Below are 288,358 nucleotides of genomic sequence, written 5' to 3' on the forward strand. Positions count from 1 at the left end.
TTCTGCAAGTCTACCAGGATGTCACTTGCTTAATGGCTGGCTGAGCTTAGAGGTCACCCAGTCCAAGTCTCCTCTAATGGCATTTTTTATCTGAGTAAAAGCTTCTACTGATAAGAACACAGCAAACATGCTGAAGTGAGACCTGTGTAGTAATACAGATGAATTAGAATGTAGAGAAATTTGGAAAACAGCGAATTTTGTTTTCAGAGTGTTTCTTTTATAATGGTTATTGGACTCTGACTAGGATAATAACTTTTTATTCTCTGCTGATCAGAATACAGACTGTCATTTACATGTGCAGTATCAGGCACTATGGAACCAAAAAGGAAGCTTTTGACTTCAGTTGTAAAGAGGCAAGTGGCTCAAGCATGCTGGATGATAACAGATCATGCTACTTTCACTTGGCATTGGAACAGACAAATGACACTTTCTGAAAGCACAGACAACAGTACAGAAATGCAACATGACACTTCAGCTAAATGTATGTGAATCTCTTTTATATTATTTTACATATTCCTGTAAAAAAATGTAATAGCTTGGGTTGGTGTCCTGGGTTGACTATATGATGCTTTTTCCCCAATTGTCTTGTTCTGTTTATACTGAATAATAAGTTTTACATGTCTAAGACTCTCTTCCAGAGAGTGAAGATGGGAGGGAAGAAGCGTGCAGTTTGTTTTCAGACTGCTCTCACTCCTCCACATTCCTGCTCCTGGACTGTGTTGTCTGCAGATGGACAGACAGCAGGACAGAGCTCTTTTTCCCCCCCTTTTTTTTTGCTTTTAGTTAGTTTTAGCTAGCTGAGGCAAAGAAGTTCCCTGGACTGTGATTTTCTTTTTTTTCTTGGACCTGTTCAAGCCTGCTCTGGACTGAACACCCAGCAGAGCACCGGCAGCTCCACCTGTGGCCCCCTGGCCGGGCCTGCGCCGCGGCATTTCCAGCACCAGAGACTGGTCAAAGACTGAGTGAGCCGAGCTGCAACCCGGGGAGGGGACTGTTCTGAGTTTGCCATTTTTTTTTCTTGGGGCAGCAAGAAGTTTTATTGTTTAATATTGTTTGGGTTCTATGGTTTAATAAACAGGTTTCTTTCCACTTTTTCTCCAAGGAGATATTTTCTCCCGAACTGGTTGAGGGGGGAGGGGCAATTGAATCTGCTTTTGTAGAGAAGCCCCTTTGGGGGATTATCTCCCAAACTTGCCCTAAACCAGGACAGTTGGAAAGAACCTTTGAAGCTCATCTAGTTCAACCCTCTCCAAGGGCAGACACCTTCCACTAGAAGAGACTGCTTAAACCCATCCATCCACTCTTCGTCCTGAATGCAGCCAAGGATGGGGAGCCTCTCTGGGCAAACTATTCCAGTGCCACACCAAGAAGAGTATTTTCTTTATGTCCAAGGTAAACCTACCCTCTTTTAGTTTATAACTGTTGTCCGTTGTTCTAGCACTACATGTCCTGGTAAACTGGTCAATGCTGTCAGCATCTTTGAAAACAATGGTTGTCACATACTAGGAGTTCTTTTTATCTCCAAAGAAACCCCATACCCAAGAGAAGGGACCTATGCTTGAGAAAATATACTACTAGAATAAAAAATATGAGTACAGGGAATAACATATCTGATCAGATTAACAGCTGTAACAAAATGAAAATGACAGTGATTTCAACTCAGTTATCAATGTAAATTGAGAATCTGTCCAATTACTGTTAAGCCTTGTCTAAAATCCTAGCAGAAATTAAAACAAATGTAAAACTTCATAAAGAATAATGCAATATAACTACTTTTAATTTACTATTTTAATACTCACTAAAGTTATGCAAATGGTGTTTAAGCCCAGCTAAAGCAGGTGGTGCTGAATATTTCATTTTGGAGTTTAATAATGGTACCTTAGGACAAGTCTACCCAGGTGCTGCACAAGTTTAATTCAGATCCAGCTGTTCAACCTAGAGGCCAAGTCAGAAACAGAAATACCAACTGCTTTAATTTTTTTCCAGTTGATTGGTACACAACTAGCTGTTGTTTCTGTGCACAAGTATGGCCTGTCAAACAGAAAAGCATTCTAAAAATGGAGCAATTTCTGTTTCTGTATAAGCTGTAGCCTTATATCTTTTCAGGTGACCAGTGACTTTGCAGTATCCTTATGTCTGCATGCGTCTAGACTGCAGAGGTTTTCAAACAACCTGACTTTTCAGGACAACTGTTTGGCCCCTGTACAGTATCTCCAGATGGACAAGCATAAAAATGAGTTACTGGTTCCTTAAAAATACAGGTGGGGGTATTTAAAGGGAGTGAGAATTAATTGATGTAACACACTTATGGAAATGTCCCATGGCAGTGATTTGTGACAAGAAACTAGTCCAATTGCTAAGCATTAAATCTCAGAACAATAAAACCCCCCCTATGAACAGATGCATATATTGTGTTCATGTATGAGTGGGAGTATCTGCATTGAATCTTTATGATACAGATGAAGGGAGAAATGTGGGCTGAGACGTGAAATACACTGGTATCACAGTAGTACTGTGATTCCAAAAATCTGTGTCCTGAGGGATGCCAAAATCAGTATATGGTGATACTGTTGTATCACTGATAACTGTCTTGTGTCCTGAACCCCATTTGCTTCCATCCTGTGTGGCTGAACCCTTAGATACCTCTGCCTCAGGCTCTGCATCATTTTCCCTGGGAAATACTTCATGCTCAGCATTTTTGCTTTATAATGGGAAAGGAGAGGAACTGAGCTGAAATCCATTGTGTTTCCACTCCAACTGGCAGTGCTCCTTTCTGTACCCAGCAGAATGCCAGAGTGGAGCAGCTTTGCAGAATCCACATGTTTTAATCTGGAAGATTTAACAGTAACACAAAATCAAGGAAGTACAGGGAGGCCATTTAGTATAGTCCCTCATTCTGTGGGAAACTGATACTGTGCAGGACTGTATGACTCCCCCACACACTCTTAGACATGTCCCTGTGCTACTGGGACTTGGACCAAATGGCCTCCAGCAGTTCCTCCCAACCTTAGCCATGCTGTGACACTGTGGTTATCAAGCAGCCTCCTCTGACAGCCACAGGCACACAAAGGTGTAATATTCAGGAGTCTGATGGGGACAAAATGAAGCACATACAGTAGAAGCAAATGAAGAGAGGTGCATTCAGAATTTTCTTTCTGTAACATGCATACTGATATTGTCAGTAACTCCTAGCTGATGAAATAAGCTCACATGGCTTACTCATTGACTACTGAAAAATTATCAAGACAATATAAGGTTAAATTCAGTTTTTCTTATAAAAGAATCTGAGTAGCTGACTGTGTCTCTATATATATAAAATAGTGCACTGTAATGAGGAGTAACTGGACAGAAACAGACGTGTAGGAATGAAGCTGGCTCTAAGCACAAAGCAATGACAGGCCTGTTAGAGGTGACAGGTTCAGTAGTAATGCCACTGAATATTCATAATTGAATAGATTTTATTTCACATTTACACATTAGCGAGAGTATATACAGTCTAAAAAATCAGCCTTTGTGGAAAAAATTAGTTGGAAATGATCTATCCTAACTTGAGACACTGAGTATTAAAGCTGTCGCCCTCTTTGACAGCCACAGCTTCTAGAAGTGCCTGCTTCTTCTGCATACTGCGAGATGATTCCAGTTCATACATGGTAGTGAGGTTGAAGAGGACACTTTCGTGTAGGTAGTGTTGAGGGTCCTGCTGAACCATTCCTTCCAACTGCCGGAGGGAATCCTTCAGTTTCCCCAGGTAAAGAAGACAAACAGCAGCATTGTTGTTAGCCTAGTGAAAAAACATATTGTAAACATATATATGTATGTATTTACAAGTGATGAGAGAGAAGGAAAAGAAGTCTAGCATCTGCAGTTACAACGTATTTACTGTATGCTAAGAATTACTATTCTGCATGTGTGTGCAAAACTAAAATCCATTATCAATTGTACAACTCTGTCCTGTTCTTATAATTCTCAAGATTTACCCTCTGCCAGGAGGACTTGCTGACTTCTAAGAACTGAAACTCTAAAAGACAGTCTAAAATGAAATATAAATAGTATAGGACATTAGTCAGTCTGAAAGCAAAGAGAAACAAATTTCAGAAACCACATGAGCTTCTACATGCATTTTCATAGGTTTTTTTTTTTTAATTATTCCATTATATGTTCAGAAGTGTTTTTCTCTCTCTCTGGCTTACATGTCCACATAAGCAACAGGAAGATACTTTCTTATCACAAAGGCATCTACAGCTGATTTCACACACATCCAGCAGATAGGGCAGTCTAAATACATCATGAATGATCAAGTCAGGTTCCATTTCCTTACCACACAAAAAGGGTTTAAGAGTTACTGAGAGATTCCAACAGTACAATGTGAAAACATGTTATAACATGTTTAGTAGCAGAAACTTTAATACTTTCTAAAAGCTCAAGATAAAGGAAGAACATGGCCTTTTAGAAAAATATTTTTCTGTCCGTTCAGGAAACCTTACTGATCTTGTGTGATTTATAATACATGCTATTTTACAGCCTGCGAAATAATGCAATTCATGTGTTCCTTAAACTCAGTCCCTTCAGTCTGTAAATGGCCTTGGAGCAGATTACTGTGAGTAAGCTGTTTGACTTCTCAGGAACACTTACATGACCATGCACTGAAAACTGCCAGGTGCAGGAAACCCAAAGGTAAATAAACAGCTCTTTGATCTCAGCTTGTGACAGGAACCCAAGGCTCTGATATGCAACGTGTTAAAAATGTCATGTTTAAAATTACAACATCCTTTCAATGTTGTGTGAAGTCAAGTTAATTTTATATATGTTGGCAGCTGCCATTTCTTTTTCTGACATGCAAGTCTATACTAAAAACAGTGAGTGCAAAAAAAAGTGCTTTTGCAAAGATCCTGTAAAAGAAGAGTGTCTTGTAATTTCTACATGCATGCACAAGTACTCACACCCTTCATACAGACTGGTTCTTAATTTCCCATCCCATTTTCCATCTTATCCTTACGTATACAGAAAACCTTTTGGCACACATGCCACATCCCATTTTTCTGTAAAGCTCTGAGCATACTCTGGGTACTAATTAAATCCATGCATGAAGTATTATGAGAATAATTTAGCTGTTCATTATATATGTAGCAATTTGAAGATTTACCACAGCATTTGATGAGTCGATCCTTAAAATTTCTGTGAAAAATCGATGAGCTTCTGCAAAATTATTCTGACCAAGGTGGAGAAATGCTCTAGAAAGTAAGTGACATATAAATGAGTTCTACTCAAAAACCCAAGGTAATAATACATTTTAAAAAGAATGGACACCATTTTTTATTTTTCCTGTTACACATGTGAGAGTTTCTGACATTTGTTCTTTATAGTGTGAAGGAGACACTGATTTACAGACAAATGGAATGTCAACTTGGATCGCTCAGCTATATTTTTTGCCTACAAAAGCAACAGTCTTCATTGTGTTTTATTAATTTAAATGCAGATACTCTCTTCCCAGAATTATTTCTCTTCATGCAATCAGCCATATAATTTTCACAGCACTTTTGAACAGTATATTCTAAATATATTAAGCCAATGTGCTAGCCATAGCAAAGTGAGTCTCCCATCACACAGCTCGATTTACTACAGTGTATTCAAGCATCCTTTGAAGCTACCGGGTGGTACTTTCCTGGCAGATCTGATTGTAGGATAACTGCCCAAAATAACTTCTCCTCTCCTAAGAGATATTTATGCAAATGTATATTGAAATAACACGGTGAAAATATGCAGTGCCTGAAAGAATGAGGAAAAGCTTTGTAAAATCAACTGGAAGATTGCAGTTTCAGTGCAGGATGATACGACTGTACCAAGTTATAGAGATCTCCTGAGTCTGTACGCCATTCAGTCTCACCTATGACAGATGAAGTCCCATAAAAGAGAGAAAGAGAACAGGATTGTTTCAAGGGTAGTTTAATGATCACCTTGCATTCTTTTAGAATTACATTTTAAGAAGTTTTATTTAGCTATTAAATTACCTACCTGTTCATTAAAACCATAATTTGGCTCTGTAGTCCATCCAATTTGTGAGTCACTTTCTCAACATCTTGAAAATATTTTTCTGCAGTTTTTATGTCTCCAATCTAGATGGAAAAATCATAAGTGAGTTACTACAATAAGAAGAAAAGAGCTACATCCTGATTATATCATACAAGGACACAAAAACATATACAACATATCAAAGTCCATTTTCAATCTCTTTACAGTGACTGGGTAACGCTTGTTACCAAACAATGTATTTGAAGAGCCACGTTAAGGTCACGAAAAGCACCCAAAAAGCATGTGCAGTTTGCCCAAGGCAGTTTCTCAGCTGGGGGCTGTGCACTGTAGGGCAGGGAGGCCCCATATCCTCATTTAGCTCCTTTGTTGTAACTAACTCCACAGTTCAAAAAAGTAGCTGAAAATGGGAAAAGGTCAGAGCTACTTCCAATGAAATGGGGCGTTAGTCCACAGGAAGGGAAGACAGACACCAGTGGCCTCGTAGTTAGCACAGGACCCACACCTGCTTAACCCACAGCCTCTGGGTTGTAGCCAGGGGCCACAGGACAACTTCAGTGCATCACACCACATGTCAGAAAACAACTCCAGTAAGATGGACCACTGAAGATATTGGGAAGATTGTCCATTTGCAGATTAAAACACACCAAAGAGTGAGTTGAGCAGGATGAAGGAATGAGAGATCTGAAAACTGGCATAAAGAAGTACATATTTCATGGGGGGTGGAATGGGGGAGGGGATTTCTAAAAAGGAAGGGGTATTTCACCTAAAGGTGTGTGACATACATTGCTCTTTGAGATGAAAAAAAAATACTTGAAAAAGGTCACTTATTTGGAAAATAAAGTTACCAGCATGTTTTTCAGCTGGAAAGATGGAAGAAAACAAAAACTTACAACTGGGTAAAATAAATCTATCAAAATCTATCAAAAGGAGTAAAATTAAACTAGTTCATAAACCAGGCAGTCCTCAGGTGGGGAGATTCAAGGGGGTCCTCAAGAGACAACCCATTTAAGAACACTATGAAAAACATTTGTGACAAATGTCCTGAAGTCTCCTTAATGCTCTCAGATGGTGGACATTACAAATGTGAGTCTTGCTAGGAAACTTAATCCAGAATTCTTAAATTGCCCTAGCATTAGAAAATACCTTCTATCTTACTGCACTTTTTACCTCAGCTTTTTGTCCTGTCCATTGTGGTAGGGGAGAATGTACAACTAGTCTTTTTTACAGTCTTTTGCATACTTGAAAATTTTTTATTCCCCTTCTAGAATGAAAACCAATTTTGAGGCAAAGCAGTGTTTACCCCTTTCTCATAGATAATGCTTTCTGGATTCTCTGAACTCTCTCCTATCACTTCACATCCTCCCTGAGTGCCCACATAAGAAGTCTCCATAATTGAACTGATCTCTCACCAGCAATAAGAAGCAGGAATCACTTCATGTTTCACATGTGAATATAGATTTTGCTTTTAAGCCAAGTATCTGGAAGTACAATTTGTTTACCCTTGTGTAGTCTTCTTACTCTCAGTCTATTTCCTTTCTAGAGGAAATAGGCTTGTTGTTGCTTCTCATTTTGTATTTGTATATTACTCCCAGTCTTTGGTAGCATTTGCCTTTGCTGTTTGAATCACAGCCAATTTAACATTTCAGCTTCTCAACTTGTCAAGATTATTTTGCATTCTGATCCTGCCTTTTATAGTGTCTGTACCACTCCCAGCTTGGCATCATCTGTACATTTTACAAGCATTTCATCATACAAGTACTACCTAACCAAAAAATACAAACACTACAAACCCTAAAGAGATCCTTGTGGAAAAGATCATCTAACAAGTCCTTCTAGTCATCAGCAAATGACTTTCCAACTGCACTTTCAGAGACAGCAAACATTCATCCATCTGAAGGCTTCATCTACAATTCTTCCCAATTTCCTTTTGGGAATATCCCAGTGGCAGTACCCAAAGCTCTACTAACATCTCTAATACAACAGATAAATAATGCTTCACCTCTAACCACAAGACTTATTCCATGTCAACATAAGGAAATTATTCTTCTTTACGTTTAGGAGATGATCCAATTGAACACTGCAGTCAAAGATGTAGTGTTAATTGCTGTCCATCTACCAAGCATTTCTGGAATACCCATTAATAATCTTTTCTACTGAAACAGATGCATTTATCCCAGATGTTATGTAACTGGACTCAAAACAAATATTATTTGTCCGAAAATACCATACATTCGCTTCTAATGACAAAGGATACAACTTCTCTCTACAAATCTCAGTAAAGATGTAAATCACCAAGAAAATAATTATATTTAACTGGAAGATAATGCTGGCAAAGTGTAAATGAATCTGTCCTTGAGTGTTTTTAGCCTGGGAATCCGTTAACTATGAGAACAATCAATTTCTAAAGCAAGCTACTGGTTTGCTCTCCTGGGAACTTGATGAGTCCAAATCTAGTATTCTTTGATACTAATTACACATTATTTGTGATCACGAATAGTTCTGATTTCTTAGCACCATCTCGTATCTTCTCAGCAAACATGCCAAACTCTTTAATCTCATTTTTCCCAGAGAGGGGAAACAGTTTCCATTTTACAATTTTTTGGTTGGAAAGATAATTTAAAAGAAATAACGAGTTTTAATTAGTCATTAAAGTAATTTAACCAACTTAAGTGGTCTTTATCACTTATTCACTTTTTTATCATTTTAACACTTATTTAACTCAGAAAGTATGACTTCAGTATCTTATAATAATTAGCACATCAAATAAAAATGAAGATTCTACTGTTAATCTCAAATAATCATATTGCCTAACAAAGAGCCTCCAGTATACTATGTGCTTAACTTTGCTGTTTGTCTGGAAAGCAAAATTATTTTTCTTATAGAATTTTTTTATTGCTTTTGACTCAGTTTTGCAGCAATTTATTGCAGAGGGGAAGGTCAGGCAGCTTTTAAATTTTTTTCTTATGTACTTATTCAAATGGAAATTTTGGATAGGTCAGCCAGTGAGAGCTACACAATATAATCCTAGAGACTAAAATGTACTCACTATTTCTCTAATTCATTCACTGTTTCTGTTTTACAGGTCAGGTGACTGCTGAGAGAATTACAGTCCTTATGAAAATTTCTTTGTGATAACCTCTGCCTTTTCCTCCATTCTGCATTTCTATAATTCTCATTTCCCACTTTTTAAGGCAACAGCCAAAGGCTGTACATCGTATCTAGACCTCCTTATGTTCCACTTACATGTGAAGATAGAGGACATTGCAGCAGGCCCAGGGCCTGCAAGGCCTCCGTGGCGGTCAGCAGCCTAAGGTAGGAAATGCCGAGTTACCATGACCGGGCCTAAGAAGCCCCAATCTCTTCGGACCTTGTTGTCTCTCTGTAAGACAATGGTCGCTTTCCCTTGACCCTTGCTTTGGACTGTTTCCTACAACTCCTGTACCCTATATAAACCCCTATTCCTGCCCAGTTTGGTAGAAGAGCTGTCACTGAGACCCTTTGCAGAAGATACCAATAAAGACATCTCTGTGAACCTCAAACAGCACTTCTCTCTCTCCGGCGTCTGCCAAAGACCCTTAGCAAGCCAAGAGCTGAAATCACTGATGAGCTGATAATCACTAAAGAGTTGATCTCACTTAAGAGCTGAACATGCAAAGTCTGCCTGTGGCTCTGGAGCCTGCCTGAGGGGCTCGGACAGGTCGTGCTTAACTGGACTTCTCTGTCCTGGACAACCACGACAGCTGGGGTTGGGGAGACCCCAAAAGCCCCAAAAGCCACATTAGGACATGATGCCTTAGACTAGTTAGATCAATTTAATTAAGAAAAAATAAATCAAAGCAAAATAAATAAAGTTTTACAAAGTTGAAAAAGGTTGCAACTTTTTTCTGTTAAACTCCTGAATTACAATTTATTCCACTTTATTGCTTTGTTTTATGTGTGTGATATCTACTGTCAAACAGTGTCTGTGACTCACAAGCAACTGGAATGTGGCTGCCTTACGCCTCTCTTGGTAAATGTTCAAAGTTAGCAGCACAGGCTGAGGTTATTTGGGAATTGCTACTTGTTTTTGAAAAGTTGTGACATTTGAATATGAGAAAACTGTTTTTCTATTTTACCTGCAAGACATTTTACTTTTTTTTCCAGCGAGTGCCTTGTCAACAGTGCACACTTACCACAGAGTGATCTTACAAAAATGATGATGCCCATGACTGCAACACATTTATCTTTCTTTAATTCAAATGGCTTGATTTTGATTAACTGGACACTGCCTACTTCTCTTAATATATCAAAATCTTGCATCTGTTGCACTAGTATCCCCCAGACAGAGCTGAAAATTTTGTGACAGAAAAAGACAAGCCAAGTAATAAAACCGTATCTCCTTAAGCTGCTAGAAGAAATGAAAATATTTGCATTTAGAAACTATTCTTTTTAACTTCTATCTAGGTCACATGAAAATACCAAGGACTCCTCATAACCCCTTTTGTTGATATGTCCAGATCTCACAGTAAAATCCCTTGGAACTGGAGGCCTGTTGTCACAGCCAACATTGTGGAGATCAGTGATTTCAAATGATTCTGTAAGTTAGGAGATCCTCATGGGAGTGAAAATTTCTCCAGAGGAAATGGAATGACAAACAGGCTTTGGGTGTGACATCAGGGCAGACACTCTTGTCAGAAAGGCAGTGCCAGTAACATACCCAGTTATTTTTACAGTAAGACCAGAATTATTAACAACTTGTATTTCCTTTAGTATTTTGCGTATTTACAGTACCATTCTTTAATACACATAATTATTATGTTCCCTATTTAGGCAGTAATTAATGCATGCAGGCAATATAATAAAATTGCTTCATAGCAATGGAGATCAACTTTAAACTAGAGACTTTTAAAGACAGACATGTCTAACACATTGTGAAACCATGCTCCTGCTGAGAACTGAAAATCCATAACTGAATTTGAATGACATTCTATGGTTTCAAGCAAGCAATGTTAATAATTATCTATTAAGAGTAAATTACTCAATTTCAATATAATATTATTACAGGAATGTCACAAATAAGATAATTTGTAAATACCTGATAATCCAAAATTGGATTTGTCATTAAAAACAAGTCAGTAGATAAAAGAGGAAAAGTTTGAATTATCAGTATCAGAAATATGAAAGAACTGCAAAGAACTTGTAAGATACTAAAAATTTAAAAAAAACAGATGGCTATTTAGATGCATCATTTTATGAAAAATAAAAATACATCTATTTTTATTTGCCATTAAATACAGGTACATAGACATTTATTATACTTTTCTGTATACTGTTTTTTTTCTTTTAAGGTGTCCTCCCCTGTCTTCTCAGGGATATGATTTGGACAAAAGAAGGACACTCTTGAATTTTTTCTAGGTGAAGATGGCAGTTATACAGTGTGACTAAGACTTGCAAGCAGTCCAAGGCAGTAAGACATGAGATTTTTAGTGAATTCTGTCTCATTGATGTCAATAGGAACTTTACCCTTAGTTTTAGAGAAAAGAGAATGTCACTTTTTGAATAAAATACTAGCATAAGTTTCTGCAGCATGTGATATGTTTGCTAACGCACTTTAAATATTATATGCTTCATATTTCCTAACTGTATCTAATACGACACAGTAGAAGGGTTTTTGTTTTGAGCACTGCCTCTACAATTTGACACGTGCCCTACAAAAACAGCTATAGTTTTAAATGCAGTGATTATTCTATATGTAGCTATCAACAACAGTATTACCTAGCAAATTTAGAATAAAATGCATACCTGAAGGAAAATCCTTCCAATTCCACTCAGCAACTGAGGCTCTTGCTGTGGGTAATATTTGATGACAGAGTGGTAAGCATCTACAGCCAGCACATAGTCCTAAGGGTGAAAAGCATACAAAAAAAATATCAGGTATTTAACCTCAGAATACTTCAGACATTGTGTCACCTTCTTTGTAAAGACATATTCCAACAGAATTGAAGTATTTGCAACTTGTCAGTGGGACAGAATTTCTATCAATCACTGTAGGCACTAGTGGCTGACTACACTGGTCAGTTCTACTGGTCTCAGTTATACTGAAACTGCATAGACAGAGGATTTTTTTTTTTTTAAGGTGATCATATTCTTTTTGTAGCTAAATGCCACAAACTAAAACTCTGAACATTTTATCTTAGATTGTGATTTAGAATGAAAGTGAAGCACCTTCTGTGTGACTGGAGGTATACAAATTTGAAAAGTGTCTTGCGTTCCAAATATGTGTATAATTTACATTGTTTAACAAACTATATTCCAAAGCTTTGTGAGGTGCCTGTGCACATGCTCTTGTGAAAAAACATCACATGACAGAAACTGCAATTCCTGCACATCTTCAGATAATAAACTAGCACTACTACCAAGGGGAACTGGACATTTTCCTTTCCTCCACCTGTATTGTTGGGTTTTTTACTGCATAATGGAAACAAGACACTTTACCTTCCTTCATGTGAATTGGGTTTTTTACTGCGCAAAAGCAGGCAATCTAAATAGAAAATGTATTTGGGCTAAAACTAAGTGAGGGGAGGACTGGTTCTGATCTCCAGAAAGCTTTGCAAGGGACACCTGTCTGCAGGGGGCAGCGTTGAGGTCTGCCTGCTCACGACAGAATGCCAGTATAGCCTCCAGCTAAGGACCAGGGACAGAAGATTAAACAAATGGGTCCCATTTCCCGCTGGAAAGGAATTCCCACGTGAGTGGTTCCTGCAGTTCAGCTGTTTCACGGTTGAACTGCAGTAATTCAAGGACCTTGACAGGACATGATTTTCAGAGCCAGGCCACACGGCTTGGCAGGCAGAGGTGAGAGGCTCTGCCCAAGCACAGTGCTGAGACCAGCTTTAGCTGTAGGAAGGTCCACTGGCCCGGGGCTGTACCAGCCTCAGCTGCAGCAGCTGGGAGAAACTGGGGCAGAGAGTACCTGCCTTTGCTTACAAAGGCCAGCCAAGCAAAGGCTGAGGGCTCTCTGTGCTTAACACTTTAGTGCTTCCCAACAGTCCTGCCCTTCAACTTAGTACAAGAATTGTGGGCATTAGAAAGCAAAGGACAACAGAGAATAATCTTAAAAAACTACACAGACATCTTGGGATACTCTCTGTCCTACCATTAGTCTTAGTCAAATTATAGTACTCACTTAACTTGTCCCTAATGTGATCACAGCTACTGGGAAAGGTTGTTTTTCTTCATCTCCTGCTTGGTTTGAGGGAGCAATGTTCCCCACATGTAATGAATTTCTTTTCCTGAGGATGCACTTAAAAGGAGCAAATCATGTATTTAGTTCTGAAGTCCTCAGCACAGGAAACACATGATTGTATTGGAGCAGAGGAGGGCAACCAAATAGTCAGTGGGCTGGAACATTTCTCAAGAAGGAATGCTGAGAGAGTTGGGGTTGTTCAGCCTGGAGAAAAAAAGGCTCTGGGGAGACCTCATTACAGCTTTTCAGTACCTGAAATGGGCTTATATATCAGGGCCTGTTGTGATAGGACAAGGGGTAATGGTTTTAAACTAAAAGAGGGCTGATTTAGACTAGATAATAGGAATGAATTTTTTACAATGAGGGCAATGAAACACTTGAAGGGGTTACTGAGAGATATGGAGCATGCTCCATCCCTGGAAACATTCCAGGCCAGGTTGGTTGGTGCTCTCAGTAACCCAGTCCAGTTCCAGAGGTCCCAGTGCATGGCAGGAGTAGGTTAGACAAGATGACCTTTAAAGGTTTGTTCTGACCCAAACCATTTTATTTGAAATACAATATTTCATACAAACAAAAAGTCAAGGTAAGTCTTTGGAGTCTGATCTGTATATGAGAGAAATTGTATGTCCTGTAATAGTAGGAGATGAGTTAGCCTGGGAAAGCCCTCTGCAAGACTTTTCTTTTGCAATCAACTTGTATACTGTGGGTATAATGATTAATTCTGAACAATTAATTATTAACATTTGAAATTTATTACAATTCTAATGTGCCATGACAAGTTCACACTTATTACTGGTAATAAAAAGAGTTCAGAGGAAAACCAACATGCCATATAGACAAGTATATTTATTTAAATGTTGCTGTAGTTATCATTCACAACTCAAATGTGATGAAATTAAAGCAGCCATAATTTTTCACAAATTTATGATTTAGGAAAACTTCAGTTTTCATTGTAATGGCTCTCAGTAACGGACTTACTTGATCATGGAGTATGACTGTGTTAGGAACTAATAAAAAAATCTGGAATAGGGACACCCTTTGATCTAGCTCTTCAGAGGAATCCCAGCCATGATTGTAGTACCTATTAATTCTTCCAAGAGTACAATCTGAAAGATTGTCTATGACTGCGATTTTTATCCCCTCAAGCATCAAATGTGGTCACTAGAGAAATAATTTTCTTGTATCAAATCGTGTGGTCTAAAGCTGCTCCTTACCCAGTGCTCACTCCTGTGCACACTCTAAGGCTCTGGCTACACAACAAAGATGCACAGCACAACCATGAGCGACTGGGGCTGTGCAGTCACATCCCCAAACTGATGCACAAACAAGTCCCATGAGCCCAAGTCCCATGAGCCCAAGACCATGCAGCAAGCTGATAGAAAAGTGCTTCTGCCAGCTTAGCATGAACTGACTGCAGAAAAGACTAGCCACAAGAAGCTGCATGAGTGGGCAGTGTTTGCACCATCACAGCAGCACAGGCTCCCTTGTGTACATAGCAGGCACCCTTGGTAGGAACAAGCAGCCAGGTCTTAAAGGCCCATGCTGCAGGGGCTTCATGGATTTAGCCGAGACAGGCAAAGAAACCCTCCTCCTTTTCTGCACTCCTCATCCTTATCTCCAACATCCTATGCATTATAAGTACATAAACACTGACAGATCCTGAAATGTGAGACTAGAGGTGAACATTAAGAGTCCATGCACTCTGTTGTTGGTCACTGCACCTTCTTTCCATACAACACCACAGCACAGCACATCTGTGCTTACCCACTCCATGTCTTGCAGTATCTGTCACAGCAAAAGGACCCACTTCTTCAAGGAGATCACAAGAGACTAAATTATTTATGTCCAAAGGCACAAGCAAGAAGGGCTCCAGGATGAAACTGTGAAACATCATTATATCCAGGCTCACTTCTAAATACAACCTCATTCTGTGGTCACCTGTGGATCCCTCAGTGAGTTTAGTATGCATTTATTATTCTCCCCACACTATGATGAAAGCATTAGGAGATTTCTTGAATATCCTACATATGATACAAAATACTATTCTGTGGCGAGTTGTAGAGGCTTCTTATCTGACAGTTCCTTCTGATAGAGCACATTGTAAAATAGATGATATTTGGTCTCACTTACTAAAGACTGTTGTCATTCACAGTTTTGCTAATGTGACATAATACAACAAAGATTGTCTGATGGAATGATAAATACACACCATCTCTGAGAAATGAAGTCTTGATTGATACAAGGTGTGGTTGCGAGGAGTAAAACATATTAAATATTGCCAGTAAAAGCCCCAATGACTATAGCTTGTGATCTTAAGACTTGGAGATGGGGCTGACATATTGTCATAGTCTTTAATTAAAAAAGTTTAAGAGCCTTCCAGTTTTCCGCACCTTTGTAAAAAAATCCCAAAAGAAGGTCTGAAGTTACACTACTTAGGATATGAATGAGAATTGGCGTACTGTTTCATAACTCAATACCTCTTTTATTATGGAAATTTGGGGCTAATATTACATATACTAGTAAATAGTATAAAATAGTAAATAGCATATTATAATATGTTATTACATTATTATAAAACATAATATATAGCATATAGGAATAGTAAATAGTATAAAATAGTTCTAGTAAGCCACTGGACCTACTTGCTGGAATATGTTTTTTCCAATGCACCACAGTATAACTACTTCCCTTCATGGTTACTGCATTACACACTTTCATATTTTCCTCATCACTACTTTAATAACTTAATTAGAAATAAGCATAAATGACCATGATGTGTAGAATGCTGAGAGTAAGTTCAAGAAACCTCAGACTAAAGATCTGAGTTGCAAGGAGTGGATAGTTCATAAATACTTCGTTTTGGGGAGAGAAGACAGGGATAACTTATCTTTCCTCTCTATCTAGTGCAGTTGTGGAAGGGTTATGAAAGCAGAGATTCACAGTGCTATGAATCCAGGGAGCTGTACTGCAGCAGTCAGGAAAAAGACAATTTTTCTCCTTTAAATCATACAGGAACCAAAGTCCTCAGGCATCATTCCCTTGTGTCATTAGTACAAGCTGTTACCTCCTTCTTGGTACCATTTTAATTGTATTATACCCAGACTGAAACTAATTCTAATGCTTTTGTTTTATGAATGGCAAGTTCTACAAAAGCTTACACAAGAAGAAAACTAAAAAGCACAAAATGTGCCTTTAATTACAGTGCATTTATAATATATATGGAAAATACTTAAGTGTTTATCCCTTAGAGAGAGCAAAGTCTGGTAAGATAATGTCAAAAGTGATTTTAGCACAGATGAAAAGAACTTAAAAAGTTTTAAGACACTTCCATGGTGATTTAGTAAAGTGACAAGCATCTTGCAGATAGACTTTTGAAATGAAACAATGCATATCATCAGCTGTATATTAAATTAATATTCCCCTCATGCTTCTATATTCAGGACATGCTTTCATAGTGACACATAAGCCCACAGTTCTTGTAAATGGAAGTCTACATGAGAGGTTATATGGTCTCCCCTTCTCCTGCTATATTCCCACATCTTTCCTGAAGTTTTCCCTTGTTCACAGGAAACAGGAAAGCTGTTTGATATCAGTTGATACAACTGGGATCCACAATTTCTTTGTCATTTGATTAAGTACAACAGTAGTGCACAGAAAGAAGACAGAACCCATTTAAGAAAGGTTATACAAAGAAAAGGAGATGGATGAACAGGAAAGAAAGACTGCCTTGAACTACTACCACTATCACTGGTCACATGGATAAAGGGACACAGCAGGCAGAGTTCAGTACCTAGGAAAGATATTCTCAGGGTGTAGGAAATATGACTCATTTCCTGTGAACCTCGAGTGAACCACTTTGCCTTCACTCTCTACCCCATAATAAGATAACTCTCCATCTCAAAATTTAAGGAGATATTTAACTATTAAACATGTGAGGCATATTTTAAAAGGCAAAAATCATTGTACTACATAAACAGAATTCTTTGATTCAGGTAAGTAATGCTAATAAACCTAATTAAGAAATGAACCTTATTAAGAACTGAGGATAACGAATTTAAATAGTTATAGGATCAACATCTAATCAAAGTGGATTTTTAAAAATTTTCAAGTGTCAATCCTGACAAGATTGTTCCCTGTTAAATACTACTGTAGTTTTTTTGGCAAAAGAAAGAGGTCACTAAAAGTAAGATGATATGTTTGGGGTTTTTTGTCATACCAAAGTCACACAGTTTTACTTTAATACATTATTATTGTAATCATCATCATCATCTACTTGCCCACGGTATTCCATCACCTAACAGCGCCTGGGGATCAAGCAGTGTTGCAATACTGTAAATGGTCACTAGATGGCAATAGATGGCGCTGACTTGGAGAATGAGCTCTTTAAATTACACACACTTGAAACACTCGAATAAAAACAAATGCACTTTTTAAAGCATATGATACAACAGCAAAAAAGGGTGGAACCGTGTTCAATTAATATAATTGTTTATGGGAGAACGTACAAAAGTATGTTTAAAACTAATCTGAATAGATTCATGCTGAATACTCTGGAAGGTAGAGAAGATGACCACAGGACTGCTGCACGCTAGAAGGGTCTGGGGATATTCCTGAAAACTGAAAGACTCACAGGTACCCTACAGCCAATGAACTGAAATGCAAATTTCAGATGTAACTAATTATGCATTAACATGCAATTGTGAGTAATCTGGAAGTTATTTGGAACCATAAATTTCTAATTTATCAGATGTGAGACCCTAAATACAACTGGTCTTAAGAAGTATCTGAGCTGCCATATTTCTGAAATATCATTTCCAAAAATATTATAATTGGTATTCACAAATATATTTCTGTTACTCAAAGAAAATAGCACTAACATGATCAAACCAGAGGAAGGTCAGAACTGTGTGTGCATGTGGATTTGTGTGTACACATGAATACGTATGAGTTAAAAAAAAATTCACAGCAAAAAGTAAAGTGAAGTTCTTGAAAATATATATAGCAGTATTTTTTATTTATATATTCTGCTTTGTTTGGGATAGCAGCTCATGCTTTTTTTCACTTGTTTACTGAAAAAGGGAATGATTTAAAAAATAGCCTATGTCATGTACTTACTTCAAAAGACAAATTGTTTTATTGAACAATTATTTCTATGCAAGACAGAAATGTTCTTATTACAATATAATAATGAAAATAAATGTGTGTTTCCCCTAATTCCCACAACAAGAATATTCCATTTCAAGTAAAGCTGTACAGATGGCTATTAAAAAAAAAAAAGAAGAAACCATACCTTTTTGTGGTATTGTAATATTAAGAATGGAGCCTTGTTTGGGAAGCAAACATCAGAGAATCAGGTCTGGCATGAACCTTAGGTAATCAAGGTGCAGGGAGCCAGGAGTGCAAATCTTGGCCTGTGAAGATGCCACTGCTGACATCCCTGCTCCAAGGCTGTTGCTGCTAATTGATTTGTAGAGCACAGTTGGGCTCAGGGTAACAACTGTTTGCTGCAAGAATGGCGACACCCCTGTTTTCCTGACCACAACAGGATTGGCAGAAGTAATTTTATTTCTACTTCCAGAATAAAAGGAGAAGCTAAGAGTGTTGCACCAAACAGAGTACAATTGGTTAAAAAATGTAAGGAGGAATCAAGGCAGAAAACCCCAGCAGTGACAGCTAGTCACTTTTGCTTTTATTGCTTTCTCTTCCACCTCTACCCACTAGTGAGGATTTAAACTTGAAAGAAGACATTACAAGTGAGATCAGTTGACAAGGGAAGATGTATTCAGATGTTTTGGATCTCTATCAGATACAAAAGCTACAGTGTTATTAAACCTCACAAACAGAGCAACATTCCTAGCGCACAGTTTGAAAAAGGCAGAGCACATAATTGCTTTTAATTAGAGCATTTAGTTAAGTGTTTGAAAAATTCAATTTAAAAATGCAAATTCTGTATTGTTATTGCATGTTCTCTAGGATGATTTGGGGAGAAATAAGTACAGATATGTTCCCAAAGAACATTACTGCAAATAGCTATCTATTAAATAAGACATTATTAAGCCTAATTAATTCTTCACTAAGGAAAACCTTAATGTACTGTCAGGTACTCTTCCCTTATCTCTGCACCAGTAATTCACTTGCATTTTCTCTGACATTCTATTCTGGAATATACGGTACCTCTGCAGCTCTGCCACCCACGTACCTTCATCATTAGCAGACAGTTTGCCATGGAGTACATCACCCGGCCCAGACGTGACCTCCACAGCTGAACAGAGGCTGCAAAATAAGAGCAGCTTGTGAATTTGCACAAATAAATTAGAGGTTCTTTTTTGCCATCAATTATTGGTCCTATGAATTACAATTTTGAAAGGTCCCCCTCGTTAACACCACTGGGTTTTAGCCTAGAATTTTTAATCCTGAGCCCTGCTGCAGCATCAGAGAATTCTGCATCTCTCCAAGGGAATTGCTCAAGCAGCTCTGAGTACCATACACACGGCAACAATGCAGAGCAATAGACAGTCACTCAGCTCTCAGCTCAGGCCAAATATTAAACACCAAAATAAGCCACACATTTTCCAACATCAGAACAAAAGGTGCATAAAAGGATTCAAGTGATAATGAGCAACAGTTTAAAAACATGTAATCTACAGCATTAAATGTGATAAATTAAAAAATCAAACATAGCTAGAATGTCATTGAGGAGCCAAAACATGCAGAGTGAGAAATGTCTGAGTCTGGGACTGTTTGTGCTTGCCTCTGGCTGAGAGATATGCTGAAAAAATCTGCCAAGCTTGTCTGCTTTCCCTATTCTCCTGGAGCTTGCAGGCATTAAAAGCTGCAGCAGATTTCTCCCTTTTGCTTTGCAGACAGACTCCTGATGTTGTAAGAGAACAGTGCACACCGACCCTTATTTTCTCTCATGTTACAGCACCATAGATCAATGCTAAAAGTATTTCTCTAATCCTCAACAAATAAACATTAGGACTATTCATTTAGTACATTTGAAAAATACATGTATCTCAGTCAGTCAGCTGTCAAGGTCACTGTAATGATTTGAAAGGGAGTGGGGGGAAGGGAGAAGAGGCTATTTCAATAAAATTGTCATAACTGAGACCACTCATTTGTATCATTAATGTAGTCACTGATGAAAGAATGGCAGATTACACAGATAATTCTTTCAGCACACAAAGAAATCATTACAAATAAGAAGAGCTTGGTGAAATGTCTATCACCTTTCTAAAAAGGAAAACTCCTTCCGTCTTCTTAACAATAAAACAAAAAAAATTCAATCCATGAATATTCACAAATTATGTTTGTCCAAAAGAGGGTTATAATGTAGGGTCCAACACTGAACCCAGTATTTCATCCACTGTACCTTACAATCATGCATTACTCGTAGCTTTTGTTTTAAAAATTCCCCCAGGACCACACATCCCTAGTGCTACTAATGGAGATGATACTGTAAACCATGAACAAATACTTCATGACACATTTCCTTTTTTCTTTCCTTGTGGGGGATCTGAAAAATCCAAACATAATTAAATAACTGTCCTTCATGATTTCACTTAAGTAAATATCTCTTCTTTTGTTGCATGTTCTCATAGTTTGGCAACCACATTCAGTTTTTTAGGACTTAGGTGATAACAAACTAGATGTTGATTCCTACACCGGAGACATCCACTTTTCATGTTAACAGTCAGACAACACCAGCTACAGTTCTCAAAAAAGGATTGCAAAGCAGGCAAACCAGATGTCTTCAGCTTGTGCTATAAATTGAACAGGAACCTGGTCTAGAAATTCTGCAGCTCTGTGTGATGAGGCTTCTTAGCACTGGAAGAAAGGGGTTAAAAAAATCTGCAAAGCAGTAAACAAAACCAAAACCCAGCAGCAGATCACTGTGTTTTACTGAGATGCCTCAAACACTCTTTGCAGGTCCATGCAGCCATGCTTCACTCTAAGCATTTGCTTTTCCTTTTTTTCATCAAGGGCTCTGTACTCTACACTGCCATTCATTTCAATAGGCACTGTGAAGTTACAAAATTTGCATCTTACAGAATGTGTTACCAGGCAAGTGGTGCAATGCTAAATCTCTCTGCCTGCTGAAAATCTGGCAAATGAGGTGCTGCATTCGAGGCTAGAGATGCACATGTTAAGATGATTGGTGTTGCACCTTCTTACATCAGCAGCATGGAAATTACATGCTAAGCATAATCCCCGTAATGAATTAGGGCTGTCTTCACATAAAGTTAATAAGGTTTGCTTCAGCAAGTCTCAAATGAAAAAAAGCAAACCCATTATCAGCCTCCTGGAGCTCCAAATGCATACACAAAGCAGACAGGGAGCAGACCTGGCTGACCTCCACAGACAACAGCAGTCAACAGCCTCTGCAAGTGTCCCATGGGCTTTTTGGCTGTCTTAAACCTAGAGGCAGCACAGTAGACATGTAAAGATCACTCCAAATTTTCTGCAGCCACGTCCCTTGATAACTACTAGCTGCTGCTTTTCTAACTGTGTCTCTTCCTGAGCCCATCTGAGCTCTGAAGCAGAGAGGAAAAGCAAGGAGCCAGTAACTCATGAGTGAAGCAGAATGCAGGACACAGGATTACAATACAGCTTGTAAAAAGTCCTTGTACCTTAAAGGGAGATCAACACCTTGGTTTTAAAGTTGTAAAAAACAAAACATACGGAGAGAAGGATGAAAATTCTGGCAGAAAATGCTAACAGGGAAAAGTAAGTAGGAGAACAGAGGCAAAAAGAATATTAGATACAAGTGAAAACAAACTCATGAAGTGCTGTGTCTAACTTCAATGTAAGATTATTTCCATTTCTCCTAAAGCTTTTGAGAAGAGTAGTAAATGTATTCTTTTGACTATATGTGCAAATATCTTTATGATACGTGCTGCTCATATGTGTTTGTGGTTTTAGGATGCACTCAGAAGGTGTATCAAGTCAGATACAGTGATGTATTAACTAAAGAACAGGTGGGAAAAAAGTTCAAACAGATCTGCACCCTTCCATACAGACAGTTTTAAGGAATTATTTATATTTTTTTCTGCTATTTACTGTATCTAGCCTCTTCTATCTCAGAGCCAGACTCATGCTTTCCATGGGCTCTGTGTGAATGGTCTCTTAGAAAGAACTTGATAACGTTCCTTAGACTGTTGGATGAAGGTGAAAGTTGTTTGTTTTCTTGGTGCACATTTTGAACTTGCTAGGCATCACGAGGAGTCCATACAATCCACAGCAATGCCTAAAATGTCTCCTCTTGTCTAATTTTCAAGTATACTCAAATAACCTCATAAGTAAAAATTCTGTTTAAAAAACAAAAGCTTGTCCTGATCACCCTTTTTTTGTGAAGTAATTTGCCCTATACTATTGAAGCAACATCAGTAAGACAGAAGGAACAGGAGAAAACATAGTGGGATATACAGTCATGAAAATGATGATATAGCTCTATATAACCTAAACATTATTCTAAAGAGTCCCTTAGTTATTTCAGGAGTCTAAGTACCATGCAGCTACAGTGAGACTCTGCCATCTGTGCAGCTGCACCCTAAGCCAGAGTAGCCACTGTATGGTGGTAGTTCAGTCTCAAAAAACTGAGAGGATGGCAGACATGAGGTTTGAGAGGAGTCAGTCAGCCAAGGCTCAAGATGAAACACCTCTATAGCTGCAACAGCAACACACTTGTATATTCATCACTAAAGGATAACAGCCATGTTGTTTCTCCTAAGTAAGAAAAAGAATTGATTTATTGCACAAGTTTGATCAAGGGCAAAACTGTGAAATTAATTTCAGCAAAAAATAGTACAAAGTGCATCATTTCAGGGGCTGAGTAGGCTATAAGATTAGAAAACTGCAGTTTTAACCAGTCTGGGGCATTCTTGTGAAAAGTTCTGGCACACTTAGGCAAGCAATAAAAACACACTGTCTGTGAAAAAAATGTTTAACACCTACCTTGTCTGTTCTCCTGTGTAATGTTAGTCATACTTCCATCTTCAGCTAAGCCTTGTTCCAAATTTTCTAGTATCTGTAACAATTTATTTAAAGTAGCAACATGAGTTTAAACAGCACTATATATTTAATGCACATTATCTACAATGGACAGTCTCTGTGTAAACCAATTCACGCAGGAATGCTTCACCTAGGTACAGTCCAAAATTACTGGTTATTACCATAACTAGATCAATTGCACAAAGTAAGAAAGCCATTGTACTGTAGAAGGATGTTAGAGTTCAAATTATGATACTTACAGAACATTAAATGTCAGCACACTCTGGGGTCATACACATTTTGTTAAGTAAAACAGGAAATATGCTCCACGAGAGAATGAACATTAAATGAAATGACCACTATGAAAGTCAAAACTGATTTTTTCAGAGAAGGCCTCCGGACTTCTTCACCCTAAGTATGGGTTTTAGTTTCTTTAGTTTCATGTTTTTGTCTTTAATGAAGTATTCCTCTTAGGTCTTACTACAATTTCCTTCTCAAACTTTGGGGATTATTGCCTTTTAAAATTTATCGTAGATTTTAAATCATGCGACTTGTTGAGTGAATGAAGCATTTGTTTTATTGGAAGAATGGAAATGTATACTTAATGAAGCTTGTGTCAGAAGCACTTTTAAAGTATGCATGCAAGGCTCCATTTGAAACACAAGTAAACTTTCTCCAAATTCATTTTCCAATTCCCACAGATGACCTAATTTTTCTTGTTACAGATGTATAACTTTGGTTGTAGAATAATGCCTGAGATTTCCTTCAAAAAACTACTAGGGCCACTTGCTGTTTAATCAGCCACTGTGGTTACCCAACAAAGGAAATCCAAGGCACTGCCTCTTCTGGGGACTGAGCAACTTCCAAACGAAGAGCTTTCAGTTTCTGGCAGGATAAGAAGTAACTGTCTTTTCCCAAACCAACAAAGTACACTTCAAATCAACACAGGAAGTCCTCAAAAAAGAAGACTGGTAAATTAATCTGGCCTTGGAAAGTGTGTTGGTGTTTTCTACAGCCAATCAAGATAATCTGTACCTCCAGAAAGTCCAATTTTAGACATATTAAGCTAGAAGAAATTGCCCTATGAGATACCAAGCCCTTTTCACAGACTAGAGTGAAGTTTTGAAGTTAAGTTCACAAATTCAGCTACAAAGAACTTAATAGCAAGGAGAGACATACAATGAACGTATAACATTTACCACCTGCCAGCTGAGCTAGGCTAATTTTCCTGGTAAGAATTGTTAGACCATGACAAATACAAGGTAATATGGTTTACAGCAAACTTTGGTCAGAGGGCTAGACTGAGCTGCCTTACCTGAGATTTTGAGAAGCTATGAGCATACACCAGTAGACACTGCAGCTTAGCTGACAGGTGGCAATTTATGAGCTGGCAGTGGCATGCCTGCAAGACTGACTCTCAGTCCCGCTTTCAAAAGCAGTGCAGCCACCTAGAAATCACTTAAAAACCAAAGTGCCACTTGTCAGTGTTAAATGCCCAGTGTATAATAAGACACCTTGTCAGAAAAAACCCCACATTCTTTTCTCCCCTAAATCCAAACCACTTTATAATCTACTTTCTGTGGTCTAAAACCCTGATCTTTCTCTTCCCCTACAAAATATCTAGTGATTTCCTCTCAGGTTCAGTAAGGCCCAAAGTTCCTACTCTTTAAATTATATAAACACAATGAGGGGCCTTCATCAAAGCAACATGCTGTCTTATTTAAAAAGACAATGGATTTCTCTGAAAACATTCTCACTAACACAATCAAAAAAGGAAGAATTACTTATTAGCATACAATTAGAGTATTACATTAACCATTCTGTGACATTACTTGGGGATATCTAGCTGTGACCTCAAGCTCAACATCATTAGAACAGCTTGGCGATAATTTGAGGCTAATTGTTTTAATCCCTAGGTTTATCTCTCTTTTGCCCCTAAGTACAAAAACATCACCTGCAGTTTTCCAGTATCTGGGTATTTCCCCATTTTCCAACAATTGTTTAATAGTAACACTTATGATTCTGACACCTTCTCAGTTTAAATTATTGAATTTAATCAATATGAAATATTTAGGTGGCAAACTGTTTATTCTAGCAATATCACATGAAATAGCTCTAATCACCCATGTTTCTACTATGAAGAAAAATATAATTGAATACTTCTACCATTTAATTCATCAGTTTTACATATGACCTGTGCTTTTTCTTGTTTTGAACCCTTATTGTTAGGCACACTAATTAGTTTCACTGGCTACTGTTACTTCACTGAATCTTCTGTTTCATTCCCTATCTATTATTGTCTGTATGCCAGAATTGCTAATATATGCATACCACCACTCAGCCTTTTTTGGTGCTTCTGGAACTGTGGCTTTTTGGGTACTCAGACTGGTAAAGGGTCATCATAGTTTCTATGAACAAACAAGGTGTCAAGACAAATACCCTTTAGGCTGAAGTAAGGCATGAAAACCAGAAAACTTATGTCACCTTAGCCACTAGAAGCTTATAATAATCAAACCTAAGAGACTGAGAAGTTCAAAGAGACTGAAAAGTTCAAAGAGGCTGAAAAGTTCAAAGAGGCTGAAAAGTTCACCAATCTGGGAGTAAAACAGAAGGCCAGGAGATATGAAAGAGTGTGTAAGAAAGGATCAGGGAGAAACATAACTACTCATGAAGGAGAGTGGTGGAACTACAAAAGTTTGGCTGATGGGCAAATTGCACAAAGTATTTCTGACAAGTTTTGCCAAGGTAACACTTGCAGAGACTTTTTTAGGAAGCAAGAGTGTTAACCCACTTGCCATTGCTCCACTCACCTGGTAGAAGAGCCCAGTATGGCTCTGGCAGTAGAGGGATTAGGGTTTAAAAGTAAAATGTACTATGAAATGTGTAAATTTCTCATCCTCGAGCATCCAGGGAAGCATAGGTACTTACAGACAAGAGGAGTTTACATTTAGCCTGACAGTTGTCCTTTTCACATTTTGGTCTCCAGCTAAACATTTTTAGCATGTCTTCAGCATTGTTAGAACTAAAGTGATGATGCTTTTGTTTTTAAATGAACACTTGAAAATAAAAAAATCCTTTTGTGATTTAAGTTATTATTGTTACTCTTATTGCCTGGCTGTTCAAAGACTATTTATTTCAAGGTGGACTTAGAGGTGCAACAACTCATTGAGACAGTTCATACTGGGAAGACCAGTAATAACACAAAGACTGCAACAATTTCACTGGACTCCTCTCCCAACCTGTAACAGCCATTTGGCACTACAGATAATTTCTTTCCCAAATGTTGTTCATATAGAAGAAGATGCAAAATATCTAACCTGATCTTGATTAGACACTTGCAGGAATACTGGAAAAGGTAAAAACATTATTGCAGGAAAAAATATATAGGGAAACATATATTCAGGAAAAATTAAAATAACATTTTTGCACCGAACCTCCAATCCTGCTTCAGGTACTAGAGGTACATAAGTAGATGGAGACTGTAAAGACCAAGTAACCAAAAAAAAAAAAACAGTTCCATCTTTAAATGGAATGGTAAATCTAAAATTGTCAGGTGTCTGTAAAATATATACAACCAAAAGAATTAAAGAATTTACCACATTAAAAGCAAGTATTCGATAGGAAAAAAACCTCACCCTTTCATTAAGAGAGAAAAATGAAATAAAAAGACAAATTTTCTTATGATCAGAATGCACTACCATTAGCCTGGAATAACCTCCCAGGGGATGTGGCCTCAGCACCATAGGCTGGCTCATTAAAAACCTCAAAACAACTTTGCATTGCAGAGAGACAGACTAGGTGAGCTAATAGGTCCTTTCTTTCTTCTAGCTTTTATGACTCCAAGATCATCTCATTTACATAATGATGATTCGTATGCCCTTCTGTAAATACGGATGACCAAAGATTATTTTTCCACTTTTTAAAAGAGGGAGGTAAAACACTAGAGGCTTTTGGTTGAAAGCTCCCCAATTAATTCTGTTATAACCCAAATGGTTCCCAAGTGTTACATACAAATATTAAGACTAATGAGTGTACATCCTTTGTGTTATTTTCTTGGTTATGCCATGGGTTTTTGTAAGTGTTAGAACCCTATTTATGAACATTCCAGTTGAGATCGAGATTGTTAAACAAACAGCATTCTATACAAAAATCAGAACATATATAAAGAATATTTTTTATCAGCCACCCTTGACATCAAATGGTTAAATTACCACCAATTTACAACTGTCTTCTAGAAACACAGTTATCTTTATAAGCTGTCCTTTTTCACACTCTTTCTACAGTTGTCCAAGAATTGCTCCAAAAAACTAAGGTATGTAAATGATTGCAAACAAATGAAGTAATCTGGAATGAGATATCTAAAATAACTGATCAGAAATATTTCCAAGAATGTTTTATTTGTTAGTAGTTATCTGTCTACTGTACTTTAAAAACAAGCATCCATCAGCACAGACAATAGCTTGTCCTGGCTTCCTGCCTCAGAGGAAGCTGTCAGGACCAAAGGGATATTGTTGTCTTTTTTGCTGTAATTGAACACACTAACACAGGAGAAACCTTGCAAACTCAGACACAGGAAGGCAGAGGCAAAGAGGTGACAATCTCTGAATCAACACCAAGTAGAGAGAACAAGAGATCTCTCAGAAGAGCTTGTGGAAGATGTAGAGCCAGCTTTAAAGCAGCTTTCTCCAAGGTTACAAGGGATAACACAGAATTTGCAGTGACAGGTCACTAGCAATTGGTGGACTGAGAACACGAGTAAGAGACGTTCTTCAAGAATTTAGTGGGCAGAGAAATACGTATATATTCATTTGTAGCTCTCCTTTATTTCATCTTCTCCACCATATTCAGTTTCCCTTATTTAAACAAATAATCAGCCTAGTTCATGTTCAAACAAAATGTTGTATTGTAGTTTAAAAGCTTTCTTGGTACACTGGATATGCTCTAAGGATATGCACTTGTAGAGAAACATCAGGGGCAGAGCCACCTCAAGGCTGTAGATAACTTGAAGGTCTTGTAAAGGAGTGTGTGTGTGGGGGAACAGAGTTAATTTCCTTTTATTTCATTCCTCTACTGACCAGCAATATTTAACCTGCAGAGAATCATGGCTGATCACACTGTAACTGAGATATGGCCACTTCAATCTAGTCGGCCAGACAGCTGATGGATGCCCTGCTCAGCAGTCACTCCCTTGTTCACATTCAGTTTTCTCTCTTTGTTACAAGATCCAGGAACTTAGAAACCAGTTTAGTTTTGGAACCTAGTGGCACCTTCATGACTGAGGGCAGACAGCATAGCATTTGATACCACACTGCATAAACCCAAGATGTCAAACAGCTCATCTGCTGCAGACTGGGGCAGGCAAATGTTAATAGAAGCACCATGAAATCCTGCAATAGAGGTGTATGGCATTTCCTAGAAGAACAAAATTACTTCAAATTGAGGACTGTTTATGAAGAAGAGGGCTGGGGAGAATAGCCAGCCAGTGATATTAGATGAGAGGTAACAGCAGTCTCCAAGTGCTAAGAAGTACCACTTCTTGGGCAAATTAGATATATTTCTCAACAGTTTCCAAATAAATTCTTTCCAACTTTATAAGAAATGCTACTTTCACCTCTTATTACCTAAACTATTCAATTTTTCCTCACATAATAAAAAAGAACTGGGCTTTTTACAGTAAACATTTGGTTCTCCTACATATTACTGTGTTAGAAGAAAGTTGATTTCATACACTTAATACCATTACAGCTACACAATTGGCAATTATCCCCCCACTTCCCTTATCTAAGTTATTTTAAGGAGTAAATATAGGAAACTTGCAAGGTGTACTGAAAATGAAAAGTAATCACACGTGTTTATCTTATGTATGGTTTTGAACTTTCAAGTGTCATAGTTAAAGCAATGATGTTGCATTTCTTCTACAGTCTACCACATTGTAAAATTTATAGTCACTGGTGCATTAGACTACTTGGGAAAGATTTCTGTGAAGAAAACCCCAAACATTTAAGGACAAATATTTAGGGTTCAGGGTTGCTGGTTTTAGTGGATAAAGTTAGTACTCACAACACCACGAGTCCAATTTCAGCACTGACAAATCCCACGTTATAATTTAAGCCATAATTTTTTATTACAGCATTTGACAAAACAAAACAAAAACACTAACCAAACTCAGCAAGCTGTACTTATATTCCTAAATGACTGTTGTTTCTAAAACCAGTTATTTGGACTATTTCTGATGGATCAAGGTCATTAACAACTGTTTTCAGCAAGCTGGACACAGCTGAGTGAAGGAAAGAAATTTCTCCTACTTGCCCTTAAACACATCTGCTTACTGTGCTCTACATCTTGTCTGGCAAAAGCATGAAAGTTGTCCTCTGCTCTACTCAACTGAGCCAGAGCTACCACAGAGAAGAGGAGGATCACTCTTAAAATGCAAGAGGCACTTCATTACTTTTAATAGCAAGCTTCTTACTTGCATCAAGATGGAGTAAAAAATATCATAATTGAAACTTAATGTTCTTTATAAGGACAGTAAAATTTATTTTTAAACATCACAAAATGTTAGTGCCTAGAGATGCTGTTACCTTGGCGCAGATTGTCTTCATACTATGCAGTCTGTCAAGTGATTCCTGAGGATTTCCCAGGTACTGAGGAAGTTCAGCATGCAAAATCCGCATGGAGAAAGGAACCATGGAACCTAGACACACAATTAATTTTGTTAAGTTTGTTTGCTACAATGATCAGTTTGTGATTTGCCTATGTTAAAAAGGCATGTCTCACTAGTGCTACATCATAAAGTCCATTTTGCCTTCATATCTTTTTCTTCTACTGATGAAAAATGGGAAAGATGTGAAAATAGGAAACTTCTTTTCAGCTGTATCATGTGACATGTTTAAAACATTTTAAACAGACACACACAAGTAAATCATAATCAAGAAGGCAAGAAGAAGGTGCAACTAACTCAAATTTTCAAAACCAAGCTGTACTGGGAAGTACAATGTTTCATTTAAAATTTCTTCAAACTAATTAAAATGAAGGATTAGAAAAATGAAGTTTACTTTAGTTGCAGCTACATTATTACTAGCATTTAATAGTTATGTATATTTTACAACCAATGTAGAAGAAATAAGATGAAATTACTGGCCTTCAAAGTATGCTTGTGAAAGAGATATAACTGGGGCATGCAAAACCTCTTTGCATATTTTTGTGTAACTTCTGATTCATTTAAAGTATCAAAGAATAGGAAATTTAAGCAATATTTGGGGAGAAAAATAAATTAATACAAGTTTATTCCTACCACTACTGTTGTTGTTATTGTTACTATTGTTGTTATTATTCAATTATTATAATAATAATTACTATTAATAGTAGTAGTAGTAGTGCCAAAGACCTCATTGTCCATGTCTATGGGCATCCTGGCTGACTTCACAAGCAGTTTCAGGAGTTTACCTGAACTCTAATGCGTGCAACATCTTGCTTTCAGATAACTGCATAATCCTGATACACAGACAACAATACCAAACAAAAACTAAACCCCACTAGTGAAACCAAATCAGAGCTGGTATAATGGGAATATATGCCTTGCAAAATACTATGCCACTGATGCCTTAGGATTTAGCTTTTTTATTTTTCAGATCCTGTACTGCTTTAGTGTCTAACTCTAAAACTCCATAGCCTGTCAGCTACTGTTCTCCCATTTTATTCAGAGAAAACAATTCCTCTCTAGGCCTGAAACTTACTGTCTCAGGCTCCAAGAGATATAAACAACAGTGAACTGGGAGGGGCAAACTTGGAGTAAATTACTTCATTACCTGAAAATGTAATTGGAGAATTAACCCCTGATATGTAAATGGACCAAACTTTTAACTGTGTGAAAAACTCATGACCATCGTCCGTCTTGGATGTAGCCCCATGGAGGCTTTTGACTGCCCAAGGTGTACCTAATAAAGGCCTTCAATAAACACCCCCTTTTATAATCTTAATTTTGTCTAGCCTGTTTCAGGTGGCCATTTCAAGGCATCACCACATTTCTAATATTTTAATATGTACATTTGCTATGCACATATTCTAAGGGGATTTCTCTCTCAAGTTACCTCTTGCCTCATTTTTTCTCAAAAACAGGACTCAGGAGCTTTGTAAATAGATTTTTGCACCTGTTCTTAACAGGCTTGTATGTCAAAGAGGTAAATGCTATACAAAATGAGTCACTGCCTCTAGACTTTTTTAAAGGTTGACAAAATTTTAATCACAAGTCTCACTAATTATGACCTTCAGAGTAAGCCACTTATGTCTACATAAATTCTATTTTGCTGATGCTAACTATTCCCAATGGCTTCCCTGACTGCTGTGTTCCTGTAACGGATGCACACGAGTTTCATGCATCATCATATGTGGAAAACACATTAAGCAAATAAAACCACCTTTGAAATTCTGTTAAGAGACATGTAGAAGTTGATTCAACTGGTCACAAAAGATGTGAAATATTTTATGTATGTATTCTGAATAGTGTCTACCATGACAGAAGATACACAGTCAGTGTAGAGAGTGAACAACAACAAAAAGAAAGTTGAAAATAATTTAAGAGTAAATTCTGTGCAAAAATACCAGAGAAAAATTGGTTTGCAGACATGTTGCAAACTGCACTGCAAACCTATGGAAGCAAATCTGAACTCCAGCTGGTTCTATCTCTACCACCTCTCCAAGGACCAAGTTCTAATAACTCCACAATCCGACAGTAATCCTGTTAGAAAAAGCAGTGCCTAAAGCCAGCTAGCTTGGTACTGCTCTTTTGGAGAAGGTAGTCTTAATTTACTGATGATGCACCTTCTGCCGCACTCAATGGGATTTCTGAGGCAAAAGTAAAAGGAGGAGGAGAAAATTTTGTAAAAAACTGAAAAAAACTAAAGGTTTAGCAACATTTGGTTACTGTGTTGCAACACTGTCAATTCTGAACAACTTTGTATGTTTACATCATCTTGTAAAATGCAACAAAATGTCAATTCAAAAAAGACTCATACAGAAAACTTGAATTAGTTTTCTTTGAATCAGTCAACATAAAAACAGGTATTTAAAGGAGCACAGATGAAACATCTCACATTAGCAATTTTTAATAAAATTTACATAATGTTTTGTGATGCAGTTTTTTGAAATTCTGTATTTTGAAAAGTATTGATATTATGTATTGCTGAATGAAACCACTCTACCACAATCCCTGTGAAGGAAAGAACAACCCATAACCAATGTATATCATCACAAGTGGTGTCAGAGGGTGTCAGAATGATGAATGCAACTCTAGGTCAACTCAGACTCCACAAGAATCTGATTTATTTCCTATTACAACTAAATCCTCAGTTGTAACAGGCATTCAGAACTTCATTACTTCAAAATGTACTGTACGGATGTATTATTTCTCAACCGCTAAGTATTTCCTTCATAGCTTGTGACAAAAAAACATTCTAGTGAGATCCTCAGTAGTACATCAAGTGTGGTGAGAGATCTCAAACAAACCAGAAGAAAGCTGGCTTGGGGTGTAAGGTTAGTTACTGTAAAGAATTTTCAAACCAGAATTTGTATTACAACTTCTCACAGGAGCATCCAAAACTCTAGCACCTGTTTCTTCTTTCTCTTTTTGAAACTCATGACATAAACAAAAGAAATTTTACTGTAAACATCCAGCAAATCAGTGCAATCAATGTGTGTTATTTATTGAGTAAGCTACTAACTTCATTTAAAATATCAGAAACACTAGCTCTTTCTGCCCTCTTCCTCAGAGTCCTTGTAATCCTTCTGAATAGCAGGATTTTTTTTTTTTTTGGAGAAGGATGAAACTGTACACGTGCTCTCACACAAATGTGACAGCTGGGGAAAGGAGAAAAGAAACAGCCTTTTACCACTGGTAAGGCTTTCTTACCAGTCCATGTAAACAGTATTGTGTAATTTCAGGTCAAATCAGAAGAGCAAATTGCTCAAAAAAACCCTGCAGCACTTATTCAAGCCACTCAATCCAAATAAAGACCTTAAATATACTGCTTATGAACTCTTGAGATTTTTGGTTAAGTGCATTTTCCCAGATATGTTCCTGTTGATAAGTAAACTTCTTTTTAGTTAAATAATATGAGGTATGGGAAATTTATCTAATTCAGTTCCTACAGTAATAGACTGATTTTCTAGTTAAAAAAATGACATAAATTTACTTACGATTTGGTAAAGTTTTCAATGAGTGCTACTTATATAAGGTGCTAATACAATTTACATACATTTCTCAAAAAGAAATACACGGCAGTAATAGAAAAAGCATGCAAAGAGATCTGTTCACCAATGTAATTCTGTAACTGATTAACAGCTGTATTAGGACTGACAGGTGAGACTTAAAAAAGGCAAAAGAGATTTTCAGAAAATACTGTGATTTTCATTTTACATTATCTGGTTTAACAAGAAAATTGAAAGAAGTAAATGATATCTGCTGATGACTTGAACAGATCAATAATAATAGTATTAGGAAGGTCTGAAAGGCAGGTTGTAGAGTTTGGAGCAGAAAATTTAATGAAAAAAAAAAGATTAGCAGGGGGAAAAAACTATACATCCCTCAATGAACACACTTCTATTGGGGAAAAAAGAAAGTACAACTGACTGCACTAACACTCAGCTGTAACAGAAATAATACACGAGCTTGTCTAAGGATTACATTATCTTGTCTGAAAAATTTCACCTACTCACTTTTAGGCCACATAAAGCATGCAGGCAAAGACATATTTCTTTGTAACAGGTTTCTATTAGGAGCAGGCATACATATCTATTCCTGTGGCATCCCACTAAGGACAGGAAAATTTTATATAAACACTGAATTTATCCCAGACTGTGTTTTGCAAAACTACTCGGAACCAAACCCATACACTATTATATTTCACTCAGTACTGCATTTAACAGGGCAACATGTAAAGGAAGTACTTAAAACAATATCCTGCAATTAAAACACTTTGTTAAGAGCATAGGAGAATGGATTTTGCTCTCTACTTCATTCTTCCAATTTCTGCAGTAATGTCCTTACACAGTAAAACCATGTCAGCTAAGCTTAGATAATGTCCACAGAAGGCAATACCCTACAATTACTGCTATATATTGAAATTTTAAGTTAAGCAAGTCTTGTTCTAGCTTGATGTTTTACAGTTGACCTCTGTTGCTCCTCTTTAGAGATTTCATAATAATATATAAAAATATATATAATGGAAAATGGTTTAATTTTAAGACAATTTTCTTAGCAATTACTTTTAAATACACCGGAGATTTTTTTTCCACAGAATGTGATGCTTGATTGTCACTTTCACATGAAGTAATGTCATTCGTGTGTGTGTGTGTGTATATATATATAGATATCTATCTATCTATCTATATAAATAATGTATTATCATAATACAAAAAGCAAAAGTAAAAAATGGTCTGCTGAAAGGAAAATGGATACACTGAAAGCATGGGAACAGATGGAATAAAAAGCAAGATCAGGTAAAACTTTCTAAGACCACAGATTTCAATTTCTATTTCTTTATGAACAGCTGCACATTTTCATAACTGTCAAAACATAAACATCACCTCATGTCAATCAAATTTGAGCTGCAGGCCTGATCTACAGCCCTTTTGGAGCAGAGTATGCCAATGACCAGCTATTTTATCCTTGAATTTTCTTGTTGCAAACCAGCAACCAGAAATGCTTCCTGATCTGCCTTCTACAGTTTGTTTAACAAATCTTAAATGCCCAAAAGCAACAGAAGAGCAGATTAGCAATTACTGAAAGGACAAAGTGGGATTTTATAAAAGTAAAAAAACCCAAACCAAAACAAAAAAAACCAAAAACCACATTAATTCCTTAACTGGATCAACTGTATCTAGTTTCTGAAAAATATTCTGCTTTACACATATATATATAGAGAGAGATGTATATGCACTAAAACATACTTCTACCAACAGTGTATTTGTATAATTTATAGGATTTTTAAGAGGGATAATGTAGTGAAGTTCAAATCCTAGCTTCACTGACTAGAAATTAGAAGTACACTTAAAAATCCCAGTTCAACACACTAATTTCCAATGTTTTGGTTATTACCTTCAATCCAGAGAGACTGAAGATGAGACAGGAGACAAAATGCTTGTAACCATTTAAAGAAAATGTTTTGAAAATTTTATCTGAAATTACATGCTTGCATATACTTTACAATTTAACTGCACATGACCTAAGAACAGAAACTCTGAATCATGATCTGGTTTTAAAAAGTTTCAAAAATATTTTTTCAGTAATTTGCAGTTATTTGCATTGAAGAAAGGAAACCATAAAAGACAGAATGCAGGAAAACTACAAAAATTGCCCTGCAGCAAAGGGATCATCCTAAATCTTACCTACTGATAACTGTAATAAGCCAAAATTTAGAAATTAGTTGCTTGCTCATACACAGAAATCCTGTCTAAAGCTGATACTGTTTTCAATGCAACTATTTAGCCTTGGGAAAGAATGTACAAGTAAGTATTTTAGCAGTACTCTATTCCATTAGATTATACATACATTTCTTAACTAAATATCTGTATTATTTCACAAAAATTTCTATTTGCATGTCTGAGCAGCCTGAACAATTAACTGGAACCACAAAATTTGTGTGGTTTTATTCAAGCTATATTAGCTGATTTTACACGTAGACAGTAGCTCTGAAGCAACAGAACAGTGAAATTAAAGAGGCAGTGGAGAGGTACACAATCATGAAAACAAAATAATGGGTAACCTGTTCCACTAGAGATTTTAATATGTTTTTTACTGCCAACATGAGCTCGAATGAAGAACTCTCCTGAACAACTGCCAAGACTCAATCAGTCTGACACGGGAGTGTTAATACAGTATTTGTGGTAACACATGAGAAAAAAACAGTACCACATGTAACAATGTAGTGGAGTATTTTTTTTTCTGCTTTCCTACAGAATTTATTAACCAAGAGGAGCACCCTCTAAGACATAATTTCTTTAGCCTGTGCTTTTCTTCTCTTATCTTTGTTTTTGAATTGATTATTTCCTTTTGTTTCTCTACCTACCACAATCTTTTATTATTAATCCTTTTATTATTATTATTAATCTTTTTTCCCCACACCACTTTGCATTCTGCCACAGTCACCCCACTAACCAAATCACAGGAAGGTGAAAAAAAAGGATGATTTATAGCATCATCATACCCCATAAATTAAAAAAATGGAAGCTTCAGCCAGCCTGCCTCCTACTGGCATGGACACGTAGAAGAGAAAAAGGAAGACAGTAAACTCAAAATTGTTAAATGCCACTGTAGAGGCATCACATAAAGGAGATAATTTTCCCCATCCAAGTCTGTCCTTACTTATGGCATAAGCTGACATTCAGAAAGAGGACTAAGCTGCAGGCAGACCTTGCAACTGTAACTGTACTTAGTCCTCTGCACTATACACAGTGCAGACACCCGTAAAATGTTTTTTGTGAGCATTAGAGAAATACTTTGGGTAAGTGTTTTGATAGCTAACACAGTATTTCTGTATCAACAGACATAAAACAGGTTTCCCACCACAATTTTTGCTATTTTATAAGCTTACAAAATGAAGGAACAATTATTACAGTTCACCTTAGACATCAGCACTGAAAACTTGTTACCAACATGGGTTGGTGTGACAGTTCTAGACCATGTATGGTATGATTCCTTTAGAATGACTGGAATTTCAAAACTGAATAAAAGAAACAAATTAAGACCATGGCTTGAGTAACTAAGGACACATCAAAAATGAAACCACACACAAATTTTTTCTATCAATTTTTTCATATATTTCTGATAAAAATTCTAAATACAGTGGGTATTACTGATGTCATAAAAGTAACAATAGTGAAAAATGCCAAAGCAGTTGTGATATCTAGACTGACACTATTTTATAGTTATAGAAGAAAATATTTTATATATATATATATAAAATTTATTTTATTTTTTTAAACAATCACTATCCATCCAGAAGTGCCATACTATTGCAGGACACACTAGTCTATCCGTAGTCACAACACTGCCACACTTTTAAAAACTTGTCTTGGTATTGAAACCAGAGCTCAAGGGAAGGAATACACTATGAAGTAAGTTTCTGGAACACATACAACTAGATATTTAATGCCATGTTCCTAATTTAGTCCCTTCCCACCAGTGAATAAAAGACTGATTTCATTTAGAGGAATACAGATGATGCTGCATCATCAGAAAGAAAATTAAAAAGGATAAAGGGAAAGAAACCACACCCCACGTTACATGAGCTTCTGGTCAGAAGTTCAAAAATTTACTAATGCATAGCTTATTTTTTCCCCGTTTGTAATACAAAATAAGTTATTCACAAGTTTTGTAGCTTTAGAAGACTGATTTTGTTAGCATTAACTTTTCTGGAACTTACTGCTCTATTAACCAGAAACAAGACCAAATTACCTCATAGAAGAATGAAATAGCATTTTAATGTTCCATTTTAATTGTTGGCTCTCACAGGTTCAGAAATGCATAGGCGTTATCAATGGAAATGCTGTCACAGGTTAGGCAAGCTATCATATGAGAGTTTATTATACATCACAAGGAACACAGACAAAAATGGTATCAATAGAAGTGGGTCAGACTGTGTAAATATAAAGTTAAAATCGTTAAAAAAAATTCCTGAAATCCATCTGTCATGAGAACGATGACAAAAATTCAGCCTTACATATTCCACACAGAGCAAAGAAGATGTGCAGGAAGCAATATAAAACAGAGTTCCTGACCTAAGGACTTACCTATTATGAAAGAAAAATATATGTAAAGATATGACTATTTTGCTTCTTTACGCAGATGAATTAAAAAGAACTAGATGTATAACTAAGGAATTTTAAGATTTTACTAGAAAATGAGAACAGTGTGTTCTCTGCTCCTTATCAATCAGGAATGATCTACGAGTGCCTTAACCAACCCCACTGGCCAACACAAGGACCCAGCAGAATGAGGGGCTGCACTCCTACAGGCAATGCAGATGACTGAACAAAGAGCCCATAGAAATCAGGAAAGGAAGATTCCAGAAGGACGAGGTCTTACAGCCATGATAAAGACAACAATAGTGGGATCAATGCACACCATGGCTGCAAATGCCATACAAAATATGAGGAGGAAATAGAGATTAGCAGTACTGCTGAAAGGGAAACAGCTTTAGTTGAGCTTCAGAGGGAAATTGAGAGGACTATGTTGACCATATTAAATTACATTAATGGAAAAGCATCTTTCACTTTTCATACAGTTACTTGTGACTTAAATTCTTTCAGATAGATTTCTCAGAGATTAATGGATTGTTCTCACTGCTGTAAGTTTTGAACTTCCCCTACTTCCCACATAAAACCCAGAAAACTTCCTGATGTACTATATTTTTTATTATGAATATTTCGAATACAAAGAAATTATGCAAAGTATTATCTATATCACAATTAATGGGAACATAATTTATATCTATACTCTTACTTCTTAAATTGTCTTTTAAGTGCTTACTCCATTTATATACCATGAATCAAAATTAAAATGTTGAAATTAAACTCTTTCTTTTAGGCTTATTACACCACAAAATGATACATAAAATTGCCAAATAGCAGTGGATTGTGTATTCATACTAATATATTTCAACTAAAACATTGGAGTGATTTATCTGTATTTTATTATTTAAATTAGCTGGTTAACAATGCATGTAAACTAAATTTCTTTATCCATAATCCAGCATAGCTTGTGCTCTCCTACATCCCTGGAAATGCTATTTCTCTCTCCTCAAAACACTACTGCTTGTGTTCTCCTACAACCCGGGAAATGCTATTTCTCTCTCCTCAAAACTATGTAAGAAATGTTTAATAGCTGTTCCCACATCATAATCACATTGGATGTATATGAGATATCTACAACTAGCAGGTCAGCTCCATCCAAATGATCAGATTATGGTCCCAGTATGTTCAACTGTTAAAAATTAACTGAGGCATACAATTATGAAATAGACTACCTTCCTTAAGCTCACCTCTTTTTACCATTGATATCCTCATAACTTGAATGAAATAGCTACAGTGGTTGAGAGATTGCTCCAGGATCCAAAGCTCAGTCACAGGACAGGTGATTTCAACACCTGTCCAGACTGTCCAGAACTGCTTCTCCCTGCATCACCTGTGGTATTGGCACTCAAGTATCTCAAATACTGATATCACTTGCAAGGATTTTTCTTAGACAAAACAGCCTATTTTTAATATTGAAAAAGATGTGGAGACCTACATATGGCCTGTGGAAGACTACTATTGCTGTAGCATTGTATGTGCAGCTGCTCTAAGAACACCAGACCCAACAAGCTGTCCAGCCTGATGACCAGGACCTCTTTCACCCTTCCAACTGACACAATTCCTTCCCAGTGGATTGCCTGTGATTACCTGAAGGTCATGAGTAACATCAGAGGGAGTTGTTCCAGGCAGTCCCCACTGGCCTTGCTGGGCTGCAACTCACCTTTTGCATCACTATGCAAAATAATGTGCAAAAAGTCCTGAACTGTCTGAAACCAACTTCCCTTCCTCAGAAACCTCAAAATCTTCTATCTTTCTAGGTTACCGCCTCAAGGCTACCAGCATCTCAAGTAAAATGGACTGTAAGTTTTCAGAATGGCACTGCCTGTAACAAAGCATTCTTAAAAATGTTTTATTACACACTGTGGTTCAAATACAAAAGCCAAAGAACATTAAGAACACTCAACAGTGTACTTGCATCAGAGAGTTATTCTTTTCTAAATAACAGATATAAAAAATAAAATTTCAAAATAGCCCGAACAAGAGCAAAATTGCTCTTAAAAATAGCAATTTTTCAAACCCAGACTTCTGGAGAGCTAGAATATCCTGAGTAGTGGAACTATGTGGTTAACCTATGGGCTATTTGGAGCAGTGGGAAGTAGTGCATTTGTAACTTGAGACAAACTGCTTAAAAAAATTTGAAACTGGTGTTGTTTTTGTTCTCTTCAATAATGAGATACATAGTAAATAACTGATTTTTACTTACTTTTAATTATTTAGCAAATTATATTACATTTAATCATGTTTCAATTAAGGAGAATTATTAACTTACTTCTAAATTTATATTATTTTCTTTTAATCCTAGAAACCAGGAAATAACACCTGCAGTAGCATATGGGTGTGCAAGTATTAAAGATAGCATAGTGATACTACCTGGATGAACTGAAGAGTAAAAAGCTTATAGAGTCTTGTTTCCACAAACTCTCTCATCAACTTTCAAGCCTGGTTTTGTGTAAAATGAACTATTCAAGTTTGGTAGTTTTTAATTTCAGTATCCTAGAACTAAAATATTATATTTATTTTTATTATTAAAAACATTTCTCTGTAGCAGCATCATGAAATACCTTGCCTACCTATATTGCTCTACCTGTTGTTACTTAATGCTACCTCCATAATGCGAGCAATACTTTAATGTACTAATCAATCATGTTCTTTTGAGGAAAAAAAACCAACCCAAAACCAACATAATCCATAGCTCTCCAATGCTTTAGCCTTAAACACCCCCTGAGTCCAACCAGTATTTTACAATGACCGTTAAAAAGGGGAAAAAAAAAAAAGGCATTTCATAAATCAAGTGTTTTACCTTTACGTCCAGGGTATACGTTAGGATAATATTCATAATAAAGATCAGGCTGGTCTAAATTTCCAAATGGTTCAAATTCCATTTCTGCATTTTGGAACAGATCCAGTTTTACCAGCAGTGCTAGTCTCACAAACCACAGCTAAAAATTGACACATATAAAAAATGGAAAGACAAGGTCTGTTAGTAGCTTCAATCAAAAGCCACATCCAATACAATTTCAACTTTTCCTGATAAAAGCTGAGTCAAGAGTTTCTCTGTTACCGAAAAGAATCAGGATTTATATTTATCTGCTCTTTTACATAGTACTTTTCATCAAATCATCAAAACAAAGCTCAGAGGACTGATGTTTAATTGTTTGTCAAGATAGACAAGATTTCTTTAAGATTTTGAAGATCAAGTTTAAAAACTAGCCAGCCTCAAAATTAGAACATCTCTCCTTGAAATGAGTTAGCATGTACGAATTATCAATCTGGTATTTTAACTGCTTTTCCAACTTTAGGGTATCCCTAAAATCTTTTGGTGAAATGCCATGAGCTTTATAATCACTCCGGTCAAAAACACGAGTTCACATTTGTCACATCTGAATCATTTGCAATATTTTATTAATTTGGACTCTTATCTTCTAAGCAACATGAAACATATTTCTAACATGTGGAATCTTACTATAAAGTTCACAATCTAGATAGTTCCATGAACTTTAGCAGAGTGAGTCTTTCAAAACAGCAAAACATATTTCATTTTACTAGTGTAAAAACGTTAAAAACATAGAATCAAGATTGGATTTTCCTTAAAAAAACTAGGTTTATTTTAAATGAAGGCCTACTTTACATAAGCAAACAGAAAGTGTCTTGCTAAAATACTTAAATAACCTATATTACAATTAGGAAAAGGAGTTGATCGTGTTAAAAAAAAAAAAAGCCACGATGAATATTGTCGGTAAAAAGGTGACAAGGGCATATTTAAACATACCTGTAAAGAATCTGTTGTATGACTAGCAGGTAGTCCACTTTTTTTATAGCCTTGACCATGTGCAGTTAGAAGCCGCCCACACAAGTCAACTGCTGCCCTCCAGTTTTTACTGCTCTGGGAAGAAGAAAAGAGTAAGTAGCAAAATCATCAAGTCCCTAAAACGTACAACTGCTGATTTTGCCTGCAGCAGCGACATGCACCCATCAATAATAATGACAAGGTCAGGAGAGCTGGCCAGTGAGAAACAGAATGTCATTTGTCAAAGCTGCATGTCTAATTAGGCAAAAAGGGAAATCAGGTACTAATATCAGCAGGTCACTCAAACAAAATAATATGCAATACCATATGGAATTCTAAACTTAAAGCTATATCATGTTTGATTATACAAATGAATATACTAAAATATTCACAACTTTTTTTTCCTCCTAAAAAAAAGAAGAAAAAAATTGCCAGCCATGTATTATCACTAATACCAAAGTTACTCTATGGTCATAAAGTATTCAATGCCCATTCTTATCTCACTGACTTCAGTATCTTAGATTATAACCCCTAGTATAGTTCAATTCATTAAAATAAACTTTTAGCATTGTCCGGGATACAAAATTCCTATTAATCAAAAACAAAGAATGAGGAAGAACACAATGCAAAAATGACAGATTGAGAACAATAACTGTTTCACCTAAAAAAAAAGTAAACATTTGAATTTCCACTGAATTACTAATTTCAAAATACTCCTAAATTTTTTTATTCATAGAACGAAAACACTCCTAGTTAGAGAAATTAAACTGTAGTCTCACACTGTTAATCAGTTTTTCAACCAAGATATCCCAATAATGTTTCTGCCTTGTATAACCTGATGCAACAACCCAAAAATTTAAAACACAGATTAATGCTTCACAGGTTTTAAGCTGTTCTACTTTTCTATTATACAGAGGAGTTTTTAAAGAGACATGTATCCAGCAGGTCATTGTAAAGTAAATATATGCTATTCCTGAAAGTAGTAATTTTTTCAAGTAGTTTCTTAATACATTAAAAAATATGACTGTAATATAAAATAATTATGTTGTTTGATGAAATGTGAAGGAATAAAATATATTTATATTGGGGCTTGCAAAGTCCAGATACTAATCTGGAATTGGTATTTTATTAATTTCTCTCCAATGTTTTAGAAAACATGTTGATACAGCAAACAGTCACACTGAAAAAACAGCAGTAACAACTGGAGTTTTCCTATTTTCTGGCCTCCATTTTGCAGCCACACAGGCTGCAAACTGCAAACAGTCCCCTACAGAAATCACCACGCACTACCCACCTCATCTCTCTCTGCCTCAGATGCCAGATAAAGTTGGGCTCCACTGGAAATGTAAAAGTTGGCTGAGAGCAAGACCACGAAACAGCATGGCAGACTCTGAGCCATCTACTTTCTTATGAAAGAGCAGGAATTGATAATGCATTATTGCATCCTTCAACATCTACCTGTATCAACTCAGAAAAGCTGAAAGATACTGACATAAATTACCTGAAATTCTCTCCAGAAGAGGAATGAAACTACATTCTTATTATCCTTAGAACAGGAGCAAACACAAAAACTAAAAAACTGCTAAACTAGAACTGCTCAACTTGTCTTCCCAAATGAGAATTAGGATCAAAAAATAATAATGGATCACTTATGACCAACCCAGTTGCTACAATCTTTTAAATTCTATTTCAGGCATGGACAAAAAATACTTTATTGAACAAGACAGCCAAGAAAAGCAAGTCTGATAATTATTGTGAAAACAGTCTTTGTTTGAAGATGAATATTTGAAATTATTTCAAAATGAGAGCTACCTGCCTGTCACAAAGCATAATTCTCTCTGAAAGGTTAATAGAAGACTGCTGGCAGTACAACTCTAATTTGATATTAACTGGACAAATTATTGTCTCAGGCAAATTGCACCAGACTTAAGAGTTGCCAGTCTACCAGAAATCTTTATCCATTTAAAACATCCCTCAAAACCTTGCAGGTCATTTTTGTGCTTCCTATGGTCTACAATCACACAGTTCTTAAAATCCAGGTTCCTTATATGTGAATTTTGTTTGTAAGTTTTAAGTAGTGATCCAAAGCAAATACAGACACTACAGCTTCAGGTACAGCATAAAAATTACTGAAAACATTCTCAAAGACAAAAATAATTATTCTGTGATGATCAGGATACGGTTGTCCAGCTGTAATTGTGTGAAAACATTAATTTCTCTAAGAAAGAACACTGTCAGCCAAATATTAGTGCTAAACAGTTCACTAACACAGCAGCAGCCTGTAAGAAGAGAACTACTCTCCACATAATGTTAGTATCATCTTTCCACTCCCCCCAAAAGTATGGAGCTGTTCTTCTTTTAATGAAAGTCACCAGCCAGCATGATTTCTGTACTTTTTAAACACTATTAGACTAGATGTTTAGTGAAAGGATTTTTAAAACAATCCATATACATCACTGAAAATAAAAAATCCAAACCATCTCAGTACCAACTGCTATACACACATCAAAGCTAGGCCAAGCATATCAGCCACCCACCAGACAATGCATCAGTCCTTGCAGAACTTATCTGTTATTCAAAAAAACCCAGAAATCTTGGGGGTGGTTTACATACAGACAGGGAAAACATAGTAAAACAAATTTCAAATGTAATTCTTCTGTCAAGCAAAGAGAGGTACGCAGACTGGAAATCTACAGAAAATGTGTTCAGTGATAAAAAGGGAACTCCTCTGATACACAAAGAAATTTATAACATTATTCAGTCTCTCAGATAAACCACTGAAATTTTCTCCAATAAATAGTTGCTTCTTAGTACAGAAATGCAACCTCTTCCCAAAAGCACATATTTACAGTTTGTGCTACTCCCACCTTCTCTCAAATAAGCTATAAAAAGGTAGGAAATTGCTCACTGCTTTAGAAACAAAAGAACAATCCCCTCCCCTATTTATAAGAATAATTTATAACTCATTAAAGTGACTATGTATGTTATACCACTGTATCCAGGTTTGTTATATTTGAATATATATGCAAAAGCACACATTACTCATGTGCAAAAGTAACAATATATGACTTTTAAAAAATAGACTCAAAGGGAGTTATTAACTCTACATTGTAACACCATTAAAGTGATTAAAATGTCCTCCTCCACTAGCTATGACATGCTTCTCCCCTGTAAATTACATTGGTAGAGCATTTACACACCAGTTAAGAAAATGTAGCTAGTAACCCTTTCTTGGTCTAGTGGCTTGAGGACATTATTCCATATTTACAGGGAACATTACATATTTACAGTGGCAAGATACAGCAGTCTTTTTGTAAGTATGATAACTCTGAAAGACTGAATTCCTCTGGCTGCAGGCACCTTACAACTCCAAACATCAGAAGGGCCTCTGGTAAGCAAGATTGTGCTGTTTGTTCAAATGAGGGTAAAAAACCAGGCTAAAATATTTCCATAACAAGAACTAACACAATTGCAGCTTGCACCTTGTATTCGCGGCTGTAAAACAAAGCAACACTGTGACGAGATCTTGCTTACATTTAATGCATGTTCCCATGCCAGATTGATAAAACTTTTTAGAATCTGAAAATCCAGATTTTCTGTTTTCAGTTCAAAAATATAAAAACTTATCCAGTACAGATTTATAACTCTATTCATAAATTATTATAGAATTATTGTGCAGAACTGCTCCAGCAGTCCCTTATCTCTTTAAAGCCCTGAAGTTGTAAAACTAATTCACCTACACCACCTCCACACTGCTTTGCTAACTGTACAGCATTTCCAATTCACTGCTGCTCATTCCATAGAAGAAACTGAAAATGTGGAAGTACAATTGTTCAATAAACCATCTTTGGTTTACTGGCAAAAATGTCATTCAAATCATCTAGAGAGCAAGTTGATGCTGAACAATTTTGTTAACCAAGTTTAATAATTTGAGTTCAGTTCCTGGTGAAAAACTATTCATCTTAGACATGCTGGTGATCTCATCAGAAAAGGTGCACCTTTTGAAGTTTAGCTTACCAACTTCTTGATAAATTTTGTTTTCCGACAATTAGATGTACTTGAGGAAGCTTTTGCAGACTGCATTATGATCCCCCCAAAAAGACATCAGTCTCCAACATTCTTTGCTGCAAGCACTAACTGCATCTTACCCACAGAAGTGCTTTTACTTAAATGTTTTTTACTGGAACTTTTACAGGAATGCGAGAAGGTACTACTCCAGAATGCACACTGGAAACAGTCCAATATAAGCTATTCTGTTGTAGCCCTGGTTAAAAGAGGTGGTATCTTCATTTGTAGATGTACCCTAGGAGGCAGTACTGTCAATATGTAAGGACCACGTCACTAAACAGGGACCAGATGATTTACAATATCAGTACAATAGAAAAGGTAAAACACAAGGCAAGTCATGTCATTTACAATGAGTTCTGAGCAGTGACAATAAAAAGATGTTAGTTTCAATTGGGAGAGAGTCTGAGAAGAGCTCCAAAGATGATTACGAAGGCATCCATGATGAGATGATTAGAGAAGGGTTATTTTTTCCTTTAAAAAGAAAATCTGGAAATGTCATGGCTGTCTGCTCATACAAAGTAGCAGGGGAGAAGAAGCAAATATTAAGGAAAAGAAAAATTACTTAAAAAGCAACATAAGACCAAAACAAATTACTGTAAACAACTTTAGCTTTGATTAGAAGAAAGATTTTGAGGAAGGACTGATTGGAATGCCTTTGATTAACAACAAAAGGAATAAGCTTCTGGAATAGCCTTTGAAAGTAGAAGCAGTATATTTGTATTTATTAAAACAGCCAAATAAGACAACAGAATTAATCATATGGTAGAATAGAAAAGCTTGAAAATTGCAGCTGAAGACATGTGGTTTGAAAATTTGGTATACTGGTAAGCATATTTTTCCATCCGCGCAGGATTAAAATAGTAACTAGACACTAAGGAAGCAGTTTCCTCTGAAACCCCACACAGGGGTTTTTTTTGTTATTTCTTCTTCTTTTTTTTTTTTTTTTTTTTTTTTTTTTTTTTTTTTTTGTCCCCATAATACAATGGAGTTTGCCCAAGTTCATCTGAGAATTTTATCCTAACAAATTTCTTCATAAGAGGACTAAACATTCACTTTTGGTTTCAGCTGTCACTAGTGTCTTCCTACAGCATATGGTAATTGTTGAGACTTTCAGATGGACACCCATCTAGGGACTGTACTATTAGGTCTCTATAGACTTGAGAATTCAGACAACAACTCACATGTAAACATCTAAATAATAGATATCAGTCTGAAGGTGAAATTTATCCTAATTCTAAGCATTTCTCTTTTGCACTCCAAATGCATTCAAAATACATTCTTCTAAGTTGCTGCAAGGGATCGAATTGGGTGACACAAAATCTCATGTTCATGTGTAGTACAAAAGAATACCAAATAAAGAGTTAAGGGAAAAAATCTTAACTTTATGGAAACTGCACAGCAACATTCCCAATACTCACTAGTTTTTAACTAGATCTTAATATAAATACTGCCTGCAAATTGCCCTTCGTATGAAAAGGTTTATTCACTGAACATATTTGGTCAGAAATTCTCTCATAAACAAAGTAAAATTTGTGACTAGTAACAAAGTAGTTATTATATCTCATTCTGGTCTATTATGTACGTAAAAAGCATATATATATTTTAGTTAGTATCATCTAGCATAGGATTTTAATGTTTTTAAGTCTGAAACCCCTTTAACTTTACAGACTACAGTCAATCAGAAATAAATTTTCCACATTTAGACTTTAAGAAGAAATGCAATGTTTGCAAAGGAAGGAAAAAAGACCAACTAATTCTCATCATAAAAAGAAACTAATTCTACAAATGAAACTGAGAAAGTTATTTTGCATACTCCAACCAACCAACAGCTAACAACTCAAAGCCTTGAAAAACAAAGAACATTCTAACTTCTATCCAAATGGTTTCAATTTTATAAAAAAATCCACCTTTCTACATAAGGCAATTAAGAAAAAAAAACCAAAACAAAAACATAAGTAGCATAAGTAACTGTAAGTGCAAGAAGTAACAAAATATCCTACAGCTGCAGACTGCCTCCTAGCTCACTGCCTTGGGTCTAAAAGCTTTAACACTACTCTTCTGATGCTTAAGAGCAGGCTCAAAGCAAAAACATTGTAATTAAGGTACAAGATGGTCTGCCCCACAGAAGAATATCTTGCACAAACACCACTACCAGGCTAAACAGAAAGGCATTTCCCGCACATCAAAAATTCTCTTCCAGAAGATGGAAAGTGTGGAAAAAAAAGCTTTTCCTAGTTAAGACACTGGTGGGTGCAAGACTTTTGCATAAGATTATTTTCCCCTCTCAAGTCAAGTAAAACATTGAGATCAACAGAAAAACATGTGTCTAGGGTGGAGATCACAATCTGTTTTTTCATCTTTAGTTTCTAAAATTACCTCTGAATTCCTTTACCAGTGTTTGCTGCGACCTGCTAGACTATTCCTAACACGACAAAGAAGTAATCTCTTTTGAAGCTTTACATGTAAAGTCACACAATTAAATTAAAATATGTTAAATAATAAATACAGCCTGTCCTGATAATTCCTCACTACTTTTCCTCAGTAATTTTTCATCAATTTTTTCAGAATCTAAACATTTTGTTACGCCATCAGATTAACTAAGGCTCAGTCATGTAATAGTAATGGATTTTACACAAGAACATGATGGTTAAAGGAATAAGGCAAGGTTTACAAGGCGGCTAGACACAACTATTTTCAGAACAGAAATATTTACTTTAATGCAAGAATTAAGCTTTTCTCTGTAAGTAATTTGCTTTAGTTTTCTGCACTGAAGTAAAAAATCAGGCAGTTGAAATTATCATACCAGTTACAACTTTTACATCTTTTTGTAAAACACTTAGGTGAAAACATAAGTACATACACATGTAAACAAAAATATTATTTAAATCTGTTTTTGCAACCATTTGTATTACATAAAAAGTCACAGTCACTTAAAATAATTTTTTGTAACTTTTGCAAGTAAAGAAACATTTACTATGTGATTTAAACCCAAATGGTTAAACCCCAGTGTCATCCCATTAAAGACTATTGCAGTTTGGCTAGTACTATTGAAGGGTCAGGAATAGACTAATACACAGATTTTTTTCCCAGTTTCTCTTCAGTCAGTAGCTCCCAATTATCTTGAGAGAAACACAGTATTAAATATATATAATTTGATGATTGTTACTTACAATTAGCTGTTTCAAGCCTACAAATGACTGCTCTACAGAGTTGGCATTTAAAACTTGTCTCTTCACGGCAGCCTGCTCCCCCAAGAAGCGAAGCATTAGGTCTTTGACAGCATCTCCCTTGGTGTTCATGGAAAAGAAAAGGAAAACACATAATGAGATTATTTAAAACAGTATTTCAGCAAGATAAAATGTAGAATTAAAACTGAGCAAAAGAGTTCTTTCCTCTAGAGAAATACAAATTTTCCAGTATGTTACATGTGTAATAAATTGGAATGAAAACTTCTACATGTACTCCACATAATTTGCTATATTTTTTCTTCCATGTATAGGTTTCAGTTAGCATTGACACATTCAGATTTACTTGCTTTTTATACTATTGTCATTCACAGATCTTATAAAACATTCCTCAAAGATCTTATGAAAACAAGAAAGTTTTACAGGTTTTTGTAATATATGTTAACATTGAAAGGTGCAATCTATTGATCAAAAATAAACATGCACACAGTAAGTTAGCCTTAAATATCCACAGAAAATAAACTTTGAGAGATCATCAAACAAAGTAAACAGCAATCCTTCAACAAGTGTTTTAAATTTCAAAAGAACTAGCTGCAGGCATCAATCAGAGAAACTGGGCTATCTGAGTTCAGTAGCTGTTTGCCTAAAAAGAGAGCAAACTGTATATAATAACAGCAGAGCTTAGCTACAACAAAGACAATTGACATTAAATGTTTCAACTTTCTCCAAGGACAGTGATGGGACATATATTTGTGTTTTCTGTCTAGTTTCTTAAGAAATGAGAACTAGTGGAAATTTTTTACCTCTAATGATGTCACTTACCCATGAATAAACAACAGATCTACCTGACAGAAGAGCCCAAAGAATTAAGAAAAGACAGTGTGTGCAAAATGACATAAATACAGAAGAATTTTTACATCCCCCCAACAGTACTTTGGATCCAACAGTCCTTTGGTGTAGGAAACAGTAAAAATGAATGTAATGAAACAAAGGACAATGACAGAAGAGAGCAATTCATGAAAAAAAGGCATAATGGAAAGAGCATAAAAAGCAGCACTCAGATTTGTTCTGACACTTTGAGAACACTGCTACAATCTTTACCATACACAACCCAACAGTAAGTTTAAGAAACAATGCTTTTTAAATGGCTGTCAAGAAGTAGCATGCAGCTGAAATAAAAGTCGTTCAGTATTTTTCTTGGTGTGATTTATTGACATAAGACTTTTCTTACAATATACTTCCTGAGCAAACAGGGCAAAAAATTAAGTCCCAAGCTCGTCAATACATATAATGTGAAACTTCAGTCCTTCCCTGAAGCACACTTAAGAGTTCACTCACTGCAAATGCATTTTTCAACCAACTTACCTGTCCACTGCATGTAGCTAGGTTTAACATCTTGCATTAGCATTCAGCATTAGCAAACTATTCATATCAAAGCTGTAATGCCCTTGTTGGAAGCTACTTTGACATTGAAAATATACCTCCCACAATGTTTCAGTTTACATTTCAAGCACTCTACAATTACAGTTACAGTTAAATACACAATTTGCTATACTATGGAACAATGATACCAATCTAGGGGATGTCAAATCAGTCAAGGCATCCACTCAGGCACTCAGGAAAAGCAGTAAGTGAAAGTCAGGAAAGTTTTCTAAACATAAAGCACTTCAGAACTTGTCCCTCTGGACATGTCTACAAAACTCTTATAAATTTTAAACAATGAAGAAAGCTTTAGGATTTCCTTTAATTCCATTGATGATTTTACATCAGGTCTTTCACAGAAATACATCACACGGACATTCTCAAACATTTTCCCTTCAATTATGTACTAAATGGTGGATCTGCATATTTGCACATGCCCAGATTTAGGGAATCATCAGCAGAAACAAGCCTTTAATCCCTGACTGCACTGAGGAAGGAGAACTATTGTAAAAAAGGAAGCTTGCAAAAAGGAGACCATCATCCCTGGAGACTGCAGAAGGGATCACTCCATCTGTCTAACCAATTAGCTGTCAGGAGAGAAAGAGTACACACTGGAATAACTCATCAAGGTCTAAGGGATATTTTGGGTACAACTGGAGGAGGAATAGCTTCCTGTTATAATGTTTCCTTTCACACTTATTATTTGGCTCTGTGATAACAAACTAATGTTTCAAGATAAAGCAAACCCAAGAAGCAGCAGCAGTACAACATATGTCTAAACTGGTGTTTATTGCTCGTGACAGAAACTCAAGATTTTTCAGATAATTAATCTGCAACTCTGGACCTGATTCACTCCAGAACCTCTTCTGATAGCTCCGGCAGATTGGGAAGCTACTGCAGACTGCTCTCTGCTTGTATTTGACTATTGACTGATGGTCTTTGTTACGCATAATTAAGGATTAAAGCATCCAAACTCTCAACACCATCTATCTACACAACAATTCTATTATCCAGAAGCATAGTAGGATTAGCCTGTTTCAAGAAAAAAAGCCAAAACATCATGATGGTTAGCCTGCCTGAGCAGCCAGGATAAAACTACTTAAGGAGAAATCCTGAATACACGTGAGTAAAATTTCCCCAATATTGAAAAAAATGCTTTATGCCTTCTCACCAGTTAGAAATTGATAGATGACAAAAAATGAAATTGATAGATGACAAAAAATTACTTTTCACTACCATGTTGTTTATTTTGTGATCTCCTCTAATTAATTTTGGGGTTATCCCTTCCCAGCAGCTTGCTGCAGCACTCTTTCTTAGAAGTTACACCTTTCCATTACTTAGGGAAGACAGAAATTATGCCATTTCAGTCTGTGTTAACATTACTGAGACCACTGTGAACATGAGTGAAATTATTTCCCACTTGATCACAGCAGGGAATTCCACAAAGCTGTCTGCTCTTAGCCTCTGCAGCAGAGCTTTGAGGTTGTGTATATATTCTAAAGGTGAGTATTACCCTACTAACTCAGAAGACCAGAAATAAAGTACTTAAAAATACAAACAGCTTTGGCTTCTACAGAAACTGTCAACAGTGGTTTTCCATACAGCAAACAAATGTCACTATGAATAAATGAGATCTGGTTTTAGCCTCTTCCTGCACAAGGCAGCAGTGACACTGCATTTTCTAATTAGGACTGAAGTAATACACACAAGGTGACCATCCCCAACAATATGAAGTACTATGACACACAAATTATTGGACAGATCTTCTACAGTATTTCTAAAATATGATCACAGAGGAAGATACAGTGACAGACTCTTACCTGGATATTATCGAATTTTAATCCAGGCATGGTGAGATTCTCCTTGTCTATGAACACGGCGCTGTATTGTTGTGTAGCAACTGAAATGAGAACATTTCTTGTCTCCTCACTAGGAATCCAAGCATCATTTCTTCGATCTAGTTCACTCATATTTAAGGCTGTGGCAAATGGGTCATCACTCCCAGCAAAAACAGCTTGGATTTGTGAGAATGGCTTGGGGGATTGAGTTATCTCAAGAGATGATGGGGGACCACCTGCTTCAGGCCTCCCATTTTGCACAGGGAAAGTAGGGTTGGATGAAGAACCATCTCCACCATTAGAAAGAGAGGACATTTGTTCTGGAACTGAAGAGCTTGCATTGGGATTACTAACAGAAATAAAATTGGATGTCGTAAATGAATCAAAAAAATCAGAAGCTAAAGTATTAGTGCTAACAGTGTCACCAAAGAACTTGCTTAGACTAGGACTTGGTTGAACCACCTGTGGATTGTACTTCACTGGAGTCTCTATTATACTACTAAAACTGGGAGATTTCACCATCTGAGGCTCAAAACCATCAGGCAGGAACAACTGTGGCTGGGAACTAGCATTGTTTGCTTGGCTGAAGATGGTGCACACAGGAATGGGCTCGGCCTCAGAAGATGGTTTGGTAGTACTGGGTGACAACATTCGGTCCTCAGGTGTGCTCTCATCAACATTATTTGGTTTTGTTTCAACAGAAACGTTGTTTCCCAACTTTGGCTCCTCCTTCACTGCTTCCTGAATTGAGTCTTCCTTTAAAGATGCCTGATCATCTGTTCCAATCTCAGAAATGTCTTTAGGAGTTTCTTCATGTTCAGTTTCACTCTCATTACTTAAAAACTCTTTATCCACTTCTGTTTGTGTTTTTTCATTATCTTTAGCTTCCATTTGGTCTACTATCTCCTGAAGACAACCAAGTTCACCTGTGTCATCTTCACTATTGTTTGGGGAATCTGAAATAATGACACTCTCCATCATTTGCTCATTAAGTTTATCTACAAAATTATTTGAATCCTCTGACACAGTTTCATTCCCTTCAGACTCAAATTCATCTCCACCAAGATCAATGGTTTCCTCATGAAAGAGAATTTCTTCCTGAGTTTTCTGCTGAACTATGTCTCTGCTGTCATCTTCACCCGAGGTGCTCTTTGCATCCTTAGCATTGCTTTCATTATTCTCCATAGCAACTGGAAAAGGAAAAGCCCCCACCAAAACAAGAATTGGTTTTATTACTTGTATATTGCTCAGGTGTCACAACAAAACTCCTAAGTACCATATAAACAGTGAAATTCTTGCTTTAAAAAATCGTGATTTCATTATTTCACATCTTCCCTTTGACATTTTCCATTTAATGTCTAATCACAGAATCAATTCTGAAAATTTTTTCTCTTGATTTTTTCTACATGTCGTAAAACCATTGAGATTGAAGACCAAATGCCTCCCACTAAACAGTATCATAGAATGGTATCACAGAATGGTTCGGTTTGGAAGGAGACCTTACAAGATCATCCGATTCCAAACCCTCTACCATGGACAGGGATACCTTCCACTAGACCAGGCTGCTCGGAGCCACATCCAACCTGGCCTCAAATTAACTCCTCCAGGTCCGGGACCTCGCCCGCTCCCCCGGGCAGCCTGCTCCAGTGACTCAACATTTGCTCTCCCGGTCGCAGAGCCCCGCTAGGTCCCGTTCCAGCAAAGCTATGGCCGGTGCAGCGGCCGAGCAGGGGCGGCCCAGCAGGAGGGGCGCTGGGCGGCCGCAGCCCCGGCCCGGACGCCCCGCGGCAGCCCCGGCCTGCCCCACGGCCTCCTGCAGGCACAACCCCCGTGAGCACCCGCCCACCCGAACGACCCTCAGGCCGCAGGACCGCTCGGTTCGCTCCCCTCCGGTTCTCTCCCGTCCCGTCCCGTCCCGTCACCTCCGCGCCGCCGCCGCCGCTCGCCCCGCACAGCGCCTGCGCTCGGGCCGGCCGGGCGGGGCCGCGCGCGCGCAGCTCCCGGAAGCGGCCGAGGACGGGCCGCGCCGAGGGTCAGAAAGCATCGGACGCGCCGGCGGCTGCTCGGCTGGGCTTGGGGGGGTCGCGATGGAGGACGACGCGCCGGTGATTTACGGGCTGGAGTTCCAGGTGAGCGAGAGCGGAGGTCGAGGCAAGGTTGGCAGGTGGCGGTCCTGCCTTCGAAAAGGCGCTGGCCGCGGGGTCGGGTGTGTGTAGCGGGGCAGAGGGAGCCCGCCCGGGGAGGACCGGCGTTCTCCCTCCTCCCTGAGCCGGGACCGGGATAAAGCCACGTGTCCTGGTGGCTTTTGGCTTTTGGCAGCCGCGCTGGGGCGTTTGAGGGTGGCTGGCCGGGAGTGGTTCCCCGCTCAGAGCGAGCTGTTGGCAGGGCGGGTGCGGGGCCCGCCGGGCTCCTTCTTCTCCTTCTCCCTGTCCCCGCCGGGCTCCTTCTCCCCTCGCACCGCTCCCCTCTCCGCCGCTGGAAAAGTCTTTGTCTGGCGCTGGAGTGGTACCAAAGTACTGTCAAAGAAATCCTTGATTCTGCCTTGTCAGAAAAAACCCAAAAAGATTAAAAATTGTTTTTTTTTTTTTTTTTTTTTTGAGGAGAGAGCATAGAACTGTTTCCAGTAAGTTACTAAATTTAGTTGGTTATGCCCTACCATGAATCTGCGTGAACTTTGCGGGACCTCCCTGTGGGGTCTGTGTGTGTGCATTTGTCCCATGCGACAAATCTGTCCATCACATCGGTATTTTATGCCTGTAAGGAAATGGAACTGTTTAACTCAGAAGCTTATTGATCCTCTTCTTAGATGAACACAGGTGTTGTGTTTAATGAGGTTTTGGTAAGTTCTGGGAAGGCAGAATGAGAGGGATCCTAAGTCATTCTTCCTCCACTTAAGGGCTTTGCTTAGCTTACTCATGTGTTGTGGCTGGCTTATCATCACTAGCCAATAGAGTAACAATACCTGCAGAAGAAAACCACCTCTGAACAAAGCAATTCATTCTACAGTAGCTGTAGTAATAGAAATATCTACATGTGCAGTTTTTTTTTTTTCTTTTGGCACCTTTGCTAAAGTCTTTGTGAAAAGTAATGTACAAAGGTTCTTTGTAACGAATGTCCTGCATACTGAGTAGTGTGCTCTATAGTCCTGACTATACCAATAGATTTCATTAGCAAATTTTGTATTTTTTTGGTTTTCCTCTTGTATAGGAGCTGCTACATAATATTCACCTGCACTAGATGTTGACTCTACTGAAATCAGATAAATCCTGATAGTATGCTGTTTTGTATATAGCATTTTGTGATTGGTTTGAGATGGCTGTACAAGTTGCAGCCAAAATTAATGAAACTTACACTTAAATCTCTTTTGCAGAAGAGAATATATATCCTGTACTTAATAAAATTCATAGTTCATTTTTAGTAAGTCACATATAATCCATATTCCAGGAATTTGGGCAAGGTAGTCTGTGTTTTCTGGGACCTCCATGGACCTGTGTATCCTGCATCCTCCCATACCATCTATCTGCTCCACTCTTCTCTCCTGTGAAGTATGTAACTTGTTGGAGTTGGCTGGCAGGAGGATAAAGCAAAAGGATGAATAAAGTGGCTGTAATAAAAGGAAAAGACTTTTAATACAGATCACTTAGGGAGAGGGTGAGGAAAGAAGAGATGATTTATGTGTAAGTCAAAAAGCGTAGAGATGAAGGCTCTGTTGCTGACCTCCATTAACTCCCAGTGTGTCTTTAAAACATTGCATCTCTATGCTTTTTGAAAATGGAGGCACTAATATAGAAACTTAAACCTAAAACTGAGCTAATTTTTTCCAACTTCTGTCTCCAGGTTTAATAAGAAAGATGATTATTCTTTTTTAATATAATTTGTTCTGTGTTGCTAGATAATAATTGTTAGCTGTATCATCACAATTACTGCTTTTTGTATGAAAGATCTCTTCAGACTATTTTTTCAGTCAAGTTTTAAAAATTTTGGCTTTGCTTCTTATGTCTGGGCTCCAGCAGTCAGTACAAGTGCATCTTTGGCCACTGATGGAGAAAGTGTAGTTGTGTAAATGTGCTTTTCATCTGCTCTAATGTGACCATGTGTATAGGAACATAAAGCTAATTCCTCCTAGGCACTGTCCACCAACTAACTTAAAATTATTTCTGCATGTTTTTTGTTCATTTCCATGTACAGAATGTGTTCTGATGTATTGGCATATATAAGGTAACTTAGAATAATGAACAAATACATTTTTATCTTTTTTAATCTCTTGAGTGTCTTTGTAAGTGATATGAACATTGTACAGACATGCAAATTATGTGTGAATTTTAGGGTGTGTGACTCTTTTTGTGACTTTTAAAAAGACAATCTCACCTTGGTTGCTCTGCTTGTCTGACTGCAGTGAAAATGAGAAGATTACAGTGGGTGGTGAATGAAAATGAGAGATGCTGCTTGAATTAAGGTACTGAGTGATGCAACTGTGGCTCAAGATGATGAATACAAAGCAACAGCAGCAGATGCAGAACATTTCAATACCAAGGTGGTTTTTCTGAAAGGAATCTTTGTGAAAATAATCAATATCCTCAATTAGAAGAATTGATGAATGAAGTCCTAGGAATATTACTGAGTGCTGTGTTGTCAGTGAAATTATGTTGTTCTTGTCCCATATAGAGCTGACCTGGGCTTTAATCTGAGATACGTGGTATGTCTACCCCATGTTGAATTTGCTTTCATTTTCAGGGAGTCACAATTTTCCCCATGTTTTTCTTGAGGGTTTAAACAGTGACATTTTGAGCAGGTGTGAAAGCACCACTGAACATCTCAAAATACTGTGTTTGCCTTAGTTTAAGGTTGACTGGATAACATTTATAGCCCTGGAAATGAGCAGTGGGGAAGGGTGCTTTCTGGGATAGACATTTGCCTCAAGCCTACATCTTGCTTGTTTAAAAGCATGCAGAAACCAGCCAGCATTATGAGATGAGGGAACAGGAACATGACTAATGTCAGAGAGTGATCATTTTGGAGTGTGTGTTTGGCACATTTAATGGGTTTTGGGGATACCACAATACTGAGCTGAATTTCAGCATGCTGGATACTCCTACTGTATGGTGCGTGTCAAAAGTACATAGACATGGAGGAAAAAGGATAATGAGCAGGAGGCAAGGACCACAGAAAGCTGCCTGACAGAGCACAGGGCCATACTGCCCATGGGCAGCTCCAGCAGCTCCCTGAGATAGGGTCTGGCTGAAGCAGGCTTGAAAAAAGTGCACTGATGCTTTCGATGGAGTTAGTGGTCTCTGCATTGTGGTCATGGTGCTTCTTGAATAAGCGATTTGCCTATTTTGTGTTGTCTGTTAGTTGTTGACAGGTTTTATGAATCTGAACAGACACTTTTTAGGACTTGCCTACTTGCAAGAATAAGATGAAACTTAATTTTCCTGAAGCCAAATGTGTTTTGTTAGAGTAACAAACTTAAAGCAAAATACCAACTGAAATAGATTGTGGAAGACCTGCGACCAGTGTGTACACCTGTTGTTGTCAGTATGTTTTGGAAATAGCTCAGCTGACTTACCTGTGATGGAGTAAAAGCCAGGTGTAGATTTACTAGAAGTGGTAAAAGGAATCTTCCCTGGAAAATGTGTGTTGCTTGTGAACTACCCAGGGAAAGCTGTGCTGGCTTTCAGGCTTGGCTGTGTTCCTGGTATGGGAGTGCAGAGACTGGAGCTCCTATGGGCAATGGTGTTCTCTTCCCTGGGGGAAGCTTTTGTGATCTCCTCTGGGTTCAGGGAGAGTGGCCTAAGAATGTACTTAATAATTTTGGTCCAGCTGTGGAAGATTTACTTTGAAATTTAATCAGTTTAAGAAACTGCCTAATAATGTCTTACTAAAATTCCTAGCTTTTGTGTCAGTTCTCTTTCTTCTCTAAGATTACTGCCTCATGAGTGCCAATCCTGTATATTTTAATTTTAAGCCTTTGTGGTTTAAAGTGTTACTAGAGGAACAGAAGTAGCTAAGTGGCAAAGCTCTCTTAACTAATCCCCCAAAGATCTTCATAATGCATGAAGTGAAACAGTTGGAAAGTATTTTTTAGGACTCTTAAGCAATTAGTAGGCTCTTCCTAGTGTTAGGTGTAGTACAGAATAATGAAAATATAAAGATACAGGCAGGTGAACTTGAAGGAACTTTTACATGATGATTGTTACCTTCATGAGAAATGAATGAGTTTTCTGAAGATGATTGTGCTAAGCAGTCTTTGTCTGTGGATTGCATTTGTTGCTGTGAGGGTTTACAGAATCTGTCAATCTTTGGAATAGGGTCAATGCACTAAATATGTTGGTGGTGGGAATTCTGGTGCTGTGAAAGACTTGGGGAAAACAGCTGTCTGAGAGCATTGAAGGTCACCTGGGCATGTGTGCTGCCAACCTTTTCACAGATAGTCACTGCAGCTTATTAGAGACACTAAGAGAGTCTCCTACTGTGGTGGGAGAAACAAGGCTGTCTTCCCTAAGTAAAAATCAAAGTGAAAATTACTTGAAAATTGAAATTTACTTGAAAATTGAAATTGTGCCAGAAGGAAAAGTAACATCCATGACATTAGCAGCCTGGGGCTTGTCTAGGGGAGCAGGGAACTTACATTCTGCCTCCAGAATGAGGCATCAGCAAATCCAGCTCCTCACCGCAAGTAGCAGTACACTGGTCCTGGTTTTCAGCATAAGCAGTTGGTCAAATAACTTTAAATTCACATTTAGGGATTGCAAGTCAAATACCGTATCCTTACATTTTGCATTGTAAGTTCAAGGTTTGTTAGTACAGATTGGATGAATTTCAAATGATGCCTGGTTTGAAGAATATTTTTTGTTTGTATTTAATGTAATACAAATATTCAGATGTTGAGGTCTGTTTGTTTTCTTGTTTTTTAATACCATTGCAATGCATCAGCACAACATGTGTTGAGCAAGTACTTTTTTGTTTGTCTATTAATGCCCTAAATAGTAACAGTCAAATTAACAAAACAAAAAAAAAACCACACCACAACTTTGTGCATTTGGCTGGTATTTCAAAAGATGTTGAAGAGTGAAAGTTTTTCAGAAGAAATTATGTGTAGAAGTTAAGTGTAGAGAATCAGTGCATTGCAGTTCCATAATGCACTTTGTTTAAACCGACCTTCTTTACCCTTTTGATGTTTGCCATTGTGTTCTTCTGGATCATCTCTTGGTGCTGTCAAGTACAATAGACGCTATTTCTTTTTATCCAAGGTTTTTATTTTTCTGCAGCTGGCCTAAATTGTCAAGGGCAAGGTAGAAGGTGATCTTTGCTCAGCATCACACTGAGCATAGTGTAGGCATAGACATGATGCCCAGTCTCCAGTTAGAGAGAGTCTCCTGCATTCTTCTACAATGATTGTTGTTTCTTTTGCTTTAGTTTGATATTACTTGCTGTCATTGTTGTGTTCTAGGATGTTAAATGTCCTTTGCATGTGTAGTTACTGTAGTGGATTTGCAGTTCAATTGTTGTCCTGTTTTGTAAAACTGCTTGCTTTAAACTATGCACATTTCCTCACAGGGCTGTTGATAAATATGAAATCTGGACATGTAGCCAAAAAATTCTTTGTGGTTTGCAATGTTTTAAACTTCACTCACTAATATTTTTTCCTACAGTTAGGCCTTCTTTAAAAATGAAATTATGTAATTGCATAGATTGTTGCATTGTCTAGCAGTATTGGTTAGGTGGGATGTTGAGAGCATGTGTATGGATTACTTGTTAACTTGCTGCTTAAGTCTTTCAGATGTCTATTCTGATTATTTGCTAAGCTTTGTGCCAGTTTTTTAGTAAGTAATAGTCTAATACCTTGGGTAGAATCTTAAAATAGTTTAGGTTGCAACAGACCTTAAAGATCCTCCAGTTCCAACCCCTCCCTGCCATAAGCAGGGGCATCTTCCACTAGACCAGGTTATTCAGAGCTTCATCCAGCTGGGTCTTGAACTCCACGGATAGAGAATCCACAACCTCTCTGGGCAACCTGTTCAGTGCCTTACCACTCTCACAGTAAAGAATTTATTTTCTATTATCCCATCTAAACCTGTCTTCCTTCAGCTTAAGGCCATTCTCCCTTGTCTTATCACTATGTGCCCTTGTGAAAAGTCCCTTTCCACATAAGCTTGGTAGTAAACTTTTTGGGCTATATACAGTTCTGTGTTCTGTGGGTACAGAGTTAGAAAAAGAATAATTTCCACTGGTTTAGATTGATCAATATTCATTTTACTACACTTTTTTGCTTATTTTCTATCTATGAGCTGTAGTCATAAGGCAGGATGCTTTATGAAAGGTTCTATTTGCAACCTGCTCTGACAAGATGACAAAGTTAGGGCACTTTCCTTGACCTTGACAGCACTCTGGATTCAGCTGTGTTCTTCATTACGAGGATTACTTGGTGTCTTCATCCATTGAAAGAACTTCTTTTTCTCTCCAAGTAACTCAGAGTAGACAAAATTACACATACATTTGTGCAGGACACAAGTGAAAGTCAATTGTGCTGATATTGATATTATGAATCAGAGTCTTCCTAATTTTTGAAGGCTTGGCAAGTTTGAATTTTGTATCCTATGCATGGATGTTGCTGGGGTTTTTTGTCAGGGAATAAACAGTAGTGTTTCTTCTTGTGAAATATGTCTAATTTTTTTTTTTCTCATGTCCTTTTTTTCTTTCTATCTGAAAAATGGAAAATTATTTTACAGAAGAGCTAGAGAAGCTGATGACATAAATGTTACTATGTATTTACATAAGTTTATTTTGGGCACTTTGTGTCCAACTTTATGCATTTTTGAAAGCAGCCTGACCAGACCTACTTGAAAAACTTTGAAAGGGCTGGAAACCTCTTTTATTTCTTCATCTTATTAAAGATTCTGGAGGTCTCTACTTCTCTTTGATGTATAGAAACAACAGAAGCTCCTTTGATTGAAGGAGATACATAGCTGTTGGGTCATTTCTAGTGTTTTCTCAAAATAGTTTAAAGCAGGTCTTTTAAATGAAAAGAGATGCTTGCAAAGATCTGCAGATGTAAATTCTGTTAAAGACAAAAGCTTTTCTGCAGTCATCATGGTGGACTTAAGTTGTGTCTGTCAATCAAGAACATTCTATGCTTGTTGTAGATGAATGCTGCATAAATAAGCAAGTAAAGAAAATTGGTGTGGATTCACAGTGATCTTTGATCTGTCTGAGTATTTTGAACACAAACTATTCATTATGCTCTCTAGTTCTTTTTTCCCCCACTATATAGATATTATAAATGTAGGTATAGGCTAGTAGCTTGTTACTTACAAGCTTGTTGCATTTTTCAGCTTATTATGCTCCATCTTACACAAAATATTACACTGTTTAAATTACACATTTCAGATAGTAGGAAAGAAATATCTGCTCTATAGAAGTCCAGACTTTATTCCGAAAAATTAGTTTTTCCTTATTGCTACTGCTGGACAATACCTTGCACGGCTTTGCTTTATTTAAGAAAAGTCAAATATCTTTAAGTTGCTTTTCTAGAATTAAATTGCTCTAAATTTGGGTATTGGGATCTAATATATTCCAGGTGTTCCCTTCCAAGCTTTTAGGCATCTTTTTAATATCAATTTGAAAAGAAGTTTCAAATAGAATGACATTGAAGTGTTCCTGAATCTGAGGGTAGCAAGCTTCACAACAGGATGGCAGTAAGAAGGGCCATTCAGCAGTTACCTGAATCCTTCATCGTATTTGCTTGAAATATTTACCTTAGTGTCTGGAGAGATCTGAGCTATTTTATGCCAAATAGGATGTGAATTACAGAGATTTATTTTTAGATTAAATAATTCACACTGAACAATATTATTAAGGGTATCTTTTGCATGGAGAAATGGCAGATATTCCTCACAATATATAGTTGCTAAAAATGCCTTTGAGTATTAGTTTACCTTCCATTTACTCAAAATTATCCGAGTCTCTGCTACTGACTAGAGCAAACTAGTGATTGTGGTTTTAGTTCAAGCTGTGCTTTGTTTATCAGTGTCTTCCATGGCCCTTAACTGCTTTGCTTTGCATCTTCCAAGGCTGTGGTTGGTATAAGTTGAAGAAGCAAGGCAGAGACTCTAGCAATGCTGTTAACATAATACAACAAAGAAATAACATTATGACAAAAGTTTTAAAGATAAATAACAAATGACTTGTCCCATCATTTAGACAATTCTTATCTCTAATCAGCTGCAGGAGAAAAGAAGAGGCTTCATTTTTAATTTGCTTCTAAACTTGGTGGTTAATGATGAGAAAAAAAAAATTTCCCTGGCATACTCAACCTAAGTGGTGTGAAAACTCTTGCAAAAACAGTCTCTTCCTTGGATATTGTATTGTTTTTTAACAATAGCTAAAAACTGTCCACTGTTCTATGGGTTTTTTTCAGATGATAAAGGAAAATTAGTTTGGGAGAGATGCTGCATTTAATGTTATCCTTATTATAAGGAAGATCAGGTAATGTATTTAGCACCTGTACTCCTCAATCCTCATGAGTATGAGAAATTGGACAAAAAATTATTAAGCAAAATAGGTATAAAGGCCAAGAAAGTCTGCCATTGGTAAGAATTAAATGCTTAAAATGACAATTGATATATAAGTTTCAAGATTTTTGCTGAAATTAATGTGTTTTATTAATTGTACTTTTCTAATGGCTTTCTTCTTCCCTAGGCACGAGCTTTAACACCTCAGACAGCAGAAACAGATGCAATAAGATTTTTGGTTGGAACACAGTCTCTTAGATATGATAATCAGGTAATTTTTCTGTCAAATATCAGTTGTAATTTTTTCCACTCTTTGTAGCATTGTTCTGATATCAAACCTCTTCCTTTCTCCCCCCTGTTGAGTATGAACATTGATAGTCAAGTTGAAGACTTCTGTGGGTAGAATGTAAAGATATTGGAAATGGGAGTGGATGAAAACTGTGTGTATTTTTGGAATATCATATCCCTCTTCTAAATTGTATGGTTAAATCAGATTGGTTTAGTAAAGAAACTGCCATGTTTTTGTTAATTGGAATCTATGGATGCTCTGGAGCTATCTTTAAATCCCTGAAGAGATGCAAAGTAAAACAAAAGTCTTTAAGCCTTAATTACTTCTAATGGGACTCCTGGTACATGCACAGTTCAGTGTATGTGATGCTTCATAAAGTGGATTTTTCAATATTCATTATTGGAAATCAGCTGTGTCCTTTCTGATCATTCAAACAATTCAAATTAAAATTTGAGTGACTTTCATGGCTCAGTTTCTATTGGGCTGTTTCTTTTGAAGCTAAGTGTGTGAGTTGTAATTGTACAGCAAATTTAAATTTTGTGACTGAATTTCAGTAGAAATCATACTGAAACAAGTTCTTGAGCCTGAAAGGCTTAGAAGGCTGAGTGCAGATGGCAAGGCTTGGGTGGCAGGAGAGCTGCAGTGGTGGCCTCTGAGAAGAGGCCAGGGGTTGCCTGTGCCAAACACAGCTGGTTCCAGTGAATCTGCTTCAGGACACAGGTGAGTCAGTTTCCCATGAAGACCCTGTGCTGAAGCAGAGGAGCAGAGTGAGATGCAAAGAGCATCAGAGAGAAAACACCCATAGCCACCACTGCCCTACATTCCCCTGCCCCACTTGAAGGGGTCAGGGGAGTCTGGGGTGAAGTTCAGCCTGGAAAGTGGGGGAGAGAAGGTACTTGTTTATTTGATCTGCCAATGACCTAATTCATTCACCCAAGTCAAGTCTGTTTTGCCCAGAATATTAGTTGGTAAGTGACCTCCCTGTCTGTAGCTTGGCACATAAACTATCTCATTCCTATTCCTCCTGGTTTCTCCCCCTGTCTTTCCTGGGGAGGGCAGGTGTCTGGGTGGGAGTCTGTTAGCCAAGGCTAGCACCCACCACAGAAGCCCCTGGCACTGAATAGAGTGACTGACTCCTTTGAAAATGGCCTGTAATGGGCTGCACAAAATGACTTGGAACCACAGCTTTGGGATGTGTAAGCTGTAAACTCCCAGTGAGGTTTTGAACTCATTACTCAATGATAATACTGGATAAGTCTCAAGAAAAGTTATTCCAAGGCATAAGGGGGATGGAGTATTCAGTTTATTTACATTTCAAGTAGTATTGGGCAAAGAGTAACAAAAGAAGTGGCAGACACACTTAGTTAAAATTAAAAGTTCAATGCACAGAATTATGATTTTGATTGTGCTGTCTCTTGTTCTTCAGATACTTGGTATAATGTGATTTTTTTTTTTTACTGTAATTTCTGTGATGGTTTTATAACTTGCTTAACTAATTAAATCCTGATACAAAATTGTTTTGAAGAGTCGTTCTCACCAGTTGATAGCCAACAGATCTTGAATAATTTAAATTTTCTGATCTTGCTAAGTTTATTTGGTATATCTATGTATTTTAGAAATGTTTGTGTATGTTTCAACTTTGACTATGCTTTTCATTTTCCAGTGGATAACGTTAACAATAGAAATGCAGGACAATTTCTAGTGTATTCACAAATGTTTGGAGGTTATTAGCCTTTAGCTGTGCCTCAAGCCATCATTTCTTCTCAGCTAGTTCCTCAATCCCCAAGAAGTGCCCTAGGCTCAGCTCATTATAACTTAATTCAGCACTAGGTTCTCTACATTTGCTTAAAAACTTTTTTAGTTATCTGACCAAACTTATGAGCTTTTCTTGCAACACTTAATACTTTACTAAGTCCTGCACAGCAAGAGGTTTTTTCATGTGCAGATTATTTCTTCCCTTCTGGTCATGGGCAGGTGTAGTGCAAATGAAAGAGCAATAATTTTACAGCTGGCATGATAACTTTTGCCTCATTGAGGTGTATTGCTGTAGAAAGCAATTTTAGGTATTCGTAGGAGAACATGTTTCAGGTGAAAATATTTTCCTATTTATACTAGTATTTCAAAGGAAAGGAAAGTTTTTATAAAAGTTTACATTAAGTTAAATATTTGACATATTAATAGTGTATAGTACTTGGCATTTGGTCCTCATAGCATGCTTCAAATGGTTTAAGAACTAGCACTGTGTTCTGTATGGTGTAGTTTTGGGACTTTTGTCCTCAGTACTTTCATTGTTGCTAAACTTAATGTGTTTATTGGATGCATTGGAGATTTCCAAGTATGTAATTTATTCTTTCCTCAAGTAATTCTCACAGCTCTTCAAGTTATTTTCAGTCTTGTGTCTTCAAACTTAAAATACTAATTTTCATGATTTATATAATATATATATAGTGCATTGCATCTGCTGCAGTCAGCACCTCAGACCTGGTGTTCAGTTCTGGGCTTCTCACTGCAATGAAGACCTTGAGGTGCTGGAGTGGGTCCAGGGAAGGGTGATGGAAATGCTGATGGGTCTGGAGCACAACTGTTATGAGGAGCACCTGAGGGAGCTGGGGTTGTTTGATCTGGAGAAAAGGAGGCTTGGGGAGGGACGGGGGTTTCTTATCACTGTCTACAGCTACCTGAAAGGAGGTTGTGCCAGGTGGGAGTCAGTCTCTTCTCCCAGGCAGGAGACAGAACCAGTGAGAAGAAATAGCCTTAAGTTACACCAAGAGAAGTTTAAGCTGGATATTAGGAAAAATGTGGAAAGGGTATAAAGCACTGGAAAAGACTGCCCAGGGAAGTGGTGGAGTCATCAACCCTGGAAGAGCTCAAAAAAGTGTGAATATGGCACTTGAAAACATGATTTAATGTTTTAAATGACATGGTGGTGTACAGTATTTGGTATTCAAATACTTCCTATGAAATTTCCGTTTTCCTTAGTATTTAGTGAAGTGACTATTCCATATATCATGTCATTAAATAAATAGGAAGATTCTTAGAAAAAAAAAACACTGGGGGAATTTTTGCAGTTCTTTCTGTTCTTGTGATCAACTTATTCTGGTAGGTAGCGTTGATTGGCTGACATAGCTGTGAAAGATGTAATTTTTGAATTTACAAATGTGTACAATACTGCTGCATAAGAATTAAATTCCGTATTTCCCAAGAATTTCAGTCTGGGCCTTTCATGAGCTACCTGTGTGTTCCACCAGTTTAGAGCTGTCTGCATTGTCAGCTGAATCAGAAATGTAACAGCAGAGAGAGAGATTGGTTGTCTGTGCCTTCAAAGGGCTTCAGGTGGGGTAAAGAGCACTCCCTTATGTGCTGACTGACTTTCAACCTGCTTAGTGTGGGAACAGATGTGTGTGACTGTAGCAAATGGGGTTTACATTTATGGTTCACTTTCTCAGGTGAAAAACTTGGCCTAAGCTGTCAAAGGAGACTCAAAGCAAAAACAAGGTATGAGGTTAAACTGATCTTTTTTGTCAGTCTGAGATGGATATACAGTTGTTAGGGTAGATGGAAAGTGTTCTTGTTCTTGAATAGATTCCTAGGTTCAAGGCAGCAAATGAAGTCTCAAAACACAACTTGCTAATCAGCTGCAGAGGCAGTTCTATGCCTGGGATGACAAAATGGAAGAATTATATAGGTGATGAGGTCCAGGATTATATTGGAAGGAGGAGTTTCTGATGACTGTTTGGGCAGTAAAATGAAAGGTAATATGTAAACTCATCCCCTTAAAAATAATAGTGTTAAGATGATGTTGAGACCTGTATTGCAACTTCTGTATTGTAAGAAAATCTTCTGTATTTCTGTATAGCTAAGATTTTTGCAGTGATTCAGTAGTTAATTTAGTTAACTTGATTCAGTCATGATGATAGGATAACTCTTGGCTTTTTTTTCCCCTCTTCATTGTTCACCCAACTTTGAAAATTATTTTTTACTGAGGATACAGTTCTTCAAAATTTGTGAGTCTTCTGAATTTATTTGTCCACTGTTGTGCTTAGGGGAATTAGTGCCATGAGTAAAGTTCGTTCTGTACATTATGCCAGGCTAAAATCTTTCTAAATTCCTTGTATTTCTGCAGCAACTACAGAAAAACAGCTGACTAAAAAAGGGAGGGAAAAATGATAGACCTATTAAAAAAAAATGTAGCAAAGAAATCTGCAACAAACAAAAATGAAAATAATAAAAAGCAAACTTAGTTCTGTCTTTTGAAAATATTATCTATATATTTAAATATTACTGTTTTTCTTCATATTTCAGTACTTTGTTTCCATATAGTATGAAATGAGTAGATTTGTATTTTGATAGTAATATGTGACTGCTAAACTGAACTGTTTTTTACTGTGTAAAGTACTTGCTTCAAAGAAGAGCCCTTTCCCTCTCTCTCCTTCCTTCTTTGTAGATGATTTGAATTAGATTGTTTGGATGCAGCATTGGTGCAGACATTTAGACTAAGGATTGTAATGTTGTTATTTTTGTTTATTGCTATGAGAAGTGTTGAATTGTAATACGTGGCTTATTTACTATTAACCATAAAATGAAAAACCACCTTCCAGCTGTAAGTTTAAAATTGAGAATAAGCATGGTATTTCCTCAAACAGGGAAATTTTTTGTGTTTTCCTAGAAAAGTTAATCCTGCATGAAATCAATGATATAGCAAATTGTTAGTATAATAATTAATTAAATAGATATCGGTTATAAAAATCTCATTAAATTGTTCCATGTAGTCATTGTGTATAATTAAGACCCACAGGAAAACATTTGAAACCCTAATGTTCTATTTTATTGTATTTGCAGATTCACATCATAGATTTTGATGATGAAAATAACATTATAAACAAAAATGTTCTCCTTCATCAAGTGGGTGAAATTTGGCACATTAGTACAAGTCCTGCTGATAAAGGTGTACTTGCAACCTGCTACAATAAAAGTAAGTCCTTTTTAAATATGCTGAACTTGTACAAGTGCTTTGGTATTTTTGAATGTGTAAAGTTTAAGCCTCTAGCTAGGTATAGACACTTTCAGTTGGAATTATCAACACAAGCATTTCTAAAAAAATCTGCAACACTTTTACTTATACTTCACTTGTGTCATATCCTTAGATTATCTTGGTTAGAAGTCAACTTCTGCATTCATGTTAAGAAAAGCAGCAAAATAAACCTTATGTTTGGCTGATGAGTGCAAAGCATTCCTGTTACTTTAAGCATAATTTTTATTGATGTTTGCTTTTGAAAGTGCAAGTAAATATCTTTCAAAATGTGCTGGTGTCAAGCTTTACTTAAAACTGCAAATGAAGTTTCTATGTAATGTTATTTTTCATATGTGAAATGCAGGTATGCCTATAGAGAGCTACAGCTTCTTACCTAAATATTTCCTCAGTAGGAATGTTCCTTGTCTAACTAAGCTTACCATAAGTGCACAGCTTTTGAGATTAAGGGTCTCTGCAATTCCTGAGTGAGGCAGGTGTGAAAATTTTCTGTCATGAGGCTTGAGAAATCCACTTGCATCACTTGGGGAAGGGAGTGATTTTTCTCTCTGACAAGAAATCTGAGGTGTCAATTGAAATAAATATTATTTCATCTAGTCAATATTGGTCTGTTCTTTCATGGAAATACAGTTCAAGAGTATAACAATTATGGAGTGAATTTCAGGCTTTGCACATCTGTGAACAGTTGTAGAGATGTGTGTTCCTGCTGTTCAGCCTTCTGGTTGTACTAGGGGGAGGATTCCAGGATTGCTTAGTTCTCCTAGTTCTTTTGGATTGAAAGAAAACTGATAAAATTTGAATTCTTTCACAAATTTTAGGTGACTTTCTAAACCCAGTGATAGAAGATAAGTTAAGTAGATTTTTCCATTGAAATGATAGTAAGCATTTTGATTGATAGCCTTTCTGTGAGATTTCCAATTTCCTTTATTGGACCTAATAAATCACATGAATGTTTTCAATTTCACATTATTTGTGTTTTAGATTTATTTTATCTGATTTCTTAATATTCTTCTCTATTGTTTATTCTTCATGCATCTTACTTTAGAATTATCATCCATTAACATTCTGCAGTAGACAAGTTTCATTCTCAAATGGTGATTACTGGCTCTAAGTAGCAATGTATAGGACTGAAAGCACACAGTGTGGGGTTCTGTAATAAGGAATACTGCATTCAGCAGACAACTTATTTCAAGTATGGAGCCAAATTAAGCCATCAAAACCTTTAGAACTCTTAATGTATTGCATTTCTTTGTTGTTTTAAAAAGACTCAACTCATTTTCTCATCGAACTACAAGTAAAATGAGATGATGCTCTCGGGAGCAGCTGTAAGTATTGTGCCCATCCCTTGTGTCTGGGCCCAGCACTTCTGTCAAGACTTGAACATTGTTGAAACTGGGGGATTGAAGGAATGTGAGATGTCCACTGTCTTCTGAAGTTGCTTAAAGTAATAAAATGTGGCATTGAAGGGAAGTGGAATTATGTACATTTTCCATTTCCTAGCTCACTGGATGAGCTAATGGAAGAGGGTGAAATTTCCTCCTTTATATTGGGAAAGATACTGAGTTTTCTTTTCCTCTTGCATACTTGCAAAGAGTTATAATAACTGCGGTGTGAAAAAAAGATATTGTAGGTGCAAACAGAAGGGCACTTTTTCACAGCTGTGCTGGTCTTTGATTTGTAAGAGGAATTTGCCTTTTATATGGAAAGTTGGGGAATATAAATTTCTTTTTTCAAATGCAGTGAAAATCTCCAGATGGTATCCAGTTGTTATCATCCCCTGTTACGTTATTGAGACATCGAGACTCTTGTTTATTTTTTACTTAACTACTTGATAGTTAATACTACTGCCTGAAAGTCACAGATGACACCAGCAGTCTTCCTGTATGTTTTGAAATACAAATGAGGTGCTGGTTTGCTTCTCTTTTTTTTCTTGAGGGGCTAAAACTTAGCAAAATAATGTAATATGCAAAGCTTTTTGATAATTTCTTCTGAGTGCGAAGAATTCTGCATGGGAAATGGGTGTGTGCATTTGGCTGGTAACAATGGGTTTTCTCTGGGGTCAAAGTTCAAATAGAAAGTTTAAGCCATCTCTGTGTGTTTGAGAAGACTGCTTATGTAATAATAATTGGAAATTTTTACTATTCTGGTTGAGGGATGTCTTGAATTGACATACCAGAAATGTTAATGAAAACTCAAAAAATCCTCTTGTATAGGGAAGTTCCTACATTTAATTTGGTTTTGTTGTTGCTGTTTTGTTTTTGTTTTGTTGGGTTTGGGTTTTTTTATTTATTTATTTCAAAGATAGTATTTTAGCTACTTCTGTAAAATCCCACACCATCATGCTTAGATCTGAAGGTTTTTCCCCATGTGTGTGGATATGTAAATGTGTAATGTGTTGTTTTCTCCTGAAACATACTGGTGGGAAACCTTATTCAGAAGTAGAAACAATCTGGCCTTGTCACTCTCTGAGAGCATGATTTTATTTTTCTCCTGCCTGCATGGATATATGAAATATTTTTACTTGTCCTTGACTTGTAAGTGAAAGAGGCATAAAGAGGTAGAACTTAAAATGTATTTATTATTTACTACACCTAGTGAAGAACAAAGTCATGTACTTATGAGTCATAGTAGTTATGCTTCTATGTCAATAAAAAATAATTTCCTTGTTGTCCACTAAGATTATTTTCTTTAAGTCCTTACTTTTGATAAAATAAATTTTTTTGCCCCTAAATGACTAAACTTGCAGCAACCACAATTCAGTCATTGTTTTGAGATGAGCTTTTGCCTTTGGAAACTCTAAGCAAATTATGTCAAAAGTGTCAAGTATAGCACATTTCCATGATTGGATGCAGACTCTCCATTCATATTTTTGGCTTTACTGCCCTTTTATATAAAGTACATCAGAATATTTACTATTTACTGACATTGATTCTGCATATCTTTAAATTCTATACTTTCAAGAAAAGAACGTCCCCGTAAAAAATAAAAATAAGATGGCTCAGATAACTTTCTTGTTCACAAGAAGTCACAGGAAAATTCAGTAAAGTTAAATCAAATGATGCTCTGTCGGTATTCTTTGTTCAAGATGTTTTACTAGAGTATCAATGTACAATTAGGTTTTAAAATGGAAAATACCTTCCTGACTCTGAAGTCAAAATAAAGGAAAGATCTTTCTTTTGTTAGCATCAATATTTACAACTTTGTCTCATTTTGACGTTGAAAAAACACAAGGCTTTATTAACAATGCATTCTCAATTATGACATTAACTAGAATAATGGTGGTTCCAGTAGCATTGGAATAATTGTGTCTTTGGATATTAACCAGAAATTCCATTTTCTAGGGCATTTTGTCTTAATATAAAGAAAAAATTGTGGAACTGCGTCTCCCCTCATACCCCTCCTCATGCACACACTTCAAAAATACTGACTCAGTCTCATAATGGAGAACAAATGGAGAACTTATTAGACTCAGTTCCTGCCTCGATTGTAGTGGTTTCCGTGCCTCACCGATCATGAAAAGGCCACTCAGGAAATTTTATACTGTTACGACTGATATTATAGGAAGATGATTTTATTCTCAGGTGATAGGCTTGCTAGTTATGTATAATCTTCTCCAACCTCCAGAAAACATCAGGAATTTGCTATGCTGGCAGCACAGCACTTGCCTGTGCTACACATTTCTAACTCACTCCATCAATATTTTGTGCTAGAGATGTGTGAAGACCATCCCAGTGTAACTGACATTGCTGAGAGACAGGATATGTCTTCAGGAGACACTGAGAAGTAGCTCCTCTTTTTGCAAACATGTTTGGCAGCTAATTGATGTTGTGAGAATTAGGAATGTTGTATTTTATCACAGATTCCCTGGGTGAAGAGAGGAAGTGCATAAATAGATGAAAGAAGCTAAGTATAAGAGAAGAAGGATTATAGTCTGAATATTTCGGGGACAGGGGAAGAAGGCTTTGTAAAATTAATATCTGAGGTATGCAGAAGAACTCAAGCACTATTAATCAGTTTTGTGACATGTTGATGCATCATTTTTCTCTTCTACTACAGCAAATCAACTGAATTAAAACGGGTGTGGGTTTTTTGTGGGTTTTTTTTTCCTCTTGAAGAGAATAAGATTGTTACTGACAGCTTTAAAGTGGGTAAAAATCAAGGGGAGAAATTAGTTTGGTAGTCTTCTAGCTTTAGAAGTTAAATTAGGTTGTTAAAGTTCAGTATGAGACAGATTAGGTCTTAAACTAAAAGGCTGGATTCTTGAGAGAACAATGCAATTTAGGGATGGTTCTTGGGTGATGATAATAAAATAATAATAAGCTAGAGTGCTACACTTGCATTGTAATTTGTTTAATGCCTAATCTCTGAAAATTTACATGTGTTTATTTGCCTGTGTTACTCATTAATATCCTAAAGTTATGTTCAGCAAAGCAGAAATCATATCATTTGCTTTACAGTAGCTCAAAATTAAAATGTAGAATGCTGTATTTAGTAGAAAATCCATGTCAGAACAATTCTAGGAACTTTACATCTTTCTTCTTTTTTTGCTGTTCTGACTAGTTGACTATTCTCTTTTTTATTGCTTTCATTAAATTAAAATCGGACAGAAGTGGCACTTCTAAAAAGTGAATAAGAAAGGTGACAAAGTAATTAAGGAGATTAGAGCATTTCTTAGTAGAAATCCACATTTAAATATCAGAAAAGAAGAATTATGGTGTGGGTGAGGGTCAAGAATGTGCCCATCAAATAATGATGTGAACCAATGAGAATAGTGGTACACTAAATAGAATAAGTTTCAAAATGAAGATAAATTAGTCTTCAAGAAGTTGGTAACTAACCAAGCACTTTCTTCAGCTGCTAAGGGGAAAATCATTTCACATGTGTATTCCTACTGCAAGTTTGAAAGAAGCTTGCTTCATTATTCACAAGAGCATCCTAGCCTACTCGAGGATAATTTTTTCATTGTGAAAAAGTGAAGTGACAAAACCCTGTAATTTACACTAAAGGGGAGTCTTTTGGGAACTAGAACAGTGGAGACCTGACAAAGTGCTAGACTTCACTGGAAAATTATCTGTATAGAGTCTCAATATTGCTCAAGTTTCAGGCTATAGGAGGGGAATTCAGAAAGCCATTTCATGGATTTTAATAATGTTCTGAGGCAACAAGAAATACCAACAGTCAATGGGCTAGGATGATGTATCTAATAATTTTTGTATGTAAAGTAGGTGATAGAAGCCTCAGCTCTAGAAATGGCTGAAAAAATTTGGATCCCTGCATTGATACAATGATTAATATGATGTTGGGTAATACTAGGAAATATGTTGATGATGCCCTTTTTGTCATTCCAACTTATCATACACTGTTATGAGGTGTTTGAAAAATTTCCAAGTTAGGTAGATATGCAGTGGTGAGTGCAGATTTTATGTGGGTTTGGAGGCTGGGGGAGTCATGCCTTGAATTTGCTTTGTTTCATACAGAACTTATTTTTAATCTGTTGCTTGTTTATACATCCCCCCATCTCTCACCTGCTGTTTTGGGATACTCTTAAAATGGAGGCAGACTATTTCCTGTGGACTTATAAAGTAAACTTCAGCTACATCATTAAAGGAATGGGGAATTCAGGGGATTATTCTGTAAGCTATTTAAAGAGTTCTGCAGCCATTTGCCAGTTTGCCAGAAGCAATGGATGGCTTCTTTTCGAGTGAGTCTTGGATCTGGTCTCTGTGGACCAGAACACTAAGCAAAGAGGTTGAAATGCATGATCCTGGTGATGAATTTGGGGAAAGCTAAAATAATGTTTTATAAATGTAATTATAGTTTATACAGCATTATTTGCAAAACCTGAATATAGCTTTCATTACGTCCTGTAAGTTGGAATTAACTCCCAGATTAATGCATTGCTCTGAGATACAGATGAATCTATTTAGCATGTCAGCAAAGAAACTAGTGGTTTGTTTGGATTTGGGTACTGCGTACTGGCCAGCTACTTGGGTAGTTACTGTGTTCTGTTAGATGTTCTACAGAAACTTGGCAATGGTGAAATTGTTTGGGAAGTCAAGGATTAAGGCTGACTGCTGGTGGGTTTGCATTACATGATGGGGAGATAAAGGAAAGGAAATAGAAAAATGATCCAGACCAAAAACTCTGCATAGGTGGAAAACAGTTTGCCTGCTGAACCTCCATTTGGATCTGGGTAGTGGTCTCCATTATTGCAAAGGTGAATTTTTAGGATGTGCTTGTATGCACCTACCCTGGGTGCAGGAGAAAGATATGCTTGGAGGGGCAAGAGTAAAGGACTATGTCTCACAGCATAATTGTAGACAATTGTACTGTTGACATCTCAGGTCTAGTAGGGGAAATGCTGCTGCAAGACAAAGTGAGGAAATTAAGGCAATGGTAGAATTGGAGAACTAAGGAGATCCCTAAAACAGCTAAGGGATATATGAGAATACGTATGACACAGTAAAATAGCTTTTGGGCAGTCAGTTTTGTGGGAGGCTTGAGAAATGTTACAGATAAGATAACACTTTTAGGTGTTAGCAGACATTTAGCGTCTGTCCATACAAAAATCTGTGTTGTTCTGATGTGTTGTTGTTGGCTTTTGATAAGCATTTCTTGTCTTGTATTTTGTTTCTTCCTTATCTGTGGCAACTTCTTCTATTTTCCTGAGACCTTGTTTTTCTTCCTTTCTGTGGCATTTACTGAAAGGATTGGTGAAATAATTTGCCAAGTCTTATATTGTTGGATCTAACTTCTAGTTTTGTTGCTATAAGATGAACAGTGGTCTAGAGGCTTCAGCTTTTCTTTCAGCTGTTTTAAACTGTGCCAGCAAACTAAACAGAATGATTATGCTGATTGTTTGTGCAATTTTGAATTGGATTGCAAGGGTATTTTCATGACTACAAGAGTACTTTTATGTAATTGAAAACTTGAAAATTAGTATGTCACAATATAGGTGATAAAAATAACAGCATTAAAATCTGATGTTTGGAATGATTTACTCTAATGATGTCAGGTAGGGTGGAAGCCACTGTGGAAAATGTATATGTGAGCTGTATCAACACTGAAAACAATTGAAGAAAACAACCCTCACCTGCTAGTTTGTGAGGGATAGAACCTGCCAGCTGTGAAAGTCTTAATGCTGAATAATCAGGTTTTGGATCAGTCAGCTCACTGCATGTTTGTTGGGGTTTTATTTTTTGTTTGTTTGGTTGTTTTTTTACAGCAATATTGCTATAATGAAATTTTTTGCTGGAAATTGTAACCTGTAGAGTAAAATAAATAATCCCAGGATATTAGACTATTATAAGGTTATATTTGTATTCTAATAACTTGGAACAGGGCCATGGCACTGATCTAGAGACTGACTTGCAGTAGAGCCTACTATTAAACTGTGATGGTGCTCCCTGAGCAGTTTTGGTGTGGGCCCAAGTTACAGTGTACTTTCAGACAATGATGCCCAGATCACGAAAATTCCTGAGTAGTTGGGGTGTAGCCTCCTTCTTTTAACTTAGCCTGCAAAAAAATTGTGCTTTCTGGTCTCAGGGCTGGAGATATGTACCTGACATTATCTTAAGTAAGTTGCCAAAAAATAAATATCTGTCATGGTTCTCCATTGCAGAGCTCTATAAAATACAGAGTGTTTTGGAGACTATATTGAAGAGAAACATGCAAGTACTTCAGAAATTAGATGAAAGATGTGATAAAGATGTATATGAAATAAATTGTGGTATGAAGATCTGGTCAAGAATTTCTGTTCCGCTGATCTCAATAATATGGTGGTTCTGTTATGTGGCTTATTCCACAAAATTAAGAGTAGTCATTTTAGAGATAATTTCAGCCTTCTAGAGAAGAGGATATTTTGAAACAGTTATCCTTTTTTGTATAGCATTTTTACAGTGTCTGGTGCTATGGGGTGGTTTTGTTGTGATAAGGATTAGTAGGTGTTGTGGGGGTTCTTCTTAAAGAATCTTGATGAATTAAAACGAAAGCTTCATGCTGCTCAATTTGAAGAGAATGTTTAATTACTGGGTATTAGGTGCACGCATTCATTGAGGCAAAATTAAGTTTCTAGCAATGATAATTGTCTTAATTCATACTAGTTCTTTCTTCTGAAGAAGGTGCTTCTTTTCTGTCTGCTTTCAGGTACTAAATGCTGAATCAGATCATGGGCTGGAGTTGTTTGCCAGCTTGGTGATTTCTGTGTTTATAGAAAGGCTTATCAGGTTTTCATGGGGCTGTGAAACAATCACTTCTCTTTTATGCTCAGTGCCCTTTGTAAAGATGCTGATGTTTTGCTGACTTCCTCATCTACTGCTGCACATAAGGCTCAGAAAACTGTCAGTCTTGATATAAAGAGCTTTTTCCTGAACTGTAACTACCACTTTAGAGACAGCATCATGTTGGGATGACTTGAACTGTTTTTCTCTACATGCATTAACTAACTTTTGTAAACAGAGGAGCTCATCTTTTGAGTCCTTCTATTCTCACCTTTTCCATGGCATGAGATTACCTAAAAGGGTCAGGTCTGCAAGATTAGGTAGTTGACACTGTTACACTAATGCTGGAGCTCACAGTAGAATGCTTCGTTTGGTTTTAACTTTGGCCTTTCAGATGAATCTTTGTTTTAAATCCATGACATAAAGCTAGATTAATTCCTTTCACTAGGAAGAGGTAAAACGCAATTTAAAAGCAGAATCTTTATCTAATCTACATTTAAAAGCATAATTAGTAAGTTTCTATGTTGCTGTCATCTTTTGTATTTGTGCTTGCCTCTGCTTCACCTAAGAATTCAAATTCTTATTCAAATCCATGGAAACATATGTGGAAACACATTTATTGTCCCAGTTCAAATGTATTTTTAAACTCCTACAAAAATAGGTTCTGCTCTTCTGTTTCATGTAGGGACGTAGAAAGCCACCAGAGGGCAAAAGGACGTGTGACTGGACAAAGCTGTTACCTGCAAATTTCCACATGCAGGCAGGAATGTGTGTGCACACATCCTGGTTTTCACTTGGATTTTTTCAAACAAGATAGGTGCCCTGGTGCAGTGAAGACTTCATACAAATAGCTTGCATTTATGGATTCAGAGCATACAAACACAAAGCTGGTGTTTAATTTTGTTGAAAATAGTTTGCCTTTAAAATCCATTATTTCAAAACAATAAATCTACAATGAGTTATGGCTGTCTGGTGCATTGCACTTACACACAGTGAACTCATGTATTAATAAAACTTTCTGCAGAGAAAATTCATCAGTAAGGATACTGGAAATAATGCTGCTGGTGATGCTTCATCTGCTTAGTATTGAAGACAGCAGGTGACACTTTTGCCTTGCTGTAATGAAAGCACTCTGTGTAGGGAAATCATTGGTACAGCCATGGGATATGCTACAGTCATTAAAATGGGCACAGAAGTGGAATGTGTCTTTAAATATTCCCTCTTCTCAGCAGTTGTGGTGGGATGTACAGAAGAAGATTTATTCCCATAGTTTGAAGGAAGAAATACATGTCTTTGGTGTTCCTAATGTTGTTTTAATTTTTTTTCCTAGGAATTCGGCTGTTATATGTTATTTGAGTGTTTCTTTACAAGTAGTTTGCAGTAAGGTTTTAAATGAAATCGTTGTCTATCTGATCCACATGACGGAAGAACGCTACACAAGTGATGAACAGCTTGAGAAATTGTTCCATGTTAATTCTGTTCAAATTTGAAGGCCTCTGTGCATAGATGTACATTGAGTGGTGTCCAGATGAGAGGTAACGTAGCTGTCATATCATCGTCTGTGCTGTAATCTTACTTGCATGTAAGACTGCTGTAGGAGCTAAGCTCAGTAGTGTCTCAGCCATTGTGTAAGAGCAGATGCACAGTGAAAATTGTAAGAGCTGGGGGACCAAGGACCATGTATAATAGAATTAACTTGAAGCACAGATCCTTGTTATCCCTTGATTTAGGATTTCATCTTTATTTGACAGCGATTATCAGGATAATTGCAACATTTTTGGTATGAAGCAAAAGAAAATGAATGTCAGAAGAGGGAGGAGAGAAAATGACAGAAATTCAAGTATAACAGAATGGTCATGATATTGAAAAGAGTGCTTTAAATGCAGAAAGTGGATAAAATGCTTCTGAATTAGTGCTGTCACTGAGGGATAATATCTTGAATTATCAGACTGCTCTCTCTTTCACTGTTAGAAGGTTTAATTCTCTTCCCCTTTTTTAAGTTTTTTTTTTTTGCTTAGAACAAAAGAAGTGTTTTTCTGCCTCTAATTCAAAGTAGTTTTTAAACTCTATTTTCAAATATTGATCTCAACTAATATAAAAGACTGCAAGAGAATGTGTTCTTTTGCCATCTCCAGTCAATGCTATTGTTACAGTAAATAACATTTTGCAGAAACATCTAAATTCTTACAGTTTGTGTTTAGGCATCCTTGTGCAATGATTTTGTTGCATAAGTGAAAGTTAAAGGCTTGCTTTTCTCTGTATTATACTAGTTTTGTATTAGACTTCAGAGTTATTCCCAAATAATGCAAGTGAAGCCAAGTATCATGCATAAGTTCTTTCCAGTAAATGTTAAGACATTTTGCAACCTCACTTTTTTGCATTCCATATCTTGTGACATTTGTTCTACCATGAAAAGATAGCCTGCTTTAATTTTGCATTATCCCATCGTTCTTGGAAAGCTGGAGAGGCCAAGGAGTATCTCTTGCTTCATACCCTTAAGAGCATAAAGATTTTTTTCTTGTTTCTTTTGTTTTTTCCCCTCTTGCTGACTTACCAACATCACAATTCAAGTGCTAGCAATACCTTAAATAGTTATAAAAATGATAATTTTTTCATAAAGTAGCAAATCTTGAGTTATTGTAGTTATATTATGACATCAATTCTCTAGCATATTCTATTATCTACATGTCCTCTTATGAAACCATGTTAAAATGTTTTAAGGACTATTTTAGTTCGAGATTTTTCTCCTGATTCTAGGTGCTAGTTTGCATTCTTAAATGCTCTTGTGTGTAGGGGGTATTTTTTTTTTTATGTGTCATCAAGCATGCATCAGTGTTTCTGACCATTAGACATAAAACTTAGGACATTTCTGCTTCTGCAGCAATTTGAGTGACAGGTACAGGAAGTATGAGAATTTGAGGTTAATATTTGTGTCTTTTTTGATATTGTGAAGACTGTTTTGCAGCAGTTTTATGATATTCACTCTGGGTGCACATGCCATGTAGTAGACTAACAGCACTTCTCCACTGTTCCTTATGCTCAAATTGCTGTCACCATAACTTTCAGAGCCCTTTCTGCAGAGCATCGTTGAACTTTGAGGAACCTGTTGGTCTGTTTTTCCAGCCTGTTTCTGTCCCTCTGATGTTCCCTGAGGTCATTAATGAAGATGCTGAACAGTGCTGGCCCCACTGTGAGCTCCTGAGACATACCAGTAGTGACTGTCTCCATATGACTTTTATGCCACTGACCACAACCCTTTAAGAATTGCAGTTCAACGAGTTTTGAACCCAACCCTCCTGGTCTTCAGTTTTCTGTGAGGATTTTGTGGACCAAAGTCTTGTTAAAGATAAATAACATCAACTGCTTTCCCCATTTTTACCATGCCTGTTTTTAATTTAATTTTCACTGCAGAATGCAATCATATGTGTCAGACATGATATCTCCTTCATAAATCTGTACTGAGTAGTCCCAGTCACATTATGTTTAGAAATGTTTTTCATATTCTCTAAATCTGTCACCTTCCTGGGGACTAAGGGGAGACTGACTAGTATATGGATCCTTCTTCCCCATCTTAAATATAGGACTGCCATTTGCTTTCTCAAAGTCCTCAGGAACCTCTCTCCAGCACCATGACCTTTCAGAGTTAATTGAAACTGGCCTCATAAATACATTGGCCGTTTCTCAGTTCATCTGGATGCATTACTAGGATCCAATTTCTTTAAATATTCCCTAACTTGATTTTCCCACTGGTCTTGACAGCCTGGGATCCCTCAATCCTGAGGATAGCAAAGACCCCTCCACTAGACACTGAGCTTATTAAAGTCCTACACAAGGACCAAGACTATAAATATGAAACTCCTTCTCATTGTCAGAAGATTGTGTTATCCTTTGTTTCATTCTTCTAGCAGACACCAACTGCATTTTGCCAGTTTGGTCTACCTTCTAATCCTAAACCATAATCTCTCATTTGAGCTGGGAGCTCTATGCACTCTAGTTGGTGATGTTTGTAAAGGGTGATTCTCCCCTCTCGCCTTCCTGATACATCCCTGCTAAAGATCTATACCTCTGAACCCAGCAAGATTGTACGCACCAGTAAGACTCTGTATTTGATATAAACGATGTACTTGGTCAAAGGAATTGTACCCCATCCCTGAGCTGAAGATTTGACTGCCAAGGTATTTCTGGGTATGTTTCTATTTGGTTTCATAATTACTTTTCTTAGATTATAAGCCTTTTTGGAAGGAGCTATATATCTTTCTCCACTTGAGTTAAAAAAAAGAAAATGCCATGGGGTTTCTCTCCTGTGAGTGTTTCTGAGGTGTAAACAAATAAAACTGCTTTGTTATTAGCAGACAACTAACAACATGATGTATTGTTTGAATGCCCCAAGTTGAGAAAACTATTGACTAGCAGAGGGCAATATTTAGTCTTTTTCTTTAGACTTTTTGTATGTGGTAGTTGTTGATATCTTGAACTAAGAAAAATCCCAACCACAACTTATTCTTCTTGTATAAGTAAAAATACCTTTCTTATTATAGCACTTGTAACTGACCTAATGAACAGAAAACAGAGTGTATCTCAAAATAGTGCATCTAGCTAGTAGTTGTTTATAATTTTTTTCTTCCATTAATTACTTTTGCTTGATATGTGAACACATCGGGAAGCTAGCTACCCAAATTGTCCACTTAAAGATACAAGCAGATTATGGTTCTGAGATCAAAGCTTTGAATCCCAAGCTAGTGCTGGGAGAAATTTTGTGGGTGTTGGTTTTGGCCACACATCTGGATTTCTATTGAGGGGAAGTACCAAGTGGAGACCATGGAAGGCTGATGTAAGGGGTGGTGAACCTGCCTTTTCCAATTGAGCTAGTGGTTTGTCAAGCTTGAGGCAGCCATGCAAACTGCTTGTATTGGATAGAGTGGCATTTGTCCTGCTTGAGGCAGACTTACTACAGAAGTTATATTTGTCTTTGGAACTCCTATGGAGTAGAATGGGTATGCTTGAAGTTATATAGATATACTCTTGAACATATAATTGTCTGTTAAGGTGCCCAGTTCAGCAGGGGGATGAGTGGTCTGCAGTGGTCTGCAGTTCCCATCAACTTGTTAAGGAGTGGAGTTTTTACTTTATGAAATATCAAGGGGGAGCTTAAGTGTATTGGTTTCATTTCACCTTATTTCACTGACAACTGCCATGTTACCTCTGTGAGACAACTGTTGTGTGTGTAAAAGTACCGATGTGGATGATGCTGTTCAGCTCCACTCGCCTTTGTGATGATAGAAGCCAACATGTAAATATCCCTCATTAAGTTTTATTGGTGTACTGTGCAGCTTTCCTCAGCACAGAGTTAAATCTCACAAATTATTTTTATATGGCCAGCCAATACCTTTTTGTTTGTGTGGTTGTCACTCTTGATGCAACTTTTACCTTACTGCACCCAAATTCTGCCTGAAGAGCAGAGTTCAGCTCACCAGTATAGCGATGGTTGCGGTTCTTTGCCAGGGCTGTCCCCATATGGCAGAGTTCCCAAAATGCAATCAGTAAATTTTGACCTCCCTCAAACAGATGTATATCTGCAGAGTATATCAGCAAAAAAGATCTGTGCTGAAACATTGTCTCAAATCACCTTGGGATAGCATAAGAAGCATCAGACTATTAAGAAGTGCAATTTATGCCTTTTCCAATTTGACTGCCTGCTTTCTGCTCACTAGCTCCTGTTCTTCCATAGAAAATGATGGGTTTACCTGTCTCTCCATGCCTTTGCACACTCATAGATCGTTCTAGCTGTGTTAGTAGCAGGTGAGGTTTTTAAAACTTCCTTGGATTTTGCTTTTTTTATTTTATTTCGTGGGGTTTTTTTTGAAAATCAGTGTCTGGTTTTTGATAGCTAAAAATGCATATAAGTAATGGTAAGAAAAATTAAACTGCTTGTAGCTCTTTATTCCCATATATATATCACCCTCTGTATTTCAGAAAAAAAAAGTAAAATCAAGGACTACACAGGCTTTTAGGACATAAGATGAAGTTGCTAACCCAGAAAATGAGGGATCTATTTTCCTCCTCTTTTTTTGCCTGTGAAGGACATGACATTGAATAAACAGAATACAGTTTATTTTTTTATTAATTGATTAGAAAGGCTGAAAGGCATATTATTTTTTAAAACAAAATATGCATACATGAGTAATTTTGTTTTTATTTTTTAATTCTGTTAAACTCAAAGAAGAATGTTCACATTGATAAGGAAGAGTGCTAACTGTTTGTCAGTGGCAGGGAGGGGGGTTCTGAGCACTGGCTGCTTGTTCCTGTCATACCGAGAGCACTAATGGGCACCAGCTGGGCTGTAGCTATAGCAGCCTCACCACTTCAGCCTTGCACAGCACGAGCTGCTGTGGCAATGCTGCAGAAGGGCCTCCTGTGCAGATTTAGGAAGTACACACTTCAGTTGTTGTTCCCTGGGCAACCGAATAACTGCAGACAGCTGGCTTTGCACCACCTGAGCTGATCAAAGAGCAAACCCTGTCAGGCACTGATACTTCAGCTCCTCCAGCTTCAGTGTGAATGTCTGCAGGCAGTGATGTAGGAAGCATTGTCATTCAGGTTTCAAGGTTAAACACAGGGGAATCAAGTGGAGTGACAGCAAAAAGTGATATGAAAACATTGTTCCTGTAGATAGTGCTGTCAGGTGTGTATAGCTATTGGTGATCAAGAATTAACTTTAAAATACTAAATTACTGATGTACATATAAAATGTCTTTTGGAATTATTCAAAAAGAGACTGGGAGGCTAGCAATAATTGGCTTGAATTTCGGGAGAAGGAAGAACAATCAAAGGTGATATATCAGGTTTTTCATTAAGAAAGACCGTAAAGAATGATTGAACATAAAGTGATATGTGAAATGATATAGCTATGAGGGACCTATATCTGGTTTGCTGGAAGCTTCTGACCAGTCAGGACTGCAGCAGCATGATGTGGTTTATTCAGCAAGTGATGCCAGAAGCATGAAATGTGGATGATTGAACTGTAATGTTGTCCAATGTGGACCTATATAATTGGGATTAAGATCCACTTGAATATGTTGGGTAACAGTGGAGGGGTGAGAGGGGCAGGTGGTAGTGTTTGTAAATGTCCATTGAACTATTTTTTTGTACTTCTTTTATATTATAGTAACATCCACTTAACACTTTGCTTAAGGGAGGTGCTAACTTCTCAAAATACTGTTTTAAACTTTGTTGTGAAATAATAAAGATAATTTTTAATTACTCCTCTTAAAATAAGTTTCTCCTTTATTTTTTTCTAATATCTGTATTTATTTCCAAAGGTAGTAGCTTCCCTTTTGGAAAAGCAGCTCCAGTGAGTAATAATGCTGACTTTTAACAAGTCCTAAATGTGCATCTGTCCACGCCTGAAACAGGAAGGAGAACAGATTTGGTGTGTTTCTGAATGTGCTCAGTCCTTATTTGCTGAAACTGCAGAATATTGATTAGTATCCACACTTCCATTGAGGGTTTGGTTTTTATATTCCATATATTCTTTGGATTTTTTTGTATTTCATATTTATTTTAGTAACATTTGATGAGCGTCTCTCTAAAGTAGTTTTAAGTGGTGATTTTTGCCTTTTGTTTTTGGGGATTTTTTGGGGATTTTTTGGTCTGCCTTGGGGACAAACTAGACTCTGTATTTCTTGTTGTAATTTTCGTCAACAGCAGGAATGACTTCCAGTGTCCTGAAAACTGTATTGCATCTGGAATCTGCAGTGATCTTCTATCAACAGATTTTTATTTTTGCATCTAGTACAGAAATGATTGCATGGTTTTTAAGGGGTGTCTGCTGGCTACTGTGCTCCAGCAGCAGCAGTGCTGTGAATTGATTTCTGTGTGAAGGAAGTTTATCAAGGAGTAACAGCTACCTGTAGTTAACGTTACAGTTGTGTTTCTTTTTGAACTCTGGTCAGTAGCTTCCTGTTATTTTTAAATTTCAGGCAGATATTTTTCCCTAGGCTTATTTCTTAAATTAAGTTGGAGCAATTCTCCAAGGGAAACAGTGTTTGCATGAAGATAAATGGGATGTCCCACCAATCTAAATTTTTTGCTTTTTTTCCCTGTGTTGGAACCAGCTGGTAGTATAAAGCTAAAAATTGTCATAGAAATAGTCCTCATTGAGAAGTCCCTTCGAGTGCTGCAGGGAAAATTGGTATTGACTGATCATGGTGTGGCCCTTTGCAAATTGTAGGCTCTGCATGCAGAGAGTTTTCTCACCTGCTCAACTTGTAAAGTAGGCACCAACAATGGCCTCATGTTCTATAGCCATGATTATCTCTTAGGCTTTGGCTGAACTCAGCAAAGTTTATTTCCTACATGTGATTACTGTACCCTTATTGCTACCAGCTTAATGTGTAGTTTCTTCCTAATTCAGTGCTGTCAAAGTATGGGATTGCTTGTTTATTTCTTAATTTCTGTTTTGCTTGTTTGCTAGCCTGGATCATTTCAACAGAACTAGGTAGATGAAACTATGTGCAGTCACTCTAGCAGATATTATCCTCTGCTCAGGAGATAATATTGGTGGACTTGGGGAAATGGTGCTTAACAGAAGGTTGTTGCAATTGGAACAAGTGCATTTAGCTCCATCCTTAGCTGTACCTTGCAAAAGATATACTGAAGATGTATGATGAATTAGATAAGGGATGAGAAGGAATAAATATTTCCCCCTCTTGAATGAGGAAGAATAAATATGACTAAGATTCAATAGTTCATGGTCTCATTTCTGGATCATTAAATGTGAACCATGTGTGAGGAATACAGTGGGACATTCTTCTTCAAAACTTTGACTTACTCTTTATGAAAGTTCAGTAGTGCTTAGTAAACCTTGTAACATTTTTCTTAGTATACTCAGTGATAAAACTTCAACACAACCTTATCTGTTCTCTTCTGCATTGGTGGTACGACATAAATGAACATCCTCGTTTCAATATGAAGTAGGGATGCAAAAATGGTTTACAACTAAAGGAAGGCATAGAAGCACAACATAGAGACACTATGTTTTTACCTTGTTTTTCTTTCTTTTACAGAATAACTGGCATTGTCGTTTCAGTATTAGTTTCATACTTGTCTTTTTGCATTTTAAAGTGATAATATGAGAGCTGGTAGATAAAAACATTGTCGTTTTGTATGCATATGTGCAGTAATGTGATGTGAAGATAGTAAAAGATGGGAAAACCTGGAGTTTCTCTTTGCCTGTAGGCATTCTGGATAAGCAATGGCACTACAGAGGTGGTAGTGAAATTACCCAATAACACTGGATTTTTAAATTTTCATATGATCACTTGGGAAATAAGGCTAGATGGGTAATGCCACAAATACTGTATACTGTTAGTGAGCTTTTCATGTGGCTATGGGAAGCTTGTTGCAGGCCTTTGATTTCAATGTAGTGAGAGTTCCTGTTTGTGTTTGTGGATTTTGTAAGTTTCTATCTAGTGGTTATTCTATTAAGAGAAATTGTGGCCCAGAAAAAACTCCACTTCATCTATCAGAAGAGTGACACTTTCACTCAGCACATAGATTGCCCTCTCTTTTACAAGAGAGAAAATGGTATATTTTTAAAATTATATTTCCTTACTTATATAAAGGTAAGTTAAGCCTTCCTTAAGGCCAGCCATATATAAAATTACTTCTCTGTGTGGCTGTGGAATTCTGTTTTGGTTTCACACATCTGGGAATTAGAAAAGTGTCAGAATTGTCCAAGGAGAAGTTAGTAGTGCTCTGAATAAAGTCTTTGTTCTACAGATTTCAGCCATGTATCTAATTCCAGAATTTCTCCAAAGTTTAAAATTAGAATATTTGCAATGCACATACAATTGTTCAAGATGGATGGACATTCAGCAGCAGTCTGTCACTTTCCCTGAGCATCACCAAACCCAGCTGAAAGCAGAGGACAATGTCTGTGCTGAGTGTCAAAATTTTGTGCTTGTTGGCTTTTAGTGTTATCTCTTTCTGATGTGCAGTTTAATTTATCCTTCACCACTAGTCCCAGTGAAGTAAAACAGGCATAGAACTGCACAAAATTCTGCACTAACCTGTACTTCAGTTTTCAAACCACCAAAGTGTTATAGGAGCCTGGATCACCTCAAGTTTCTGTGATTTCTCTCTCTCTCTCTGTATATATATACACATACATTTATGCTTTGGTCTCCTTCAGTGTTCAAAATGATGCTTGTTTAGTTGTTTTAGGGTTTTCAGTCTGGAAATCTGATTGTGCAAGGAGCTAATACTCCAGTTTGAAGAAACTAAAATATCATTTCGATGCTGTCTTTAAGGTTGTGGTGCTGTGGTTAGAGAAAGATGTCTTGAGAATGTTTTTCCCCACTTTCCTCCATCTAAAACCTTTACTGCACAAAGCAGCAATACTTGGAATTTCAACCTTTTTATGGATGGATTTTTCAATCTTTTTATCTTTTAAATTTGATGTTGCACTTCAGTCTTTGATTTCCAGTCTTCCCTCAACTGATTTGGCCTATATGGAAGTTATTTTTATTGTATCTTAAGGATGAAAATTCATATTATATGGCACCTGTGTAACAACTCATTTTTTTTTGCTTAAGACAAAAAAAGGAGAGCTCAGTACTACAGAGTTTATTACAGGGAGTTGTTTCCTTTTCTGTTCTGGTATTCAGAAGAATGTTAAATTTATTCATTGTGTATTTGCAAGTTTGGTGCTTTATGGGTGTGTGTACATGACACGTTCTCACTGCTTCTTGAACAGGTGCAGGGCATTGAAATGTTAATACATTTGCTCCATGTTTTACCAAACAGAGTTTGAAATAATTTTGGAACCACCTAGCCATCTACTAGCAAGAAAAGTTGAAACCGTAAGAATGTGGTCTTCTGTAACATTTCAGAAAAAATGTGGTGTAGGAGGTGATCATGCAAGTTTTATGGGCAGCTTCACAATTATCAGAGAATTTTAAGGGAAGTGGAATAACAGCAGATTTTTGTAAATGAAATGAGAAGTCTGAATTGAGACTGAACCAGTATAATGAAACATCAATGCTGGATATTGCTGTACATGTCACATATGAGAGTGGAAAGGGCCCCTTTGCTTTCTGTATTCAGATAACTGATGTAAGATGGCCTTCATAATTTCATTATACTTATATATATTCTAGTAGGAGTAATTTTAAATTTATCAAAAGTAAACAGTACTTAAAATCATTCTCTAACCTTTTAAAAATACGGCTGCATAAAAATTCCTATTTGTTACCTAAATTTTTTTTTGTTGTAAAAAAACATCAAAAAACCCTCCAAAACTAAGCAAACCCAAAACACACCCCTCCATCCCAAAACTACTTCAAAAGTGATAGTTGATTCTTCATTTTTAATTATATCATGGATTGTACCATAAATTTTAAGAATTGGTCTCACCGCTGATTACTAGTTGAAGCCTTGTAGGTTAAATTTCAACTAAAAAGAAAAAGGTAATATTTATTAGGTAATTCTTGGGGAAGATAAGACCTATCAGTGCACTGAAAAGTGTTTTGTGCAGGCTACTTTTTAAAAATTTTTAAATCTGTTTCCGGAATGTTAAGTTTGTTTGTGACATTTTAAAGTTGTCTTAAGATTTGTAGTGCTGTGCTGGAGAGGAAAGATGGCTTGAGGAGCATGTAGTTTGTTTTCCATTATTTGCTTTTGTAGTTCTCTGCCATGATCTTGATAATAGTGGAAAAGCTAGTGCTTTATATGCATGGTACAGAGCTTTTAGTAGCTATAATCTACCAGAAAATTTTTATTACTGGTCTGTCATATTGAAGTGAAATGTTTGGTAAATCTCCCCTTCTTTAGCTATATTGCATTTTAAGTTATTTATTACTTGCATGGTGTACAAAGCACACTTTGTCTGGGTTTGCCCTTTGCTAGGGAAAGGTAGCCATCCACTGCTGCTTTCTTCTTTTCCTCTGATGGATCTAGAGTAAACAATTTGCCTGAAGTAATTCAGAAATAGCTGTTTAGTTAGCATGCTCTACAATTAGCAAAAGTTCAATTAAGTGTTAATAAATAAGGGATTTTTTATCATCTTTAGATGTATGGTCTCTTTTTATAATATTCAACTTGTATATCCAAATCACTGTAGAATAGTTATGTGCATCATAGATATAATTTATGCTCAGCACAATCTATCAAATATCCAATGACTGTGTATTCTGAATACATATAAAGTCCTCCTCCTATCCCTGTTTCCTGTTGCAGAAATGGCCCTTTTTTCCTACAGGTTTCACCTAACTACCTTTTAAAAATTTTATTTCATATGACTGCATTTTAAATGTCTGAATTCTTGTACTCAGGACTTACTATGTATCAGTTACTTTTTGTCCTACTCTGTGTTTGGCTGCCTATTTTTCCATATAGAATATCCAGATTGGTGACCTTTATAATACATCTTTTTTTCCTTTGTTAGTACTATTTTAGCCTGAGAAGGCCTTTTCAGTGTCCTTGCTTCCTCTTGCAAACACTCTCATTACATGCAGCTGCTGCCACTTTCCTTTCCACTGATGAAGTTGGTTGCATTTGCTCATGGCTCTGTAATCAGACGCTCTTGACTAAAATCAGCTGAAATATACTTGGGGATAGAGGCCTCTAAAATGACCTCAGAAGGGAAGATGTGTCATTCGTTGCTGCTTATCCTCTGGACTTCTCATTTAGCTCATCCTGTAGCCAGCAGCCGCTCCCCCTGCTTTTGCTTACCATGGCTGTGGCTGGTTCCTTTGTTCCTGCTGGAGTGGATACACCAACCCGTTCATCCTCACTGAACCCTGGACCAGCAGCTGGAACAGCGTGATCATATGCACTGCTGCTCTGGTCTCCTCCCATTCTGCACTGCTGCAAATGGCCATATTGGGTGATGGGCAATGCCATATGTGTACAGACCATATGGTATTTTCTCCTCAATCTACAGTTGCCTTGTTCTTCATACATTGTAGTGCTTTGCTATATGCATGTGAGTTCAGTTTGTCTTTTGGATACCATTTTTATTTGCTGGGGTTAGAGGCATGTACTTACTTTGGAGACCCAATTTTGCAATAAACAGTTGCTGGTAGTAAAGGATATGAGATAACACTCTGGATTAAACTAGAGATAGCTGTTAGACGTGTTTAAATGATGTCTGTGTCTTTACTCTTAAGGGATCAAGCAATGTAACTTGTCATTTTCATTAACATCAGTATGGGGAATGAAACTTGGAAAACATGCATCCCAAAGAGTTTTCATGAACACCTGATTTTGCTTTTGTTAGGGAAATGCACGTCAAATACGTGCTAGTTATGAGTTTTGCAGCAACTTGACTGATAACTTGAGGTCTGTAGCCAGGTTCTGCATTCTTTGAATTCATCTTGGTATAATATTTTTAAATATTTCAAACAGCAGATGTGCATTGCTTATAGATTTGTGTAAATGTTGGTGCAGTGTGTACAAAATACATCTCCCATACAATGATCTGTTGACATTATTCTCTGTTGCTTAGCTTCAGACACTAAAGTCATGACATGTGCTGCTGTTTGGAGGATGCCGAAGGAATTGGAATCAGGCAGTCATGAATCCCCTGATGATTCATCAAGCAACACTCAAACCCTGGAGCTACTCTGTCACCTTGACAACACAGCCCATGGCAATATGGCCTGGTAGGATTCTGCATATTTTATACTTCTAGAAAAAGCCTAAAGGATAGACCCATGCTGTTAGTTTTGTGCAGATTTATATTGAAGAAACTATGCTATGCACTTTAAAAGTATTCCATCTTAAAAAAAAAAGGTATAAATTGGATTTTTAGTCCCAGATGTTTCATAGATTAAAAACATTTATTAAAGTTCTGCAAACACATATGGAGTAACAGCCTGTGTACTGCTTGAATGTGCTTTTTCCCACCTACCCCCATCTAAAGCCTTTTTTGCACAAAGGTATAATACTTAGAATTTGAATCTTTTGGAATATGAATTTGATGTTGCATGGAAGTTTTTCTTTTTTTAATCTTCACTCAACTGATTTAGTGTAAGTGTGAGTAATTTATTGTTTCATAAGGATAAGAATTCATTATGTTGCATGGTGCCTGTGTAACTACTCTTTATCTGTTGTACAAGTCAAGACAAGGAGAGCTGCAATACAGCAGAGGTTATTACAGAGGTTTGTTTCCCTTTCTGTTATTTAAGAGGAAGTTAAATTTGTCTATTGTGTATTTGCAAGTTTGGTGCTTTGTGGATGTGCGTATATGACATATTCCCACTGCTTCCTGATCAGATGCAGGACATATAATTAAGCATCCATTTCTAGCCACAGATGTCTAGTTTGTGCATTGCAGATTAAATTGTAACCAGAGAAAAAGGGTAAATTGAAGGTTCTGTTTATTAGGCAGGTCTTGAAAAGATAGGACATATCAGTGCATTTAAAAATGTATAGGTGACTTTTTTCTAAGATACAGGTTTTCTGAGTGTTAAATTTCTTCAAAGTAGCATCCTTTAATTCTTTGCTACATATTTTAATATGAGTACTCCTTGTAATTATTTTATTATTTTAATTAATTTTTTATTGTGGACACTTTTTGATAATTAATATTCCCAACTAAATTGGAGAAGTTTTGTTGTTTGTTGTAATCTTTTAAGTTTTGTGCCTTTTGTCTTTTAATTTTCTGGCATCAGAGAGAAACTGATTACGGAATGCCAGAACTTTGTGTGGTAGCTGGGTCACTAAAGGAGGAATAGGAGGCATATCACTGCTTTTTATCAGGATGTGAATTATACGAATGCCCAGAATTTTATTTTCACTCCAGTAACAGCTCATAACAAGCTCATGAGCAGTTTTCAGTCATCTGCTATCTAATTTTGTTCAGTACTTAGTGCTTACAAATACCTACTGCTATTTAATGTCCTTTACCTATCTGCATGTGTATATATATGCATAGAGATTTGAAAATGTGCAGTGTTACAGAGAGATAAAAGATGTATAGAGGATATTTGGCATTAGTACTCCTCACATCTCAGGAAAGCACAGCTGAGTTAGAGAGCCTTGTTTTAGAGCAGGCTTTCCTGTTCCTGTCTCACTCATATTGGACACAGCTCATAAATGAGTAAATTAGGCCTTTTGTGCTAATTGTGTCACATAAAGGCCACACCCCACTGAGTGGTGCATTGGCTACAAATAGCAAGGTAAATATTCTTTGTATTACCCTACTTAAGTGTTTAGAAAAGCATGAAGCCCTTAGACACTAAGGGTTTGATTGCTGTTGGAACCAAATAGGAATCAGAAAAGCAATTTTTCTCAATGCAAAGTGTAAACAGTTTTCAAACCACAATGTAAGACCAGCGTTTTGGTGTACACAGCCACTATGAGATCAGTGGTGGCCTGGCACCATTTACTTGCAGTAAGAAGGATCTGTCATTTGCCTTGCCATTAGAGCATACATACGCTTTATATTTTGCCTGGAAAAGCACAGGCTGAACACTGGATCCAAGTTCAGTGTGACCATGTGCACTTGAAGGGGGTGGCTTAATCCACAGTGTGCAGTAGAGCAGTGTGAATGCAGCCATGAATGATTTGATACAGGCTTCATTTTTTAAGTTAATTTTGACTACTGTTAGTCAGAATGCATGCTAGAAAAGTTTAAATAAGAAACTGGGCTTTTATTATATCTTTATATGCTGGACCTGGAAAAGTGGGCAGTTTCCCACACAGTTTAAAGATGCAGCATGTCATGTTGGTGTCAACCTTTGTGACAGTGGCTCCAGATAGCAGCTTGTAGGAAGATATATTTTGTGTGTCTTGGTATCCATTGCACAGATGTTTCATGAGATTTATGGATCTGGTTGCAGATCATAAGTAATTGAGTTTTGATTGTAAAACAGTAAAAAAAGCAAAGCTATCTTGAACATGTCACTGGTTAGGTATTCTAGCATCTACCACACTCCTCTGGGCTTTATTTGCTTGTAGTTTGCTCATGTTTACCCTGCTCTGCTTCCTTCCTTATCATGCCTTTTGCAAGGTAAGCCTGGTAGCTGAAATTTACCTCACTGATTTTTGTTTCTGCTATCATGCACTAAGAAACACAAGGGGGGGATTTTTTCCAGGTCTGGTTTCGTTCAACTCTGTACCGAAGTTAAGAACTGATTCTGCATTTTTTTTGGCCTTTATCTCATCTCTTTTATGGAATTCTGTGCTCCACTTTCTCTGAAATTTCTTACTGAAAACCAGCAGAGACATGTTTAATACCAGTTCTCTTTTGTGAGCCAAGACCAGAAGAGGGTTTTCAATGGATTATGACTAAAATCTTAAACTTCGCTGACAAATCTTAAAGTTTACTCTTGGCAAAACCTTTGGCAAAAATCTGGTATCCAAGACATTACAGGCAAGTGAAAAAGAAATTTGCTTTTCTACAGTTCCATTTTATCTGGATTGCATGAGTTACTGTGTTTAAAAATTAAGCATAACCTTTCACTTTTAGTATCTGAGTTTGTTTATTCACTCCAAGCTTTGAATTTGGGACTCATCAGCATTTTTACTCAACTCTTGTGTGGCATAAAGAGAGTTCAGAAAATTAAACAGATGCTTAAATTAGGCCAACAAATAGGCCTTTAATTGTTCTGTTTGATTTTAGCCTAAGATTTTTTCATCCCCTGCCTGTTCCTCATGGAAGCCAAAATGGAAGGATTTCAAGTGCATAAATACTGGGTGAATTACTTTCGGTGTGGACAACCCCAGATACATACAGAAATGTGTGTGTTTAAAAGGAAAAAAAGTATTTTCAATAAATTCCTTACGTAAGTATCTGTGTTCATACAGAGTTAAACCCATATAACAGTAAGCATGTGGATCTGTGCAATGTTGTAAGATTCAACTCAAGGAACTTGCCACTGGATATTTGCAAGAAGCAGTGCTGTCCAAAGTACTGTCTGCATAGGAGAGGCCAAGGAAACGGGACAGCAGTTAATGAGATTTTGATTATTTGTCTGAGTGCAGCTTGGAGGAATCCCCAGAACTCTTGTCTGTTAAACCCCTGAAGACTTGTATTGTAGTGTTTAGAACAGTAACCTCCTGTTCTACTTCTCTCAGTTTTGCTGCAGACTTTTTTGATAGTAGACTTGACAGGATAGTCCTTGGAGAAAGGAGATACTACAGGCCTTAAGAGAAAGTATAAATCTGTGAGATCTTGAATTCATAACGCAGCAGGGAGTTTCTCTTGAATCTGCTGGAAGCAGGCTTGCCTCTCCATGCTTACCATCCTATTTTTTGCTTTCCAAAGGTGGCAGATATAAAATAGGTTAGATCCTGTTCAGTACTAAGCTATGTGCTTCAAAAGACAGGGGAACAAGTGAAGTAAGTTAGATTGTGATCTATGGAGTAAATGTAGAATAAAGTGAAAGTAAATAAGGGGAAACTGTTAGATGAACAGTGAAATACAGCTGTAAAGGGAAAATGCATGGAAGTTACAGAGACAATATAAGTGGAGGCTCAATTCTGAGAAGCCTGAAAAGTGAGGAATGAAGAATTCATGTTTTATATAGGAAACAAAAGCTGCTAAAAATTTGTTTGAAAGGGATGAGTATGTTAGTAGTAATGACAGATTATTTCATTAGGCTGTTCTACTAGCTCAAGTTGATTTTTTTTTGGTGTATCTCACTCAATCAGTCCTAGATATGAACATGCAAATATTACCATATCTAACAGAATGTAGAGAGGAAGAGATATTATAAATTCTTTAGAGTCACAGATGTTTCAAGAACTCCAGGATGTTTATCACTAAAATATTAAATTAGAACTTTGAATTCACAAAGGAGAAAGCTATTATAAATGAGCTATTCCCAGAGATTTTAAATACTTAGATGTTATTTGGCATTTCATTGAAGGTCTCCAAATAGAGTACTGAGAAGTACGGTCTCTTCCTTGGCCATGCACGGTACAAATCAATCTCATTAAGGTTGGCTTTTTACAGAAGTACAAAATTCGCTCTTATAGTCCTTTCAATTTGAGTAGAGATTTAATACATAACATTTTATTGCTTCATCATGTTCATTCCATTAATGCACACAGTCACCTGATCAAAGTTAGGCTCATTCATAATTGATGCCCTGAAGATAGATGACTGAAATCCGGTAGTGTTTTACTTAGTTTTTTGGCCTTTAAATTTATTTTTAAAAACCCAAAAGCCCACAAAATTAAACCATCCCAAAACATTTTCAAGTAAAAAAGCCAAAGAAGTAAGAGAATATGAATCTCAAATATGTAAATGTTATTTTTAGTAGCTCTAACACTTTTATGTGTTATTCAGGTATCACTTCTCTTTCTTGTCATGATGTTGGTAATGTTACTTCTTCTATAGAACCCCTCTGTAGGCTTCAGGATAGATGTATAAAAGTTCTACCTTAGGGTTTCATTAAAAAAAAAAAGTCTAAAATAATTTGATAGTCTGTACCTAATGAATATAAACCTGAAAGTAACAATACTTTTAGAAGGATCGTATGGTCTTGAATATGTGGTGCAGTACCTGTTAGATATGTTTTATAGCAAAGACATGTAATAAATGCAATCATAAGTTTTTTAACCTTATCTTAGTTTAACACTTCTTATGTCCCACTGCCAGAAATATAATTGTGGTGACAGAGCTCCCTCTGATATTTGTATAGAGGCTTCTTTGAGAGTGTCAGGACTGTCAGTTGCATATTCTGGTGTATAAACTGAACTCTATTTTTGGGGGGGAGAGGGATATTAATTGTATCTTCACATGATGCACAAAATTTCAGAGCTATCTGAAATTGTCAGCATTTAAAAATAATTATTCCACACTTGGTTCATTCCACATATTCCATCAGCCAATTCTGATATTACAGTAAGAATAGAGACAATTTTTTTGGCCTAATTTACTACATGACAAATTTCACTGGGAATATATTTTAACAGCTGCTTATCAGTACTGATAATGCCCTTTATATTCTGATCCTTTCTAAACTGGTAAAGTTTAAACTGTATTTGTCTCTGCTCTCTTCATAATTCTGTGTGATCCTGAATTCTTCGCAGGATTTTGCTCTGTTGAATCTTTGATTCTTCTTTATTGTAAGTAAAATAATCTATTGTATATAAATACAAATATTCAGTGTTCAACCATTAATTGTCTTTCTTGCATTTTCTCTTTCCTTTTCCACTTTTGTTATTCTCTAAAATATGTCTTGATCCAGCGGAGTGATTTAGAACACTCATTTTCTCATTTTCATTCTCTTGAATGTTTGTGGTATTTTTGAGTGCTTAGTATTGTGCCATTTTAAAACTTTAGCTTTTCAATGTAATCACTTTTTCTAGGGAATAAATGTGATTCATTAACTGGATACTGAAGTAATAGAACTTTGTATTATGTGCACTGTTTATTATGTTAGCTTTTAATCAGAATTTATTTGACTCTACTCATGAAAAGCAGAGGGAAACTTAGTCAAGCTAAAATCTGACACTGAAGCAAATACTAAAGGGAAAAATATTTATTTATTCATTTTTGTGAACTTACTGTATGTGTTCAGTTAACTTATAACTTCTAATAAGTTTAATAGATTCCATATGCTTGAATGCAAATTAGTTTTTTTGAGGTCTTTGCAGTTGTTTTTGTTTGGTTTGGATTCATAAATCATGATGCAGAGAATAGTGCAGAAATTGTGTTATTCCCCAAGTAACAAAAAAAAGGGTTCGTAGAGTACTATTTTACTTCTCTATCCCAACTAGAACATAGTTTATTTTCTTTTCTCACCATATTCCCCAGTATTACTGCTAAATTAGTTGAGATTTTTTCCCACTGAAAGAAAATCTAGCTGTTTTTAAAAGCTTCCTCTTTGTAATATCACTTAAGGCATTCATACCTAAAAAAGTGAGGACTGAAGTGTGCCTCAACTGATTTTGCAGGTGAAATAGATACTTCTGTTTATTCTACTACTAATCTATTTATTCTGATAGTTTCATGTTCAGTCTTAACTGAATTGCTTCAAATGTTAGTGGGAAATATTAAAGAAAAATAGTGTTGCAGAACTGTGAAAAAATCAGTTATGCAGGAAAATTTTAAATGTTCATGAGGAACTAACTGAACAGGTGCCCCTGTTTTCTTTGTGTTAGACTCTAGTTTGCTCTCCAAAACCCCATTAAGAATTTATTATTTAGAATATTTATCCCTTAGGGTAGAATTCTTTCCAGCACAATATCCTGGGATGACTATAGATGTAGCAATGTTGCTGCTGACACTTGCTTACATAGTAGTTAAAAATTCAGGGTTTTGAAATATCTTTTGGATGCCTGTTGGATGGAAGAATTGGCCCTTGTACATTTGTGATTAAGTGTATCTATTTGGTAAAATGTCTGTGAGACATGAAGGGGTGCCCTGCAGCCTCCCACAGTCCATCCGTCCCAGTGTTCAGGCTCCAGCAATGGTGATGGAGAGGTAAGTTAGGGAGACCACATTAATTACAGTCCCAGCTGCTTCTTGCAGTCTTTTCACCTCAAATTCTCCCAGAATTAACAGTTGCTGGATTAGAGGTGTTAGAGGGTACATCTATGCTAGGTCTGTGTAAACCTTTAGCATTCTGTTATTCTGAACAGAAGAATTGGTGATTTTCTTCAACTATCAATTCAGATCTAGGCAACCATAATTTTCTTCTTAGGCATGTGTTTTAAATCACTGGAGAAATATACTCAGAGGAATATTCTGCTTTGTGAGGTATTATTCCCCTGACCAACTATGCAGTTTGTTACAAACAGCATAAATTAGTAAGAATATGCTATATCCATATTTCCATCTTTGAAAAATTCCTTATGAAAATATTCAAGTTGTCCTTCTCAAAAGTAGATAAGTGTTTTCTTTAAAATAAGTCTGCAGAGATTGTTTTTGATCACTCCAGCTGTTTTGCAAATAAGATGGTTTCAACCCTTAATTTTTGCCTTAGTACATGGAAATGAATATTGTCATCCTGAGGCCTTCAGTGGCTGGGTAAGAGTTTTACCTTGTGCTTTCCTGACAGACATTGAAACTATGAAAATGTTTTTCCTAGGCTGATCACTTTACTTGATCTACAGACAAGCCAGTTATATGTTCCTTCCTGACATGTCAAACATCCATAATATTCACTTTGAGTTTTTTAAGCCCTGTTCAAGCAAGAAAATAGGAATAGTGTCTGTGGCAAGAGCTGCTTCATGAGTAGTGTGTTGTAGAGGCCCATACAATGATAATTTAAGGAAAAAAAAATTTAGAAATAAGTGATTTTTCTGTGGCACCTCCATGTTGGGATGTTTTTTTATTTGCAAAGCAGTTTAATTTTTCTGAATGTAATAATAATGCAAGAGTCAGAATAAAGCCCAGCTGTCTTAGGGGTTTTCGTCCAAAACCAGCCCTTCATTTCTCAATTCCCATTGCTCAGCAGCTTTTTAGCTAAAATGTTCATGTTACCTTCTGGGTTTTTTTAGGAAGCTGTGGTTCTCATTTCACCACATCTTCAGTTGGACTCCAAATTAGATCTCAATGTCTGAGAATTTGGAGATGAAGTGCAACTTGTGTTCCCTGCAGCAGACTTCAATACACTGTAAAATAGCCAGATCTGATTTCATTCAGAAATGTGGCTGCTTTGTAGGGCACTTGGGTAGGGAACAAGATCATGGGTTCCATTGGTCTGATCTCCTGTCTCTTAGAATTAATATCCTGATTATCTGATAAGCAAGAATAATCTTTAAATTGGAATCATTGTAATGCAAAGCAGGCACAATATTTGAATTCTTAATATGTGAATTCTTCTGGTGTGCTACATGGAAGCTACAGGATGAGTTACCAAATGCATGGGTGTATTTTCCATTTTTTAGTGCATGAGAGTTTTCAGTCCAGCAAAATTCTTCCATTTATATAAATAAGTGGTTGTCTCTTCTGTAATTGCAGTTAAGCAGTAGTTAATGCTTGCTTTGGCCAACGTTTGTGGCATAACTGCAGTTCATATGGATGAAAGTCGGTGCTTTTTTTCTTCCTTAGTCTATAATGGAGGACTTTGAATAGTTCATTGGTAAAAGCTCTGTACTTTTATTGATAAAGGTGTTAACTATCTTTGCAGCATAGGAGAAGCTAGTGGGTTCCTTTCATGTGTGCATTTGAGTGAATATTTTAAATACTCTTATTTTTTGGTAAGGTGATATTCTCTGTAGGATTTAATTTTATTTTTTAGTACTAGAAACTACTAGCTGCAAGCTTTATTGAAGCATTCTGAGTTAGATGATAACAAAATAGGATAAAATACAACCTCTATAATTGCTTGTCTCCTGTTTATAGATTATTTAAAGATCAGCCCTCAGTTTCTGAGTGGCAACTCTTGTAAACAACTTGACAACTGTCTTGTCCATTTCTGAAAACTGTAAACGTCAGCAGCTGCTGATGCACTGAGGAAAATGGTGCCTGGTTTATCTGTTTTCCATTTTAGACATTATCACCATTTCTGCTATGCTGAAAACTGCTCCAAATGAAAACTTCAGTTTCTCTAAAATTTGTATCTTGCATCAAAGTAACTTTTTCTTTTCACTCACTAATATTTCCTGCCCACCTCTTCTCCATAGTATTTAATGTTTGACATTCAGTCATGAGTACAGAACACAGCTGAACGTGTCTCAAAGGGTGATTTGAGTAACCTCTACTTAAGATTAAAAAATCTGAATGAATGATCACTACAACCACACCCATAAATGAAAAATGAAATAAAGTAAAATGGGCATCCCACAAGGATAGAGTGAATGTTAGAGAGACCTTTTCATTGCACGGTATGTCAGCTGAGTTATAATTGGCTCTAATTAGTACACTGTATTCAGCTGGAAAAATCCTTTTACCTTGAAGTTCAGTGACGCTCAAAGATGTGTAATTTCTTCCTACCTTTGAAAACATCAAAGAAATTGTTTTCGATCTAGCTTTTGCAACTAAAAATTGAGTGATTCGTGTAGGAAAGGTACAGATATATCAACAGGCATATAAAATACTGATCTCTGTCTGAAAGGACTCTTACAAGGTTAAGTGGTCAAATCAGATTTCATTGTCTGTAATTAAAATATATATCTACATAGATCAACACCAAATACCAGTTATATTTTCAGCAATATGTAAGTAAAATGATGGACTTAAATAAATGTGATCAGAATCAACTTGAAGATTTCTTAGTTACCTATTCAGCCACGTGATGATCCTGATATCTTTCAATTTCACTTTGGAAAACCGGATTGTGGAATGCTATGATCACTTGAAGTTTATAATGCATGAATTTTCTTTATGCTGTTTCATGTTTTCTTAAAATATTTTCATCTATTTGAAGAATCTAATTGATGTATGTCTGCAGCAAAACTATATGAAATTCTGAAATATGCATGGCAGTGCAAGTTGGTTTCTTCTCATTGTTACAGACAAAATGTAGTTGAACTCATAATTGAAACTGCATGTCATAATTTTTATTATCAACACATTTTCAATTGCTTCTAAGTTTTTTCCAAGTTGTACCCTACTTTTGAAAAGTTTCTATTGTTGAATAAGATTGGCAATACAACACACAAAACAGCCAAATTTAAAATAAATCATAGAATTGTTCTAGTAGCATATTCTTGGTGAAACATATTTAAAAACATGATGGTAGCTTAATGTGCTAAATGTAGGGTTTTTTTCCTAATACAAGAAAACTCATTACAAATGGGCTTTTATAGGTAGGTGATTTTCATGGATTCACAACACAGTAAGGGATGCAGGTCATGCTTCCAGCAGAAGGTAGGTGCAGAAGTGAGGCCTTTCTTTATTCTTTTCCATTGCCTTATGGAAATGTTCAGTGGGTAAAGAGTCAGCCAATGCATCTTTTTAGTTACCGTTCCAGATTTTTCTTTACAAAACAGCAAACAGGTGCAGTCATCTGCCTTGTATATCTGATTCCTGTTTTACTAAAAGTGCAGAATGAAAACTGATGAAACTATTTACACAAGGAGCAAGAGTAATTTGAGAGGAAGGTATCAGCTGAGAAGAAACTAATTTTGTTGTATTAATGGTGTGAAAAAAGATACTTTGTCACTTTCTCTTACCTGCAACTTCCTATTTTCCTTGTGTTTTATAGCATAAGATGAAGATTAGATGAAGTTCCATCACTTGGATCTGGGGTCAGCCAGGTTATATCCAGTGTTTTAGGAATATAGGAGTAAAGCAAAATCTGGAATAAAATGCAAGCATGCATAGTGTGAAGTGTAGGGCTAGGAAGGTTGCTAGTGGCTGCCTAATGTTGGGCTTAGTTACCCAAGGCTGCATCTCTGTGCAACCTTCTCTGATCTATTCCCTCTGTTACAATCCAGATTAACACAGAAGAGCAAGGAAAACTAAGTCTCTGTGAATAAAATGGATCAAACCCAAAAGGGTTTGAAATATACCCCAAAACTTGATTAAACCAGGTTATATATTAGTGCCAAAACACTTGATGTATTTTATTTTATAGTAAAACAGGCAAAGAGAAAACAAGAAAATACAGAAAGAGAAAAGAAAATACAGACTAAAAAGAGAAAATAAATAGGAAAAGAGAAAAGAAATAGGAAAAGAGATGTGCAGGGGTGGAGTGCACAGACAGAGAGTAACAGGGTGAGATAGAAAGATCAGCCGTCCAAGGGTCCAAATGACATTGTGTGCCTCCCCTTCATCTGGCTTCTTGGTGTTGAGGGTCCCCTGCTACCCACTGCCACCATAAAGCAATGGAATGCAATGGATTAAAAAATGTTTATAATATTGAGGTGGGAACGCCCATGTGCCTCCCCTGGCGAGGGCAATTTGTCCCTTGCAACACTGTGGAACTGTTGCACCATGGTGCAGGGTTTGGGGACCCCTTTTGGAGGGCCATGGCATCCCCTTCACCTTTCCCAGGGTGAAGGGGTCCCACGGCTGAGCTCTGAACAGTGGAGGATGGGCAGTCACTGCCTCTTTCCCCCCACCCTTTGGTGTGAGGGTCTGTGTGAGCCTGGCAGCTGACAGCCCTGGGCTGTGGCCTCCAGCTTGATCCCTCTGGGAATGTGTTCTTCTTCCCAGCCCAGGCCTGAGTGCTGCCCAAGGCCCCATTCGGGGTTGGGTGATTTTCTCTGCAGCTTTCATACAGTTTTGCTGTAATAGGCAAGAGTCTTTCATGAAGATGTTTAAGCCATAAATTATAACATTTCAGTCTCCAACCATCCAGTTAGTGAATTGATTCACACAAAAAGCAAAACAAGCTTGTGACTAGTCCATGAGACATGAGAAACTTGCGAGAAGTCCATGGCTAGAAAACTTGTGTCTAGTCATGGACTTCTGATAAACTTCAAGTATTGGGACTTCAGCTAGGCTCCAAAGATGAAAATAGTGTATCAAATGCTTTTAGATAGCTGAAAGTTTAGTCTTAAAATGGAAAGAAGTTTCTCCGTTTCTTCCATTTCATATTTGTTGATACGAAAGTTGTGATCTCTACCTTCAGGTATATTGTGGCTCTAAGATTACTGGGAGGCTGCAAAACTTGGTTACAAAAGTGTTACAAAATTACAAAAATAGAAGTGTATTCTTATAAAATGACAAGTATTCTTGTAATCCTACTGTTACCTCCAGCAAATTTATTAGTGTTAGAGTGCCTAGTTAGTTAGCTGAGCTGCCCATACTGACTGGCTTAAATATTCTGCTTTTCACAGACAGAATAACCGAGGAGGACTGATTTCTTGCATTCCTTCCTCTATAGCATGAAGTGAATCACAGGTTAAAAGTATATGTTGATTAAGTCATGATGACAGCTGCAGAGCTGAATCAAAACTAAGGCTTATGATTTTTAGTGCACCTTCAAAAAGGATGCATAAGACTCCATATGAACAACTCTGAGGTTTCTAAGCCTTCTAAAATTTGTGTACATCAAGGTTTCTGGTTGCATTTCTGTGTATGTGCAATGACTGCTACAAATTGCTAGCTAATGGCAGATTTTGGACTTCAAATATGTGATGGATTTCATCTAAAGGAAACCAGAAGGAATATGGTTTAACATATTTTGGTATAGATTAGGTCTACAGAATTAAAACGGCCTTCTAGTTCAAATTCTGATGGATTTTAATGTTGGGTTGTTTTTTTTGTTTTTCTGTTTTACAGTGTTATGTGGGAGCCGATGGGAGATGGTAAAAAGATTATTTCACTGGCTGATAACAACATATTGTTGTGGGATTTGCAGGAAAGTTCAGCCAAAGCTGTGGTAAGAAATTTTCTTTTAACAAAACATGCTATTCTTGAGTATAGTCCAAACAACAGCATTCCTTAGCCTACAACTTGCTAATCTTTTAACTATTCCTTCAGAAGTATCTTGTTGCTTATAATGTAGGTGGGGGAAATGAATATTCTACCATTGTCTTAAATAAGAGTGTTTAAGAGTAGTATTTCAGTATCTGTTGCTAGTGGGTAAATGTTTTCTTTATTCTAGAGTTCTCCTTAATGTCCTACTGCTTTTATAGTGAGTAATCTAGAATAAAGCAGTGCTGATTTGATGAATGTCTTACAAGTGGAAACTGATGATTAATAAAGCCAAAAGTTATTGAATTCAGATAATGGTGTAGGAACTCACCACGTTGGTTACTAGCATGCAGATCTTTATTTAATTTACAACTCTTGATTGTATAAGTGTAATATAAGTTTCTCTATTTCCCACGTACTTATTTGAATTTTCAATTTAGTATTTAGTAATATACAGTTTATTCAGGTTATTTCACTTATTGTTAAAAATGTCTTATTCAGGAACATATATAAAAAGTGTCATTGGCATAGATTTTGTCTGATTATGACATATCATAGAATATACATAGAAAACTTTGAATGATTCCATGTAGTCATTTAGATCCGTGTCTGTGCTTATACATGGAAACTCGTTATGTCAAGGACATTACTATTCACTTGATCTGTTGTCACTTAAAAGAAAAACCAAACTAACCCTGACCTGTCCTCAGGTTGTGGTTAATTTTTTTCCTGGATGCTGCAGAATCATATTTTTCAACTTAGTCAAGACAGTGTCCATAAACTCTTTCCTGTTTATACCACCTGACTGTGTGCAAATAGATGACAATGTAATATAATATTGTTTAATACTTTATGTTTATAATTAAGCCCTTTGGGTTCCTTCTCTAGATGAGAAACTTTAGCTCTTTTTTTCATCAGCAACTTCAATAGGTGTTGCCTTCCAAGGCTTCAAATTAGTATTTGTTTTTATCAAATTGATGTTGAGAGTTTCTGACAGCTTACCTCCAGGAGCTTGTCTGTGGCATTGTATCCCCCGGATTTGCATTGCACCTGCATTAGTCAGTATTTCTTTCCTAATGTCTGCATAATACACAAACCTTTCTGCAATATTGAAAAACTGCTTTGGGGTTGGTACTATGGGTCCTCATGTCTCCTTGAAGTAGACAACTTAACATTTTGCCTTTCTCCTACTTTCACTTCTTGTGCAGTTCTGTCCTCACTTGCTGAAATTCTTTTGAATGTTAATTCATATTTTCACTGTTTGACCATTTTCTCAAAACTCTCAGATTTTTTCTTAATCCTAAACTCTCTCCCATAGCAGGGGATTGGCATTAAATGATTTTTAATGACCCAAACCATTCTGTTATTCCCTCTAGGATGCTGTCTGGTGTATTATCAGTTTCTGTGTGGAAATCTTGTAATGAAGGCCAAATTTTATGGGGTTTTTATTCCTCATTATATATTGCTTGGGAATTATTTGCTAGAATTTTGTATGTTGTGTCTTCCTTATACTATTTCTTTTCTCAAAACTAAACCCCCAATCTATCACACAAATATTTGTGCAGACAACTATGATTTCTGTTTTCTTTTCCTTCTGTTGCTAGAATTATGATCGCTGTGATTTTGGAGAGGAACAGACACTACCAAATTTTGTAATTTCAGCATGATTTAGGGAATCAGTATTTTTATCCTCAAAGCAACATTCAGCTTGGAGCTCCTTTCAGTATTTCTAGTGGCATTACTTATGTAGAATATTTTTTTAATTGGTACTTGTAAAATATTCTTGTACTACATCAAATGTTGATGGCACAAAAGGACTCTAGAAGGAAAAGTATGTGATAAAGGAATTAAGGGCATTTAACTTGGGACATTTATGTTTATATTTTTATAAAAGAAAATTAATAAATGCAAATGTCAAATTCTGTATCAAACAAACCACTTCACCCAATGAAGTAGATCTATCAACTCTTGACTGACGTCTTCAGATAAGAGCATTTAAAAATCTTTGTTAGAAACTTTTGTTTGCAGAAGTTAAGAATGTTGTTTGGATTTTACAATCAGGCTCTCAGGAGGCTTGATCTTGAATTTGACTGATCCTCTATATTTCCATCTAAAATAATCTGGTATCTCATGTGATTGCACTGTAAACAAGAATTATTTGTGATTAAAATTTCACCTGAGAATAACTGTTTAGCATAATCAGTCTTCTGCTCCAGCAATTTTGAGTTGTTCTTAGATGATACTTACTTCAATACCAAGTCATACACTGCTGGTAAAGTTTGATAGAGAAAGTTCATTGCAACTCGACTATCAGAAAACATCTCCATGCATCAAAATCTTGAGCCCAATGAATCACTTCTGAGATGACTGGAATTATTGCAATTTTTGAATGTTGAGTTTTTGTCTGCAAATTTGTCTTAATCATATCTCTGGATTCATGAGCTAGCTGGAGTCCAGCTGAACAAGACTGAGGGAAGCATAAGCATCTCTTTAAGAGGCCTGTGCTAAACTTTCTAGTAATGAAATTAAGATGAGCTTAAGTCCAGTATCATAGGCTTTTTTAGGACTAGAAGTGACTGTGGTGCATTTCTGAAATCTTCGAAGATTACCTCCTTACTAAGAGATTAACTTCCTGTTTACTTCTATATATGGCTGGAAAATAATAACTTTAATTTTGTACCAGTTTTATAATTGCAAAAAATATGTAGGGCTGTTAGTTACAAAGAGCAATAAAGAAAAACAAGCAAGTTTTGTTACAGTTAGCTTTCTCTTTAAAAGAAAAAAAGAGTAAAACCCTCCTCCATAAATCAACACTCTACCCCAACTTTTGCTGCTGTAGTATGTAGAACGTGAGAGAAATCTTTGAGAAGTGGTTGGTTATAAAACAGATAGCATTAGTAGAGGAAAGTGGTAAATATATTTTCCATTTGGTTATCACCATGGACAAGGAGTGTTTGTAGGCTAATGAGCTGTTGGTGAAACAGATTCCTTTCTGTGAATATTCTGTTTACAAGGGATTGTTGCATGCATAATATAATTCTAAAAAGCACATGATTTGTATTTTAATGTTTTTGGATCAGAATGTAAAGAGGGACTTCCTTGAGATATTAATAAAAAGAGCTTTTTTTGCCTGGAAAGCAGGTATAGAACAGCCTAAAGCAAAGAAATCAGGTCTTGCCACATTAAAAAATTAGCATGTTAAGGCTACATAAATGACAAGAAAAGTTGTCTTTATTGTTCATTAAGAGGAAAGATCGTCAATTTTTGGAATCTCTTAGCCACTTGATGTCTTATCACCTAACATGCTTTGTTTCAAGCAGGCTCAGCAGGTTGTAGCTGGTGTTGGGGAAACGTCCCTGTCTGACCATCCAGGAGTCACTCAGGCAGTCACACTCCCATGGGCAGAGACTTTGGGCAGCTCCAGTGGGCTGACAGGACCCTGCTGGACTCCCTTCACGCCCCACTCTCACACACCAGGTTCCCCATAGCAGTGTCTCAGTCCTCTCCATCCCTTAAGTCATTTAATCACAATGCAGCAGCAAAACAACAGCCTGAGCTGGTGCCTCTCATGAGGGACCCTGAATAATGAAAATCCTGGGGTTTCATACCCTCCCAGTCTATGCAGCAGCAAAAGCCTGGGGTCTTCCTTCTCAATCCTCTGCTCCTGCTGTGTCTCTGAGTCAAGTGACTGTGACACTGGTCCCTGTGCCTTTTGTTGTGCAAATGGTCAGCACTTCTTCCCAGCCCTTTCCTCATTTCTCTCTACCATCCAGAGCTCAGTCTGCAGCTGGCACTGCTGCTGCACCCCGAGCTACCTCCACTGAATGTTTTCCTCAACATGAGTAAACTTAGATATTCCGTAGGGATTGCTAAGGGGAGAACATCTTTACAAAATGTACATGTTGCTATAGACTGATGAGTAAAATAACAGTATACTTCTGTGTGTGTGTATGTGTTGTTATAAATAAAGAAGCTTGTAACTAAAACTTAAATCAAGAGCCTAGGATTAAAATAATAGAAATGTCAGTGTGTTTGAATTGTTTTCTCTTTTTGTAAAAAACACATGATGGTGTTCAAGTTGAATAATATCATCATTGTTAACTAAAAGCAAGATGAGGTCCATTGTATCTGTATCAGGTAATAGAGGTAAGGTGGAATTCATTACACTGGTGCATCATTTGTCTTCCTGGTTTTACAACACATTTCAATTGCTTCCCTTTTATGTGTAGGTACATATTATAGGCCATTTTAATGGCAATAGGTAAACCAAATGGACCTTTCATGTTTATGGAAGTTTGTCTAAAATTCAGGTATAATATAGACGAAAAACTGAAAATATGTGTGTCTTTAAAATTTTGTATCAGCCAAAATTTCTGCTTCTCCACAGTGATCAAAACTTCAGAGTCTTATTTGGTTCCTTTTCTGTTTCTGCCTGTGATTTACAAGTCACATTGTTTCATTAAAATTAGCCTGAAGAATTTTACAGTTCCCAATAGATTCAGAGCTTCTTGGTAATAAAATTATTGGTGTGTTCATTCTCTGAATTATCTATTTAGCTTGGGATAAGAAACATTTGCTAACTGTAATTTACTGTACAGTTCAGTGAGTTTGTTTGGGTTCATTTTGGTTTTGGTTTGGGGTTTTGTATTTTATTTTTTTGTTTTGTTTTGTTTTGTTTTTGCTAACTTGTTTCCGCCTTACAATGTTCAATTTTCCTGTATTTACATTAAGACAAGCTTCTCCTGTCCTTTTGATCATTCCCTTTATTATTGTTTTGAGGACATTACCTTCTGGGGTGAAACTAATCTTATGCTCACTGCATCATTACCTTTTGCAATTAAATTAGCTATTCTTTGCCATTTATAATCATTAGCTGGACCCAAGAGAAGCCCAGACAGTGCATAAGGTGTGGATAGAATCTGCTGAGAAGATGACAGTTAATATTTCTGTGTACAGATTTGAGGTCAGATGTCAACAAATTGCTAGAACTCTTCCTTGGATAAATGCAGTATGTTTGGCATGGCAGAAGAGTGCAGCAGAATGAAATAGAGATATTAAAATCTAGATATTTTTTCTGGTTTTCATATGTTTTCACAAAGGGGACAAATAGAGATGTGGTTTTGATCATTCTAATCCAAACTATTTTAGATTTCTTCTCCTATCTGGATTATTTAGGAGCATTCCTGTGGTCTTGGTTCAGAAAAACAGATAATATCAAGCAGTGGCATTCCAGCCAAGGCAGAATATATTTTGGGGAAGATTTCACAGGCTATCTAGATAAAAGTGATGGATCCAAATAGAGATGATGTTAGGAATAAGCATGAGATACTTCCTTGGCAAGATAGCTGCAATTTCTCAAGGCAGGAAATACCTTGTGGAATTTAGTGGAGAATTTTTTAGCACCCCATTATTACTGCAACTAGAATAAACAGATTAACTATAGGAGAGCAGAAAACAGTCAAAAGAAAAATAAAAAGGAAATTAGTGGATTAGAATGAGAATAGAAACCAGCTTATAGTGTTGGAATCGATTTTATTTAATGGTCTCCTTAACGATAGAATAGAAGTAGGAGTGAAATAATAAAAATTATTGCTGGCAGAACTTGGAATGCATCATCAGCATATAGGAATAACAATATATATTGCGGAGGATGAACTTGATATTTAGTTTAATTCTTATAGTGTAAAGCAGAAAACTTGTGTTTAAGGAATAAAAATATTTTCTTACTGTAATGCAGAAACTCGGCACTTAAAAATATGTGAATTCTGTTACTTAGCTGTTCTGAAAATAGCTCTGAGCTGCCAATATGATGAGGCTATTTGAAAAGGCAAATAGGTTTAAGATGGTTCAGGAGTTAAGAACAGTTATGAAAGGACTCCATGACAGTGTTTCTTGCAGTTGGAGGAATTGAACTCAATTTGCAATCCTCATCAACCTTTCTGTTTCTGTCAATAACAAGTCAGAAAAACACTCATGCCTTTTAATGTCAATCTCAAAATAGTCTGCCTGGGTTTATCTACTTAGAGTAGCCCTTAATATATCTTTCTTCTAAGTAGTTTCCTGTTGTGTTCTTGGTCACATAGCTCTTTTCTTGGAAGAGAGCATGGGCAGTTGGTTCACTGTCTCCATGCTGCTTGTGGTTTTCCTAGACAACTTATGTACCCTTTAACATTTAATATATGTTGGGGTTTGGGTTTTTTTTGAAGGATACTGCCTGTCCTTTCATCTTTCCAAGTCAGACCTTATGTAATCAAATTTTGAAGCAAGAAAATCAATGTCAGTCCTTGATATTTTGACAAAAATAAGTTGGAGTCATTGCTACTTTGATTTGAATACACAGAAATCAGTCCTAGATCTAGGATATCCTAGGACAGATTTTTTTTCATATTTTAGTACTTTCTTTTTGTAAAACCCCTTCCTTAATTGAGGCTAACATAAACATTTCTAGTCAGATCATGTTACATAGTTTAATTTTTTTAGATTTTTTTTTCTTATTTCCAAGTGTTGCTCTTGTGCAACTGTAGTGTAATATCATGCTTCCCTTCTATTTTTGTTCTTGTATCACCAGATTTAGTGTAAAATACATCCATACTCCAGTAACCATTTTACACTGTTCAAGGTTTAATTTTCTCCACACTTCTTTTCTGAAATCAATGTGATCCTTGTGCGTTGTAAGACTAATTCCTAATTTTGTTGTCTAAAAGTAGATATTCAGTCTTACTCTATTCCTTTCCTTTTTCCTTAATGTAAGTCCCATTTTCTATTTATGAAATAATACCATGAATTGTTTATCTAAAGTATCCAGTGAGGCCCTCACGCCTGCATGTCTTTGTTCCCTGGCCAGCACAGATCCTAATCTTCATGCAAGAATAATGTTTAAAATACACCTATGTCATGTTTTCCTTCCCTTTTGTAGTTAGCTTTTCTGCATTTAAAGAAGTGAAAGAAAGGTTTCAAGATAAAAAGAGTACTTACTTACCTGTCTATATATTCAGTATATGAATTAAAATTACAACTCAGATGGTTTTGAACCTGCATTTGTGATTCTGTCAATTTTGTTTCCTTTAGTTCTTGGATGTCTAGGAAGGAAACTTGTCGATTTCCTTCTGTTGCATAAGAATTCCTTTTTATATATGAAAATTTCTCTTCTTTATCTCCAAATTGTCCTTTAAATCCTTGCAGTAACTTTCAGGTCCATAGATGACATGTAAAAGAAGACTGAGTCAATTAAGAAGTTGGCTGTATATACAGCTGGACATCTGTATAAAGAAAGATGTAATTTAATTTACTTATGAATTGCTTATGAAGGCAAGGATGAATTGGCCCATCTAGCATATGGGTGATTTCTTTCATATGTTGATAAGAAATATCACAGTATGTGTGTGCTGGCTTCAACTCTAAACTTTTGACTGCAAAGAAGAAAAATTTGATCTTTTTACAGTAGCTTATAAAAGTTCAAATGAAAAGACATGCACATGCACACACATATGTGTGTGTGTGGATATGTATGTGTGTGTGTATATATATATATGTCTCAAATGCTGGAGAAACTATAGTCTACTGCTGACAAAGACCCTCTGCCCTGAGTCATGTTTTGAATATATGATGCTTTCCATCTCAAGAGCAGATTTTTTAAATACCTGAGAAAATATACTCCCTTTGTTGGTTCTATCTTACTGTCAGTGATAACATTGGCTTGCCTCCCCCCAGTCTAAGCTTTGAATGGCCAAGTCTGCTTTCTAAAGAAACTTACTTTAATTTTTGAAATGACCTACACAAGCTATGAATATTCTGTTGAGCCTGGAATCTAGTATGTGTCAAAAAATAAAAAGTTAATTTTATTATCAGGTGTCCAGTGTCCTGTGCAGTGTTTTTTGTTTTTGTTAATAACTTGTGAGTTGTAGAAAGGTTTTCAGACAGTATTTGTTCTAGAGGAGGAATGGCGTTAGAGGAGTACGTTTGGCCACAGTGTTATATTATTCATTAACACCTGAGCAGTATATGATCTTGCATGCTGGGAGTTCCATGTTCTTTTAAAAAAAATCTAATATTGTAATTTCTAGATTGTTAATCATAATGCTAAAGAAATATTATATTCTTGGTGTAGTTGTAGTAATAAAAACTTATCAAAATACATACATGAACGTTTATACAATATACAAATAGATGTAGGCCATTTAGTATTGACAGCATATTTTTCTGTTGATATCAGTTAAAGTTTATGTAAACAGTTTGTATGTTTTAGTCTTTTTCATCCATCAAAGCATAATATTTGTGCTGAGAAATCTACTATTAGATAGAATATTGATATTGCATTAGGATCCAACAGGATCCAGTGCAGTAATCTTCTATTGTGAAATACCTCATAATGAAACATTTTGAAATATGAAAGTTGTGTGAAAGATGACCAAATAAGTCTGCTGTTTGTGTAGCTGCTTGAAATTTTTGTAAATTTTATATCTGATTAAATGCAAATATTTTGGTTTTCCTCTTCCTTTTTAGCTATTAAACAGTTCCAATAAGTGATTAGAAGTAATTTTCAATGTAGGCAGCTTTGATTTCCCCCATGTTCACATGAAGTTGGATAACTTGGTATACAACTTCAAAGAGAAAGTTGATTACTTTGGACCTTCTTTTCATTAACTGTGGAGATGCAGAGCTGCCTACTCTAGGACGTGTAAGCCTGTTTTTGGAACTGAAACCTTTTTATCTCACAGATTGTAGATTTATAATCTAGTATCTACTGTTTTTCGTAGGCATGCATGTGGTGACATGGACACCTGGGCCTTGACTTCTTTATTTTTAAGAGCTGCTATACGTTTATCAAAAAAAGTCTTTGACACCATAATTCTGTTACTACAGATAAAATTTGGAATTTTGACATGGAAAGAAATTCTGTAAGACTGTTAATGAGGCTAAATGCATGTGTGTGTGTGTGGCAGCTACAGATCTGTACAGTGTGCCCATATTGTCTATCTGCTGTTTCTACAATGATCTGAAACTGTTTTAGTTTATAGAGTAGTGCAGTAATAATTTGGCATACATTACACTGCATAAGCCTTTTTAAAAATTAGTGATAGAAGATCAGCTCTAGCTTTTATTGTTTCTTTGTGGTTTTTTTCTTCAGTCTTTGGATTTGGTAGTCCATTGCACTTGGAGCAAGAGACTGTTAAGCGGCTTTGTCTTCATTGCAACTAATTTCATTTTAGTGTTACATTTAGAAACATTGCCAGCTTTGTTCCATTATTTTAGCTCTCTAGTTCCACAGCCTTGGAAGGGAAAGGACAATTGAAATTTACTTCGGGAAGATGGAGTCCACACCACAATTGTACCCAGATTGCCACAGCCAACGATACCACTGTCCGAGGCTGGGATACACGGAGCATGAGGTAAGGAGAGCTTGCAGTCATGTTCTCTAGAAAAGACAGGCTCCTTTGGAGGTAGATTTTTGCATTTCTCCTAGCATAATTTTTTTTGTTTTGTTTTTTCATTTTGAAATGATAAGTGGCAAACCTATAGTTTATAAAAGAAATAGGCTTGCATAGATGATATAGTTACAATTTAACAGAGAGTTTTCTCTGGTATTCCCCCTCAACTTCAGTTCTGACTTGTATATTGAGTTTTATTGAATCATGTACTAGTCTCACAAGGACTTGTTCAATACCTAGGAATTACCTGAATGAAGCTGTTTTGTAATTCAACCTGAAAATGCTTTAACAACAATCCTGACTATGCTGTGACCCATCTTCATAGTATTTAAATGTGACTTTAATCTTTGAGGGCAATTCAAAGTTCGCTCCTCACTTCTAATTTTAACAAAGTGTTTATACTATATTTATGATTGTAGCGTACCAGTTATAAGAAATCACTGAATCAATCAAAATCATAACCAAATAAAAGCTTTTAATATACCTAACAAGGCATTTTCCCCCTGCATATTTGTGATTTTGATAAGCAAAGGAGTGATGTTGTGTGCACATCTGTTGCCATGACTACTAAAGCCTCTTCAAGCTTTTTTAAAAGTACACTTTATCCCCTTAGCACTTAGTAATTTATCACTAAACTGAGAAGACTGATGTCTTGTAATAACTTTTGTTGCTTTAAAGGGCGATGACTTTAAATTTAGTTCAGTGGTTCCTGCCAGCTCAGAGTTGTAGCAATAAATCCCTTGTTTGCTAGTCTTTGTGTTTGTGCCAAAAAGATTTATTTAATGAAGGAAAGTTAAAAATGCAATAATTAAAAGTCACTTCATGTGAAGCATTTGAAAATCATGTTTGAATGTCCTGTTCTTTGCCTTGTAAAATGATACATAAAAATCTAATTTTATGTAACGTGTATACTTAGATTTATAAAGATACCTTATAAAGACAAGAGTGGAAAAAGAGGACAAAGGAGAAGGGCTTTTATCAATTTGCTTTTTTAATAATGTTTTTGTAATCGTATTTCTAACATATAGCATGCAGATCTTTAACCAAAGCCTGTGTTTTGAAGAGAGAATATTAAATATTGTCAAGTCTGCTTCATGCTCCATCTCATTAGAAGAAGCATCTCTATCTTGCATTAAAGGAATTCTCTGAGTAACTTCTATGAAAGCTAAATTATCTGGATATTGTAGTCTGGATCCTCAGTGAAAGGGGTAGCTTAGTTAACAGAAGCAAAACCCACTATTGTATTTACTTTAACTAAGCTTAGAGTAAATAAGGTCTTAAAACTGGTTTGTCCTTAAACCAGTTTGATAACTAGGCTATGCCAAAGAGCTGTTTGCAATATACTCAAAAAGTATATGCAATAATAAGTCTCATCTTCAATTAGGCTCTAATATGTCTATTATATGACTATTTAATAACAGTTAGGCTAGAAGTAGGATTTTAAAGTCAGAGCAATATAAACTGTGGCAGTATAAGAAGCATAAAAAGAAGGGGGAGGGAGGAATCAAGGGCAGAAAACTGTTCTACCAGCAAAGTGAAGAGAAATGCTAGAAGAAGCTAGAATAGCTGCTCCTGCAGAGTGTGGTTATGATAGCTGCAGGACAGAGGGAGTACATTCTTTTGGACATAGCAAACAAAGAAGAGGAGAGGAAAAAAAAGATTGTCAGGAAGAGTCCTGGACTAGACTAAGAAGCAGTCTTAATCAGCGAAGAGCTTGTGAAGCAGAGAAGACAGACATTAGGCTGATTGGATTTAGAGAGAGAACTTTATCAGGAAAATTCAGACTCCAAGGGTAAATTCTAAATAATATATAAGAAGAATAATGTGAGAAAGTGGAGCCAATAACTGGGGAAAATGTTAATGTGGTGTGACATTAATCTTACAATGTAAGTGGGAAATTTAGTGTATGTATTATAGCTGTAGCTAGGGTAAAAAGTGACAAAAAGAATATTCATATTTGGGGAGGAAAGCGATCAAATGTTCAGAATAATAGTTAAGTTGGCATAAAGTCTTTCAGGGTGAGTAGTCCTGAATATACAATGGACAGTAGTATTTTTAAGCCCTAAAACACATCTTCAAGCAATGCAAGAAAGAAGTGAAAGGTGCAGTGAAGGAGGAAAGGTGGTTGAGCATGCTTGAGACTTAGTATTTTTGCCATATACATATTCTAAAAAAAAAAATAAGTGGAAACTTCAATTCCACTTTTAGAATATTTGGTAGAAAGGCATACCTGAATGATATCCTTGGCCTCTCAAATTCTGAGAAGAGTGTTGATGCTAGATATCTTAGTAATTTCACTGGTGACAGCCAGAGCTGTCAAGATAGGGTTTAGTACAGGCCTGATAACTTTGAATCTCTCCTTCTGGAGCTATTTTGCTTTGTATTAGTAGTTAGGTATTAACAGCAAGAGTCTATCTGATCATGACAGAATACCATAAGTATATGTAGTTTTCACAAGAAATAGGAAGTTTTGGTGAATATGTTTGCTGAAGAGAAACATTTTTCATTTAAAGAAAAACAAAAAGCTCATGAAGTGTTGAAAAATTCCAGTGAAGATTGTAGGAGATGGTCAAGTCTAAGCAGAACTTTAGATGATATATTGGTGGCTTGGAGAAAACTGGTCATTCAATAGTGGAAACAGGAAAAACCAGACAATCCATAAGTTTAAGAGGCAAGTTAGGGACACAAACTGATGGCACATGATGTTTTGAATAGACATGCTAGGTTGTTAGCAGTACTACAGATGTTTTCTAAAGTGGTCCAGATGGGTGAGATTGTGTCTGGCTGAGTAGTTTAAGAGCCACAGGTAAATTAGTGATAAATGCAAAAGCTAAAGAAGGTAAATTCAATACAGAGCAGTAATAAAAAGCTGTCGTTGATATCTATTGCAACCTTTGCATCTCAGCTTTTCCTACTGAAGTGCATGTCATAAATAGGGATTTAGTATAACTATTTAGGGGTGAAGAAGTTCTTACCTGAAACTGTTGTGGTTTAGTAGCAGACATAACAGTTGTTACAGAGCTGTGCTAGAATCATCTGGAACTACTGTTTCCTTTCCTTTTAACTCAAGATGATCCTAACGGAAACAAACATGGAAGGAGCAAAGTGTCAAAGCAAGCTGAGAAATGTATACAAGTCACTGTTGTTAACAACTGGGAATTCCCTGAACTCTGCAATAGCAATGGGAACTCTAGGTCTGTGGGTGCTAAGGGGATTATGCAAGTTTCCAGGGAAACAGATTTCTGTAGGTGGAGTGCAGTCAGCTTTTTATAGAGCATTTAATTTTTTTTAATGTTTTACAGGCAGATATATTGTATAGAAAATGCACATGGACAGCTGGTACGAGACCTGGACTTTAATCCAAATAAACAGTACTACCTAGCTAGCTGTGGAGATGACTGCAAGGTGAAATTCTGGGACACGAGAAATGTCACTGAACCAGTGAAGACACTAGAGGAGCATTCCCACTGGTAGAACAAATTATCTGCATACTGTTTTGTGGGTGGATGGCTTATATCATTTATTCAGCTAATTATTTTATCGTTTAGGAGCAATGCAAACTAACTATGTTTGTGCTATTGTGCATAATCATTTTTTGCACAGAGGAAAAGTTTCAGCATGTCAATGTTCCTTGTGTAATTGTAAATTAAGTGTTTAGACAACATTAGTCTAATTGGCAAGAAACTGTTGTTAGCATTGTTGGGAGATGGGGTGCACCTTTGAGAAACACAGCACAGAACTTGGCCCGTGGGGCCCAGCTGGGACACAGGTGTGCCTTCCCAAATGGAGCCTGATGTGCTGCACCTGATGTGCAGTAATAAAGCAGCTGCTATCCGTCCTTCTGTTGTCACATGGTTGAAATGTTCAATAATGCAGCTCAACTTTTTTATGTTCTTCACAGTCCTTTAGTCAGAATATGCAAGTGAATAATTTTATTCTCTGAAATAACATTTAGAGCCTGTGTCTACTGCACTGCCTGTGGCTGGACTAAGGAGAGAATCTTGGCCTGATGTCTGCTAATTTCAGTGGTTAAGAAAAGATGAATTATTCATATTTTATAAAATTTGGGTTGGAGTAATTCTTGCAAAATAGATCCAGTTCCTAAAGATACTTCAAGGAAAATGAAGATGGGAATTATCGGAAGCATTATTTATACCCTTTTTTCTTCAGAATATTCAAAGAAAAAGAACAAAACAAGAACCATAAGAGATTTGGTATTAACTTAATATGTAAAATGTTAAAATTGAAGAGAAACATAGTCATACATTTGTTTTAGGATCTATTTTAAACCTCATTGTAAGAATGTTGTGAGTTTTTTGTTTAAAAGACTATTTTTATTTTACTTTGGGGAATTTTTTGTATTTAGGACTTAAGTATTTATCTGGCTTACTCAACAATGAATTGGCATGTACCCTCAAGGATTGATACCATTGAATGGTGTGATTTGTTTTATATATATATATATATATACATATTTTTTTTTTTAATTTACCTGTTGAATTTTAAAGACGCCTCATAGACAACAGATGACAAGGAAGCTTAAAACTCTAATGAAGATGGCAAAAAAACAGTCTTTGGAATAAGGCATGTTACTTCTATGCATATTTAGAACATTGAGAAGATGAATTTTTAGTGCTGCTCTTAAAAAAAAAAAAAGTTTAACAGTGGTGCACTACCTCCCATGAATAGTCTCTCATTCTGTCTGCTTTAACTTTTTTAGGGTCTGGAATGTGAGATACAATCATTCTCATGATCAGCTGATCCTTACAGGAAGCAGTGATAGCAGAGTTATCCTGTCTAATATGGTATCAATTTCTTCTGAACCATTTGGCCATATGGTAGATGATGATGAACTCAGTGACCAAGAGGACCAGCATCAAGAAGAGAAGTATGAAGTTTCCTGAGTTTTTATGTAGATGCTTATAATTTGTCATTTCATTCTAATGGTTTACATGGTATTTTTTTTCTGACTAGGATTTTTGTATACAGGCCTTTCAGGTAAGTAGTTAGAATTCCCACTTTGTTCTTTATTCAGTCTTGGGTAGAATACACTCTTTAGATCTGATTGGTATGGTCACGTTCACTGGTAGGAAGGGGATGGTGATGCTGAGGATCAGTCCTAAAGTCCACTGGGTTGGTGAAAAGATTCACTTTAAGGGAGCTCTGGTTCAAGTCAAGCATGTAGAATAATCTGGGTTAAGTTAGAGCATATTTGAAAATGTGCTTTTGTATTTTCTGTGTATGTGTTAGGACCCTTGGGAAATGTTACCAGTCCAATGATGAGCTTCTGTACAGGCAGAAGAAAGGAAGTATAAACACATTATTAGTATTTTTTTTTAAATTTTTTAAATTTTGCTCTTAATATCTCTGACTGCTCAGAGACCCAGATCAAGCAAACCAGAAGCTTGGTTTCAACACTCTTGGTAGAGAATAGTGCATGCTATTGGCAAATGTTATAAACTCATCCATTTGTTTTGTATGGAATCAAATATTTCCCTTGTGAATTTTGTAGGGATGGGGTTTTAGTAAATTAACTGAAATGCTAAAATAATAATCTTCATACTCAATTTTTATGTGCTTTTAACTTTTTCACTGTGCAGTACATGATGCTTTTTTTCCTTTTTACATGTCTTTACGAGTCTATATGTGTATATAGGGAGTTCTGTAGGTTGAGGTTGGGCCGAGGTTTTCTAATTTTGTGACTAGCTTTCGTGGTGAAAGTAAATAGCCTTCTGACAGACATTGTGTAGTAGATTAACAGAAATTCTGAACTTCTGTGGACTGTAGACTGTGTAGGTTCCCTCATTAAAACACAAGTCATTGTTCTAGAATAGGAGTTTTTGAATCCAAGGTCATCCAATGCAATACAACAAATATAATGCATCTTTTCCCATGGCTATGGAATGGATGTAAACCACATCATGAATGACTTGTATGCTAATGATGTAGAGTCCTTGCCTGTTCCCAGAGGCTAAAAGAGTATTAATTCTGCATTTGCTTTTTAAATGTGTGCTTTTCAACTGCTCATCTGCTTTCTATAAAACCTGGGAAAGCAGATTAGCTTTTGTAACCTTTGCTTGGTTCTTTGAAAGTCTTGTTTTAGGCTCCCTCTTCTGCCCCCTTGTTTTGAGTTGAGTCAGAAGGATGTTTGCAAGCTGCTGCAGCCTTGAACTGTTGCCAGATGAATGTCTGTTTAGTTCTGAGTGCACAAATGAAGTAGAGCATAACAGCTGTTGGAAATACTTCTTGTTAGTCAACCACTAGTGCCAAATATTTCAGCTCTGATACCCTCCTAGAGATCTCTGTGAAGAGTCTGTTACACCATTCAATAAGTACTGTCTCCTTCATAAAATACAAGTTTTCACTCTATGGTTTAGTGGGGGAGGGATTTGCTTGGTTTTTTTTCAGTTTTTTGGGTTTTTTTTTTGCTTGGGTGTGTTCTGGACTTTCAAGAAGTCTTACAAGGTTCATTTATCCTGTTTTAGAGGACATCTGATTTGTTATTAAACAGCACACAAATACTGATAAAGAGGATATCTTTTTCAGGTGTATCTTGAAGTATACCAGGAAGAGCATGTATTTGTACAACTAGTGTCTCTAGCTAGTCATCTTCAGGCTGAATACCATATCTCTCTCAGAAGGTTAAAATATCAAGTAGAAAGAAAGGAAAAAACTCTCTTTGCATTTTATTTGTCCTGAACACAATCACTTGTGAAAATCCTCCTTGGAATAAATATAAAAATGATGAGTATGTGTCAGTTTTATTTTTAAAAGTTTACTGTTTTTTTCTACTTAATAAAGTTCCCATATTTTGAAAATATTGCACAGTTAAAACTCCTTCTTGAGATCTTTAAGACTTGTTAATTCTTAATATCTTTTAGAGTAAATTTCCTAATTTTTACTTTATTTCTTGGTTGGAGACAAAAACAAATAGTGTGTCAGTATAACCCTTCCTTGCTCAACCGTGTAGAGCTATGCATGAGTCTACCCACTCAATAATTGTTGCCAGATTTACTGCTGTAGTTGGCTGGTTTTTAAGGTTCCCAACTGAAAATAATTATTTGGAGATAAAATTTTTCAAAGGAAAAGAATTCAAGTTCATTGCATAATGAATAGACAAACTAAAAGATGCTGTATTCCATTCTTCATAAGAAATTCTTCTTAGTGTTTTTTCTTCCTTCAGTGTTTGCCTGTGTGGACAACTTGGGCCTATCTGCTCCCATCTTAGAAAGCAGAATATGCTTGAGTAAGCAATATAACTAGGACAGTTACATGAAATCTGTCTCTTGTTGAAATCAAGTGACTACTGGTTCCTCTTAAGTGCATGTTTAGATCAGACTCTGTCAAGTCTGTCTTTTCCCTACTGTTTAACTGCTGCTGTTGTTTCCCTGATCAGTCAAAAAAGGTAAGAGCAGGGAGCTTCCCTGTATCATGTCAAAGATCTTCCTAGCCTGTATCATGTGCCTCAGAGTAGTCAGGAGGAAAAATAATAGAAGTAGGAAAAGGAGATGTACTTCACCTGGATATGTTCCTAGCCTCAGATTGTTTGCAGTTCAGGGACATTTTCTGCCTTCTGAATAATCTTTGAGGGACTCTGATTTTTCCATATATGGTTTTCCATTGCTATCAGCCATATTCTTGAGTTTATCTGCTCTCACTAACTGTTTTTGTTTGTTCGAAAACATTCCAGCTGTGCTTGCATGGTTTTTGTGAAATTTGTCTAGGAGAAACATGCCAACTGTGTTTGTTTCCTTGCACTGAATTAAGAGAGGCTTCAGTGCTCTCTGCATGGGAAGCACAAAGCCACTGTTGAAAATAGGTAGTCTAAGAAGAGGCTGGAGTTGTCTGCAGAGAAGAGCTATAGGCATGTGGCCAAAGGACAGCTATGCTATATTCTGGTCAAGTTCCCAGTCTGGATTATTTAAAGCACAGTTCAAATATGGGGGGAAAAAACCCACAGCTGAGAATGAAGTGCTGTACTAGTTCAGTTTCTAGCACCTTGATCCAGAGGTAGAAAAAAGTGTACAAAATAAATGAAAATAGAACAGATGAGGGTGAATACTTGGGTTCATTTATGTTTCATCGCCAAAACAAAGCTAATGTGCCTGGATGAAAACATGAGGAGTGATTTTTCAATGTCTAAGTTTGAGCAAAACTTATAAAACATGGGATCATTCCATATCTGTGGATGCAATTGCTTGTCAGGCTTCTCCTTGACCTCCTTTAGTGGCTTTGCACTCTGTTGTTACAAGAAATGTCTCCCTGCAACACTGAACTTGCCTGAGTCCTAAATCTCTTGAAGGTGACTGTCAGCTCCATGTAAGATACTAGGAGAGCTTTGGCAACTGTCTTCCTCCTAAGGGAGGTAGTGAGTGTCTTATATCCTTCCTTTAGTCTTTGGTCATCTAAAATCCTGATGTTGGTGAGCGAGTCTATATGTTACTATATTAAATTATTCTGATAAGCATTTTAATTCTACATTGGTCTTTCTAACAATAAAAGAAAGCTACTAGGTTTTGCAATTCAGTGTCGCTATTTTTACTTGCCAATCAGGATTTCTTTTCTTCAGTTACTCCAATATGTTTGTATCCATAACAATGACAATATTTATATGGTCAATAACATTTTGAGTTTATACATCAGTCCTGGAAAGGAAGTCATCCTAAAACTTTAATTTTGCAGTATAAGCTACCAATTCCCTTAGTTTTCTGTGGGGTCTACAGGCTTAAGGCATTTGCTGTTTTCACTGGCAGAACGGTTTATTAAGGTCACTGTGCTGCCGCCTTCCTTATGTTACATTTTTTGACAATATGTTCTAAAATAATGATAATCTTTGTTATCCTATGATGATTGTACCAGAAATTCCTACCAGAAAATACAGTTCTGGTGTTTTTCCTGAAGGCTTATGTTTCCATCTTTTTTGTCGTAGATGTTAGCCATAATGTCCTTAAATACAAACAGAATATCTAACACAAACACTTCCCAATATTTTGTATTTAATGCTGAGAGATGTAAAGGATTACTTCTTCCTGTACAGAGTATCTCACTTGAGATAATGAAGTTTTTAATGAGATGTTATGTGTAGAAACATCTTCAGCTATTGGAATAGACCAGAGAGAAAATGGTGGCTGCCCTCTCTGTAGAAAGAGACTTTCTTCAAAATTCTATCCAAAGAAGTTGGTGGTATCTACTTTTCATGATAGAAATGTGGTTTAGAAATTTTTGAATAACAAATAATGTGGTTTCACAATATTACATATGAACTGTGCAATGTAACGTTGCACCTTTGTATTCGCATCTGTGACTTCAGGAGAGAGATTTGGCAGTGTTGATATTTTGAAAAGTATTTGCCAAACATGCTGAGGCAGACTTTCAGGATATTTTCACGCTTCTGTCAGCAGTGTTAAATTTGATCCCATTTTGCTTTTCATATAAATGTCTTGGAGAAACCTAGAAGTCATAGGATTATGCTATGGAATCAACCAAGACACCTAATTAATTAAAACAGGTTAAATAGTTTCTGTTTTGGGGAATGCCAGGATTCAGGACTACTTTGTTGGATGTATAAGAGGCTGGGCAAAATGTAGTGCAGCAGCACTTTCCAGTTCAAAGACTATTTTCTTTAAAAGCTTCTGGTTTTCCTGTAGTATTTCTTTCTTTAACCCTCATCAGCATGTATACCTTCCTTAATTTACTTTTCATATTAGGACATCTATGAAACCTGTTATATAAAAATATGCTTTTTCTGTTTTCCTGGGGAAACAGTTCAGAAAGCTCTTTTTTGAATTAAAAAAAAAGTATGATGTTTGGAATAGTATGAATGGCCAATTATTATCTATAAAAAATGTGTTCAAGAATAAATATACTTGAATTCAGGCTTTTTAAAGTGAGTGAAAAGGCAAGTAGTGTGTTGTCTAATCTTACCAGAAACAATTTTCTCTTGAAGTCAAAATGAAAGTGCATCCATGGGCTTAACCCAGAATCCAGTGTTATTCTCTTCAGGATTCATTTTTGGATGCTGCAGCACATGCTGCTGCTCTATTGATTCATTTCTATTTCATAGTGATTTTTAGATTAAAGAGGATTTAATTTTGACTGTGATAAGGAATTAATGATTTTTGCTGACTGAAAACCATATTTTATTGAACACTGTGGTGACAAAATAGAATTGCAAGCACTGCAAACTTAAGTGGTTGTTACTATGAGAAGTAATTGGAAATAACAGCTTTCTACATGAAAACAATTATCCAAGGCTGAACGAGCTTCTTTCTTGAATCTGTAACACAATTAACCTCAAAGTTATCTACTAAAATAAAAGCTTCTCTCCTTTCATAGAAGCTGGTTGGGGTCATGCTGTTTGAATAAGACTACAGAGAAAACACAGTCCATTTTCAGCTCTGTGTGGCACAGGTCTGAAAGTTATGCATGATGTAGGTAGAGACTGTACATTTCAAACTACAATTTCTTGGTGGCAAAAGGAATGTGATGCATTGTCGGTTGATGCAGTGCAAGAATATATAGAAGAAAAGGTATTTTAGTCTGGTCAGAATAAAATCTTCAAAACAGATAGGAAAGTAAGAAACTAAAGAAGTGTTTTCAGGGTCAAGAAGATCTGGGGCAAGGAAGAAAATACCTTACTAAGCTTGCCAGGCGTAGCAAGGGATTACCAAGTATGCTATCAAATACAGTCACAGAATCACAGAATGAGCTGAGTTGGAAGGGACCCACAAGGCTTATTGAGTCCAACTGCTGGCCTTGCACAGCACCATCTTTCAATCATGGGATCAGTAGGCCAAGTACCTACATCTGTGGTACACTGGGCTAGCTGTATGGTATAGCTATCCGTGCTGTACATATCTGTTGTGTACACACATGCATGCTATATGTATAGCTACACACAGCTGGTTTTATACCCATAACCTGCAGTTTTTAAATAAAAACAGGTAGCTCTGTTCTGGCAACCATGTGAATTCTACTTATATTAAAGTAGTGTAGAAGAAAGTTTATTTCATACCCAGTTCTGTACAGATATTCTTCTTGGTAATCTGAGATGATTCTTTAATAAATAAATATGTGTAAAAGATGTGCAAGATTTTATTTGGGCTGCATAAATTGTTGTGTGACTCAGGAACAGAACAATTCTAAGTACCCTAGATTGATATAGATTCAAAAATATTGTCCTCAGCCTATTCTTGGATTACAAAAAAAAAGCAAACATAGCCAAAATGCAAAGAAATCTGAGGTGTTTTCTCAGAAATCTCTTAGCATCAGGTAAGGTAGTTTGCCTCTAGGAGATTCCTGTTGTGAGGAAAAAAACTCATCACAAATAAGTCAGCTCCTTATGTTGTTTCTGGGGTTTTTTTAAAATGTTTTAGAACAGTCTTTCACATACATGAAATGAATTCTGCTTTTTATTCCACTAGCAGAATCCTTCTGGACTCATCACCCATTGCATAATTTAAAGGCTAATCTATTTTCATTCATTGTGTTTGTAAAGGTTGCTCATGGACAGGGTTTTTTTGGATCTTCTGTGTTGTTCCTGAGACACATATCATTTTGAGGTGATTTTTTTCCATCCTGATTGTCTTGTATAGTACCTAGCTCTTTTACACCAAGTGATCTCTTCCATGAGGATTTTCTGATTCTCAGTAACTGTTTCAAGGCTGCACCATTGGCCTGAAGAACCACGTTGGAATAGTATGCTTTCTTTTTCTGGGAAGGCACAAAATTTACTTTTATACCTAAGAGGAAATTCACTGTATAGACAATAATAAAATCCAGTTAAAAACTGTAGTTATAAATGGAAATGCCAAACAGAAATTCATCTACAGGCTTGTTTCCTGAACACTCATTCCCCTTATGACTCCTGTAAATTAAATTAGATGAGCTGTGTTATTTAAATGAAACACTGAAACAATGGTGAGCATACAGAAACTAGTGTATTCTAGAAGCTTATTTGTCCTTGTTTATCCAACCTTGGGTTAACTGAGATTCCTGGTTAGCTGAAAGTCGGTCGTGTCCCCTGACAGCCGTGTGCAGTGTGCATTACTCCCCTGCTTATCCAGAGAGACATCTGAAACCTTCAGAATAATGGAGTTGTGGGTAAGTGGGTGAGCACTGCATGAAGCACATTGCTGTCTGGGGACATGACCAACTTTCACTTAACCAGGCATGTCAGTTAGCAGGAAGTTAGAAAAACACGTTGCGGGAGTATCTGTATGTGTTCATTAGCTCTCTGCTGTTAGTGGGTTTGTATCAAAGTTCATATTCAGGAGAACTGCAAAACAAGCTTGTTCTTTGCAATTAACCGGGGAGTGCGTGTTGGTTGTGCTGTGACCTTTTTTGGTTAGTTGACCTTTAATGTAGCACAAGTAAACGATAAAAATATATGAAAATAAATATCTGAAGCTTTTCTACAGTATGAGTCTGCTTTTGGTTTCTTCATTAAACTCAATTGAATTTTAATTGCAGTGTTAGAGTCTCAGCTGGCTAGGTGGGGCAGCGATAAGCTGCAAAAGATCCTACTGTGCTTCCATCCAGGCTTTGTGACTGCAGAGCTGCGTGCTTTCAGAGAGCAGCAGGAAAGGGCACAGGCAGCCAATAACAGCACTTAATTTCTGTAGTAGCAGCATCTATTTAAATGATTGAGTGACATTCACAAGGCTCTTTGGCTTTGCTTTCCGTGAGGAGGGTTGCAGCTGTACTACAAGGCTGTTTCTAGGAGGCAGAGGGATGCCTCTGAAGGGCTGACTGATTCTTGTCAGACAGAGACAATTCTCTGTGGCTGAAAGGAGCTCTAAGGTCATTCTCTGAAAACTCCTCTACCCTGTAGCTACAGAATAATGTGCTGTAGTGGTGCTTTGAGAGGAGAGACTGGCTTTGGGAATGGAGGCAAGAAGGGCTGTACTCAGTTTGCAGAGTACAATCAATGACTCTTGAGTGGTTTGGATTTCTGAGAGTTTCCTAAATAGCTTGAATATTTACAATGCAGAAGGGAATTTGTGTTTCTCTATGATGTAGGTGACCGGGAGCTTGGCTGTTGCAGTGAGAGGTGGGGTATACAATAGTAGATGAGGATCTGGTGCTGATATAACTTTAGCAATAGGAGATAAAAATCAGAGTGGTGGCTCCATCCCCGTTTCATAATTCTGGAGAGCGTGGGTCCAGGATGGCAGCACAGGAAAGACTGATGTTAGGGACTGCAACTTCTTACCCATCTACTTATCTCTAAGACTCTAATTTATTTTGAGAATTAATTTAACAATGAAGGAGGAGAGGATGGGATGTAACATGATGAGAGAAAAGATGTTTGTAAAAAGTTGTGCATTTAGATCATGCCACGTAGTTTAACTTGCTTTAGAGAGTGAGAGAGAGATGTTTAGAGTAGGTTCTGAGAGACAGGAAATGCACTGAAATTTAGAGAAATTTAAACAAAGAGTTACTGTGTCCTTGTAAATGGGGTCTTTTGCACTGACGTGACTTGGCTGTCATGTAAAACATAAGTACAGGCAAACGTAAGGTAGAAAATATTCCCTTAGAACCTACTACTGCATTCTTTTACTTTAAAAGGGATTTTGTGTCTAGATGTTAGTGACACTTAATATGACCTTTAAAATCAAGTGTGTTCACAAATCCTTACTATTTTTTTGGTGTTTGTTTTCAATTTTAGGATTAAAGAGCCTCTTCAGGACAGTGTAATAGCTACCTATGAAGAACATGAAGATAGCGTATATGCAGTTGAATGGTCCTCAGCAGACCCATGGCTGTTTGCATCTTTAAGTTATGATGGGAGACTGGTTATTAACAGGGTTCCGAGAGCCCTTAAATATCATATACTGTTATAATTTGTTTGAGTTATTCTGGAGTTATTAACTTGATGTACACAACTGGTAGGTATTGTTAAAGGTTTTTTTCAGGATCTGTTTTTTTTAAGAAAAAAAAAATTACAGTTTTGTTAGGAATATCTATACTGATGTAGACTTGTAATTTTGTCTTTTGTATTTGCCTTGAAAAACTATGATCCGTTTTCTGAAGGCTGTGCTACCTAGATGGTTGAGGGGCTAATCACTTTGTGAACTCTAAAGTTTATGGTGATGATGGGTACATTCCATACTATCGCTTTATTACATCAGCTTTATGAAAATATAAGGAACTACAGAAATGTAATTATGCTGATACAAAACTGGGACAATGTAGGGTTCATGCAGCAGAAGTGTTCTACTTGTTTTGAAGAATAATACCGTACATTTCTTGTATAAGCAGCCTTCTGCCTTTAGCTAGGGCCATGTTCCGCTAACTGTTCAGGCCACAAATACAGTTGGGAGTGGTCTTAAAAGGCTTTCTTAATACCATCTAATATTTTAAAACTTTTTCTCCCATTTTTGCATGTCTTCAGAAGCAATTTTTTTTGTGAAAGTGAAACCTTCAAAATGTATTTTTCATTTGAGCCTTACGGTAGTAGCAACAAAGTAACATCCTGCAAATTGTGAACTAAATGCAGTTCTCAGCTATGTATTGTTACTGGAAACAATATTAGTCTTTACCAAAATCTCTGATATACTCACATAATATGTTATCCCATATTTATAGGTTAAGCTGTGCTGTGAGGGACTCTGGAGCTGTGCTACTGTTGACCTGAAAAACCTCTTTGATATTTGTCTGCTTAGACTTTCTTACCCTTCTAAATCCGTGCCAATCTGCAGTATGCTGGCATGATGTAAAAGGCTTGCAACTAAACACAAAATATCCTTTGCTATATCCTACTTTTTGCAATAGATGACCTAGACATTGGTTGCTATGTTGTTACAAATGCTGAGAACAGGCAGATGCTGTGCTATAGGAAAATACAGGAAATTTCAAACCTAGGTGGAAGGCATGGTGAAACATTCCTGTACATATTGACATCCTGTCTTCCCCTGGCAGAGCTTGCACTAAGATGAAGATTCGCTGCTTGCTCTTTGTGTACCCAGGCTAACTGTAATATTAATTATTCTCTGCTGCCTTTTCAACACTGCTATTTCCCTTTAGCTTCAGAACTTGGGTACGTGTGACAGTGTTGGTTGTGGTAGCATTGTGTAAGACTACTCTGAAAAAATGGCAATGAACATGGGATGGAAAGATCAATACCAACCTCTTCCAGGGATCCCTCCTTTTGCTATGTCAACTGTTGGTATTAGTGGTGAGGGACAGCATGCTGCTCACCTCTGCTTGTTCTTATCCACTCTTGGATCAAAACGTCCAAATGTGGTTTGTTGTATCCATACAGCTGCTTCAGTGAGATCACGTTTGGAGAGCATGACTGACTGCTATAGGCCAAAACATCCTGAAAAGATGACAGTTGAATTCCATTTCTGGCTTTTGTAAGGAGCTTATTTGGAAAAAATCAAAAAAGTGAAGTAATCCAATTAAATCATCTGTACTATTGTTTGCATTTGTGTTAATGATGTTAGCTATCTGCTCCAGAATGAATGCTTCATTGGAAATTCTGATTATCTGATTTTCTGTGTTTATATTAAACTTCTTCTATTTCAAATTATTTCAATCTGTAATTAGGCATGAGCTATTCACCTGCATACTGTAAGAAGAACTCAGTTTCCAAATCAGTAGTACTTCAGTTGTCTGAACGTCAAAATCCTTGGCTGGGCTGCTGCTTTTTATGTGGAGCTTTTCATCAGGCACAAAATCTTGTTGGTTATCGTGTCTGTCCTGCCTGTGTGCCACCCTCCCCACCCACACCTCTGGAAAAAAAAAAAATTAAAAAACCTCTGCAGTATATCTTTGGTATGCAGCAGGACTCCTTAAAACTTTCTTCACATTAGCAATAAAGGTCTAATGGAACTTTGTCGGGCAGTGTATATTGCTGGCAGTGTGAAGGTGACGGGGAAATTGCCTAACATTGTGTGGGATTTGGCTTGATTTTTAACATGTAATAAATGCAGGATAGATTTCAGGCTATTTTTTATGTGGCTGTATTTCCTTTAATATTGTGAGCTTATATGAACTGGAAACTCTGAATCAAGAAATCTTTTGTTTGTCTTTTTAAACGTGTGTATCATTCAATAGGGAAGAAGAGAGTGGGTGAACACTGGAAAGGAAGGGTGGACTAGCAGGTCCATTGTCAATGAAAATGCATTACAATAGAATCAGGAGAGCAGGAAGGGTCAATTTTTAATCATTTTTGGCTGTCTGTAAAGCAGAATCTGGGCTATGTGTACAGCACTGGCAGCAATATGGAAATTACTTTCTGAAAGGGAGGGCTTTTGACAAGGTTTCATCCCAGGCTGTTGGAGCAAGCAAGCTGCTGTAGGATGAAAGGAAGGGTTTTAAGATGGTTAAATAACTGATTAAAAGGAAATAGGAAGCAGGAATAAATCATCACATTTTGTGGCAAAAAATAAATTACGAGGGAAGTCCACAAGGATCTGTGCCTAGGCATGTGTTTCACAGTATACTCATGACCTTTTGGAAAAAGGGCTGCAGAAAAATATGGCAAAGTTTGACTGCTCAAAGAGGTAAAGATGGCCAAAGAATTATGAAATGGCATTATCTCATGGAAGAAAAAATGGTAGATGAAATTCAGTGCAGGAAATGTTAAGTAACTAATATGGGAGAAAACAGTTATTTTATATACTGTGGACCACCAATAGGGCTATTACTTGGCAGTAAGATCTTGGGGGTTTTATAGATCTTTAAATACATCAGCTTAATAGAGTTCAAAGTTTTAATTAAAATGTTGGGAATTACTAGGAAGCAAGCAAAGAAAACAAAGCATTTGTTAATCCCCCCAAATAATATATGTTCATAAATCTCTGGTGTATGTGCATTTGTAATACTGTGTGTAGCTGTGGTTTTTTTCCGTCTTCAGCCTAATGCAGTAAAATTGAAAATTTTTAGATGGTGTGAGAGGAATGAGGAATAGAAGGTAACCCCTGTATGAGGATAACTAAATAGACTGAAAGGCAGATGGTTGAGACAGAATGATAAAAGTCCATAAAATCAAAAGTGGCAGAGGGAGAGGATGAATAGGGAGTGATTGTTCACTGTCTCTCCTGATACCAGAACTAGAGGTTATTGAATGTAATCTGCATGTGGTGGCTCAAAGCATACGAAATAAAGTGGTCTTCACAGGCATGAAGGTGAGCTGTGGCACTTGCCTTAAACAACCCTTTCTCCCAGAAAAAAAAAAAAAAACAAACAAAACAGCGAAAAAACTGCACAAAGAAAAAAATCTCATTAAAGTTTACATGACTTGGAAGTAACTGAAACAGTACTTGAAAGGTGAAGCCAATAAAGGTGTGGATAGATAAAATGTAGGAGAATAGAGATAGTGGTGAAGGTAATCTGGCCCTTAAGGAGTTACAGCTGTGCCAATTATCAAGCATTAAGAACAAGCCTGCCCTTAATAGGCCACAGCTGGATCAAATTAAGAGGGGTATTGTAAAAGAGCAGGTTGGCTGGTTGAGATGTGAGATGGAGTTTGTTGGCTGTGCTGAGAAGAAGGAGTCAATGCTGTGGGGAGCTGCCCCTGAAAATCACCAAGAAGGTATGAAACCTTTGCAACAAGATGGCAACATAAATGTTGCTAAGTATAATATCAGCATCCCTGGCTTAGAAAAATCCTTTTGAACCACCAGTTGATGCACGCTACAAAGAGTACTGGCAGAGAATCCAATGTGGTTGTCCAGTCTTTAATTAACTTCCTGGGTATGTGCTATTCACCAGAAAAGGTAGAAAATGGAAATTAAATAACTTAGTCTCTAAAGTTTTATGTCTAGAGCTAAGGCACATTGCTCCTGTGTGTTTCTTTGCATGTTTCTTTCTGTATATTTATTTTCGTTGTTATAGGGGTTTTGAGAAAACTCTCATGTCTCAGGTGAATTTCTTACAGAATTATAGTATTGTGTTTTGGAAACAATATTGTTGCAAAATACTCTGTGGCAATAACAGCGAAGGCAAGCAGGTTGCTGTACAGCAAGAAGCCCATCACTGCTTTGGAAGTTCAGGTCATGGTCTGACTTATCTCACAGCTTTGGGTTCCTTTCAGTGTCTCAGAGAATTCTGTTTATACAGTCATATAGCACCATTTGGTAAGCACAAAATTATTCTGTTTTCAAACACCTCTTAAATGATTTTCTTTCTTTGCAGATTGTGTCCAGGTAAGAAACTTCAGTAGGTCTTGATTTTGAAAAAGTGAGTTATAGTATTCCTTAAAAATGTCAGTCTTGCTGTCTAAAAATTTGTTTCTTTTTAGGTATGGTGCTGAAAATCTTTTTCTTTTCATAATTATATATTAATATGTCTCTGGTATGGAATTACAAAGCTGCTTGATATGTGGGATTTTTACCCCACAGAAAGTGAATTATTGAAGAAGAAATGAATTTATAATATTTTATGAAAGTTTTGAACATGATTTAAGTGAAACTGATCAAAGTCAATACAAATTTTGGCCATTGAATGAGAAGCTTGAAATAACAATCTGTTTAACTTGAACTAAAATGGTGCTAACTTAATATTAAGAAAAAAAAAACAAACCCAACCCACCACCAAACCACAGTACTCAGTACTGACCTGGACTTTTCCTGTGGTGTTAATGCTAAAATTAGTTTGATCTATCCTGAAGCCAATGGAGTTGGAATTAATGAAGAGCATATATTGGATAGCTTAGGTAATCTGGGTGTTAGCTCTAGGTCCCTAGTTCTTACCTTGTACCTTGAAGTTGAGTGAAAAGAGGAAGACATATGATCTGGATTATGTGCAACACTTAAATTAGTTTGAAACAGTGCTTTGTAAAGAATTAAGCTTCCAGAAGACAGAGTTTTCCAACAGGGAACAGAAAGCATTAATACTGGATTGGCCTCTGCATTTGGAATTTCTTAATCTTTCAGTTTGGGAACTCTGGCAGTATTTGAGACTGAAATTCTGCAGCTGATGTAAGATGGACTTCAACAGTGTTGTCTGACTAGTCTGACGTGGTAAGACACCACATGGTGTCTTATATGCCTTTGATTTAACTGGTGCAGTGAAAAGGAGGTAGTCATCATTAAGATCAGCATTTGGATACAAGTTTGTAGTGCTGTAGAGCTTCCATTTGGCTTCACAGAGAATGTCCAGGGTGTTTTTTCTTTTGCTAGAGGATATGAAGAAAGTATTTATAATTGGCTTGTGCTGCTTGAGATATGAGTGCTGTTCTGAAGCTGCAGAAGGCCTATGATTTCTGGAATAGCATGTGAAGTGACTGAGAGAAAACTGCACATGAGTTTTTCATAAAGCCTGGCCTTCCCTTAAAGTGAGCTCCAAAGTATGAAGCCATGGGTACATCCCTGAACAATTTGCATATTCCTTCTGCTTATTCCACCTACCACTTTGGTCAGTGAGAATCTTGCAAAGTGAGAAGAAAACGACATGAACAGATCTGGAGTAAGACACAGGAGACAAAAAAGTGAAAAGCAAGACTGACGAATACAGGATGAAAAGTGAATTGAAAAGGACAAGATCAGGGAAATTTGGATCACTTTGGAAAAGATCTTTGGAAAAGAGAAATAGGAAAACAGAAATAGGAAAGAAATTAGCAGTAAGTAAAGAAAAGAATACAGGGGTAAGGATTAAAAAAACCCCAATGAGAATATCTGCTTGTTTTGGCCATGATATTAAAAGTCCTTAAATTTCTGCCATGTTGATCTTCCTATGTTAACCAATTTAAGTGTTAGAGAATTGCCATTTATGTTGCAGCATCTTAGGTCTGATATTGAAGATACTTCATGTAGGTTACTTACATATAACCAATATATAACTAATATATATAACATGTAGGTTACTTATATATAATAAACATATAACTAATAACCATAAGTTATTAGTTCAAGCATGTACATTCTAGGGCTTTAGGATCTTTAGCTCTTTATTATTCTTTCCCTTTTGGTGTGAAGTTACCAGAAGGGGTAATTAACCCAAGCAACCAGTAACGTGAGAGGCAGGAAAAAAATTTCAAGTGGGCCGTTAATGTTGAGTCTAGAGTCACTAGTTAAATCTGCCAAAATTCTTGTTTATGACAGATACTATATTCCCCTAAGACAGTGTCATGGTCAGAACAGCTCAAGATATTAATGTGATTAATAAAGTATCTGAGGCCCACTCTTCCTTCCGTACTAACAGCAAAGAAATTCTGAGCTACTCTTGAGAAAACTTCTTTGATGCTTTCGGTGCTATGGCTGCTCCAACTTCATAAGGGAGTCTTAGTGCTCCTGTGCAGAAGATAGCTTTGGGGAGAAGGATATGAATGAGTCTTACTAAATCCAGGAGTCAAGCACCCAGTGTGAAGATGCCTGGTTGCCGTTGCCCTGGAGCTAAAGCACAGCTGCCAGGCAGCTGGGCTGAGCAGGGAAGACCTCTAATGTACCTTCTCAGCAAATTGTCCATTTATTCTGATGCCGTGCCGAGTTCTGGATTTTGGCAGGAGGGACTGTGGAAAAGCTCCTAAACAGAATGAATTGAGGAGAATGTGGAAAACCCAAAGATAGCACATACTGATCGGCAAGTCTAGATGAGCTGAATCCTGGGGTGGCAACAGACTTGGCAGACAAACTCACTGAGCCATTGCCAAACATTTGCAGAGGCCTGAGAAGACAAGAAAGACTGGCAAATAGCAGAAATGGTATTGATATTTGAGCTTTGTGGAACAGCAGTGAACAGAGTTGGATAAGTGTTGGATAATGTGTTTCAAAATGAGGAAATTTTAGCCAAATTATGAATATTTTATTTGTTTGTTTTTAACTGTGAAAGGTTTTTCTTATAAATACCAGTCAAAATACTGGCAAATATCAGAACTTAAGAGATCACATTCACGCAACAAAGTGGGGATTATGCATTTTGTTACAGAGAAGAGCTGGAATTCTAGCCCAACAGCGTATATGATTTCCCTTACACCACTCTGTTTTCCAAGGAGGATGGGTGGAACATAGTATATAATGATAAATTGAACTTGTCTTCAAACACACTGGAAGGGAAAAAAACCTGCAAGTGTTAGTTTTTCGTCATTTGAAAGAGTTTCTGCTAAGGCAAGTAATGAACAAGTTTTGACTCTGCGTGGAAAGTAGTGGGTGGGGAGAATGCCTGGAATTTGACTTTGCCAAGGTTGTGAATAGGAAGGATCTGTTTTCCAGCATGCAGTTTGTGGGGTGAAACACTTGAGGATTTCCTGCCATGTCTCAATACACACATATAATGTTTTGAGAGGTTACCCATCTAAAGCTGCTTCAAACAAAGGATTATGCAATTCAGGATAATGATATGCACAAACAGGAAAGCATCTTCTTAAGAATCTGTCTTTATCATCATGAGAGTAACTGCATAACTTTTATTTTCAAGTATGAAAGAGATTGGCTTGGGTGGATACATGTTTGCCAATAGCAGCTGATAGGTGGTGGTGGATGCTTCGATGTTGCCTTTTTTTTTTCCTTTCCTAGAAATCAGTCTGGGTGACGTGGAAGAAATCTCGTGCGTATTAATATTGGAAAGTGTGTTGGGGAAGGCACAAATTAAAGGTTCATCACAATGGAAGCTGTTCAATCCATCACAAAGCAAACACCAGTGAACTTCAACTTCTGACCATCCTGTCACTTGTGAGGGATGGTTACTTGAGCTCAGTTTCCTAGATGGATGCATATTTCTGATCTGTGTTTTAATAATCTATTTTCAGCATTAATACAATTTGAATAGCTTCAATCTATTTTGTGAATAAGAGAAATGCTCTACGTTTTTTCTATTACAGTTCACAGGCACTTCTTCTACAGCAGAGAAAAAAAGCTTTTAGTTTTGAGTCTTCTTGCTGCTTTATTGAGAGGTAGTCTGGTTTCTATTTCTGTGTCTTAAAAATTCTGCAGGTTTTGAACTGGTCATTGCTGAGGGCTGAGAGGGGATGAAGGCTGAGCATAACTGACATGTTCATATTCATCAGGAAACAGAGTCAGCTGGAGAGAACTAGGGAGTAATTGCTGCAGTACTCCCTCCCTCGCTGCTTGTGCAGAAAGACATAGGCTGTGGGGAGGAAGCTACCTGAGGTTATTAAGATTAATACTGCTGGAAATTTCAATCAACTCACACAAGGCTGCTCCTCAAGGCTGTCAGATGCCTACCGCCTTCTCTGAGTCAGGCGGTGCCACATCAATTTTGAATTTCCCAACAGAGATTGCTATGATTTATGAGTTTAGGAGGCTGATAAATATGGTTAGTTGAAATAATTGAATCAGAATAATTTCAGTCAGCTGTGCTCAATTTATTTTGTCTGATAACCACAGGAGGGTGCAGTTCTGGATAGGGAGTTTCATTTCAAGGATTCCTATCACAGGAAAGGCATTGTTGGACCTGGAATAAGAGCAACTTAATTCTGCTGCCAGGCCTGTAAGACAGCCTTATGACCTGACTTAAGACCTGTCAGAACTAAAGAGTAAGTACCTAGAGCTCTTCTGGTATTGCCCATGACAGAGACTGAGTCAGATCTGGTTTATTTATTTACTGTGGGATAATTTCTGCTGGCAAAGGATACTGAGAGTTTTACTACTAAGTGTTTGAAAACCACTTTACTATTCAGTTGAGAGGGTGTTGTTCTTACCACTTGTTTTTAAAAAATGACTTGCCTTTTTATGGTTGTTTTCACTTTTTCTGGAGTAGTGATGAGCATCAATTTTATCCTTACAGCAAAGAGAGCACTCATTCATCCCTGAAAAGTGCTCTATGAAACTTAAAAATAAATTTGTCCCTACAAGTTTAGTCTGTTGTAGCTTTCCCACAAAGGTGAAAAAAATGGCATTTTAGGTGGATTGTCCTAGGAAGAGTATTGGCTATAAAGGGTGCTGTAAAACCAGGTGAGCAGTGTTATGATGACTGGCTGAGGTTAGCAGAGAATGAGCAAGCCTAGCAAGCAGAGCAAGGGAACGGGTGAAGTGTGTTGCAGACAAGTATTGTTGTCATGGACAAGATTTTAGATTTTGCATTTTGGTGTCTTTTCCCTATTGAACCCTTCAGCTGCTAATGTTTCCCACCACAAATAGGATTACTCTTGTCTGCAGTTTTATGTTTATTTTGTGTGGCTTTTCCCCACAGACTTTCACACTGCCTTTTCTAACAAACCATCAGCTTTCTCAGAAGTCATAACCATAGCCAGGCAGCACACCAGAGGTGACAGAGATTGCTGAGGGAGCAGCTTTCCTAAGAGTGATAATCTGTGTAAGATAAAAATTGACAGCTTTATTCTATGGTTAGCCAGGAATTTAGGCTGCTGCTAGACATAGGTGTTACCCCAGATGGTTTGTGTTGGCATGGATATATCAAAGGCCACATGACCTAACCTGACCTGAACATCAACTACTCTGCTCACCCATGGCTGAAGAGCTGTAGGGTAGTTCCTTTAACAGTGTGCTGAGGAGAAGCCAAACTTCCCCAGGAAGAAATCTCTCTCTGACATGTTTTTCTCAAAGTTCCCTTGCCTTACAAAAAATCCCAAAATGTTTAAATTCTAAGCATAATTTTTTTTTTTTTTTTTAAATTCTGGACATGATTATCAGTTTGGCGAGGGGGATGTCCAAATATCGGGGAACTAGTAGGAGTTGAAGGTGAGGTATTCTGATGGTTTAGAAAGATTTGTTGACCCTAGAGACCCCATTTAAGGGTCCATTTTGGCAGTCGAAGTCTGTCAACATCAGACTTCAGTGTTTCAGATACACTAAACTGCTGTATTGAAGAAGAGGAAGCTGGTGCGCTCAGTTTGTGTTGGGAAATAGTAACAAAGCAATTTTTTGAATAATAAAGTCCTGCTAAAATTCAGCTACCCAACTCTGGTGTACAGTTTAATTCCTGCAATTCATTTATGATGGTTCTTTTGACTCACATGATTGTTCCTGTTGTCCCCAAATAATTTGGCACCATCTCTACCTGTTGTAACTTACTTCTGTGCATCAAGGCCTGTTCTGTCTAAAGAATGTCCTTTGAGGTGCAGGATCTCTTAGTGACTTGTGCTCTACTGTGGCAGCACTATTCTATCCAGGAGTACAGCAGAAGTTAGTTAACTTAAGAGAAAAATATTTGCCAAGGTTTTACCTACTTACCTTTTCCACTACTCAGCACTTTAGGAAGATGGTTCAATGAATAACTCTTACTGCATCTCCTTGCTGCGATCTCCTTGCCATGAAGTGCATGTTGTGTCAGTGGAGGGGGAAGGATATTGTGAAAAATCTGCTGCTTAGTCAGGATGTGGATATAAACCACAGAACATTTTCCAAATCAAATTTGGATTTGGGGCTTAGCATAAAATGAGGGCACGAAATAACTACATCCTGTGCAGAAAATCCTAATAGAAAAAGTCAAGATTATAGTAATGCATTCTGTGTGGTCTTCCCTGAGCAGAGAACAGCAGAACGGCATGTGGCAGGACTGTCTCACTTGTGTCTTTGCTTCTGCTGCTGTGAAAAGCATTTTCAATATTTGCATAATTTAGAGCATGACATTATGATTTTCAAAGCTTCAAATTGGAGTAAAGCATTTACATAATCTAATTAAATCATGTAAATGTTTTATGATAATATTCAACTAAGTGCGAAACTTGTTCCACAGATGCATCCCTTTCTTAGGCCATTGGGGAAGCTGAATTTAGGCATGCAGATATATATTTCTAGCCCTACATGCTCTGGGAGGTCAACAGTGTACTTACTGAATGCTCTGTTCTTAGTATAACCTCCAAAGCCTGCTTTGCAGAGCGTCATCCGTCCGAGAAGCTGGAAGGTAAGCTGGGACCAGAGGGAAAGGCAGAGCAGATTTAAAAGGCTGCTTGCAACCTCTTATAATTTGAACGAAAGTGGTGCTACTGCAGTATGTAATAAATTGCTTCCATTTCAGTGAACATTAAAATAATCCCATGGTGACCCTCTTAGCAGCAGCCCTGCCACATTTGGTATCAGATCTCAGAAAGCATGCATCGTACTTGGATGGGAAGCTACCAGGGGAAGCCCCACAAATCCTCCTGGTGACTGTTGGGTTTGTTTTTGCCTCTGGCTGCACTAACTCACAAAATATTGGAAGCACTTGGCCAGCATCCATGATGAGAGATGCTGTCTTGCAGTGAGATTATTTAAATAATATTTTTTATCAGCACACTCTCACTAAGCTGTCTTCCACAGTAGTTTTTAGTGAATCCTGTCTTTGCCGGGGTATACTACTGCAATAAGCAAATGAATTGAATCCTGATTTTCTAAATGTAGCCAAGCTAATGCTAAGCCAGTACTAATAAGATTCTTTTAGAAAGTACAGCAAGCACTGCTTTGCTAAAATGAATTTGTGTAATTGACAAAAAGGTAGGTTCTTCAAGACAAGGCCTCTACCTGTTCTAAATAAGCTCATTGCCATTGATTTTTCAGTGCCAGACTGATCTGCTCTAACTGGTGGCAGAAATGTGTGTGTGTATACACTGCCACAGTTCTATGCTCTCTCAGTAATTACAATGTTTAGGTTTGGATGTTACCTGTGCCCAGCTGTCGATGAAGCCTGTGTGCTGTTAGAAATACAGAAGTGTCTGCAGACATGATGTGGAGCTGGTCTGTGCCTACACCATGATTGTGTTGAGCCCAGCAGCTCTGATTTTTATCTGAAAATGTGGCTGTCATTAGGCTCCCCTTACAATACAGTGTGAAATCTGGGGATTCTGTTATTTATTGTCAAAGCACATAACAATATCCAAAGGTTGTAAATTAGTTTGTAGCTCAGCAGTATGGAAAACTCTGAATATGTGAAAGTCATTGCTAAACTGGCTGTCAGAAAGGTGAAATATACCAGTAGTGAATTAAGTCTTTTCTAATTAGACATAGCAATCTAATTACTTCGCAAATTTTTTGTGTAATTTTGAAGGAAGCTAGTGTAAATTTAAAATGGAAGCAGAGATGTTCAGCACATAGTGTTAACTGCCAAGGAGAAAACACAGTGACCTTATTTGCAGCTGCACATGCATCATGTGTAGGAATGCCTGTCATAGCCATAATGATTTAACATCAGGGCAGGCCAATATTTCTTGGTTCTTCCTCCGCAGTGTAGGCAGTTTCCTTTATAGGTGGAATGGGAAGCTGTAGGTGTTTCTGGTGAAAAATGGTAATGTTAGAGAGGTGCCCTTTACTACAAATCCAGCACTATTTGCTTTAGTTCACCTCCCAAAAAAGAATTTGCAAAGTCACAGCCTGGGGAATGAAGTCACAGGTGGGTGACAGTTAATTTTTGGCATTTTTGGACTCTGTTAATTTGATTACTCAGCTGTTGATTATACAGTGTGGAAGCATAGTAGGTAATGGGGTTGTTTAAAACTGCTGAATTTTATTTTAAGGTGCCAAGACTATTTCATTGCAGGAAAGAATCCTTTTAGTTTAAAACCTGCAAAATTTTGGGTGTAGTAGATATTTTACATTTGGACATGAAAACTCACAGAGCTATTTAACTCCAAACATGAAGACATTTTCATTAGAAGAGCTTTTCATACTTAAACATTTTGTAAGATTACTAGTATTAAATGCCACTAAATATCCCATGTGAATTGCTGTTATTACTTCCATAATAAAATCCTTTTGAACACTATATTAACAGGGCTACAGTTGAAGCATTTGGGCATTGAACACTTTTTGTGTTCAAAGAGTAAGGACTTGGACAATCAAGTATAAAATATGAAAGGTCTGACAGGGTTCAAATCAACTCTAAAAGGATAATAAATTGATTTTAAGAAAATACATGCTAACCCAGCTTCATGGCCCTGTCTGATGTCTACTTGTATAGATTCAGTAATTTTGAATGAGTTGCCCTGTTTCTTTTAATTCTCTCTCTTGTTTTTCTCTTAACCTGCTCCAGTCCACCACTGCAAATGTTTATTTCTCATATGGATATGGCCCTGTTGCAAGGGAACAAATTTGGGATTTAATTTAATTTCCTAGTCTTGGTCCTTAATATTTATGCATTATCTTGCAAGTGAGACCACCATTTCCACAGGGAAAGAAGAAGTCAGCTGAGCCTTACCAAAAAATTGTGTCCGGCCCTAGTGTCTCTGGCTGCATACCAGCATGTGCTTAAGACACTGAAGAAGCCACATGTAAGGACTGCAGGAAAGCTGAATATCATAGCAATACCTGACAGCCCTCTCTTCAAAGGAGAGCATAAATTGTGTTGTATTGAGAAGAATTCTGCAATTCTTAAGCTCTGCTTTCTGGCCAATAAACATTTGTAACCACAAATATTCCAAAATAAAAAAAGAAGTGACTTGATCACTTTTTCTGTATTTGCCTTTGTATGTTGTTCCCAGCATAAGAGAGCCTGATTACTAAAGAAAATCTGTCTTTCTAGGTTCATTCAGTACTTTTTCTGAAGGTTTTGGCGATTGTTAATTCAACCTTACTGTGTTGAGTACAGCTTTTTAGCAAGTTCACTACTTCTCCTGGTCTTTTAAAATGGTTTTATAAATGCTATAGTTAATGTCACTGACAGCATGCTTAACATGAATGAAACAATGAGTCATAGTCTAAGTTTCAAAAACTTCAAGTCTAACATGACTCCTCTCTTGTCCTTGATCAAACTGATTGGCATGTTATTCTAGTTGGCTGTAGCTTAAAATAATAACTGTATATTTTTATTGTGTCTTGGGAACACTCTGGGTCCTGTTAATCTCAGTATTCTGAACATAGAATCAGTTCCATCCTGTACAACTACAGTGTCTGTACACATAACTAATTAATTTTGTTTACATAGTATCTAACTTTAAAAGAGAGAAAGAAGGATCCCTATTGTAATTGTAAGAAACAAAGGCACAAGATGGTTTAAGTTGAGTAAATTGAAGAGATGTCTGTGGATGTGCCTGAAAATCTTTGCCAGGGTCTTGAGGTTCTGTGCAGAAATTCACTTTTTTGGTCATCCTTTTTAGCATTATTGAAAAATTGCTTTCTCATGATTAAGGGGAACACCTGTTGGTACAGGTTTTTGTTAGGTAAGTGTATAACTAGAAGAGAGTACTTTGTCATTTGGTGTCCAGATCTTATAAATGCCTGAGTCTGTTCAGGAGCCAAGATCGCATCCACAAGAATGTCCTTACCAAAGCACAGTGTCCATTTTGAGATGAAAACAAGTTGTCTGATGTGCACCACAGCAGGTCATGGAGCTGTTTGCCATGTTCTATAGTCACAGTCCCATCAGTTTTTCTTTCACCCTTGGAGAGCACAAAGATCAGCTGAACTGAACAGAACAGCAGCAGTGCGTTATGAGAATAACACCTTTGCACTGAAATTCAGAATTAAGTAGTTTTCATGGTCTACTCTTGCAAAGTATAGTGAGTTACTGCTCCACTATGACAGCGTGTGATCCTATGTGTTGGGAAGGGAGTTTAATTAAAAAAAAAAAGAGGAAGAAAAATTACCCCTCCGCCATACCTTCAATGCATCTGGTAATGGAAAAAAATTAATTTTGTTTAATTTTTAATCAGACAGCCTGAGACAACCACTGAGCACTACTTGACAATTAGAATACTAATGAAGAGCACACTGGGTTAGTCTGTTTTTAAAGGACAGGAAACAATGCACTCAAAGTTGAGGGATTCTATTTCATTCCAGTCAAGTGTTCACATATTTACCTTCTTACTTTGTAAGAATTCAGGAAATGTTTGCCTTGTTTTCTTCTTTAAAAGTCTCACCCCATGGTTAATTATTTTTCAAATACAGAAAGCACAGAAAGTGATAAGTGGCTTTCTTGTAAAACATTAATCTTCACTGTTTGCGGCACCTTCCATACCTTAAGTGTTTTTGTTTGTTTGTTTTTATTCTTCCTCTAATGTATTTCCTTCTGTCTACCATGCCGAAACGGTTTGAAGCCTTTGGTTTTCATGATTTTTATAAATTAGATATTGCAAGTATTTGTCCATAGTGTGCAATTTCACATAAGATAGTCTGGTTGCAGGAAGAAATAAATTGCCCATGCCTAAAGTGTTTATTTCTTATAAAATTTATAAGCAGCTATCTATAGCAAGGTTGAATGTAGTAGACAATGCTTAATGAATTCAAATGAGTTCTGAGCCATAAATTAAGTAGCCTAACCATCCATAGTAGCCATGTCATTCTGGCCTCACTGTGAAATGAGTATTTCATTGCCCCTGCTATGTCACATTGTCAAGCAGAACCCTATAATTATACCCTAACTGGAATGAAGGATTCACACTAGCTCATGTTAGGCCCCTCTGCCAGTTCCAACTATAAAAGTTTGCAGAGGCTGTAAGTGACTTTTCAGGGATATGATCCTTTTGGTGTCATCCTTTCATGCTGAAATCTGAGCTCCAGTGCTTCCCTGTGGCCAGGGCTTGGCCCTAGGCAGTAGTGTTGAGGCAATAACACTGAGCCTGGGGTAGATGTTTGCCAGACTTGCTACATATCCTCTATTAACAGAAGAGGGTTGAGGAGAGGCCATTGGCGCTAAGAGGAGGGAGACCAGTATTACCCAAAGTACAGCCATTGGCCTTCCAGCGGGGAGCAGAGCAGAAAGGGCTTTTGGTCCTATCCTGACATGTTAGGGATCTTGGTTCTCTTTTCAGTTAGCTCTTTGTTCTCCTGTCCTTGCCTCACAGCTGTCAGTAACCAGCACCTCAGGACTGGGAGGCAAAACTCAGCTCAGTGCTGAGCTCTGCAGATCCCTGTTTTACCCCATTCCTTGCTGGTTACTCTCTGCCCTGCATTTGCAGTATCAGTTTGTTCTCTTTCTAGCTGATTCTGCTCCAGATCTGAAAGTTGCTGTGGGAGGCAGAGCCAAATGTATAGTAGGGAACACCATTTCCCAATCTGTTCCATCCCACTAGGGATGGAAATACATTTAACGTGGGACATGTTAGCTTCTTTTGTGAGTTGTTCAATGACGGGTGAGGAAGAGTCTGGCATGCCTGAAATTCTAATGATGTGAATAAACGTTTGTTGCAATGCTTAGCAAAGAAATTGAAACCCAAAGCATCCAGGCCAAACTGGGATATACCAAGCCAACAACTGGTGGTCTGTTGGGAAAGGTTTGTGCATCAGTTGTGAATTTGCTTATGAGACAATGCATAGGGAAATTTTCAACTTAAAAAGGACTGCTTAATTTTTTTTTCATTTTGACATTGTATCAATATTGTCTCTACTTTGCAAAAAGAGTGTGTGGGAAAGTTCTGTTCCATATCATCATTCTCATATTTTTTCCATAATACTGTGCTGAATTAAAAAATTCTAGTAAATGAAAGGAAGAATTTTGATTTTTTTTCCCCCCAGGTTTTTGGTAAAACAAAATTTAGAGCATTCAAAATTGAATGAAATAATTGAAATCAGATCTCAAAACTAGATCTGTTAAAATAACACAGGTCAATTTGTATCATACCAGTATGTAAAAACAATCTGGCTTATATTTTTCTGGTTTTTTTCCATTTTAAAAATACAGTCCTTTTATATAAGGACTTATAATATCTTTTTTTATGCATGCCTGATGTCAAGGGGTTGATTTGTTAGGATTTCTCCTTGCATAATTCCTAGGTTTCAGGGCTAAAATTGGTTTTACTGTTTCTTTGAAATGCACAAAATAGTCTGTTATTGTGGACCAGGAGAATTAGTAAGGAGTACTTCTGCTGTAGATGGATTTAGATTTAAAGATAAGATCCATTTTTAACTGTCGGTTTGATGTGGAATCCTGGCTGTGTGGTAAAACATGCATGTATCAGTGAAACTCTTTTCCTTGGGGTGGCCATAAAAGTTTGCTTTCTTTGCTTAGACAAATAATGTTGCCATTGTTTTTTCGTATTCTTTAATTTTTTTTCCCCAGATGACATTACTTCAGGAATAGGAGATTGAGCGGTTATTCTATGCTAACGGTATTATTGTACAGCTAGGTAAATTCTCATGCAATGAAGAATAGCTGTAGTTTTATTGTTTTTACTAAACAATTCTTGTATATACTAAACAATTAAAAGAAAAAAAAATATTTAATGGAGGAGAGACAGGATATGTTACCATCATTTGGAATATAGAAGCCCTGGCCATACATTGGAAATAAAGCCCTACCCCACTTAAAATGCCAGTACAGGTAAATAAAGACCAGTGTGTTCAAAGAAATATTATTTAATACCTAAGACAAAGTATGAAACTAGAATATGTAAGTTAGAAACCTTTCTGAGATCTTGCTGGGGATGTGAATAATCACGTTGAAGGTGGAATGTAAAGAGTACAGAAAAAATTCTGAGTGTGGCAGTCCAAGGATGACTGTAGAGGTTTTAATGGTAAACTTGGGCCAGATGAGCAGAAGTCATGCATTTTGATTAAAGATTGTAAACACAAACTCACTGGAATAAGTTCTTCATAATCTGATCATTGTCTGCAAATTTTGCTTCTCTCAAAGTTAGTATGTGTGGTCTATTACATGGTAAAGATAGAACTAGTGTGGAAGAGGTGTGGTGTCAGGTTGAGGAGGATTTTCTCATGCAATATTCCAGCTCACTCCTCTATGAGGTGACAACTCCTGCTGGGTAGAGACGTGGAATGGGAACTGCTGTTTTTCTGGAATCAACTGAGCAATTGTGTCAGGAAATGGCTCCTGCTAATGTTAAAAGTGCAACTGTTTTATTTGCCAGAGATGGTGAAAGAATAACACTGGTAGATCACATCATGTGGCATGTTGACATGTGCTGCTCTCCTGAGAATCACAGAGCCCCCACCTCTTAGAGAGCACTGCTTACTTTTTTGCCAATAGGTAGTTCTTGGTAGTAAATGAGTGGAGACTGAATTTACATTAGAAACTGTGGGAGCTGGGAATGATCTCCCTGGCTGGTAGTAGTCTGAGCAGGCTTTGTTTGGTTTCTTTAGTGAAGGTGTAATAATATATTTAAGTGCTGTTCTGGGCAAAGCAAACCAAAATAACATTTCTTTGTCTTGCAAAGGCTGAAGCTAAGACTGTCTTCAGATAGATAATAGAGACTTACCCTTTTTTCCTGCCCAACCTTTCCTGTCCTGGCCATCAAAGTTACAGTGCACGTTTATTACTATTCTGACCACTGTGCTTCTCTATGGAGATTTGTACTACTTTGTAATCTATTTTTCAACCTTGCTGCACTTTTTGTATGTGAAAGCTACCTGGTATGTCTGACAGTGCAGGAGAAGCCGAAGGTCTTGTGGTTTACAGGTGACATTTTGTACGGATTCTGTATAGTGAGTACTTAGGTGAGATATGTTAAACCAGGAATACTGGTGAGGCAGCATTATTATTCTTATTACTATTATTATAATAAATATTTTTGGATTAATGAAAAAAAATTATCATTGTGGGACATAAAATCAGACGTTTTGGGAAAGCTGCAAAAGGCAGGCCTCAGAGACAGCAGAACTATGATTAGAGCTAAGCAGTAGCCATAAAATAAGTCAGCAGAAAAAATATGTAAAAAGTAGAAAAGGACAAATGGAACAATGGTCTGTGTATTAATGCTTGTCTAGAATAGCTCCCTAAGCTACAGAAAAGTATATCTAGCAAGATATTAGGAAGTTCTAAGCTTAATAATGGAGCTCTGTGCATTGTGTTTTAAGGCCTACAAGCAGGTATCATATTTGAAATAAGCAAGCATTGTTTTAACCAAAGGTACGTGTGCTTATAGTGATTGGATGGAACCACTGTCAGTATGCTTTTGCTTTGTGTGATTGGTCAAAAAACTTGTAAGCTGTAACATTAAGTTCTTGGTCTGCTGCCTGGGATGTGAGCTGATGGCATCTTCCCATTGTCATAACCGTGTAATGAGACTGATGCTGGAAAATAAAACAGCTCAAGGCACGCTCCTAGCAGTCCTGTCCCGTTCATGATTTGTGCATAGCCCTCGGCCAGCGATAATCTTCTGTTCCAAATCACCATAAATCGATCTTGTTGCCAAGATGAGTTGTTTAATTGAAGCATCAGTTTTAAATGGGAAAGCAGGCACTGGTTGCTATTCACAATTCTTGGTTACATTCAGATCTCTTAGCAAGCAGTACATTTTGCTAGAGGCTACAGCTCTTCATAGGCAGATACGTGTCTGAAGTGCTCATCAGAAGATACTGGGGAGAAGAAGGAAGCCCCCATGATGTAGGGGGGGAATGGTCAGTGACCTGCTACATTACTTTGATACTCATGAGACTATGGGGCTGGATGGGATCCAGCCAAGGGTACTAAAGGAGATGCAGAAGTGCTCAGTGAGCCACTTAGCATCATTTGTCATCAGCCCTGGCTAACTGGGGAGGTCCCAGGTGCCTGGAAGGTAGCAAATGATCCCCAGCTACAAAAAGACAGAAGGAAGATCTGGGGAATTACAGGCCTGTGGGACTGAACTTGGTGATCCTAAAGGTTCTCTTCCAACCTTAATAATTCTGTGATTATATAAACCCATTATCTCTTGTTAAAATCATGTAGGCATCTTTTGCTTGGAAAAGAAATTGTGTTATTTAAAAGAACAAGCCTAAGTGAATCATACACATACATGAAAGTAAAAGTTTCTCTAGAAGTTCCAAGAAGACATTGCCTGAATATGACTGATTTTATCCAAGAGAAAATGAACAAAATGAGAGGAAGACTTTTTTTTATATCCCCCAGTGTCTCTTTCAGGCATCACTCAGGTTATCTTCTAAACTGAATAAACAAACTTTCTCTACTAACCAGAGAAGCATAATACACTCAGAAGCTCACTCAAATGCATCTAGGTAAGAAAGGGAAAGAAATTATCACTTGACATAAATATAATATAAATAATATAAACATAAGTAAAATAGCACATCTCCTCATCACATCTCTGATGTTGAGTAAAGTTACAGACAGTAGTTTGAGCACTGAACCAACATTGTAGCTGTTTTGTTGGTTTACGTTACTTGGCTTATTCCCCAGGTAAATTTTAACATGCAGATTAGGAATGACTGTTTTAGGAGAATGATTAATGTGTAAATAACTAACCTATGAAAAATACACTTAGATGTCACTGTCCTGTGCAAATAAGAATTCCTGGTTAGCCATTAAAGACCAGATCAGCAAACTCAAAAGGTTCACCTCTTTTTGAGAGAAGCCCCATCAGGCTCTTGGAGAATGAGAGAAGGTAATTCTTTATTTTTTGGAAAAATGAGCCAGGTTCCTTCATTGGGTAGAGTAAAACTGCAAGTTTTGGGCAAGTCAAGCAGGGTTTCAATGCAATCAAGTCTTGCATCCACAGATGGATGCACAGAAATGTAGCTACTGTGTTTCCAGTGGCTGAGGCCACTGCTAATAGGTGCCAAATACAGGCAAGCACGATCTGTTTCCAGGAAAAGAAGTGCAGTAATTGGAAACAATTAAGAGACCATACACTGAATACAAAATAAGTTGAATAGTTAGACTCCTTCTGCTGTTAGATTAGTTTAATATTGCTGTGAGACCTGGAGAGTGCATATTCAGCCCAATAAAATTGTCCTTGAGTGCTTGGGAGTTAGAGCTACATCACTTGACATCTTTAGTTTGCATCTTCCTTCTGACCCTAAATGCAGCCAGGAGTAAATATGGGGAAATTTGGAAGCTAGCTTCTTTCCTGTTACCCCAGTGTAGATAAATAATAGCTTTCCCTCATGGCTCTGTTTTTCACCAGATGCAGGGTGAGTGGGAGCTGAGGCTACTTCTGTCCTGTGATCAGAATGCAGTAAACTAACTTATTTTAAAGAAACCTGTTCCTTGGCCTCAGAGGGAAGCTCAGAGAAGACCTCAATTAAGTGCAGTGTTAGCAATTTCAATTAGCAGCATTAAAGTAAAAAAATAGATTCGAGTAGGAGATGGGGACTTAAAAGAAAATCTCGAGTTCTGTAAACAAGGATGCTTAATAAAAAAAGGTGATGTGTAAAAGCTGTATAGGTACATTTTTTAAATTAATCAACACTGTGGACTACACCTGTTGATCAAAAGGGCATCATCCAGCACCATATTTCATTACCCTTCTGGTAGCAGTTATTTGTCAATTTTTCCTCTGAAAAATGTCTAGGAGAATAGTTTCCAGGTTATTTATTAACTGTTTATAAGCCACTCTGTAATCACATCTCTATTTTATTCGTAACATATCTGTTACAAAGACTGATTTCCAGATTACTGTCTAAGGATAATTTGCAGTATGAAGAAGACATAGCCTATTGCATGAGATTTTTGGTTTGGTTTGGTTGGGGTTTGTTTTGGTTTTTTAAGTTGTTTGGTTATTTGGTGGAGTGAATCACAGAATGGGTGACGCTGGGAAGGACCACAGTGGCTCATCTGTCCAGCCTCCCTGCTCAAGCAGGGTCATCCTAGAACTCATGGTATCGGATTGCAACCAGATGGTTCTTGAATTTTTCCAATGAGGGAGGAGGTCCACAACCCCTCTGGGCAATCTGTTCTAGTGCTCAGGTACCCAGAGTAAAGAATTTCTTTGTTGTATTTGAGTGAAACTTTCTGGGCATCAGTTTCTGCCCGTTGCCTCTTGCGCTATGGCTTGACACCACACCTAGCTCCATCCTCCTGATTCCCTCCCTCCAGTGAATCTGTATCTGAATATGTTTCAGGATTGTCCATAATACATAACGCTCACTGAAGCTAACAATCACTGGGAATGAAAAGCCTTTTGTGACCAAAAGCATGTTATAACCACTTCTCTATTTAAATAAGTTGAATAAGCAATTTCATAATTGTGACTTTGATAAGAGATTGCCTTGCCTTTGACAAGAGATTTTATAATAATAATAATTTTATATATGACTTAGCCTATGGGAAAAAAAAATCAGTTGTCCTCTCTTAAATTGAAATAGAGAATTACCCGAGAAAATTCATTGACATCAGCAAAACGTAAGGCAAAACACTTGGTGTCTAATGATATGGTTTTCAGATGGAGGCTTGCTACTCAGATCGTTTGTGGTAAGGAAAACCAGAATGAGAATAAGTGTGTGTTTGTGAAAGGGCATGCTCTAGTCTGATACATTATAAGCAACATAAGCAATTAGAAGCAATAGCAATTCTTTTACCTTAGGATTCTTTTGCTCTTCAGCAGATGCTTTTGGTGGCGGGTGAATAATTGAGTGTAATTGTTTTGAGAATCTCAGTCTGGAGACTTCACTTGTCATGTCTTCTCTGTAATTAATTTTCTATCTCCCTTTCTATTATTATCTTGCACTATTTTGAACTGCCATGATATTGCTTGCTTGTGATGTACTCAGCATGGGTGCCACAATGCAGAATGGTGTACTGAACTTCCACCTATATATATATATATATGTCACAAGTTTAATTGGATATATAGCACAAATTTTCTGTGACAGAAGTCTTGAAGCTTAACAAGGAATGGTTTTGTATCATCCTGATACTTGGAAATTATTTCACAACAATTTTAATGAAGTAAGGAAGCTTTGCTGGAGCATCTCATCATTGCCTCCAAATTCCTTTGGCTTTGAAACATTCTAAGAATTGAAGTTAATGGTTTTTCTGTTGAGTGTGTTCAGTTCTTATTTTGTGTTTTCACTTGTAAAGTGAATAAAGCACCTATATATTTATAAGCTGCACTACCACAGCCTTCAGCAAACATTGCAGTTGATTAAAACATTGGTCAGAGCAGTTTTATCTGATTCCATCAGCATCCAGAGGTTATGAACCTCAGCTTATTAGGGCTGTATTAGTGATGTGATTAATGATATAATACTTCTTCCTTCCAGTTTGCTCTGCAGGTTGAGTTTTATAGCAACAGGTCATCATCGGGGAAAATTCTTGGGTAAAGTCTAATAATGAACCCATTTTATGGCTGGAAACTTTGAATCATGTTGGAGAGTCATACTTAGTAGTTAGAACCAAAGCTTTACTAGAAAACATATTGGTAAGGGAAAAATGGATGGGGGATAGATGTAATTCTGCTAAAAGATCAGAACTAAAATGTGTCTCCTTTTTTAAGGTGGGTTTTTTTGTTCCAGCAGTGTTTTCTCATATTTGGGACTACTACATCCATAAACTCATTTAGAGCAAAAAATGTTGCATCAGTGTCTGTTGTACAACAAATTGTGTTTATACAAAGGCAATTTAGGTATTTGATAGGATGTCCTTAAGAAAGGAGATAGCCGTTTATTGTTTTGGAAATCTGCCTTGAAAGAGGCTTGGAGAAGCCATATTTGTGCTCCAGGCAGAATCAGATTGTCAGTTCTATTTTGTAGAACATCAGTGATGGAGAACCCATAGCTACCCTTGACAATCTATTCCAATATTTCATTATTAGTTTCAATTGAGTGATTCCCTAAAATCTATGCTGGATCTTTCGCGTTGGTATTTGAGCCCATTACTACTTGTTCTGTCCATCACTGTATGGAGAACAGATTCTTTCCGTCTTGTTGTTTCTCTTTTGGGACTTAGGTTTTCTACCTCCGATAGTTCTTGTTGATCTTCTGTTGAAATCTCCTGTGTGTGCATTTCCTTAAATATCTAAAATCGTTGTGCAGTGTTATTATTGTGATTCAGAGATCAGAAATAGCCCCCAGGTGTCAGGCCCCCCCCCACACTTCTTTTAGTTAGTAACATATTACTATTTAGCTTATGTTTATCTTATCTTGAGTAAGCACTGTTTTTTTCAGCTTGTTAAAATCTGTTTGAAACTTTCACCAGTCCTCCAACATACTTGCAATCCCTATTGTTGTCAATAATGTTTTCTTCTGTCTATCATCTAGACTGTTAAGAGAAATGCTTAAAGACTAGAAGAAGACTGGATCCTGGCCAGACCCTCTGAAGCATCTTTCTATTTGACAGTGAAACATTGGTCCTCTGTGGGTACAGTTATCTAATTTCTGTTTTCAGATTTCATTGTGACTTGCTGAAGTCAAGATGAATGACAATCACTCCTCTTCTTCTAAAAAGGCCTTTCAGCCACAACACAGGAAGAAATTGGATTGTTTTGTCAGTTCATTCTTAACAAATTCATATTGATTGCCACTTATGTCTGTGTTATCATATAGCTGCACACGATTTCCTCATTCAGATATGTTCTTGAGTATGAGGTTCAGTTTGACTTGTCTGTGATTTCTCAGCTCCTCTTTCCCACTGTTCTAAGCATGATCATGAGACATCACAGAGCTGTTATCAGTAAGTTCATTTAAGTTCAACTATTTTTTAATATATTTTCACTGATACTTGTCAGGCCAATTAAATTTGAAAAATGTAAATAATAATCTGTGTTCTTATTTGAGCTCTGACTGTTGCTGCTGTTAATTCAGCTTGACACTGATAGATCTCGTTCATATAAACTAGTGCAGGAAAAGCTCTCTGGCTCTCTCTGCATCTTCTCTATATTCTCTCTGAACCATTGGCTAATGTAGTCTTTCTAGTTGTAGAATTTGATTTATTTGTTCACAGCTTACTGACTAGATACTTTGTGTTTAATAGCTTGCATAATTATTGTGGTTGCTTGAACTTGGAATTATATGGAAATTTCTGGAGAAGGATATTTGGCCCTTTCCTAAGAGCATGCTTAGGAGGGACATGTTTCTGGAAGGTAGACTGTGGCATCTTGATTTTGAAACAGGTCAAATGAGGAGAGAGAAGCTTAGGAGACAGGCAGATGATAGGCACAGGGGTCAGAAGGAGGCTGGAGTATTCATACATCTAGGAAGGGCAAAGTGTTTACTGGATTCAAACAAGACAGAAGAGGAAAAATGTAAAGATGTGGTAGGGAGAAAGGAACTTAATTTTCAAAGCTTTTTTGTATCTGTCTCATTTGACCAGTCTGAGACTTTCCTCTTAAAAAAAGAAATATTCTGTTCTACTTAATGTTTAGATAATTCAAGTTCTTTGGTGTTTTGGAGCACTCACTTTAAGGGCAGGCTATTGGCAGATTGGCTTCAGAAGTTTGCCTGACCTGATCTCTGCTCAGCTGTGATCAAAGGGTTCCTTTGTTTCCTATAGTCATGTTCTCTGTCTTGACCTCTTTGCTTGTACTCCAGCTGTTTGTGCCATTCTTTTATGCTCTTCTTTAGTGATCTGACCTAGTTGGTAAGCTCCTTTCCCATGTTTGAGGTCAATGAGGAAGTCATGACTTAGTAAGGCTAATCTCTTACAACACTTCTGTCCTTTTACATGGAAATAGGGAGAATTTTTGTCCTCAGTTATTAGCTCTCTCTCATGCCATCAACTCTATTTTTTTTTTGTGCATTGAGAATGGCATTAATGCCTGATATCAAGAATGAAAGGTCAGGTATGTCCATAGGGTTCAGTCCCAACTTTCTGTAGGACAGAGTACTTGCTCTTAAACTCATGGCTTCTGGTTGTAACATTGCCTGGCTTTCACATAGTACTAGCAACCAGCTTCTTCCCTGTGAGGTGTTGGGTTAATCTTTATGGCTGGGTGGTGTTCTGTATAGCTGTTCAAGTGACTTGTTGTAGTGACTTTTGTGTCCTTTGGCATCTCCTCATTATTGATATACCTCTGACTTGTTTTTAGCTCTCCTTCTTGCTTTATACCAACACGTATCATCAAATCAAATATCTTCTTCCCAGCCTTTACTGGAGCACAAATGTAGATGTCTCTTCATTCAAGTACAGCTTAGAACTATGGGCAAGATATTGATATTCCTACCTGATCATGGCTCACAGCTGCAAGTAGACACAGAACAGAGAGCTAGAGTGGTCACCGCTCCCCTGTGTATTATGGCATTTAATGACCTCCATATTTCCCCTTTAGGCATGCTTCCATTTATTGCTCAAACACATCACACTATGGAAGCTCTTAATAAGGTAGTGTTAGCTGCAAACTGATGAATTTCCCATTTTCTTCTCCAAAAATGTAGTGAGGTATACCAAATTTTACCTGTGGATATTGTCAAGAAGAATTTGAAAAAGAAGGTCTGACTGTATCAGTGAAGAAGGACATAGAAGACTTTTACTTAAAATTATGTGTAATTGGGCTATTATCTTATAAATGTTCATGTATGATCTTGGAGAAGAGCTTTCAAGCATAGAAGAATATATTTAGACCTACAACTGGATTATGTGATAAGGAACTTCACCTTAATTACTATAAGACACTCAAACAACACTTAAAGGGCTTTTACTGTGCAAACTCTTTTCTTTTTGAAAATACTTTGGCTTCACTGTTGTGATGAATATTATTTGGTAAACTACCAGAAATTTAGAGCTTAATCAAGGTAATCTAAAGCAATTTTAGAAAAATAAGATAGGATATTCTGCTGCTGTAATTTAATTTCTTGTAATATATTTATTTTAGTAATGTAATTAATTGCAGGAGGATATTGAAATGGGTCAGAAGTATGTTACTTTTTTTGTGGGAGTACTAGGAACATTGGCACTGGATAAATTCTTGTCCTTATGTCCAGACACAAGCAACTAAAACATGTATTTATAAGGTATAGATTTCATATGCTGTTCTCTGAATGACTGATGCTAGGTCATGTCCAGAACAAAATATTTAATTAGATGAACATTATTTCTTGTCTCTAATGACAGTCTGTATATTTTGTTTGATATTTCCATGAATGTGTAGAGCAATCAGAAATTATAAGTGTTGTCCCAATGTAAAATTTTACACGAATTTGTTTTTCTGGCTGTTCTTTTTCTTTTATAAAATATAGCAGTTCATATGAAATCCAAAGGAAATTAGCAGAGGTGAACAGAAGTCAGAAAAGTTGAACATTTTCCTGGTAAAATTTTATGTGACCATAAAAATGATGGATTTCATTATTTTTTTTTTCAGTGTAGTAACAGTACTAATTGTAGTTTGCCATCAGTGCTAGGCTAGGATTTTGAATTTAGCCTGTGGCAGTGTAACAAGAACTTATGCCAACTTGCAGAGCTGTGCAGCTGATGAAAATCTCCACTCTAAGAAAAGCCTTTAAATGTGTGAATGCAAAACTCCAGCTCTGTTGATCTTTGAAAAACATTGAAGCAGTTTCTACTCTGTGTGCCAGTATAAACCTCAAACTATTTCAGTGATGACTGTTAAATAGTTTTCATGAATGCACTTTAAATAGCGAGGGTTTTTTTTCATATAAATGGGCCTGGATCTGTGGGCAGGGAGGGGCTAAGAAAGTTAAAATGTCCTTTCAGCATCAGGCAGCCTGGCATACTGCTTTTATCTTGGGGCTGGATCTGTCCCTGTGTGACAGTAACTCATGTAGCATGACTGTAGTGAAGCAGATTATATAATAACAGCAAAATAAGAGAATTTTCATTTATGTTGGTAGATGCAGAGATTTCTGCAACACCTACACTACCTTTGTTGTTTTTTTAAAAGCACAAAAGTAAATTAAGAAACAAAACTAACTGATTTGTTTTTTTCCTGAAGCTTCAACCTGTAATTTGCTTACTAGCATGTTCGAAGTCCATTCTAAATCCCTCTAATTCAGTTTTCCATTAAATTGTTGAGATAAAACAGTTCGTTCAGTGGTAATATAACTGATAAACATAATGCACCTAGCATATCTCTGATGTAATTCTTCTGAGGAAAACTGAAATTAACTAAAACAAGAACTAATAGTCTAAGGGGATATTGAAGGTGCACTTGGAGTTGCCTCTATTAGTATCTTTGGTGAATTTAACCCCGAAAATTATTTTCAGGGCAGATAAGAAAGATGTGCGTGTTGTAGCTTGAATAGTTTGGGTTTGTAACACACACACAGTTAACACTTCACAGCAGCCGTGTTTCTTCTTTCTACCTCTAAATAATGACTGGTTATAGCTCTTGGGTGGGGCTTATGTTTCTCTGCCTCCTTCAGAGCTGTGTAAAGGAGAGGGGGGGAGACCCTTAGTCCAGTGACCAGTTACTGATTCCTCCCTGGCCAGTGACTTACAGGATTTCTGTCACTGAGTTTGGTCTGTCTAGAAGCCAGACTTCTGGACTGAAGTAGTTTTCCCTTCCTTCTGTAGTCATTGGGGTCTCTGTCCAGGGCCAGCTGGACAGAGAAAGTCATTCCACTTATCTCAGGATGTTGATGAATTGCCCTGTGAAAGTATTTATTCATAGAGGAAATTTAGGCAATGATCTCAGCCCATTAAAAAGGGATGAAAATATTCTTACTGTAATGGGAAGCTGTTAGTAATCAAGGACTAGTCCCACCTGCCTCTATGCGTTGCTCCAGTATTGCTATGCCTATTTCTCATAAATTATTTTAAATGGCATCTGACTCTAGATCAGAAAGCAGCACTTTGATAAGACTTAAGTATTGTAACTAGAACTGCGTTCCTGTTTGGAGGCCTCAGTCTTTGGTGCTTATGCTCCCCAGAAGGGAAGCTCTAGAGATCATCTAGCTTAATCTGCCCAGAGCAGATCCAACTTTAAAGGTAGATGAGATTGATTAGGACCAGTGGCATGTAGAACATCTCTAAAATGAGACAGAGAGGTTGTAATGTGTGGGATGTACAAGTCAGCAATCCCAATCTTCATTATTTTCTCATTCTTTTTTCTTCCCATCCACAGTAAATCAGCTTCTTCAGAGTTCCCATTTTGGAATTACCCTCTGAGCTGATTGCAAACTGCCAAAGGATATGATTTCAGTAGCCTAATCAGGTGCTACACCCTTGGAGTATTATCTAGCAGTGTTTGAGGGATGCCCTCCAAAGGCACTGCCAGCCAAGTATGCTTTGCTTTCTTGTGAAATAATGCTTTTCATTATTTTTAATTTCATTTTGAATTTAAACAGTTCTACAACATGTGTAGATGTGGTGAGTGTAAGTTTTCTCTATTTAGTTTCTGTTTCCAAAGCAGGTTGTTATTTTGGAGATCAATGGCAGGCATTTGGATGAAACCAAAAGTGATACTTTGTATGTGTCCATTGGATATGACAGACGGCAAATAACACAGAACTTATATTTTGAATCTGTTCCTTCAGCCTATGTTGCTTTAGTGTTTAAAAGGCAATGCTTTAGTTTCGGCTAAATCTGGGGATACAAATATGCTTTCTACAAAGCTGAGAAATTACACAGAATCCTTCTTTTGTCATCTCCAGGGGAAAGTCAAAGGCTGTTTCTTGCTATGTGGTCTTATGGTTTACAGGTATTACTTGTGGGTATGTTGGTGGCATTTCATGGCTTACCTTGCAATTTTGGCAAATTTGGTTCAAGGCAGTTTTTTGTATTAACCTCAGTCAATTCCAAACCCAGACATTTGGTTGTTTTGATTGTAGTAGAATTCCTGACTTTCATTCTGTTTTTGAGAACTGTGGATTGTCAAGCACTACGGACCCTTCTAAGAGTCCTAAGAACTTTGTGTTTCTCAGGATTAAATTTTGGAAAGTTGTCTACTGTGATGATTTTTTCCCCCTGGATATTAAGGCTACTCTATTCTGCCTCTGCTGTGAAACATTATAAATTGCTTTTGTATGACTTGTGTTTCCCACTGAGTTTTAGATACTTTGGATGTAAGAACAGCCCTGTAAAGACGAAGCTTTCCTAAGAATTTTCATTTCTATTAAAGCTTACAATGTTAATATTTTTAGCAAAGCTTTTCAACTTCTGTTACAGAAGGTATGCTTTCCTAACTAGATGAGGCATGTTACCTCTCTGTGGGAATCCTTCTCTTGTCATAGCCAAAACCTGGCAGTTTAAAAATCTTCTATTTGGACTTTATTACTTTCAGCAGAACCTTTCAGTGCAAAACCCCAGATGTTTTAATGCATAAAAAAAGACACTCTGTTGCATACACCTCGCCAAATCAATTATTGGGTGAAATGTTTGTGGTGAAGCAGCAGTTAATGGAAGAGTGGCAGATGTCAGACACAGAAGTGTCCATTTCACTATGGTGCTCCATGGTCTGTTGTGACAGCTAAATGAAGCAGCTCAACAGCTGTCAGCATGTTAATGTTTTGGATCAAATAAACACGCTTGGAAGAACTTTCCTCTGATTTTTAAGACTTAATGACTTTGAAAGCAGTCGTGCTTCTTTGCAGATGAAGTTTGAAGTGCTTTGTAAGTGAGGCCAGATGCAATGAGGAATAACATTGGACTGCAGGCTACACTAGTGTGTTTTGATATCATTGGAGCTGTGTAACTGAACCACAGTGGGGCTTAGAAATTCCTACTCAGTCTAAACATCAGAATTAAATTAAGGTTGCAGTAAGGTAGGTAGTTTTCTTCCTTGCTTTACTAACCTTGGAGAAACTATAGAGAAATAAGCACGAGGCAAGCTTTTAACTTTTGAAGAGCATGGAGACAAATCAGTCAAAAAAGCTGGATACATATAAACATAAACCAAATATAACATCTGTTTATTTCAGTCAAATACAGTGCAGAAGGCTCAAGGATCAATGTATGATCATTTAAATATATTTGTTTGGGGTTTTTGTAATTGCTTTATAACATAGTCAGCTGATTCTTCATGGAAGTTTCTGCTGTGCCTGAGGGTTTTCTTGATTGCCTTTCTGACCTCAATTGTTTTGGAATTGCAGTGCCTGATAGAGGTGTAATATATGGACAGATCCTGCTGCATGTAGCTGTCATGTTCCTTTTCATTTCAAGATTTGTTTTCAAGTAGCTTATCCACTTCATAGGATCTGAGAGGACATCTGTTATTGTAATTTAAAAAATACAGCTGGTGGGATTCTCTTTACCATGATACTTTTCATGGTTGACTGTCAGAGTAAGTAGGGGCATAGCTTTCAGCACCAAGGCTGCTGAAGAACTATGAAGCTAATTTATCTCATTGATTTATTCTCTTTTTCTTGAGTTCTGCTGCTTTTTTTCTTCAAGTGTCTTCTTCTGACTGTGGTTTATTGGCCTGTGTAACAAAACAAGAAACACACAGAAAACCAAAGTTCTAGACAGTTCATTCAGGCTTGAAGGAATGAGTGAAGATTTAGTATCATCAGTGTCTTAAAAATTAGGAAGAATCGTTTGTGATGGCATCTGAGGTAACCACAAGAGTGCTTCATCTTCAACTGTTTCTATAGATGGAGCAGCAATCACTTATTTCCTGACATTCCCCGCCATTCCCAGTCTCTAACCTTTAAAGAGTGCAAGCATAAGCAATTATTGAATATCTTATCTTTATGCTCTGTCATTTGTCAGCAAATCAGAGTGGAAGCTTAGTGAGTTCCTCACTTGAAGAATGCACCAGGGCTGTGGAACATGAGAGAAGGAGTTTGCCTGGGAGCTCTGCCAAAAAACCCCCTTTTTCTCCATTAACCCTGGGAGTTTTAGCTTTCATAAAGAAAAGTGAAACCAGCAACAGTTAGATATTAACTCACTCTTCTAATATTTTTTTAAATGCCAATGTGTGTATAACAAGCAATTATTAATGATCATTGTAATGCTAAATATTAAAAACATTTCTATGAAGTAAGTGAATGTAAAATGTAATTCTGTTAAAAAATGAGGGTTGCTGCAACTTAAGCATAGAAATTTTCAGACTTTTGTTGCTTGGGTTTTTCATTTAGTCACTGTTTCAGGAATCATGGTGTTTAAATTCTGTGGCAGTCACCCCACATGAGGGATCAGAAGAGAGGTCTTGATAGCCATTGCTTCAGAGCCCCATGGCAATGGGTCTGGCAGACTTTTTTATTAAGTCTTCTACAGGGGAAAGGTCTTTGCTTTTCTCTATACTCCTTTTCTTTCTGGAATTATTGCAGTACTGTTATCAGTTAGCAGACCGGCCACCATGCCTTGCTTGGTGAGCTTCCAGTGTACCTTTCTCTTTTGCTCTGTTTCTCAGGCCAGAGATGCTTCTTCCAGTTCTCACAAATCTGTCCTTTTTTCTTTGGTCTGACCAGGTGCATCTGTGGTGTTTTGGTGTGGATTTTATTACATTATAACACTGTTTTGGTATGGATTTTATTACATTATAACACTGTTTTGGTATGGAGTCTGGTTTGTGGATTTTATTACATTTTCTTAGCAAGCTTGGACAATCATAGCCTTAACAGTAATTGTAAAATATGTAGAGAACTAGAACATCTGAAAATCACATCCTTAATTCATGGTTATGACTGTCAAATTCTGAACTGGTTTTTATGCCATAATAAAGTACATGCCATTAGTTGTTTTTGGTCTTGAAAACAGCTCTAATCACAGTAATTTTTTTACTAGCTCCACTTTCATGCTCACCCTCAAATTCTCATATAAGAGCCTTAGCACATAGAAATTATAATTTCCATTTTTGAAACTCTAAAAATTTACAGCTGCCCTTTTCAACTCAGTAGGAAATTTTCCCCTAGAAAATATTTTGTTACCTTTACTTTTCACCCATATGGCAAATGAATGTTTTAATCACAGTTTTTGTAGGGATTGAGTCTTTTTCAGGTTTTGATTTCTAACTTGAAATTGTGTAAATAAAATAAGCATAATCTCCATGTCAATAGAAAGCAAGGAGAGTTATAAAGCAAGATTCTACACGTGAAGCTTTGCAACAATAGAATAAAAGGTGGAATAATGAACTGTATTTGTATCTAATTACATAAATAATGCATTTGTGTAATTGTCTAGTAGGGGCATGCTAATGAACAAATTACTTTTAATTGTGGGTTGCTTGATTGTTTCAGAAATATAATTGATTGTAATCAAGAATCAATTAAATGCTGGTAGTAATTGTATTTATCAAATTTAATATATTATAGTTTAGAAACATTTTCAAAAAAGGAAGTATTAAAGGACTATGCTGGTGTTATGTGTTCATACCATTGGGTTGATGGGCTGGCGCTTGCTATAACAGTGCACAACAAAAAAGAAATGTGTATTTTCTTCTCATCTTTCTTTCCGATCCTATCTCATCTGTGAGGATAAACAAGGGTTTAGACTTGCTCAGTATTCATGACTCTTAGCTTGCTGTGTGAAGTGGGCTTTTATAGAAACGAAGAGCCCCCATGTGAGACTCTTTAGTGGTGTGATGCTTTGCAGTCCTGACCAGATGAGAGCAGTGCTCTGCACAGCAGGGAATCCAGACCTGCCTGCCTTCTCCAGGTGCCCTCGAGAGCAGCCAGCCCTGCATCCACTTGCTCTTATGGACTATTTTTGGATTGTAGTGTGTCATGTGGAACTGTTAGCTTTTACTTCCAACTGGTTTATTATTATTTTTGTAAGTAAAACTTTATCTAGTGGGTTCAGTTTGAAGGATCTTTAGGTACATGATTAGGTCTGCCTTCCCATGGCTCTGCTGGCTTTACAAATATGAAAGACAAACAATTAAATTCGGTCAGTATGACTCTAAATGGATAGTGACCAGACCAGGTAGATGAAGAGAGTTCTGTTTTAACATAGACCTCATTTTTCTGTCATATGCAGATGTTTTGTTAATGCTGAACCATTTTTGGCCAGTACATGGGAGAGTGGATTGTCCATTAACTCCATAAAGTACAGACCATATGTGCAATTCTTGTTTCCATGGGTTTCCAGGTCCTTATCAACAAATTCAACCAGATTGTGTGACTGGGAAAACTGAAATCTGCATTAAGGAGTAGGTAAAGCACAGAGCTCCCTTCTAAGGGAAGCTGTCTAAGGACCTCTACTACTGCAGTTCAGGAGAAGCAGCATTTCTTTGACAAGTGTGCAGAACACAAGGATAGTAAATATAGAGAGTGCCATCTACTGACCTTTAAGGGATAATATATATATATATTTATATGCAGCATTGTCCAGAATGAGTCAATGAAGTTGTTGATGTGGTGCTCCAAATGGCTTCCTGACCGTAGATGTGTGAATCTAGTTTGGGCTCGACTTTCCCCTTTAGCATCATAAGGGAATCAGTCAAGCTGACTGATGTAATCTTGGTGTTTCTAAAAACTTGTCCTTGTAACCAAAACCCGAAGACTAATGTGCAAAATTTCAGTGGGAAGGAGGATTATTTTTAAACTATTGTTTTTAATATCAGTTTGGGAAGTATCTAAACACAGTATTTTCTGAAATTTTTAGATCTGGTGTCACTAGAAATGTGATGGAATCTGTATCTTGTCCTTGGATCTTTTGCAGAATGAGCCATGGAGTAGCTGCAGAAGTAGAAGCTGGGTCACCCTGTTTTTTGTTTTGTTTTTTTTTGTTTTTTTTTTTTTCTCAGAAAATTGAATGCTGAGTTTTCATTTTACTACAGAAAAGTGCTCTATCAGGTAATATCTGACTATCACTATAAATTGCTCCTCAGTTCAACAAAGAGCAATTATCAGAATTACTTGTTTTCCTGCCTGTGGGGGCTGTTAGTTCAGTAGTGAGTTTTTGAATTTGAGGATGAAGGGAGTATTTGACCTATTTGTATTTTCTTTTTGTTCTAGCACTGTTTTCTGAACATAAAGGCGGGGGAAGGTATGGGAAAGAGTGTAGAAAAGGGAATTTTGGTCTTCTCCTTCACCCCAAGAACTGAACTTACTGCTCAGAAAAGGTTATAAAAGATAGAAGCTTAAAAAGACAAATGTTAGGAAATACTCATCTGTGAATAAAGAGCAAAACAAAAAACCTTATTATTTTACTGTGTAAATCTTCAGTGTATCATATCTGGAATACTGGACTCAGCTTTGGTCTCTGTGCTTTGAAAGAGATGTTACATAAACTACAAAAGGGTAATAGATATGATCAAGAGTTAAGGAGCTGCTACTGTGCTCAACAGGGTCCTAAAAAAAAAAAAAAACATGGAAGGGAGGAAATGGTTACTCAACACTACTCACACTTGAAGAATTGAGAGGCAACCAAATTTAGAAAAATCTTACTGTGCACAGATGAAATTGTGAAACTTGGTCATATATTATGGTCTGAGAGACAAAATAATAGAATTAATGAAGAATTCATGAAGAGTACTTTGGCTGTTAAAAGTTGCCACGGTTGCAAACTTTGGCTTAGAAAGCCCTTTTTCTTCTAACTTGGGGTGATCAACACTATATGGCCAGGAAGGATCACTTTATTCTCATCCCATTTCTTATATTCTCCTCTAATTTTGGCCTACTGAACATAGCAGGAAATAGATTATTAAACCAGGTGGATTTTTATTCCAATCCAAAGCAGCAGGAGCCAGAAGATAAGACCTTGCCTCCTACTCTATGCCTGCAGAGTCATGCCCTGTTTTCTGGCTGCTCTGTTTGTGGCTCAAAGAGGTGAATAATTTTTCCATGAGAACCACTGGATGTCATTTGGGATGACTGGTAGTCTCTGCTCAGGGTATCCTTCAAGGAGGGAGGGAGGTGTGCCCAGAGCGAGGTTCCCAGCTCTACTTTGTAACACAGATGCCTAAATTAACTTGGGACTGGGGCGCCAATCTTTCAAATTCCAAAGGCACTTACTAGCTCTGTCCCTTAATTACAAACTGAAGTTCTTCAGTTCATCTATAGATATATCTTGAGGTTGCTTGTCAGAGGATTTCTTCTGGCTTTTCAAACTCAAGTGAACTATTTTGATTATAAGACAATATAACATAAACATGTCTCTAATCAAGTGAATATGTTGGTATGTACATACACCACATCATTCCTATTAGCTGTTGTAAGAGGAAAATAATGTACAAAAATGGCAAATTTCTACAACTGGAACTCCTCTAGGTGTCCCCAGTTTCTTCCCAGGTATGTGCCGGCCTCTCGCCAGTTCCCACATTTCCATAAAAGCTTTGGTTGTCAAAGTAATTTTCCTTGTTTATAATTTTAACCATGTTATTTGCCTCATGTTAAATGTTACCCTTGGTCCATATCAACAAAAAACCTCCAAAGGATTAAGTGACTCTTTCTGTCTTCTTTCTTTCTTGACTTTCTTAAGTAATTCTTTACCATTGAGGGGGTGACACAGCACCCTGACTAAGGAACAATATGTGTAATCTTCAACTACACAAAAAAAACACACAAAAAAACCAAGAAAACACAACCAAATTACAAAACCAGAGAAAAATGTTCATATACAGTTGGTTAGCAAACCGAGCAATCATGCCAGCTTCCCAAATCAGTTGCCAGTTATATTCTGTAATCTCTTTGCTTCCTATAATATAAGAATTCTTGTAATTCACTTTGTTAACAGGGTTTCTTCTCTGGTCTTAATAGTCACATTTAATTTCTGGGTTTGTTCTTTCAAATTTTTATCCGACTGGTATGCAAGCTAGTGTGAGAATGTCTGTAAAGGATGGTTTCACTCAAGGAAGCTGGCTGGAAGGGCACTCATGTCCTGATGCAGGTGAGTCTTGTGATCCTACACCTGAAGATGGGAATGTTGTACTGATATCCTTTTGGGTTATTTAATTTAATTGACTTAATTTTTAAGTCATAGTGCAGGTTTAGTGGGAAAAAATGTTATTTAGCAGTTAATTGTGTGATTGAAATAATTTGCATGAGTGGTAGCTGGATTAAAAATCTCACTCCATGCAGTGCTACAGTGCTACACCCCTTGTCCAGGAGGTCACACTTTGGCAAACACAGAGTTCATGCATTTCTTTCAGGGATAATACTGTCAACTCCAATTTACAATAGCTTGGTTTAATGCAGAGCTTACCAATAATTTGTAGTGATCAGAAGATCAATGAGATTTAGTGTTCATGTTCTGAATAAACAAGTAAGGGTTGAGTGGCCTCCTGGGGCTTCCTTTCTTGTCTTTGGCTGCAACAGCTCAGAGTCCTGAACCTTGATACTGTAAGTAATATATGTTATTACTTACAGATATAATGTTAATTTTAGAATATAAAAACGTGAACACTTTGTTTTTTGCAGAAACAAACTTGTGAAAGTTAAATCAGGGTGCTGTGCCAGTGATTGCATTTTATCCCTTTGGTTTTTAGCCATACCAATGTGAGCAAACCCTGGCTAGTGCCCTCTGTTCAGAGAGCTCTGACACAGCAGTGTGGTTGTGGAGCAATCTCTCTTATGGGCTTTCTTTCCTCCCTGGAGTGATCTCTTTCCTGCCTCATTGAGGTAAATTCTCCAAGATTCTTGACCTAATTTGATGGAGGTGGGAATCTGAATGGCAGTTTTAAAATCACTAGTCTCCACATAAACATTGTCTAGCACATATTGCACCTTTAAAAAATGAAATAAAATAAATGCTCTCCCTGCACCCAAAACTCAGCTATGGCTGTAGTATCTTCAGTCACAGAGGCATTTCATGCAATCTGTTAAATTAAAGGGATTTTTCCCTCACTCCTCATATCTAATTTTTATGTATATAACATTGAACTTGTTGAAAAAAAACCTTAAAGCAGTAAGGCAATAAGAATAAATTGCTGAGAGCTCCAGTGAGAAATGTGTCATGTGAAATCATGGAGGAAAGAGCCAGCAGCTGTTACTGTGTTCCTGGGAGAAATAACCCCTTCAGAGTGAATCACAAGGATAAGACAGAGGAAAACATATTTTAACTTTCCTAAGCTCTAGCACTTGATGTAAAGCCAGTTCTGATTTAGAGGGGGTAAAAGAAGGGCATTGGTTTTCTAGCAAGAAATGCAAATTGCTTGTCATACTTGTTGCTAATTGTAGTCCTGTAGATTGGTCAGTGTATATAATTTTTTTCCACTTAATTACAAGATCAGTTTGGATTTTGGCATATTTGCAAATAATCACTACGTTTATTTTTGATGCACATCAGATACATGTATGTTAATGTTTGTACTTTTAAAAGAAATCATGCATCAACTCCAATTTCTAGTCTAGGAGTGATACAAGGACGTTCTTATCCCTAAGTTTTTGTGCTCAAGACCAGTTAAGGAAGCCAAAACAAATTCACAGTTTAAAATAGGATATTTCTAAGATTTGGGGGTTTGTCAAGAGTTGACAAGTTATTTTTTGCCCCATATGAATGACACTAGGTACAGAATAGTTATGGTAAGTTTGGGAGGTTATTGCTCAGAATCCAGTATCTCCTAAAGTCTAATCAGTTCAGGCTCTGGATGTGTGGATTTTATTAATATTCCTGAACTGAGTCATATAGACATGAGTTATTTGAGGTGGCATTGCAATTTTTCCCTTGCTACTCAATAATTGCTCTGGAAAAACTGTTCAAATTCTGTTCTTGCTGCTGGAGGAAGCTGGGATGTTAACCCACTTTGCTTACTTTGCAGTTTTTTAAATTTATCACTTTGGAGAGGTCTTCTTTTTTTTTTCAGAATCATGTCCTCAAATTGCTGAAAGCTCATCTCTAGAGGAACCTTTATCATTGTTTCATCTGCAAAGGAAGGGGAAATGTAATGGATTCTTCTGCTTCCAGGCTGCATTTTAAGATTCTGATAGCAAGTGGTCCGAATGGAGCAGGTCTCAGACACTGTGACCAGAATTCACAGCTTGCCTATTGAGGACTCTCTGCCTTCAGTATTTCTGAACCTTTCCCTGTCTCTGCCATTTGTTGTGCTGTTTTCAAGTGCCTAACTGTTCCCCATGGCCTGTAATTGCAAGGTCAGTCTAAGGTGAAGTTGTGCCTTGTTTAGGAGAAGACATGAACAGTCTGTTTAGGCCATATGTTGTTGCTTTGTCCTTTTCTTGAAGCCTTTGTGTAGCTCAGGATGTTGTGTACAATGATTAGGAGCACCAAAACCTTTCAGAGTACACAACTGTGGCCAGCTTAGCTCCAGTATGCTTGGCAGTTGTGTGGGATCTCTGCTTGAGTCTTAGATGGGTAGAAAGTTCTGGTCTGATTTTGAGAGTTAGATACTACATATTCCCTGGATTTTCTTGCTATCTTCTGCATTTTTATTGCAGAGAACAAAGCCCACCAGGTATCTATTGTTCCCATTTTTTTTCAAAAGTATAATATTTCCCACATCCATGGGCATGGCTGCTCTGTATCAGCCAGCAGCCAGTGTCTGGAGGACATTTTTCTCAAATAATTTTTTTTTTTTTTAAGACCTGAGACTTTCTTTGCCATTATTGCAAAAATGAGGAAAGGGTCAAACAATGTAAGGATGCTTCTTTGACCAGCAGCTTGCTTGCAGCCTTCCATTGATGTTCAGTCTAGGTGTTTCCTTAGCTATTTATTTGGTAAGAGGCACGTAAGGACAGAGATCTATTATTTCCTTGCTGGAAAAAAAGCACAGGCTACAGCTTTGTTTTAAAAGATTATGGTTGCTAAGTAACAGTCCCCTAAATTGAGTGTCTTCCCTGAAAAGTAATCCCAAAGTCTTAAAAAGTGAGAAATGAAAGATACGATAAATCTTACTCTGTCCCTGTGATTAACAGACATTCTGAGTTAAACCTTGGTCCCACGGTTCTTGGTGGAGAAGCTTCTGCTGACTCAAGGACATGAGTATTTCTGTGCTGATTCCCATCCAGAGTAGAGAAATTTGCAGTAAAGCACACTTATTTGACAATTTTTTTCTTGTTAATGAGCTAATTACTAGATTTTTCCACATTGCCTTCACATTCTCACATCTGCAGTGGTGAGGTATTTTTTGTTTGCTTTTTTGAGGCAAATAAAGAAATACTTAGACATAGGAATGGAACTGGACATTGTCTTTAATTCAAAAGGAAGAATGTTTCAGATGCAGCTAATGATGGGTGCTTCTATCAGTGCATCTAATTTGTTTCCAGGTGGATTATTCAGAATTCACAGAATCACAAGGTTGGAAGAGACCTTCAAGATCATTAAGTCCAACCCATGCCCTAACACCTCAACTAAACCATGGCACTGAGTGCCACATCCAGTTTCTTTTTAAACACATCCAGAGTTGGTGACTTCACCACCTCCCCGGGCAGGCCATTCCAGTACCTTATCACCCTTTCTGTAAAACCTTTTTCCTAATATCCAGCCTATATCTCCCTTGATGTAGCCTGAGACTGTGTCCTCTGGTTCTGTCAGTTGCTGCTTGTTTTCTTATGTTAGTTACATGGGTGTGGCACAGCTCTGCTTTTTCTTGCAACGCTCACAAAAAGACAGGAAAGGTCTAGACTTCAGGTTGAGGAGTGGAATGACATCCTTCTCCTTCACAGCCAGTGCTTAACAGTGTAAGTCACAACACCTCTTGATCAAGTCAATAATCTCCTGCAGTGCAGAGGCACTTCAGGGAACAGCTGAGGTAGTACTGGGGATGGAAGTGAAATAGGTCTGGAATAGGGCTCTGCACCTGAGCTACCGAGCTCTGCCACAGAAGGTTTGTTAGCGGAACAGAAGTGCTGCACTGACACTTTTGGGCCAGGGTTAGTCCACCTGGGTGTTGCTGTGCAAAGCAAATAAATGAGCATGGTTAGGCACTTGCTTAGATGTTTAAGCCCTATCCATTCATACTGTAGACATGCCTTCCAATAATTGTATTTGTAAACTTAGTTTTGCTGTATGCTTTCTGTCATTTCTTACTAATTTGAAGATTTCAAACTGTTGATAGCTTACAGAAGTTGCCAAATACTATTGCATTTAATACTACTACTTTTATGTTTGCCAAGTTTAGGGACCTTCTAAACTGACAATGTTAATTTCTCCTTAAAATACATAGCCATTTTCAAGTCTCTCAGCATAATATTTGCTGTTTTGCAAATATTATGTAAGAGTAGTACTGATGCTAGCATGCACAAGATGATTATTTTATGCCTTTGCAATTAACTAGGCCATACAGTAAAGTGAAATTCCAAGTATGTTGTTTCCCAGTTACTTGGTATTTCAGGTGTCTAGGCCTAGTGCATTGCAGGGTTTTGGTTTTTTTACCTTTGACATTGTGCATTCCTGCCCATGGCAAGGGGCTTGGACCAAGACAGTTGTATGATTCTGTAACTGAGCTTTTGTGTGGGGCCTGCACACATTGTTCATCCTGTCCTTGCTGTGACATGCTTTTTGTGGTGGTGGGCTCTCGTGCACTCACCTTGAAATGCTCTGAACTTGTCTCAGGCTGAGCACTGGCTGGTTGGAGCACGTGTTGTTGAACAGGAAGCCTGTGCAGAGTTGTGTTCTCATCTGAACGTCTCCTGGCTCTTCTATGGCTGACAAAAACACAGGAATAGGTAACAAAGTTTTATGATAAAAATACCCATTTACATCCTCCCTGCTCCCCCCAAATAAATACCCAAAATAAAGGTATCCAGAACATCACCAGACTCAGGAAAAATGGGAAGCTCAGGAGACTGCACTGTTGAACAGGGACTATTAAGTTATTCTTCTTCTCCCTTCAGAATTAAGTCATTGAGGGTGGTTTTGTCCTTGTTTGTCTAAATGTATTCTTCTTGCAAGCAGCTTGATTTTTAAAATTAGAAAAAACCCACCCTGTAAAATCAGATCCTTTCTGTCTTCTCCTCAGTAAAAGGAGTGAACTGAGAAAATCCTGCCCATGAACTGTAACCTGTGTTATTTCTTTACAGAGGATTTTTGTGTGTGTCTGTTGGGATCTATTTAAAGCATTTTCGTGCATTGTGTCCACTTAAGCAAGTGATTCAGATTGTTTGTAGCAGCAAGCAGCTCCCTCATTACCTACCACGCCACGAATCTCTGTCAGCTAATGTGTTTAACTGCCAAAGATTTTCTATTCTCATTCATCAAACATATCCTCAAATCATTGATTAAAAATATTGAGACCTAGACCTAAAGAGATCTTTTAAAGAACCTCACTGTTTAGTTGTCCAATTCTTCATTGTTTTGCCAGTCACCTCATTTTCACATGTGCTGGTAGTTTTTGAGACCCTCAGTACAGACCCTTAGATGTCACTCCTGTATACGGTCATTTTTAAAACAGTAAGATTTTAAAATCAAGATGTCATGTAGTACTAAGCATTTTTTTTTAATTTAGCTGTTTTATCAACAGAAATGTTATTATTAAACTCATATCTGTTAGAAAAGTATAGTGATTCAATTGGGAACACCAAGTTACCATGGAACTTGTTGACTGAAATAGTTTTATCTTTTATCATCTTTCTTTTTTTTTGATAGTCTATTTGTGAATTATCTATTTAGATATTTTCAGAGCCATATCAGCACCACTTTCCCACTTTTTTTTTGATAACTTTTTTTATAGACTTCTAACAATGAGACCAATTTTTATTTTTATGTTTTTTGTAATCATGTACAAATCACTATATTTTTCCAAGATATTTATCAATAATTAACAACATTTTGGAAAGACCTCTATCCTTTAAGAAATAGGTTCTACTGTGATTATCCTTACTTTCTCACTATTTATACATTTGTGGCTTTCATCAGTCCGTTTAAAGCGATTTTAATATTAATAATAACAATAATTGTTATTTAAATATCATGATCATAGTCATGATTAAAACATTACCTTTTACAAGTTCTTGCTGTATTCTTTATATTTCCTGTACCATGTGCTGCTTGAAGAAAATAAACACAGCAAACACTACTGTTTTTCAAACCAAGTCAGTTTTTATCTCTTTTGTCAATGGACCTCAGTATTGTACTATCTTTGTTGCTGCTGCATATGCTCACTAAACAAATTGTGTGATTTTTTAAAAATCTAAGTGTAACCTGTTTACTAGAATGATATTCAATATAAAAATGTTTTTGTCCAATCCTCCACAACACAGGCAGCCATTAAAGAAAGATTTTATCTGATTTTTTGGTGATTGTTGCTACTTGAAAGGAGTGGATGACCTGCAGTGTCCCATGTTTGGGTTTCTGTGCTGTAGTTCTTAAATTCCACATTATCACTGAAAGGTGGATATAGACACAGTGATGTACCGTGTCACTGGTAAACTTGAATTCTCTTAAGATCACAATTCATTCCATTGAGTTTCAGTTACATTTCCAATACTTAGTGGTTTTTTTTCCTCTATATAGGAATATCTTTAATTTGTGTTTCCTATTATTTAGGCAACTAGTGTTCATTGTTAGGCAATTTTTTTACAAGTATGTTCTTTGAAAAGTTCTGTGGGTTTATTTTGTTATGAGACTAGCTTACATAGCACAGTGTTTGTGCCAGTTATTCTATTGACTGGAAAACCTTTCAGGCTACCCAGTCAAGGTGATGACTTGGGAGGGGGGATTTGAAAAAGATGGAGCCAACTGAAGCATGAAATTCTCTCTACTGCAGTAGACTTTTCAGTACTTCTCAACTCAAACCCTCCTTCTCAGTCCCTGGTGGCATTTTAGCTCACCCACAGCTAGCCTTACAGATTTATCAAATTCCTTGTTCTTGAGGAAAAAGGGACTTCTATGACATAGCTTTCCAGATATTCCTCTCCAGCATCCCGAGGTTTTCCAGGATCAGAGGGACATGGGTTAGTAAGGTGTCAGAGGCTACCAAAGGAAGCTGCTGCCAGATGAACTCCTCTTTATCACATTTTTCAGTATGGAACGAAGAAAACTGTCCTGCCTGTGAAATTTCCTGCCTGTTCAGCTGCTCTGGAGCCTTCTATTCCCAAGCAGGCTTTTGTAACCTTGTCAGTGTATTTGGAGGTGGACAGGAGCTCAGTTCTGTCCTCTGGCTGCTTTTTCCTCTCTTTAGGTGACTCATTCTGCATATTGACGTACCTGAGGTCCACCTAAGTACCTGAGGCTCACCTGAGAAGATAAACTGCAGTCAGACAGCTTGCAAACTGACATTGCAGCTTGGTACATTAGTGAAATACATAACTTTAAATGTGTATCCAGTCTTTGGCAGGTGACAATTGCAATGATGTCTACATTGTCACCAAAATATGAACATTAGATCACCTTGACCAATTTTAAAAATTATTGAAGTAATAAATACCTTCATTATATTGTTTCAAACTCATTTCTCACAAATGAATGATTTGTCTTTAGAAGTAAAATTGCATTGCACTTATTTCTGCATGAATTCAACAATTACCCTGAGAAGGTATAATTTTATAAGATTGACAAGAACAAAAAAAGTTTACAAGAATGAAATTGTCCATCAGATACAAATTATATTGTGTTACCTTAGCATTTTGTTTTAAATTTACCAGATATCTAGTTTGCAAGTCTAAGTAATTTCAATTGGGCTTTCCCCATAATTTTCTTCGATTTTAGCTTTCCTTTCTTTTCTACTGTCACCTTTAAACATCCACTTTTTGTGTCTTGATCAAAGGCAGAAAGATCACTGTTTTTATTTGAAAAGAACTAGTACAACATGAATCTCTCCTCTCTTTTTATGGTATGCTTATTTGTGATCTACTGTAATAATTTACAAAAATGCTTATGAGGACCTGTACTCATGAGAATAAAACTGGCTAAACAGAAATCCCCGGTAATGTGAGAAATAACTTTCTTTAACTCAATTTAGCTGCAGTGTTGAAATGAAACATTAGTACAAAGAGATTTGTGTTTTAGAGAGCACGTTATTGTGCTATTATGGTAATTATAAAACATTTTCATAGGTCAGCACTTATGAAGAAAATAATTGATCAGGTTAGGGAATGTATACAAAAAACTAAGGCTATTTAAAGTATTCATGATAGACCCCTGAAAATAACAAGTGTCTTATTAAGAAGAAGTTCTGTTGCTAGGAGACAGTAACCACAGTGTCAGAATAACATGTTTTTATTTCATATAAGAAATGCTGGTTAACACACCTAGATAGATAATGAGCAAGGACAGCTAGGTGATATAAAAGACTGGGTGAAATACTTAGTTTGTGAGATGTGAAGCCAATAAAAACTGCCAGTCTCTAAAGGCTGCCTTAGAGTAGCGTCCTCAAGAGCAAACCAGTGACCAAGACCTGTTTGAAGCTTGGCTGATTTCATATTGTATCAAAACTTACCAGGACATCTGTGACAAACTATTCTTGATTGCCATAAGTGGCTGACACAATGGCTCCTGCCCTTGCAAATAAGGGAATGTGGGTGAACAGTGCGAAAATGCTTTCAGAATTTACTTGCATTCCATGTTTGTGTCCCTCCATCTACTTTGGACATTCTTTAGTCACAGCTTTGATGGAAGAATTTTTCATAGAAACAGTAAATGTCAAATACATGTAAGGTAAGTATTTGTGGAAATAGTTTGGTGTGGGGGGGGGGGTTTCTTTCAAATGTAAAACTATCATACTATGTTTAACCATTCAGATAATGAGGAAAAAAATCTCCAGTAAGGGAATTTTTAAACTTGCTCAGAATCAGACTATATGTCTGATTTGTGATTTGAATGAAAACATAAAAATTTTAAGCTACTCCTGATTAATTTGCAGAGGAGGGGAAACAGCAAAATACAAAGTTTAGTTAATTTAAAAAATTTATTCCTCTACAAAGTTAGCCACTCAACTGGAGATATATTTTTAACCTGTTCCTCAGAGGATACAGAAGCAGCAGAGGGGGAGGCATGTTTTGCACATAATCACATCATCTTGAGACAAATTCTAGTTTGAGTGGATTCTTACCTGACAGCTATACTGAACATATCCTGCACTTTTTCTCTGGACATGCTAGCAGCAGAAGCTAAGAAAAATACCTGTTGTTCAGTGAATCATTTGGAAACATTTCTTATGATTTCAGTATGCTTCAGATAATTCCTCAGAATAGATTCTTGCTATGATGATATTACACTATATAAGAATATTATATTTGAAAAATCTGGCTTTTGACCTAATTTGATTTAATCTGTAGAGCTAAATATAGGCCTAGCAGTAGCAGACAACTGCACCAGATAATAAAAATGCCCTTAATTTTTATACATGTTCCTAGATAAGCTCTTGTCCATCTAGATGTCCATAAGTTTTCCCAATCCTTCATAAAATTCATATATGTATATAATTCATACTGGAACAAGGAAATAGTTATGAACTGAAAATTCAGACATTTTCTTACATAAGTCTGAAATTATGCCATGATATGATTGCCTTGGCCTGTTCTCATTAAGGCTTATCCCATGTACAGTTATCTTTGCAATCCTCTTTGCAAAGAATACATAGCTGTTTCCTGTCTGAGTCTGATTTTCGAACCCTCATTTGCTTGTGTGCTTTCTTCTCTTTTCAGTTATTCCCTTGAATCTCCATGTTTCTTCTATGCTCCAATTGCTGCAATGTGAGGAATATCTCAGGCTTTCTATTTGCAGACTGTTTTCATGGTGACAGCTTCTGTTCAGACCTTCTTGCCATGGCTGTATGTTCCTGAAGCCATCAGCTCACGGTCATGTCCTCCTTCAGATTCTTCCAAAACTAGACTGGAAGATTTTTTTCTTTCCACTGTTTCAGATAGCCTTCAATTTGAGAGAGTGTAGTTATGACCCTTCACAGGTGATCTTCATGGCTGAGTTGGGGGTGGTTAGGCGTGTTTGAAAAATGCCCATCCATTCCTAGCTCTTCCAGGGCAAGAATGGCATGGGGGCATTTGCATTTTCTCTAGTATGTATAAGGTTTTCATAAACTTAAGACAATATTGTAGTGAATAAACAGTAGAATTTAGTGAATAATTTCAGTCAGTTTGGGAAATAAATCTGGTGCATCAAACAGTACATTTTTATTTCAATCAGGTTTTTAAAAAAATCTCTGTGCTGACTCTGTCTTTCACCAAAAACACAGGTATGTAACGCAGGATAAAGCTGGATTAACTAGGAGACCAGAAGACACTACATCTAAGGGGAATAGATAAGCAACGAAAACACAGTTTGAAATAAATAATTAATGAATAAATGTTGCTGTTTTTTTCAAGATGGTTGCTTTATTATCATTACCAATTTTTATTAAATTTTGGTATTTGCTGTTGCTTCATTTAGATTTATTATTACAAAAAATACAATAACCTAAATGTATTGTTATATGATTCTCTTTTCTCTTGGCTCCTTTGTGTATGCCCATCCTGATAAGAGTGTTTAATTACGCAGGCATGGCCATTTTTTTACCCAGTCTGTGAGCATCCCCAGTCCTGTATGCATGTGAAGCAGCTATTGAAAACTTTTCCTGTTATATGCTCTTAGGTCTCACTTAGTGCTGGCTAGCCAAGTCTTGTTATGGAGAGATAATTATTAATTCCATTGGGTCTCTCCAGTGGTATTTATCACTATTGTTTCATGTGTCTTTCAAATAAGAATTTATGTCTTTTCACATGAGAGAGGTTAGTACTCTTAACTTTCTGTAAATTGTTAAATTGTTGTCCTTGAAGTTTACTGATCCTGAGCATCCAGTTTGAATTGCCTACAACATGATTTTTGGGTCAACTACAATACTACTAAATCCACCAACTTCTGCACAGTTCTTCCTTTGAACAGATTCTCTTTGTTGGCTGAAGTCAGCAAGCAGGAGACAGAGAAACAAGGTCTTTGCTCCGTGACCTGTGCTTGAGATGTCTGACAATGGCCCAGAATGGTGATGACTGGGGAAATGTAAACCCAATATGGACTTTTACTATTCAGAACTTTGAACTCTCTCTATGAAAACACAGAGTGTGCACCTTCTGAAGGTGATAGATACCACCTTCCCAATGGGAAGAATAATTACTTCTATCCAGTATACTATAGGTTAAATTCCCACCTAGATGAGACATGAGTTTCTATTTTTGTTCATTCTGAGGATATGCAAACATATGGGATGTATTGGGGCTATATCAGCAGATAATGTTGGAGATGGAACATTTTACTAACTCCCATTAAAATGGTTACTTTTTTTAGGGATAAGTGCGGGTTTTGGTTTGGGGTCTTTTTTATGGGTTGGAGTTAAACTAATTTGAGAGTGGGAGAGGGTGGCATGTGGGTCTTTCACTTAAAAATCAGAACATTCATGTGGTGACATTAATATTTCACTGTATTTTGGCTCTTGTATAACGGAAGTTCTTTAACAGGAACAAAATAATTGACCAATGCTCTTGGCTGAATCTCCCCATTCCCTGTCTTCTCCAACACCATAGAAGAATTTAGTTTCATGTCCAAATACCCAAGTATGGACAGATAAAATCAACATGAAGAAGAAATAAAACAGTAAAATTTCAGATGGTTTTATGAAAGCCCCAAACATGTGAAAACATAATTTTATGATGTGACCTTTTGCTGATCATTTGGTTGTCCACTGTTTTAACTTGTTTAAATTAGTGCAACAAAACTGCATAGTAGAGGGTGAAGGTTTCTGAGTGTTTGTTTTCCTTATAATGAAATTATTTCAATATCTCAAATAAGAACCATAATATTTTTGGTATTGCTTTTCTTTGTGTACAAGTAATTGGCTCATGCTTACTCTTCTCTCTTTAAAAAGGAATTTTAGCATAAGGTCACTGTAGCTGTCAACAAGTTTATAAATAAGGAAATGGTTTTGTTTGAAATACAATTTTGGACTAATAGGTCCTTGACTCTCATTTCAAAGGTGGTGTTTTTTTTTTTAATTTAGCCAAATTAAGAATTTATAATTTAAATTAATTATGAAAAATGAAACAGCATGCAACATTAGCAAGAGCTTAACCAGAAGCAAGGAATAAAGGAAATGTGTACTGATATTCCTGACTTGGGGTTTTTTTGGAACTTTCATTCATCTTATAGATGGGAGCCTTTTGGAGGTCAGTCATGACAAAAGCACAGGCCTGTATGTACCAACTCCAGCACAGGGTGGGGGAACAGCTCTGGTCAAGAGACCTAAGGGTCTTGGTGCACCATGAGCTGAACAACCTTGCATAAAACCAGAGTTGCAAGATTAAAAGTTTAGCACACTTGTGTGTCTGGCAGCATTTAGGACTTAGCCCTCTGCAGGGAAGGAAACATGAAAGGAAGTACTAAGTGCTGGCCGTTTCTAAAAACATGGTCTATGAGCTTTGAGTAAAACCTTCGGCAGCTTTGGTGACTACTTCAGCCTGGGCTGAATAGTCAAAAGAACAGATGTCCATGGGACAGTCAGTAAGTTTGACCACATTTTCTGTGTATCACATCTGTGAGCCTTCCTGTAAAGGGAAAAAATAACAAACAAACCAGTTTTCATACTGCAGAACTCCTAAAATATCTGAATCAGAAGACTATCAGCAAAAAGTACTGTAAATGGAGAGTTAATTTTTAGGGTTTTGTGTAGTTTGGTCCAATATCTGGCTGTCATGTCCCAGTGAAGCAGTAGCAGAGTGTCTAATTTCTCTAGCCTTAATCATATTAGCTTTATCCTCTAAAGGATGCTTCAGAAGATATAACCATTGATAAAAAGCAATACAATGTGTGTTTGCAATACAAGGTTTACTGGGCATAATGTGATGCTGACAACTAGGCTGACAGTTTCTGTACTCAGGCTGGTTTGAGTCCTACCAGATTGGCACATATAGAATGGTTTTTTTCTACCAGTCAGTATCTGCAGTTCTATGCTTGCAATTAACATATCAGACAAGGAATAAGCTGTGATTATATGTGATGTGGGAGGTCTTGAAATAAGCTTTCTTCTCAGTTATTGGCAGTAGAGCCTGAATGGCTTTAGCATAGAGACCTGAGAAGAGTATTTCTGAGGTTTCACCTTTATTTCAGAGAAACACGAAGGGCGGTAATTCCATAATTTTTTCAAAGTGTTATCAAGATCTAGAGAAGAATACTGTTATTTGAATTTGGAAGAGAATCCAGCTGAGTGCTTTACATCAGTAAACTTCAGAGGGCTCCATTAATTCGTCATGCTCGACAGGAAGAAAAGCAAATTGAAGGAAGTGCGCGTGTAGTGCTCTTAGCGCAGTTTTGGATTTAGCTGAACTTTACTCTTCAGTTCACTGGCTCGCGTGACATTAAGAAGACAAGAAAGGTCAGTCAAATGGTAACTTCAAAAAGGTTCTTAAATTCCAAGGGTGGCTCTTGACTTTGGCAAGGCTGGTGAATCTTTTAGCTAACCATGACAGAATGCTAGTACACAAACACTCTACTCTAGATGTAAATTGTGTTCTTTTGATTTTAAAATAACTTGGAGTGATAAAGCAAAATTCCCAAGTTCCCACCACAATAAAACAAAATAGATTTTGTGAATTTGTTACTCAAAGTTTTTAGCAGGCTCTAACAGAGGGAGGCTTTGATTTGTGTAAAGCTGTTTATGGTGCTATTTAAGATTTGACCTCTCCCTTGATGCGATTAAAAGTGGCAATATAATTAATACTTTTTCCTGACACTAGGGCCAGCAGGTCAGTAGTTGCCAAAGAAGGAAAGATGTTATTTCTAGGAGCTAAATAGGAGCTCTACTTTTTGAAGTTCTGCTTGTACTAAATGGGATTTCATTTTGGTAGATAAGGGAGCTCTAAGTAAAATCTCAAAAGTGCAGAAATGGAGGATTCTTTGAACTACTTACAATTGACCTACAAGTTTCTTTAACCTCTGTGGACCTCCTGCATAGACCTGTAGCCAGTTTGGCATACATTTATGCACTATATCCAGCTCTTCACATGAACAGTGCTGAAAATTGTAGTAAGGCTGGCAAGCTTCCAGAGTTAGCAAACCATTGTAGAAGCACCTTCACTCTTTGAAGAGCAAACAGTAAAGAATAAAGGAGTGTTTCTCAAATGTCCACAGATGGAGATTAGCCCTGATCATTTATGGATGGCTGTTAGCAGAATAGTGTCATAAATTAGAAATACCAATGAAATGCTGTTCAGGTGACTTAATCAAAGACCTCAAGGCCAACTACTTCAAGAAAGAAAGTGAAAAAGAATAATTCCAGAGATGACTGCTGATTTAACTTGTTTCAGTTAATACACTTCATCACCCTTGAAATGCCTCCAATTGATGAATGCAATAGTAATGGCTACCGAATCAATCAAAAATAAACATGTTCATTGTGGGTGAGTTTTGAATTCAAAACAACCAGAAGAGAAAGTTAAGCCATTGGGCTAATTTGAGGCACCTCACCATTGCAGTACATAGCACTCTCATTTCTTGGGTAACACATGCTTGTGTGCACTAAGAGGAAGCTGGAGTGGATGGGCAACCCATCAGAAGTCACAGAACCCATCATGTAACAGAGAGTTTTCTGTGTGTTCCTAAGACATATTTATATATCAGTTCCAGGCTAGACATATTTTGCAATTGTGGGTGTACTTGACGACTGAGAGAAACTCTTCTGTCCATCAGTACAGGTTGATTGTTTCAAGGTACTGCTCCATGAATATTACATCTGTTCTCCTAAGACAAAATGCCAATTTACTCCTTGGAAGTATTTTTTGGATTTTGTTGACCAGCAGTTTTCTCTGCATTGTAACAATGCAAGCAGCTAAGTATACTGATCCTGACCAGATTAAGTAGTGCCCTTTAAAAATTCTGTGTGAACACTAGGCTTAAAATTTTTGTGCAGCAGATTTATAAGTTTCAATGCTTGTGAACACCTGTGAATAGATCCAACTGTGGACTGAAAACACATCTTAAAGCTGATATCCCAGAATTCCTAATAAATAAATAGCAGTTTTTCTGCCATCTTCAACTGGGGTATTACATATACATATATAATGATAATAATACATATATAATGATAATAACAACATTGCAATAGCCTGTCTAATAAAAATTATAAAAATAAAACTAGATGTACAATAGGAAATTTCAGTTTGAAGGGGTCTACAAAAATCATTTAGTCCAGCTGCCTGGTGGCTTCAGGGCTGAGTGACAGTTAAACATGTAGTTAAGGGCATTGTCAAAATGCCTATGAAATACTGACAGGCTTGGGGCATCAGCCACCTTTCTGTGACTGAAGTGAAATACAGAGTCCATACGAATCCCTTATAGTAGCTAACTGCCCTAAAGGATTGCACCTTAATCACCTTGCTGTACTTGGTATTTATAACATAGTTTCTGTTTTCTATTTGCCATGAAAGATACATAGGTCATTTTGGGGTGTTTTCTGGGGGAAAACTGGAGGGAAGACCCCTTTTTGTCTATACAGTTCAAATCATCTTAAGTTATAATGGGCAAGTTCCCATCTTTCTGGTATTCTCTGTTAGAAGCTGATCCCAAGCTTGTCACCATGATGGCATGGAAGAGAGTCTTTGGAGAGGCAGCATCTCATTTGCAGTGAATTCCTGGATGATTTTTCTTAAATTGGCTCTTCCCCAGGAGTAGCTTAAATGTGGTTATCCATTTAAATAGTTTACTACTGGGAAAACAAAGCTCTATAAAGTACAAGATCTCATTTGCAAAGGGGGTCCTGGGGATCCAAAGTGGATATACATGTGCCATGTGTTGCAGTCTCCATCCTCTGCCTTTCCTGCTGTTAGGAAATAATTTGAAAATTATCTAAAATAAGAGCAATGTATTCCATGGCTGAACAAGAGGCTCAGATCTGTCTCCACAGCAGAACCTGGAGTGGTAGCCTTCAGCAATAGTTCCTGTAGTCCACAGAAAAAAAGAAGTGAGCAGTTATTGGGAGGAACAGCACAAACTCTTCCCAGGAGGGATGTCTCAATGGAAAGGCTTGGCTGTGGTGTGTGGGAGCCTCTGGCCATGGTTGTACTAGTAAAAGGGAAGTTCCCAGGACTGGCCTTTGGTCATAAGAGCAGCTGCATATAGCAGCTTGTCTCTATGATGATTAAAAAAAAAAAAAGTAAAAAAGGAAGAAGTCGCTCATGCTCTGAAACAGAGAGGCTGCCTCAAAAATTTCTGCCTGGCTGATGGTGCCTTGAATCATGCCTATGCCAAGGATTGGTCTAAAAGCAAGGAAAGTTATTGGCAACATTTCTTCTCAGAGATCCCTTGAAATTATATAATGAAAGGGGGCTCTTTTCCCTGTATTGGGTTTGCATGGCTTGTTTTTGGTAGCATGGGGGGCCACAGAGGTGGCTTCTTTGAGAAGATGCTGAAAGCTTCAACAACATCTGGCAGAGCCAGTCCTTGATGGCTCCAAAGACAGATGTGCTGCTGGACAAGGCTGGGCCAATGAGAAATGTTGATAATGCTTCTGTGATAACATAGTTAAGGAGAAATTGTTGTCATTCCAGCCAAAGAGCTGAATGAGAACATGTGAGAGGAACAGCCCTGCAGACACCAGGGCAGAAGGAGGCAGGCATCAGTGCAGGAGGGGCAGGAGGTGCTCCAGGCACCAGAGCTGAGATTCCCCTGCAGCCCGTGGGGCAGCCCATGGAGAGGCAGCTGTGCCCCCGCAGCCCATGGGGATCCACAGGGATGCAGAGATCCACCTGCAGCCCATGGAGGAGACCCACACTGGAGCAGGGGGATGCCTGAGAGGAGGCTGTGACCCTGTGGGAGACCCATGGAGAGAGAGCAGAGAAGTTAATGGAGATCTGTCTCCTGTGGGAGGGACCCCACGGCGCAGCAGGGGAAGGACTCCTCTCCCTGAGCAGTGGGAGAAGCCACCAGTGATGAACTGACCATAACCCTCATTCTCATCTCCCTGCGCTGCTGAGGGGGAGGAACTAAAGCTGGAAGGATGGGGAGAAGGTGTTTTAAGGGCTTATTTTGCTCGTCATTATACTGCTTTGATTTTGTTAGTAATAAATTCATTTTATATCTCTGAGTTGAACCTGTTTTGCCTGTGATGGTATTTGGTGAGTGATCTCTCTCCTGGGCATTATCTCAAGCCACAAACCCTTTGTTAAATTTTCTCTCCTCTGTCCAGCTGCAGAGGGGAGTGAGTGGCTTTCATGGGTGCCTGGCAGCGAGCCAGTGCCAACCCACAACATCACCTAATTTAGGGAGAGAATAAACTAAATCCTTGGGCTCAAACCGTGAGTGATAAAAGCTCTAAGGAAACAATGCTGCTTTCATACATCCACCATTTCTTTACTTGGAATGACAGTTTGGGAAATATCTTTCGGGAAATATTCTTCAAAACCATCCCAGGCACAATGACTTGTCCCAAAAATAACAGCCATCTTACTAATGAAAAATGACCACTGGCTCTTGGTACTTATATGCTTCTTTGAAAAATCAGAAAATATTTTAAAAACTATCACAAAGACCATTAATACAATGTTTGTTGGAACGAATCCTGGGATTATCTGTAGTTTTAATTTCATTGCCCAACAGAATTTTGAAAAGTCTCAGAAATCATTTGCTATATTTGATTCAGTTTGGGTTTTTAGGTTTATTTTTTTTAACTTTTGAGTAAAAATTTTTTGTTTAATTTTGCCTAAATTTATTTTACTTGATGCTCAGGCCCTTGTGTAGTCTGGGTTTGGCTGAAGTCTTTTTTGAGAGTTTAACAGACCTCAGAGACACATCTAAGAGTTTAAACATAAGTATAAAATACTGGGGAAAAAATAGAGTGATCTTTACATGTGATTTGGTTCTCTCCTGTACTATAGTGTTTATAGTAAGGTGCATGCTTTTCTTAGCATACGATTAGCATTAAAATTTAATAATATATATTGCATCTCTGGACTATTATATATAAATGAAGAAGACAAAACTCCTTTTCAGGTAAAATAGATAACTTTAAAATGTGCATATTTCTCCTACACATTCTTCATTTTTTCTGCTATCTCTTTTATCATAAAGATAAAAAGCATTTACAGACCCTGAAGGAAGACATAAAATTTAAGGCTGCTGGTACCACTCCTAGGTTTCTTGAATTCTCTAAAAAACAGTGATTTCAATTTTCTAAATATAATCACAGTTATTATATTCAATACGTGGTCTTGATTTATTTTTTGAGGGGATAACTTGGAGGAGAGAGCTGAAGTTTCATATACCTTATAAAACCAGCATTTTATCATGTTGATGTTTGTCTTCTTCTGTGAACAATGGTTTCCATTAGTGTCTTGTACAGTTATACCTGTTTGATAATTAATGCATTCAAGAAAAAATATATTTTTACCCTATTTCTATTTCATTGTTCATTCTGGCTGGGAAGGTGATTTCTTATTAAAAAGACAAAGAGCCTACTTGCCTGAATCTAATTGTATTCTCAGTTTACTTTAAGCAGAGATTTTAGTTGATCTAAAGTAAAAAATGTTGGTTTATGCTGTAAACCAAGTGAACAGAAACTGTGTTTTCCCATTTTCCCCTGCTTTTATTACCTAATTGTTATTCCTTATTACAAAGCGTCTGCCCTGATGTTATTTATTTATTTTGCAGCAGGTTTCTTTTCCTTCACACTTATTCTAACTGGTAGTAAACCCTTAATGCCACAGTGACCAATGGTAAATCACCGTGTCTGACACTGGGAGACGAAAGAAGCAGGAGGGATCTGTGAAAAATGTCTGCAAGAAGCAAAGCACAGCGTGGATGGAGATGATTCACGTCTCTGCAGTGAATCTTCAGTAAAAGGTAGCAGAGCAGAACCAAAGACCATTTTCACTCATCTTGAATTCATTTCACCTGATCTCTAAAGTATTTCCCTGCTACCCACCGGAGCTTTGAACTGGGCTGTGTGTTGAGTACTGCTTTTTTCCTTTTTTCTATTTTTATTTCTAAAAATAGTGGTGCAAAAAAGGTAGTTAACAGAGGGAGAAGCTACAAGCAAGGAATGCAAAAAAGAAAACAATTTGGACATCTGTCCGTCCATCCCTTGAAACTTTTACAGATTTTATGCAATCTGATTTAGAATAAGAAGTTTTCCAAAAAGATGCAATGATCTGAAGTTCCCAAGTTACTTAAATGCTTTTGGAAAAGTTGCTGGAAATTGATGCATCCACACTTTCTATTTAACAAAGCTTACTGGTAAATTTTTGTCTAATTTATTGCTATTTTAGCTATTTCCTTGAAAAATTAACTTCTTTTTTTTTTTCCTTCTCTTTTGCAAGTGTTGTAATGCTCATTTGATTTAGTAACTTAGGACTATCTTATTCCTGTACAAGTCAATGTAAGTCTTCTTGTTACTTTTAATTAAGCAGAATCAAACCTGTTGCCCTTCATCCTGAAAAGCTCTAGCAAGATGCTGAGGAGTCACAGACTCAAAGTAAGTAAATTTAGCTTGCACAGATAAAATGACACTGAGTTGAGGGTGACCTCATGGATTGTTGTATTCCCTTCTGGCACAGACAATGGCAACCATCATACAAACTGATTTTCTCAGGGTTTAAACCAGTGATAGTGCTAGCCCTCATAGTATGACTGAAAAGACTCTGTGTTTTCCTGCCTTCCTAGCTTTTCAGGCATTCCAGCTCATTTCTGCACGACAAGGGACTTGGGATGCAAGTCTGTGTGCTTTCTGATTAACTTCAGCTGAAGTTGGAAAAATCAACACAAGATTTTGCCACTATCGAGGTACTGAACCTAGATTCCTCATATGTAGAAATTTCAATTTAATTTCACTGGGGAGTTTACCAAAATTACCTTGTTAAATTCTTTGGGGAAGTGCCTGCATTTTTCCCACATGCTGAAGCTCTGTACTTGTTTCCTATTCTGTCCACAGCTGAGACTTTCAATAGTCATTCCCCAGGTTTCCTCTTTTCTTGTAAGAACTGTTGGTTGCATTGCACTTTTGTGACTGAATTTTGGATCCTTCTTAAAAAAAAAATTTCTTAAAGTTTTGGCCATGTGGAAGTAATGCTATTGTTACTTATGTAATTTTGTACACTGTGTAATTTTGTTACGAGATTTCTTATAGATACACTGTTGAAAGTTTGAAAGGGAGCTGCTAAGGTGTGTGGATCTGAATCTTTGCTAAAGAAGCAGTAATTTACTACCCAGAAAGTGATAGACAATGAGGGTTGGAAATCATAACACCAAAGGAAAATAAAGTATGGCCTGTTTCTTCTTGCACAAAAATATCAGAACAGAATCCTTTTCTGCTAATTGGTCTGCTTTGCAAACATACACAGGAGCCCTGTTCTTACATCTTAAAAGAGTAAGCCTACCAATATATCTTATGCTCACTGATGCTGTAAGTTGCAAGGGATAATGTTTTCAATATAGAGGTGCTTTTGATTTTCCTAGGTTATAAAAAATATAGCATCAATCAAATTGGCTAATTCATTTATAACAAACCTTTTTATTTTGCTACCATCAGTGATGTTCCAGGCCCTAATACCTAGAGGTTGGTCTCGCTGCATGTCAGGGTAGCAGCAGAGAATACAGAGTGCTCACCCTACCCTGTCTTGGAACTGCAGCCACAGCTCAAGGTGGCAGACAAAGGGAAAAGAGAGAGAAAACATGTGCATGTGTTTGTGCACGCGTAGGCAGTGTTAACAGAAGGGAATTAGCTGGCTCAGAGCTTTGATTATTGCCTACAGAGAGTTTCAGCTTTGGTCTCTCATGTGAATCAGTCAGATCCACGATATCCAAAAGTGGTTATCAGCTGATGATTGTTCGATTGCCTGTGAAGTAATTAGTTTGAACTGGGCTTCCCCAGCAGACTCACCTGGTTTCTGTGCACTCTTTCCAGGTGCTCTGGGGCCAGATGAGGAGGTGATGCCTCCAGACAGCCCCAGATCCCTGTAATCCTCTCTTTGCTCTGCCACAGCACTGCTGATGGCTTGCTGTTGTAATGGCATCCAAACCCATCCCAGTATCAATGAGCCAAATAACCCTGAGAGCTGAAATAATCAGTATTGGCTAAGCTGGCTCGTTCTGCCAGGGATGGTGGGGACATGGCCACACAAACCCTTCTGCCAGTAGGCTGGAGGAGCTGGTGGGCTGTTAGCAGTGGGACTGGCAGATGGGGCTGTCTTGCTTAAACTACAACCCCTGGTGCGAGGACACGAGGCTTGACTCTATTTTGATTAGAAGGCTGATTTATTATGATATATATTATACTAAAATGCTACATTGCAACTATACTAAAAGAACAGAGAGAAAGAGATCAGAAGGCTACAAAGACAAGAATAGAACAGGAATCAATAACAAAAATCCTGTGACTGCTCACAGCCTTGGCACAGGTGGCTGTGATTGGTCACTGATTGAAAACAATCCACATGGACCAATGGAAGATTCACCTGTGGCACTCCACAGCAGCAGACAGTTATTGTTTACGTTTCTTTCCTGAGGCCCTCAGCTCTTCAGGACAGGAAAAATCCTAGCAGAGGCTTTTTCACTAAAAATCCTGGCAACAGGGCTGGGGCCAGCAACCTCTGCAGCTGACACAGCTTTGCCTGCAATGGGATTGAAGGGGATATACAAATACTAATCTGTTTTCTTCACTCTTGTGAAGCAACCCATTTCCAGGGACTAAATGAAAGCAGGAAATCACCCTCTTGGCCTTACTTGCCACCCTTTGGTTTTCCTGTTATAGAGACCAGTCCTTTAAATCCAAATCTTGGTGCCATTATAAGAACAGCCAAATAACCATTGCTTTCTTTTAAATAAGAAGCTGGTTCTTAAATGATGAGAAAGTTTGTAATTCTTTGATCTAAAACAATGTAAGGTGCTCAGTGCAGCAAATATAAACACTTGTCCTAACTAGCCTGATAAACAACCACATCCTGGGGCCATTCCTTACACTTGGTCAAAGTGAGAGTGCAAACTCCTGGATTATTCCTGTCCTGCAGCCAGGCTGCCTCACCTGTGTATAAAAGGACTTCCAGCAAATTTGACAAGCATTGAATTCACTGTTAAACATTTTAAAAGAGCGAGAAGTAGAGATTTTCTTTTAGTGCTAACATTTCTTGGGTTGTAATTTTGCATTACTGATGTAGTGTAAAATAATTTACTGTACTAATGGGATGGGAAATTTCTGTGGGAGGGAACAGCAGCAGCTATCTGAGAGACGTGTGAGGTGTGGCCCTGAAGTTTGCATTTCTGGAGCCACTTCTCTGCCTGATCTGCAAGTAACAACCCTGTAATGGAAGTTGTCACCTTTTGACCTCTGCACCAAATAACCCTCAAATAATGACTAAAAATGTGAACTCTCTCAAGTTAAAAGTTTTGCATCCATCAAGTTATTGATACATAAAAGAGAAGGTCTGTTATTCAGTCATGTTAAAAAGCAGCTGAAAGCTTCTAAACAGGAGCATGGTTGTCATTATATAAGAATACATTTCTAAAGAACGTATTCTTATTTAAATTAAATCCTCAATATAATCTTCATTGTTTCCTGTCTCATTATTTGTCATGCAACATATGTTAACTCCTCTAAAAGCAACCCACTGTCAGAGTTTGTGTGTGCTTTACACATATCTCCCCCAGCTGTATCACCTGTCAACAAGCTGGTCACCTCTTATGATCTGTTTAGTCATCTGCTTCCCATTATTTCAAGTATAAGTTGTTTTTCTGACAGTAGCTGAAATGTTTCCTCCTGAGGGTCTCTGTGGCCCAGCTGGGAGGTGCAGCATGAGGGGAGCTTTGAGGGTTGCACTGTGGTGTTTCCTGCACTTGTGGAAGGAGCATCGAGCCAGAGCAGTGCTGGCTGAGCTAACGAGTACTCTGCACAGTGATGGGCCTTGGCTGGGTCAGACATCCCACACAGATGAAAAGTGAGCCAGGGCATTTCCTCTCAACATTTTACTGGGCAGTTGGAGGTATTTACACACAACATGGAGTGACAGGTTTACTGATTGTTTTAATTGAAACTCTTGTCCTCTCAAAGCATTATTTGGTACCAGCCACACAAGTCCACTCCACCTGGTCCAACTAGCTTACATTTTAAATATAGGCATGGCCAGATCCAGCCATTCTGGCTGCAGCAAAGTTGGACCAAGCAGTTCCTGTATATGATTCCAGCCTATGCTGCTTATTTCTTCTCATGGTACCAAAGGGTAGCTCATGGTTCTGCAGGCTTTACTGCTGGAGAAGTTTCCAGAGAGGGTGAGAGATTATCCTACCTATAAGACCCTTAAGACAGGCATTGTGGACAGAAGTTGGGAAAGGAAGGAAATCTGAATTGCAGCTGGGCTGATGATTCTGTCACAATGCGCATTGCCCAAAATCTGGAGATGTTGCTGTGCTGGTGTACTTTCTAAAGAAATGTTGCAGGACAATAACATCTGTTCAGGATCTGTAAAGTTCTATATTGATTTACTGAAGTCAGTATTATTAAGGTTTCATTTTCAAGCATTTACTTAAAGTTGTATCTGCTTGTGAGTGTTCACAATACTGTATGCTTATTTATTTTTTTCTGTTTACTACATATAGATAAAAGCATGGACCAACACTTACCAGAGCTGTTATATTATGTGGTGATATTTTAGCACAAATGCTTACTGTTCAGCAGCTGTATAAGATCAGCCATGACAGCTGATGTTTTAAAATTTATGATGTTTCATGTTGACAATATTATTTCAGCTCCAAAACATACAAACTCTACGTCAGTCTTCTTGTCTTTGCACATATAATTTGAAGCAAGAGGGAACAACTCTGGACTGTTCTGACAATTGTGTATCTTATTGCATCATCTAATGTGGATTACATACAACAGAGATGGCTGAAAAGTGCAGTTTCCCTGCAGACTCTGCCCTGACAGATTTGCTGTCTGCTGAATCCTGCAGAGAATCAAGGATGTGCATTATAATGCCTCATCTCCTGCAGGATGCTGTGAACTTTCAAGTTGTTTTCACTGTGCAATTCCTACAGTTTTAAAGCCAGGTAAGAGCAGTAGATGACTAAGAGATAGATACAAAAAGCACAATATATGAGCAGTGTTTTCACATGTAGGGTCATACACACTGTAAATCAGATCATTGTCTAGTTTCTAATACATGGCACATTGTGCTGTGATGTAAAGCTAGAGCAGAGCACTTACCACATGTGGAGTACTATTACTTAATTGAATGGATATCACGTGCCACAAAAGCAGACATAATATATATAAGGACAAAAGTAGAATAGGATGATGTGATGAAGAAAGGCATGATGCTTTTTGCTTTGACACCAGACGATGAAGTGACTACAAGCCATATATTTCAACCCTTGTAATTAATGTATTTCATGCCAGCAATGATATTTATTAATTTATCTTCAGCATTAAAGCATTAATATTATAACTTGTGAATAATATAGAAATATGCAGAGTTATATATTTTAAATCAGTGGGGAATTTACCCCAACACTGTAGTAAAGAAACCATAGCTTCAGGGTTTAAAACCAGAATTAGTAATGAAGTGAAGACATTTTTAGTGTGTTGGTGTCAGATTTGGCAGGGCAAAGCCGAGCAGTTTTGTAAATTTAATCCCTCCTCCATAAAGATTACCTAAGCTAACTATTAGTAATTTGATATTTACTATTTAATGAGCTTGGATTTAAGCAAATAAATTTTCATCTTTGTGTTTATCCTTGTGAAAGTATAAACTGATGTATTATGCAAATAGCATCATCTCTGGTAAACCCACTAGCTTCCTTCGTTCACGCTGACTTGTATGTGTGTGTGTTCCCATGTTGACACCTTCATTTTGAATATCCTTCTAATCCCTTATTTATTGATTTATAGCTGTCTCATCAAGAAAACACTTCCTTTCAGCTTACTTAACTTCTGTTGACTACAAGATGTTGGTAAAAAGCAGCCTCTTCCCAAGAAGCTTTGGACTTGCTGCACTTGGGTTCACAGCTGGCTCAAGGATTTGCTCTTGTGTGCTCTTGGTACTGTGAGAGAAAATCATGTTTAAAATAACCTCAGCCAAACCATCCCTGTGGAGTGAGCAAGCCAAGCAAATTTCAATGTAAATAAACAAGTACAGTAAAGGGGCAAAAGCAGTACTGATGACTAGAGCACTCACACAGAAAATGAGCATGTTCTATGTGTAGAAGTAGGAGCATTTCAGAGCCCTAGGAACTGGAGGGCTGGGATTGCTGTAAACCATTAGCTTGTGTCAGTATTTAACCCCAGGCCCACACAGCCACTCAGTCACTTGTCCAGCAGGATGAAGGGGGAGAATCATAAAGGTAAAAGTGAGAAAAATCATGGGTTGAGCTAAAGACAGCTCAATAGGTAAAGCAAAAGACACCCACAAGCAAGGCAAGACAAGGGAATTAATTCACCATTTCCTATGGGCAGGCGTTCAGTCAGCCCAGGAAAGCAGGTTTCCATCATACATAATGGAGACTTGAGCAGATAAATGCCATCAATTCAAACATCCCCCTCGCCTTCCTCCTACTTCTCCCACCTTTATGTGCTGAGCAGGAAATTGTATGGTGTGGGATATTCCTTGGGTCAGCTGGGGCCAGCTGTCCTGACTGGGTTCCCTCCCACTCCTTGTGCACCTCCAGTTTCCTTGCTGGTGTGCTGGGGTGAGGAGAAGAAAGGTCATGACTCTGTGAGCACTGCTCAGCAATATCTACAAAATCTCTATTATCAACACTGTTCTGGTCACAAATACAAAACACAGCCTTTTAATAGCTACTATGAAGAAAATTAACGCTCTCTCAACCAAAACCAGCCTTACCTACCAGCTCCCATCTCTTGCTGTCTTTTCATATTACTTCCTGAAATCCAGGCAAAAGACCTTCTCATTTCTGTATCTCCTTGTAAACTCTCTAACACAGTTTTAGGAAGTGGGGCAAATAGTGCAGCAGTATTAAGACAGTATAAATAGTAGTGTTTGCACCATTCTTTCTTTAGAAGCAAACACTGATTTGCCCCTACGATTATTTTCTTGTTTGAAGAAGATAATACAATAAAAATAATTTGCGCTTCTGACTTAAATACTCCTTACTCTAGAAGCTTCTGGAAAGCAGATGCAAGCGTCCATTAACCATACACACAACAGAAAGGGCTGGGTCTAAATTATTTATCTGGTGTGCTCAGTGGGAGGCAGATAAGCAAGCACAGCCAGCAGCTGCTGCTGTGGGATGGCGCTGAGCTTGTCACTGGCCCCAGTGTGAAGAAATGCTGCATGGAGGGGTTTCAGACAAACCTGTGCATGAGAGTTGAGGACCATGTATTTGTTGTGAATGTTTTTAATTTCTCTGATCATAGATTGTTATGTAGAGTGCAGGGAACTGAGAGCAACTCTCACCTCTCCTCCCAATGAATAGCAAGTCACCTTATTCTGAGATGTACAAGGCAGAGTAATTGCATCTCAAATGTGTGGTGCATTTTTGTTTAGAAGGTTAGCACAAAATTGATTTATGAAACAATTTTCCCTGTTTCATGTCAGAGAGCCCATTTTCTGCTGAATAATTCGATGGGGGTTTCTCCTTTGCGGTGACACACACTTCTGTGAAGCAAAGGATGGTTGCTGCTTTTCATTAAATAAATCTCAGAGGAAATTTTATCTAATTGTTCATGAGAATTTTTTTTCCTTGACATTATTTCATAGATTGATTCTAGTTGATTTTGAAAGAGTAATTTTTTGAATTGTGTTTACCTGTGCTCACCATGACACATAGTAAACAACTATCTTGCGCTACTCTAGAGGTAACTGTCACTTTTCATCTCAAAATCATAATCTTTGATCAACATATTTGACAATACCTGTACAGTGTAATTGCACTTGACATGGAAATAATTGTCTTGCTGGCCCTCAAACTATCCACTGGGCTTGCAGTTCGGTAGTGAGCACCTCAGGACAAAACTATTTTCTTGACCTGGTGCCTTTATTTTATCACAGCCACCTATCAGAGGCAGGCACAGCTTATGCATATTGATTGAAGATTTTTTTCATCCTTTAACATAGATTTTTGGGCAATTTTTCAAACTCTGGTACCTAAAGTTATATACATAAATTATTGCTTGTTTTTTCTGGATATCCATATTAGTAATGTAAATACTGAATTGAATTCAGATGCCCAGTATATTTAATTTCCTAAACTTGAAATAGTGCTCTACCTTTTATTAGACATTGAATTGTACTATACATATTTTTTTTAGGAAATTATAAGATTTCCAATTAGTTTCTTTACAATATAATTTAAATCTCATCAAGTTTAAACAAGAGAAGTTGAACATTAAATGAGCTATTTACTTTTTATAGCCTTATATTTAATCTGGGGATACAACAAACAAAAACTTACAGAATATATTTGTTAAGTTATAGGCATATTAACAGCAAATTGTAAAAAATTACTATTTTTATTAATTTGTTAGATTAAGTGATTTTAAACATACCATAAAAGAAAGAAATCATTGAATAAGCTGACACTGTGACTTCAATTTTAAGAAACTGTGGTGATTCTACAGATCTAAGATAATTGTTTCAAATAAGTTTCCTTTTAATTTGTAGATGCTTTCACTTTACTTCCTCCTTTCCTTAGTGTAGACTGCAAATGCACATTTTTTTCCAGGAAAAACATATACTCCATTCCAGATCTAATTCCTGAATCTGGCTTTCATGTCAGTGGAAGTAATCTTGATAGTACTTTAACACAAATGAAACCCATTTTATGTGTGATGATTTGTTTACTGTTTGCTGGGACATACCTTTAACACTTCAAGAATTTTTTTTTTTTTCAAGCTAAATGTTAGGATACTTTAGAAGAGAGGGGGAGGAGAAGGGGATTTTGTTCCAGAATATTTTGAATAGTAACACCATGGATTATTTTCAGCTGGTTTTATAATTATGCAGTTTCTATAATAAAAGCCTATACATATTGGATTTAATGCCTGGAATTATATTTCTCAGTTGTTGTTATGTGTTAGGCTGAGTCTTGTATGGGAATTATGAAAAAATGTAGATTTTCTAAACACGTGGATATGAAGGAACTACATAAAGTCTGACAAGTATATGAAATATAAACAGAATTTCTGCTATGGATAGGAGGGCTTCTGGAAACAGAGAACACATGCAGAGTAATACAGGGTCAGATCTGTAAAAGGATGGGAAGTTTAAAACTCTTCAGGCAGATGATTTCTGGCAAGGTAGTCCAGAATTTAAACTTCTGTGACCTTCTACCAAACCTTAGATAACAAAGGCAGATTAGAAATCGTACTAACTGCGGTCATAAAATTCATTCACCCAGACTATAATCTTCCTTAAAATAGAAGTTACAGCCTTCTTGGGAGGACCATTCCTAAAGATTAACAGAGCATTCACTACTCATGGGGAAAAAAAATGGGCCTAAAATTGGAAGGCATCATTTTATAAAGCGGATATGGCAGGACAGAGAGAGTGAGCTGTGGTGAAGGATGCAAGGCCACCCTGGCATCTCAGAGGAAGTCATTAGGAGAACTTGGTGTGAGGGGAAAAAATCTCTCTCTTAGCATGAACATTACTGAGAAACCAGCTGGTCCCCACAGCTGCCTGGGCTGAGAGGAGGCAAGACAGACTCAGAACTCTGATTGTATTGATCTAAGTAATAAAAAATTTAAAAAGAATAAGATTTTTTTTTTTATTTTTTTTTTTTTTTTTTTATTTTTTTTTTTTTTTTTTTTTTTTGTAGGAGCAGAAATTAGTTGGGAAACTGATTGTAGCACAGACTGGTAACTTATTGATCACTGTTCAGGGCAGCTGGAAATAAAATAAAGGACATGAGGATGGGAAAGCCTGCAGCCACCCCACAAACAAATGGATAACCTGTGGCTAGCATATGGGAAAACTGGGATTCAGATGCATAACCCCTTGATCATGCTAGATGGCAGAAATTTAAAAGAGAAGCAGAGACAGGAAACTTATCTCTTTGAGACGCCTGTAATTATACAAATTCTGGTACAATGTTTCATTGCAAGTTTCCCCTTGCTGTCCTGAGTGGTTTGCTAGCCATTGTACACTGCAGTTTTTTACATGTGTTGATGTAGACAACCATGCTGATAAGTAGATGGTTGAGATCAGTATATTTGTGGTGCCATTAGGAGACCTACGTTATAGCATACAGAGAATTATTTATTCATACATTGAATAGCTCCCAATGGACATTTTACAATGTACATGGAAAATAGGCTCTGTGAGATCAAAATATAAATGTAATGATTGAAATGGGAAGGTTTGGAGAGGGAAGAAAGTGTAACTTTCTCATATATTTGTTCATTAAAATGTCTATTTCCCTAAGAAATGAAACAACTGGCTGCCACGCTGCCCTCAGTCTCAGTGTTATTGACTGATGGGCATTGCAGTGTACTGAATTTAGTAGAGAATTGAAGAAGATTGCTTTAGATTGCTCCAGAGGATGTTCTAGATGTTGTTGTGTTCTGGAATACTCTGCTGGAGGTTGAGGACTAGAATATGTACTCAACTCCATTACACCTTGCCAATGTGTGCTACAACCTGCACGCATTTCTGATGTTCTTTAGAAAATTACATTCAAAATGGCCCTAATTTGCGGACCTACACACTGCAGAATTGTTCTTAAACAAAGAGGCAACTCCTGTGAGGTGGGATTGTGCTTTTCATCGTGTTAATTGTTCTTATACAGATGGCTTAGGTGTGAAAACTCCCCTCAGGAAAGTAGCAGGACATAAGCCTGAAGGTCCATCTCTTCTGATGGCCCATAACTGATAAACTGTGACACTAAGAGGCAGCTGTCATGTCTTAGAAGATGTCAATGACTCCCAGAGTGTTCAATGATTCACAGTATTATATCATGCAGTGTAAAACTTTCCACCCCAGGAGAGGCACCTGGGGAATCCCAGGGAGCCTGAGCATATTAACCCACCAGACTTTGTGTTTCATGGGTTTCCCCCACCCCAACAGACCAGGACTGCCCCCATCAGTTTGACCAACATCAAAATTGCAACAATCAAGTCTTATTTGTGGATCTAAAAGTGAAGACTATATACATTTCTGCTCTTATTTTTTTCTGTTTCCTTTCTATTATACATTTTGTTAAGCATTATTTTTTTGTTTTCATTTTGTTGCATTTCTAACCAAAATGACTACATTTTAAAATTTGTCAAGTACCATATTGTACCTCAATATTCTAAAGTTTGCAAGTAAAAGTTTGTTATTGAGCATCTTGAGAATTTTCTTGTTTCTCCTGTGCACTGCCTGGAGTAAATCAAACAACTTTCCCCTAAGCCCACCAAGCAGACCAGGGCATAACACGTTACTTGGTTGAGTTGCTGCTTCCTGCCTTTTCATTCCTTAATAACAGCAGCCCAGTGACTGACAAATCACACAACCAATGCATAAGTGACAATTCTTGAAATATAATTCAACTTCACGTGGGATTTAAAATACAGTGAAAAGACTTTTGTCTTTTCATGTACATGAAAACAAATTTCAGCTTCGCAAGTACTCTGGAAGGTGTTAGAAACACTGTAATAAAAGATTTGATCACCTCTTAATGATTTTAGACTGGTAATGGCATATAATAATCCAAAATAGGAACAATCCATCTTTTAATGATTTAAGAAAAAAATTATTTCCCCGTTTTCTGCAACTACATAAGTATATGTGAAAAATCTCGATGTATTAAAAATTGATGATGAATAATAAACTATCTTTAATGTAGCATATTTAGTAGTATCTCTTTATATTTTCTATGGTGTATTAGTTTCAATGCAGGCTCAACTTCTGCTTTCAATCTCTCTAGATTCCATGCACCTAGACTAATTTTTATACATAAGTTTAAACTGAGATATATTGACATTTTTAACATATGTCCTACAGCTTTCTATTCTCAGACTCACAATCTGCAGAAGGGATTGGTGCTCCCTTAATAATAGAACCTGCCCAAAAACCATTTAACATAGTGATTTAACATACCCCAGATTTTTCTAAGGTCTATAAGAAGATATTGAGGATATTTTGGAAGTCCTCCTCATCCTTCTATGGAATGACAATCAAAAGTATCTGTAGAGATAGTTCTGGAGTTGTGGTGTAACTTCCCTGTTCCATCCTCAGGGATACTCAAAAGCCATCTGAACATGGTCCAGGACAAACAGCTCTAGGTGAGCCCTCATGAATGGAGAGTTGCACCACATCACATCCAGAGGTCCCTTCCAACATTAACCATTTTATGGTCCTGTATTTACTTTGATAAAAGAAATTAAGATTTGTGTGTATATATATTTCATTAGAATACCCTTATTTTTATTCATCAAATATTGTTATTTCCGATTGCCATCACTACAGAAGACATTCGGTGAGAAAAACTTGGATTTTCTTCTAACATGTAACTAGACTCAACTTTGTATTTTTTGAGTTTTCAGCCATAACTAGATATTGACAGTGTACATTTTATTAAAGCTGATATTCTTACAGATTTCTGTACTCAGAGGATACTGGGTTTTGACCTCTTTTTTTACAACTTGACTTTCTGGATTTCTTATACATCACAACACCCTTTAGGAATGATTTCTATTTCTCACCCACATTGCTGTTGTTATTTCCCATCTTATTGCTTCCCTTTTTGTTTCAGTCATCTCCAGCCTTTAGTATTCAAATGTTTGTTACCCTTTCCTGTCATCATTGGAGTCATGTTTTAATTTCTTGAGGGAAGGCAGGGCTCTGTCAGGGACTTCTCATGAGACTGGCATTTTTCCCCCTTGCCAAATACTACTTGGTTGCTCTAACATTATGAGTGTAATGTACTAGTAATAAAGCAAAGTTGTGCTACATTCTGCAAACCTACAGTAATACTTTAAGGTACTCAGTTCAATGTTTTTTACTCAATGATAGCTTCATAGATTTTCAGGGAAAAAAAAGAAAATAGAAAAAGGTTGAAGCATCTATATTTATATGGCTAGAAATATCTCTATTTACATCTATCTATAGATATTATCTATATGTATATCTATAATTATATATAGGTATCTATAGATATCTATATCTTATCTATAGATATCTATAGTATCTCTACAGGCTTTCATACCATGATTGCTGCTTTTTGCTTAAAACAATAGTATCATGCCTGACTCAGTACAACACCTCCCCTATGCACACACATATGCTTACAATAATTGTATATGCTGGGAACAGCCCAAATTGCTATATTTAGAAAATCAAACTTCCTTCTATTATTTTGTGTGTAGAATATAATTGTCTGGTTAAAACCTGCTGCTTGTTTCCACATAGATATTTGGATGGACCACAGTTACTTGAATAGTGATGAAAGTTAGAAGTCAAGTGGTTGGGCTTTTTTGTTTTTCCTGCAGGGAATAGGATTTATAACATAGGTCAGAGAACAGTTTACAAAAGCTTTTATACAAAATTTCATATATGAAATAGCAAATTAAGGAAATAATTCATTTCCCCCCTCTTTCAATCTTTTCACTTAAATCTAGATTTATCTGCCTATAAATATATAGGACATTTTCTGTAATTGCTCTGCTAGTAGAGCAGATGACCTGTCAGATAATAGATAATGATGTACTTAACATTTAAATATTTCCTTCATACATATTATTAGAAAGCATTTTTAAAATACAGTCCTATCAATGACCATTTTACAAACAGAGAAAGGAGAGGTAAGTTAATTGATTTGTTAAGAGCTAAGCAAAGGACAAAACCAGATGAAAACATAGGGCTGTAGGATAAAATTCTTATGTGCTGTACAGCAACAGGAAGTTTGCTGTTCATTTTATGAAACAACAATTTTATCCCAGCTGTCCTACCTTCTCATCTATTGCATAGCCTGGCACTGGTTGCCTTTACCTACACTTGAGATGATTGGCTTGATCCAGGGAGTTAAAACCCTAAAATAATACTTTGGTTTGAATTTTTATCATAGTATGGCCTGCTTTGCTCATGGATGAGATGTCTCTCACTTCAGATATCTGCAAGTAGAAATTTAAGCTTGAGCTAATATTCTGAGCATTTTTGTCAGCGAGGAAAAGATGCAACTCTAGAGTATGCTTCTTTCCAACTATTTGAATAGAAAGATGAATTATCAGTTTAAGCTGGCCCTGCTGTCAGAAGAAACACTCTTGGAGTCTTCCCCCTTCTTCATGTGCTCATCATGAAGTGTGAGATGCACCATGTGGTGAGTGGATCTGAGCTAAAACCAACCTTGGGTGAAAATGGCTGGTTTTCAGCCAGATCAGCTCCCTGAACAATTTACCATATATTCATACAAGTGTTGGTATCCGCACAAGACAAATCTGTGCAGAACCGGGAATAGGGTGTGTGAGGAAAAGCAGTGCAGGCCTGCTTCCTTTCCCTGGTAGCATGAGGTTAAAAAATGTGCTGAATATCAGTCTTAGCCACCTGTGCTGGTTTTGACTGGGGCAAGGTTAATTTTCTTCATAGTAGCTGGTATGGGGCTGTGTTTTGGGTTTGTGACTAAAATAGTATTGATAATTCAGGGGTGATATTTTTACTGATGAGCAGCACTTACACAGACTCTAGAGCTTTTCTGCTTCTCACCCCACCAACCAGAGAGGGGGCTGGGGGTGCACAAGGAGTTAGGAGGGGACATAATTGGGACATATGACCCCAGCTGACCAAGGAAATATCCCACACCATCCTTCCATCCTCCTTGGGCAGGGACTGAGCAGCTGGGGGGGCTGAGCTGACAGCTGGAGTTAAACCATGACACTGCCTACCACATATCAATGATTAATCTCACCAAGATTAATCTCACCTAGAGTTTATGTGCAATCACTGCTACCTGGCGTTAACCTTATCAGATAAAGTTTAGTGTGATATTAGTACAACAGGCTTTTTAAAACTCCACCTCCATAAAGGAATCTGACATGGTTAAATAACAATTAGAGGAATGCTGTTATTGAAAGTGGAGATGCTGAATTCTCTGTTTATTTGTAACATCTTACATGTAAAGATGTTAATTTCCAGATATCCTAATTGTGAAAATTTTAAGAATTACTAAATTGAAGAAGACTGAGCAGGTTCACCCCATGCTCTGATTTTATACTTTATCTAGTTACAATTCTCTTAGATACTTGTTTATTTTACTGAGAAGGCAAGCCCAAAAGGATTAAACCTTGCCTGCAGCTTTCTTTTTGTGCAAAAGTCAATTATGGCTGGCTAAATATCCCTGAGGTAAACATGTGTGAGGTTGATAATGTGGTTAGAATAGCAACAGCAGTTGTAAAGGAGACTGGTGTTCATGGAGTTAACATATTCCATATTGCAATCATGCAAAAAATTACAGACACTTCCAGTCAGGGAGCATCAATCAATTTTTGTTAACTTTCAGGATTTTTTTTCTTCCCAATGGAGCTAATATTACATCTAAATATTATGTGTGCTGCATCTGTAAATTTCATTCCATTTTCTTAAGGAAACCTTCTGTATGAAAAATGTGAGTTAAAAACTATGTTGTTTACCTGGTGCCACTGGATTGATTGTGGAATGGGTCAAATCCTGCCATCCTTAATGAGGAAAATATTGACTAATGGCTTAAGTAAATATTATCTGAATTCAATGAATGTTTGTCTCATGTATTAAATATTCAGAGGAGAAAATGGTTCATAGCTTTTCCTCCCAGTCACCATGGCACCTAACCAGCCATGTTCATGCTTACTATTTCCTTCTTTATTTTGGCAAAATGTAGCAGTTTCATACAAACATCATATATCACCACAGTATGCAACCTCGTAGTAAAAACATTCACCTGGGAACTGCAAGTTCCTTGCAATCAGAGAAAGGAACTGAAAGTATGTTCTCACAGGTGGGTGGAGTGCTTTAACCACTGACACTGGATTAATGGAAGCAGAAGCTGCCATACAACTCTTCCAAGTGCATTTTTGAGCAAAGGCTGATTTTACACCAGGAGGAGGTAGAGGAACCATGATATACAGTCAGAGAGAAAAAATAACATTCCTTCGTTGGGGCTTTCAAAAACTGTGCAGTATCAGCTAACTTGAAGTGACTCCTGACTCAGACATTGGCCCAACAAATCCCAACATGGCATCCCAAGGCTCTTTCCATACATTTTTTAGGAGCCTAATGTCAAACTTTGGCCTATGACTTTCCTGAAGTGATAGGGCACCAAACTCCTTTGCCCCTCCAGTCTTCTCAATATAGTTTGTTGCCTAGTCTATAAAATGGAAATATTCTTACCTCTTGGGATGTTGTGAATAGAAGAGTCTCATAATAGATGCAAGACCCTCATCTACTGATGTGAGACAAGGTTAAAATAACCAAACTAACAGATAGCAAAGAGGTGCAGAAAAAACTTGAATTTTAAAATATTTCTGAGTGCATTAAACCACTTTTTATGAAAGGGTTAGCCTGGCAAAGAACCAGTAAGACTAATGGTTAGATAATTTTACAACAGATATTACTTTTATTCCTTGTCAATCTATGAATTGTCATGCTTCAGGAGACTGCCACATGTAGTAGGCAATTAATTCCCTCCATCCTCTAAAAGTATTTTGCATTTACTTACAAGACAATTTACTTTCCTATCCTCTCTGGCCTTCCAGAAATTTTATATTTAAAAAAGGAAATTGGTGACTGATATGAAAAGGTATTGGACCATACATGTTCATCTCACAGATACAGAAAAGGGTATGTTGCCTCCTAAACATGGTCTTACTAACAGTCTGAGTTACTCATTCAAAGATCAAATGCAAAATAAAAACAAAAATTGAAAGGCATAAATTTTCCAAGTTATTCAGGTGCAAAATCCCTGCAAAATTTTTTCAATAACAAGTAGGAACAGGAGTGCTTCTGCAAATATAGACTATGGAGCTTCACTTTCCATTAAATTACACTAGTATACCTCTATTGTCATTAGTATTTTACTTGTTTAATAGACTACAAAAGCCCAATTTGGCTGGCACTATTCATGTTATGATGGAATTTATTTATACCTGTTGATTAAAAGATGTTTCAGTTCCATTACCAAAACATGATGAGCATGTGACAAAGAATATCAAAGTACTCTCAACTAGCTTTGAGATATAAGAGCATAAAGACTTTCTGTGGAGGCTTGGAAACCCCATCAGTGGAAGACAGTTTATTCTCTTGGACTCTGAAATAAATGATAAAACCTTTTGCATTTTGAAATACTTCATTTGGAGAATTTTAAGGGTGTGAAATCCAAACCATAAATGATGGAAAATCTAGAAGTCTTTGCAATCTTAATACAACCCCTTGTACTGTATGCAATGCAAATGTGTCTTTAATTGCATCTCATATAGGATCACAGTCACTGCCTAGTTTACCACTCTGAGTGGTTGGTACCCACAAAATGAGTAGTAATTGGATAGTTACTTTAGTTTTTTTGGTTTTTCTTTTTTTTTTTTTTTTCAGACATGAGTTCCTAAGATTCAAATCTAGTCCTGAATGTAGAAATACTGACCATGTCAGGGTAGAAATACTTTCTATGGTAGTCTTGCCTAGTGTCCTAGTGGCTCTTATCTGCTCATTAATATAACTTCAGTGTGTTCCTGTGTTAAAGGATGTAATTTTCCTGTTTAGCAGATGGGAGAACTAAAGTAAAAGACTACTGTTGATTCCCAAGCCTAAAACAAAGGAGGTGTTTTTTCATAATTTGCATTAATATTGTAATTTAATAAATTTGTTTTACACTTTATGTGTGCTAGTAGCAGAAATTCTCTGGGCTGTTGGGAGTAACACAAAGTACTTACCTTAACTCTAAAACAGGTTCCATGGGCCATGTGGAGGCCATAAAATGAAGAGAATGAAATGATCTAGGAGATGTCTGATTTAAGGGACCTCTGTAATTGTACACTGACAGTCTAACACAAAAACTCCATAGCAGAAATAAGGCTAAATTTAGCTCTTCAAGGTAATGCTTGCAAAATGTTTTTAGAACCCCCTTTTCCCACGCATTACATATATTTTGTGTTCAGTTGTGAATGATGTGAGTAGGAATCTGATTCACCCCACAGTTCTCTGAACTGATAGAGATGCCATTGGTGGGAAGAAAAGTGCTAAATTTTTCATAATATGAAATTCTTTATACTTATTTGTAACATAACACTGTAATATCGTGTGGGGGTTCTTCAAATGTCTGTAAAAAAGCACAGTTTGTGTAAAATTGTTTTATCCAAAACAGGCAATATGAGCAGTGTCGCAGTCAGGAAACAGCATGCAGATGGCAGTAGCAGACTCTTGCCACATGTCTGGGGCTGACAGGTGATGATTTGCAGTGGGCTCTACAGATAGTTGTTAATAGTAGAACAAAGCTTGTAACTTCTAGCTTGATTATTTCAGGCTGCCCTTGTCTTTCTTTAACCACTCTGTCTTCGGTACTGAGAAGAAAACCTAGACGTCATCCCATGTGAGCTCTGCCCAAGACATCATGTATCAGGCTTGATCATACCTTCATTTCACATGTTCATATTTTCAAGATATGAAGTACAGTAGACTAAAAAAAACATACCTGCCTTGTTGAATTTAATATTTTCAATACAAATCCCTACATTAAAAAGTCCACAAACTGAAAGGAATTCCAATATCTTGTCTTTCCCTTTGTTTACTCTAATCATGTAGGTTATAAAATGAAATCTTTTTTGTAAAACTCCTTTCTTGTCAATGAAAGCACAGCACCTTTTCCATTTTGGCAAGTGTTCATTTAGGGTGTTCAAAGAGATCAGTGCCTAGTTCAACTCATTTTGAGAAGTTTATGCTAAGCTGTACTCATATGTTCCAGCTCTCTCATGTTATTTGATATGGATATAAAAACATATTCCATCTTCTGCCGTTATATGCTAGGATAACAGACAGCAGCTGATAAATATGCAGATACTAAATGCAATTCTTCTAATTGAATTGAAACATTTCTGTCAGAAGCATAAAGACTCGTGATTTTCATGCAAGTAAATGTAATAAGACTGTCTTTGTGGGTTTTTTTCCCCTCCCTCAAATGTCTGTGGCTCTGTCATACCATAAGTGACAAAATGCTGTTTTAGCAACAAAAGGGATTGCTTCTAGTAATGGTGGAATATATTCTTGGTGAAGAATATATTTGGAAAGGATTTGAATGACCTTGTACTTTTAAGCCAGTCTGATGCTATTAATATATTTTTTGCTGAGAAACTCCTAAAGAGGCAATTATATTGTCTGTTGTTGCAAATACAAGAGCCCTATAGGAATATCCAAAAAGTTGTCATCGCACAAAAATAACAGAAGTTGCACTTGCAATATTATTGCATTAGAACTGGAGAGATTTTTACACTTTTTTGGTACCATAAGGTTTCAAACATGTGTAGGTCTTCTATGCTCTCTTTCATGCAGAATAGCAGCACACAGGTGAATGCTGAGCTACACTCAGCAGGTGTTCCAATGTTCCAGGACTCCTTGAAGGGGATATATCACATGCTATGTGAACACTTTTCATTTGGGCTCAACACTCAAAACCCCAAGATCCAAATTCAACCCCCTTTTTAGAACATGCACAAAAAAAATAGAGGAATAATGTGTACTTCAAACTCCATATTCACATATGTGGAATTTGTTAGGTTATGTGCTTTGTCAGTAACAAAAGAAAAAGAGGAAAGAAAGAAGAAATAAGAAAGACACCAGGAAAGAGAAGACACCTGTTAACAAAGAGAAAACAACACAGCATGAAGAGCAAGACAAAGGGGTAGAGGAATTTTGTAGAGCTTTATTGAAGGATGGATTTTTTTCTGTCTCTTCTTCACATTGGTGGTCCTCTGTACTTCCATCCTCCCTGTCTTGTGATGAGATTTCTTCTTGTGTTGTCAACATGATGTGGCAATTTGATAATTTACTTGTTTAGCCGAAGAAATACTCCTTATCTTCTCCTGGTTGACTTGGAAAACCAATTAATCCTTGTTAGTTGTACTGAAGTCCATGCTTGTTGATTTGTTACGTGCTCTCAGGCCCTAATGTCTGACAGAAAACACAGGCAAACTTTATTTCTGATCTACCTGTAGTTTGCAGGTTCAACTCTTAACATTTATATTCCATTAATCTTGTCATTTCTGGACTGAATGAATATGAAATCTAATCTTTGCTCTCTAAAGGAAATCAGTGTAACACTTGAAGATGTTACTGTTAAAGGTATTTGGGTCAACTATTGATTTTTTTCTGGTATTCCAGTATCAATCACTGTATTTTAATTTAATTCAAAATACAGGAAACCAAGAGTTCATGGAAATAAGTCATACCAAGATGGGCTCATTTTCTCAGGGCTGCTATTTCAGTCTGCTGATATGGTGGGCAACAGAAATAGTTCTGTACTTTAAGGAAGAGCTAGGCTGCTGGGTTGAGACAGCCTGTTTTTATACTCGTTCTGATAAAACCTGGAAGCAATCTGTTAAGTGAAGTCTCTCCAGAGGAGCATGAGCAAGGTGGCTGTCAATGAATGGTGTTAAAGCCCAAAGGATTGGGTTGGGATGGCTGGGGGAGGGAACTGATTTAGTAACATATTTTATGGTGCATGGATGCAAACAAGGGTGTATGTCAGAGATTCCCAATCTAGAATATCTCTAGCAGTGAGCCTCAGAAAATAGACTGGCCATGGCAAACTACATTTGTAAGTAGAGAATGAAAACAAGCCAATGTTGCTTGAATGTGCATTACTACCAGACATTTAATACTTCAGTAGAACTGTGGGATTTGCAGATGTGGTGGACCCTTCTGGACTCAGAGCAGAATTCCAGATGATTTGTGTATGTTTACATTTGGAATGTCTGGAGAGTACAAGGAGACGGACAGAGATGTGTAAGCATATTTCATTGATTAACTTACAAAAGAGAAATTGAGAAATATGCCCAAATTTTGGATAGTCAAGTTTGAAAGTTTCAATATCTAAAACACAATGGTCTGCCAAGGATCCCCTGTGTTGGTTCACATAAATCCTGTGAACTTATATATTTGTAGTTTCTATTACTGAAATAGATTTCCTGAGGTCCAAGGTGCTGTATCCCCAGTGCAGGGATTCTAATAATCCTGGCAGCAGATTGATTTTCAATAAGTAGAGTTAAGATTACAAAATCCCTTCTCTTGCTAACAAACACCTGCTCCTGCAGTAAGATCCACTAAGACTAGTGGAATTACTGGAGTCTTGACTAATTCCATTGAAACTTCCACAGTCTTTGTCCACTAGTAGGTAGTAAGATTTAATTGCATTTGAAAAGGAATAGAGCCATACCAGAGTACAGGAGGGGAGAAATACCAGTGGTTCCTATGGATATGCCTTCATAGTAGGTGAAATCCACATTCTTATCTGAGGTTTACCTGAAATCCCACCCTGCTATTCACATCCCCTTAAATCCTTGCCTATCTGTCCACTGGAAATTGACACATTTGTTCAGACACAGCTACAAGATAAAATCTGTGCTGTGCTTTAAGAACAGTTCTACCCTATCTACTTAGCAGTGAACATGTGAGTGAAACTCATTTTGTTTCCCCAATTCTATTTTATATCTGAGAATTTCTCACCTTTTTCCTTCTTCCTGCACCAGAGACTGCATGCATATGTGTTTATGTATGGTTACCATTTAAATCCTCATTTCAGATGCTCTGTCTCATATCTGACCAGCAGAATCTGTCTCAGACCAGAAATATAAAAAGAAAAAATCTGTTTGAGGTTGGTGACTGCTGACCAGAACATTGTTAAGTCAGCCATGGTGGTATTCATTGGTAGAGGATGTGAATTAATATTTCCACCTCTGAAGGAAAGACAAAATTGGTCTGAGTACTAGGCACACATAAGCTAGGCACACATCTTGAAGTATCTTATCTATGCCATCTAATTTAGAAAGCTGAGTTGGAAGCTGAGTTCTCAAGTAGAAAATCTAGGAGGAGATAAGCAGCAAATGAGGCAGAGGAGGGAAGGAAAAAAAAGAGTGACAAGGAGGACAGGAGGAAAGAGAAGACTTTTTGATTAAAGAAATTGATGCAATTTACTCTCACAGAGTATTTCATAGCAAAATACTTTGAGTTGTCTTCTGGACTATTTTGTACAGAAGGCTATGATTCCTAATTCACAAAGTAGGGGCCTGGGCAAAATTTGTCATTGTGCATTCTGCTTTGGGCTGCAAGACACCTCCGGAAAGGCCAGCATGCTCTTTATTAGCAACCCTGTATCTCTTGAATCATGACTCTGACATGGCTCTTGCAGCACAAATTAATCTGCCACTCCAAGGAGAAGATTTCTTTCCTCCCCACTGACTTTCTGCTGGTCACTGCTCTTGTAGTCTTGCTGTCTTGTGATAATGAAAACTAGAGCTAAGTGTCCTTTCAGTGCATGCACTCAAGTCTACAGTTACTGTCTTATTCACTGTCACTTCAACTACAGTGTCCTGCTCTCTTTTCCTGATATTCTTGTTTTTTCTCTGTGTGCTCCCAAATCCAAGCTCAGTATTATGCTAATCTATTTAGTGAGAGCACAAAAATGTATGGGGATGCTAAAGGAAGGGGCTTCAACTTAGTTCAGGACAAAAGAACAGTGGTTGGTGTAAATTCTGAAAATCATAGCAATGGGCAAGTCTGGCAACTGGCCATTCATTGAGATTTTACATTCTTTCCTTGGTGTTCCATGAGCCTTCATCTACAAACTTTGAGTTTGCTGTCTCCTTCAGATGAAATTCTGGAGTCAGCGTTGGTGAATCCCATAGCAGAAGGAGGAAGGAAAAAGAAACAGACCCAACATGACCTGATGACTTGGAAGTTATGCTGAGCAGATACTGAGGATCTATGGGAGATGAATCTATGGAAGAAAGAAGCAGCAGTTGAAGTCAAAACCAGTAAATTACTGCCATGGTCTTTGTGGCTGTGACTGTTACTGAAGCAGCAGCAGCAAGAGTGGGGATATTTCCCAGGTAGTAATCAATATAGTAAGAGCTAGAAAAACCATTGTGCTGTTATATGCTGGGTCAGGATGCACCTCAGGTAGAATTGCAGGGAGATACTAGGGGCTTTCCCTTTGAGTGCCATCCAACCTCTGCCATGTACAACTCAAGACAGATTTACACATGAAAATTTTAAGATTGAAAGTACAAATTCACTCCAGCTACATCTGAACTTGTTGTGAAGCTTGCAATCAATTTCCTTTGCATTTTTCTGTCCATAAATCTATTATCTGAACAGACTCTTATGCTGTTATGCTCACAACACTGTCCCAGACAATTAAAAACTCATGGAAACTGATAAATGAAAATGTCTCTTGATGTTTTTTATACTTTAGATCCTTCTGTTTTCTGGCATGTCACTGAGAGTCCTGTTGGTTGAAATTTCTCTTTGTTAGTTCAGCACCCTATTCATGTGAAAATTTTCCTTTTTTTCTTTTTTAAATTTTTTTAAATTTGTATTTGATAATACATTGTTTATTTTATTTAGAAGGAACTGAAAGCAAACTGTAAGTTTCTTGGTTGAACGAAGGTTCCAATAACACCAGCAGCTACTAGTCTTGGTCATTTGGTGGCCACCTGACAAGTAAAAAAGCCATGAAATATCTTTCTTTCAAGTAGATAACTGATTTCTTAATGAGAGTTTGCAAAAATCACCTTTACTACAGACTTGGTCTGATGTCCCTGCTGCACCAACCTTTTCTTCTTCTTCAACTGAAGCCCCATCTTTTCTTCCTTATAGTTTTGTTTCATTGGCTTTCTAAGGTATTGGCCAGTGTCAATGTTTCAGTGTACCTTTTCCCACATGTCAAATAGTCTAAAATATTTTAACTTATAGATCCTTATTTGCAGAATAATTAAAGCAATTAATAAGTAAAGTCAGATAAGTTTGCAGCACTATTTCTGCATGGCTTTACCTTAACTTGTTAGTCAAATCACTCCCCTCCAATTCAGGGGAGGTGAGGTGAGGAAATTCTTTATTTCTGTTAATTTGACCTTGCCCACTACTGAAAGGCACAGAAGGTCCCTTAAATTCCTACCAGGAGCATACATTTTGGCATAGGTACCATGCAATTTAATCCATAAGGAATCTAAGCTCCAGTCACTGAACCTCCAAGAAGTAGAATGTGAAGGATAAATGAGTTGGCAAAATAGTAGGGAGGTAAGGAGGTTGATTGTCACATACTCCTAAACAGTGCTCCACACCAAAGAGTCTGAATTGCCCTCTGAAGTCTTGACTGACTATTGAGTGAGAGCAAGCCCCTGTATCAGCATGGCTTAGGATGCTTGAGATTCACGTGAATTCCTGCTCATTTCCCCTCTGCTCCTCGTGCCCCTTTAATAAGGAGAAAATTTATTCCCTCTTTCTGAACAAAGGTCTGTAACTGGGAGAGAGCATGGTCTCCCTAGCTGAGTAACAGCTGGGGAAAAATTGAAGAGACCATATGCTGGGAGAGCAGCCACCAGAACATTGGGACAAAGCTGTGGACCACTGCCAAGCCTTGCAGCTAAAGGCACGGCAGCCAAGATGAGGGGTGAAGGGAGAGTGCTCAGAAACACACTCTCAGGGACCTTGCACTGAGTTAGTTTTAAGAACTGCAATGTGTAAATCCTGAATGAGACAAAAAAAACCTGCTTGTTTTCAGAAAGGTCCTTGAAAAGGAAAGTCATTTACCCAGATGGCCCTGAATATCTTCGTTAAATCTTGCCTGGTTCTCTTAAGCTTTCCTTTTTTTTTTTCCCCCCACCTGCCTGCCAATTCTCAGGAAAGCTTAGACCACTGCAGAGTTTTCTCTGAGGGAATCAATGCCTCCTGATTTCTTTGTTTTATCTTCTTCACCTTTGCTTCCCTTTCTCTAGAAGCAATTTTTACTGTTTCTCTGTCATCTGGGCTCACTGACAGGACGAGATCTGCTCAGAGCTACATCATAAACTGCTGTGGCAATTCTGCAGCCATTGAAATTGGAGCTTACTTTGTGAAGATTTCCATGCAAAACAAATCAATTAGTACTATTTTCACTTTGAAACTTTTTTCCTCCTACCCATAAACTGATTATATATGCCAATCTCTTCCAGGCCCAGAAAGGATGTCTTTGGTGGTGATGTATAATTTCATTAGAAGTGGACTGGAGAGCTATAAATGATGAACTTGCTGAGGGTCTGTGAGAGAAGTAAGGTAGGAGCATCAGCAATCCTCAGGGAAAAAAAGGAAACTCAGACCTGGACCTGAACTGCAAGCCCACAAGCTGTGGGTCACAGCCAGTTTTTCATGTGAGATACCAGTGTGAGCAGGGATAGTTGGGAGCTGCTGGCCCCTTCTATATTTTATGCTAAGTTCATGTTGGGTACTACACACCTGATCAGCCTTAGTCTGTATAGGTATAAGTCAATGACCAAACTGATAACTGTGGGAACATAGAGTCTTGGCTAAGTTTTGGGTTAAAAAAAAAAGGAAGTTTTAAAATAGGGCAATTTTTTACAAAAGAATATATGGGTGTATGTTTAAAAACCACATTTCAACTTTCTAGTAAGAATCACATTCCGTGTAGTTCTAATTAAATTTATTTAATTATAGTCTTCTGAAACTTTTTGCTTTAAAACAGAATACCTGCTTAGACACAATTAAGCAAAAATAGGGAAACAGTTCACATTAATTGATTGTGACTGATTAAAGTGAAACCTAATTGCTTACAATGCTGATACTTATTTGTCTAACAAACCCAAATGAAAGTAATTGGGAAAAAAAAAATCCTTATGCAGTGTTTACACCTTGTTGGTTCTTCCTGTGTAATTATTCATTTTAGATTCTAGATATCCAGTTCAGTGTAACTTGTCAAATATTGGCTTATAATGTTTAAGGGGAAAAATAATTGAGAATATACTTCTGGAATGGCAGCGATATATACCAAATTTCCTTTTAAATATGCGCAGCAAAATGGATTGTTAAAAATAATCCCCTGAGGATGGTGCCTCTTTTGTCAGTTTTCTACCAGAGTGCATCCTGCTCTCTGACAGAAAATTGCTCATTAATCTCCAAGGAATGACCAGTTTTTCAAAACAGTCACTCAGCTATGCTGCCACTGTTAATTTTAAAGCATTATGGATGCCATTAATTGCCTGATGTGGTTGATAACAACAGTAATCCTTTTTGAATGGGACATTAACTCCAAAACAAGTCATTAGTTTTTGTCCACATACTGTAATTAACACTTACCTTCCAGGAATTCACAGAAATTGCAAAGGCCACATGTCACTGGAGATTTGGCAACTCTGTCTAATATGTATATTTGGTCTAAAGATATTGTGGCAGGGTGGGTTTTTTGGTAATCACTCTTTTACTAGCAGCAATTTGCATTCTGAGTGCTGTACATAGTTAAGGGATCTGATCTGCAATTTCAGCCTGACTTGATTTTTCCCCTCTTTTTTTTTTTTCCCTCCAACATTTATTTTTTTCTTCCTGAAATAGGAGAAGGGAGTGTATGCCTCAAACTGTTTCTTCTCAGATGTGTGAGATAGCACCATGTCTGGCCACCCAGCAGGGACACATTGAGCCATCCTTTTGAGCAGAGCAGAGGGAGTCATTGAGCGTCTGTAAAGAGAAGCTTAAGGATGGAAAAGATAAGAGACATCTTATTTTTATTATCATATACACTGCATAGTTTTCCTTGCAACCTCTGCTCATGTCCACTACATCTCACCCCAGTGGGTACTGAAATGAGTGATTAAAAAAAGGAACAGTTGACCATCATGGAAAGTAAGAACCTACTAGAACTGGAGCTGCTTAGATGTGAATTTTGTCAAGTAAATTCATTACTTAAACTTTAAGGTAGACATGAAGGGTTAAGTTTGCAGTGTCTGTTCCTCAGTGTGATGCTTTTCTAGGTAATAGGTGCAGAATTACAGGTAACTGTGTATGTTTCTAATTCATTATGGTATGACTTTTGACTCCATTCAATTTTACAGTATAGGACTAAATTTAGTGTGTTGAAGTACACATGCATGGGCAGAAAGGAGGAAGAGCATAAAGTATAGTTGGTTTCATACTTATTAAAACAATTCTTTCTTTGTTCTGTGTTTAAAAAACATTACAAAATGCAAGCAAAAAACCGAAAACAAACCCAACAAGTCTCACCTGCATTATAAACCTCTAGTAAGTCTATTTAGTTGAGATTTTTTTAAAGCACTACATGATTTAAGATACCTGCTGTCCCAGAAAACTTGAGAAGTTTGTGCTTCTAGGCTGCTAAAGCATATTTGATATGCCTGTTTATATTGGATTCTTTATATTGGATTCACTGGTAGCTTAGCTCGAATTGAAGCAGAGCTTTGGTTTCTCATTCCTCCAGGACTATAATGTCAGCTACTGACACCATCTCCAATATTTTCTGTTTCAGGAATGTGCTTTTTCAGAGCAGTGCTTGGTGCTATGAAAGGGCACTTCCCAGTGGCAGCTTCTGCTGGTTGAGAAATTAGTAACCTGGAGATGCTCATAAGTCATGCCTGCTTCGCTCAGTGATAGCAAACACTCAAGCAAAATTACACACAATAATACTCCCTGCAGACACACTGGAATTTCCCAAACCTGCAGCGAAAATGCAACTTACTTAAACATGTCTTGCTTATCTAACTCTTCTTTATCTGGTTTTCCCATACTCTGGCCTACAGTTGTTTTCTCCTCTCTATCCCACTGCTCCTCCCAGCAATTTGCCTAATACCATGGAGTGTATAGAAAAGGCAGGTATGAAGTCTCACTACAGATACTTTATCCATAAGGTCATTTGTGTAATTATCTTGGGGTGATGTGGTTGTCTAGCAGTGCTTTATGTTCTCTCTACATTTGGAAGTATTCCAGAATCTGTAGTCCCCCTTTTTGGACATGATGCCTCTTCCAGCTTTTTTTTTTTTTTCAGCTGGGACTATATTCTTTTTGTAGTTTAAAAATATTTTGAACCATAAAAATGGCAGAAATGAAGAATACCAACACCTGAGTAAATGCAACTGCATGCAGTTAAAAGGGAGAGTGCTTTTCACTTAGAAGGATTTTGGACTTCAGACTTCATTTATCCAATTTTCTAGGGGTTTCTGACACCATTTTCTATAATAGCCATTTTGATTTGTATATATGTGCCATACACTCTAAATTACACTGGAAAATATTTAAGCCATATGTATTTAAATCTATGCAGCCAAATGTAACAGGGTCTGATAAGAACTTATATTAAGTAGATGGCTGGCCTGGGAAGGCCATTTTCACATGGTGATGATGAGAATTGAATATTGGCTATTGTTATTGAATATTAGGATAGAGTATAAATATAGAGTCTATATAAAGGCTCTATATTCAATTAAAAAATGTGTAGCTACACCTTTGTAACTGAAAGTCATTTGTCTGCATCAGTGTGTATGTTTTTCTGAGGAAAGTGCTGAGCTCTAAATAAAATCTTTATGGGATTATTTTCAGATTAATTGACTAGAGCTCATGAAAAGAGAGTTTGTTTATTTTATGGATTTAGAGGCAATTTGTTTAAAATAATCTTTTTATAAGTGGGCAAATAGATCATAGTAAACCATAAGAGAAATATTAGTTTTCTTGGTTCTTCTTTTATCCTGAAAGAGATGTGTGACTTACTATCTTTGGTAAATGAATTTATTTTCCAGGTAGTTTGCAGATTGCTAATGGCAAAAAAGGGTATTTGGTAAGATATCCATTCCATCTGTTTTTTAAAAAGTGTGTTGGGAAAAAGTTTGAGGTTAAAAAAAAAAAAAAAAAAAAAATTGGCACTGGAGTAGGGAAAGCCTAAATGGATGTAGTGAAACTGGGTAGACAACATTTTCTTTTGAGGTGGTAGAAGGTACCAAAACAAGTCTTTCTCATTCAGTGGCTGTTGAACCATTGCATAAGTAAATGGAGGATATGAACACAGGGTTTATAAAGATTGTCCCTCAAAAAATTTTGGAATTATTTACCAAGTGTCTGAAAAAAACAAAGCATTTTATTTTGATTTCAAAGGGATGTTTTATTTTGAATAAAACAATATTTTCTTCCTGCCCTGGTTAAATAATTGAAAAATACCCAGTTCATTTGAGTCCATTTTATTTTTCAGCTTGCAACTAACTAAAAGAGTTCACTATTCACCTGTTTTTTACAGACTATCACTGTCTTGGTGTATGCAAGTTGTAAAGGCATCCACGTGTTTACAGAGTTGTTCTGGACATATTTGCATATCCATGCATAAACCTAGAAAAATAGCATTTGAGATAGCTGCAACAATAAAAGAAAAAAATCTAACCTATATTTACCATTACAGGTTCATTAATAATACCTTTTGTATCAAACTGAAGGAGGCAACGGCAAGAATGGCTGAGCCTGTGCTTGCCTTCATTGCCTGGCTTCCCTGTCATCTCTTTTAGAGAAGCTGAGATATTAAGACCATTACATTTTTCCAATTTTCTTTCTTAGCTTTAAGGAGCTTTTTCATGCAGCAACCCCCCTAGGTTCCTTTCATATTCTGTGAGGTAGAAAATAACATGGATAGCTTGTATTTTGACTTGGGAATTGGCTTTTCTCATCTTTTGAGTCAGCATCAGCAAGTGATGTGAAGGTGGGAGGATTTTAGAGCAACAGTAGTGACAGCACAAAGAACATCAGTCAGTGGTGGAACTTGTGATGGGACAATTGCAGAACAGCTGTAATTCAAGGTTTCAGTAGCCTAAAATGCAAGTCTCTTGAGAACATACTTTTAGAAGTCCACAAGGAAGGGAAAATGACAGCAAGGGTTTTAGTACTCTGGCAGAAAGCCTGTGCTGAGAGGCTATAGGGAGCAGAAGTTTTATCAGGAGTATTTGTTCTGCCAAAGAAAGATGAATAAATAGAGTAGGTACAAGTTTCTATAGAAGGGGAGAGTTGTGGAATTGGAGGGCTGTGGATTTGATGGGAGAGCTGAGGCTGTCGCAGGCACTCCCTGTAAATCCTCATCTCTGGGGCTTGATGGTTCCACTGACCCTGGCAGGAGCTCAGAACTTGCAGCACTTTTCAGGATTTTTCTTGCAGCAGCTAGGTTGAGCATGGGCGAACATGAGCTCAGTGCTGCAGACAATGTTCACAAGTCTGACTTGACACAAGAAAGCACCTGCCCATGTATTTAGATCATGGTGGAGTTAAAGAGATTTGAATCCAGGTTTAAAATTAATCACATACTTAGACCTGTTGCTAAAGAGGAATGAATTTAAGTGTTTGCTGAATTGGGGCCCAGAAGCAGTAAAAGGGTTCTTTTAGTGGGTTTTGTTTCCTTTAGAATTGGCTATTCTTGCAGGGTGTGTAGCCACCATTCATAATAAAAGAAGGGGTGGCAGTCCAGGAGCCAAACCACGCACCTTCAGCACCCAGCATCAAACACCAAACTGAAACACTGAAAAGAGCAAGGGGGTGGCTCACTTGTTCCTAACCCCTGACTATATCATTAGGGTGGTAATATTATTTGAGCCTAATGCATCACAAGGAAACAGTTTCATTGTTATCCAGTGGAGCCCCTTCACAGAGCTGTGGTGACTGAGGCTGTAATGAGGAGCTCTAAGATTTCACCGGCAAAAGGGATTCATTGCTAGTCCATGACCTCACCATGAAATCATTACAATGAAGTCAGAGATATGAACTTATTATAGGAAAACTATTTCAGAGCAAGTCTATAAGGACCTTTTTGACAGTGCCATTATGAAGCCATTACAATGTAAGGTTATGATGGTAAAATGGTTTCAGTGAAACCCTATTATAGTTTAAAACCAGGCTAAATGGTGTCAGTGAAAATCATTCTGCCTTCTAAAACCTAAAGTTAAGCAGACCTCTGTTTCTAAACAAAAACATGTGATTCTGACTTCCATTTTCTCTGGTAAGGGTAGCTGTGACGTATCTCAAAAATGAATTAAAATTCTACTACCACTCCCAGTCTCAGATTTTGAATGACGTCTAAAACTGACTGTCAAAGTAAATAGTATATTTCAAAACTGACTAAAAATCCCCCTACTTAAGACTGACATCTCATCAGTAAAGATGGTGATTCTTTGTCTGGTTAAAAATTTAGCCCAGTCTAATAATCTGCTATATCATTGGTGGTGAAATGGAATAAAATGGACATTTAAAAATTAGTCTGTGTTTTCCACCTCACTATGAGATAGAGCATTTCCACACAGGAACATGCCTTTGAAGTATCTCTGTTTTTATCAGATGGAGGTTCAAATCTTTCTTGCCAGTCCTGCTTGTTTTCAATGAATAACTATTAGATGGTCAAATAGTTCAGTTAGGGATGGTTGGACAGGGACTTGGATGTAAGACTCCATGGAACTTATTGTATTTAAGTGTCCATTGGCCTTGTAGGAGGGAATGTTTTGGGCCGCAAGAACATAAAATGTTTCTTAAGGTGATTAATTTTTTCATTGAAATGAAAGATTTCTGAAAAGTGTTCCAAGTTTGTCTTGATGTACAGTGGGGAGAAAAGAGCACATTTGTCAAAAGAGAGAAAATATTCCATGTAAGCTTTACATGTGCTGTAGGATTGCTTCAATACCAGGTAGGAGCTTTCTTTTCGCTCCTCGCTTGATATGTGTGCAAAATGATCTGGCAAACTGTCATAGAGGTCCACTATTTGTATTACGATACCACACTTTCCAGGTATGAATCCCTGTGAATAGTAGTAGGTAAGGGAGCTTGAAGTATAATAATTTGAGTTTTATGCATCCTTCTCTCTGAAGACTGTCACTGCACACATTTTTGGTTAGAAGGGCTCTTTAGCTCCAGAGGAATCCCATTCCTTTGCAAAAACTGTGGCTGAAAGCAAAGGCTTGAACAAGAACTTTCCTCTTGAAAAGCAATCTCAGTGGTTTACAGCAATCTGCACTTTTTGTATCTCCTTTGTAGAGGCTTTTAATGGATGCTCACTTCTTTTTTTGAACACATGCCTTTTTTATATGGTGACAGAAACAGAGTTACATTAGCAAATGAAAAATGAGCTCTGTATTTCCCATTTCAGATAAACTAGAAATTATAGATTTCTAAAATTATTTTGGTATTAAAAGCTACACTCCAGCTATCAGTTCATCACTGAAATAAAAATCATCATATACACAAAAGGATGTATTTTTTCTTCTGGAACATTGTAAACCAGGAATAAATATGGTCTCCAACATGTGGTAAGGAAAGCTGTGCAATACTTTAGAAACAGGAAATAACCCAACATCAGGTGTCTAAATTCTGCTGTGCTCATTCTTTTCAACTTCTTAATAAGTTCAAAATCTGTTTGATATCCTTTGAACAATATCATCAATCTCTGTTATTTGTGGTAATGAGGAGGTTATCCTGTAGACTGGTATAAATTGGATATTACAGTTGCTGTGGAGCATATGGCAGAGAGAGTCCTCTGAATATGTCTGTGTAGTGCCAGCTGAGGTCTGCCATTGATAGAATTGAGCTTGAAGTGATGGCTTTTCCTGGGCTCAGTGACTCCTGTTGATTAATCGGATGCCCACACAACAGTCCCAGTGAGGTAGGTGCTGGGAGGGTGTCCTGCCCCAGGCACTGCTCAGCACAGACACTGCTTCCAGACATTCATGTCATGGAGCATCCAAGAGAGTGTGAAAGGCCAAATGCAGCAAAACATGGGATTGATGGGCTGATCACCTCTGCAGGTTGTGCTGCTATCAGCAAGTCATAGTCCTTGCCTGAGAGCAGATGCCTGACACCAATAAAGATGTACTTCAGACACTTTGCCATCCTCTCCCTCTATGACCAGTAGCCTTACAGAACTGGGACTCGCCAAGGGAATGAAACCTTGGTTTCAGTTGTAGCTCAGATGCGAGAATTCATATCCCACATATCTCTTTCTGTCTCTGAAGAGTGCCAAGTGAAACAGTGCTGTACCTGTGGGGTCTCTCCATGCACTTGCACTGGGCTGCTGCAGTGGGTTTGCAGCTGGCAGGGCCTGTGGGGGACAAGAGGGAAGGTGGACATCAGGCCTAGGCAAAATTTGCCTGTAGTTTGTAGGTGATGGAGATGCATCATCAGCTGATGTTTCATACTTCTGGGATCAGTCAGTGTATCACTACCTTTCTTTTATTTCCTGCATCCAACTCACGGGCTAATAGCAAAACTTATTATTCTTTTACATTCTGTTATTATTTTTTACTATCGCAGAGTGCTCCACCACTCCTTTTCCTCTTCTGCTTCCATGGTGATTTACCTTTGTTTAATCAGCAAATTTGATGATTACTGTTCTCTTTTTTTTCCTGTAAAAGCCATTAACGAAGATAATAAATAGGATCTGTTTCACTAAATACATTTACCCTTAAAAAATTCTGCCATCTCTCTCTTTTTGGCTTGGTAGCATCCCTTTCAAATGAACCTGGAAGAAAATGCAGATGAAGTAAAATCACTGTGTTAACCAACATTACAGACTTCACAACCATCCATGCATACATACTTCAATTGGAAGAACAATTTCCCACATGATACTAAAATCCATATATGTTAGATGACTACTTTGCTCAAAAACAAGAACATTGTAGCTATTTTGAAAAAAATAGTTTATTCCATTCCAGTTATTATTGCTTTTCTATAAATTTCTTTGTTTGTGACTTAATGGAATATTGTCTTGATACCATATTTGACCATTGTAATTTGACTAGTATTTTCTATGAGAAGTAGGAAAATATAACTAATGATTATAAAGGTTGGCTAGGACTGACATAGGCAGAGATTGCTATATAATGTAAGAAATCACTAAAAAAATTTCATAAGGAAATTATATCTCTATGAGTCAGTTCTTAAAACATCTGATATAATTTAGTACAATTTACAGCAATATCTGTTCAAATGCTGAGCACCATAAGAACACACTACTAGAAGAGAATTACAGAATAGTTTGTGTTGAAGGGACCTTAATGATTATATAATCCCAACTCCTCTGCCATGGGCAGGGACACCTTTCACTAGACCAGGTTGTTCACAGCCACATCCAACTGGTCTTGAACACTTTCCAGAGATGAGACAGCCACAACTTCTCTGGGCAGCCTGTTCCAATGTCTCACCAGCCTCTCTTTGTATTCTTCTTACTTGCTTTGCTATAATGATAGCACATAAATAGCTCGTTCAATGACAAAGTGTATTCACATCTGCCATTTGTGGCTCATCTGCAATAGATTTGTTTTCTTTCCATTCTTAAGTAGCAGCAAGTTAAGAGTAAAAAAAACCAAACAAAAGTAAAAAGAGTAAAAAAAAACAAAACAAAACAAAAAAACAAACAAAACAAAACAAACAAACAAAAAAACCCAGAAAAAAACCAAAAAGAAGATTGTAACATTGTAACTTGTAACAGACAAACAGACACACTGGGAGAATCTAACCTTTACTAACATGAAAAGGACCACCCGCCAATTAGCTGTTGGTTAATAAAAAGTCAAATTCTTTGTTGAATACAAGCATCAAGATATTGGAGCAAGCAGCCATCATTGTGTTAATGCTATTAAATATCTTTTGGGGAAGAGAAAGGGCATACACTGGATTCTTAGAGCCACAACCATATGTCACACACAGGATACACATCAGAAATTATACACAAAATTCACATCATACACCTCTTCTTCAAGTCACATCCTGATCTAATGTGTATCAAATGTTTCCCTACATATTTTAATGACCATATTGCAGTCTAATAGAGTAATTCTAAATGCATTCGCAAATTATATTAGCAAGGAGAGAAAAAAGTCTTTGCTTTATACAGAAGTTCTTTGGGCATGTGGTATGGCAATGATTCAGAAACACACCTCTAATACTAAGTTTACATTAAAAAAATATTTAAATATATAAACATTTCCCTTGCTACATCGCAGTAATGCTACAGTATTCTTTAGTTAATTCTTCTCTGAATACTACACTGTCTGTATAGAGGACAGATGGATTATAGGGATGTTTCAGAAAGTCTTTATTTCATTACAGTTCTATATGGGTATTTCCTTTTATGATTTCCCAACCTCTTTTCTCTTCCCAAAGCATAAAAAGGGTGTCCTCTAGAAAACCAGGGCAGCAAATACCCTGTTGCAGAACTGAGCTCTGTACAAATTTTTTGCAAGAAGCTGTTCACAGAAAATGCTGATTGTGCTGGTTTAACAGAATTCCAGGTGGGTCAGGCTGGAACGGACCACAGTGGATATCTGCTCCAACCTCCCTGCTCAAGAGGGATGCAAGGATTTAAAGAGCAGAGTTTCCTGTCTCAAACATGGTTAAGGCCAAAGAAGATGTCTCTCTATGAGCTCTCTGGGATAGCAGAAAAAGCTTGGATTTCTTTCCACTTTTCCCAATTCCTGAAGTAAAACCTGAAATGTTAATGGCAACTACTTGCAGCTTTGTTCTCATGTTATTCCAGCTCTTCTTGAAAAGTCTAAAAAAAGTCTAATCTCTATGGATGTTATTTAGGAGAAGTCAAAACTGAAGAATTATGGAAACCAAAGAGATATTTCTCACTCCTACATTTGAATTCTTCCTTTTCAAACTGCTCTGATTTATTTCTATCGTTCCTTCCTCATCTCTTTTTACAAGCAGAAGTATTTTATTTAAAACATCATCCTATGTAAGACTTCACATATGGTCATCTTTCTGTTGCCCCACACTCTTTTACAGACTCTACCTTTTCTTTTCTTGGGATGACCAGTACAGGGTCCACTCATCAAAATGGGGGTACACCACGTATCAGCACTGTGGCTTCATGATGTTTTCTATTTTTCTTGCTACACCTCTCCAATTAATTCCCTTTTTAATAGCAGCTTCTTCATTTGATTACTCCAGGCCGCTGAGGTGTCAAAGAACTGTCCTAAATTCTTTTTATAAAATGCAATATTTCACTGAGGAACTTGTTGCTACAGCATAGTACAAATACCACAAATTAACATGGATTAAAGAAATAATTAAAGAAATTCATGACAGAAAAACTGATCAGTGGCTATTAAATAACTGAAGGAATGTTGCTGGTTCAGGAGTTTCAGGCATTACAGTGTCAGGAGATGGAAGAGTATGGTGGGCCATTGTATTGGACCACTACCTTCCTTTCCATGCCTCTTTCTAAACTTTTGCTATTGGTCTCAATCAGGCAGAATTTTGTGCAAGGTGGTCCTGGGTCAGGTAGGCCGTTGTTATGCCATGTTCTTAAGCAACAGTATTTAATATGTAGACCTTTAACATATTACTGCTGGTTTTCCCATGATGATGATAACTTTGCAGTTGTCAGTGTTGCAGTTCAGCTGACAACCCATTTACTGAAGACTGGAGACCTTTAAAAAGCCTTTGCTGTAGGGTTAGTGAACCTATCCCATCCTGAAGATTTGTCACTATCAGGTTGTTTACATATATATTGAGCAAGGCAGGCTCTGTTGTAGCTCCCTGGGAGATTGCCTTACTGAAATTCCTGTGGTGTGAACTTCCTTATATTCTTGATTATTTCCCCTGTCATTTAAAGAATAATTTGTATATGTAGGGTGTGTGGCAGTTTAGCTTATTTAAGAGACTCTGCAAATGGGTGTCTTCAGACCCTTTTATATAATCTTGCTTTACCTGCTCATTGCTCCTTCAAACAACTTTAACTGGTTTGTGAGAAATTACTCCCATTACAACAATCAATTAGACACTACCTGTTGCATTTGAACATGTGTCCTAATTCTGTGCTTTCTGCTGGGTGTAACCACTATACCTAGCATGAAATTTGTGTATGTAGTTTCCACTTCCTCTGAGATCTCTGCAAAAAATTAGCATCATGTTTCAGTGCCAAAGCTAATGCAGATTTCAAATTACAGCTCAGTACCCAGATTTTGAAGAAGGTGTAAAAGAGTGCAGTCTAGGCTGGCTCTTCTGCACCTCCTTCTGATGACCCTTAGCCTTGAAGTGATCTTTTTAGCATATTTGCCCTGCAGAGAAGGGCTGAAGCATGGAAAACTTATAATGAACAGTAATACAAATCATTCATTTAACTAGTCTGTAATGGTCTTGTCTTCTTTTACATTGCCCTGACACTTCAGTGATGACTGAGTGACCATTTGCAAGGATACTGTGTTGAGAATAAGTTGTTTGTGTTTTTTTCATGTTCTTTATGCCTTTAACAGGTTGCATATTTCCCATTTCCCTTATTTCCTTATTGACACAAAGATTCAATTTTCAGCAGACTGTCTTCTCACTGCCCCTCTGTGACAGTATATGTGAGGTTCACGGAAAAAATCTTTATCAATCTTTTTGCTTTCCAATGTGCCTTCACAGTGATGTCTTAAAACAGTCCTCTTTGCCAATTACATGCCTTTTATCCTTTAGCTCCTTAATTTTTTTACCTTCATTAGACTTTATTTCTATGCAATTCCCTATCTAATCTCAATGCTATTAGACCCATGGAGGTAATTTTTTATTTTTCACTCTTACAGGGATGTTGAAATTCACCTTGGTATTATAGAATATATCTTTGGCAGTGACTCCCTAATCTAAGGAGTGACTCCCTAAACTAACTCATGCCCTAAAAAACAAGGCATGAGTTGTGTGCCTTGCCCAGGACTACCCTAAGGTTTGTTTCTTTTATTGTACCAAACATTAGGCAGAATTTCAGTCAATGGCAGGTGGCTGCTGCAAAGTTTGCATCAGAAACTGAGGACCACAATGTCTGGCCTGGTTCATTACAGTGGGTACAGAAGGACTGACTCTGTTGTGGTATGCAGTTGTCCTGGTCATCCTTGGAGGATGGTCCAGTGATGGTTGTCTTAACAGATGCAAGTGATTTATTTCCTCACTGTGCTGCTCTGTGTAGATATTCTTCAGCAGTAACTATGCCAGGCCTGCATGTGATGTAGCACAAGAACACATGCTGCATGATGAATACTGAAACCACATTTGGAAGCTGTGCCTAGTTGCAGAGCTTTAAGCTTGTTGTAGGAGTAAGCCTTTTTGTCCTTAGAGTCTACAAACCTGGTGCTCTGGCTGTGGCCATTGAAGAAACGTAGTTCCTTACTACTAGAGAACTATAAAAGTTTTTAACCCTTTTAAATGTAGAGGATATTGTGACTCTTACTCAAAAATCTGTTATTGGATTGTCCCCTGTCTTGGATTATTCCCTGGCACACAAAAGGCAGGGCCTTTTATAGGACCATGTTTTCTGGATCAGGGGACATCTTTTATGGGTAATTGGACATCACTTAATAAGAATCATGGCAAATGCATTATTGTAACACCCTCTGCTCCATCCTTTTGACCTTACTTACATCATGCATATTTATTCTTTCTGCTGATACGAATATTAACCTCCTGTCTTGCATTAGATTCATATATTCATCCACTACCTGAGAAAACAGAGAGAGGGGAAAAGAATGATGCAGAAGAGAGGGGCTTTTAGTATTCTGTAGCTGAGCTGTCTGATGTAATATGTTAGAGAATATAGGTGCCAGTAATGTGCAAAGAACTTGAAAAATGACCAGACAGTGCCAAGCCCACAGTGCCTGTTGTCAGGAGGGCTAACAGTGTAATAAATCAACCTGTCTTGTGTCAAGGGTCATGTAGTGCAACGTTCAAAGCTGTTTGGGTAGCCTGATCCAGACAGGCATATGCTACTCATTTCTGAGCTGTTGGTGCTATTACTAGACCCCTCCTAAAGCAGTGTCTGCCTTGTGCTGCTTTGGGCTTTAAGTCAAGGTTCCAAAGGAGAAAGTATCTAGGAGAAGAGAATGAGTGCTGTTTAGTTTCAGGTCTTATGCTTCTCCTATAATTATTTTTACCAGGCACTGCCAAGAAGAGTACAGAAAATGGCTTGTCAGATGGGTTCTTCCCTTGCCTTTTGTGTAGGACAGTGGTGCTTAACCTGTTGGATGAGCTATATAGGCCCACAGTGGCAGATGGGAGCAACAGTCATTGTCTTTCTCTGTTCACTTGAGCACATACTTACAGAAAATGGACAGAACATATCCCATTTTGAGTGAGTGGATATCAGGCAAAATACAACTAAATGATCCATTACAATCCCATTTACTGCACCTTTTGGCAACTGTGTTGCTCCGTTGTAGGTCTCATTCCTGCTGTGCTTTTCACCTTCATTCTGTCATATTTAGGTGGGCTGGAGGGAGGACAGTCTGCTCCTAGCCCTGCTGAGATACAAGGACCATCTTTCCATCTGTCTTCTCCTACACCAGTGTTTGTAGGGCTGGATAAACACAGGCAAGCTGCAGTAGGCATTTCAGGCCAGTCTGAAACTTCCTATGTTCAGGAGCTTTAATTAGGCTCACTAGATGGGAATATGCAGGGAGAAAGGTTAAGGCAGCAAATCAGGCTAATTACAGGCTGGAAGTCCCAGGAGTTCAGGTCAAGTGATCTTCTGTGGCCCTAATCTCTGAGAAAGAAGCTGTTAAAGCTGTGCTGTCTCTGCCAGTGCTGCAGGGCTGCTGGTTTTCAAGCCAGGCACGTGGTGACTTCCCAAAGGACCATTCTGCCCTGGGTACCCACAAGGCAGGTTAAGTTACAAAACCGGGTAAGCTGGGTCACAAATTAGTATTTCCCCTCAGTGCTTTTGGGTGGTGATGGCAGTAGGTCCTTGGTCTCTGCTAGAGCACTCACAGATCCACAATCTATTAATCCATCCATCAGGGGCTCATCAGGCTCCTACACTGCACCCAGCCTCTCTCTCATATGCAGCTGGGGTCCTGAAACATCCGACTGTCAGAAGAAAATTGATGTGAATACAAATGACATGCAGCAGAAAAGGCTGGCACACATTTTATATAGCAAGTAATTTTGAAACCTGAAACAAATTTCAGCAGGAAAGGTTTGACTAGGAATTTAATTAGTTTGCTTCCAGAATTTTTCTCAAAGATTTGTAAACTCCAATGTTTGAAAATTAATTTTATTCAGAGGAACAGCTATGGTTATAATGTAAGCCTTAATTGTACATGGGGTTTTTAATCATTTCACACAGCCTATGAGGACTTTATTTCCATTGAGGATTTGAACAGTTACTGTTTTTGAGAAAATGACTATGCCCATCTAGCCCCCCAAACACATGGTTATATTCTTTTCAGACTGAGACAAATGTCATTGATTTCTGTTTTTCTTGACATACCCAAATCCTGAGAAGGTCTTTTAAAATTAAGATCAAAAATTGTTAAAGTACTGGACTGGAGTAGTGCTGGTGTCACATACTCAGGGCACTTCACAACACATTCAGCTCCTACTAGCCCTTTTCCACATCTGCAGAGACCATGATAATGCCTGATGCCTTTGGAAATGGCTTTGAGAAACTTATAAGAAGTCATTTGTATAAATAAGCAAGTCAAGTCGTTATTGGCAGAGCCTAACTGGATTATCAAGATGCAAGACAAAAGACAAAAAGCAGGTTTGATCACTTCATGCCCATAAGTATATAGCCAGGATTATTATTTTTTCAAATTATGATTCCAAAGATACCATCAATGTTAAATGCTTGTGAAAAATTCTGTCTGCGTATTTTAATAGGAAACTTTGTAATGATGAAGCATTAGAACTGGGAATATTTTTCTCTCTGAAGTGTTTTAGGCAGTGCAATAATAAAAATACAACAACACAGAGTTAAACTAGAGCAAGGCAACAAACAGTGAAGACAGAGGGCAGAAGGGACCACTTGATGTAAAAGAAAAATATATTTTTCTGTAGCAGTTAATTCAGTGCTCTTAATAGCAGTGTTGAACTATGTGTTATCATGCTAGACTTAGTAAGCAAGAGTGCCATCTCAGAGTCTGAAACAGAAAGCTATGAATTAGAAGGGGTTGAGAAAACAAAAGGAAAGAAAATGTCCAACGAGTGACATACTGTTTCTTCCAGAGAGCTAATAGAGAAGACATTTTGAACGTTTTTTTCCTTCCAGTGCTTACTATGAAAAGGACCTTTAAAATCTTAAAAATCATCCAGTTTCTGCCATGGGCAGGGACACTTTTCACTAGAGCAGGTTGCTCAAATTCCCAACCAGTCTGGCCTTGGGTGGGGCTTCCACAGCTTCTGTGAACAACCAGTCCTAATGCCTCACCACCCTTGGGTTGAAAAGCAAGGCTGTCAATATTTGATATGTGTATGTTTGGCACCAGAGCTGTCTTGAAACTCCCCAGGACCCATGACCAATTTATTGCCCCCTCTGACATGTTAGAAAATGCTTACAGTTCTGTGCACAAACTGGGTAATGCCAATGGTTTGGAATCAAAATAGCCATTGAAATCCACCAATAGTAAAAATCAAACTGTTTTGGAAGATGGTGTAATGTCAGGTATCAGACATGTGCTTTACTGCTGCAGCACAATATAGGAGCTAGCAACAACAAAGGTGTGCAAGCTTCCACTTGAATAATTCCACATTTGCAGCTGTGTTGCAGGATTAACCCCATGTATCCTGATACTAATGGATTTATTCCCATCATGTTGTAAGGGTTGTATATAGGGAAAATATATCTACTATAGCAAATTTGCACTTGTTGGGTAAAAATTATCTCCAATAAAAAAGATTCTGCCTGTTGATTCATCTCATGTCAGGCTGCTGTTAATTTCATAGAATCAAAATTGTTTTTATTTTTAAGTATATGTATAAAAAAATTAAAATCCAGTAAATGCTTGCTGTACAATTAATTTAGATTTCAACTCTTTTTTTTTTTTAACAAAAGAAAGTGCACACTTAACCTGGTATAAAATGGTATATAAATGTTGTAGGGGAAGAGAACTTTTAATTTCTAGAATATTCTGGACTATTACTAAGGCTAGTATAATAATCCAGTATTTAGAATAGACCTAATGTGGCTATAAGGTTTGTGGTTTTTTAAACTTAAATTATTGTAAAGTAGAATCTGAATGCTTGTTAATTAAGTGTAGGGCACTACTATTGGTGCTTGTGGGTATAGGAGCTGTGGGTAGTGCTTTATGGATCTACATGAAGTGACTGGCAATGAGCAACTTAAAATCAAATGTGGACTCTGCAGCACCTTGTGCACAATCAGGAAGGAAAACATGAGGCTCTTTCAGGCTCTGCAACAGCAAAGTAATGAATAAAAACTAAAGCCACTGCAAGAATTTTTAAATGCACATAAGAGGATACTTTAATGTGCAATGATAGCTGCAATAATTTAATGTTCTTATGAATTTTATGATTGTTTTATTTAAATATTTATTGCAACTTGTTTTAGTTTGTTTTTCATGTTCCTTATCCTTTCAAGATTAGGTGCTGAGCAATGAGAATAACTGGAGATCAGTGCATGCTGCTGGTGTTAATGCACCTTGTTATAATATTAACCATGTTTTTCCAGCTTGTAACAACCAGTTGACCCAGCTGATTGTGGCTAATGCAAAGCACCATGCATTTGGTGGCCATCAGCAGGGGGTGGGTGTGGCATACATGTTAAGATAAAATATTTTTCCATGCCTCTGCAAACTTTGCTTTACCAAATAATTGAGATGTTTGTCCAAGCAGCTTGTTACTGTGATTTATGTGGCACACCCTAAATGCCAATTATTTTCATGATTTACTATGATATGTGGATACTCTCGTTACTGAGCCATTTACAATAAAGCAATCACCTACACACTTTCTACCCAACCTAGGGAAGAAGCAGGATGGGCTTATTGGACTTTGTCCCACAAGAGAGCACCTCAGCTGCCTACAGGAAGCCGAGGCAGCGTGAGGGTGGAAGGGCCACCTGTACATCCCTGTGTGAAGGGCGGGCACTGGCCCGGGGAGGGCTGGAATCAGCTCTGCCATTCAAACTGCAAGCGCGTCCACCTTCGTCTGCTGCACAGGTCTCTGGGTCTCTGCTTTTAGCAAGAAGTCTTGCTAAAAGCACTCCCTGCCCTTTCTAGAGGAATGAGGAGCAGACATCCTCCTCTGCTTGGAGGTGAGCCCTTGACCTGAAGAAGATCTCGGAGGTCTATTGAAGCAGATGGTGCTGTGTTTGTAGATGTGGAGCTGCTGCTCCCAAAGCGCTGCGGAGCTGCGCAGCGCCAGCACCCCGCAGGGCCTGGCCCCAGCTGGATTTACCTGGTTCCTGCTTAGGGCTGCAGAACCCGGAGGAGGGTAATGTGTCCTTGGATCACCAAGCTGGGCTCTGTGAAGGACAGCAAAACCAAAAATGTCTCTGAGAAGTACATTTGTCCAGAGCTTGGGTAAGTGAGCCATGGCTACACCTCTCTCCTGGAAACAAGAGTCTAGTACTTCTCTTTGACAGAATTCAGCTGGGCTTATGCATAGGATTAGGAAAGAAAAACCTGTAAGAGTAAATGCTAAAGGATGGCATATTGTAGTTTGTTGAGATTTTGAGAGATTAATCATTGTATATGCATATTTCTCACACTGAAAAACTTTTTCAACATTTAAAACTTTAATGAAAGAGTTCAAGCCTCCTGAAATATCAAAAACATGTTTAAAATATTTAAGTAATGGTGCATGTTGATTGATCACCTAATTTTTCTCCATGTATTAATTTCTGTAAATTATTACATTTTGAATTTTTACTTTCTTTCTGGCTAGGAGATTTGTTTCCAAGGCTGGAAAGTACTCCAATCACCACGACAGAGCCCCACACCACCCCAGTCCTTCAGCTTCTGAACTCACCATAATCTACATGTGGTGCTCAGTGCAGCTGAAGGGATGATGCAGGTACAGCTGTAAGCATCCCTTTAAGAGGGTGGTAATTGCTTCATGGCAGCTTTTGTGGTGTCAGCATTGTCTTCAGTTGGCATGGGAACACAACCAGAACCTCCTGAATGTTTTTCAGAAATAATTGGTTTGAGATGAAAAATCTTGGATTTTCAAAGAGACTGCATGCTTTCTCTGTTTTTGCCTTCAGAAATGACCAGTAGCCTTGAATCTTAAATACCTCCCTGATTAAAGCTTCATGTAAACAGACACGTTGTCTGAAAAATTTTTGGCTCTGACAAAGCAGCATATTTTGATGAGACTTCATTTGATGAAAATGTTCTGACCAGCTCCAGATGCATACTTTAGATATGCATAGATGGGTTCAATTGCCTAGAAAGAACCACCTAGTAGACAGAGAGGGTTTGCCAAAAGCAATTATATTTTATCTCAGTTTGGTTTCACACCATTTGCGACTATCCAAGATCATGCTTTGGTAAAACAAACAGATGTGGTCCAAACTGCAGCAAGAATCTAAACTGTAAAAGACAATACATCTATATGTTGTGTAACAGTAAAAATTAATATTGTGCTGCTAGAGAATTCCATCCACATTTGTAGCAAATAAAAAGAGAAAGGATTATAGGATATTATATTCTGAGAAGCAATGTGACCAGTGAGGCAGAACTTGATCCACAATTGCCAAGCTACAACCTGATAATACACCATCAATTCTGAACGATACCGATCGGGGATGGTGCTTCATAATCTAAGCAATTGCTTCAAACAGTTCCACAAAGTTCCAAGATCTACTGTACTGAAGGCAGCAGAAAGATCCATCAGCAGGAGTACTGTAATTTAACTTGAATCAGCAGCTGGTGATAAATCATTTGTGACCTTAAGTAAAGCAATCCTAGGACAGTGGTACTCCCTGGAGCCAGACTGAAAACTCTCATATAATCCATTCCCAGATAAAATTGCTGGTAGTAAAAGGGCAACCACTTCCTTCATCTTTCCTCACATCCCAAAAAAGAGTGCTTGTCCAGTTTCCATTAGGTAGAACAGAAATCTGCAGTGCGAGAGAGGGGAAGCTTTCCCCACTAACAAAGAGCAGCTGCAAATTTCAGCAGCTCAGGCCTTGCAGAAAGCAAAGAGTCATTAACCATGTTAGCTATAAATGAAGCAAAGCAGTGAAAGACTGTCCGCAAGCAGCCATATGGGCCAAGAGTCAAACCCAGGAGTAATGGAGCATGATTGCTTTCCCAACTGTGTGATCTCAGCAAGAAGCAAATACAAATGTATAACACTTGCAGATACAGGCACTGGGAGCATAATTGCCAGCCCTAGTGCTGAACAGTCGCAGCTGATTAGAAATTCACTCTGTACTTGCTGAATTACTCACAGGAGGCAGCTGAAGGATTGTGCACAAGGAGTGATTTGTGGGGCAAAATGTGATCAATAGCACAAAATAAGGCTTTAGGTCTGTTTTTTCTCATTATTAACAGAAAAAGAAAAAGTAGATCTGGCTGGATCAAATGCAATGTGCTAAGAGTGCAACAGCTTGGTGCATCAGGAGACTAATTTCTGGACTAAACAGTCACTGAAATAATTCCGTAAGCTGCTGTCTTCGCCTTAGTCAAGTTCTGTGATCACAAAGGCAGGTAAAGTAAACACAGGAAACTAAGAATAAATCAGGAGCCTCATAGACTTGTTTGGTTTTTCAATGAAAGGAAACAGCAAAAATAAAAAAATGGTTTGTACAAGATGGCAAGTTAGGTAAATTTTATGCAAGTAATAAAACAAATGTTGGGTCTCTCATTTACCCTGGTTATCTTTAAATACTTTGGTGGGTTGCTCAGAACACAGCATAATCCTAGGAGAGGTAAATATGAGACATTTGCAAATTACAGGACAAATTATACATTTTGATCACTATCAAACCTGTACAGATATCCATACAGGACTAACTAGACACTGCCTTTAATGCAGGTCATCTTCTAGAAGAATCATTATAATACACTTTTTCTAGCTGGTTATCCAAATAGTTACAGTATTTCACACTTAGACTAATTGTTAAAGCAACTACCCACATCTCATGATAAATATTGTGGAAACACAGCAAAGAAACAGAGAATAAAAGAAAATACCACCACTCCTAAAGAATCACCAGTCTTGTACAGACTGCATCTCAACTGTAACTTTTAATGATCCGGGCCTGGGACTCCATTAGTGTTTAATAAATAATGATGATTATACCCTACCTGCACAATGCACACAAAACTCCCATTGATGTTGATGTGAATTCTTGGCACAGACTGATGGCAGGATCCTCCTGTGACAGAGATGAATTTTCCATTAGAACAAAATGAGTAAGACCTGTCTCAGTCAGCAGAATTCTCGGCAACAACAGACATTCCTCAGGGGCTCAGTGAAAGATGCCCATCCTGGGTGGTTGAAAGCAAATTGGGTGGGAAGCAGTGAGGCAGGCTTGGACAGCCACAAAACCAATTTAGGTTGAGGTAAAATTGCCCTGATATAAAAAAATATGTGTATAACATGTAATTAGATCCATATTTAATTTGTATCATGTGGAAATCTGCTTTCTTTCTTATCACACCACAAGGGAAACTGGTATTTTCTTTTCTATGAAGGCAAAGGATAAAATTAATATTAGGGGAGAAAGAGAGAGGATGCAGACGTATTGAACAATCTTTTGAAAGCCAGCTTTTATTTAAAGTAAATCAAGGAAAAATTAAACATTGTTTTGGTAAACAACAGGAAGCCGTTACCCACACAGAAATTTGGACCATGAGTCAGACCATTCAGTTGCATTTTATTTGAAGATTTTGTAAAAAATGCAGAGATGGGGAATTTATTTGAAACTAGCAGTGTGTGAGACAGGGAGACAGCTAAGCACAACAGGGACACAGAGACAAAGCTCTTGCAGTATGGTCTTGAGAAAAAGAAATGAGACAGAGAAGATTTTGGCAAGGGGTTGGCTCAAAAGACCTGGATCTCTAAGTCAAGAAAAAGCCTCTGCTATTTTGGCATTAATTTTGTTGTGGAGCAGGCATAGAATTTCTGTAAATAAAGACTAGTGCCGAATTTTATTGTCATCTACTTCTCTCGGGCATCTGCATATTTTACTTGACCATTTGAGTAAAAAGAAGTAACATTTTCTACCAGTTTCTAAGGTGAACAGTGAAGAAAAAAAGCGAAATTGGAAATATAAGAGACCACCAATAACTCAACTGCCTTTTAAAAGGATATATTATAACAACAACAACAACAACAACAACAACAACAATAATAATAATAATAATAATAATAATAATAATAACAACAATATACTGTTCCTAAGTGAGCAAATATATTTTCAGGAGGAAAAACATAATTATTAGAACATATGTCTCAGCAAATCAGGTGGAAAGGATTAATTTGGCAAGGGGAATACCTATGCTCCAGTCCTTACATTATGCTAATATTTTCAACAAAAAATATCACAGCTTAGAATAGGCAATTAAAAGAGCACAGGAAACCATCATCTACTTGATCGAAAATTAAAAGCTGAAAATAGTTAAAAACAAGGTTGACAATTTTTGTCAGTGAAAATTTTTTTAATCAGTGAAATAAATAAATATATCAGAAAGATTTAATTTTTCCTAAATTAGAGAGTTATGTACAGGTAATGCACAACATAGGCTCAGGATTATTGACAGTTCCAATATATATATATATATATTGTTTTATAATAATCAGTTTTGTATGTGTAGAGCTGACATACCTATTTAGTAAGTGTGCCTTTGTAAAATGTAAAACTGACTGTTCAAGTCTCATTAAAATTGTGCAAATTAGGTACCCAAAACCCAGACTGGCATTTCAAAACTGGTGCAGATTTTTGTGGGTGCTACTAGAAAACTGTGTTTTTTATCCAATAACATTTTCAGGTTTTATTGCTCTAGAAAGTGATCCTAACAATTTGTTTTACTCTCATTACAGCTTTTACATGGCATAGTGCAAGGAATGTCAATATTTCTTGAGCTACTTAGTGGTGCAAATGGAAATGTGAAAATATTTATTGCTGAAACAAAAGTACAATCTCTATTGCTTAATTATGATAATCTAGGGAAATTGTTCTTGCATAATTCCATACAAAGTAGTAAGAGAAATAATAGCTAGCTGTTCTTTTCTATTGCTTGCCCTTAATAGGTCCAGGTAAGATTCTATAAACTTGTATTTTCAAATTTCTTGCTTAAGCCTCTTTATTTTGGGAAAAGTATAGTACTTTAAAATGCAATCACTACTGCTTGTGCTGGGAGAACCACTGCTGAAGTTCTGGGAGAATTCAAGATTTTAGTGTAATGTCATTTAAACTAATCTTTCTATTTATGTATTTGTGCTTCTACATTTTTTTTAACTTTAGGGTCATGATTCTGTTTTCTAGGAGCTAGAAAGTTTTGAACAGAACCTAAGTTATTTCTAGTCTTTCTGGCTGTGAAGACATCTTCTTACTATAAATAATTACAGCAACTAAGTTTATAGAGTATGCAACCTTTGGGGCTGTGAAAGTCATCATGTTTTGTGCAAATAGGTATAGATTAGGCTTGCCTAATGTGAAATTTTGAAATGTTTGCATTTAATTTCAATTCCAGCTCTGGAACAACCAACTGGAGAAAATAAATTATTATGGCCTATAGAATTTGGAAGGTGTTTCATTAGGTTTACATGGCAGGAGGACTGCCACTGCTTTGAAGCTCTAAGGCTTCAAAGGAATTTCTGGGGAAAACAGCTACACTTTAGAATAGCAAAAAATTTGTGGCTTATTTTTTGCTTTAGGAATAGGAAAAAGTACGGTGCACTGTTTAGTTTTGTCTTGTTGGGTAACTTTGCTGTGGCTGGAGTCCTCTTGAGAGCTCCTGAGAGTCAAAAAGAGACTGCTTTAGTGTTCAAATGGCTCCTGAGCTCCTGCCAGTCCCTGTTGTGGGGACTTGTGTCTCTCTTCTCCACCTGGCTGTGATGTCTGGAGGACTTTACATCCTCGATACCTCTAAGGTGTGTAGAAGTGGCTTAAGCAGGCAAAACAATTCACAAGTTACTGAGGGGAGGTGGAACTAGGACATACAAACCAGGTAAATGTTATTTCCTTGGAAGGGCCGAACACAAATCTCGAGGAGCAGCTGGGGCAGCTGGGATTCCTTAGCCTGGAGAAAAGGAGGCTCAGCAGGGACCCTGTAACAAGGGTGACTGTAAAAAGGGTTGGTCTCCTTTCCAAGGTAACATTACAAGGGGAAAGGGCTTCAACTTGTACCAGGGGAGATATAAGTTGGATATTGGAATTTTTTTTTTCACTGAAAGTGTTGGTAAGTCTGCCCAGGGAAGTGGAAGGGAGACGGTGCCCAGAGACATTTAAAAAATGTGTAGGTGTGACATGTAGGGACATAGTTTAGTGGTGGATTTGGCAGTGCTGGGTTAATGGCTGGCCTTGATGATCTTAGAGGACTTTTGCAACCTAAATGATTCTGTGATTTTAAAGCCAGTTGAATCAAGTACTTTTTCATTTCCAAACAGAAATTCTGAGTATGAGCACTAAAAGGAAATCTAACATTCCTTCTGCCCAGCTTAATCTCTGTCCTGATGCTATCTCACAGCCACTTCAAGCCAGGTGGAAATTAAGAGCGACCTTTCTCTTGCCCCTGCTGCTTTCCTTGCCTTGGGTCTACAGAGTTTTCTTTTGGGGTTTTTCTCAGAAAAAACACCACACTGCAGACTAAGAATGAGCTGATGATGGTTTTTTGCTCTACAAGCTATTTTACTTTGGTTTAAAAATGTCTCCTTTCATTTCTATAGTTACTCTGGTGATGGAAGTGAGAGTCTGGATAAAGATGTACCAGTTTCAGTGCTGTGTGTCTCACTGAACCCTGAATTCACTGGCTGCTGACAACTGATGGTGCCACTCCCCAAGTCCTCACCCCCTCCTCCAGGGTGTGCAAGGGGATTTTGATGAATTTGATGTAAAATACAGCCGAAGTACAGCCTTTCCCCACATCCCTGTGTAAGGCATTTTATCCCTGTGAAAGGTGTGCTGCTTCAATGTGACGCCACCTGAGGACGATCTCGGAGAGAATTTAGTTCTACCATGGCTCTGTGTGTATGTGATTTGAATACCATTTGAATGTACAACTACAGTACTGTACCATTTTTATGTTTTTACCTCAAGACAACTAGCGTAGATTCATTACATGAGGTAAAAGACAGAGCTTTTGCAGTGAAGACACATTCAGAGTTGAGTGACCTTTCCTGTTTTGTTTGCACAGAAAGTTTGTATCATCCCAGAACAGTTGTGTTTTCCACCTGGTGTTCTGTCTGTGCTGGAGAAAAGAGAAAGGTAATTCAACTTTGCTCTTGTTTTTTTGGTTTTGTTCTTTTTTTTTTTTTTTTTTTTTTTTGGCTAAATAAAAAAGCTAAGTTCTGTTTTCTGGCCTTTGCTTTTGTTTTACTGACTGTCTTTTCACAGCTGCTCTGTCATCCCATCTTTCCTTTCTTCTTGCTTCCCTCTCTCTGGATGATCTCTGTCCCTGCCGTGGCAGGAGGAGGGAGCAGCCACAGCTCTCACCCACGGGTCTGCAGCTCTGGGCTGTGTGGGTGCCTGTGCTGCCATGCAGGAACAGTGGGAACATTTTGGATGGTGTCACAGGGTGCAGGTGGGTTTCCTCTGCAAGCAGAGGCCTTGCCTAAAATCATGAGATAAATGACATTTCTCTGAAAGGAAGCACAGTCACCATCTTTCAGTTACATCATCTGATTTCAGTCTCATGGCTTGCAATGAAACTATAAATAACATTTACAATTTCTTTTGCTTCATTTGTATTTAAGAAATATATTTATTACATAAACTCTTCTTACTTTCTTGCAGTAATTCTACAGCTATGTTTGCCATAGCAGCTCCCCTGCTACATTACTGCAATTATAATAAATTATTGAAGCAGAAGCCTAAATATGTACCTAGCCTACTCTTTCAATTTTAATTCCAATTTAAATATTTTATATAGTTTTCCTATAGATTCTTCACTGATGGCTAGTAATTGCACCAACACAGAAAATATAGTTTTGTTTTGAAAGATGCTTTTGGAAGTTGTATCAGTATTGTTAATTATTCAAGGCAAACAAGTTAAGACTGTCTGTCTTCGCCATGTCAACAGGATAAAAGAGAAACATTGTTTGTATCTAGATGGGTATATTAAGCCCAGTCGTAAATTTGGTAGAGCAAGGAGGGAAGAGTTAGAGGCATGCCTGAGACACATTATGAACATCTGGTCTTCAATGCAGAGATGAGATTCTGCAGTTAGAGCTATTTTATTAACTGGTTTAATTTGAAGTAGGAATAAGAGCAAAAAAAATTTTGCTGCCACCCATACTCTTAGTCCTACCCCCCAGCTCTCCTAGTTTTCTGGTCAAACCATATTTCTGCATTCCTTTGATATGCCTTGTCCTTTTCTGTAAGAAGCTGGACTCAATCATCCTGATGGGTCCCTTCCAACTCAGTAAATTATGACTTATGCAACCACTAAAAATTACTAATTGTATGAAGGGCAATGATAGTGTCGTACCAGCAGATTATGTAAATCAGAGAGAGGGGTTTTTTGTGTCAATTTGGTATTAGTTTTCTTTTTTTTTTTTGATATTTTTTGTATTTTTTCATTTTAAGAACCTGTACCTGCTGAGTAATACATTTCATCAGCAGTTATCCAGGACAGAGGGTCAAATTCCATTGTAAGCTTCAGACAGGAAATGGCAGGTTTCTGTTTGCCTTTTCTCATCTATTGTTCTAGCAGCAAACTCCCAATAAGTTTGAAAAAGAAAAATGATCTTTTTTAATTGCCTTGTACTGAAGTATAAAATTAAGCTTTATATTAAAATTATTAAAATATGTAATGAAGAATGCAATTTTTATGAAGACATGAATTCAGAAAGTTGCCATACATTTTCTAGATGTAGCCTAATGAATAAAAATAATAATTTTGCTTAAATTTTGTTATCTGTCATAGGAATAACACATCTTAATAATATGAGTTTCTTTTTAATTAGCTAATGTTTTGTGTATAAATTAATGTTGGCCAAATAACAAACATAAGAATTATAACACCTCTCTTCATAGAAAACTGAGCACAAGAGTGAGGCACGTATTGAAGAAAGCATAGCTGTGATAGATCATTATCTGACAACTATTTTAATGACTATTTTAATGACTCGTTACCTAATTGCACATGAAAGTATTTTTAGTTGAACTCCTTGCTGGTATCATATCTCTTCATTTTACAATGCTTTCTTTACAAAATGCTATGGAAATTATAGGATTCAATTCCTATTCAGAGGGTTGGAAACAGCTTTGCAGTTTAGTGAAACTTCAAAACTTTTCTTATTTTGAAAGATTTTGCAAGTTGTGGCAAGATAAAGCTACAACTTTTTGAAGATGAGAGAGGGTATGAGATTGGAGTGCTCCAGTGAGGAACATGGACTGCAAGGGAACCAGACTCTTGACATGGGTCTTCTTAAGTGGACTGAAATTTCTGTGGCTGTTACAAGCACAAGGCTAGTCTCTTTCCTGTCTTCTGTCTCTGTCTGTCTGCCTCTCTCACTCTCTAATTTTAATCAGAAATTCTGTCCTGGAGCAAAGAAACCTTTATCAATGAAAGTTTCATCTGAACTTCAGTGAAAAGTTGCAATTTCAATACGCTGGCATTTTTGGCAGAGTTGACTAGCTCTACCTATGATTACATATATAAAATCAAGTATCCCCTGCAGTAAGGAGCTGAGTAATCACATAGTTGTTAGCTACGACTTTATTTTATTATATTTTGATGTATTACTTCCTAATAAATTGGAACTTTAAGTGATGTATTGCTTAATAAAACTCAAACCTGGAATTCAACACATCTGTGGGAAACGAGGCTATGGGTAATCTCCAAGCTAAAGCTACTGAGTTGGTGAGTTAAAGAAGAAAAGGATTCTGTGACAAAGGCAGTGTGATGTGATGGCAATACTGTGATGGCAATGTAACTTCTGTTCCTTTTCTGTTAGCACTTTGTACAAAATCATCCTTTAATGTTCAGTTCCAAAATTGGATAGCACATTTTCTGGGAGGGTTTTCATGCTCATCAATCATAAAGTTGACCTTAGCAACTGAAGTGCCCAGTCATTTGTTTACAGACAAGCTCAAAAAGGTATTACAATGCTTAGCTGTGAAAGCTACACCTCAGCTAGTGTGATATGTAAAATCCAAGATAAAATGGTTAAGGTGACATTAAGAAAAGTCTTTGATAGAATCAAAGGGAAGTGTTTCACCTCATTTGGGTACATAATTTTGTTGAAATTATGATGACAGAATCAAATTGTATCTTTTCGTTAATACTGTTATTTGTAATAAACCCTTTAATCCTGGGGAATAGCATTTTAAATTATTTTGATGAAGGATGTTATGAAAACTAAGCAGATGCTGCTCTTTCTCTACATGTTGTACATAACCTAGTTCAGAGGATGCTTAGGCCAATACTGTAGGAGGCTTTTTTGAAAATTACTTGCTCAGAGAGTCAATCTAGCTGCAGTCTTACACCAAAAAGATATTTAATACACTCCATTTTTGTTTTAATCCTCCCCTTTGTCTTTTATTTTCCCTATAAAATATCAGTCTTTAACAAGTAAATGCCATAGGGAAATCCCATACCAATACCATCTGTTTAAACATATACTGTACACTACTTTTAAAAATACATGCACTTGGAGGCAACATTTTGAAAGAAAGAGCTTTCTCTCTTACTGCACATTTTATTCACCACTGCTGTGTTTCCAGTGTAAAGACTGGATTTTCAAGAGAGCCACAGGTCTCCTTTATATAAATGATTTTTTTCAGTTCATCAAGAACAGAATTCCTGTGAAAATAAGTGAACACTTAAGTGGGTTTACATTTCAGTGTTCATAGATCCTAAAAGTCCTCCCCAGTGCAATGACCTTTGCCTAATAATTGCATAGCTTTGCAGTTTGCTTAACCTTATGTGCATTATAATAAATTGGAGCATATACTGCAGCCACAATCATAATAAACGTCATAAGCAAAATAAATTTCTCACAGCTTTCCCTGAAGTACCATTCACCTTTTTCCTTCAGACCCAAAAAAAGCACTTTCCCATCTCATCCAATCTTTCCAAACACAGAAGCTGCCAACAGAGAACTCTGGCTGCCAACTTTGCTGAGTTTCCTGGTGCCCCAGTTGCAATGGGTGATAGATCTCCACAGGCTTCCCAGGGAAATGTGATCATTTCTTGCCCAGCCTTGTGTTCTCAGCACCATCCAATTAACAGTGGACCCCGACCAGCAAGGGTATCCAGCAGTGAATATTATTGGGAACCCAACTGAGCACCTGCTGGTAAGGTTTCCCTGTTTCCCTCTGCACTCTAAATACTCTCATTGTTTATTCATAGAGTCAAAGATTAAAGCCAGAGAGGCCACTGTGATCATCTAACCTCTAATCAGAAACTTTTCAATTTTTTCAACCTTTTCCCTCACTTGCCAACATTAGATGTGGATGCAGAATGCAGTTTACAGTGACCCATTTAGAATTCCACCACAGCCCAGTCCTTCTGGACTTGCTCAGGTATCCTGGTTTCTTGTTCAGTAGTATCTGCTGTGAGTTTTGCAGGACTAGTGTCTGCTCTCCAGTCCAGTTTTGAGCCCTGTCCCAACACACTACCTCAGCTTTATCTCAGAGGGAAACTCAGTTGTTTAAGAGACATATAGATCCTTGTACCAGAACTCAGAATCAATGAACAACATTGAAATTTGTGTAAATTGTTCAGACTTATATATGAAAACTCACAAAGATTGGCATAATGAGTTTTTCAGTTAGCCTTTGTTCTCTCTATCCTCATTTTCTTGGCTGTGTTTTTGGTTTTTTCTAATTTCTATTTGGGTTTGGGATTTGGTTTTTTTTAGAACAATGTCACTGTCAGTATCAAAAGTGAAATGTAGTTTAGCTCAGTCTAGGTTTTCATAGTGATAAGTATCCACACTAGCTCAAGAGACAAAGCTGGAGGAGGAAACCTGTGAAAAATAATTAAATGGGTTTAAAATGAGCGCACTCTGCAGACCTCAGGATGGCAAAAAAGTTTTTAATGTGGCTAATTGCTACTGGAACAATGGGCTTTTACACATCTGGCACTTCTATTTGAATTCATTTGTATCTGGATGATTCTGAAATGGGACTGTTGGCAGTCTCTTGTATAGACGTATGTTGAAGTGCTATATTGTATGCTTAATTCTGGCAGGTTAAAGCCTGCCCTGCATGATTCCATATATCTGCTTAGATAGAGAGGATTTACTGATATGAGTATGAAATTTAAAAAAAAAAAGATACAGAATGTTCTTCATACCTTTTCTTTGTTGGTTGAGGTATCTGAAGGATAGAAAAGTCTTAACAGCTGATAGCAATCAAAGGAGTTCAGGAGTCATTCATGGAAAGGGGCCTTTACAGACAGCCCATGGGAAGGCACTGGTGGAACAGATGGAACAGGTGGAACCTGTGGCTTTTGGAAGACCCCAAGCCAGAGCAGATGGATGTCCCCTGAGAGAAACCACAGCCCATGGAGCGCCTGCACTGGGGTAGGCTCTTGGCAGGAACTGCAGCCTGTGAAGAGGAGCTCTCCCAGCAGCAGGTTTCCTGTCAGAATCTGTGGCCCATGGGGAGCCTACTCTGGAAAAATCCATTCCTGAAGCATTGCACTCAATGGAAACCACCCACACTGGAACAGTTCTTGAAGAACTGTAGCCCATGGGAAGGACCCATGTTAGAGATGTTCATGAAGAACTGTTTCCTATGGGAAGGACCCCACACTGGAGCAGAGGAAGAGTGCAAGGAGGAAGGACCTCAGAGGCGAATGTTATGATCTGACCACCGCTCTCATTCCCTATCCTTCCTTGGTGGAGGATTAGGAGAGTTCTGAATGAAACTGAGCCTGTTGAGGGGAGGGATAGAGTGGCTTGATGGGTACCAGGAGGCTAGCAAAGGTCAACCCACCACAATGAAAAAGGTGTTTTGAATGTAAAGAGAGCTACAAGAGCTGCAAGGGCAAAGTCAGGCTTGGTACCAAAATGGCAAAGCTGTCTTCATTTACCAAAGCACACCAAATAAGTAGCTGTGCTGCTCTATTCCAGGCTGCAGGTCCAGGTGGTGCAGCTTCAGGGGTGTGACTGACTGACACAGCCACAGAATTCAGGCCTTAGCAGGTGACATTTCTGCCAAACTCATGGCTCTCCCTGGATTTCTGAATCTCTTGGCAGAATTTTGACTAGTGATTAGCATATATAACTGGGAATCAGGTTACCTAGGGCCTTTATTTCTAGCTAGGGCATAGACCTGAAATGCCAATGGGTGGGTGAGGTGACCTTTAGTGAGACATCTCAGGTTGTTCTGTCTCTTTGCTGTAAAATAGAAAAAAATGTCAGTAGGGATGTAAAACATAATTCATGATTATTTGTAAAGCATTTACTGATCTGTAGAATACAAGTGTTCTACTTTTGAATAATTCTTTTCCTTGCCTTACATTAAAAGTGTGTTATTCTTGCCTTTATAATAAAAATGGAGATAAAACAAATACTACAGCAAGTGATAGTGAAAAACTTACTTCATACTCACCCAATGTTGCATTGCAATTTCTATGCATCTACTAGAACAAAGCAAATCCTTAAGAAGAGGAGGATACTACTTTTCTCCCTCTCTTGCCTTTCAAAAGATTTTTAAAGCTGTAATATAAAGGGATGCTATGTAATATCTTACCAAATCTTATCACAGAATTAAACACAAAAATGCTAATTGAAGCATATTAGCAATCTATAATGCTTCAAATATGAGGCTCTCTTGGAACATTGAAGCATAATTTTTAGTTTAGCAATCATCTAGTAGTATATGTTTTTTTCTTTGGCACTGTATCCCAATGTATTAATATTTTATTTGGTAACTTGATAATTTCACCATAACTATGTATAACTTCAAATATTATTAAAAACAATATTAAAAACAAGGTCTGACCAGGAAGCAGATAAACATTCTGGTGACAGCCTATTTTTGACGCCAAGGTGTTTTTAAATATTTTCTCACACAGAAATACTTTTTTGCTTTTTATGGGCAGGTATTTGTGGTGTAACACAAAGCTGTAACCCTTCTGCCACCTAAGTCAGAGGCTGAATCCATCTGACTTTGGGGCCTCTTCTTTCTTTCACTAAGTCCTAAAGAATGACCTGTCAGCAAAAATGTTGTCTTCTGCCATCACTTATTCTAGTTACAGTGGTATTTCTTTTCTCTCTACAATTTTGCATTGCTTGATGTGTAGTGGATCTTTTTGTCATCAGCAGATGGATAATGAATGGAGAAAGGTGCTGTGAGTAGTACTTGCAGAATTAAGTGTATGAATATCAAATACCTTTGATAAGCCACAAGGATAAGAGGTAAAGGGGTAAATCAAGAGATTTATTTCCTAGCTCTCCTTTCTTTTTCCTAGAACAATGAATAGAAAGATTAGTGTATTAGCCCCTAAGCTATTTTGTAGGTCAGACACAGCAAAAAGCTTATTCTTATGTACTTGTAGATAACCTACATGTAGTGGACTGTGACATTAGTGTGGAAAACTCAAGAAGAAGAACATAGGATCTTGGACAAATGTTAGGTTCTTCTTTTATATAAGATGGAAATTCACATGCTTAAAAACAATTGTCATAAAATATGCAGGTACTTGCTTACAAACTAGGCAAAACCCTCTGAGTGCCAAGCAGCATAGGTCTTTAATTTTAAACTGGCGTTATAACACCAGTAAAATAACTTTGTAAAAGCCAATTTAAATACAAGGCTTCAGTAAATATTCTGACTTTTCTGTGATTTTCTAGTCTGAGTTTCTTGTGGTACACTTATATTCATACATCTATCACTTCATTAACAAGTTTTTGTCTATAAATTGACCCTGACTGCTACTATAAAATATAGCTTAAATGAAGTGTGGCTTTGAGACCAGGAAGATTATTAAAATATTAAAGTATATACATTGAATCATATGAATATATTTCTTGTTAAAATTTCAAGAGTAAACACTTTTTGTCTGAAAGACAACCTTTAATGAACAAACTTGTGATCCAAAATGTACAAAGCTCCCTCTGGATCTGCTTTTTCACTGGCTTGCATTCTTTAGTCACTTATACATCTGAAAAAATGGATTTGAAATGGCATCATTTAACCTAGTAGCCTTTGACACTCATTTTACTTAAATAAAGACGAGTGGTTAAAGTACAAAACACAGGAGAGCTGCATCTTTTGTCTTTTCTCTGAAATATAAGCATGAGATGGTGGTAGAAATTAATATATTCTGTGTGTAACTAGCAAGCTCAATTCTTGGTGGGAAAGTGCAAAAATGAAATAAATTCCTTGTAAAACTGCAAAAAATAATGTCTCTGACTAAGCATTTATGTACTCAAAAGAAACACCCACAGGAAGTGCTGGAGATTGTTGCAAAAATATCCATGTGCCAGACTAGGGGATCACAGCGACTTTGTTAGGATTTTGCCCCTAGGTCCTTGTGCTTTTCATACTAATTGCCACTCCAATACAAAACTTGTAAAATTCTTTTATTGCACACTAGTGAACGAATAATCAGTGTCTTTTATTAGTATTTATGTTCATGAAAGAAAATTCTTAGTTATGTTTAAATACATTCATGTACATCCATAGACAAATTCTGTTTTTTACCATCCAAGTCTCAGTAAGCTACTCAGTGACTAAGTGCCATATAAGTTGCTCAAGATTTTGTGACCAGATGGTTCACAGGGCTGGTAATGGATTATAGTGCTTTCTAGCTCCAGATTGCCAGTTCAAATCTGGGTCAGGTTGACACTGTCTGAAAATTATTACTGTTTGGTGGCTTATGTGAAATAAGTTGAAGACCTCGATACACTTCCTGAAGGCTGGGTTAATATAACACAAATATCACCAGACGATTGTTGGTTTCAAGGCAGAAGTGGAAGCATACTGAATTCAGTGGAAAAACTTCCATTGATTTTGATGGGTATTGAATTAGTTTTTAATTATGGAGAATGACTCCTTTGTGCTCTCAGAAGTGGTTATTTACAAGGGGCAGAAGGATGCCCATTATCTGCTCCTGGGAGACGAGTGGTGCTACCAGCTAGCATGAGCCAAGAGATTCTTATCTGTCCTTGCACTCGTGGAGGATGGGCCCAGTCCTGACTGAAACACACTAATCTTCCTGAATTTAGATAAGAGTGGGTATATTCTGGCAGAGTGATAGAGAGTCAAAACCTCTCTGGAAGTTTACATTATCATTCTCTTGTTAGACTTGATGCTGATCAATAGGTCACGCAAATGGGTTCTATATTTTTTGCAGATCACCTGCCCTCACCTAAGGATATTTTTGGTTTTGTTTGAAGAGCAGAAGTCATTTGAATTCCACAGAGAATTACCTGGCTTCAGTCTAAAGTGCCTTTTGTCACCATACAGGTTCCATTAGTGCAGCAATGAATGAGAATTGGCATGATCCTTGGGGATAAGTGCCATCATAGGGAAGAAATATTAGATATTAAAAACCCTTTCGTTTAACTGACTGGGAATTTAAACCAGACAGGTTATCATGGGAAATGAGACACAGTATTATTACAGTAGTTGATTAGCCAGTGGATCAAACCAGTAGGAAAAATGGAGGAATTGCCATTTCTATCACATCAAGTTCAGATACATGTTCAGAAGACACACATTAATCAGATGTGCCACTGGACTATGTCCAATAACACTGTTTGCATTGTGACAGTAATGTAGTATTATTGCCATGGGAACCACAAAAAGAAATCTACACTGCTAGTGTAGTGAACTACATATATTTACCCCTGCCTTCTGCTCTCTGTTGAGCTTGGGTTTTAGTGCTACTCCAGAGACACTCAAGTACAACTCTGGTTGTATACTTTCTGTACACCTTAAATTAAATTAATTCAAATTTCAAAATCAGCTCTTGGCTATACAGCTCAGAACAAAATGTCTGACTCATTTGATATCCTTCTATGATAAGATCACCTTTTAAGTGAATGAAGGAAGATGTTGGATGTAGTTTTTCTGGATTTTGTTAAAGCTTTGGATACTGTCCCTCACAGAACCCTTCTGCACAAGTTTTCTATCTGTAAAACAGGCACGTACATGGTGCTATGGGTAGGGAACTGGCTGTAGAGCAGGGCTTAAATGGTGCAGTGTTGCACTCAGATGGTGACTGGTGACCAGCAGTGCTCCTCAGGGTTCAATTCCAGAACCCGTTCTGTTCCATACTTTTATTATGATCCAGTTGAATGCACAATTAGAAAATTTGCTGATGATACCAAACTGTGAGATACTGTTGACTCTCTCAAGGAATGAGGAGCCTTGTGGAGAGATCTAAAGAGACTGAAGCACTGTAGAAACATTAATGCCACTTAACAAGAAAAAAATGCCAGATTCTGCACCTGGTATGGAATAACACCAGACACAAGTATAATCTGAGGGAGGAGAGGCTGGAGAGCAGCCCTGCAGGAAGGCATCTGGGGTGCTGGTGACAGGAGGCTCCGTGTGAGCCAGCAGTGGCCAGCAGCCAGGAGGGCAAAGCCCATCCTGGGATCACCAAACCCAGCATCGCCAGCTGGTCAAAAGAGGTGATTGTCCTGCTGTGTTCAGAGCTGGTGCAGCCTCACCTTCAGCATGGGTGGAGTTCTGGGCCCCACCAACTTCAGGATGGGAAGGTCCTTGGATGCATCTCCAGAGGATAACAAAGCTGGTGAAAGGGCTGGAAGGAGTGTCCTGTAGGGAGTGGCTGAGAACCCTTTTTTGTCTCCTTTGGACAGAAGGCAGCGGAGAGATCTCAATGCCTTTACAGCTTCCTGGGGAAAGAGACTAGTGGGGGGATTGTTGAGCTCTTCTCCTGGTATCCAATGACAGGATATGTGGAATTGGTTCAAAGCTGCATGAGGGGAGGTTGAGATTTAACATTAGGAGGTATTTCTTTACCGCAAGTGTGGGAAAACATTGGAACCAACTTCCTAGAGAGGAGCTTGTCAGTGTTAAAAAGGAATTTGGACTATGCCCTTAATAATATGCTTTTACTCTTAGCCCTGATCTGCCCTGAAGTGGCATCACAGTTGGACTAAATTATTGCTATGGATCCCCTCCAACTGGAGCTATCCTATCCTATCCTATCCTATCCTATCCTATCCTATCCTATCCTATCCTATCCTATCCTATCCTATCCATCTCTCCTAGTCAATAAAACTATACTTTCTCTTAAAATCATCCCTTTTGTTTCTTCTTTATCAAAGCTCTTATGCTTTTATATTTAGTCAGATGCTGGTGGTTTGAGGATTTTACATTCTAGGTACATATTCTGAATGAAGTTTCAGTTTTGCTGTTGAATTACTCTGTTTTAGATCCCTTCATTTTTTACCTGCCTAATTTTTAGCTTAGAGGAAAATAAAAAATCTGTCAATTTTATTGTTGATAATAAATGGTAATAATTGATACTTTCAAAAAGTATTTTTCCAGGAGGAGAACAAAGAAAACATATTTTGGAACTGGGCCATGAACAGAGTCAGCAAAGAGAAAACAGACAAAAATATTTTCATTGTAGATGAGGCAGTATGGGTGTTCAATTTAGTCTTGAGATTAAGAGAAAGACAATCCCCAAACACAATTTGTATGGAGCAAAAAACCTGAAAGAACTAAATCAAAGAAAATGTATGGTCTTTGTCCAGGCTTTACTGTCTCAAATAGGAAAGCAGAAGTGTCTTAAATGTAGGGCATACTGTTATAGTATGTTGTATATTATCAAGAGGTGAAATCACATAACAGAAAATTCACATCTTCATTGGGGTATCATCAAGCAGGTGAAGAGGGGTGAGAGGCAGTTCCAAATTCAACACCAAACATATGGATGAAAGATTATGTTCCCATTACCAGAAGACATCAGACATCAAGCCTGCACTTGAGCTGTGATATAAATTTGGATATAATTTAGAACATGTATTATTTTGGTTCTTTCTCTGTATTATTTAGCAATGCATAAGTGATGATAGTGCGTAAAGAGGATCATAAAATCATAGAATTATTTGAGTCAGAGGAAACCTTAAAGGTTGTAATCTACTTCCAATCCTTCTGCTATGGACAGGGACAGCTTTCATTAAACAGGTTGATCAGACCGCTGTCCAACCTGACTTTAAGTAATTTCAGACTTGTGGCATCCACAGCTTTTCTAGACATATGATTATGTATTTTCTGTTAAACATAACTAGGTTTAAATGAAGAGGATTTAGAGCATTTTAGCTGTCTTCTTTCCATGGGTATTACTATAGTATTGTCTATCAAAAAGTTTAGGGTGTCTGAATTATGCATTAAAGGAATTTGTAAGAGTTTTTAGATTTACACATGAGCTTAGGGAAGTCTGTTGTTCAGATTCCCAAAATGTTTCAGTGTCCTGTATTTAACTTCAGATGTAAATGTATTATGTTTGTATGTATATATTTTTATATATAAAATACGCTATATGACATGCCATTTTCTTTGGGAAGCAATTACATTCTCATTTAGCCATATCATTTAGAATAGATTTGCATAAGAAAATAATTTAAATGTGACATGATATTGTTTGATGAAATCTCACTAAAAATTCTCCTCCTTTGCATTAATTATCTTTTCTGTGGTACTCTCCCTCCTCCCTCCTTCAACTGTGCCGGTAACTTTTAAGTTTGTTAATTGGCAGGTGTGATGAGTGAGAACACAGGATCTGTGTTGAATGATTACAAGTCCTGGGTATTTCCCTTGAAGATACACACCTTTTCCCATATGCCTGTGTCATTCCTGTTTACACAATCAACAGCTGACAGAGTCTAATTGCTTACTGAGAGATACTAAAAGTCTTGCTGATGTCATGGATTCATACTGTATTTTTCAGAATTTGCCTGACCTATAAAGGAGGAGAAGAGACTTCATAATGTCTTCCTGAGATAAATCAAGGTACCAACAAGGAACGATTGCCAATACAAACCCACCAAACTGGTTTTTTTGGGGTGGGCAAACACTGTAGCTGAGTGATAAGGAGAATGCTATGCTACAGTAGAAGTTTTTTGCTTGTAACATGAGAAATACAGGATAGCTAATAATTTACCAACATATATTTGAGTTGGTTAAATTATTTGCGGAGCTTTGCTTCTAATTATTGATTCACTTTATCTGGCCATAAGTCTTCTTTTCCCAACTCTCTGCCCATTTGTTTTTTCTTATTTTTTCCATTGCTTTTTGTATGATTGCATTTAACATGGAATCATGGTTAGAGCCATGCTGAATAAGCAGATATGTGAGTAATTTAAAACAGGAGGGTCATGTGAATTAAACACTAAACTATATTGGACATATATTTTAGCTATGTTTGTATCTATTCATGCAGACAGTGAAAACCTGATCAAATGAAAACTTCCATCAAAGCAAAACCTCTTTGAGCATCAAGTGAGCACAAGTACAATAAGACAACCATAGACTGTAGCAATCAGTGCTCTGGATCAGTGCTCTGGATTATAATGAAGTAAGACCTTGCTGACCATTCTGCATGGTAGCTCTCTCTTCTTTACACAAAGTGTGCACAGAACAAGAGAAAAGCAGCTCAGAATTCTTTTGTTTTAACTCATAGAAGGACAAATAAAAAGTCAATCACGGATATCCCTATGAAGACAGTACAGCTTCTGTAAACATTATTTTACCATAATTATTCTCTGTCTGGGCTTTCTGCTTTAGTTTTAGACACCATCCCATATTAGAACTGAATTATATTTCAGGTGTTTCATAATGGTCTGTTTCACAGTTTTGTGTGAAAAGTTACCTCTGTGTAGGTGTCAGAATTCCCTAATAATTCAGACATATTCAAAATTTCATGTATTCTAAATTTAGCTAAAGAAAAATTACTGTCAAAAAGCCCTATTCAGTAGAATAGTCCCTCATGTAATATAGCCTTACCCTCTATATGATAATTTCTGGAAAAACAAGACCTTTCAGTGAATGAAAAAAGATCCTTCTGGTTTTCATTCCTGCTTAAGGAAGATAAGAATTAGAAGAAAAACAGTCATTTGGAGAGTGAAAACAGAATTTTGTAAACAGACATGTCAGCTTAACAGTACTGCTACCTAAATGGGAAATGTATGTGATATACGTACACAAAAAACCTCAGGTAAATATTGACTTTTCCTGCCAGACCTAGAAGATGGTTGAAAGTCACATAAGTGCAGATCGGATGATGCTGAGTCAAACTTATTCAGCCCTGTCCTTGACTGTATTTATGCTGTTTCTGGTTGTTTGAATATGGCCAGTTCCACATTGTGCCATGCATAGTCAAGTGCTCTCAAGTTCTACCTCAAGAAGATGGATTTTGTCTACAGCATCAGATTTATGTGCTTAATTGCTCTCTGGAATTGCCTCCATTCATTTTGAAGATACAGGTTCTGGTTTTGATGATGGAAGTGTCTTGGATTAACTGGCAGTGTCTTAGACCTTGAGCAGAATAGATCAGAATTTATTATATGTAATGATCAGAAATTTGCTAACTTCTTCTGAAAGTACAACATTCATTACTTTGGCTTTATGAAACTCCACAGGCAGCTAGTAATTAAGACCCTCACCAAGCTCAGGACTGATATGTGGGTTGAAGACAAGGCTGGCTTCTAGACATATCCTCATGTATTTATTTTTATTTACATGTAAGAGGAAGAGGCACAAACAGATGTGCAGGAAGCAGCCTGGCGATGACTATGAGAAAGGCTGATAGAAAGTCTCTTGGAGCTGCCCATTGCCTCTTGTCCTGTTGCTGGGCACCGCGGAGCAGATCTTGGCTCCCTTGTCTGACACCTCCCTTAAGATACTGACAGACACTGATCTTATTCCCTCTCAGTTGCCTCTTTTTGAGGCTGAACAGGCCCAGATCCCTCAGCCTTTCCCCATAAGAGTCCAGTCCCTTAATTATCTTTGTAGCCTTCATTGGACCTGCTCCAGCATCTTTGTATCATTCTGAGGAGCCCAAAACTGGGCAATCCAGGCATGGCTCCCCTAGGGCTGGGTAGAGTGGCAGGATCACATCCCTCAACCTGCTGACAATGCTCTTCCTAGAACCACTGGGTTATTTTGGCAAATATTTACTTCTCAGTAGCTCAGTTCCACCTCTGTAAAACAAGCATGGAAATGTCAATCTGGTCAATGCAGGGTTGCACAAAGTGTCAGGGATGCTGCAGCCCTAGGATGACAGGAGTGAAAGCATGAGCCATCTTGGAAATGTCCATAAAGGACAGGGTGGTTATAGCTTCTGTATGAGAGCTCCACAATACCTAACTTCAGCAATCTTATTTAGACACTATGGTTAGATATTGGAACCCCTGTATTCTATACCTAGCTGGTGGAGGAAAAAACTGCCTCCAAAGGGCAGTTAAGAACATAACATTAATGAAGTTCACATCCTGAATTGTCATTGGAAAAGTTGTTAATTACACATAAATGCTATTAAAATAACTTGTGAAGATGTGTGCACTTTGCATCATGTACATCAATATGCTACAAGGGTTTCCATACAGTGTGGCTGCTACACTAGTCTTGCTTCTTCTCCAATGACTACCTTAGATTTGACACTAATAAGCGGTTTGTATGGCTTGCAAAAAAAGAAGGAACATTTTTAACTACAGAGTTTTCCCCAGCCATTTGGATTGGTCATGAAATTTTATATTGCTTCAGTTGATAACATCAAAAATATTCACATTAACCTAAATACGATAAATATCAGGAAAACACAAGGAACTGGAAAAAATATTTTTAGCACAGCAGCATTTTGGGGCTCCCTGAGTTCCATTATGTATTTTCTGAAGTATGGCATCTAAATTTCTTGCACTTGTTCAGGGCTTTTAGAAGCCTTTGGTGATACGTGAGGGATTTCTGTACACAGCTAACATGAACACTGAAGGAAGAATAGACCCCTTTAGTTCCCTTCTGTCTCTGTAAATCTTCAGAGGTTCTGGGCTGCTTTTTGATATTCTTCAGAAACATAGCTGGAATATGGTTGAGAATTTCAGTGTGATAATCCCATGTTGCTAGTGATATTATAAGTAATATTAAATGTCAAAAATAACAAAAGACAGACTGTCTTTGTTTTTTTTCCCATTCCAGTCAAAGAAATAGTTATTCAAGTTATTCAAAACAGCAGCACATTTCACAGATTGTGGTAGAAATCTAACTTCAGTGCTTTTTAATTTTTCTCTTTTTTTTTTTTTTTTGCATGCAGTCAGACTTAGTTGATTTGTACTTATTTTATACATATGTCAGGGTCACCAAAGGAAGTAAGTGCTAACCTATCTCATAGCATGTGACTTGACAGAAAATATTATAGGTCACAGAATCCAAAGCTACTGGCCACCAACTGTGTTGCATTTATTATTGGGAAGCCTCATATGAAAGCTGCCATTCTGACAAAGTCTGTGCACAGAGACCCAGTAGTAGCTGTCACTCTAGGAGAAGTCAATTTCTATTGAAACTACAGAAAATACAAATAACAAACATGTTTCTGGACTGCCAAATAACAGCCTAGTTAGGGCACTTTATAAAGTATTCTTATCCACATTGAGTTGGGATGAAATTCTGTGATGTGACAAAGAGTTTATGAGCCATATGGGGCTTTGATCTTTTTTATTTTATTTTTTAAATGAACACAGACTTATTTGCATTGGTAGTGGGTGAGAAGGTTGGAACAAGAGTAAAAGCTAGCCAAAAAGGCATTAGCAAGGCAGCTGAGCAATGATGGAGTTATGGCTGTTTTGAACTTTGCACTTTTGGAAGGTTATTCAACTGCCTTCACAATTAAAAATCTAGCAAAATGTAGGCAGAGGATAGATGAGAAGTTGGGTATAAGAAGAAGGTGATGAAATAAAGATCAGATCTTGTTTATGTTGTGTCTAAAATTGAGTTCATAGTTCATCATTTTCTTATTTCCTGGTCTACTTTGATATGTAATGAACCCCATGTCTTTTCAGAGTGCTGCTAAAAGCATCCTGGCATGGCTTCCTAGTAGATTTTTTTTTTTCAGGGCTCTGCAAGCCCTGATTTTGGATACAAAAGCAGGGGGTCTGGCAAGTGCTAAGATCTAAAGTTGAACCAAGCATCCCTTTTCCATCAAAAAATATTATTAACCAGAAAATTATTTAAAACAAAAATATTTATGAATTCTGTTAGATTTGACAAGCCCTTAGAGATAACCAAAACAACAACAGCAAAAAGGAAAATTTCTCTTCCAAAAATCTGTGTTATTTCAGTCTTCTCAAAAGAAACCATCTTAATTTTGCCAAATGAGAGATTGTAATATTTTCCTTAGAAACAAATTTTTAGAAAGGTTTTGTAAAATATCACATAAACCAAAATATTTTGGCTGACCCACTTTCTCCTCTGGCCTCTTGAGCAAATTGACAATGTTTATTTCAAGAAAATCCAGGGTGGGATTTTTTATTTTTCTTTTCTTTTTTTTTCTCCTTCCCAACCTTTAAGTTTTGAGCAGTGTTAAATCAACTTTGATATATGTAGCTCTGCAATAAGACACCTCATAAACACTTCCTGCTCTCAGTGTTTTATAATGGCTTTCCTGTTTTAGTGCTAGCAACTTGACCCCTTGCAGTTTGCAGTAACAGGATTAATTTTTCAGTTTAGGGCAATAGGGACTTGTGTGACATGGCTTAAGCTATAATCATATCCACCAATGAGCCTGCAGGTCTGTAAAAGCACATTTGTCTAGGGACTGGATATAAGCTGCAAATATCTAGAGCACAAATATATTGTTGCCATGAAGACCCTAACCCAAATCCCAAAACAGTGTATTTATTCCACTTACCACTGTTTTGGTATTTAACTGCAATATTTTCTAGATGCTTGTCTGCTGTTCTCCACTACTATATCTGTTCACCTCAAGTGGCTGAAGAGATTAATTTTTCCATTTCAGATGAAGGCCTAGTCTAGTCAACAACTTTGTAGATGATTTTTGAGTTAATGAAGTATAGCAAGCACTGTTGGCCTTTCTTTCTGAGCAAGTGAGTGTCAGGACTGTGGAAAGAGGCTGGCTAGCAGGTGCCTTGGGACTAGGAGTGACAAGGATGCTGGTGAAGTATTCATGCTTGGGACTGCTATCAAGAACTGATCACAGCTGCACAGGGATTTGAAGAGCAAAAATGGGATCACAGTATTGAATCAATGAATCACTCCAGAATCTGAAACCTTTCAGTCAGCCTGACCCAGAGGAGTTCTTGAGTTCCACTATGTCTCTTAATGTTGTTGGGAGAGGTTTGATGTTCTTGATAGCCTTGCGTGAGGTCTCCTTTACAAGTTATTAAACTAGTTGCAAGTCCTTCCAGTGAAACATTTGCACAACATCTGTAGTATTTTGTCCTGCTAATAGAGATTACCCTGCAGGTGGTAAAATTTTGTACTTTAAATGGTTGAGCTGGTTTAAGTCATGGGTTGCTTTTGGCTGAAGACTTCCAACAAATGTGTTTAATTCAGTATAGGCACTATAAGTTCACATGGTAGGGTCAAAACTGTCCATCTCTCTCTCTTAAACAATGGTGATCTAAATATAGTAAATTTTAAACATCTGTCTTCTTCATGTAAGAAGTGTGTTTCAAAACTCCATTGTGTGTAGTAGTTGGACAGGACATAAAGGAATTTACTGGTATATGAGACTGGATTTCTGAATTGTATCCCTGACATCTTTGTGCTGATATCATTAGGAACTGGCTGGGCTGTTTCCTGGTATCATGCATATGCATAGAAACAGACCTGAGGTACAAAGGTGTAATGTTTTGTGTTAAATTTATATGTGACATTAATGTGCCAACCAATAAGAGTGCTATTAACTTTATCTGAGTGCAGTCAAGGAAGGACATGGATGTAAAATTTTGTAAAATTTGTATTCCAGAGGTCACTTGATCCATCCAACTTCCTTTTTTTCTCTGTATTCATGGGATTCAGGCTTTTCTGACCCCCTCTTCTGCTCATCCTGCATCTCAGGGAGGTCATAGTTATAGCAAAAGCTGCTGCAGTGAATTGCTGCTGAGAGAGTTTCCTGGCTGCAGTGCTGTTGAGAGGATGCTCTGTGCTGCCATCAGTAGTTTTCCATATGTGGAAAGTCTTCTGATGTGGAGCTAGCTTAGGTGTTCTTGCACTTTGCTGGGTATTGCTCAGGCAGAATTATGAACTGGGTATCAAGGTTTAGCATTCCTACCACCTTGCTTTGCCAGGACTGAATCTGAGTGCTTGAAGATAGTGACTTCTTTTGGTATAGTCACAAATGCAAGCAGGATGTCCCCTAAGAATATGAAATATTTAGTGATAGTAATACAAAAGGTGTGGATGGCTTATGCAACAGCCCTACCCCAAATTAATATTGCACATGTATAATGAATCTCCTCTTCTGCTTTTCTCTCCAACGAAGCTATGAGTATCTTGAATTTCTAGAAAAAAAAAAAAAGTAAAAAAATCCCTGGTCAACCCAGTGGTGCTCAAATAAATCTTTCTTTATCCTTTAAGCTATCAAGTTCCAGCTGTTCCCAGAGTTCACTGATGTGTCAGGAAGGAATTGCTTTAATACTTTCAAAAAGAAATATTTGCTCATACAGACTGTTAAGCTTTGACTGTTGTTCAGGGGACATCATCTCTCTGCCACCACTGGCTGTTTCTCTAGCTCTTAAGCAGTTCACTTTACTGCCCACCAAGAGCCATCCTCTCCCAGCCAAAAGGGTCATGTGTGATTTTCACATTCAGCACCCTCACTGCCAAAGTCGGATCATACCCTCATGACCCATATAAAATCTGTTATCAATTTCCTCCTGTTATGAAATATAAATTATTAATAAACCTTAGGAGTCTGTTACACCAACTATTTAAAGTAATGAATTTTTTTCCCCTTAAACAGTAGAAACAAAGACATTTCAGTGATTGTTTTTATTCTGCAACCTAAGTGGATTAGATTTATCACTGTTGGTTCAGGTTCCACAATAATCTAGATTTATTTATTGTTACCTTGGGTTAAAAAAGAGAAAGAAGTGTCCAAAATCCTTCCACACACATCTGTTAGATTACAATACAGGAGTTCTGGTGCTTGCTTTTACTCCTTTGCCTGCTTCATTGCACTCAGGCTGGAGAGTCAGAATAGTGCTGGTGGGAGAGTACAACCACTGCTCACAGTGAATCATGGCAGGCAAGCACACAACTTTTATGTCCTAACATAAAAATAAATGTCAGTATAGATGATACAGATACATTTTCCAAAGCCTCTTGTACAGAGATATGCAAATCTGCATGTCCTGTTTCTTGTAAGAACTAAAAATTGTGTTGGGCACTTTAACAGTTAAATTAATTTTTTTTTTAACTTTTAGGATGATGGGTTGTGGGGATGAGACCGAGCTGGGATGCTGGGGAGGACACTGAAGGATTGTAATTGCTGTACCTGCTGCTCACAAATGCTTTGGGGCAGTAACTGCTGTAGTTTCTGTTCCTTCTTCCCTGTAGCAATAACTTCTACCCTGACCACTCCCCAGGACCATCAGTGCAATCTGCTTGCTCACGGGCCTGGCCTGAACAGCAGAGAGAAGAGACCCCTGGACTGCTCTGCTGCCCCAAGAACTCCTCAAGCCTCAAGCTGCTAAATGGTGTCCTCCTCACCTGGCTTGAGGATGGTCCAATGGGTGCTGGCAGGCTCAGAAGGACTGGGAAGATGGCAGCTGGAAGCAGTAGGATGTGCTGTTTCTACCTCTCTGCTGCTACTGTGTGGGATCCCACAAGTGGACACAGGTCTGCAAGACTAAGTTGTGCATATCATGAAGGAGCTGAATGGCTGAACTAAAATTGTGTGTTTGAATGTTATTTTGTTAGTTAAACACTTTTTCTCAAAAGAAATAGGATTTTCTCTGGAAGCTGGGGCAAAGCTTGATTGAGTAGTGCATTTATACTAAGATTAACTGGTTAGTCTTAGCAGTCTCACAGGACATATTTTTAATTTTCAGCCCAAAATGTCTGTGTGATGTGTGGCATGTTTTTAAGCAGAAGATGTTTTCACAGAAGATGTTTTCACAGAAGATGCACTGGTGCTTCTACAATGAGCATATATCTGATTTGCAAAGTACCCTGAAATGCTCTACATTCCTCACGGGAAATGTTGTCTCTGGCTTGCATTTCTCTAAGGTTGGTGGATTCGTTGAAAATCCTGGGAAGTTCTACACAGTGATTTTGTAGTAATGACTGCTGGTTTTCATAACTTTTTAGTATGTCAGTTAATTCTTGCCTCATGACAGGTCAGTTCCTTCACACCAGAGTTCTCCATCATTGTCTTGACATACAAGCATTGACACTGCTTTTTGGAAAGTATCTAAAACACCATACATAATTATTTTCAAAGTCATTCGGTCATTTTTCTGCTATGAAGAGATCCTATGAATTTTGCCTACTATAGGCACAAGACATAATTATGGGAATGAAATTTTCTGGGTTTTTGTATAATAATTTCTTTTTTCCTCTTACTTTTGTAAACGGGAAACAAATCCCCACAACAACATCACTTTAAAGATAATCTGCTTTCAATTTTGAACTACAATTCATGAATCAGCAGGAACATGTTATGGTGAAGTGTTGATAAACATTGTACATTATCTGCTGGCTGCATTTAACACTACAGCTGATATTTCTTAAATCTGGGGAGAAAACTTCAGGTTTTACAACTATATTTTTATGGGCAAGAATTTGTCCTTTCAGTATTATGCACTTTCATTGGAAGTGCAGTGAACACTTTACAAATCTGTAGAGTACACAGTAATTTTACTGTTTACATGGAGACAATGAATCAGACCACACCCAAATTTAAACCTGGATGTGAAAGAGTTTCTGGTGGAGCTCTGAACAGGGTACTGGAGCTCTCATTTCTCATTGACAACACACTATACTGGACTACAATCAGTTTTGCTACCTCTAGTATTCATTCCACATCCTCAGGATGGCCTGGCATCTCTGATGTGATAGCTTAAATCTTCCAAGCAAATATTTATGTGAAAAACATGAGAAATTTAACTGCAGAGGAATAGTAGTTTGGGTTTCTATTTTACTTAGAAAAGACAAGGACCAAACTCTTATCAGATTAAATAGAAACCCACTTTCTTCTTTGGGTTTGTGCTGTTGTCTGGAAAGAATTCATACAGGGATTTGGCCTGTTTTCTGAATCATGATCTTCTTTGAGGTTTACATATTGTTCCTGTACCACCCTCCTCTCAGCTAACTTGAAGCTTGATTTCCATGATGTCTTTCATCTTCCTGAACAAATAGCAGTTGCTTCTGTTGTCCTCTGTAGTTTTCCCACCTGACTTCTCTCTGTCTTGAGCAGCTGAGAAAACTAGATGTGCCATTTCTGATTCAGCAGGGGTCTCATTTTCACTGTACTTACCCATTTCCCTTAGTTGCTCTGTAAACAAAAATTTCCTTTGCCCTGTCTTCCCTTATGACATTCTGTATTAAAGACTCATTCTTCTTTCATTTACGATATGATATACCATATCTGCAGTAATTTCATAGTTTCTCCAATACCTGGAGGCAACTTCAATACAAACTTTGTATTTGCCACATCTCTTTGCTAAGCTGCTCTTTAATTTCCCATTGTCTTCTGGGACACATAGAGGCATCTTTCTGCAGTCACTCCATTGTCACAGCCTTCTCTCTGTGACTTTGCAGTGAGAATTCCCATTTATTCTGCTGGAAGAATGGAGTCCTTACTACAATGGATATTGCAACAGCTGTTCTTTTGGTCCAGAATTCCACAGACCCATGAGAAAAGCAAATTCATTTATGTGTATGCTAAACAACTACTGCAACAAGTAGCACACATTTCATGAAATGTGATGTCAAAGGGCATAAAGGCTTTCAGAGGTGGATGTTTATTAGTGCTGGAGGCTGGTCAGGTTTGCTTCCATCACTGTATCTTCTTGCTGTACCAAGTGCTCTGCACTGAAGCTGAATGCACTCAAAGGGCCAGCACTAGTGCCTGTGGGCTTGTCTGTCCTGCTTGAGGGAAACTAAGTCATTACATCAGTTTAGCATCTCTTAGTTAAGCCTAGCCTCTAAAATCACAAATAAAATACATTAGAAAACTAGCAAGATATTTATTCAATTTGTGATACTCACTTGGCCCTGTGGTTCTGCTCTCTCCTTCACATACTGCACAGGGCCTCCTTTTGGAAAGTGAACTCCACAGGGAAGTGTATCCTGGTATCTAGAAAAGAGTCAAGAGGAGGGAAGGTCTCAATCCCATCTGTTTCTTTGACACTGTCACCAACTATGCAATAATAGTTTTTATATGACTCCTTGACCATAAAAGAGTCCAAAGCTTTTAAAGATAAATGTTATCCGGAGATAAAGTGCTATAGTCAGCTGTTTTGTGTTTAAAGATCCTATAATTATAAAAAATATTGTAAATTATGATTTCTCTGTTAGTCTTTTGGATTGTTAATAGAATAAAATTTTCATGGGATGGATCCTTTTTGGGGTCCCAAAAGTTGTACAAACAACATACAGGAATTGCTTCATTCTGTGCAGAGTTGCAGTCATCTCCAGATTAAAATACAGCAAAGATTTACTATTTCTTTATACATTTTTAGAAAGAACTTTATGACAAATGTCATTGCAGTAGAACTGCAAGGGGTACTTTGGTGTGCAGATGTAAATTTCTGGTTGGAAAGTGATGAGGATATCTGAGCAGCCTCCCAAAACTGCAGCATGGGATTGTCAGTGTCTCTGAGCTCTGACTCTCTCTGAGTCAAGGAGCAGTGTCCTCCAGCATCATGCTGCTGTTTCTGCTCAGCTCTGACTCAGAAAGGAGAATGTCACCTTCTGAGTCATGGGTGTCCTCTGTCATCCTGGGTTTCACTGGAAATTTTTAATGCATGCAGAGGTGCAGTTTGTACTGTAACACAGAGGGACCAGAGTTAGTCCCATTTGTTTTGTGAATAAGACTAATGCACAATTTACTAGGCAGAAGCAGGACTGGACTCTGTCTGCAAGGCTTCCCTTTCAAAGCAGGCCTCTCTACAACCTGAGCCACTGTCCCCACACTCTTCAACTTTTCTCCTAAGGACCCGGGCTACTAGCTTTAATTTAGGTGGTGTAGAACATATTACTGCTCAGCAACTCACTGAGAGCTGTGATCTAGTGTCATTATTTCATTTCAGTGCCTCATCGGCTCCTGATGTGCTGGCTGATACATTAATAATGTTTTTCACATGCATTTATCACTCCCAGGCTTCATGCAAATGTTATGGAGACTGCAGCTGGTTTGCAAACCAGGTAGAAAGGCTGAGGCTGTGCTTTGCAAGCAGAGACAGCTGCAGAGAAGGATTTAATCTTCGCCACAGGCTGAAACCATGACTGTTGGGTTAGATATGTAAAAGGTCAGTGCTTTTGAGATGAAGGCAATGGCCAAATGACAAGTGGTGAATGTGTGCAGAGAGGAATCCTAGGGAATTTAGGGACTTGTACACATTGGCTGCTTAAACCCAAGGCCACTATTGATAATGTAAATTCACTCATTTTACTGCTTTGAACAAGAAGTGTTGTTTTAGAAAATACTAAATTTTAATAATTTGACCTCAAATGTCTCTCACTGTCAATGAATGATAGATTCAGTGGATAATTACATTAATTTATTTCCAATAAATTTCAAATTAAAAATATATACTGAGGAGAGACAATTTAAAATCTTGTTGTTTTGTCCCTCATTTGAAAACTTGTGTGCAATTAGTCAAGCTGTCAGATACCCAGGGAATGTGTTTGTTTATTTATTTATTTTTATTGAGGAGTTGTGGGGGAAGGAAAGCTATTTCTGTAAGCATGTGGAAAAGCCTGTGGTAATCCTTTTGTGCAGAATATTTCAGATCATAGTTCACCATGAGATAGCTCTTACATTTTGCTTTAGTATGTTTTTTCCACTGGTACTAGTGTTAATCACAGGCCATTTAGTGGCTGCAAGTCCTTTTAAAAGGAATCAGGGGCCTGAAAGTAGATGCAATCTTTAAATGCCGCCTCTCATCCTTCCCTCCCCAGCCCTATGAGAATGGAGTTTCCTTCTTCATGTCCTTGGGCCTCAGCTGGGGCTGGGGCTGAGCAGGGGCTGTGCGTTGTGCCAGGGCCAGAGCAGCATAACAAGGTGTGATGCTGCAGTCCTTGCCTAACAAGATTCTTGGCCACACCATTTTCCCAGAGAGTTAGAAGATGAGATTGACTCTTTTGTTTTCCAGGAAAGCACTCCAGCTATCTGGAGGGAAGCACTCTTCCTGCTCATTAGTGCTGCACCAGCAGCAGGGACCAGAACAGGAAGATTCTAAGGGAAAGCAGGACTTGTCTCACAAGTAAGAAACTCACTTGTCTTGCACAAGGGGTCATGTTGTACTTCATTTCCTGTTGATATATGACTGCTAATGTAACTCCATGCAAAAATACAGAGGTCCTTCTGGGAAGGGCACAGCAATCTCTCTCACCAGTGGCTTTACTACTCTTCTCTCTGCCCCAGACCCTTCCTTGTTACTAACTGTTGTTAACCTTTCTTAACCCCCTGTTCATTTTCATGTTATATCTGCCCTGGCCTTGCTGAAGGATCACTTTATAGTATGCTTTTGTATAGCAGTCTGGAGTAAAAGTTAAGCTATAAATTTTAAAAAGCACAAAAAACGTAGGGTTGTCTTAAGAGATGGTCAAATAATCACTGTCCACAGTATTTGTATTGCTATTGCCCTGTGTTACCTGCTGTTGCCCCTAAAAGTCAGAAAAAGCTGGGTTTAGTTTCAGGTGGTTCCCGATCCATCTGAAGCCAGCAGGGTTAAGTTGGACCAGGAATGCAAAACATGTTGAAGCATGCAGAAGCCTCTATGGGTCAGGACTGCCTTCTAGAACACCAGGGCCTGTGTGATGTTATGAAAGGGGTTATCAATTAATATAAGAATCTTCAATTCTGAAAAAAAAAAAAAAAGAAAACTTGTAAATAAACAAACATACAAGTGAAAAGAAGGAGGAGAGAGAAGATGGATTTACACCCTGCTGAATTCTTATTGTACAACAATCTAGAAAGTAAGAAATAGAAGAAAAGTCACGGGCTTTTCTTGTCCTTATAACATTAATGAGAAAATGCTGATAGCAGTTGCAATCATTTTAAATTTGTGGCCAGAACTAAGAAGAGCGCTATGTAAGCTTGCTTAGTCTTAGTGCCAGAAATTGCTTTTTCTTACTGCGTATCTACAGAAAAGGAGCTATAGATACATTCCCTGGCAAAATCATCCCATTGAAGGCAAGATACCTTTGTGAATTGCAGAATGGCCTCCTTAAAGCAAATGGGCCATTAGCGATTGAATTCGATCATCCAGATGATAGCTCTAGCTGGCATGGGGGCTGAGTGCAGTGACAGATTTTACTCTGTGTCATGGCAGGCATCAAGAGCTCTCCAGAGACAATGAAGGAGGTGCTTGCTGGGTCACTCTGAGAGATGGCTGCATCATGCCTAGGTACATGCTAGCTGGGATGTTGTTAGTGGGGGTGAGGCTGCAGCATGTTGGCTTTTCTGCACATCACAGCAGCCATGAGGGATCTGCCTACAAATGGGCAGTGGGGAGGAGAGAAGCCATCTCCTGTGTAGATGCACTTTTGTGGTTATCTCAGCCCTCTGAGGGTCAGCCACCTCTGAATGGACAGTGACTGCAGCACAGGGGCTGGGATCATGATGGCCTGAGCTCTTCCTCCATGTCCTTGGTGCTTTGGAAATGTGTACCTGGAGCATCAAGCACAGCAGACCCCTGTGTCTGCCCCGTGATCACTTTCTGGGAGACAGCTGCCCATTTATTTCTATTGGTTTGCTTGTCTGCAGAGTCCAGATTTATTGACACAAGTGAAAAAAACCCAAACGATACCTTTTCATAGAATGGTCATTTTGATTTAAACCCAGCCACTTAGCCAGTGCAGGCGGGTCTGGAAGGACAGGAGGAACTGAGAGAGAAGTAGCAATCAAGAGGACCAGTGGGGAGCAAAGCAGCTCCAGTCAGTGCCCTCCCACCCCCAGGTTATTTCATCAGCCCTAGACTAGCAGCAGAGAGGTTATTTTGTCTACCTGGAGACATGGATTGATGTGCCTTGAGGGATGTGCTGTAGGAGAGAAGTTTGAGATTACTTACCTCTGACTGTTTCTGTGATAAAGTGCTGCAGAATCAGAATTTCCACTGACTAAAAAACATGATAATTCAAGAAATCTGCTGGACAGTTGCAAAAAAAAAAAATCACATGGTTATCTCTGTCTGAAGAGAGGCAACTGACCTTATAAGGAAAGCATCGAATTAAAACCTGCTAGGAACCAAATCCACTTGCTACCTACACAGTAGACACACAGACACACACAGATATTTGTTCTGCCTGAAGGGTAAACAAGGCTCTCATCTCTGGAAGGTGCAAATTTTAAAACTAGTAAGTTAGTGGAAGAGATGCTAGGTAACTAACACGTAAACAGTGCTATTGGCATCCTAAATTCACATTTAATAGCTGTTATTAACATAGGTGGGCTACAAACAAAATCAGAGCTTGCCTTACTGTGATTGTGACAGTTTCATATGATCTGTTTTCTTCAATTTGAACACAAAGGCCAGCTGCACTTCCCAGTCCATTCCTACGTATTTTCTAATTTGACAAGAAAATTATTCAATTGAATAAAAAAAAAAGAATTTTTGTAAAATATATTATTTTATTTCTGTTGCTTGACAGTGCTTATTTAAATAGCCATAGACTTTTGGGGCAAACAGATTTGGAAAAGAAGAGCTGGCCATGAAAAGCTATCATTTCACCACAAAATATCTTCAGGTTTTCTTTGTAGGCAACAAATGGCCCTTGTGTGGATAACAGTTCCACAGATGTAGCTCTGCATTGTCCTCTTAGGCAGCCTCCCTCCCTAGGTGTGATTGTAAGTTAACATGCTGCTGTAAAATCTGGCTTGGGCTGCCAGGTCTTTGATTAGAAACAACCTGAAGGATTGAGCTGGATCAATAGAGTCAGTTTTAATTAGGGTGTAATAGTCAGTGTCAAAAGCTGCCAGACTCTGACTCAAACAGAATAAGAAAAGATCAGGAGCCAACCTCAAAGGTGAGTAAAAAAGTAAGTCTGTAGTAGATGGGCATTTTGAGAGAAATGAGAACACCATTGCTAAGGTTTAGGAAAGACAAGCAGCAGGAAAGTCGGCAGCACGCAGTCTGGGATCTTGGCATAAAAATGACAATAAACATTTTTCCCAAGTTGCTTTGTAGATGCTGAGCATATTACTGATGAAATCAGTAGCACCTCAGCCTGGGTTCTTTCTTGGTGCAGAGTGGCTTCCTTCAGGTTATATTAATCTAAAAAGACAGAAACATTAGGCAGCACCAGAACATGAACTGAATTTTGATAAGTGTTTGCTTTTAAAAGGTTATACAGAATTTGATTGCAATCAGCAGCTCAGTCATGAGCTAGTCATTTTCAGACTCCTTCCATATGCTTTGATATTTGTCTATAGGTATCTGCATAGTCAGAATTTTTGTAAGCAATTCAGATGTTCATACACAACTTTTAAGAGCCTGATTTCAGTCCATCTCCTTGATTAAAGTTCATGCATTTCACTAGTCATTAACCCAGTTCTCTAGTAATGCCAAAGCATTGCCTTTTGGCATATTTCTAAGGCTATGAGGCTTTTCTAATAGAAATTCTTGCAACCCTTTGTAAAATATATGTTGAAATATTAACCCACACTTCATTTTTGTTATGTTGAAACAGAATCTGTCACAAGTGCACTTGGAATATTGTTTCTTTTAACAAATACTTCAATTTCTTTTGATGATAAAGGTTTTATTCTACATGGCAGTATTGGGACCTTATTTACCTAACATTCTGTTGTCCATTAAAGTTCTGCCAGAATAAACCAAATCTTTATTTGCCATTATTAGTAAGTGTTTGAAAATTAGATCAGAGTTTGGGTGCTTGCCCCTGATAAGAAAATAGGTAGGTCATTATTATAATTAATCAAAAGGCAAATACCTTCAAGAGGTTGGGAATTTTGTTATCTTACGTTGCAAAAACTAAGAGAAATTGAGCAACCAGATGGGCTCCCAGCCAAATGGTTATCATATTATAACCACATAGGTCAAATTGCTTGCTAATCACTTTATATTCAAACATACACACAGAACAAAAATTTTCCCGTTCAAAGGAAAATGTAATATCTTAAACATCTCAGAATAGTCTATATTTATCCATTTTAATGTAGCTGGTGTTTTATGATATATTTTTATATTTGACTGTGGAGATGTGTCCTTTCATTAGCTGCAGAAATGTTGTCTTAAAGAAGTTCTTGATCTTTAGCTTATTCTGAAGCACTTATTTCTGCCACTCTTTTGGAGACTGCAACTTCCAATCTGCTGGTAGAGCAACTTGTGAAACTCTACCCATTTCAGCCAAACTAGGTTAGCAAAGATCTAGTATTTAAACTGTGACAAGTCTAATGAATTAGACTACCTTGAAGGGAGAAATGAAGCAACTGTATTGCAAATTTCCATCTGTCCCCGTCTTGTCAAAAATTTCTGAAGGCCTCAACCAGACCAGACAGACAGCCTGGAGAGTCAAGCTTTGTGAAATTCTGTGGCCAGATAGTAATCAATTTATAATCTTCCTTTTTTCTCTGCGGACATGCAAGAAAAAGAAAAGTTTAACAATATGGTTAAGTGAAATATGAAGAACACTTTTCACATATGCAGGGTGGAGTGGAACAGTAATGAACCACATAATGGAATAACAGCAAATAGAAAAAGCTTCACATAAGCTTAACTCCATCAAATTAGTCTCTGGTGACAGCAGTGAGTCAGGTAAAATAGTAACAGGTAAAATAACACAGTTTTCTCCAGAACAGGAGGAGCAGAAGAAGAATTATCACCCATTTTTGCAGACAAAAAAAAAAAAAAGTTTTCTTCTTGGAAAAAAAAATATAGCAAAGGAAAAGTCAATTGTAGGAAAAGTAGCATCAGTAGGAATGCTTGAAGCAAGAGCTTTACCCAGGAAGTTAACAATGTGAAATGCATGGTATCATGTGCTTAAACTTTTCAGAGAGCTGCAGAAGCCTGCCTATGGGAGCTCACCACTGCACAAGGCCTTGGAGGCTTTTCCATTTGTAACATGTTCTGATTTTTCCCTCTAAATTTTTGAACAATTAGCATAGCAGAGAAAACGGCAGCAAGAAGCTGTTGTGTCATGGCAGGTGATATTTATATTTTTTTAGATTCTGAATGACAATGGCAAAGGGCTAAATCCTGCCCCTTTCCATACCATTGTCTGTGTCCCACTGGAGTAATCTCAGCATTATTAATGAAATTTCATTCTTTTCCAAATTAGCAGAACTCATTTTGTGGTGTCAGCAAAAACAGAGTAGAGATCAACAGGGTTTATGAGAGGAAGGGAAGAAATCAACAAGGTTTATGAGAGGTAGGCTGAGAAACCACAGGGTAGGGACAAGAGCAAGCAAGCAAGAAAATCTGACTAGGACCAACAGCAGCCTTAGTGCAATGCAAACTGGAGAAACCCAGCACGAACAAAATGCACAAGAAATCCAGTGCTCTGCGAGAGACCACTTAACTGACTGAATACAGCACATTTTAGGTTAGTCCTCTGTAATTATAATTATTATTTCATGACAGGTAACTAACTTTGATCCTGCATTAAGTGTTTTATATAATGATACACTGTTAAAGCAATGTGTATGTAGTTTATAAAGTTTTATACATTCTTCAAGATCTCACCCAGGTGAAAAATTGGACATGAGGTGTGGGCTAGGTGCTGGCTGAGGTCAGAATTTTGCACTCAGGATGGGAGCTGTTGAGTTCAGGGGTAGGGAAGAGGCAAACAGAGGGTGAAACCTGGGCTGCTTGGTGGAGGCCACCATGATACCATGAGAACCATAAGCACAGGAAAACTATGGAGAAGGGGAAATATATGAACAAACTGCTGCAGAAGAGCCCATACCTGCAGGACTCCTTTGGTGGAACTGTGGCTCTTTTGAAGACAAGGAATTTACCCTTGAATTTAAAGTAACAAGAATTGCTATTGACACTATTTCCTATTGACACTACTTTGTTTGACTGCTAGAAGAGAAGCATTGTTAGGTTTTGCTAAGTTTTGTATTTCTATTTTTCAAATCTTTAGTAAATTATAAAAATAATCTTCTCTTTTTTAATTGAAAGCACATTAAATTGTTGCATGATTATGTACAGATCACACCCTTTATGAAAGCTAAGCTAAGTTCCACCACTGGAAAACAAAGAAACAAGTATAATAAATTCTTATACTTTGCCCATTTTAAACAAATGCATTACTCCTATGAAATGCAAAAGCATTAATTCTCCATTGCAAAACAAATTCTCTGTCTCATGACCAGTAGGTTTTAAGTATACAATTTTCATTTTGACATCTGATATTTTTAAGTGAGAGCATTGATAAGGAAGCCTTCATTAGTAAGCTCTGTATAAATAATTTCATTTTCTCAGAATGGCTTTTAATCTTTAATTAACAGGAAGACCTTGATAACAGAATGGGTCAGGTCATTGGCAAGAATAGGTAGAAATCAGATATTTCAACTCATTTTTAGTCACTTACACTGTCTTTTTTAACTAGAAGTTTTTCAGAAATAAAAGAAGATAATCTTGAAGTATTAGGCAGCTTGTTTCAAGACATTATTGGAATTGGCTGTTTTTCCTTCTGTCTGAGTTGAGAATTTTGATACCCAAGGTTATATCAAAACATAGCTGTCTTGAGTATGGATGTATGTCTGTAATGCTGTGATTACCTGTAAGACCCCCCACATTTTTGTCTTATTTATCTGACAAAATCATCTTCTAACTGAGGAAAAAGAAAATTATGCAAAATCTTAACTGTCACTCAAATCTAAATTTCTCATTTTTGTGGTTACTAATGGGAACAGAATGTTGTGTTGTTTAAACAAATCCCCAGAGACTGAGATAAAATGCTTCCAAAAGGATATGAATTGTTCCTGTTAATCTCAATGGCATCTTAAATGTGATATAAAGTAAATTGAGTTTTGCTGTTTAGCCTTTCTTACATAAGAAGAAAGTTAAAAAATGTCTATCTACCAAATTGATAGGGATAAAGTGAAAAGTGAACAAACAAATGACACAATTATGCCACTACCCATGGAACTTGTCTACACATGGTTTCAGCATACAAGAGAAGAATAAAGAGCACAGAAGGATTAAAAATTGAAGTACACATATAAGAAAGAAAAGTCACTACTGGCACAAATGTGAGACAGAAAAATATAAATCACATAATTATCCAGTAGAAGGACTTTACATTTTTTTTCTCAAGTTCTTTTGATTCTTGAAGTATTAGCTAAGGTCAATACAGGCTGCATAGTTGAGAACACCTGCAAGTGAAAATTCAAACTATACCCCTAAAAATAAAAGAACCAAAGGAAGTGGAAGTTGACCTATCCCAATATTTAAATACCCAGAAATTCTGATGACAGTCTAAATCCCAAAATTTCCTAACTGAAATGTGAACAAGTATCTTCACAGAACCAAAGAAGCTACTCTGTCTTTAATGTTTGCTTAGTAAGCTTGACTACATAAGTGTTGTCCAGAATGATTTCTCATTTGTAGTCTTTGCCAAGAGTTTCTGATTAAAATCCTGTGGACCTCATTAACAAAAGAAAATTATATCAGCTTTTCCAATTTAGGAAAATTATAAAACTCTTTTGTAAACTAAAGTGAAAACTTTCCAGATTAACAAAAGGATCTTTTTAATGCACATAAATTCTTCAGTCTGTGTATTAGGAAAAGGTTCTTCACCCAGAGGGTGGCTGGGCAATGGAACAGGTTCCTCAGAAAAGTGGTCACAGCATCAACCTGACAGACATCAAAAGCATTTGGACAATGCTGTCGAGCACATGGTGTGAATCTTGGGACTGACTTGTGCTAGACCAGTGTAGCAGGCACAAGGCCTGCAAGGCCCTGGCGATCAGAAGCCTGAGCTAGGAAATACCAAGTCAGCATGACTAAGGGTTTAGAAGACCCTCTCTTCCGCCTTTCGGACCCTGTTATCTCTCTGTAGATCCATAGGCCACTTTTTCCCCTGACCCTTACTATTGGACAGTTTTCAATCCCCCTATAAGGTATAAAAACCCCTAGCTCTGCCCGGTTCGGCAGAGGAGAGCTGTCCCTGGAACCTTCGCGGGGACCCCAATAAAGAACCCTGCGGAACCCATACAGCGCTGCTCTCTCTCTCTCTCTGCGTCTGCTGCGGCTATACCCAGGGTGACGGCCCCAGGCATGCTGAAAGAGCTGAAATCACTAAAGAGCTGAGCTGCAAATCACTATAGCTGCCTGGGCTGCCTGAACCCCCGCTGGGCGATCCTGGACCCTCGTTGAGCTATCCTGGACAACCGGCCTCCCCGCTGGGCTTCTGCCCCGGGGGGCCATAGCTGGCGCCCCGAACATAGCCGACGCCCGAACAGCGGGGGGCCCCTGGGCCAACATCTGAACCGCCGTGATAGCCTGGCCGCGGAACTGAATGCCGGACCTGGCATTTCAGAGGAGCAGCATTTCCTCGTGAAATTGTCACTGCCTCCGCTCGCCAGAGATCCTGGAAGGAGAAGCTCTCCGTTTTAGAAGGACTCTTCTGGACAGGAGGTCAGCCGACCCGCACGCCGACACCTGGGCACGCGAGTGTCCGTGGAGGCTGACGAGCAGACGACCCCCAGCAGAACTTTGACCCACAACAGGCTGAAAAGTGTAAGTTTAACACAGCCTCTCTTGCGCGCAAAAATATTTTTTCCTTGGGTCCTTTTTTTTTGGGTTTTTTCTTTTTTTTTCTCTTTTTTCTGCTGGCGGGAACTGAAAAATGGGATCAAAGCTTAGTAAGCGATCCCAGAACGAGAGAGATTTATATTCCCTAATCCTAGAAATCCTATCTTCTAACAACTTTTCTTTTTCTAAAGGTAACCTTTCAAAAACTAACCTGAAACGTTTTATAAAATGGATTCTCTGCCACTTCCCAGATACTAATACACAGACTATTACCCTAGACTCCTTTTGGGATACAATTGGGACCACGATATATAAGTTTCAAACTAACCAAGACTTTTCTGTAACTCGGTTTTTACCTATGTTTCACGCTATAACTAAAGCTGTAGAAAAAACTAACAAAAAGATAGTAACTACAGGGCTAACTTCTGTCGAACGAAACGAAAAGTTCTTATCTCACTTAACAGAAGCGCCTATTTCAAATGCTAATGGAGGAGATAACACCCCCTCCACCCTGGATTCCAGCACTCCGCTGGGTCCTAGGGTCCTGCCATCTGCGCCGCAACCCCTCGACCCCAGGGCGCCCACGGCCCCTGCCCACCCCCTCTTCCCCCCCGCCTTCCCCTCGGGAGCCACATCCTGCGCGCCTCCTTGCTCTGTGTTATCTCCGAGAGCATCTGCGCCAGTTCCCGCCGGGACCGACCCAAACCCCACCCCTCCCCCTGTTCCCCCCGACCCTGCTGGGGCCACCCCCACCCCCCTTGCCGTCCCTCCTGTCCCTGCCGCGTCCGCCCCCACTCCCTCCCCCGCCCTCGCCCCCCCCGCTACCATCGCGTCTTTCCCTGCCCCCGGCACCGTCCCTGCTGCAGCAGGGGATCAGCCCCCCTGGGTACCCGCGCCCCCCCCCACCACCGCGCTTTTGCCTGCCGCCGGAATCGTGCCCGCCGCACCCTCCCTCAGTCCCGCCGCACCCTCCCTCAGTCCCGCCGCCTCCTACATCCAGCACCCCCCCTGCCCCCATACCCTCGCTGCGCAACCCCATACCCACTCTCCGCAGCCCCCGGTCGGGACCCCCCAGACTTCCCTCAGTTCTGCCCCCCCTCCCCACGCCCCCCAGTCCTGTGCATGCTGTATCACGCATTGCACGGCCACCCCGCCATGTGCCACGTGTAGCCACGTCCTGCCATGTGCTGCCTTATACCCTGTCCAGCCACATGCACCTCTGCCAAATGCAGCTCCAGCCAGCCATAAGAAACATAAGGCAAGGCCTGATAGCTCTCACTTCTCGTCATCTGATGACAGCAGTGACAGCGATTCTGATTTGGAAATAGAATATGTAGATCCTTGGGCAAAAATAAAAATGGAAGCCACACAGGCAGGGGACTGGCAATTAGCTCAGAGAATTACTGCCTTTCCAGTAGAATATAAGAAGGGAAAAAAAGGAGGTGCCACTAATAGAAAGACATGGGAACCTATTACAAATAAAGAACTTGTGCAATTAAGAAATACAGCCACAGAACATGGTAGAAGTTCACATATTTTTAGAAATTTCCTAGAAGCTACGTTCTCAGCACATGTTCTGGTACCCCACGATATTAAAAATATTGCCCAGTGCCTCCTTTCTCCCGCCGAGTACATGCTTTGGGAAAGGCATTGGAAAAAGCAATTAAAAACATTATCAGATAACTATGCTGCAGATGCTGATAAGCCAAATTTTACACTCGAACAGCTGGCTGGTGAAGGGGATTTGCAGAAACCCTCTGACCAAGCTGATACTTTACCTAAGGCAACATTACAAGATGTGGCTATAGCAGCAAAAACCTCCTTACTTCTTACCCCTGATGACTCTACCCCCACCCAATATTTTTCTACTATCAAACAAGGAATAGATGAAAGCTTTATCAAATTTGTGGATAGAATTAAGGATGCTCTGGAAAAACAGATAGAGAGCACAGAGGCAAGAAAAGAACTGTTGTGTAAACTTGCCATGAGTAATGCGAATGAAAAATGTAAAACAATTCTGAGAGCCTTACCCATGGACATAGAACCTACCATAGAGCAAATGCTGGAAAGCTGCACACGCCACCTGTCCACTGAAGACACAGTGGCCCAAGCAGTTACTAAGGGTGTTGCAGAAGGAGTTTCTAGTGCATATGCAGTAATAGCTTCTAAAGATCAGGTCCGCTGCTACCACTGCGGAGATTTTGGACATTTTATAAAGGACTGTCCAGAGAGGTCACCTCCCAGGCACCCTCGCAATTTCTACCAAAGGCCCCAGAATCAGCAGTACTATCAGCCGCGTCCGGGAAACTTCCATCGGAGCGTGGTGGGGCCCCACGCAAGGACACCAAATCAAAGGCCACCCAGACCCAGTCACGCACCATCCCAGGAGATTCCAGACCACATGAGGAGGATCCAACACACGGAGCAATACCAAAGGGAACGCGCCGTCAGCTGGTAACTGCACTGTCCATTGACTTTAAAAATGACAATGTTTATCGTGTTCCCACAGGCAAACGTGGACCAAAAGGAGGTCCTTCTAACATCCTAATTATAGGTGATTCTCTCCATAGCCCAAAGGAAATATTTGTTGTTCCAGAAGTACAAACAGTGCACCCGGGACAAGAAATCTTTGTCCAGGTGTACTGCACAGACTTACCATATTTTCTTCCAAAGGGTACCCCATTTGCACAGGCCTTTCTACTCCCTAAGAATCACAGGGAACAGCTTCCTCTCAACCCCACAGCAATGTGGATACAAGTTGTGGGACCGAGTAAGCCTGTCATCGAGTGCGGTCTTACCTGCAGAGGAGAGAAGTTCCACCTACCAGGGATGCTGGACACCGGTGCAGACGTGACCATCATCGCCCGCTCTGAATGGCCAGCACACTGGGAACTACAACCTGTGGCAGGCATGATTACAGGGATCGGTGGAGCTACAGTTTCCATGAGGAGCAAGAACAACATCCTCGTCGAAGGGCCTGAAGGCAAGTTGGCAACCATCCGCCCATTTGTGGTAAGGGCCCCCATCACCTTGTATGGACGGGACATTTTATGTCAGTGGGGAGCCTCCCTACGTATTCCCAGTCCGGATTTCTAATTGGGGCCACTGAGGAGCGCGCACTGCCAGACACTCCTCGTCTCACCTGGAAATGCCATGACCCGATCTGGATCGAGCAGTGGCCCCTCTCTAAAGTCAAACTGCGCGCACTACATGCCCTTGTGGATGAACAGCTCGCCAAAGGCCACATCGTAGAGACCACCAGCCCTTGGAATTCTCCAGTCTTCGTACTACAAAAGCCTGGAACGGACAGGTGGAGGCTCCTCCACGATCTTCGAAAAATCAACGAGGTCATCGAGGACATGGGTCCCCTTCAGCCTGGCCTGCCCTCACCATCGATGCTGCCTAGAGACTGGACACTTGCTATCATTGATATTAAAGACTGTTTCTTCAGCATCCCGCTGCATCCCCAGGACGCTCCACGGTTTGCCTTCTCCGTTCCCTCTCTTAACAGAGAGGCTCCACTTAAAAGATATCATTGGCGTTTCCTTCCTCAAGGACTAAGATGCAATCCCAGTATATGCCAGTGGTATGTTGCTCACATCCTGTCTCCTGTTCGGAACCTATTCCCAAATGCGATCATCCATCACTATATGGACGATATCCTGGTCTGTGCACCAGAAAAAACGTACTTGGACAAAGCAGTTAAAAGGACTATTGAAACCATAGAAAAGGCAGGATTTGAGATCCGTGAGGACAAAATACAGTACACCAATCCGTGGACTTACCTTGGACTCCAGATCCGGGAACGGACCATCGTACCCCAGCAGCTCACCATCCGAGACGACCCAAAAACCCTGAGAGACTTACACAGTCTGTGCGGATCCATCAACTGGGTACGTCCACTGCTAGGAATTACAACAGAGGACCTCGCTCCACTGTTCAGCCTTCTCCGGGGCAAGGAGAATCTGGACTCTCCATGCACTCTAACACCAGAGGCCCGAGATGCCATCACCAAGGTCCAGGAAGCCCTGTCTTCACGCAAAGCCCATCGCTTCGAGCCCAGCCTGCCTTTCCAGTTCGTCATTCTGGGAAAAGCACCTAGGTTCTATGGACTGATTTTCCAATGGGACACTCAACTTCGAGACCCTTTACTAATCCTGGAGTGGATCTTCACAAATAACCAACCCACAAAAACCATTACCACCTTCCAAGAAATAATGGCACATTTAATAAAAAAGGCTAGAACTCGCCTCCGTTCCCTTGCAGGGTGTGAGTTCACATGCATTTATTTGCCAATGACCACTGGGGATCTGGAACATTTGCTCCAGACCAATGAGAGTCTCCAGTATGCCTTAGACAGCTATACAGGCCAAATTTCAGTGCATATCCCAAAACATAAGCTTTTTAATCGTGACGTGACATTTCATCTGACTCCAAAATTAGTCCAAAGTAGGACACCTCTCAAAGCTCTAACCGTCTTTACAGATGGCTCAGGGTCATCCCACAAGTCGGTAATGACATGGAGGGACCCTAAGACCCAAAATTGGGAATCTGACATAAAAATAGTGGAGGGATCTCCACAGATTGCGGAGTTAGCAGCTGTTGTCAGAGCCTTTGAGAAATTCAAAGACGAACCTTTTAATCTGGTCACAGATTCAGCTTATGTTGCTGGCATAGCTATGAGAGCAGAACATGCTCTTCTCAAAGAGGTTTCCAATCCAAAGTTATACCAATTGATTTCTACATTAACACGCTTAATTTCCCACAGAAAACAACCTTACTATATAATGCATGTGAGGTCACACACTGACCTCCCAGGTTTCATTGCAGAAGGGAACAGGAAAGCAGACACCTTAGCCATGGCAATAGAGACTGCTAATGTCCCTAACATCTTTGCCCAGGCAAAGTTGTCACACTCATTTTTTCATCAAAATGTGCCTGCCCTTATCAGAATGTTCAAGCTTTCAAAAGATCAGGCAAAAGCTATTGTTGCCACATGCCCGAACTGTCAAAACTACCAGATACCATCTGTGGGGACGGGAGTCAATCCCCGAGGTTTAAACAGCTGCCAGCTGTGGCAGACAGATGTAACCCACTTTGCACCTTTTGGAAGGTCAAAGTACGTGCATGTATCGGTTGATACATTCTCAGGAGCAGTATTTGCATCAACACATACAGGAGAAACTGCGCAGCACGCCATAAAACATTTTCTCCTCGCATTTGCAACCCTGGGAGTACCAAAGGAGATCAAAACAGACAATGGACCTGCCTATACCTCTCGTAAGTTGAAAGAGTTCTTCAGTGAGTGGGGAATACAACACAAGACAGGTATACCTGCAAACCCCACAGGACAATCCATCGTGGAAAGGACACATCAAACTCTCAAAAGAGTCCTCAATCAGCAACAGAGAGGAACAAAAATCACCTCTCCAGTTGAAAGACTTTGCAAGGCTCTCTATGTCATCAACTTCCTGAACTGTACAACCTCAGAGCCTGATCCACCCATACTTCGCCACTTTGCAAATACCACCCAAGCAAAGCTCACAGAGAAACCACCTGTGCTGGTGAAGGACCCAGAAACACATAAAGTCTCTGGACCTTTCGAACTCATCACGTGGGGAAGAGGATACGCGTGTGTTCTGCTACCATCTGGTCCAAGATGGTACCCAGGGAAAAACATAAAACCATACCTAGGCACTGCAAATACCACTTCCACAAGCAGTGACAAGAATCCTCCTGAGTCAAACACAAGACCTCCTCAAAACCAGACCAGCTCAGCCTGGAGACGAAGACGTCGCCAAACATCCACAAGTGGAGGAGACGACTGTCCCATCACACAGCAGCAGACAAACCAGAAAGCTGAACAACATTCTGTGGCATCAAGCCCTAGGCCAGGCACAGCCTGAAAACAAAACTGTTCTTTGAATTAGATGTTATTACCCTTTTTACCCTAAAAAACCCTATTATCCCTTTTATCTACCCTTACCAAAAGCCTCTAACCTTTTACCCACTCCCCCACCCTTAGCACCATAGAAAAAAAAAACAAACAAAAAAAACAGTAAAAAAACTAAAAATAAAGGGGGGAGGTGGAAGGAACAGAGGAAAGGAACATGAAAGGAACCCTAACCCTCCCTTCCTACCATAAAAATAACAAGTTTTGCTTATATTCCCTATCAGAAGCCCCATTCCTGCCCAAAGATGAAAAATATCTCCGTTGGCGCTGTCCTCACTGCTGCCTGGATGTTCCTCACCGTGCCATGTGCCGTCGGTTGGATCGGCCCACAGCCGAGCCATAATGTCTGGGTAACCTTAGCAAGAACATTAAAACAGGATAACATGTGCTTATCCATGGGGAGCGTTGATAACCCACTTTCCACATGTCTAGTAGGAATTCCTTTTGTAGCCGATGATTGGCCCGCCTATAATTCAGAGCTTCTCCGCACCACAGGTAAGAGACCCCACCAGGTAGAAACTTGGGACCAGTGGACAAAAATACTGCCCAATGCTCTTGAGGAACCTCAAGAATTGGATCTATTGGGGTCCTCTAAGGCCACCTTCTGTGTCAAATTTTACTTTAGACGTCCAAAGAATAATTTGCCTGAAATTGATCTGAACAAAAACACATACCGAAAAGACATATCACCAATTAACAAAGCCTACAACCCTCACGATTGGTGTAATTACACTGCTCGTGTGATCTCTGTGTCCTCTCTCCATCCCAAAATTCTACCCAAGGGAACGTTTCTCATCTGTGGTGACAGAGTATGGGCTGGGATCCCCTCACGACTCCAGGGAGGTCCCTGTACCCTAGGAAAACTTTCCACCCTTACTCCAAATATCACCTTGTTGCACAATTGGAAAAAAGAGAGCGAGTTAAAACGCCACAAGAGGTCCTACACAGCATTTGATGAAAATTGCGATCCCAAATTATACGATTGGAACAAACCTAAAAAGATAGCGGTCTCTATATTCCTACCATGGGTAGCTGCAGCTAAGGCCCTGGGTGACATAAATCACCTTGGGTGCTGGCTCAGTAAGCAAGCTAACGCTACTTCTGCTGCCCTGAGCGATCTCTTAAAGGAAGAAGAAACCACAAGACACGCCTCACTCCAAAATCGAGCAGCGATTGACTTCCTGCTGCTTGCCCACGGACATGGATGCGAGGACTTCGAAGGGATGTGCTGCTTCAATCTCTCTTCACGCTCGGAATCCATCCACGCCAACATCCAGAAACTGAAGGGACTTGTGAAGGACTTAAAAGTAGAACAGACCCCAGACTGGGTCAATGATCTCTTCGGTCAATGGGGATTAACGGGATGGGTTGCATCTTTGGTTAAGGGAATGTTGTGGATTTTTCTTGTAATTGTCATCGTGTTACTTATGTTCTCATGCCTTGTCCACTGTTTTAAAAGAACCATAGGGAACGCCTTTTTTCTAAATACAGAAAGTGGAGTTGTAGCAGGCACAAGGCCTGCAAGGCCCTGGCGATCAGAAGCCTGAGCTAGGAAATACCAAGTCAGCATGACTAAGGGTTTAGAAGACCCTCTCTTCCGCCTTTCGGACCCTGTTATCTCTCTGTAGATCCATAGGCCACTTTTTCCCCTGACCCTTACTATTGGACAGTTTTCAATCCCCCTATAAGGTATAAAAACCCCTAGCTCTGCCCGGTTCGGCAGAGGAGAGCTGTCCCTGGAACCTTCGCGGGGACCCCAATAAAGAACCCTGCGGAACCCATACAGCGCTGCTCTCTCTCTCTCTCTGCGTCTGCTGCGGCTATACCCAGGGTGACGGCCCCAGGCATGCTGAAAGAGCTGAAATCACTAAAGAGCTGAGCTGCAAATCACTATAGCTGCCTGGGCTGCCTGAACCCCCGCTGGGCGATCCTGGACCCTCGTTGAGCTATCCTGGACAACCGGCCTCCCCGCTGGGCTTCTGCCCCGGGGGGCCATAGACCAGGAGGTGGAATTTATGATCCTTGTGAGTGCCTTCCAACAGAGGATATTCTGTGGTTCTATGATTTTATGATTCAGTAAAACCTGATGACATAAAATTATGTCATCAGCAAGGCAGTGCCACTTTCCTGCAATTAAGAACTCAAGATCTTAATTCAGATTGTCTGTTTGTACTGCTATTAAGATAATAAAATATTTAATAAAACTTATTAAAAATAAAATTAACAATGTACTGAATTAATTTATTGAAATATTTTCCTGTGGGCCCCACCTTTGTGCACAACTTCACTCATGGATCAGTCTTCTCAGATTGTGTACCTACTTGTGCCACAAAATACATTAAAAAGTGAATAAAAAGAATCTTGTGACTTAAGGAAGCCCATGATATCTCCAAGTTTCCAGAGCATATGGAAACTACAACCCTTTCTATTTTACCTCTACCCTTGTGACTGATATTTCATTAATGCAACAGGACTTGTATAACAGTATATTTTATATTACAAGAATATAATTTTGCATAATTCAAATGAAAGGATACGTCTTTGTATGACATGTATTGAAATTTAGAGGACTTCGTTTTGGAAAGACTTCAGAGATAACCTAGAAGTAGGGAGATGGAGGACAACACTGAGCTTACCCATCGATAACTTCTGACCATCCACCTCTAACAGAGAAATTCAACATGCTGAATTATGTTCCCAATGCCCCAAGGCTGAGACATTTCTGTTCTCTGGAAGCTGATAGACAACAGACTAATATAAAGAGTTCCTTCACTTCAATGAAAGCCAACTCTACACCCAGAGGAAGTGGCAAAGAGAAGGCCTCTGAATCTGGTTCCTAAATCAGGTTTTGGACACGAAAATCTGTGATAGACCAGTCATCTCATTTGTCTCACATTCAGGTTACCACAGGCTGGAAAGCAGAGACTCCAATTATATTATGTTATTGCATGTGATTTGAAAAGCAGTCTCAGAATCTGCACAATTCAAGGTGACTGTATAAGCCTGAAACTATATGTAAAGGAAAAAAATGATTGGTTTTGAAGATCTGCTACAGACACAGAATATTTTACTCCATAGATCCATACACTGCATATAGATATACTGCATACTAGTGTTTCATGTTGATCATTTCCCCAGAGGCTTTGACAACCCCCAGGATGTTAATAATTCCACCCTAAGATTCAAAGAATTAGGATGAGATTCAATATTCCACCTTGCTCCTTTGAAATTGTTACTCTGCTATTTCCTAGATTTGGTTGCTTTTTCTTCATTAACCCTTGGTTTGTGCTGAAGTGTATCACTCCCACTGGCAATTCAATGCCAGAGGATTCCCCATTGTCAAAACTACTCACAGAAAGTAAATGGAAATCATTCCCCTCACATAGAATGTTTTTAAAAGTAGAGATATTGACTATCATGCTTTCAAGATCGATGTAATAGAAGAAGAGAGGTTGAGAGAAAATACTTGGGAAAAAAGAATTTAATGCTCTACACATTTGTTTTCAAAATATTCTGATCACCTCATATATATCAATAATTTTGAGAAATTGATTTCATTGCTTCTGAACTTTCCATTGTCAGCTCCTTAATGGATAGAACATATAGAGGTCTAGAAACAAAAGTGGTCTTCAAGGCAATCACAATATGTAACCAACATGTCTTTGTTTGCAGATTGAATTATCTTCCCCCTCCCTAAATAATAACAACATTTATAAGGGTGATAAAGTGTTTCAAGGATAATTACGAGTTCTCTGGGCCTCAAAGCATCCTGCCTATATTGATAATTAACTCACCTTCCTTTTAGGGGATCAAGCACTTGTATCTGTTTTCATGGCCTTGAGAAAATACAATCTGTATGTCAGGGAAAAGCGATAAAATATGTTCCTTCCTTTCATCCTTAAAAATCACCTATATCTCCACAAATCAGTTTCTTTTGAGGCCTTTTACACTAAACCAACAATTGCTGTCCATCTTTTGGACTTGTATTCATCTGGAGGTGTGGGTAATTCTAGATGTCTTAGGTGTCTTCAGATAAAGAAAAAAATTCTCTCACATCTTTTAGATTACATGCATCTAAAAAACTCCTTTGCTAAGGACCCAAAATCTTCCCAGCACTTCAATAATTTTAAAACTGGAAACGTTCCTTCCTACATCAGAAATGCTGAATACATCCCAGTGCTTGTCTGCACAGTTATCTTGCCCATTTCATTGGCAGCATAGCATGGCACAGAAAATGGGGGCTCATCTTTCCTACAGGAGTAAGATTGCAACAATATAACAGAATTGGGTGAATATTTCAGCTCTAGATCATCTTTGTTGGGCAGAACTATGTCATGTGAGCAGTATTCTGGTAGTCTGGTGCTGCTTTTGCAATTTTGTGCCACAACCCTATAGATTAATTCTTGCTTAGGCAAGAACCCCTTGTGTGAGGACACGAGGCTTGACTCCATTTTCATCAGAAGGCTGATTTATTATGTTATATATTATACTAAAATACTACATTACAACTATACTAAAAGAACAGAGAGAAGAAGATCAGAAGGCTACAAAGACAAGAATAGAATAGGAATCAATAACAAAAATCCTGTGACTGCTCACAGCCTTGGCACAGGTGGCTGTGATTGTTCACCGATTGAAAACAATCCACATGGACCAATGGAAGATGCACCTGTGGCATTCCACAGCAGCAGATAGTTATTGTTTACATTTCTTTCCTGAGGCTCCCAGCTCCTCAGGACAGGAAAAATCCCAGCAGAGGCTTTTTCACTAAAATATCATGGCTACAATTAATTTACTCTAGCCCTAGCAATTTTAGTACTGAAGGAAATTCAGGCTGGTTTGGTAATGTCAGCTGCTAAAAATCACAGGTACTCTGTGAACTAGTTCATAAAACTCTGGTCTCTTTTCAGGAGGTTGTGCCACCAGCACAGCAATTCCCATTGCTTGTTGGCACAGTAATGGGAATTCAGATCTGCTTGAGCTTGGCACCAGAACCAAGGCGGCTTTGTGTCTTGGAGCAAAAGTGATGATGTCAAGGCAGGTGTCCTAGCTCTGCCTGTGGATGAGGTTGATCTCCCTTTTCCAGCAAGAAATTGTAAATATAATGCAAAGAGGGATTCTAAAAATACAATCCCCCCTTGCGCTAGCAAAATGTATATAACCATGTGCTGTTTAAGAAGGGGACATCCCAAATGACAATGTGCTGTGGGACAGATAGATTGATCCAGCCACGTATCCATACATGATTGATTTATCCATATGTATTTTTTCCCCTCTGTGACCATTATGCACCAGACAGCCATGGCACCTTTCTCTTCTAGGAGTGCTAACTATCCAATTTTCTCTGTATCAGGGTTAACAGCCTGCCTGTGAGCAGTTTTTGATCTTTCACAGGTGCTATCTACCCTTTACCGCTCAAGTTGCTCAGCTGATCAGCAATTTTGTGAGATCTTGTGAAATCACTGCATACTTGAGAGCTCCCGTATTTTCTCTGTCTGGTTTAAAATTAAATAAATTTTAAAAAAATTAAAAATGTATTTTTCCTTTTCTTCCCCCCGACTGTCAGATGGACAGGGTGTACGGATCAGAGAGGCAGCCTGGGAGCAGGTGTGGATGGAATGCGCTGGAGGACGTGCTGGGGATGCCCCAGGGATGCTCTGGGGACGCGCTGGGGATGCACAGGGGATGCACAGGGGATGCTCAGGGGATGCACAGGCGATGCACAGGGGATGCACAGGGGATGCACAGGCGATGCATTGGCGATGCACAGGGGATGCACAGGGGATGCACAGGCGATGCACAGGGGATGCACAGGCGATGCATTGGCGATGCACAGGGGATGCACAGGCGATGCACAGGGGATGCACAGGCGATGCACAGAGGATGCACAGGGGATGCAGAGCCGGCTGCGCAGCGCAGGGCTGGGGCTCTGCCCTGCAGCGCCGGGCTACCTGTCACTTCCAATGAGTTGCTGTGCAGCTGTTTCCGTGCCGGAGCAGCATGGCCTGCAGGTGGCCTGGTAGCTGTGTGCCGAGCAGCCGGGAGCCGCCGCTGTGTGACCGGAATGGCAGCGCTGGCTGCGGGCCCTGCTTTGCATGCAGCGTGCGTGAGCAGGAGGCTCCGAGCAGCCCTGCTGATGTGGCTGCTGTACAGCAGTTATTGCTTCAACACATTTAGACACAGCACCTCTGTAATTTGTCTCGACGTGATATCATCTTTTGTCTCAGCAAACTGACCCTTTTATCTGTCTTAGTTCTGCTTTCTCCAGCTCTTTCCATTCCATTGCTAGCAGTGACAAGGGGAAACAGCAGAGGAGGGAAGAAATAGCATATTCAGGTGGTGGTAGCAGATATAACAACTGAATTCAAAGTTATTCACAGTTTCGAGGTGTCTGTGGACCTCTTGTGGGGTTTTTTTGTTGGCTTTCTTTTTGGTTTTTTTTGGCATTTTTTTGCGGGGGGGGGGGTTGTTTGTTTTTTTGTTTTTGTTTTTTTAATTGAATCATATGCCCCTCTGTGAGGAATTCTGCCAGTACTACCTGACTCTTCTTGCTTAATTCAGCTGTTTGAAAATTACAGTGGATCTCACTTAGGAGATGCCATATAGGGGCTATATTATAGTTCCTTTTTTAAAGCGGCACTTTGCACAATGGTTGCTCTTTTAAATATTTGGGTTTAGCTCTCATTGTTGCTTTGCACTAATAGCTAAAAATTCTGGGACTGATGTAAGTGGTGTCTGTTCCTGCAGGGGATTTTCTATCCCCTTCTGCTCATGCCCTGCTCAAGTACATCCTACTCTTCCCCAAAACAGGAGTCACTGGAGAGCAGCAGAGACTGACTGTCACACTGAGGAGTTTCCTTTTTGCAGTAAGGACAATTTATTGTGTCCACGTCAATGCAAACATTGCAAAAATGCTTCAACTTCAGTCATCTCTGCTTCCCTCCCCTGTTGACCCTGAGACACTATGTGGGAAATGAGAGGAGTTCAAGAAACCAAAAGAGGCTTTCATAATAGCAACAGAAAAGAGTTTTATTTAGCAGCTAAATCACGTAACAGAGTAGATAAATAAAGAGACAGGCTTGGCATGGAAAATTAATATACAATATTAAAGTGCTAAAAAAATTACCAATAATGATAACGCTAAAACAAAAGAGAAGAAAAAGTAAAAAACGGGGAGAAACTGAAGATTAAAATTAAGATTATTTCAAAGGATCTAAGAAAGTAATTGCTCCTTTGAATGTTCACCTAACTTGTGTTCAGAAAGAAAATTTCAAGGAAAGGCTGAACATGGAACACAGATACCAGTTTTGGTTATCTTGGTCAATAAACAGAAGTTTTCAATCTATACAAATCAGTTGGACATAATCAATCCATGTTATCTCAAATAAAGACAGACAAAAAAAAATTGTCTTTGTTGGCTACTTGCCAACAAGTTGCATTTTTTTTACCCAAAGAAAGTCCCATTTCATCTCTGTCTTGTGCTTCTGATATTTTCTCATCCTGTAATTTAGCTTAATGCTAAATTGACCTAAACAGCCTTTAATATTATCGCACGTATGTTAAGCCACTATTCATATACTTACTTTGTTATATTTCTTGTGTTTGTCATATGTGATATCTTATATAATCAGAAATCAAGTACTATAGCCAGACCAGCTAAGAAAGTGAGGATTAAATGATAGTTCTGTGCTGTTCCACAATGGTGATTTTAGGATTTAAATTGGAAGGTTAACAATAATCATCATCATCATCACAGATTTTTATCACTTTAATTTTGGGGTTTTTCCCTTCTCACTGTAAATTGGTAGTTTGCAGATAGAATTTTAAAAGTAGTACCACAGGTTCTAGTGGCACATTCTTCCTCCTTTTTTATGGAGGGTCTATGAGAAATGTCAAAGCAATTATCAGCAGGTTACAATATTGCCAAGGGGGTGGTCTTGAATAGTTTATATGGACCTTTTTTCTTTCAACTGCTCTCCAATACAGTAGGGGCTGAAAATAATACGAAAATGGCTCAAATAAACAGGATTACTGTGATAAAAAAAGTTATGAGCACTATATCACATATAAAACTGTTAAGGGCTAGTATGTCCAAATATTAATTTCCAGGTCTTGGAAGGGGAAGCCTTTTCCCCCCCCACCTTTCTTCTCTCACTTCTTCTGTCTTTACCTGTTTATTTCCACTGTGTCAGAGAAATTTGAATTTCCATAGTAAAGTTTAAGTAGTGCTGTTCAGCCCATTTTCTAATCAGGGGATGAAATTCTGATTGTCTCTAGGCAATGTTGTGCTCGGCTGTGTGATTGCCAGAGTCTAAAGCCAAATTGGAAATTATGGAGGAATAATATAAAACTGGAAAAAAACCCACCTAATTCCTATCCCCAAAAAGCTGCATAGCCATAGGAAAAAAAAATTATTGACATTTGCAGATCTAGATGTAACTAGATCTTATGAATTAATTTTATGTATTAATTTTAAATATTGCATGCACTTGGAAAAATTGAGGCTGATAGAGGAAAAATACCATGCTGGTATTTTGGGATGAGAAAGCGTGTCTGAGTGGCAGCAGCAAGTGGGTCACGGGCAGGCAGAGTTCAATAAACAAAAGCATATGTGCCCTGCAGTGCCTCTTGCCTTTCCCTGGAGCGGAGTCTGGGTAGCGAACCTTGGCTGCGCAGCGCCGGGCCGGCAGCGAGCTCTCCTGACCTTTATCAGAGCAGAAAGCTGCTGACACCGGGCACCTCCGGGGCTCAGAGATGCCCTCTTGCACCGGCTTCCAGCGCTGCTGGAAGGGGGAGGCAGTGGGGACCAAGAGTGTCATCCCAGCCCCTGCTCTGCAGGATGATGGGAAGGAGCTGCATTTCCCCCCTCTCTTCAGCTCTGCAGTGCCTTTTGGAAGGATTTGCCTGCATTTGTTTAAACAGTGACTCTCCTAAGGGAACTCCAGCTGGGGAGGAGCAAAGGTGCCGGCATCACCTGTCTCCAGGCTCCTGGCCTGGATGTGACAAGCATTGCTATACCTCTCCACTGCTAAAAGCTTTAAGACTGATATATAAAACTATGTTCTTCCACCACATATTATAGCACATATTACATATATGGATTTTTATTGTGCACAGGATCATGGAGGAGATTATTTAATGAACAAAATACTGTGGTAAGGTACCTGATAAATGCAATTTCTTCTGTATCTGCAATTTTTCACAAAAATATGTAAGCATATTACTGTATATACATTTAGTTAAACAAATAATAATTTCTTAATAACAATATGCCTTACTGGGCATATTTAAATTAATTTATTATCACTTTTCTTTTCCCTAATTCAGTTATGAACAAATATCAATTTTTAAAGATAGAGAAATCACGGAGTCCTCTGGTTTTCCATACAGCATGAGCCTAGAGGCTTCAGCCAAAATTTCCCATATCCAGGCTAAAACTAAAGCATCCTTTTGAGGAAGACAGCTTATTCAGAATTTTCAAGCAGTATAGATCCAGCATTGCTTATTTTCACTGTTACTGAGGGAGCCGCATTTCCATTCTGGCATTACCCAGTTTGCCTCCAGGCACTCTTGTTATGCCAAGCATGGTAGAAAACACTTCTCCCCCATCTCCTAAAGGTTTCCTTTAAATCTCTGTAAACCGTGTGTAAACCAGTTTAATCTAATTGGCAGAACCATTTTAGTAGAAATTGGACTAATGGGTCTACCCAATGAGTGTAGCTGAGTCCAAACAGGCTGGAGTACCAGGCTGGTCACTGTGTTGGTTTCTGGTGGTTCAGCAAGGTGCTGAGGAGTCAGAGCTCAGCCTCTCAGTGCCCATCTGTCAGTGTCCAGTGCCCTCCTGGTCTGTCTGCCTTCCCCTAGCCCAGCTGTGCAGGGTTTTTATCAGGGGTTGAGGAGAGACACGAGGGTTGAGGAGAGACAGACGTGCCCTTCCCTGCAGGAGAATATGCCAGGCAAGAGTTACTGGAGCTAAAGCACTGTAACTCATTAGCTGCCATAATTAAATTTATTTTCTGAACTCTACTACAGTGTCTCCTGGGAAAAGGTGTGTTTTTAACCATGTTGCCATTCTTTTGTTGACACACAAATTGTAATTTAATGTCCATCAATTGCCTGGTGTTAGATTCTTCAGTTACAATTACTTAACTGGAAGAAATTAGTCCAAATGAAGTACCTCATCTCTGTTGAGATGGCAATGCATTAAAAAACATATTTTATCTTGGCAAGGCAAAGGTTAACTTTAATTTAGAAAATATTTTCCTTTAACAAATTGTGTTTATAGAAAAGACTTGTGCAGAGGAATTTCTTGCCTATATAGACAAGAATGTAAATAGTTTTTTATTCCTAAAAATACTCCCAAACACCTAAAATGAAAAAACACCTACGAATGAATGAAGAAGTGCTAAGAACAAATGTCCATGAACTGTAGAACTGTTTTTTATGGCTCAGTCCCCAACTATCTTTAATTTTCTCCCTGCTGGAAATCATATTGCCATAACAGAGCTGGCAGAAAAGATCGCGTGTCAACACTTCAGCTGCTGCGGGGACTGTCTGGAGTGGGAGCTGAGATTCCCTGTCTCTCCCCATGCAAGCTGGGCCGAGGCACTCATGTCCTCCTTTTCTGCTTGTTCTGCTACCAAGAGGCAGCCTCTGCAAAAGGTGAAACACACAGCTGGGGGAACAACCACGAGAACCATCATATCTCTTCTGTGAAAAACTTCCTTTCTTGTAGGCTGAAAAACATTTTCTGCAAGAAAATTATATTTTTTCCCTGCATATTTACATTAGATATTGTCCTGGCATATAAAGCTAAGGAAATTGGTAAATTGGTTAACAAAAGTTGGACTACTAACAGGCAGAACTGCTTTTAGTTCCTGAACTCAAAACACTTAAACTATAATGAATATTATATTTAATCTAATGTTTTGGTCACACAGAATTTTGTTAAAGATTCTCTTAAGACATAGCTTTAAATTATAGCTGAAAGGTAAGTCCTCCCTGCCTCTATCACAAGTCAAAGATGTGGTTTTCTTCAAATCAGAGCTCAATTAAACACTGCCATCTTATATATGATGATTAATGGTCAGGGATCCATCTTCTACATTCTTTGAAGAAACAGATGGGCATCATTTAATTCATGGCTTTTTCTGGCATTTTTTCTTCAAACTTTATCTAATGCTTCATTTTAATGCTGTGTTACAAAACCCCAGTCTCCCTTCAGAGCACTATTATTCTGACCATGGTATTGGGACTATGACAAAAGCTTTTTTCATCCTCTCCTATTCCCTCTATACTCTCTTCCTCCCTCCTCCCTATTAGCCCTGAGCTGCTTCACCCCCCTCTGCCCCATTCCAAAAACCTGAGCTTTTCTAGTCATGCTGCCGGTATTTCTCTCATACTTTTGAATCCTCTCAACATGTGGTCCTTAACTTGTCCTGTGTTCAATGTCTCCCATCTTAGACCAAATCCTGCTGCTCTTTCTTATATAGGGCCTGTGAAGGAGACCAGCACAATCCAACATGCCAAAGTCTGTAATTCCAAAGTTTTGTAATTCCAGCTGTCCTGAGCTGTGCCATGCTGCCCACCTTGCCCGGCAGCGTTGTGCTGTGTTGGGTCACTGCTCACTGCCACGCAGCACCGGGATCGGGATCGCTGCTGCCAGCCAGAGCTGCCCACCCTGGCTCTGCCCTGGGCAGTGCCAGTGGGATACAGGAGCAATGCCCCCATGGGCAGCATGGGCAGTGGCAGCACTGGGAAACCCAGACTTTCTCAGGCCAGGGAAAAGATAGAGGCATTAGGAAGTGCAGTAGAGACTGAGGGGGCACTTTGCTCTCATATAGATGGTATATGCTTTCAGAATATTTATAAGCTTTAGGGGGGGCTTGTTTTGTTATTCTGACAATAAATGAATATGTGTGTATTTTTTCTTAAATTTTCCAATTCATATGCAGATGTACATACAGTAGCCAGGTCAAGTGCTGATAAAACCCCCAAACCTGGGGAACTTGTGTTTTGACTATTTTATTCACTGTAAGCTCAAGGTATTTGTTAATTTTGTCAGCCCTTTGACATTTTTCTCTTTCCAGGATGTTGATTCACATTTTAATATACAGACAGGGATGTGGCAGGCAATGGTGGGATGAAGGTTTCTCACCTCAGGGGATGCAGGGGTCAGATTTTTCAAAGGTGCTGGGCACTCCTCTTCTAAAATGAAAACCCTCTTCAGGTATCTCAAATCAAAGGACCACAAAAAGAACTATAGACTATTAATTTTTCTCCATTTTTAATTAGGAGAAAATACGCTTTAGCCTTTCCCAGCCTGTGAAATTTTGGCTGTTTCCCTTGCATGTCTTTCAATCTAAATGGCACAAGTCTGGGGTTGCTGCTACCAGCTGGAAGCAGAATCACTTCTGGCAGCAATTTGCTGGTCCCTGAGGACTTGGGACATTTCCATGTCATCCTCCTAATCAGAGGAATGTGGCATTAATGGCATAGCTTTTCCTTCTGAATCAGTGTAGAGGCTGACACCAGTTAATAAAGGAGAAGATATCAAAGTCACCTGATAAAATAATATATTTAGAAAGAAATTTTTTTTCTTAACTCCCATCAGTAAGCCTGAAGCAGCAGCACCCATATTCCTCTGTAGCTAAGGGACACAAAGGGGTGGCCCACACACTTACTCTGCAGCAGGAAAAGCTCCCCTTGCTCCGTCCAGGCTTGTGCACCTCGTGCCCTTCCACAGGAATCCCACACACCAGAGATGGGGGTGGCCTCTGGGCCCCTGCAGAACACACAGATGAGAGCCAGGCTGTGGATGGCAGTGAAGAATGCTGTGATTCCCCTCTTTGAGACAGCTATAAATCCCTTAATCCCTTGAGATGTCATGATGATTTTGGGATCAGATTTTATCTGCTGCTGTGTTTCCCATTTGTCCACTGGTGGGATTCTTTACAGGTACTTCCAGCCTTTATTATCCTCAGAGCTTTGTGTCAAATGCAAATATTGTTGTTAATTGTTATTTGTATTACAAGAGCAATTACATCTTGCTGTTCTTTAATTCGTGATTTATTGATGAATTTTTCCAACACTGATTTAGCATAGAGGCTTTTCCAAGGTGAAAATTGACTATCTGTTTTGTTACTTTGCCAGTGTCTAATCCAGAGCAATTCTTTGACTGGACCCAATTTTCTTCTTAGTGTCTATGAGGGGTGTATCAAAGGCTTGAAATTCCCAGTACTAAGAAAGAAACTCCATTACTTCATTCAGTCTCTTGTTGATACATACAAAACTTGGATCTGTGAGACATTTTAGGTAGTCTGATTCATTTCATCACATTGTTCATTTGGTTTGCCCTCATTAAATTTGCTCAGTGCCTCCTCCTTGGAATCACACCTTGCTGCCTTCATTATGTATGAAAGGGTGAAGTATCTACAAGTGTCCACATATGTAAGCACTTGCATATTGAATGAAATTGCTATTCTGGGTGTGTTGATTTTGCATGGCCTTGTTCTTGGTTTGGGGGAGGGGCACAGAGGTCTGTAAGAAGCTTCCAGAAGCTTCCTCCGTGTCCAACAGAGCCAATCCCAGTTGGCTCTGAGGATGGATATGCTGCTAGCCAAGGCTGGGCCAATTAGAGATGATGGTAACACCTCTATGATTCCACATTTAAGAAGAAAACCAAAACAAAGTTTGTAGTGCAGCTTTCATTCCCAACAGAGGAGCAGGTGAGAACATGTAGCAGGACAACCCTGCAGACACCAAGGTCAATGCAGCAGGAGAGGGAGGAGATGGCCCGAGCTCCAGAGCCAAGATTCCTCTGCAGGCCGTGGTGAGGCCATGGTGAAGCAGCTGTGCCCCTGCAGCCCGTGGGGATCCACAGGGATGCAGAGATCCACCCTCAGCCTGTGGGAGAGGTGCCCATGCTGGAGCAGGCGGATGCCTGGAGGAGGCTGTGATCCTGTGGGAGACCCCTGAAGAGGGGACCCTGCTCCCACACCGGAGCAGCCTGTCCTTGGAGGACTGCACCCTGTGGAAGGGGGACTCACACTGCAGCAGTTTTGGGATGGAGTCACATGGGAGAGCCTCACGGAGAACTGCCTTCTGAGGGAGGACCCCGCAGTGCATCAGGGGAACAGCTTCTCTCTCTGAGCAGTGAGAGGAACCATGGGTGATGAGCTGACCTGTAAACCCCTACTCCCTGTCTCCCTGCAGGGTTGGTGAGAAGGAGGGAGGGGTTGGGATCGAATAAGGTGTTTTAAGGGCTTATTTTACTTCTTATCATCATGCTCTGTTTTTGTTACTAATAAATATCTCTAAGTTAAGCTTGTTTTGCCCATGATGATATTTAATGAATGATCTCTCTCCTCGTCCTTATCTCAATTCGTGAACCCTTCATTATATTTTCTGTCCTCTGTCCAGCTGCAGAGGAGTGAACGAGAGGCTTTTGTGGGTGCCTGGCATCTGGCCAGGTCCAACCACAAAATCCTCACATGGACACTCTTAGCATTTACGAATAATTATACTGAAGTAAGTATTATGGAATAGATTTTAAAGCACTTTTGTCCCAAGGGCTTTTCTACATGAGAAAGTCATATAAATAGGACAAGAGTTTAAAATTATTTTATTCTATGGGCACAGGCCTGCCTCCAATTCCTTCAGATTGCCACTTGGGAAGCAATTTTCAAGCTATTTGAAAAGGTTTAAAACACTCATATTCCAGGTAACTCTGCTCACACAGGAGAGTTAGTCCAGAAGAGCTAACAGTTAACTGTATCAGTGTAATTAACTACATTGGCATGGAGAAAGCTTCCTGTATGACCAAATCCTAAGATTTCTGCTGCCAAAAAAACCCCCTTAAGACACCTCTGTGTCTAGGTTTATATTGTTAAATCGTATTTAAGATAAAAAAAGAGAAACTTTTAGACTAAAATCTTCAAATATTTTAAAGGGAGCATTCTGCTGAAACAAGCTTGCCTTCATATTTGGGTGAAGGCTGATATTCACTTTTCCCTCCTACCAGTATTACTTCCTCAAGACGGTAAAGGCTACAAAAATGGGAACTTTGTGAATCCATCCTTTTCCTAGTATTAAGTAATTCTTATGACATTTATAGTTTGCTGATAGACTGCAGAGAAGCCAGATGCTTTATGGCTTTTCTACATTGCTATTGTCAGATTCTTACAACTGAGTGAATACAGCATGAGAGCATAAAAATGAAAGTCTGTGTTATGCCTTTGCCTGTGCTAAATAAAATCTAGGTCTCCAGAAAGAGACAGAAACTCTAGATGTTGCATGTCTGGACCGAGACCATGTGTTTCATTCAAAATTCACTGATAAAAACGGTAATGACGTGCTTTGAATTTTTTAGGGGTGTTTCTGCATTTTTGATGGTATTTTCAGCCCGAGTGCCATGGCGAGGCCATTTATACCACCCTCTCCCATAAAGATGCAGTGCTACTGCAACTGTGATCTTTCTGTACTTTCTGAGGGAGAAAGCAACAGCAGAAGATGGGGATCCACTTTGCAATGGTTTTCATGGTTGTGAAACTGAAGGAACTTGAATTCAAACCTTCTGTAAAAGACTTTCCCAGAGGTACTGTATTCCAGTAAAATCCATTGCCCTCTTTTTTCATAGAATGTGTAATCAAATATAATGACATCTATGATAATTTAAAAGTTCTGACATGCTCACAAGAAATGGGGAGAAAGCATACTGGAGCTCCTCAGCATGTCAATGAGTGACCCCACCACCAAACAGCTGTTACTTGATGATGTGCTGTGGAGAAGCCAGATAATTTATGTCCTTTCTACACTGTTACACTCCTTTACACAGCTTCTGTGTCTTTCTCAAGTCTCCCAATGCCATACAGAGCCCACAGAAATTACAGGAAAATCAGCCATACATCCATCAGATTGGAGGAATAAATTTACTTGTTTAGTCTTTGTTTGCTTTTCCCTTTTTTTTAAAAATTTTAATAAAGGAACTGTTAAGGTCATTGCTCTGTGATAGTTTAATCCCATTGTAGTGAAGAGCTGTGGTATCCCATCTACCTACAAACTTTTTGATCTTTATATTGTCTCATACACACTCTTTCATGTAACCCCAAATGTGAGAGAGAAGACACATTGTCCTCCTTCCTAAAGCTCTTCCTCACTACCAGCTTTCTTCCACTGTTACTTTGCCCTCAAGCGTCTAATGATACGACAAGTTCTTCCATTACTATAAGTCCTTTCCAAAGATCAACTTTTCTGTCCCAATATTTACTTCTGTCATTGCACAGGCCTTCAGGTATCTGAATCCCCGGGAATGACACCTTTTTTTGCTGTATCAAAGAAGAAGAAGAAGAAAAAAAGGAAAGTGGTGTTTGGGTGGCTCAGTTGTCATTATGACTTTGACAAAGAAAACTAGAAACTAAACAGATTTTAGTACTTGGGTTGCCTTTGTTAGGGGTTAAACAGGCACTGGGATACTGTATTTGGGGATACACTTGGACTCATCATTATTTATTATAAGTAGAGTGAAGGAAAAGCATGAAACTATGTTTGATTGCCCACTTGCTTATCCATCTGCATGGTATACCCCTGCCAAAGCAGGGGGAATGCTGCCATTTCTCTTTTTCACCTTTTTTGAGGTGTGCGTGATATGTGGGGTACAGCTAATTAAGAAATTCTTGTAGAATAGAATTTCTGAGTGGCAGTGCTGAGTCAACAAAGTTGAAAGGTTCACAAAGGATATTTTTTAATGTAATCTCTAATCCAGTCTCACAGGAAATCATTAAAATGTTTTAAAAGGTCAGTGCATTCTGTGTTTGATATCATTTATTATATGGAAATTGAAATAGTAAAGCAGAAGCAAATATTCTTATCTTTTAAGAATAACTTTCTTTGAATATTATTTTTTACAAAGTATTGTCTTTTTGTCCTTATTTTCCAATCTCAGGCTATTCAGGCTTTGTCAAAATCCAGAGAGGTCAGTTTCAGGAAAGTCTTTTGGTGGCACTGTCCAACCATCCATTTCTCTGCAAGGTTCTATTGCATTTGTAGGAATAGAAATGGAAAGATAATACCAAGTCTGTATGTCTGTATAGATACTGCATGGACAGACAGGAGAAGTAAATGGCCATAGAATAAAACACAAGAAATTCCATTAGTCAACATGAGGAAGATCCTTTTTACATTGAGGGTGGTAGGTGTGCTGCCCAGGTGGAGTGTCCCTCTCTGGAGACATTCAAAACACACCTGGATGTGTTCCTGTGTCACCTGTGCCAGGTGATCCTGCCTTGTCAGGAACCTGGACTGAATGATCTCCAGAGGTTCCTCCCAACCCTAAGGATTCTGTGAATCTGTGATTATGTGTGCCATTAACTCTATTCTTGGAAACATGACTCCAGTTTATAAAATCTGTTCTTTTACAGCTTTCTTTACTTCTATAGGTACATACCTTCCTCAGAAATTATGTCTTTTTTGCCAATGAGTTCTTTCCATTCTTTATTACATTATATTTCTTCAAGATGTTAAACTAATATTTCACAGAATCACAGAATATTCTGAGGGACAGACC

General features: G+C 38.0%; 2 protein-coding genes and 1 long non-coding RNA gene across 8 annotated transcripts; 1 reads left to right on the forward strand and 2 right to left on the reverse strand.

The window, feature by feature from the left end:
* Window positions 1-3,440: 3,440 nt before the first annotated feature.
* On the reverse strand, window positions 3,441-54,450 carry TRAPPC12 (trafficking protein particle complex subunit 12). 2 transcript variants are annotated; one of them, XM_064412021.1, is made up of 12 exons: window positions 54,318-54,450; window positions 52,378-53,585; window positions 49,121-49,237; window positions 41,865-41,978; window positions 40,896-41,034; window positions 29,827-29,939; window positions 23,210-23,282; window positions 19,455-19,528; window positions 11,812-11,910; window positions 6,013-6,113; window positions 5,144-5,231; window positions 3,441-3,781 (listed from the first exon to the last, which is right to left on the reverse strand). In XM_064412021.1, the coding sequence occupies exons 2-12, from the start codon at window positions 53,578-53,580 to the stop codon at window positions 3,539-3,541; spliced, it is 2,364 nt and encodes a 787-aa protein (XP_064268091.1). In that variant the 5' UTR covers window positions 53,581-53,585; window positions 54,318-54,450; the 3' UTR covers window positions 3,441-3,538. The 2 variants fall into 2 exon arrangements, with proteins under 2 accessions (XP_064268091.1, XP_064268092.1); XM_064412022.1 differs by having other exon boundaries at window positions 54,251-54,354.
* On the forward strand, window positions 54,374-128,094 carry EIPR1 (EARP complex and GARP complex interacting protein 1). 3 transcript variants are annotated; one of them, XM_064412023.1, is made up of 10 exons: window positions 54,374-54,524; window positions 63,094-63,177; window positions 68,035-68,167; window positions 89,951-90,107; window positions 102,578-102,677; window positions 111,965-112,101; window positions 115,443-115,610; window positions 116,861-117,028; window positions 117,115-117,138; window positions 125,810-128,094. In XM_064412023.1, exons 1-10 carry the CDS (start codon window positions 54,483-54,485, stop codon window positions 125,982-125,984), a joined length of 1,188 nt encoding a protein of 395 aa, XP_064268093.1. In that variant the 5' UTR covers window positions 54,374-54,482; the 3' UTR covers window positions 125,985-128,094. The 3 variants fall into 3 exon arrangements, with proteins under 3 accessions (XP_064268093.1, XP_064268095.1, XP_064268094.1); XM_064412025.1 differs by lacking the exon at window positions 125,810-128,094 and adding an exon at window positions 117,391-117,517; XM_064412024.1 differs by lacking the exon at window positions 117,115-117,138.
* Window positions 128,095-239,607: 111,513 nt separating this feature from the next.
* Window positions 239,608-277,055, reverse strand: LOC135296097 (uncharacterized). Of its 3 annotated transcripts, none has more exons than XR_010358143.1 (4): window positions 276,747-277,055; window positions 256,774-256,931; window positions 254,164-254,251; window positions 239,608-250,451 (listed from the first exon to the last, which is right to left on the reverse strand). It is a non-coding gene; the product is annotated as an uncharacterized LOC135296097 (long non-coding RNA). The 3 variants fall into 3 exon arrangements; XR_010358142.1 differs by having other exon boundaries at window positions 256,774-256,981; XR_010358141.1 differs by lacking the exon at window positions 276,747-277,055 and having other exon boundaries at window positions 256,774-257,830.
* Window positions 277,056-288,358: the final 11,303 nt, after the last annotated feature.

This window comes from Passer domesticus, chromosome 3 (genome assembly GCF_036417665.1).
Source record: "Passer domesticus isolate bPasDom1 chromosome 3, bPasDom1.hap1, whole genome shotgun sequence".
In the NCBI taxonomy this organism is placed as follows: Eukaryota; Metazoa; Chordata; class Aves; order Passeriformes; family Passeridae; genus Passer; species Passer domesticus.

What these genes read in the sequence shown, in the direction of transcription:
- TRAPPC12 (XM_064412021.1), bottom strand. Translation starts at nt 53,580, where the DNA reads ATGGAGAATAATGAAAGCAATGCTAAGGATGCAAAGAGCACCTCGGGT. An exon ending in TGAAGACAATCTGCGCCAAG is followed by an intron (nt 23,283 to 29,826) that starts GTAACAGCATCT and finishes AAATTGTTACAG; the next exon opens with ATACTAGAAAATTTGGAACA. An exon ending in TCGACTCATCAAATGCTGTG is followed by an intron (nt 3,782 to 5,143) that starts GTAAATCTTCAA and finishes TTTTTTCACTAG; the next exon opens with GCTAACAACAATGCTGCTGT.
- EIPR1 (XM_064412023.1), top strand. Translation starts at nt 54,483, where the DNA reads ATGGAGGACGACGCGCCGGTGATTTACGGGCTGGAGTTCCAG. An exon ending in CTCTTAGATATGATAATCAG is followed by an intron (nt 63,178 to 68,034) that starts GTAATTTTTCTG and finishes TTGTATTTGCAG; the next exon opens with ATTCACATCATAGATTTTGA. An exon ending in GACCAGCATCAAGAAGAGAA is followed by an intron (nt 117,029 to 117,114) that starts GTATGAAGTTTC and finishes TTTTCTGACTAG; the next exon opens with GATTTTTGTATACAGGCCTT.